General features: G+C 48.9%; 14 protein-coding genes and 1 long non-coding RNA gene across 31 annotated transcripts in view; 7 read left to right on the forward strand and 8 right to left on the reverse strand.

Annotated features, from left to right (window-relative positions):
• Window positions 1-579: 579 nt before the first annotated feature.
• Window positions 580-42202, reverse strand: DPH5 (diphthamide biosynthesis 5). 3 transcript variants are annotated; one of them, XM_006273722.4, is made up of 8 exons: window positions 41742-42010; window positions 40451-40637; window positions 34601-34725; window positions 29628-29736; window positions 6019-6139; window positions 3835-3874; window positions 2994-3097; window positions 580-829 (listed from the first exon to the last, which is right to left on the reverse strand). In XM_006273722.4, the coding sequence occupies exons 1-8, from the start codon at window positions 41975-41977 to the stop codon at window positions 606-608; spliced, it is 1146 nt and encodes a 381-aa protein (XP_006273784.2). In that variant the 5' UTR covers window positions 41978-42010; the 3' UTR covers window positions 580-605. The 3 variants fall into 3 exon arrangements, with proteins under 3 accessions (XP_006273784.2, XP_014455159.2, XP_059584067.1); XM_014599673.3 differs by having other exon boundaries at window positions 40451-40640; XM_059728084.1 differs by lacking the exon at window positions 40451-40637 and having other exon boundaries at window positions 41742-42202.
• Window positions 42203-42240: 38 nt separating this feature from the next.
• Window positions 42241-138536, forward strand: LOC132250775 (uncharacterized oxidoreductase ZK1290.5-like). The gene is made up of 7 exons (XM_059728086.1): window positions 42241-42262; window positions 67534-67782; window positions 83480-83581; window positions 116122-116213; window positions 124794-124976; window positions 125536-125595; window positions 138265-138536. Exons 1-7 carry the CDS (start codon window positions 42256-42258, stop codon window positions 138364-138366), a joined length of 795 nt encoding a protein of 264 aa, XP_059584069.1. The 5' UTR covers window positions 42241-42255; the 3' UTR covers window positions 138367-138536.
• On the forward strand, window positions 116220-123278 carry LOC132250776 (uncharacterized). The gene is made up of 2 exons (XR_009462391.1): window positions 116220-118811; window positions 118972-123278. It is a non-coding gene; the product is annotated as an uncharacterized LOC132250776 (long non-coding RNA).
• Window positions 138537-138628: 92 nt separating the features above from the next.
• Window positions 138629-152106, forward strand: S1PR1 (sphingosine-1-phosphate receptor 1). 2 transcript variants are annotated; one of them, XM_014599764.3, is made up of 2 exons: window positions 138629-146804; window positions 149250-152106. In XM_014599764.3, exon 2 carries the CDS (start codon window positions 149394-149396, stop codon window positions 150531-150533), a length of 1140 nt encoding a protein of 379 aa, XP_014455250.1. In that variant the 5' UTR covers window positions 138629-146804; window positions 149250-149393; the 3' UTR covers window positions 150534-152106. The 2 variants fall into 2 exon arrangements, with proteins under 2 accessions (XP_014455250.1, XP_006273783.1); XM_006273721.3 differs by lacking the exon at window positions 138629-146804 and adding an exon at window positions 146830-148237.
• Window positions 152107-165960: 13854 nt separating this feature from the next.
• Window positions 165961-174537, reverse strand: LOC102572675 (immunoglobulin superfamily member 1). 3 transcript variants are annotated; one of them, XM_019479029.2, is made up of 6 exons: window positions 173168-174537; window positions 172340-172627; window positions 170214-170501; window positions 167389-167679; window positions 166880-167015; window positions 165961-166194 (listed from the first exon to the last, which is right to left on the reverse strand). In XM_019479029.2, exons 1-5 carry the CDS (start codon window positions 173202-173204, stop codon window positions 166885-166887), a joined length of 1035 nt encoding a protein of 344 aa, XP_019334574.1. In that variant the 5' UTR covers window positions 173205-174537; the 3' UTR covers window positions 165961-166194; window positions 166880-166884. The 3 variants fall into 3 exon arrangements, with proteins under 3 accessions (XP_019334574.1, XP_019334573.1, XP_019334572.1); XM_019479028.2 differs by having other exon boundaries at window positions 165961-166438; XM_019479027.2 differs by having other exon boundaries at window positions 165961-167015.
• A 12-nt stretch (window positions 174538-174549) lies between these two features.
• NDUFA3 (NADH:ubiquinone oxidoreductase subunit A3) lies at window positions 174550-176472 on the forward strand. The gene is made up of 4 exons (XM_006277621.3): window positions 174550-174658; window positions 174770-174844; window positions 175330-175407; window positions 176222-176472. Exons 1-4 carry the CDS (start codon window positions 174643-174645, stop codon window positions 176311-176313), a joined length of 261 nt encoding a protein of 86 aa, XP_006277683.1. The 5' UTR covers window positions 174550-174642; the 3' UTR covers window positions 176314-176472.
• Window positions 176473-178019: 1547 nt separating this feature from the next.
• On the reverse strand, window positions 178020-180695 carry TFPT (TCF3 fusion partner). 2 transcript variants are annotated; one of them, XM_019479135.2, is made up of 5 exons: window positions 180263-180695; window positions 179454-179524; window positions 179076-179145; window positions 178670-178975; window positions 178020-178476 (listed from the first exon to the last, which is right to left on the reverse strand). In XM_019479135.2, the coding sequence occupies exons 1-5, from the start codon at window positions 180500-180502 to the stop codon at window positions 178342-178344; spliced, it is 822 nt and encodes a 273-aa protein (XP_019334680.1). In that variant the 5' UTR covers window positions 180503-180695; the 3' UTR covers window positions 178020-178341. The 2 variants fall into 2 exon arrangements, with proteins under 2 accessions (XP_019334680.1, XP_006277684.1); XM_006277622.4 differs by having other exon boundaries at window positions 178670-178909; window positions 180263-180688.
• Window positions 180696-180781: 86 nt separating this feature from the next.
• Window positions 180782-191089, forward strand: PRPF31 (pre-mRNA processing factor 31). Of its 5 annotated transcripts, none has more exons than XM_059728087.1 (14): window positions 180782-180863; window positions 181053-181240; window positions 181533-181593; window positions 182160-182243; window positions 184038-184135; window positions 184813-184919; window positions 185363-185532; window positions 185754-185911; window positions 186010-186099; window positions 186350-186477; window positions 187165-187237; window positions 188355-188483; window positions 189305-189403; window positions 190365-191089. In XM_059728087.1, exons 2-14 carry the CDS (start codon window positions 181067-181069, stop codon window positions 190491-190493), a joined length of 1500 nt encoding a protein of 499 aa, XP_059584070.1. In that variant the 5' UTR covers window positions 180782-180863; window positions 181053-181066; the 3' UTR covers window positions 190494-191089. The 5 variants fall into 5 exon arrangements, with proteins under 5 accessions (XP_059584070.1, XP_059584071.1, XP_019334678.1 ...); XM_019479133.2 differs by having other exon boundaries at window positions 180844-180912; XM_014599679.3 differs by having other exon boundaries at window positions 180862-180908.
• A 4734-nt stretch (window positions 191090-195823) lies between these two features.
• On the forward strand, window positions 195824-216801 carry CNOT3 (CCR4-NOT transcription complex subunit 3). Of its 2 annotated transcripts, XM_006277624.4 has the most exons (18): window positions 195825-195976; window positions 202199-202273; window positions 202629-202696; window positions 202789-202863; window positions 203590-203679; window positions 204694-204822; window positions 205909-206004; window positions 206310-206529; window positions 210982-211115; window positions 211564-211620; window positions 211853-212168; window positions 212606-212717; window positions 212807-213014; window positions 213114-213213; window positions 213641-213839; window positions 214117-214249; window positions 215414-215539; window positions 215863-216801. In XM_006277624.4, the coding sequence occupies exons 2-18, from the start codon at window positions 202249-202251 to the stop codon at window positions 215959-215961; spliced, it is 2187 nt and encodes a 728-aa protein (XP_006277686.1). In that variant the 5' UTR covers window positions 195825-195976; window positions 202199-202248; the 3' UTR covers window positions 215962-216801. The 2 variants fall into 2 exon arrangements, with proteins under 2 accessions (XP_059584074.1, XP_006277686.1); XM_059728091.1 differs by lacking the exons at window positions 203590-203679; window positions 204694-204822 and having other exon boundaries at window positions 195824-195976.
• A 1316-nt stretch (window positions 216802-218117) lies between these two features.
• On the reverse strand, window positions 218118-221372 carry LENG1 (leukocyte receptor cluster member 1). The gene is made up of 4 exons (XM_006277625.4): window positions 221063-221372; window positions 220205-220387; window positions 219065-219336; window positions 218118-218785 (listed from the first exon to the last, which is right to left on the reverse strand). Exons 1-4 carry the CDS (start codon window positions 221192-221194, stop codon window positions 218569-218571), a joined length of 804 nt encoding a protein of 267 aa, XP_006277687.1. The 5' UTR covers window positions 221195-221372; the 3' UTR covers window positions 218118-218568.
• A 749-nt stretch (window positions 221373-222121) lies between these two features.
• TMC4 (transmembrane channel like 4) lies at window positions 222122-230958 on the reverse strand. Of its 2 annotated transcripts, XM_014599772.3 has the most exons (16): window positions 230058-230923; window positions 229415-229652; window positions 229007-229143; window positions 228570-228728; window positions 228069-228154; window positions 227627-227772; window positions 226293-226440; window positions 225904-226077; window positions 225466-225632; window positions 225244-225370; window positions 225030-225127; window positions 224545-224728; window positions 224203-224333; window positions 223776-223931; window positions 223423-223501; window positions 222122-223111 (listed from the first exon to the last, which is right to left on the reverse strand). In XM_014599772.3, exons 1-16 carry the CDS (start codon window positions 230098-230100, stop codon window positions 223061-223063), a joined length of 2124 nt encoding a protein of 707 aa, XP_014455258.1. In that variant the 5' UTR covers window positions 230101-230923; the 3' UTR covers window positions 222122-223060. The 2 variants fall into 2 exon arrangements, with proteins under 2 accessions (XP_014455258.1, XP_019334618.1); XM_019479073.2 differs by lacking the exon at window positions 223776-223931 and having other exon boundaries at window positions 230058-230958.
• A 41-nt stretch (window positions 230959-230999) lies between these two features.
• On the reverse strand, window positions 231000-236531 carry MBOAT7 (membrane bound O-acyltransferase domain containing 7). 2 transcript variants are annotated; one of them, XM_014599765.3, is made up of 7 exons: window positions 236447-236531; window positions 236223-236352; window positions 234277-234403; window positions 234017-234173; window positions 233094-233454; window positions 232736-232912; window positions 231000-232198 (listed from the first exon to the last, which is right to left on the reverse strand). In XM_014599765.3, the coding sequence occupies exons 1-7, from the start codon at window positions 236520-236522 to the stop codon at window positions 231799-231801; spliced, it is 1428 nt and encodes a 475-aa protein (XP_014455251.2). In that variant the 5' UTR covers window positions 236523-236531; the 3' UTR covers window positions 231000-231798. The 2 variants fall into 2 exon arrangements, with proteins under 2 accessions (XP_014455251.2, XP_019334666.1); XM_019479121.2 differs by lacking the exon at window positions 236223-236352 and having other exon boundaries at window positions 236447-236527.
• TSEN34 (tRNA splicing endonuclease subunit 34) lies at window positions 236436-239129 on the forward strand. 2 transcript variants are annotated; one of them, XM_059728093.1, is made up of 5 exons: window positions 236436-236498; window positions 237120-237388; window positions 237535-237691; window positions 238074-238346; window positions 238611-239129. In XM_059728093.1, the coding sequence occupies exons 2-5, from the start codon at window positions 237143-237145 to the stop codon at window positions 238796-238798; spliced, it is 864 nt and encodes a 287-aa protein (XP_059584076.1). In that variant the 5' UTR covers window positions 236436-236498; window positions 237120-237142; the 3' UTR covers window positions 238799-239129. The 2 variants fall into 2 exon arrangements, with proteins under 2 accessions (XP_059584076.1, XP_006277707.1); XM_006277645.4 differs by lacking the exon at window positions 236436-236498 and having other exon boundaries at window positions 236915-237388.
• On the reverse strand, window positions 239073-243962 carry GRWD1 (glutamate rich WD repeat containing 1). Its single transcript, XM_006277646.4, has 7 exons — window positions 243047-243962; window positions 242699-242816; window positions 242172-242325; window positions 241881-242094; window positions 241634-241776; window positions 241257-241454; window positions 239073-241103 (listed from the first exon to the last, which is right to left on the reverse strand). The coding sequence occupies exons 1-7, from the start codon at window positions 243240-243242 to the stop codon at window positions 240786-240788; spliced, it is 1341 nt and encodes a 446-aa protein (XP_006277708.1). The 5' UTR covers window positions 243243-243962; the 3' UTR covers window positions 239073-240785.
• Window positions 243963-258044: 14082 nt separating this feature from the next.
• GRIN2D (glutamate ionotropic receptor NMDA type subunit 2D) overlaps window positions 258045-280165 on the reverse strand; it is a 27258-nt gene continuing 5137 nt past the window's right edge. Inside the window, exons 1-13 of one of the 3 annotated variants that reach the window (XM_059728094.1) lie at window positions 276233-277477; window positions 273891-274324; window positions 271225-271817; window positions 270758-270872; window positions 270289-270500; window positions 269848-270016; window positions 269180-269333; window positions 268882-269007; window positions 268381-268610; window positions 265456-265616; window positions 264903-265090; window positions 263753-263985; window positions 258045-261775 (exon numbers count right to left, since the gene is read on the reverse strand). In XM_059728094.1, coding sequence (XP_059584077.1) covers window positions 260210-261775; window positions 263753-263985; window positions 264903-265090; window positions 265456-265616; window positions 268381-268610; window positions 268882-269007; window positions 269180-269333; window positions 269848-270016; window positions 270289-270500; window positions 270758-270872; window positions 271225-271817; window positions 273891-274301 — 4158 coding nt within the window. In that variant the 5' untranslated portion in view covers window positions 274302-274324; window positions 276233-277477 and the 3' untranslated portion in view covers window positions 258045-260209. Of the gene's footprint in view, window positions 261776-263752; window positions 263986-264902; window positions 265091-265455; window positions 265617-268380; window positions 268611-268881; window positions 269008-269179; window positions 269334-269847; window positions 270017-270288; window positions 270501-270757; window positions 270873-271224; window positions 271818-273890; window positions 277478-280165 lie in introns of those variants that run through there. The other 2 variants (XM_019488819.2, XM_006277647.4) reach the window with 2 other exon arrangements.

Genomic DNA, 280165 nt, shown 5'->3' on the forward strand with positions numbered 1-280165 from the left:
TGAAGAAGGAATGTTCAAATATAAGGTTTAAAAAATAGGGAGTCTTAGCATGTCTGATAACTGTTCCATGTGTCTGCTCAACTGCATTTTTCATAGAAGTTGAATTGTTGTTTAGCACTTGTTTCACTTCCACTTACCGCAAGATAAAGTAGATAGCTGAACATTACCATAGATCATCTGATAACCCTCCTCTCCCCCTACATCATGTCATACCATTTATCTATGCATACGATTAATACAAGGTAATTTAGAAAAAGGATTCTCAACCAGGTTGCCACAGCACCCAAGGGTGCCACATGATCCTTTTCAAGGTGCTGCACAATATCAGTTGTGTTAGATATGCAAACACCTACACGATTCACAAGATAAACCCAGAGATTTCAAATCGGAATTCTTACCATCTAAAGCAGGCTGCCCTGTTTTGGATGTTCTGAGTTCTTTGCAGAAAAAGTGCTCTGTCATTTTTCTGTGGCTAGCAAGTAAAAGTTCAGAGGGGGCATTTTCCAAGGTAGGGCCTTGAATCTAGAAATATTAAGAACCAGTGATTTAGAAATTTAAGGACAAACAACTGCTACAATGCAGAGGGCTAGGAAAAGCACCTTTATTCATGTATTCCTTTGACACATTTTATTTTCAAAACTTAATTTATCCACAGCAAAAAGTTTAAGCATTTCTATCTCCAATGGATGCATAGCTCCTGTTATGATCATGGAATGTAGTGGGCCGCCTAGTTCCACTGTGGACAGCTCTTGTAATGTGCCCGAAGCAATTTTCTGATCTGTAGCACCCACCCTTGCTAGGCCAACACAGATGGTATCTTCGGTAATTTCTGCAACAAAGAAAATAAAGTTTCCATCCTAGTAAAGAATTCCTCTTATCATTTATTTTCTTGTGAACATATATTAATTATACTAAGCCACATGATTTACTGATTAATATATGCACACTGAAAACTAAAAACATAGTGATTCAAATATCTGTGGAATTAGTCAATCTCCTGAGAAGGGATCCTGATTTTCTCTGATTAAAAAAATCTCCAATTTTCGGATTAAAAGAAGTAACCCCAAATCCACGTTTCCATGATTAAAATGAACTATTATATATATTTCATATAAATATACATATATTAATGTTAATCATATAAATAAAATACATATATTGCAGTTCATTTTAATCACAGAAACATAGATTTGGGGTTACTTCTTTTAATTTGAAAATTGGGGTTTTGTTTTGTTGTTTTATCAGAGAAGACCAGGATCCCTGCTCCTGAGCACCTACTTTTAATTAAAACTCTAAATAAAGTCAGGAGGTTCACTGCAAACTGTGATGGTAGTGCTGAGACTATAATAGTACTATAATGAAGCAGCATGCTAATAATAAGATGGGGTGCAGCAAATACAAGTAGCTTTTGCCACTCCACCAACAAAACACATGGAAAGATAAACTGAATATAAGGGGATTTGTTCCTCTGAGGCTGCCACTCAGGAACTGTCAATACATGTGAACATAAGGATGTAAGAAGTGGCACGCTGGGTCAGACCAATGGTCCATCTAGCCCAGTAGTCTGTCTCTAACAATGGCAGAAGTGGGTGCTAGAGGGAGAGGACTGAACTGGATAGATCTAAAACAGGTGGGCAAAATGGTGGATCCAGCTAGTGGCAGGACTCCATTTCCCAGCAGCCCCTGCCTACACTGCAGCTGGTTTCCATGGAGACCCCAACAGCAGCAACACTATGACAGCATGGGGTCAGGGTTTCCATAGACTGGCCCCTGCAGCGCTGACAGGGTGTGCAGCTGGGTGGGGAGCTGCTCTGTGGCTGGGATCTAGCAGTGGTGAGCATTGTCTGGATCAGGGCAGAGCTGCCTGCACACCCCAGCACTGCTGGGGCTGGTCTCCACAGAAACCCTGGCTCTATGCCACTGCTGCTGGGGTTGCCATGGAAATTAACCTCAGCAACATGGGCAGGGGCTGCTGGGAAATGGAGTCCACTATAGGCCTGACCCGGCCCACAGACAAGACTTGGCTCATCCCTGATCTAGAGTGATCTGTTCCCTATTCAATACCCTCTCTGGCATCTACCATTATTGGTTTAGAGAAACCAGAGGCAGGAAACACTTCCAGCTGCTCAAAGAGTATTGGAGATTATCTTTATACTTTGCTTTACTTTAATTCCAGGTTTTAGAAGTATAAATGAGTAGAGAATAAGGTCAGGTGATATGCCTTAAAATGGAGTTTTGTAAGTAAAAAAAATCAAACCTAGTTTTAGTGGATTCATTCATGACAATTTGTTTAGCCTTGCTGCTGCTGACAGGGAAATTCAATACCCAACTCTATTTCTGAGGTATTCAAATCCCAGCCTGGCTGCACAAACTGCAGAAGACTCCAAGGCTATGTTCTGCTTGGTAACACCAGCACAGGCTCAGGCAAACTGCCTGAAATCAGCAGAGTTAATTTGGATTCATACCAGTGCAAAAGAAAATCATGTTGTCAGAACAGGTAATGAAAAAAGCAATGCTATATAAATACAGATCTCTACCTTGCTGTCGGTTATGGGGCCAAGGTGCCTGAGTTGGTTTGTTTGCAGTTGCCTAATATGTTATTAGCAAGATAGAGTTAGGACATTTTGAAGGCTGACATTTCCCTTTGGCCATGCTCTAAAGCCCAGGGTAAACAAAAAACTTTCCAAGTTTTCAAACAGCTTCATCCTAAAGGTCCCAGATGAATGGTAACTGGGATTCCCAGACTAAGGCCTTGGCTACATCTCCAGGAGCCACTAACTCCCATTTATCAGTGCTCACTGAACTGCAGTACAGTTTGGCCTTTGCCAAATGCATCTTGTGATTAGACTGTAGGGTTGGCTAGTTCTGCTGTTGGTCAAGCAATGTTCAAATGAATAGGCACTGGGCAGCGTTGTACAGGCTGACTATTCAGGATGGAATCTGGAAAGTAGGGAGCCTGGAGTGCTTGTGGATAACAACTGCGTTATAAGTACCTGGTTCTTCTCCTTGGAGCCTCCGTTTTTGAACAATAGCTAGAAGCTGTTCTGCAGCTTGGTTCACACTCATGTATCGTGGAGGTTCATAAATCTTTTTTCCCCTGATGGAAAAGAAAACAATTTTAACAGCTGCCTTGCTTCGCCTTGCCAAACACCATTAAACAACAAAATCCAAGGCTAGTGTCATTCTTTCATTCCATCATCCCTTACACAGAAGCACATGTAACATTTTAGTGGGGTGACACCCATGCAACAGCTAACACAACCTAAATAGTGTCTGGCTCTTGTTCTGGATTTCAACAACAGAAAACAATCCCTGACGTTCTCTATACACTTGTGTAGCAGCAGGGCGTAGTCTGGCCAAGAGTTTGCTTTTAAGATTGAAGTGAGACTTATGCAATTACTTGAAAAGAGGAACTAAAATATTCCACTTCAAAGGCAAGTTCTACTGTTTCCCTATTAAACATCACACAGACAAAATCACAGACTAGAAACCTATTTGCTTATTCCCCAACAAAATGCCTTTCAGCTAGTTTGCCAGCTCTGGATTCATTCAAACAAATGTTACAATGAAGCTCCAAAACAAACAAACCTCAGTTATTCTGTCAGACTTTATGAATGTGAATCTAGGCCAGAGTCACAGCATGTTTAGAAATGATAGTTTACAGTTCCCATTGTCACAATATATTGGTATATTGGGAGATGGTTCAGATGGTGCAGATCTCTGATACAACCAAGTGAACATAGTTCAATAAACAATATATTAAAAATGCTTATATTAAAGGAAAAAGGAACATGCTTTGTATACTATATATGTATTTTCAAAATGGCAACTCACTTCATCAGATTCTCCAGATTTTGCTCCTTTACTTTAATGTCTGTGGATAAAACAGTAACATTAGATACAGGCACAGATATAGACTTCATCTTAATTGAAGACTTCTCAGTTGTCTAAAATGGTAACAGGTGGGTAGTTTAAATCACCAAGTTCTTTAAACATTTTCATATGCAGGTATTCTAGGTGTTGTGAGATTTACAAATTTGGATTACTGGCAAAAGTTATGCAGCTGTATTGTGGATTTCATACATTATTACCCAGGAATAATTATGGTTATAAGGAAAAGAGGAGAAATTGTTAAAGGTAGGTATTGCATCAATTTCAGGACTGTAGAAAAGATAGCCGTGACATAAAAGTACACTTGTGTACAAGAATAACTGATTCACTTACAATGGGAGAGTAAGTGCAGAAATGATAAACTTCAAAATACTAATCTTACAAGCTTCTGCAAAGCAGATGCATTACACACACTGTGTACAGATTCTAGGTCCAGCTGGACCTTAATGGTCCGAAGGTAAAACAGGACTGAACTATAGTAATTTTTCTTACCATCCTAAAAGGACAAAGCTCAGGTTAGCGGTTAAATCCAATCAAATCCTGGAAACCAATTTTTTTTTTTAGTACATAGCAACTGAAATGTTATGAAACTTTTCGGTTCTACAACCTCTTTCTAACAGCTTTCACATGCTACACTACGCAGCAGTGAAAATTATGTACAGAACAGAAGAATGTTTCGCTTGTACGATCATACACTGATTTGGCTAAAGTCTAAAGAACACTGCCAAAGAACAAGTTGTGGTACATTTTCAATCTCAACAAAAGATGACATTATTTGGGTAATGGCATCGAAAGCAAGATAACTTTGCGGAAAGTGTGTGTGTGCAGATCTTGTTTTAAAATACAAAGTTGTTCAAATTACAGGCACAGCATTTATCATAAATTGATTACAAACCAACAATTATACACTTCTGGATTTAGAAAGTTTAGCACCATTTCTATAATTTGCTTTCACTCATGTGTAAAATATATTCACTTAAATCTGAAATTTAACTGGCCGATCAAAATGAAGACCATAAGTGGCATTAAAGAAACAAATAATTTTAAATGTGGCAATTTTCAAATTGAGATAAAATTAAAGTCAAGTATCACAACTGCCTTGAATCCCCCACAGATCTTTCAGATTCACAATTAAATTTTCCTGTGTGTTAAGCAGTTTGCCTTTCCTTTTGCTGAGTTAAGTAAACACAAAAAGGGAAATGACTTTACAAAAAAGCTAACAAGTATACAGCAAGTAAGCTATTTTTTCTCATTTTTGAAATTTAATTCTGTGTAACGTAATAATAAGAGCAATTTATATCCCATCTGAAAGTGAAGTTTATCTCTCTTTAAAACAAGTTACCAACCTCTCATTTTACGAACTCCAAAAAGAAGCAACTTCCACTGCTGTATATTGATGCTAATGTGTTTCAATGGATTCCAGAGCAGGGTTCTTCCAGCTACCACAGAATACTGTGCATGATTTACTTAAAATATTATTGATTTGTTATATGCCAACTCCCTGGTGAGACTAAAAGATGCAGAGAAATTCTTTCAGAGACTATTTGAGCCTTTATATCTGGAGTCTTGACATAAGGGCCCAATCCTGCATGCTCTTTAGTGCACATGGATTGTTCTATTAACTTCAGCAGGGCTAGTCATGTAAGCAAAGTTAGACATACAGCTATGTACTTGCAGTAAAGAGTTATAAACCTTGGATCAGAGGAGGCAGTAAACAAAGATGAAAATATTGGAAGAGTTGATGTTAAATTAAACAAATCAATTTAAAATCTTTGCTTTCCAGTGCTATTTTACACAAGGTGAGCCTGTCACATTGGAAAAATTATACTAGAAAACAATGGAATTTTGACTATTTACAGGGCTTGTCTCCTCCAAGGTCAAGTCCATTAAAATCTAGAATAAAAAACACAATCACATGAGACATGGTAATTACTGCAAGATGATTTGCATCCCACGGTGGAGATATTTTTCTTTAATCCCATGCTACATCTAGCAACATATAGAAATCTGCTCCTTGTTGAATTCTGTAGAAGTCTAGTTCCTTTGGACCTCCTTGATTCCCCTATACTAATTCCTGAATCTGGGTGCATACAATGTGGCAGCAACATTGCAACAAATGTCACTTACCAAGTAAGCATAGTGTGTGCATTCCATTCTGCCAGTTCTTTCCGATTTTGTCAAAAAAGCTTTCTGGTTTCCATGTATCTGTCCAGAAAACTACAGACACTGTTTCTCCAAAATTGTACAACTATAAAAAATGCAAGCAAACAGGAGAAATTAAATGAAGACAAAGAAGTTCCTATAATTGAATAAAGGAAAGTTTCACAAAATAAAGATAGCAAGAAAAGTCCTGATGCTGGTTAAGGAGGCAGCTTATAGAGCAGACATCATTGCCTTGTATAAGAGTTCCCCTTCTATACAAAAGGGGTTGCTGCATATGCAAGAAGGAATACATGAAAACAACTTTTTACAAAGGTATCTTGTCCTCCCTTTTCCACATAGCAACTCTCTGCATTCCTTGGAATGCTTTCATGCTTGCCTATGTCTTCATTTTTTATTTTTATCAAAGCCTGGAATTAGTGACTCTTCTCTCTAATACAGAACAGGCAGCTTGCTAGCTCCTTCACCCTCAAACAGTGATGTATGTTATCCTCATTTATCATTCTCTGCCTCCTAAGGTTTGAATTCATCTCCTTATTCTGGTCACCATTATTCAATTTTCAATCTGTCTTCTACCCTTAAAAGGGCCTCCATTTACAATCCTAACAAAGGCAAAAGTCCCCAGTTAAGTCAAGGGGACTTTTGCTTCAGTTACAACTGGTGTGTTGAGCTCCTAAGGACAGAATTGCAAGTGTCAAGTTGTTTTATTTCTTAAGGAAAAAAGGACTTACATAGGCAGCTCCCAACTGTAAGTCCAGTACAATTTTTCTGAAGCCTAAGGGCTATTGCTCCAGTGATATTTATACAAAAACAGTGCTGAGAACTGAACTGAAATGAGGGTTGGTCATGCAAAGGAACCTAACATTCTAGAGAAACAAGTGGTATGAAAATTTGAACACTGGGATATGGACGGATATTGTGCATGCATGTGCATGCAACAGCTCTTTTGATACGTAAGTACAACTGAAAAGCACGTTACAATTCAATACAGTGCCATCTATCCCCACCGGCTTCATCTGACTCCCAGTAAACTCTGATATCAGCTCAATTTTTACAGTGACAATGACAAGTGGAAAATTTTGAAGTAATGTCCTTGCAGATGTGTTTCAGGAGAACTTAAGTAAAATGGGAATTTATGTAAGAAGTAACTTAAGTCAGAATTTGGCCTGAAAATCTTCACTGCTGCTGATATAGGAAGGTGAAATTAACAGTATCCTACATCATTCAGAGGTAGCAGCACATGTTAAATGCTCTCATCTAGCTATTTTGTGCTCAGGGCAAGTCTCAGGTCTGGCAACAAATGGTTCTGCAACTCCCTGATACTGGGGCTGGTTGGTCCTGGTCCAGCAGTCACGGATTGCTGTGGTATAGAGATGTCCCAGTCCCAACCCCACTTTTCCCCTATGCCTCAGATGCCTCCCCTTAGGTACAAGTCCTGAGGTAGCAGAGAAGCAGTAGGCCAAAACAGGAGGAGAGGTAAGATAGAGAGAAGAATCTATTCTTCAAGCCTGGTACAGAAGGAGGAGTCCCCATCTGCTTCTACTAAGAAAGAACTGCATTCCTCTCTTCACTCCTCATACTTTAAACCAGGGGTGTCAAACGCACCTTGTGCCCTCAGGCAGATCTGGACTGTGGGGCTCCTTGCAGGCCGTATCCAGTCCAAGACACAAGAAAGTTATGGCAGCAGCTCTGGCTTCAAGTTGGGGCGCACAGTGGCAGCTCTAGCCCCTGGTACATGCCCTGTGCCAAAGCCAAAGCTGCCATCGCCAATACCACCTGTCCTGTGCCAGAACCAGAGCCAGAGCTGCTGCACTACATGCCCTGTGTCATGGTGGCAGCTCCAGCTCTGGCATGGGGCACATGGCAGAAGCTAAGAGTTAGGGAGGTGGGGCTGCAGCAGTGTGGATGGGCAAAGTGGCTAGAGGGCTACCAGAGCTGTGTCAGCCCTCACTTGCCCTTTTGCTATTGATTGCCACATCCACTGGGGCCCTCAAGCCCCAGACTTCTGGCAGGCTACTCCCCATAGCCATGCTGACAGTCTGGTGGATCAGATGGAACAGCTCCAGGGGCTGGATCCAGTCTGTGAGCTGTCTGTATAACACCCCTACTTTAAATCATGCAGAGAAGCAGTTGTGAGGGCTTTGTGTCACCTGGAGATTTCTTCAGACAGGACTACCTTCCTATGGCCATGTAAGTTATGGATTCAGCTCTTTTACACTGGCAAAGCAGCATAAAGCAGCCAGAGGGCACTGGAGAACTGGGCCTGTGTTTCAGCTCACACTGTCCTGATGAATTCAAGTAAAAAAGAACATTTCTAGAACTCTCCTGTCTTGGCTTAACACATTCATGCTGATAGAGATAGTGTTTTCACAGAATTGTTAGAATATTACACAAAACAGTTTCCTCATTTAAATTAGATAACACAGAGAGAGCCCCTATTTTACAGCTTGCAAGATAAAGATTGTCAGGAACCTAAATAAAGGCTCATACCAAGGGAAAATGATACAACTTAAAATATTTCAGGTCCACCCTCTAGGAAGAAAACAGATCTAAAGCCAACTTCATACAGTTATACTTAATGAGCTGCCCCCTTTCTCCATTTGGTAACAAAACAAAAATAAAAACTGTTGAAACAATGGTCAATTAGTTTGAAGGGTGCCCTTGCTTTTGTTTTTAAGAGCTTTTCTGTACTGGAATCAGATCAGCTTTTTCTGCTAAAATGTAATTCCCCATGTCTGTACTGTGAACCACCCACACACTGATAACTAATCTCAACCCCTCTGCCACATCTGTGACTCTCTTTGCTTGGAGCACCATTTCTTAGTTATAAAAGGTATAAGGAGAAGATTGGACCATCAGACTTAACAGGGGAAGAGACATATACCACGCACCTGTATACCGTCACTCTACCAATCACCCTCCTTCATTACAAATGACATTGACAAGATGAGCACCATCCATATATCTAGGCTACCAGACCTCTCAGGGAGGATGATTACTTATCCACCAACACTAGCTATCTTCCCTATATATATATCTTTGAGATCACCAAAGAGCCATTCCAGACAATCTAGCAGTGTCCTCAAGGCTTTGCTGTAGCAGTGTCAGCCATTTCCAAAGGTGCTGAAAGGTCCATAATAAAGACAGGCTGGTTCCCGTATGAAAACAGTAGATCACTTCTTACTCCAGAATGAGTGGTCTTAATTTCAGAAGGTCTGACCTAAATTTGAACATACTTAAGGGGAGGAACACTGGATAGAGAAAAACTTTTTTCTCTCTACCAGAGAACAAAGGGAAGGATTGATTAGAGACCAGATTGTGATTTGATTATGGCAGCTGCAACAGGGACATCACCCTCCTATGAACTCAATGGAAATGATCAACTCATCTTACACTTAACTATCTGCTGACTGCTTTGTGGTCCACCATTCCTCTCTGCTGTGAGTGTGCAATAGGGTACAGCAGTCTAATATTTCCCTTGAGTAATCACACGTTTCCCACAGCAATGGTTTACCAATTTCTGTGGTAGAGATTTTTTCCATCTCTTGCAAACCAAAATAATTCAATACCACTCCCCAAACTGTGCTAACTCTCTGGATGCCTTTTACATACTGTTACAGCATGTATCTTTCATTTAAAGATGAGGGTCTGACATATGTGCATCTTGGATGAGGGAATACTGTACATTTAATTGTAAAATACTTTTGAATGCTTTTAATGAGTTCTGATGACCAAATGAAACAATTTTCAGCACTAAAATTTACACTACTGTTTCTATACCTTTCATAACTTACACCTGTGTTTTCAGTAGATATCATAGATATTGCCTCCAGAGCCGCAAGCTGCAATGCTTCATTGATGGGGCATAAATGTTCATCCTACTTATCATTGTATGAATTTGATTAACAAAAAGAAACTTTTTTTTAAGCATTATTTTTTGGCTGTCACAAGATAGAACATTCCTTTTGGGAAATGAAGGAGAAAACAAAAAAAAAGGCACCCACTGCAATTCACTACTATATGACAATTTTGTATGACTGAAACAGTAATGTGTTAAACTGAGTACCTTATTAAATAAAGGCAGCATAGACCCAAGAAACTGTTTTTTCACAGGCATAATTTTTTCTCCCACATAACTGAGTTTTTGCACACATTATAGGTCTGTACATACTTGGACTCTGTTCTTGTGTCAGAACAAACGCATTCATTTAAAATATCATTTGTGAACTTGCAGAATATAATTAAGATTAACATTTTAACCTCCTTTCCCTATACACTGGAGATATATGCCATTTTCTTGCTAAAAGATTCTGACAGATACGAGTCTCTTGTACTCTGCCTCTTGCAATCCAAAACAGAGCAACAAGATCACAAAAAATTATTAGGAGGCAAAAGGTATTTTTAAAATGATTAGCATCTTCATAGAGGATCCATCTGTCACAGACTTCAGCCTGATATAAGGAAATGGACAGACACAGCATCTATAGAGTTATAAAAATTGAGGGATACATAACAGCGTTCTAGAGCTACAAATCAGCCTGAACCGTATAAAAATTACCTGAGTGAAACAGAAATAACTCTGAAGTGCTTCACAGTAGTGCTTTGCTTGGAGGGCAGTTGTACATTTGTACACTACTGAAACATTACAAATTAAAAGCACTTAAAAATTTTGAATCTCTCTCTCTCTCTCTCATTTAGTTAGCCTACAAAGGTGCTTATCTACCCCGTCTTCTGTCTTTACATAGCCAACAAAGTGAGCTAGCAACTACAGACTTGATCCAAATGGCTCATTGATGTCAGTGAGAGTCTTTCCATTGATTCAAATGGACTCTGCATCAAGTCCTAGAAACCCAAATTTAAATCTTAATATTGTTGAAACAGGCATAAAACACTTACAATAATCAAGGGGTATTTTGTACAGAATAAAACAAGTAAAGATTAAACTTCATGTTTAATCTTGTTTTAAGTAGATGCTCAATAGACTGTGAACAACTCTGTAGATCTCCAGTGAACCAATCATATCACACAGTGATTACACAACGCTATCTCCCGAGGGAATGAACAAATGAATTTCAGAGCTATCTTGATATTTCTGTTTACTTCATTAAGCAAATTGCCATAAGGCTGGGCGGTGTGCATTTTGTGCAAGATCCAACATCCCAAGTGGCACTCGCATTAAACATGAAATGTTGGATACCTGTCTGACACTCCTACACAACAGACCCTGAACTTCAAACAGAAAAGGCTTTATGTTGGGCCCAGTGAATAGAGGCCTTTGAAAATGCAAAAATTTCTTGTTCCTCTCTTCGGTTTAAGGAAACTTAGATGGAAGTTTTCAAAAGTGGCCTCTAAAGAAGCCAGCCTTAAGACACGTGAAAAATTCAAGGGACTTGTATATATTTTAACCAAAGCTTCAAGATGGATTATTTTTGTGTGATACAAAAGTAGTAAGAACTAGGAAGGGAAGATGTCAGGTCCCCTGACTCATACTCCAGTGCCACAGAGCAGAGGTTTTCAACACTTTTTAATAAGTGTACCCAAGGGGTGGGAAGGGGAGGGTGGCGAGTGGCCGGACGCCGAGCAGGAGGGGGAAGGTGGTGAGTGGCTGGATACCGAGCAGTTGGGGGGGGGGGGGGGAGGGAAGGGTGGCAAGTGGCTGGATGCTGAGCAGTGCGAGGGAGGGTGGCGAGCAGCTGGACCTGGAGCAGGGGCATGGTGTGTGGTGGAGCAGCAGCAGGGCAGGATCTATGTAGCCCTGCTCTCACCCCACCCTGGCCCTGCACCTGTGAGGCAGCGGCACGGGGTGGCAGTGCTCTGTCCCCACCTGCCCCTGCGTACCCTTTGGGACCTTTCAACGTACCCCCAGTTGACAACCCCTACCATAGACCATGCTGGCTGCTTCTGCAGAAATGTAACAAAAGCACTGCAAACAGAAGGGTCCATTCTTTTCACTCTTCACTCCTTGATCTCATCATTAACTACAACTACATGCAATGCTTTCTGTTTCATTTAAATACAAAAAGATGGCTGTTTTTCTCTCTCTTTTGTTATTAAGGATCCTATAGATAATTATTATGCTATTTTAAACACTATTAATATATAAAAAACAGGGGTGCACTGATAGAGATTTTTGGGGCCAATACCAATAGCCAATATTTAAGGAGGCGTATTGGCTGATACCAATCTGATTTCCGATACAGCTGCCTCCAGCTGGTAAGTCTGGTGTGGTTGAAAGGGAGCGGGGAAGGAAGGGGTGTGGTGGGGGGCAGATCAATGCACCCGTGGTAAGGGAGGGGGCAGGGGCTGGAGCAGGAACAAGTGCTGCCTACGCAGTTAGGGGAAGGGGGAAGGCCGGAGCCGTGGCTCGTGGGGGCGTGGGAAGGTGAGTCCTGCCACTGCTTTCACCCCCGGTGAGCACGGGGGGGAGGGGGAGTGCTCCCTGGATCTGCACGGGGTGGGGCAGGCTGGGCTGTAGCCAGGGCTGTCTGGGGCTCTTCTCAGTGGGGGCTGGGCTCAGAGCAGGTGCCGGTGGCCCTGGAAGGATGCTGAATCCACCCCAAATTTCATCCCCACTCTGCTCCCAGTGCCGCCACCACCAGCCACAGCCCCGGCTCAACGCCCCGCCTCCACCTACGTGCTGGGAAGACCCAAAGCTGCGTCAGGAAGCTGGCAGCAGCGCAACTGGGAGCAGAGGGGCGGCAACATTTGGGATGGATACAGCATCCTCAGAGCTGCCAGCGCCCACTCCAAGCCCAGCCCCTGCCTAGAAGAGCCCCACGCAGCCTGCCCCACCTCGCACAGATCCAAGGGGCACATGCCCCCCTGTGACCTCCCAGGGTGCAAGCAGTGGCGGGAGCCATCTCCCCCCCCCCCCCCCATAAGCCGCAGCTTTGTCCCGCACCCACCCCACCCAACCCTCCTGCCCCTTCCCACACCACAGGGGGCGTTGATCTGTTCCCCCCACACCCCTTCCCTCCCCCATCCCCTCCCCTCTCCTTCCACCATACCGGATTTACCAGCTGGAGGCAGCTCTCCAAGCTGCCAGGCTCTGCTCCTTGCTGCCTGTGTGCTGTACTGCAGCTGTGCACAACACAGGCATTTATCGGCCAAATTATCGGCCCCATTAGACGATATCCGATACAGCCAGTTTTCTTTATATCGGTACCGATCTGATAGCGGACCAATGTATCAGTGCACCTCTAGTAAAAAAAAATACCGTTTATTAGTACTTAGGTCAAGTACTAACAAAATTGCAAAGGCGAAGAAAAGTACATGAGGTGAGAGAACAGGCTAGATCGTAATCTCAGGTTAGTGGACAGAGATAGTTTGTCCTATTAGTCTGAAGTCAGGCAGAAAGCAAGGCAGAGGTATAACTTTAGTGAGCCACAGCTCAGGAGCTCATGAAAGCTTGTGCATCTCTGCTTCAGTTGTCTATAAGATGCACCTCTAACTTGCCTTCAGTTTAGTGGATTCACATTGCTGTTTACTCAAATCTTCAAATAAGTTACTCCTTATTTAAATTGGTTTAAATTATATCAAACTGGCCTATACTGGTCCAGACCAGTGGTGCTCAACCTTTTGGCTCCATGGGCTGGATTAGTGCTGAGGAGCCAGTCTATGGGCTGGATCCCATGGGCTGGTCAGTTCACAGCCTGGATCCTGCACAAGGTCAGTACGCAGGGTCAGTGCATGGGTGCAATCAAGCACACTGGCCTAACTCTACGTGCTGGATCCAGATGTGGAGCAGGCCTGCACACCAGCCTGGCCCCATTCACTGGGCTGTGCCATCCAACTCAATGGGCTCCCCACAGATCTGGAAATCTGCCAACAGGGCCAAGGGAGCAGTGACAGCATGAACTACCACAGATCTGGAAGCCACAGTAATTGATGCCACCATTGCCCTGCTTCCAAATTTCCAGGCCTATGGAGAACCCTGTAGTTGAATGATAGCCCTGCAGCCTAGGAGTTGAGCACCAGTGGTTCAGACTGGCCCTGTAGGGCAGATTAGTGGCACAGGGTCAGTTTATGGACTGAATCCAGTCCATAGGCCCAATCTGGTGCATGGAGCTGACCCACCTGGGGCTTGATCTAGTGCACAGGGCTAACCCTACATGCTAGAACCAGCCTCTATACCAGATCACACTCACAGCCCCAATCCCACACGTGGCCAAGTCACTTCATAGATTTCACAGATTTCATAGATTTTCATAGACATTAGGGCTGGAAGGGACCTCAGAAGATCATCGAGTCCAGCCCCCTGCCCAAAGGGCAGGAAGTCAGCTGGGGTCATAGGATCCCAGCAAGATAAGCATCCAGTTTGCTCTTGAAGGTGTTCAATGTAGGCGCTTGAACCACCTCCGGTGGCAGGCTGTTCCAGACCTTGGGGGCTCGGACAGTAAAGAAATTCTTCCTTTTGTCCAGCCTGAAACGGTCTTGTCATAGTTTATGACCATTCAACCTAGTCGTCATCCCTTGGGGCGCTCTGGTGAACAAACATTCCCCCAGATACTGGTGGTCACCCCTGATAAACTTATAGGTGGCCATCAGATCACCCCTGAGCCTGCACTTTTCCAGGCTAAAGAGCCCCAGGACTCTCAGCCTGTCATCGTAGGGTCTGCTTCCCTGACCTCTGATCATGCGCGTGGCTCTTCTCTGGACTCTCTCAAGCTTCTCTACATCCTTTTTGAATTGTGGAGCCCAAAACTGGATGCAGTACTCCAGCTGCGGCCTCACTAAGGCCTAGTACAAGGGGAGAATGATGTCCCGGGATTTGCTTGAGAAGCATCTATGGATGCAAGCCAGCGTTTTGGTCGCTTTACTAGCCGCAGCATCACACTGCAGGCTCATGTTCATCTTGTGGTCAATGATGACCCCCAAGTCTCTTTCTTCCTTAGTGCTAGCCAACATAGCACTGCCGAGCCTATAAGGATGCTGTGGGTTTTTCTTCCCAAGGTGGAGAACCTTGCATTTATCGGTGTTGAACACCATCAGATTCTCGTCCTCCCACTTGCTGAGCCTGTCCAGGTCAGCCTGGATCACCCGCCTGTCTTCTGGTGTGGATGCTTTGCCCCAAAGTTTGGTGTCATCGGCGAACTTGGCCAGTCCATTTCTGACTCCAGTGTCCACATCATTAATGAAGATATTGAACAGTATGGGTCCAAGGACAGAGCTTTGGGGGACCCCACTGGTCACAGGACACCACAATGAGTGACTTCCATCAATTACTACCCTCTGGGTCCGACCCCGGAGCCAATTTTCCAGCCAGTGGATCGTGGAGGACCCAAGGCGACAACTGGCCAGTTTCTCCAAGAGGCGATCATGGGAAACCAAATCAAAGGCTTTTCTGAAGTCAAGATATATGACATCAATCTCTTCTCCCTCGTCCAGGTGATAGGTCACCTGGTCGTAGAAGGAAATGAGATTGGTCAAGCAAGACCTACCCACAACAAACCTGTGCTGGCTATCCCTTAAGATGTTAGCGTCGGCCAGTCCATTAAGGATGGCCTCTTTAATAAACTTTTCTAAGATCTTCCCTGGGATAGAAGTCAGGCTAATGGGCCTATAGTTAGCTGGATCCACTTTCCTCCCTTTCTTGAAGATAGGCACCACACTGGCCTTCTTCCAGTCTTCGGGCACTACACCAGAGCGCCAAGAGTTTTCAAAGATCCGTGCTAGAGGCTGGGCTATGATGCTCGCCAGCTCCTTGAGTACCCTGGGGTGAAGATTGTCAGGGCCGGCTGACTTGAAGGTATCCAGCTTCTCAAGATGTTCCTTCATGAAGTCAGCATCAATGGAGGGCAGGGGAATCACCCTCACCTGGACCTCCCTGTCCCGTAGCGGGCATGGGCATCCCATGGGACTGATGAAAGACCTACGCAAAGTACCTATATAATAGGTTGGCTTTTTCCTGGGCGTCAGTTGTCAGTTGCTCCATCTGGTTCAGCAGGGGTCCAACGTTGCCCCTGCTTTTCCTCCGGCTCCCCACATATCTGAAAAAGGACTTTTTATTGTCCTTGATGCTCAAAGCTAGTTGGAGTTCAGTTGCAGCCTTGGCTTTCCTGGTCTGCTCCCTACAAGACCGGACCAGTGCAGAATAATCCTCCTTGGAGGTGACTCCCATCCTCCATCCTTTGTAGGCCTTTCTTTTTAGCCTCAGGAGGTCTGCTAGGTCCCTGGAGAGCCAGGGGGGCTGCTGTGCCCTCTTGCTGCCTTTCCTCCGAGGCTCACAGGGCTCGGAAATTTGGCAGTGGGGGAGCAGTAGCAGTGTTAATTGCCACAGCTCCCCTGCCACCAAATTTCTGGACCCCTGGAGAGCCCCACAGACTGAATGACATGGCTCTGTAAGCCAGATGTGGTCCATGGGCTAGAATTTGAGTGCTACTGGTCCAAAGCATGAGATACTTTTAGGCAGTGTGGTGGTTAATTACCAGAACAAATACAGAGCATGGAAAAATGGTCAGCTAAGGTAAGAGCATGGGAGGCAGCTGCAGCTCAGATGGCTCTGCCCACCCGTGGTTCCTCTGAGATGTCTACTCAGACGGAGCCCTGCCCCTCTGTCTGCAGGGGTGGCCTGGCGGTGACCCAGCCATCGGAGGAGGAGGGGAGCCCCCTCACCTGTCCCTCGTGCCCACCTTCGGGCCTTGGAGGAGCAAGTGAGGGAACTCCAGGAGGCAGTGAGCAGGCTAAGGGGGATCAGGGATGATGAGACTGTGATTGATGGGTATTTCCATTCCTTACAGCTCCAGATGCCCACGGGTGAAACTCCACGCGAGGAATCTGCAGCAGGGGAGTGGAGGACAGTCACCTCTGGATCCAGGCAGTGGGGCCTGGTGCCTGCTTCCCCATTGCGTGTGGGGAACAGATATGGGGCCCTGACAACTGTGGAGGAGACAGAGGAGGAACATTTTCCTGCAGAGGTGGTGATCCCTGTAGCCCCTACTGGGCAGGCTGGGGGATCACTGCCCAGGCAGAAGAAGAAACTCCGAGTGATTGTGGTGGGTGACTCGATCCTGAGAGGCATGGAGAGGCCGATCTGTCGACCGGATCCTATGGTGAGAGAAGTCTCCTGCATGCCTGGAGCTAAGATCAGGGACGTCACTGAGGTGATTCCTGCTCTCATTAAGCCCTCTGACTATTACCCCATGGTCCTTGTCCATGTGGGAACCAACGATGCAGCTAGGACCAGCCCTGACCGCATCATGAAGGACTTCCATGAACTGGGAGACAGCCTCAAGAAGACTGGAGCACAGGTTGTATTTTCTTCCATCCTTCCGGTTGGCAGCAGCCGGAGATGCCGGGGTGCCCGCATCAAGGAAGTCAACCGGCGGCTCCAGAGTTGGTGTCTTCAAGAGAGCTTCGGATTCTACAGCCGAGACCAGCACTTCCACGGAGGAGGCTTCCTGGGAGATGATGATTGCCCGCAGGTTGGCTGATCTCCTCCGAAGAGCTTTAAACTAGGTTCGACGGGGGTTGGGGAACCGGTGGTCGAAGAGAACCCAGGGTTGGTAAACCACAAACAAGATGCCAGATTGCACCAGGTAAGTATTAAGGGGTTGGTAAGCCATTAACAAGGCACCAGACCACACCAGGTAAGTAATAAAGGGAACACATGCCATCAAGGCACAGGGGCACCAAGAGCCCCCTTTGGGGGACTAAAATGTCTTTATACAAATGCCAGGAGTATGGGGAACAAGCAGGAGGAGCTCGCACTCTTGCTTGCTAGCACCCAGTATGACCTAGTCGGACTAACCGAGACATGGTGGGATTCTACACATGACTGGGCGGTAAGCATTGAGGGGTATAGGTTGTATAGGCGTGATAGAGTGGGGAAAAAAGGTGGCAGGGTAGCACTCTATGATAAGGAGCAGTATACGTCTTCCACCATTAAGGCGGGGGTGGAGGACGGGAACACCGAGGCATTGTGGGTCAGGATCCAGGGGGGGCCAGGGAAAAAGGACTTGGTTGTGGGGGTCTACTATAGGCCTCCTCATCAGGATCAAGAGCTAGACGATGTATTCTCTGGGCAGCTAGCTGACGCCACACAAGCGAGGGAGGCGGTGGTCATGGGAGATCTAAACTATCCAGATATCTGCTGGAAGGAGCAGACAGCCAAAACAAGCCTCTCATAGAGGTTCTTACACTGTGTGCAGGACCTCCACCTAACCCAGGTAGTGTCTAGTCCCACCAGGGGTAGGGCCTTGCTTGACCTGGTCTTAGCAACAGGGGATGATCTCGTGGGGAACATGCGAGTTCACGGTAGCCTGGGAGTCGAGGCTTGGTTGAGTTCACTATCCAGCGAAGGGTGGGTAAAGTAATTAGTGGGTCTAAGGTGTTGGACTTCAGAAGGGCCAACTTCAGCAAGCTTAGATGGCTAGTTAGTGAGGGGATGCAACTCAAGAACATAGAGCATATGGGGGTCCAGGAGGGTTGGAGGTATCTCAAGGGAGTGATCCTTGGGGCTCAAAAGGAGTCTATCCCATTACGTAGGAAGGGAGGTAAGGGGGCAAAAAAGCCCCCTTGGCTGAACAGGGAACTCCAGGAGAGTCTGGGGGCAAAGAAAGAGATGTATAGGCAATGGAAGCAGGGAGCAGCCACCAAGGAGGAATATATCTCCCTGGCGCGCTATTGCAGGGAATCAGTTAAACAGGTCAAGGCGGGGCTTGAGCTCAGGCTGGCTTCAACAATCGAGGACAATAAAAAGTCCTTCTTCAGGTATATAGCAGGCAAAAGGAAAGCTCAGAGCAACATAGGGCCCCTGCAGGACAAATGAGGACAGTTGGTGGTTGACGCGGGAAAAAAAGCAGAGCTCTTCAATGAGTTCTTCGCTTCAGTATTTCTATGTACCGACCAAGCCAATTCTCCCACCTCGATCATTGACGGACGTCCACATGGCACCAGTCCGCCTACGGTTAGTTCTGAAATATTTAAGGAGCTCCTGCAGGAGCTGGATGGGTACAAGTCAGCAGGCCCAGATGACCTCCATCCACAGCTGCTGAAAGAATTGGCCAGTGTCAGCTGAGCCACTGGCACAGCTGTTTGAGCACTCATAGTGCTCTGGCCAGGTCCCTGAGGACTGGAGAAGGGCCAATGTGGTGCCCATTTTTAAGAAAGGGAGAAGGGATGAGCCAGGTAACTTTAGACCAGTCAGTCTTACCTCTATTCGTGGGAAAATGCTAGAGAAAATAATCAAAGAACACATTTGTGCAGGCCCAGCAGGGGAAACAATGCTGAGGGGAAACCAGCATGTGTTTGTCACAGGTAGATCCTGCCTGACAAATCTTGTAGCCTTCTATGACCAGGTCACACACTGCCTGGATGCAGGAGACAAGGCTGATATCATCTTCCTGGACTTTAGGAAGGCCTTTGACACAGTTTTGCACCCTATCCTCATTGGGAAGCTAGCAGACTGAGGAGTGGATGCCTACACAGTCAGGTGGGTGGCCAACTGGCTTAGGGACCACACGCAGAGAGTGGTGGTGGATGGTTCCTTCTCAGCCTGGAGTGAGGGGGGCAGTGGGGTCCTGCAGGGTTTGGTCATTGGACCGATATTATTCAATATCTTCATCAGTGATTTTGATGAGGGCATGGAGAGCACCCTCTCCAAGTTCACTGATGATACCAAGTTATGGGGGAAAGTTAGTACACCAGAGGGCAGGGAGCAGATTCAGGCTGACCTGGACAGGTTGGATCAATGGGCAGAGAAAAATAGGATGCAATTTAATAAAGATAAATGTAAGGTACTCCACCTGGGAAGGAGGAACCCCCAGCACACCTATAGGTTGGGGAGTGTCCTTCTCAGCAGCTTGGAGGCAGAGAGGGATCTTGGAGTCATAATTGACTCCAAGATGAACATGAGCCGGCAGTGTAACAAGGCCATCAACAAGGCCAATCGCACCTTGTCGTGCATTAGCAGGTGCATGGCTAATAGAACAAAGGAGGTGATGCTCCCCCTCTGTGCGGCACTGGTCAGGCCACAGTTGGAGTACTGTGTCCATTTTTGGGCACCACACTTCAAGAGGGACGCGGGGAATCTCGAGAGGGTCCAGAGGAGGGCCACTTGCATGATTAGTGGCCTTTGTGATAGACCCTACGGGGGGAGGTTGAGACAGCTGAATCTCTTCAGCCTTCACAAGAGACGGCTATGGGGAGATCTTGTGGCCATCTATAAATTTATTAGGGGAGGTCAATGGGGCATGGGGGAAGCGCTGTTTACTAAGGCGCCCCAGGGAGTGACTAGGAATAATGGGTGTAAACTAGTTGAGGGTGGATTTAGGTTAGATATTAGAAAGAAATTTTTCACAGTAAGGGTGGCTAGGATCTGGAATGGGCTTCCAAGAGAGGTGGTGCTATCACCTAGCTTGGAGGTCTTCAAGAGGAGGCTGGATAGTCACCTGGCTGGGGTCATCTGACCTTGGTCCTCTTTCCTGCCAGGGGCAGGGGGTCGGACACGATGATCCATTGTGGTCCCTTCCGACTCTACAATCTATGAATCTATGAAAAGGAAAGGAACTGAAGCTAAATAGGAGAAATTGAAAAAAAGAAAGGATTTTTCCCACTGTTAAGCACAAAATGCTAACATACATAGCAGAAAAGATTCAAAATCATATTCAAGACTATTAGTGCAACAGTTGCAGAGAAACCAAAAAGTAAATATTTCAAAATGAAAACATTTATATTTGCAACATCTAATTACTGCTGTTAGTTGCAACTGTGACCCGCATTTTTGCAATGCTACACCAATGTGGGGGGCGTTAAATCAGAGAATTTTGTATTTTTTAATTAGAGAAAGCCAGGATCCCTGCTGAGTAGGAATCCCTGAGCTTTGCCTGTCAGCCATTTTCCAGGGAGAATGGAGACACGGGGAGAAAAACTGATGGGGCACGTGGGTCAAGTTGGAGAAAGTGCCCCGAACATGACTTTGGGTGATATAATTCAATGTCTTTCAACAAAGTAACATTAAGTGAAGGAAGAAGTTGTCTCTTTCAGAAGGCCTCTCAGACCAAAACTCAAGAAATAGCTACTGCCTGACTGGAACCAGATTCAACTTCTAGAGCATTGAGAACCTCCTTCTATGCAGAGGTCTTGCAGAATCTAGAACAGCATAGACAACCCCTGGCACGTGTGCCACAGTGTGGCACACAACGGTATTTTCCTTGGCATGGGTACCTTGGGGGAGACAGTGGGGGAGCTGCTAGAAGCCAAATCCTTGTTGTGGCAGTGCAGCCCTGGCCCCTTCTCTGCCATCTGCCAAGGCACACGTGCCCCTTCGCTGGCAATGAGCAGGGCCAGGGCTCCGCAGACGCTGGTGCAGCTGCTTGCAGCCTCCCTGCTGCCTGCTGTGACCAGCCTGGGCTCTGTGGCAAGTGACAAGGGCCTGCCCAGAGCCTGGGACAGCTGTACCAGGCAGCCAGGAGGCTGCAAGTGGCTGCACCAGGGTTTGTGGAGCCCCAGTCTGGCAAGTTGCTGGCAGTGCGTGCACATGTCCCTTGGGGCAGACAGTGGGGCAGGAGCTGAGGCTATACTACTACAACAAAGATTGGGCCCCTCATGGTTCCCCCACCCTCTGCCCCTGGCATGCCAACATCTTACAAGTCGAGGTTGTGGGCGTGTTTGGCGCTCTGTCCAAAAACATTGTCAACCCCTCATCTAGGACTTATTCCAGGCAGGTAACGTTGCTTTTGCATGGGAACCTCAAACTCTTTGCATATGGTGACACTAAAGGAAAGTTCTCCTCCCCGTCACCCCATTATTAATTTGAAATGCAGGTGCCTGATTTGAAACTCAAATTTAGCCTGATTTCATCTGTTTCACAGACATATACAGTCATGACATACTGTATGTTGCACAACAGATGAAAGCAACAAATGAGGCTAAGTTGCACAGAGTTGGCATTTATTTAATATGCAAAAGAAGTGCTTACTTAATAATGAAAGCAAGAAAGAAGGATTTTACCAGGAAAACCAACAAGCAACATTGAAGATGGATTGTTTACCACTTTATATGAATGAAAAATGCTCTGGATGAGGTTTCTCACTTTTGAGAGAGGAACGACTATCTTGTGGATAAGGTGTAAGAGTGTCAAGAATGCAAAGTTCTACTCCTGTAGTCTGACCTCAGGCAATCCATGTAATCACTGCCTGCCTCAGTTCTCCTTCTGTAAATAATGCTTCCCTACTTGAAAAGGGTAGTAGGAAGTTGAATTCCTCATTTGTGAGGTGCTCAGGCACTACTCTGATAAGCATCCATAAACATGCTACACTTGTAGGTTTTAGTTATAAATATACCAATGACTGGCTAAAATGAAACTTACTTCAGGATGTGGTTACCTTGGGAAATGTTAATTGATTAGCTAGTGCAATTATATACATACAGAACACAGGGACCAGACAGATATTTATTGATCTACATAAAATTGCATGGTTAACTTTGAAAAAACCTAGATCCAGCCAAGTTATTTAGCATTTTACCGAATTTCCCTTTAAAATAATGCTTGTGTAACCAGCAACACCATTTTCCCAGTGGTGGCTGACACGTCTTCTGGCTCCTAATTATGTATGTCCCACAATGCTCCCACAAGAAAGAGATGAGAAGCACTAACTAGGAAGAAGGGTGTTTATGGTCCTGGAGCTACCACATTGCTCCTCATACTAAAGGAAAAAGATATGCCAAAGGACCAGTTTGAGCCTTTCCTTTCTACCATTTGTTCATGAGACAAGAGCACGGGTTACCGCAACACCATAGATGCTGCTGACCACCTAGGGCCAGACCACTTCCTTTTACAGCTGCTTGTTGAGTCAGACAACCAAATGGTGGAGGGATTATAAATGTACGGTCATGCAAAGGCTGTGCAGAGAAGGCTACTTCTCAGCTAATGAAGGACGAGAGCCAGCTGGATTCAACTGCCAAAATGGACACTGCATACAAAAATGAGATGGATTTGCTCATGTTAATCCCTCTTCATCTAAATAGTACCAAGTTCCTCTCCCTCACTCTCTCATTGCCTTCATTCTCATTAGCCAACCTCTTTGCTCCTCGAGTTCTCCTCCTTGAAAGCCCTGATCTTTAGGGCTATCCACATAGCTACTCTTTTGCCTCACATTTCAGTGCTACCTCAATTTTTCTAGTGCAGAACTATGGGACAGAGGGAAAATTCACAAGCTGCTTCTTGCCTGTATTCTCGCATAATTGGAGGTCAATGCTAATATTCAGTTATCTGACTCTAGCATCTTTGATGCAAGTATAACAGACCTATGAACTTCTGATTCTGTATGTCTCAACCACATAGATTCATAGATGTTAGGGTTGGAAGGGACCTCAATAGATCATCGAGTCCGACCCCCTGCATAGGCAGGAAAGAGTGCTGGGTCTAGATGACCCCAGCTAGATGGATATCCAACCTCCTCTTGAAGACCCCCAGGGTAGGGGAGAGCACCACCTCCCTTGGGAGCCCATTCCAGACCTTGGCCACTCGAACTGTGAAGAAGTTCTTCCTAATGTCCAGTCTAAATCTGCTCTCTGCTAGCTTGTGGCCATTATTTCTTGTAACCCCCGGGGGCGCCTTGGTGAATAAACACTCACCAATTCTCTTTGGTGCCCCCGTGATGAACTTATAGGCAGCCACAAGGTTGCCTCTCAACCTTCTCTTGCGGAGGCTGAAAAGGTCCAGTTTCTCTAGTCTCTCCTCGTAGGGCTTGGTCTGCAGGCCCTTGACCATACGCGCTGCCCTTCTCTGGACCCTCTCCAGGTTATCCGCATCCCTCTTGAAGTGCGGTGCCCAGAATTGCTTGCAGTACTCCAACTGCGGTCTGACCAGCGCCCGATAGAGGGGAAGTATCACCTCTTTGGATCTATTCGTCATGCATCTGCTGATGCACAATAAAGTGCCATTAGCTTTTCTGATGGCTTCGTCACACTGCCGACTCATGTTCATCTTGGGGTCCACTAGGACTCCAAGATCCCTTTCCACTTCCGTGCCACCCAGCAGGTCATTTCCTAGGCAGTAGGTGTGCTGGACATTTTTCCTCCCTAGGTGCAGCACTTTGCATTTCTCCTTGTTGAACTGCATTCTGTTGTTTTCTGCCCACTCGTCCAACCTGTCCAGGTCTCCTTGCAGCTGTTCCCTGCCCTCCGGCATGTCCACTTCTCCCCACAGTTTTGTGTCACCCGCAAACTTGGACAGAGTACACTTCACTCCCTCGTCTAAGTCGCTGATGAAGACATTAAAGAGTATCGGTCCAAGGACCGAGCCCTGCGGGACCCCACTGCCCACACCCTTCCAGGTCGAGACCGACCCATCCACCACGACTCTCTGGGTGCGACCCTCTAGCCAATTCGCCACCCACTGGACTGTGTAGTCATCCAAGTCACAGCCTCTTAACTTGTTCACCAGTATGGGGTGGGATACCGTATCGAAGGCCTTCCTGAAGTCTAAGTATACGACATCCACCCCTACTCCTGTGTTCAGGCATTTCGTAACCTGGTCATAAAAAGATACTAGATTAGTCAGGCATGATCTGCCTGCTATGAACCCGTGATGGTTTCCCCTCGGCATAATTTGTCCTGCTGGGCTCTCGCAAATGTGAGCCTTGATAATTTTCTCAAAGACTTTGCCAAAGATGGAGGTGAGACTGACTGACCTATAGTTGCCTGGGTCCTCCTTCCTCCCCTTCTTGAAAATGGGGACCACATTGGCCCTTTTCCAGTCCTCCGGGACTTGGCCCATGTGCCACGAGCGTTCAAATATTCCTGCCAGTGGCTGTGCAATGACATTGGCAAGTGCCTTCAGTACCCTTGGATGGAGCTCATCTGGGACTGCCGACTTAAAGGCATCTAGTTCTTCCAAGTGACTCTGCACCATCTCAGGGTCTATGCATGGTAGTCTGGCGCCTTGCTGCTGCCTCTCTGCAACCCCTTGCAGAGACTTGTCGTGTCCCTCACTTAGGAACACTGAGGCAAAGAACTCGTTGAGGAGTTCAGCCTTGTCCCCCCTGTCTGTCACCAATTGCTTCTGCCCATTTAGCAGGGGTCCTATTCCTCCCTGGGCCTTCCTTTTACTCCCTATATATCTAAAAAACAATTTCTTGTTGTCCTTTACTTGGGATGCCATCCTCAGCTCCATGGTAGCTTTGGCCCGTCTAACTGCCTCCCTACAAGCGTGAGCAGAGGAGGTATACTCCTCTTTGGTGATCTCTCCCTGTTTCCACTTTTTATGTGCTCCCCTTTTGGCCTGTAGGCTGCCCAGGATTTCTCTGGTCAGCCAAGGAAGCCTCCTGGCCTCTTTCCCTCTTCTTCCTCGCATCGGGATTGTCTCCCTTTGTGCCCGAAGGATCATTTCCTTAAGGCACAGCCACCCTTCTTGGGCTCCCATCACTTCAAAATTCCTACTCTGCATTGCGTCCTTGACTAATCGCCTGAGTTCATTGAAATCAGCTTTCCTAAAGTCTAGCACTTTCACCCTACCAGTTGCCTTACCCACTCGACGTCTTATAAAGAATTCTATTATTAGGTGATCACTGCCCCCCAGATGGCTACCGATCTGTAGGCCCCCTACCATGTCATCCCCCGTTGCCAATACCAGTTTTGACCATTTGCTCTACAAGTGCACAGGAAGATTGTGTCAGCCTAAATTTCTGCATAGTAGCTGCCAGTCTGACAACCCCAGTCAGCAACCTGTTCAGTCAGATCCAGAATGTGCAATTGAGATTGCAAAAAAAGTGGGTGTAAATCAGATGTTCTGAGTTTTGTTAGCATGCACCTCCGCCTTTGCCATCTAGAGGCCAAGACGTTAAGCCCCAAAGTCTGAAAGACTGAATGCAGGCAGAGCTAAAACACGTGGAATATAGGCTTAGCCCATCCCTTCCTTGTACCTACAGGCTATATCATTGCAAGAGGAAATGGTGATGAGGCCATGACTCCTTGAAGATGCTGAGCTGGGGCAGAGCTGAGGTCATTGCTCAAAGTGTCTGACTTCCTAATGCCTAAACAAGTTCAGCTCAGCTGCTGTACAGAAGAAAGCTGAAGTGGCCCAGTAATCACTAACCATCAAAGCCTTCTACTCGAACCCTGTGGGAGTGCATCCCCTTCCCCATCTTCCCTGACAGGACTGTTCTGTTCACCCAGATCTGAAATTGCAGGGCATTTAGAATGGAGTTCAGTCCCAGTGACTGGGAAATGATGTTAACTAGAGCCACAGAGATTAATGGCAACCCACGCATGGTACTTTCCCACCATGTTTCTCCTCAAGAAAATGTTTTTTCCAGAACTCCAGCATTATAGGGCTTTACAAAACCTTAAGGTTATATGAAACAATGCAGTAGCTACTTCAGCATTTTAATGCAACTGGCCTTTAACATGACCACACTGTTCTGATTCTCTAGAACAATGCTACAGATCTATACTGCATGGGAACTTTTGCAGTGGGATATATATTTTTCCTCACATCTGTATTCATCTGTATTCTGTACTTTTGATGTACAGAATAGAAAGAAATACCTTTCTGCTCTCTGAGTTCTAGAAACTGTCAGTTCACAGCATGAGGGTTCATTTTGTAGGACTAACTGCATATTATAGGTAGCATAGAAAAAATTAAACATTGCTTTGGTGACAAGAGAAACATTCTTTGTGAGCAGCTTGGGCAGTAATCATATTTCTTGCAGACAGAGCCTAATCAGCCACTACAACTCAGTGTACATATAGTTTTCAGAACAACCTATAAAGGTGTTTCCTGTTTTTTACTAGCAGAGTAAGAGAAAAAACCCTATCACAATCAGATTATGTGCCCAACCCTTTTTGTGGTGAAGCATAAGAGAAATCCCTGGCACACTAGATAATAGTAACTCAATGCTTCAAAAAGCAATTGTTCACAAAAAAGACACACAAAAAGCAGACTGCTGAAGGAAGATGTAAATAGTCATAATCTTAAATGTATTACAGTAGCCTTGTTAATGAGTATCTCCCTTCATTAACTGTTTGTTCTCTTGAGGAAGCTGGTTATGGACTTGTTCAGTAATGCTGGACTTCCACACCACATTTTCCACACCAGTGAGAATGACTAGCTTATGAGAAGGTAATGCCTTACACATCAGGAAGGAAAGAGATTACTGCTATGGTAAATATCCTCCCCTTTCCTTTAAGGTCTGCTCCCTCAGTATTGGATAAAGCTGTGCAGCTACAGGAGTGTGTATATGTGACCCACAGCACAGGCTGTTTTAACCAAATCCTGATTAGAGTATACACTTCTGTATCAGCAGTAGAAGAGCCACCTCTCACCTTCCACTCATATCAATAGCTCCATGGTCCAACCATCTTTCAGAAAAAGCTATGCAAGAGTTAACAGTCACCTGCACTCTCTGAGGCTGTGAATCCTGCAGGTTCTTTCCTACTGGCAAAGAGAGACTATTGCATGCCCATGAGCACTAAAAACCAGCTACCAGCTCCAGACAACAGGGGCAAACTTTACACCTGCTAGAAGCCAGACAAAAAAGCAGCTCATGCTACCCCTTGTTCTATCTTACCCACTAAATACAGTCAAGTGACAGCTGCCACCTGTCTGCTCTCAACATAGAATTTTAACACCAAGGAGTCCATTTCCTTCCTAAAAGACAGTTCAGTTTGTGTCTTACGCAGATAGGCAGGTCTTGCCCAGAAAGTACTCCCAGGGGAGTCATGTCATTACTAATGTCACATTTAGTATTTATGTTTCAGGATAGATGCCACAGCATGGGTACTGCTTGTAGCTATTTAGTTTCTGGCAATCGCCAAAATAAAGCCATTGGGTTTTTCAATTTAAGTTTGGGGGTGTCTGCTGTTTGCTAAAAACAAATGCTAAACAAAGTGCTTCTCCCTACTTCAGGCTGGGAAGGGCACCTTCCTCCCGCAACAGATAAGGGCCAAGTAAGATTCTTTTAAGGGTGCCATGAGTGCTGAACAATATTAGCACTGTTAAGAGCGCAAACACCTACACTTAATTCACAAGATAAATCCAAAAATTTCAAATAGGAATCCATACTGTCAAAAGCATTCTGACCTGCTGTGAGCTTTCTGAGTTCTTTGCAACAAAAGAACTGATTTATTATTTTTGGTAGTAAAAAAAAATGAGTGAAAAGTAAGACAAAGTATTTTCTGAGGAACGTTATTAGTCGAGGAAGGTTGAGAACCACTGACTGGCCTAGGCTGTTTTCACTGCTGGGTCCCCTTCGGCAGAGCCCTGTGCTCCCATTCAGCCTCATCATCTTTGATGGAGTGCTAGAGGGGCCCACACTTAAGAAGCCAGTGTCAGGTTTAATGCCTTAGATGGTAAGTTCCTTGGGGCAAGAAAGGGATAGGGCTGAGCACAGGGCCAACAAATCTGTTACTAACAACAAGACCAACAAAGGAAAACAAACAAAAATAATGAAGTGGAAGTTGCAAATAACTATAATACATAGGATTAGTAACAATGCAAGTTATTTGAACATTTTTCTGTATGAAAAAAGAGTGAGTTTGCTAGATGCCTGTGAAAGGAAGCCATTTAGTATTTCCTTGCCAAACATCAGTTAGAGAGTGTTGCTTTAACTCTGTTAAAAGCAGAAACTATATGTATATTATGGAATTGTACAATGGAAACTATTATAAATATTGGGGCACCCCAACGACTGATTTCTGTCAGGCAGTTCCTGTGGCTCTCTAGCCAATAAGCACCTATTTTCCCTACACGCTTAAAACAAAAACACTCCATCATCCACTTGTGGGGTTGGAGTTATTTTCACTCCTTCCTTTGAAACAATGTCACTTCCTACAGCTACAGAGAAGAAAGAGAAGGGAACAGAACAGAAGATTTAAGGATGTACACAGAGATTATTATCAAGGTATTCTCTTAAATATTTTAAATAGGTCCCTACTTTTCTGAACCGCATTTAAGATCCACACTAACTAAGCTAGCAGCCATGCAACGAACAATCAAAAAAATGTCAAGCCTCATGTTATGCATCCTTGCACTCCCGTGATAAAACAAAGATCATTTATCTCTTTGCTGTTGGCCACCATACAGAGAATGAATAGACACTTAGGAGGGTGCCTGAATTCAGGCATCATTTATAATCTGAAGGGGGCACCATACAGAGAATCAAGTACATTCCAATTTTATTTTCAGTTGCAGCATATTTCTCAAGAGAATAACAACTTCCATTTGAGAATTACACTGTCCATTTGTCCACCCCTCTGAGAAGAAACTAACAAGCACAATAGTTATTATACACACAAAATGTTTCATGGATAAAAGATATCTAGAAAATACTGCCTAGTTTTTGAGTTACTGGTTTTATTTGTGAATAAAAAATCCAGAATTGTTGCACGCTGTTTTTACACAAACATCAGTACAAAGGAACCATTCGCTTTCCCACACTACATGACATAGTGATAATGTATGTAGCTCACTGAAAAGAGACTATTAGCACATTTTGAGAACAGAACAGGACTGGTCAATTCTACGGCTTTGTCTCTTGGACTGCATCATACAGCCCTTCAGCGACTGCACAACAGCAGGGGCCATTTATTCTAATTTTTTTCAGTTATAAAAACAGTACGTATAGAAGAGTTACCTGTAATCCACAGCAGCCCACTGCATTCATTATGGAAGCATTATGAATAACCCTGTATGGAATCCCCAGCTTTACTGCACGTAGAACTAGATCGCTGTGTGTTGTGGCCCTATAAGGAGGGAAATGCATTAGACTGAGAAGATTTCAGCAAATCTGTAGCTTGTTTTGAAAGTAAAATCAAAATGCCTCATAAATTAATGTTGTGCTGAGTGCCAAGAAGACAGTAGTAGCCAGACTGACTTTCCCACAACAATAAATCCCAGAAAAGGGCTTCCATATTTGGTCCTTCAAGGCTGAAATTAGAGACAGCCACAGCATTTCACTGCTCCTAGCAGCTTTCTCACAAAGTTCAAGCTACAACAGTAGCACAATTGTTGCTTTTTAAAGTAACTTTTGGCAGCCACTCTAAAAGGAAAGTTCTGTTTGCCCTTTGTCTTTTGCAGGTGGCTGCTGGACATCTGTTGAACAGCAAACTCAGTTTTACTCAGCAAAGAGAGCAACTCCAGCGAAACTCGAGTGTTCCCTTAATTACTGTGCAACCAGACTTGTTCTGACAGCCTCTGTGAACATGATGGGGGGCAACACTATACAGTGCATAGAACTTTTTACAGTCTGAAGAGTACTGATTATTTTCCCATGTAGCAGATATGCATTCATTCACTGGAAAAATATTTGGCTGGTAAAATATATTTATAAGAGAGATGTTTAAGTACCAGTCCACAGAGGCTCTGAGAAACAGCACTGGAATTTGTAAGGAACGTACAAATGAGGGATTATATTTATTCCTGAAGTAAATAGGGGAAATTGCCACTTAAACTTACCATAGGGCTGTATTTGGTGCATCAATCAAAATGGACCTGTAGTCCTCAGAGCTGGGCAAAACTCACAGCACAATTATTGAGAGTTTTGTCCAGATGTAGACCACAAGTACTTTCAGCATCAGAACTGCACTGAAATCTAATCTTGATTGCAAATAGCACACTTGCTCATAGGGATGTGCAGCAAGTACCGTGTTTTCCAAATTATATGTGAAATGCAAAAATACTGTTAAAAATCTATCAAATCTGAACAATGGCTTCAGCTGCCTCCTTTTCCCCAAGGCACCTCAGACAATACAGCTCATGCCATGGAGGTAAGCAAAGAAAGAAATAGCATCTGGCTGATCAGACTAATTAAACAGGAAGACTGCTTTAGCTATGACCTCCTCTGTGATTTCAGCCTAATCCTAACAGAGTTCCTTCTATCTCTAGCCAGACATTTTCCCATCCTTACTGCCCCTCTCACTTCCACTGTGTGGCATGATCAGGGGTCTCAGATACTGACTCAAATATGGCAGCTGCTGGCAGGGGTAAAAGGAATAGCTATTTTCTAAAAATCAATCTCGTTGCAGCAGATTAAGCCTAAGGGTCTGAATGTTGGGAAGTCAGGAAGTGGCCAGAAATGGGCTCCCATTCTCAGGACAGCAGCACTAAGGTGGTCTGGACATAGAACAACCTTCTCATTAACAGCTGAACTATCCCCTCCCCTTTCTGAAGGGGATTTGAGCACAACTGCTCTGAGAGGCTGACTTGTCCTCTTCTCTTTGCATCTGAGACAAGGACTCTGTAGGACTTTGTGGGTTTACTAATGATGGATCTGGGGACCAGCTGGCTTTATTTACTGAAATCTGTTCCAGTCAGCATTTACTCCCATTGGACCTCCTCCAGGAGGACCACAGCACAGCTGCAAGTGATGTGCTTGAGGACTCTGCTAATTGTAGCAGGAGGCCTGAAGGAGCCAGGCCCTCCATGCCTTTGTCTACCACAGAGTGGTCCAGCCTATTTGGCCCCATGGGCCCCATGCAGACCATGCAGCTTCTCATGGGCTGCATGGTTCTAGAATCCAAGGGGTGAACAACACTGCTGTTCACTCCCCACCTTCTCCCACCACTGAGTTGGGTTGCCAGCAATGCCTGAAGACCCCAAATTTGGTAGCGGGCAAGGGTTGTAGGAGGGAGCAGCAGGGCATTCACTACCTGGGTGTTGGAGCCACACCAACAAGACTGTGGGCTGCAATTTAACCCCTAACAACCCTGTTTACACCAGTTGGACAGCCCAACACTACCACTTTTCCCATCACTGGTCTGCTATCAGTGCACTTTTACTGGGAGCAGCAATGAGGGGAACACTAGCATAGACTGAAAGTGGATTTTTGTTTTTTAAAGTCACCATACTGTCTGATGACAAAGCTAAAAGTCAGCAAGTCTACTCTAATATATCTACTATTGCAACTACCGCTACAGATAGCCACCTGTTTGGGGAAAAAAAAGATTTGGATATTTTGAATGCAGCTGCCACTTGTGGAAAGGGGCTTGACTAGGGCATCCTAGTCTGCAGGGCTACAAGTCCACCTATACCCCTACTACATTTCCTTCCATCTTGGGGGCAAATAGACTTAAACTCTGAAGTCAAGTTATGGACATCCCCGGCTTCTCTTCCCATAGGGTTTTCAAAAGGACAGGCCAATCTTGCCTTCAGCCACTAGAGACCCTAGAGACCCCCTGTGGAACAGGAGTACGTGGGATAACTAGTGAGAGGGAGAACTGAAGTAAGCCACTTCTTCAAAACACTGTTCTCTGCTGTTAGTGCTCCTAAGCTTGCACACACCAACAGTTCGATATATATACAGGAAACCCTCGTTATTCGCAGTTTCAAATATTAGCAAATGCCAAACCCACATTTTAAATACACTTTAAACACTTACTGGAGCCCCTCGGGAGCTCTCCTGCCATCACCGCTGAAGCCATGCCGCCAGGGGCACGGTGTTCATGAATGCAGTGCCTTATTTGCAGATTTCACCTTTTGCGGGGGATATGAGAACGTATCTCCTGCGAATGGCGAGTGTCACCTGTAGTGTTACCCTGCTTGTAAGCTGGTCAATTTATGTCATAGGCATTATGAGTTTTATATATATTGCAGAAAAATCAATCCATATTTCCTTCAGATAGTTTTAATTAGCAGCAACATTTGATATTTCAATAACAAAAAATGTAGACTACCTAATTTCTACATATTCCTTGTTTTTTGCAAAGCTTGCCTGCCCATCCCAAATGATTTAGCAATGATTTAGAAGACTAAATTAAAAGGGATTCTCTACATCTTCCCATACTATATATTTCTACACTGCTGCTTAAAGTTAAGCAGTCAAATCTATACTAAGTGCTAAGGCATCTAAATAAGTGCTTTTCAGAAGTATACCAAGGAACTTTAGAGTTTAAAACTTGTGACCATATGATATATGCAATGCCCTAGAACAGGGGTGTCAAACTCACTTAGTCCTGTGGGCCAGATTTGGACAGCAGGGAGCCTCACAAACCCATCTCTAGCAGTGGGGCAAGTAGTGCTTTGCTGACTCAAAGAGTTGTGGGGATTCATTCAGCTATCACTTGCCACACCACTGTCAAAATGTGTCCCTAGCAGGGCTCCATACCTTGAAATTTGTCAGTGGGCCCCAACTCCAAATTTCTAGGCCCTCCATAAGCCTTGTGAGCCAAATGACACAGCTCTGTGGGCCAGAGCTGGCTTTCAGGCTATATCTCTGAAACCTTTGCTATACAATACAAATATGATTTCTTCAGCTAAATTCTAAGGTCCCAATCCTACAACATGATCCTCACGATAGACACTTAAGTCAATGGGGCTCTAGTATAGGTACTAGGGTCTGTACACATGACTCTGGCTACAGACCCAGAAGCTAAAAGCGTCCATATTCAGATAATATGCAGTAGTTTGGAAGGTAGAATTCCAAGGCATATTCCTAAGCTATAATGAATAAAACCTGAAGTTTTTGTCATTGAAAACATTATTATGGAATTTGAGGAAGCAGGTTAAGATATCTATTTGCAAGCTCCAACTACATTTTGATGCTGTTATTCTACAGTTTATAGGCTTAAGAAGATACAAGTACTGCACCTAATTTGAAGCCTAATTTTAATATTAATTATATTTTCAGTATGTATTGACATTTCTGAATAGGCAGCATCATCTGTAGCTAAGTACTAGTTTAAAAAAAAATGGCTTGATGTTTCCCTTGGAGCCATATTTACATAAATTAGCCTATTTAGACAGGCATGCACATATTACTCCTCTCTCTTATAAAAAAAAAACACCCCCCAAATGGTGTGCTCAGTGATTTAATTTTCCTTGTGTCCCTTGATGCTGTAATATAAATCTTGGATCACCAGCTGGAGACAAAGAGTTGTTCTGTATAGTCTGACATTACAAATTGATGATGCTTGACTGAAAAGGCAGAAGGACATCCTTCTGGTGATAGAAAAAGACTATAGCTACCAGTGGGAATAAGTAACGGAAATAAGAGGCTTAATAAACCAAACTAATAAGACATTTTTAATGACCCAGATGTCCTTAAAGACTATAATAGATAAAACCAAAAGCATCTGCAACCAACAAGCAGCATTCAATTAGAAAGTAACTGCATATATGCACAGTATATAAATACAAATGGTAATTAAAACGCACTCTCTCTTACAATGTACGATACATTTCTTGACTATGTAATAGCCTAGAATTTCTTCAGTTAGCAGACAATCTGACACTGAATAAGTTTCAGAAGGACAGCTTGGAGAACGATAAGCAATTTTACAAATGCTGCAGGACTACTGAAAGGGTGATTTATGGGCATGTGGATCTGTATTCTTATCTTATGAGGATGTTTTGCAAGCTGCTTGGGGGAGAGAACTGCAAAGCAAGACTAATAATGACGTGAACAATTTTAATTTCTTTTAATGAAACAGAGATATAGCCAGTAACGCAAGTAACTGAACACCAGATACTTTTACTGTTTCTGAAAATGGTCAGTTTCTTCACCACAGTGAAGAAATTACAGCTATGCAAAAGTGAGCTCCCATTTATTCAGGAAGGGTAGCAGCCAAATGCCAAAGCCAAAGCAATAAATAAAATGTTGCCTCATCTTACCCAAATGGATCACCAACTACAAGAAAAGCAACATCAAATAGATCAGCATCTTTTAAAATGTTATCAGCCTCTTGCTCCACTGTTTCTCGGTCTGCCAGAATCAATTCCCTTCCATAAAACTCTTCCTAAAGATTGAAATAAAAAAACAAAATTAGACAGTTTCATTTGTTTCAGCCTCTGTCTACTGATGATCACAATACTGGCATCCAACCAAACAGACATCAGACATTAGCTGAAACTGCCATGACCTAATTCTTGATATCATGTTAAAATTAACCTTTCTTTAAACCATTTTAATTAGTATCCTCTGAGAAAGCATTTCAGAATCACACTCCATCTCTGACTTTCCATGATGCAGACCTTATTGTGCATACAGATAACATTTGTAGTCAAATGTATTTGGGTAAATGTGATATCTTTTATTAAACCAACGAAATAATTGGAATATTTGTTCTTTGCAAGCTTTTGGACACAAACACTCTTGTTCAGGCCTGGGGAGAAGGATGCCTGTCCTGAAAGCTTGCAAAGAACAATTTTCCAACTATTTAGTTGGTCTAATAAAAGATATCACATTTACCCAAAGAACCTTGCCTGCCTATGTCCTTACACCAACACAGTTACAACCAGCACCCCCAATAACATTTGTAGCATCTGATCCTTCCACTACTTACCTTTCAACATACGCATAATTCCATGGAAGTCAATGGGCCTATTCATGTAGATTAAATTAAGCACTGTGTGTGTGTACTTGCAAGATCATGGCTTCATATCAGAGGGAGGAAACAGCTGTAGCAGCTTACTTGTAGATATCTTACATATCTGTATGCTCTCATAATTTAAGTTTCATCATATGCTCTAAGCACTTTTATTATATTAGACAACAAGCTACTCTGGGGCAGGGCAATTTGGGTACTTTTGCTCCACAAGCCACCTAGCATATTTGGGACCTATATAAACAACCATACCTATTCAGCCTGTCACAACCCAAAGTCGTGAGTTTTTGTTTGTGTGTGCTTCGGCAACGCTAAATTATGTTCCCGCTAAATTGCAGCTTCCTTGCACGGTGGAGTTCTCTGCTGCGGAAGAGAACTCCGGTGCAACGGGGAATTTCCCACCAAATTTGTAGCTTCTTTGCATGGTGCATTTCTTTTGCATCTCAGAGATGCACGGTGCAAAGGAGTTCCCGCCATTTGTATAAGAGTTCGTGCCACATTATTGGCCAACTCTAATATATGTACACGTAACGGCTAGCGATTGGCTTGCTAGCCGTATAAAAGGCTTGGGTGGCTTCCGCCCAAGTTGGACAGAAATCACTTGGAGAGAAATCACTTAAAGAGCGTGAAGATCTCTAAGCGCTGTGGATCCTCATGGACCCAACGCATTTCTTAAGCAGGCAACAGAGGTCTAAACAGCCTCTGGCCTCTCCCCGTCGCCGAGCACAATCCTAGACGTATCCCTTTCCTATATACTCAATTTTCGAACCCACGGAGCCTTAACAACTCTGGGGCCTGAGAACCGAACAGAGCCCACGGAGCTTCGACAACTCCGTGGGAAAGAACTGCCGAACCTGCGAAGCCTTAACAACTCCGGGGCCAAAGAACCGAATTTGTTGTAGTCCTCCAACGAGGATTTAAGCGGAGCTGCACCTGGAAACTGTCCAGCCTACACCGCGACCATCTTGGGTGTAAGTAAATAATCTTTCAATCAACCATTACGCCTCTGTGACTAATTCTAGCCCGTGCGTGCCTTGCCGCCGCCACGGTCTCCTCCAACCCCGCGTGCGCAAAGACAGGCCCGGCTCGCCCCCGGCCCGCGCACAGCCAACCAAGACTAGGAAAATCTTGCTTAGCAGAAGTTGTGACATCAATTGCAACTCTGCTTCCTTCCAGAGATGAACGCTGGGTAGACACGAGGACTACCTTAATAATAATCACATAGAGTAGCAGCAAGAGCTTCCACAAGGAGAGCTAAACTTGAGGTGAAAGTAGTAGCCTACCACTTGGAAAACCTAGGTTCAATTCCCTTCTCTGCCAGAAATTTCCTCTATGACTGGGTGAGCCAATGGCTGTCTCTCTTTAGGATTATTTGTCATCTGTTATATGAAAATAGCACTTTCTCAAAACATAAGAATGGTGAGGTGCCCACAGTACATAAAGAGATGGGCATTCAAGCAAAGAAGCAAGGTATATTGAAATGCTAATTTTGAACTCTGTAATAGTAAGAGGTCTAAAGAGTTTTGTCAAGAGCTGGAAAGTCTTGTTGGACTCGACTATCCCACATGTTTTCTTCATGTCACATTAAAGGCATTGACCAATGAACAGTTACTAATTGAAACAGTTATTTTAACAAATTAAAGGCCAACCTAGGCATTGGCAATGCGAAGAAGTGAAAAGGGATCTTGGAGTCACAGAGGACTCCAAGATGAACATGAGTCGTCAGCGTGATGAAATCATCAGCAAAGCTAACCGCACTTTATTATGCATCAGCAGATGAATGACAAATAGAACCAAGGAGGTGATACTTCTCCTCTATGCGGAATTGGTCAGACTGCAGTTGGAGTACTGCGTCCAGTTTTGGGCACTTCAAGAAGGATGTTGATAGACTCGAGAGGGTCCAGAGGAGAGCCACTCATATGGTTAGGGGCTTACAGGACAAGCCCTATGAGGAGACACTGAGCAACCTGGACCTCTTCAGCCTCCACAAGAGAAGGCTGAAACGTGATCTTGTGGCCACCTACAAATTCATTAAGGGGGCGCAGCAAGGGATTGGAGATGCTCTGTTTAACGGGGCACCTCTTGGGGTAACAAGGAACAATGGTCACAAACTGACAGAGAGCAGATTTAGGCTGGATATCAGGAAAAACTTCTTCACAGTAAGGGTGGCCAAAATTTGCAATGGGCTTCCAAGGGAGGTGGTGCTCTCTCCTACCTTGGGGCTCTTTAAGAGAAGGCTGGATAGGAATCTGGCTGGGGTCATCTGACGCCAGCACTCTTTCCTGCCTAGGCAGGGGGTCAGACTTGATGATCTGTTAAGGTCCCTTCTGACCCTAGCATCTATGAAAGCCTAAAAAACAGCTATATCCAACAATTTTCCTTTGCTCCCTGTTTAATTGACAAAGAAGAACTGGGTCAGAATCTTCAATCAAAATTATTTGCTGTAACTCAAAATTATCACAGGAAAATATGTTTTAACAGTATTTTCTGATTACGAAGACAATCTAGAAAAAATATGTAGCTTTGTATAAGTTCAAACTGAGGTAAAGTTTTCCGTTTGTTGAACTAAATTCAAACACACCATTTTATGTCAATTCAACATTAATCTGCATCTGTCTCTGGGCACGGATGTCTTATAAGGAGCTTTATACTCTCATTCTTTCCTGTGAGGCAGTGGTTCTCAACCTTTTTAGACTTGAGGCACACCTTGGAAAATGCCACCTTTTATTGCTCACTGTTTTTGGACTTCTGAAAAATAACAGAGCAGTTTTTCTATTGCAAGGAACTCAGAAAGACCATAACTATTGATTTCCATTTTAAATGTCTGGGTTTACCTTGTGAATCATATTTCAAATGTAACAGTACTAATATTGTGTGGTACCCCACAACACCCTTGAAAGAATCTCAAGGCACCTGACTGAGAATCATTACCATAAGGTCTAGCCACTGACAGAAACTATATCCCACACTGCACTGCAGTCTGACCTCTGACTGATCTGCACAATTAATTCTGGAAGACGTAGTTTGATGAGAGAACCTGGCCAACCGGGAGGAATGCGGACATGAGACACCAATTTACAGAATATTCCTGAAACACTCCTGAGCCCCATGGCTATACACAGTTCATTGTGCAACACACCAACATGGGATGTTTCAGAAATGTTTCACTTTAGTTCTTTCAACCGAATCAGATATTTTTGTGCACTATTTGCTTAATGAAAAATCTCCAGTGTCTACTTTCTGTCCCAATATGATAAAGGGCTTAGTCTGTCTGTAAGGCTTAGTCTGTCTGTCTGTCTGATCAAGTGTGCATGCATCGCCAAGATAGGGTTACCATGCATCTGTGTCCTCTTTTTTAAGCCCTCTGACCTCAGTTGGGGTGGTTTTTTTTAAATCTGGCCGAATGTCTGGGATTTTCCTTTGGTCCGCTGGTGGGTGCAGGGGGAGGGCAGTCGGAGGCAGCAGGGAGCATACATGTACCTGCCTGCAGCTGTGGAAGTGCACAGACCCATGCGATGTTCCCTGCTGCCTCTGATCACATCTCCCTGCTTCCACCCCTGGCCAGGCTGGCAGCACAGGGGCCAGTGCCCATGCTCTGCTTGCAGGGGCTTAGCATCCAGGAGACACTGAGGGGGCAAGGGGGGGGAGGGAGAGGGAGGGGGCCATGGCCAGGTTGCCTGGTGCAGTGCAGCAGCCCCATCCCAGGATGTGGGGATCCAGGGGAGCAGGGTACTGCAGTTTGGTGAGTGAGGGGCACTAGCAGGGCTGGGGTCAGTGGGTTGGGAGTGAGGGGCAGCAGCAGGGCTGGGGGGGCGGGGTTTGGCAGTGAGGGGCAACAGAATGGGCAGGGGCAGGGCCACCTTTTGGGGCCAGCCATGTAAACACTCCTTTGAAATCCATCATTCATGACGTGCAATTGGCTAGTTTTGGAATAAAAAAAGAAGTGTCAAAATTCTGACATTTCCTGAATGGTAGCAATTTCAGTCTTTGACCAATTTAGCTGAGCTGGGCTCGAATCATATTTGTGCTCATCAAGATGCTTTGGCTTTCTTTAGGCTTTTGCACAAAAATGTACTCTATTTACCGTATGTACTCAAATTGAATTGACCCAGAATTTAAGACGACCTTCCAATAATTAAACTTTATATATGGAAAATGTATCATTTTAAAAATAATTTTCCAGGTATAGAATCTAATTATTGGAGAGCTGTCTTAAATGCAGCCCCCTCCCACTGCTACAGTAGGGAAAATAGTGGCTTGGGGAGTCAGGTGGCCCCCCTTATCCCCTGCCCCGCCACTTTTTTCCCCTGCAGCTTTCCTGCCTCCTTCCCCCACCACAGGCGCTCCCCCATCCCCAGCTCCCCACAGCCTCTGCCCCTTCCCCCCCTTAAATCTCTGCCCCTTCCCCTCCTGCTCCCTGCAGTCTCTGCCTCTTTCTGTTCCCTCCCAGAGAAGCGTGAGTTCAGCCCTGGCTGGGCCACGCAACTGTGAGTGCCACTGACTGTCCACGCAGGGGACAGAGTTTCCATGTGCTCCGTGCCCAGAAGGGAATCCAGTATGAGACAAAGCCAAGCTGTGCCTGACAGCAAGTGGGGGAAAGGGACAGAGGGTGGGGCAGAAGCTGCAGAAGGCAAGTTGAGAGCAGCATTCCCTCTAAGCTACGCGGCATGCACGGCTGTGCAGGTGCACTCCTGCCACGCTGCTAGGTGCGCCTGCGTGGCCATGCATGCCGCACAGCTTAGACGGAACGCTGGTTGAGAGTGAGGCACAAGACTGCTGTGGGTCTGACTCTGGCCCTGACTTGGGCTCAGGACCAGTGTCAGAGCTTCAGCAGCCACCTCCCCATCCCCCTTTGTATGTGGATTTAAGACAAGAGGCTTTTTCTTCTATGCTGCAGGGGAGGGGGTAGGTATCAAGGGACTTTTTCTCCTAAACTGATGGTGCAGGGCTTATTTTAGGTTCAAGTAAATACTGTACATATATAACCAAATTCTGCACTCATCTGGTAACTGAATGAATACTAGGCCAGGCCTCACTGGTTACATTCCAAATCCACCATTTCCAGGATTCTCCTTAGTACCTTTTTGTAACTACAACATACAGTAACAACCTGTAATCCAATTGCTTGTAAACCTACCAGAACTTCCTTCCCTACAGTCAGCATGGACGTGTAGGCTTCCAAATACACTTTGTGACACTGCTTTATAACCTCCAGCCCTTTCACTGTAATATCCTTAGCGTCTCCCAGCCCCAGTCCAATCAGATAAAGCATTTTAATTGGGGCAGCAGATGAGATGCCAGCTCCAGGGTGTGAATTTTGTAACCTGCTACAAAAAGGAAACAGATATTAGATGGGGGCAGATCACTGTGGATCAATCTACATCTCTGGAAAACATGACGGGGCTCTTTCCCTGCCAAAACTACTGCTCCACTGGGCAGATGGCATCCCTAGCACCTTCTGAAAGGGAGCAGCTTCAATGCCCCTGCTTTATCTGGGGAGGCAAACTAGGCCTTTCCCTCCCCATGCTATCCCTGTTTTCCTCTCTCCCCATAATAATCCAACAGCCCACCTTGGGTCTGCAATGGAGCTGCAGCTTTATCTTCCTATATACACATGTGTGCGTGTGTGTACACATGCACATACAGACACATGGACACAGGCATGCACACGTACATATATACATATATATGTTCATATACACACACACATATACATATATACACAAAATATATATAAAGAGAGACATGCACATCTCTTTTTCTCTATATATATATTCTTGTGTAGGTTGTAGGTTACAAGTATATTACATGCAATACAGCAAATTTTATGCCATACAACTGAAGTATATGAACTATTATTGATTCTACCATATCTAGGCAGGTATATTACATGCAATATAAGTTAAATACACACACATGTCCACATATGCAGACATGTAGACACAGGCACGTACATATACACACACACACAAAATATATATGCAGACACGTGTGTGTATATATATGTATGCATGCATGTGTATATACACACATCTATATACACACACGTGTTCATGCCTGTCTACATGTCTATATGTACATGTGTATATAAATATTATATATTTATGCACATTATATTGCATGTAATATACATTATGTATATATGAAACACATGTATAACGTCCTTTACACACGATCTATATAGCATGCTATCTGGTATGAAGTATTATGCTTATAACATGGACGTTTATCTAAGGCATGTTTTATATCTCTTTCTCTCTATATAAAACATGCTATTATATAAAAAGCGCGTGTATCACCCCCGAGGTGTGTATAACCCCTCCTGCCCCCGCCCGCATGTCTGCAGGGCAGGACAAGGCAGGGCAGCCCCCCGAGCCGAGCCCGACCTCCGCCCCCGGCCCCTCAGGCCGCCCCGGCCCCGCACGAACCGTGGTCCCGCCGGGCCGGTGCGAACCTGCCACTTTGCGACGTTTTGCGACAGGAGCCGGGGGCGGGGGCCGGGCCGGGCCGGGCCGAGAACTGGCTCCGCTGCCGAGGGGGCCGGGCCGAGGCAACCTGGGCCGAGGCGGCGGATGGTGCCGCGGCTGCGTGGGTGGGCGCGGCGCCTTATGGCCTCCCGTGCGCTGGGTGGGCCCGCGCTGCCTCTCGCCAACGGCCTCAGCATCCCTGTGCTGGGCCTGGGTAAGTGTCACCCCGGGGCGCTCAGCTCTGGACCCCGGAGCCGCCTGGGCGCAGCGCCTTGTCTGGGACCCCCTTCCTCTCCTCTCCCAGTGCTGCTCAGGGCCACCAGGCATCAAAGAGTTTGCACCAGTTGCCAGACGGGGTGTGGCTGGCTGGGGGCACTGCTTGGAGCCGCCCCCTGGCATCGGCCTGGCCCGGGGCTGTGGTCAGGGCCTAACAGTGCCCCCCAGTGTGGCCTTAAGGGCCCTGCTACACGTTCAAATGGAAGGTGGGTAGAAACCAGCTGGAGCACTGGTACACGTTTCAAAGCACTAACCTTGTAGCTTGTCAGCCCTTTTTATAGCTGGAGGGTCATTATTGTGGGATTAATTATTTTGCACATGCGGCTAGTCTAAATTAATGGCGTGATTCACTAGTTGATGGCATAATATATATCATGTGGAGCGGGGGCTTAATAAACGTTATGTGGCAGCAAAGCAAAATTGTTTGCCCTGAGAGCACAACAGTGTTTCAGACTTGGGTAGATTTTTCCTTTCCAGTTGTACAAGCACCAAGGTCAGCGATACTCAGCAACGGAGCTGCAGGACCGTGGAGTGCCCTAAGATCCTTTCAGGAGAGCTGCCAGGTGCCACTTGGTGTTAGCACTGGTAGCTGTGCAAACACGATTCATACAATAAACTAGAGGTTTCCCATAGACATTATAGTGTTAGAAACATGGCAACCACCTATGGCCTGCTCAAGGTCTTTGCAACAGAAAAGCTTCTCCGTTACCTTTTCATAGTAAAAAAACTGAGTGAAAATGAAGAGCTGGCATTGCCTGGTTGCTTTGTGATGGATGCTGCACAGGATAACAAGTACATAAAATACAGTTGGAGCTCACTGCAAAAGTCTCCCTAACGGGGAGAAAATGAAGAGATTTTGTCTTCACGTTTGAGCCCAAACTGAATCTTTGAATCTTTGCCAGGTCCTTCTCTTAACTCTTTTTTTCTCCAGTTTCAACAGATTTATTTGAAGCCTTATTGCCAGTTCTTATAACAGAGTTGCAAGTTTTACATTGTTAGGTGTTTTTTAAGGCCAGGCTGCAGAAATCAAGTATTCGGATGGGAATCTCAGTTTTCATGCAGAAAAAAGCAAACAAAAAAACTGCTCCCCAAATGCTCCTCCTAATTGTAGAAAACAGTCTTGAAAAACAGAAAGAAACACATCTTTACAATCTCATGATAGCTCTGGGCCTGACTTGATATACTACGACTTAAGTTTGATAATACTGTTAAAAGGCATTAAAGATGGTCAGTTTTGATGTGCACAAAACATATTATTATTTAGAAACACATATGCTATGATACCTAGGGATTACTGTAAATGAGAGAGATTAAATGTATATGCCTTGAATGGGGGGTATAGTTAGCATCACTGTTTTGTTAGCAGTCATTTCAACCTCGTGTCTCTTGCACTAGCACAGTGACATCACTCTAGTGCAGGGCTCTGGGCAGATCATGTGCTTGTTCTCCCACAAGAGCTGCAAATGGGTGTTTACTTCTCAAGGCAGTTGCAAAAGAGGTAGCAGGCAAGCCTCTGTGCAGAGCACTCCTTGCTTGTTTTCCTTTTAAGTTTTCATGCTTTTCCAGGAGAAAAAGAAAAAGACTATTTCTTCCACCTCATCCCCCACCCCCTTTTTTAAGTACTTCTCCCTCCCTTTTTTTCAGTGGAGAACTTCTAGGACAGGGTGGGAAAGCAAAGTAACAGAAAGTTAGAATTTTTCTACCAAAACAAATTTTTTTCCCCCTAAGGTTTTAATTCCTTTTTTTTTTTTTTAAAGATGGAAAAAATTTCCTTGAGAAATAGCCAGTCCTGATGTTTAGTGTTTCTTTTACAACAGTTAAAAAATCTGGTCTCCATTTCTGCAGGGCAACGCAACATCTACCAACATCTATAAGATTAAGAGAAAATATCGCCATACTGTTTTGAAGTTCTAGTCTGTGAGGCAGTTGGATGTTTCATGCTAATCAGTTTAAAAAAAATCAAGTTGACATTGTCCTTTCAGCCCACCCTATTTCAAATCTCTCTCTCATCACCATTTCTTTTTGGCCCAATTTTTACCGATTGTCTTTAACTTGATTCCACATCCCAGACAGAGTTTGGTCTTGTTATGAGTACTACTCCCACACAGGATCATGAAGAGTTGCAGGGAAGAAAAGTAATGTTCACTGTTGCATATGTGACAGGGAGACAGAGACCTGAGTTATGTATGTAGGGAAATCAAAGGTCCAGTCCTTCAAAGATTTATACACATGAGTAAAATGAATTACATGTAAATTTGTAGATTTGCAAGGAGGGGTTCTGAAAGTGGAACAGTATTCTTTACTGAGTTGAAATTAAGCTAAAATTGTTGGCTATTTGGACAATTCTTGAAAACAATAAAGTGTCTCCCCAGTTTAAAAAAGGTAGTTTCTTTTATTTGGTCAAAATAGTTCAGTGTGGTTTATGAGTCTTGAGACCAGAAGGTCCATAGTAAACTGTGTTATTTACAGGGATTGGGTTGTGAAATAGCATTCTGGCACGTGTATAAAATATTCATGAGTCAGGTCCCTAAAAGTCATGAGATTGGTATAAAAGTCATGAGGCTGCTATAAAACAAGGTACTTGATAAATTTGGGGGAGTTTTGTTTGCATTCTTGTTTTGAGCTTATCTCCGCAACCAACAAACTGAGAGTTTCATATAACAAATAATAGAGTTGGACCATTTTAGAAAAATACCAAAAATCATGCACGAGCAACATTACAAGTTGTGCTTAAAAAGAGTTTTTGGCCTGATACAAACGCCGTTGTGTGAATCCTTACTGGTAAAGATCCATTTGCAGAACTGTAGCCACAGGCAAAGTTTCCATTGATGTCAGTGGGAGTTTGGTTTGGGCTCTCTGTACATCTGGGTATCAAATGCCATTTGCTGCTCTGCTTTTTACTCTTTCGGAGCTTACTTTTTGCTATAGTAAGCTGCTGCCTTATTTTTGAGTATTTTTCACTCACAGGTAATACTTGGCAGGATTATGACTATACTTCTCATTCATGCAGTGGGCTAAACTCTACTAGTTTATTCATGGGCATATTGATAAGTGAGAACATTTGATTTTTATAATAATAATTATAAACAAAAGTATATTTTTCAAGAAAAAGAATCCCATTATATGCCTCAAAATACGAGAATGATAAGAACAAGCTATTTTTTTTATCAATAATAAAATTAAATATGGTCAAATGCAAAGTATTGATTTTACAGTAAAAAGTCCTGTGGAAGGACTCACAAAACATATGAGTGAATTTTATTTACCTAAAAGTTGAAAAAAAAAGTGGAAACATAGAAGAGCCAATAGTAGCTGTCTCAGTTAAATGTGGTTCCTAGTGAATCAGAAAAAAACTGCTGTTTGAAAACGAGCATGGCTTAGCATACAGACTAACCATAATGTACTCCTGCTATGCCTCTTCAGGCGTGAGAATTTGTGTAAGAAAGGTTTTTTTCTTTTTTTATTGGTGAAGTAGAGCAAAGCAGGTATTCTTTCCACTAGCTCTTTGAGAATTGGAAAAAGGAATTTTCTTGTTCACTGAACTGCAGTTGAAATATCTTAGGGGAAAAAAAAGATTGTCTTGGATTAGGACATTCTTTTTGGCTGTCTGTGGAACACATCAAGTTGCACTCCTCCCGCTCCCAGTTGGCACCTTCATTGATGATTCGGCACAGTCCAGTTATTAAATGGATGTGTAACCTCAACTATTCTCTCCTCCCTAAAGATGACCCTTCCAAGCCTGCACAGCATCAGGTGAGCAGAGGTGGTGCATAAATCTACTTGGCTACTGCTCTACCTATGCACAGTTTGGGATAGAGAGAGAGCTTTAATTTTTAGGATGTCCCTAAAGCACTAACTTTCCCAGACTGGAGGATGGGGCAGATGTGTGCTGGGATAGGCACACAGCCAAGTCATTACACAAAGAGGGAGCATACCCACCACAGGGACTATTGGACTTCTGAAGTTATAGCAGATGTTGTGTAGTGGATCCACTAAAATTCTGCAGTCAGGAGGATTTCTTCCCTTATCACCCAAAATGCAGAACTGAAATCTTACTTCTGTTCACTAATTTTTGTGGGGGGGTATCTTGCAGTTAATTAAACCTGAACTCTTGTATTTTGCAAAGTAAAGTATTTAATTTGGCAATTTTGATGAAAGTTTTAGACTTTTTCATACATCATTTGACTATTTTTTTCTTTCCTTTATGATCTTTCCAAAAGCTTTTCTCATTTGGACCTCCAAAACTGGAAGCCAAGAGAGAGTTAAGTCAAAGGCCTGTGTTCTACAACTCACAGGAGACAGGAAATTGAAACAGAAAAGAGAGAAAAATCTCTTTCTAGCAAGAAGAGAGTAGATTCACATTTATAGGAACTCTTCTAGTCTGAAACATATAAAACAGCGTTTCTCAACCTGTGGTACATGCACCCCTAGGGGTAAGCAAGACACGGGCAGGGGGTATGTGGGTGCTGAGTTTTGAGTTTGCCCTCCCGCCCAGCAGGTTGGAGGCGTCTTTGCCTGTTCAGGCTGGAAGTTCCAGCTACCGCCCCTCCCACCATGTCAGGTGCATGGGGGCTTTCACTCCCCAGGTCAGTATGCTGGGGGGCAGGAAGGGGGGCCCTACGCAGGCTGCTTTGCCTCAGGCCATGATCTGTGAGGAAAAAGTGGGACTCGGCTCATGGCAGCAAAACTGGAAGTGCCAAGATGGGACTTCCGGTTTTGCTTTGTTGTGTCGATAGGCAAGTGGTACGTAAGGTACCAAAGGTTGAGAACCACTGATATAAAAGATATATAACCCCAAAGCACAGTGTTGGAACAGACTTTGGCAAAATCCCCATCCATTCCTCAACTGAAAGTAGCAAAGGAGCTATGGTTTTATTAGGCAGTTGTCAGTATAGCCTGTTAATTTTCATACTTTGCCTGTGTTTTTTTTTTTACTTCTGGTTTGTAGGGGCTTGGTAAATTTGTCAAGGTCAGATGATGAATGAGAGACGGCAGGTGATGAAAGATCACCATCTTTAACTGGTCATTGCTTTTGTTTTTACATGAGAATGTATTTAACCTTTCAAAGAGGCAAAGAATTTTCATGATATCTTTTACTTGACCCACTATATAGTTGAGAGAGCTGTTGGACAAACTTTTGGACATCAAGTGCCCTTCCTTGGGTCTCCTTAACTTAACATTTCAGCAAATATTAGCCTGAGGAAATCTGATTAGAAGGAACTGAAGCTAAGAGAGGCTTTTTTCTGTAAAAGATTTAACTAGTACATTGTTTAAAATGAACAAAACTTACTGATTTTAACCCCAGTCCTTCATGCAAGTGCAAAAATTCATTGCACAGGTTCATGGCAATATCTTGACTTGGTCTGCTTTTAAAAGCATTCACTGTGCTGTTTCTTTCCTTCCTGCAGTCTATTTTACCTTAACAATGGATGATTTTTAAATTTTTAGTGATTAATAAGATAAGTATAATTTCTCTCCATATTATTAGCAAGGTGCCATTTTTATTAAAAGAACTAGATTCTTAGATGGGGTAAAACAGAGCTGTCCTACTTCTGGACAGTTGGAGGCCACATACTTGCAGACCACTCCAGGGCAAGCAACAGACCCCTCCCAAGCTGCATTCCAGCACCCCTGCTTTGTGCAGCCATGTCCTCCCCCACACTGCACCGCATGTCCATGCCTTCCCCACCACTGCTGTTCTACGTACCCTTCCCTCCACCTCTGCACTGTGCACCCATGTAGCCCCAAGCTCCCCTGCACTATGCTGCACTGTCCCACTCCCTGGGCAGGAGCAGGCAGTGGAAGTCAGAGGAGGGAGGGGGAGCCCAGATATTCCAGCTGCAATTGCAGTATAGGGGGAGGGGTGTCTAGTGGCCATCATGTAACCTCTCAGGAGCCACCAACTGGACAGCCTGGCATAAAGTAGTGTAACTCTGTGGAAGTAAATTAAGCAGGATCCAGCTCACACCAGGGGTTTCCAAGAACAGTTTATTCTGTTTGTAATGTTTGAGTGCGTTTGCTCTAGTCAAGAAGTTTATACGTTTTTGTTCACCTTGATTTAATTAAGGAAAATCTTGTTGTTTTCTCTGAAGCAAAACCTTAAAAAGTAGTCGGTAGCATTTTATTTAGTGCTCTTTTAGCTTTCAGACCACTTTGAAAGTGTAACACATGTCATTTTATCTTGAAGCAGTACAATCTAATTCTAGTCAGTAGACACCATCACTTCCTGTACTTTATGCGAACGTTAACATCCTTGTGAAAGTAGAAAAAGATTCAGTGGAATAAAACAGTGAACATGGTTGGTCAAAATTCTGTAAGGTTTTTTTGGTAACTAAAACAAATCTTAGAAGGCTCTTTCAAGGTCATTCACTGCATGGTTAGATTCAGCGTGGCATCACTTTTTGTTGGGATGCTTTGTGGGATGCAGAAGACTTAATGAATGAAGTCTCCTGGTGGTAAAAAGTATTGTTTTTCTGTAACCTTAGCAAGACTCTTCTCTAAACCTCCTATCCTGCACACAGCCTAGAACCAAGCACGGCTATGCATGGGTTATATGTACCATATGTTCTTCTAAAAACGGTAATGTCATTTCTGTGTGGTAAAAAGTCCCCAAAGCTCTTAATTGGGGAGTTATGGGGAAAGCTTTTCTTTAAGTTTGTTCAGCATACTTTATTGTGAAGCTGAAGATATGGTAAATCTATTGATACAATTACTGTGTTTCCACGTCAATAAATCTGAAAAAAAAAGTGAGGGGGGAGGGGACTTTTATTTTTTTAGGCACATGATCCTGGAATGCAAATGTTTTTTGTTAAATGACATGATTGTCTGCCAGCAGGTGTCAATGATACTAAAGACACATTTTCTCTGAGAGAACATTTAAGATTAATAGTGTTTTTTTAATCAGTCAGTGGCAGTAACTAGAATTAGCAGAGGTTTAAAAAAAAAAGGTCACTAATCATTTAAGATATCAGTACATAAAATTAATTGCATCCATATAGTTCTGCTGCCATGCAGAGTACCATATAATTAGGTTCATATACCTACGGTAACCTATCCATATCCTACATACCCAGTGTGTAGTAGTAGTAGTAATAGTAGTAATTATGTTTACTGGGGTAGTGCTGAAAGACCAAACAAAAATAGAGCCCCACTCTGCTAAGCACTTTTCCTAGAATAACATAAAATCTTTGTCCCAAAGGGCTTGTAACCTAATAGACAAGACAGACACGGGGTGAAAGATGATATTCAAGATACTGTTCAAGTGAATAATGTGATGGCAACCAATGTCATATAGCAATGTTAACTTATTTTGCTCAGTCATTGTGTACCAAGGTGCCCTTTATTAAAGGTGCACCGATGTATTGGTCCATATCATATTGACACCAATAAAAGGAAAATTGATGTTATAGGCAGTCCGCTTTTTTTTGGCCAATGTGACTGATAATTCTAATATTATAAAAGCCTTAATATGTCTTTCTGTCCATAACACTTTATTCTTGCTCTGATTGGCTGGCAAACAGAGCATGAATGCTCCTGCAGGTGGCAACAATGGAGCGGAGGGCGGGGGAAGGCCATCAGAGCTGGTCTCACCCCTCCCCCCTTGCTCCTTGGGGGTGATGGCAGCGCAGGGTGGGAGTGGGGTTGACATGATGTGGGGGGTGGGGGCAGGAGCGGGCCTGACGTGGGTTGGGGGACAGGCAGGTGCACTGTAGCAGTGGGAGAGAAAGAGGGAGCCCGATGCAGGGGGAAAAGCTGGGCTGCTGTGGACTGGGAGGGCACAGCAGGCCCATCCTGCCATGGCAGTGGCTGGGGGAGGGGAGGAGCAAGCCTCCTCATCCCCTTGGGCCCAGGCCCACTCCTCCCCACCCCTCCGCATCAGCCTTGAGCCCACTCCGCCTGTCCCTGCCTCCACTGCCAGGTCGGCCCGGGCCTGCTGTGTGCGGGGTGAGGGCGCGCTTTTCGTTAAGGCCTTTTCAGTGTGGGGCTGGGCCAGCGTTTCACTCGAGGTGGGCAGGAATGGAGCAGGCAGTGGCAGTGCTGGGAAGGGGGGCTACGGGGTTGCTACGGCAAATTTGGGGGGGCTGTAGCCCTCCCTCCCAGTGCTGCTGCTGCCTGCCTCACCCCGACCTGCCCCGGGCACAGACCTGGCCCAGCTCCCCTGCCAGAAAGAGGCTGCAGCGGGCATTCTGCCCTCGCCCCACACAGATCCAGGGAGCACGTGTCCCACATGCATCACCCAGAGATGCATGCAGCAACGGGAGCCAACCCCCTCCCCACCCCCCAGATGAGCCGCCCATGGCTCCGTCCCACGCCCCACCTCTACCTCAGCCCTGTTTCCTCCCTTACCATGGAAGCCTTGATCTGCCTCCCACACACACCCCTTTCCCCATGCAGATGTACCAGCCGGACGCTGCTGTCTAAGCTTCTGGGCTTCATATTGTCAATCAGATCAGTATTGGCCAATATGACTGGTTAACAATTGGCCATCAGTATCAGCCAAAAAAATCTTAATCAGTGCACCCCTACCCTTCATATATATTATGTGCATAGGGGAGGCCTCTGCTTTAGGGATACTGAGTTTCAGGTTGAATTTTTGGAGTTTAGTCAAGGAGAGAGAAGCTTAGATAAAAAGAAAAGGGAAGAAAACAGGCTAAAAGGAATGGAATGGCTGGTATAGAAGCAGGTATAGGGTAAAGATGAGGTATAAAAATAATGAGGGATAGGTAAGGACAGGTGTTTGGCTGCCTCTCCTACCAAATAGAGTTTCCAGCTGTTTTTTTTCTCAAGCTTAAGTGGAAGGAGAGATGGGAAGTACTACCTAGATTCATGCTTCCCTAGAGAGGAGAGGCCTCTGCACATGTCTGCATGTAGGCATGAATGTTGCGTGCCTCCCAAGGCTGGGGGGGCATGGTGACTTCCCACAGGCAGCAGCAGCAGGGGCGTGGTGGTGGTGAGTGGGGAGCGTCCATAGCAGCTGTGGCAGTGTTGGGGGAGAAAGGGGTGGTGAGCACTGACCAGCAATTGGCGACCGCCTGCAGATGCCACCGGTGGTGTCAGCAGCAGGGGAAGAGCAGCAAGGGGCAATCGCCCGCAGGCACCGCTGGCAGCGTTGACCAATCTCAGGGAGTGCACCGCCAATCTTGGGGTGCACGTGCACCCATGTGCACCCCCTACATGTCACGCATGCATGTAGGATTTGCTGACTGTAAGGTATGCGCAGCTAGTAGTCCTATTGTAACTTCTAACTTTTACGTGTTCTAACTTTAGTGTGTTTCTATGCAACCTTAATTATATTTGTAATTAGACAGAGAACTAAAAAAGGGGCCCTTATTCTATGTAATTGATTTGTGTAATTCAGATAAGTCTTATCTGTTTACTTAGATGATAAAAACAAGTTTGTACAATGTCTATTGACTGCAGTTTTCAAGGTTAGGATATGGCATCAATTTGCATCATGGCAATGTAATATTTCCTGTATTATTCTCTGTTCTCTTCATAACCACATTTAATTTTTCTGGAGAAAAAACAAAAAAAGCAGAAACAACTTTTTCAGCTTGATACCTTGATTTTTTTTTCCCCCTGTGAAGTTACAAATAATTTAGAACCTATTGCTATGTACAGTTTGTATTTTAAAGACACACAGTTTTTTCAACACGTATTACCCTGTACAAATTCACACTAAGCTGAATCTGTACTTATGTTGTCCGCTTTTTACCTTTTGAAAGTTAGTTTTAGGATTGCTTGCAGTCCTTCCTAACCTGGACTAGTATAAGAAAAGTTCTGATCCTTTTCCCTTTGGAATCAGTGGTATTTTTGACATTGATTTCAATGGTGGCAGGATTGGGCCCTAATTTTGTATCATCCATAAATGTTTCCATGTTGCCTTTCATGCCTCTTTTAGATATTCAAGACATTTATGAGACAGTGGTAGTTGTATCAAGCCCTGTGGCACTCCCCATTATTGATCTTATTCCCTAATGAGAATCAGCCATTTATTCCTCCTCTTTTGTTTTCTACCTCAACCAGTTTTTTTCAGTCTGACAGGGCTTTACTTCTTACCCATGGTTACCAAGTTTCCTTAATGGCCTCTTGTGGTGAACAAAATGCCATTCCAATAAATCTTTCTCTGTCTCATTCATCCACCAGCTCAGTAGCTCTGACCTTGAGAAGTTGTACTTGAACATTGAGAGCCTCAAGATATTTTACTTTACACATATATGCAAAACATGGCCACTTGCCAAGCAGCTGTATATTTGCACTCAGTGAAAATAAGCCTCCTGTTCTAACATGACCTGTTCCTTTAATTTTTCTTCTCTAACTTCATCTGATTGCAGATTGGTGCTTGGTTATCTTGCTTTAAAATGAAAGACAATGCTGGGCATCTGTTTGCTTATGTATGAGCATAAAGAAGGGTCATAAAAGATACAGTATTTTTTAGTAGAAGCTGCTTCCCTTTTTTCTCCACCTCAAAAATAACCCTATCAAGGCTTTCTTGTATGATTTTGCTAAAGAGAGAGAAAGTAGAATTGAGAGCTTCCCCAGCCCTTAGTTGAAAAGGTGAAGTAATGTTAAACTTTTCCTTAAATATCTTCTCTCTTTGATCATTTGAAACTTTAAGTTATAGTTTTGGTAAGTAGAAACACAAAAACTTTTAATTGAATCTTATATATCTCATAAAAATGGACATATACAATTTTTCTTTCCTTCACTGAAGGTCATGTTTAATTCTCTAGTTTTAGAACCAGAAGGTGTAGAAAAGAGCTTGTACCTGATAAGCAGGGATCTGGGTTTTCCATTTGCCGTGGAAAAATGTGGATTTTCTCCTTTAAAGGAGAAAATCCAGGAAACAGCAGGTTTTCCCTTGCAGGCTGTCAGCGTTCCAGCCTACAAGAGGCTACTTGGGGCTGGGGAGAGCCATATGTATGTGTGGCAGACAAGGTTCCTTGGGTGAATTTGATATCTTTTATTAGACCAACCCAAATAGTTGGAGAATAGTTATTAAGCAAGCTTTCGGGTTCAAAAACCCTTCATCAGGCTAAGGAAGTTTCAGCAGTTGGTGTGTGCTCATCCAGGAAGAGCACACACCAACTGCTGAAACTTCCTTAGCCTGACAAAGGGTTTTTAAACCCGAAAGCTTGCTTAATAACTATTCTCCAACTATTTGGGTTGGTCTAATAAAAGATATCAAATTCACCCAAGAAACCTTGTCTGCCTATGTCCTTAGACCAACACGGCTACAACCTACACCCCTGCAATATGTATGTGTGTGCACACATGCACGTAGCAGCCAGGCAGTGTGGAGAGCAGCTCCTGCAGCTTCCTCCAGGTAAGTCTTTGGGGTTGGGGGAGGGTTACATGCCCAGATTTCTGCACCCACAGTGGGGCATGGGGCTGTAGCTGGTCTGGACCAGCTCCAGGGAGGAGCCACCTCCTCAGCCCAATGGGTGGGATCTGGTGCGGGAGGAAGTGCCGCACCACCACAGTCACCAGCAAATCTTGGTGCATGACCTGTGTCCCCCTACCCCTCTTATGCATGGCCTGTGTCTCCCCCGCCCCTGCATGCATGGCCTGTGCCCAACCTGCCCCCCCAAATAAATTGCCTGTGCCCTCAGCCCCCATTCCCCCCACACCCACCCTCTTCCTCATACACTATGAGACTGGGGGTGGGGTCAGCGGGTCAGGAGCAAGTGGCCCCTCAGGGCCAGGGGGCTGTGGGTTGAGAGCGAGAAGCACTGGCAGGGTACAGGGAGATGTGGGTCATGAGTGAGGGGGCATTGGTAGGGGGCTGTGGCTTGGGAACAAGGGGCACTGGAAGAGTGCAGGAGACTGGGTCGGAAGTGAGAGGCACTGGCAGGGGGCCATGGGCCAGGAGTGAGGGGCATCAGCAGGGCCAGGGGGCTGTGGCTTGGAAATGAGGGACAACTGTAGGGGTAGGGCACCAGCATATCAGGGCTGCTCAACACCACAAAGCAGGGCGGGGACAGCTGCAGCTGGACTTGCGTCCTGGTGAGGGAAGAGGGCAGAGGGAGCTCTGCTTTTCCATGATAAAAAAACCAAAATCAGATGCCAAAATATAGGTATTTAGAATTAATTTTATTATAATGAGTGAGGCACTTGTAAGCTTCCAAATTGCTTTAAAATTATAAATATATCAATAAAACATTGTGTTCAAGTGATACTTATATATGTAGTGGTGTTTCATTTTAATTGCAGAAAAATGTGAATTTGGGGTTGTTTAACCAGAGGATATGCAGTGGTATTTCAGTCAGAGAATTTGTGATTTTTTTTTAGCAGAGAAAACAAGGATCCTTGTTTATAAGGTAGAATCACATGTTTGAAAGTACCAACCAATTTGTACTACCCCCTGTATCTTGAAAAGAGCAATGCCTTCTTGCAACAGAAAATTACCTTTGATCAACCAGCATATTCAAAATGATGGTTCTCTTTATAGTTTTCCAATTTCAACAAAACTGAATGCAGCGGTGGGGGAAAAACATCATATAAGCTTTGTAACAAGCATCATGGGACGAGAATTTGGATATACATTTAAACCACTTGATTTTGAAAATGAGGCTCAAGAAAATTACTTTGGAGTGGTTATAACAAAAGTTTGAAATTTCATTGTGCTAGACTGTCCTCTCTGAGCAGGTTTGTCCTCTTCACAAGAGAATCAAAGAGTGGGCGAGGCCACTTGGTACTTTGCCACGCACTTGTGGCAAACATCTGGCTCTAAAGAGAAAAAATCCAAAGGGATTTACATTATAAAAGAAATGCGTGGTCTAAATAACTTTATTAATTTTAACCTAGAATTTCTATGCTAATATGTCTAGCTCAAATGAATCCTTGATTGCTTGCATCCATAGTCCCATACTTCTTGTTCTGAGGAAAGATATTTGTAAAGGAAATCTAGGAAGTCGTTCTAGAATTTGCTTGGCCAAGTTTAGCCCTTAGCTGAATTTCCATTTGGATTAGAGTTGTGGTGTCAGCACTGCCACCTGGTGGGACAGGGTAGTGGGGAATACAATACAGGCAGTCCTGGGACTTACAACACAATTGGTTCCTGAAAATGGCGTCTTAAGTTGAAACTTTGTAACTCAGAACCAGTTTTTCCATAGGAAACAGTGTTAGAAATGGGGGATTGGTTCCTGAACCAAGGCTTGATACCCTGTTTTCACAAAAACTAACTCAGAATTTTGTACTCATTTTATAGATAAGTAATATAGCTACATTAATGCATTTACAGGCAGTCCTTGGACTTACGACACAATTAGTTCTTGAAAACCACGTCTTAAGTCAAAAAGTTGTAACTCGGAACCAATTTTCTCATAATAAACAATGTTATAAATGGGGGATTGGTTCCTGAACCAAGGCCCAATACTCTATTTTCACCAAAAATACCCCAGAATTTTGTACTCTATCAATTATAGATGAGTAATATAGCTACATTAAAGTATTTATATTGTAAATAGCAATCATATTGATTTGGAAGGATTTCTTTGAGGTGACTTTGCTGGACTTTTTGAAAGGCTCTTGGTTGAACTTTTTGAAGGGTTCTTGGCTGGAGTCTTTTCAGGAGTCTTGTCTGCTTTCTTAAAGAAAGTGTCCAAGGAAGTTTGGACAGATGTTCTCCAGGGAGATTGATTTGGAAGGACTTCTTTGAGATGACTTTGCTGGACTTTTGAAGGGCTCTTGGATAGACTTTTTGAAGGGCTCTTGGCTGGATTCTTCTCAGAAGTCTTGGCTGAAGGTTTTTCTGAGTCTTGTCTGCCTTCTTAAAGAAAGTGTCCAAGGAAGTTTGGACAGATGTTCTCCAGGGAGATGGGTGACACAGTGACTTGTTCGCTGTCATGGTGTCACATCAGATCAAGTGTTGTAAAATCAAAACCGATGTCAGAAAGTTGAAACAGGTTGTCAATTTAGAAACATTGTAAGTGTGAAAGGTTGTAACATGAAATGTTGTAAGTGAAGGACTGCCTGTATAGAAGTACTTTTTGTTAGTATTTTGAGGAGGTTTGAACAATATAAAAAGCTACCTCCTTTCACAATAACAGTCATGCTCCCCCATGGCATTGCTTGCCTTCTGAAGATGGACTTACACAGATCCTTTCCTAGTTGCAAGAAGTTTTTTCACTGGTCTCTATTCTTGATCACCTCAAAAAATAACCCTTTTTTTAAGAGCAGAAAGTTAGTTTGCCTACTGTCGTAGTAACTTATGCTTATAGTTCTTGTTTATGTCACAGCACAAATAGTGTCATTATAGATATTCATAGAGCAGGAGGGAAGTAACAGTTCTACATCCTTATCTAGTACAAGAGTGATCATTGATCAAAAGAAAAGTAGGAGCAATAAGTAGTAGGGCTGTGTGAAGCTTCAGTCAATGATTCGATTTGGCGGAGATTTGACAGACGAAACTTCGAAGATTGGATGATTTGGACATAGACACAGCTTTAAATGTTTTTCGACATACCTCAAGGCACCAGGCGGCTCACGTACCCTGAGATGGTGGGGTGGATGGAGCGTCCCACAAAAATGGGGGGGGTGGGGGTGTCCCCAGCACGGTTGATAGCAGACCCAGAAGTGGACCAGAAGCACTTAGTGGGGGGCCCCCCCCTCTGCCACGTGGCTCTGTGACTGGTGTCTCCTGGGTCTGGGGGAGCACGTGGGGTCCCCCCGCAGCCTATCATGGAGCTGGAGAGCGGGGGGGGGGTCCCCTCGTGTTTGGTGGTGGACCTGGAAGTGGACCAGAAGTACTTCTGGTTCACTTCTAGGTCCACCATCAAGCATGCAGGGGGGCCCCCCATGCTCCTATGGGACAACATTCACGAGTCGCGTCTGGTACCTTGAGGTATGTAGAAAAAACATTTAAAGTTGTATCTGTGGCTGAATTGGCATCGAATCTTCAGATTCAGATTTGGCCAAATCATATTAGGAGAATGATCCAAATCAGTGAATCGTATCACTGTCCCCCCAAATTGGGCTGAATCCGAATCGAATACAGCCGACTTTGCGCACCCCTAAAAAGTAGTCTGTTGTCTTGATTCAAGATTATTTAAATTAAAAAAGGAAACAGTTTTCATAAGGAAAGGCTAATAAGTAGGCCTATGCAAAGTGGCTAGTATTCACTTCAAATTCAGCCTATTTGGGGACAGTGATTTGATTCAGTGATTCGAATCGCTGTCCCCAATCGATTTGGCTGAATCTGGTTCAGAGATTCAGCCGTGGCCGAATCGGCCAAATTGGACAGACCCCACCCCCTGCCCGCTCTCCCAGCCCTGTCAATGGCTGCCCCACCCAGTCCCAGCCTTTTTATTGGTCTCCTGATTCAGTTCGGATTCGGAGATTCAGCCACTGAATCGGGTCAGATCTCCTCTGAATTGAATCAATACCTGAAGTTTCACACAGCCCTACTAATAAGCCTTTTCAAAATTAAAAGATGTTAATATAATCAAAGACGTCTTAAAGCCCAATTTTTCACCTGACATTTGTCAATTTTAACTATAAATGGTTTTGTATAATATATAAACATAGTTTATATATATTTTTTGTTGAAAATATTTTGGTAGAAACCAAGTAAAAATATATAAAGCAGCTTCCAGATGGGCATTAGGGTAGTGAAAGTTTCTTAGGTAGCAACTCTGAAATCAACAATGAAGCAAACTCAAATGTGTTTAATTTTTGCGCATCACTGTGCTTTACTACCATAGAAAGGTGGCTTAGAACTGTGTTTAAAATATGCTTTTATTCCCTCTCCTTCACCTTTCATGTATCACATTTGGATCATCAACCTTCATTTCTTTCTTTGCCAGAGGTCCTTGGCAAGGTTTTTGAAAGAACTGAATAGTGATATCACATGAGCCTGTAACCTAAGATGCAGCAGTCCCTCATACCCCTGACTATGGGTGAGGGGGTACTAATTCCTAGCCTTTCTTTGGGTCCTCTAATGTTCTTGCCAAGGACCTCCAGTAAGGAGGGAGATATAAAGACCTGATTATGCAGAATAGAAGAAAAGAGAAAAAAAAGGTTATTTGCAAATCATCTTTGAGGTTGCCTTTATACATCATAAAGAAACAGAAAAGAGTCAACCTTTTTTTTCCTGCCATTCATATTTTTTAAAGTTTAAAAAGTTTGCTCAGTCCCATATAATGTATGAAGGGAAGTTGTCTGCTTTCATACATGTTACACTGTATAGGAAATGCTAATAGGAAGTATGAAAGACTGGAAATAACGTAGGTGTTTTTGAAACTAGGGGAATTGATCTTTTCATTTATTATGTGAAATATAAAAAAAAGTACATTTGAAAAAGAATATCTTATTGTTGGTTTTAGATCCCATCTCCAATAAACACTTGGACTGAGGCACACCTTTGTATGCATATGAACTCTAGACAGTGTCTGAAGAATTGTTTATGCATTATGAACCCACCCCTTCTGCCTCCACTTTTAGGATATGGGCCTTAAGCCTTGGTTAAGCTTGGTGCATCAGAATGAGGAATCCCAAGTGTTTCATGGACACTACTAACATGTTGAATCAGGGACTTAATCAGCAATAGCATTCAAGTGATGCAATGATAATAGTTACTGTAGATATATTTTATGCATGTTAACTAGATAAATATATTTATCATTGTAGATTGTAACTCTTTGTAGTAAGATATTTAAATGTTTGTTTTCTAATTACTGACTCTGTAGTACATTTAATTGCTTACATCGGTTGCATATTCTTTTAATATTATCATCCGTCTCCTAGTGGCATAGCCAAGAATAGAGAAGTAGTTAGCCATGTCAGTCTATAAGTCAGGCTGAAGGCAAGGTAGATGCTGTCACAGCATCTGATGAAGTGAGCTTGAGTTCACAAAAGCTTAAACTCGCTATATATGTTATTTAGTTAGTCTATAGGGTGCATAGCCGTAAATGACCTATTGAGCATCTATACAAATATAACGTCCATAGCCTATACTGTAATAGAGTATGTGAGACAAAACAGTTAATTCCTTTTCTGAATATGTGTCCTCAAAATATAAATTATCTTTTTTGTTCCATCAGAGTTGCTTTGTTCATTTATGTGAAACTTTTAAAAACAAATGTTACAGACCCAAAATTCTGTCAGTTGTTTCCAAACGTCTAATGTGTATCAGTACAAACATTTTTTTTCCTTACTTGGTAACAGCTAGCATAATCTCCATCAGTGTCATGAAGGTTGATTTATTAAACAAAAAAGGAATGATATTTTTGTTTTACTTACTTTTACTTTATACCCTTTGCTGTCTGCTGTACATATCACCCTTACCAGTTACGAAGTTAAAGTTCCATCAAGGTACAATGAACACTGAAAGTAATTTCAATTGAGTTAACAAAAGGAACAGAATGAAAATCATTTAAAACTGGTTCACACCAGCAATTCTTCGTGCACTATTAACTGCTAAGATTTAGTCACAAAACATTATTCTGAAGAGAAAAGGTTTAGTGAACCCTAGAAATTGGATTTGATTTATGCCAGAAAATCTGCCTTTTCACTGCTTGAGATTTCTATGGAAGAAAGCCACAGTCTTTTACCAAATGGTTTCTAAGGAAACATCTTATAGTAGAGCATCTGAAAACAATTTGGTTGTTAATGAGAAATAGTTCTCATGATGGTGGGAAAGTGTTGAGTGAAAGAAAAGGCTTCAAGAATTGGCAGTCTGTCCATAAAGGCATTTAAATAAATGTGTGCTGCAGTTCAGCATATGAAATTTCTACATGGATTACACATTCATAGTCTGCCTTTCCAGTGTCCAGGTCTGATTTCAGAGCTGATTTTCCGTATAGTGAAACTGTTTAGAGAGATTATGAGCAATACAAAGAAATATGTGGATATGAAAGCAGATATTTTAAATAGTTTGCATATCAGAGCTCATGTTTCCCTGCAGCAAATGTCTTTGAACTCTGGGTCATATTATGGCTTTGACAGCTGGAGGTGCATTTGTGAGTTGATGGTTGCAGAGGTGTAGCAGCACCAGAGTGCTTGTAACATGGGTCTCTGTTGTTGCTGTGAGAAGCATTCTTGAAAACAGTTCTCTGTTTTAGAGGTCCTGATTAAGTAATTGTGATTTGGTGTGGAGGGCATAGCCGTAAATACTGTGTATGACATCTGAGTATCCTGACCTGTCCAGCCATCGTTTGAGGGTGTGGAGTCCTTTTGTTGGCAGGGGCTCTTCACTTTTTCCCCATTCCTCTCAGGAGGCGTAAACACCAGTTTTTTGGCTTTCCCCAGCATGGGTGCACAATTAATGTGACGTCTCTTCCTGCGTCCTGTACTGGGACAGCTAGCATCTCGTGCTGTGTTTTACTTCTCAGTGACTGAGTGGAGTTCAAGAGGACCAGCTCTGCATTCTTTTATTCCTTCTCACATGGATCTAAGGAAGAAAAAATAGGTGTGAAACTTCCTTCCCTTAATCAAGTCAGTGAAATCTGCAGTTCTCACTGAGGTGAAGGAAAATCAAGATGGATTCCCTGGTGGTTTTTTATATACTAAATGTTGCCAACATAGCTATGTCAGTTAGAACAGAATGAAAATATCACATCCCTAGCTGACATATCTATATTGGCAAGTCTGTTTCTCCTGTGTTTCCGCTCCATTTCTCATGAAGCCTACATTTATAGCAGCCAAAGATTCCTCTGATGATATGATGGGCAAAATAATTATTTTTGCCCATCCTCCAGTAGTGGATTTTGTCAATATATTTGTGCTACCAAAAATGTTGTGGTGTAAACTAGCTAAATTTTTTCATTGTCCTGCCTAACAGATATTTTTCCATAAACAGGCTTAGCTATAAAAGGATAGAGAGTCTTTAGGGCCCAGATTTTTCCAAAAGACCACAATGATGCTTTGAAAATGATGTTGAAAACTTTTTTGTTAAACCATTTTCAGCACCACTTTGGAGAAAACCATTGTGAATAACAGTTTAATGCCTGAGGGTTAAATCCCATTGCAAATCAGGAAGGCCAGTATCTCACCACTAGCAGAGACAGGGTTAAAACAGGAACTGGGATAGTGGCAACTTTTTTTGAAAGTTTTGTCTCTCTTTACTCACCAACTAAAAGGGAGATGCATTTTGAATAAGAGCACAGCTGTGTGTGGGTGGGAGGAGGGGTTTTGCAGGTTCTCAGGCTATAACAAGGTACAGGGTAAAGTCCAGATGAGGAGCTGCACATAAACATTGACATTCGTGCTGCTTTTCAGATTAAGTAGTCCAAAGCTACCGAGAAGGGAAACAATGTAGGGAGTAGGGGGAATTGGTTGTCCTTGCTTGGCATGTTGCTGAAATAGATGCTGTTTTTTCAATTTTATTGCCAAAAATCTATCCCATGTGGATTTTTCCTTCTCCTTAGCATATTAATGTAGATCTTCACTGTAGTTTGTGCAAATGCATAACTATATCTAAATGATGCAGTTCTGGCAGTCTGCACTGACTAAAAACTAATGTTTGTGGCACCTCTCCTTATCTTTTTTCTGTCTTTGTCCAGTTTGCCTTCTCTCCTTTTTTCCCTTTTGTTGTCTGTACCCCTCTTCCTTATTTCTCTTCTTCTACCTAGCTCCAGCTTCTGACTTCTCAGACTTCCTCCTTTCTTCTGCCCCTTTCATTCTGCCAGTGATACCATCTTTAAAAACCTTTTGCATCCACTTCTCCCACAACGCTCTCTGTCCCTTTTTCTACATAGCTTTCTGTAGGTAGAATACATTCCCAATCTGGGCCCACCAAACCAATGGTTTGTCTTCATTCAGACCCCGCCTTAAGATTGAGATCAGTTTTGTTTAATTCCTCTTTAAGATTTTTAAGATTAATAGCCACAAGGAATCAACAGTAATAATAATGACAAAAAATTGTAAGTGGCTATTTGAGAAGTGTTCTTGCTTAATGCAAAGTAACTGCACAATCTTATTGTAAATTTTGTCTTTCCTCTTCTCACTCCCCAATTATGACTTATTGCTACGCACCCCATGCAGTCAAACCCAGATAATTTCACCCCAGAACGACAAAGGCCTGTGATATTGAGTGAAGCTGACAATAATTGGAGTTGCACACCAGGTGGCGGCATACAATGAAGAAGCAATTCACAAGAGGATGGTACGCAGTGACACCATTTTATTTCTGAATGTGCATTTTGCACCAGGTGTCGGCAAAACACGTGCAGGAAAAGAGCTCTTTCAGAGTAACACAGTAAAAATATACTATCCAGTAGAAACTTATGCACTCTGTACCATTAAAGTATGAGAGCAATTGTGCATGTACCTTGCACAACAAATCTACAGGACAAGCCAGTGTTACAATTACAACAAAATATTTCCTACAGGCAGGCAACAGGGAGAAGCAGTGATACTGCAGGGGGGTGGGTGAGGGTTTTGGTGACTTCGGGGGTGGTGACAGTACAGGCTGCGTTGGAACAAGGAATAACAGCCACAAATTGTTAGAGAGTAGGTTTAGACTAGACATCGGAAGGCACTACTTCACAGTCAGGGCGGCTAGGATCTGGAACCAACTTCCAAGGGAAGTGATGATGGCTCCTACCCTGGGGGTCTTTAAGAGGAGGCTTGACGTCTACCTGGATGGGGTCATTTGAGCCTGGTTTTCTCTCCTGCCCAGGGCAGGGGTCGAACTTGATGATCTGCAAGGTCCCTTCTGACCCTACTTCTATGAATCTATATGGTACAATAACAATGTGGGAAGCCCACAGTTCCTAGAATCTCAAGAATAAGTGGTATTATTAACTCTGAAATTCCTGGTATTCATGATTTCATTTGTTCATATAAATACTGTTTAATTATTTTAATTTACTGTAGCAAGGCTACTGTAGTTTATTTTAATATACCAATATTCAGAGAATTCCTATCCATATTTCTGTTACTTTCCTCTCAAAATATGAATGTTCACTATCATTAGGAGAGGAACAATAATAGAAAAGTCTTAAATCACTTCGGCATAAAGGGGTTAAAAAAGTAAAGTTTGTTTGTCCTAAATATTCTTACTGGAATCCATTGTGCATGAAGAGGGTATGAGCCTATTTGCAAGACCTCTAAATGAACTCTATTCATTCTGTATTTGGAAATGTCTATTCAGCCACAGTCACAGTAGTTTCAACCTAATTTTTTGGCACCAATATCAGCTTATTAAAAGTGAAGAGATCATTTTGAAAAAATACAGTAAATTTCTATGGCAGTTATATAATCTGAAGACAGGGTAGATATGTAGCTTTGTAGACTAACTAAATAAGATTAGATGGATAGATGGATGGATGTGAGATTAAAACCAGTTTAAAAGAATATTCTAATTTAATAAAAGGCTTAGTCTGTCTATCTGTCTGTCCATAACACTCTAGGAGCACTGTGATTGGTTACTGAAACAACCAGTCAGAGTGCTCCAAGAGCATTCCAGACAGGAGGCAACAGTGGAGTGCCACCATGATGACAGGGACAGAGCGGGGGACCAAGGCCAGCGGTGCTGGCCTCGCCCCTGGAGGTGGTGGCAGTATCGGGTGCTGGCTGAGGGGGATGAAGGGGACAGCGGGGCAATCTTCCCCACCCCTCTCCCTGCTCCTGGGAGGAGGCGGCGGAGCTCCGTTCCCCCCTCCTCCTCTGTCATTCCTGACAGGCAGTTAGCTAGTACCTATATAATTACACTAAAAGATGTTAAGTGTTAAACTGAGCAGAGAGAGGTAATTAGCCGTACTAGTTTGAAGTCAGTCAGAACCTTTGTAGACCAAATAAAGGGGGGGGGGTGTAAATTAGTCTGTAATGGTGTATAGTAAATACTTTTAACATCTTTTAGTGTAATTATGTAAGTATATTCTTTTAAATTGGTTTTAATGTTGTAGCAGGGTGGCCTCTTCACTTGGTTTCTGCTGGCCGCCTGCCTGTCTCTGGGGTAACCTCTCACCTCACTCATCTGCTGTGCCTTGATAGAAAAAATTACAAGTTGTTACTAAGATGGGAGGCTACCTATTTTCTTGCCTTCCTGATCTGGGACCTGCCTTAGAGCTCACCTAGAGTCTGGGCTCCCCCTGTCTGATCTTAGTTCCACCGGGGATGGGGGATGAGGTTAGGAGGTGCCCCATACTCGCCTTTCACGAGGGAGGTAGCTGGCCTGGCATTTCCTAGGGGCTCCCACACCATCAAGAGCCCCACCAGGCCACCCTTCCCTGGCAGGGTGAAGTTTCAGGTCTTACCTAGTACCAGGAGCCTCTAAGCCATCCCCCAGCTCCTGGCCTTACCTCCAGAATGTTCCATGCCATGACAGAGCTGGATGGTACTGCTCCCTCAGCTGCAAGCACCCAACTGCTGGCCCTGCTTGGCTGGCCTATGTTTGAAAACGGACACTCTCATCAGGCACCTGGCAGCTGCCTACTCCAGCCCTTAAAGTGGCAGGCACCCAAAAGGTGCCCTGACACAAATGTTATATTTATTTTTTTTTATTCAATTTATTTATCATATTCATGTTATGTTTCTGAGTAGTTTTAATATGAAGCTTTTGTGTCATCTAATATATAAATGTAATTTGTTTACTTCATTATGAAAAAACACCAGTATTTATTTCTGGATCTTCAACAACAGGCTCCAAATTACACTTAGTTTAGTTTTTCTTTCTTTTCCCTTCTTCTTTTTCATCTTTTTTGTCTTTTTTCTTCTAAAATAATAAAATGTTGTTTGATATTTGGAAAAATGGAAGATTGGCTGTATCTTTCTCAAAGAGCAAGACTATAGTATTATCATCCCTGCATTAGCCCCAATTCTCATCTCACTGGGCACTCTACATATTCGTTAATGTGCTGTAATTACAACGCATTAGGTTTAGTATCTGTACACAGCTACTAACTTAATGCACTGTAATTGGTGCTACTGCACATTAGTGGAAATGAACACTTTTTTTGTGACACTTAATGTTGATTGGACTACTGTACTGCACATTAGCTCATTAGCACAGTTTTGCCAGCCGTGCTACTGAGCAGTAGAATCAAGTCTGATAGGCATTAATTGCCTTGTGTAGATGCACCCACTTATAGTATAAGTCAGGCCATGCCCTACTGTGACCAAAGGAGTTAGCAAAAATGGGCTCAAATGAGGCCTAATGCTGTTTTGTTTAAACATGACTTGGTGTAGTGAGAGATTTTGGTATATGTGGTGACTGAATTTATAGTAACAAGAGTTTCATTGAAGGACTCTTGACAGGAAAAATAGCTATAAAGTGGGTGTAAACTGAAATGTCACCTTCCTCATACTCAGACGTGAGTATGAGGAAGGTGACTTTTATCTTATTTTACCTGACATTTTACTTTATTTTACAACCCTCCAGTTAATAACTTTTCCTGCCAATTTTTCCTCATTCTTCTGTCCCTTTTGATGTGCAAAATACATATTATGTACATCCAATGAATATTTCGGCAGTGTGAAGATTAAGTTGCTTTATTACTTGAACTTTGTGTTCATTGTCCAACTCTTTTATAATTTACACCAGTTTATCAGTCACCTGTGAACTGAACCAGAAGATTTATGTGTGAATTGCACATACTTAACCTAAATTTGTAGTACTGCAGTGCAGTACCGACTTGGGACTATAGGGAGGTTAACAAAGCAATGACCTCAGGATATGGCCTCTACCCAGCAGATTGCTGAATCAAGTCCATTCTTTTGAAGAAATGGTACACGGGTGTTTTCATTTTTTGTTGTTAATTTTTTTCATTGTGTAAATCTTTATATTCTGCTCATTTATAGAGAATAAATGAGTCACCAGGCGATTACTTATAACTAGAGGTGCACTGATACATCGGTCTCATATTGGATCAGCACTGAGATAAGGAAAATTGATAGATCATCAATCGGGTTTTTTTGGCTGATGTGGCCAATAACATCACCACAAAACACCCCCACGCGTGCGCACAGCCGCAGCGCAGCACGCAGGTGGCCAGGAGTGCAGCCTGGCAGCGTCCAGCTAGTAAGTCTGTTGTGGGGAAAGGAGTGAGGGAGGAGGGAAGGGAAAGGGGGGTACAGATTGAGGCCCCTGTGGTGAGGGGGGGAGTGGGGCAGGGGCTGGCGCTGCACAGCTGGGGCAGGACACAGGAAGGAGCCGCAAGTGGCTTGTCCGGGGGGGCACGCTGGGGGGGCTGCTTCTGCCACTGCATGCACCCCAGGAGGGCATGGTGGGGGGTGCCCCTGGATCTGCATGCGGGGTGAGGGTGGGGCTATGCCTGGCTCTTCCCGGTGGGAGACCGGGCCCGCCTGAACTCAAGGTGGCACTGGGAGAGGGGGCTGGGGGAGCTATGGTGAATTTTGGGGTGGCTGCAACCCTCACCCCCCGTAACCCTTCACCCAGTGCCGCTGCTGCCTGCCCAGAGCGCAGCTGGCTCAACCCCCACTGGGAAGAGCCTGGTGCTGCCCCAGCTCCAGCCTGCAGAGGCAGCCTGCCCTGCCCCATGTGCAGATCCAGGAGCACACACTCCCCATGCCCTCTCAGCTTGTGTGCAGCGGCAGGGGGTGGCCCCCAATTGAACCGCTGGCAGCTCTGTCCATCCCGCACCCCGCCCCAGCTGTGCAGTGCCTGCCCCTACCCCAACCCCACTCCACCACGCAGGCCTTGATTTGCCCCACCCCCATGCCCCTTCCCTACCCGCACCCCTTCTCCCACAACAGACTTACCAGCTGGACACTGCTCTCTAAGCTTCCAGGCTGCATATTGGCTATCAGATCAGTATCGGCCAATATAGCTCCTTAAAAAGTAGCCATCGGTATCAGCCCAAAAAATCTCTATCAGTGCACCCCTACTTATAATGTAGATATTTTGTCTTGGGAGTAGTGATGACAGATCACATGTTTCTCAATGACTATGGAGGTATGAGTTCAAATACTGCTCCAGAGTTGAGCCAAAGGCTCTTTCCACCTATACATGGGAGTCTAGTCACTCAAGCATTCAGAGAGAGCCATATGAGATGCTAGCCACATTGCTTCCTTGTGTGCTGTTTGCAAGATAAACTAGTGTGCCTTAAAAACATTAGCAAGTCGCTATGCTCAAGAGGATCTGTGACCTTTTTGGTGTATCTGGTCTATCCTTTTCTAGTGATGCTGCTTTTACAAGCAACTAATTATACTAGTGCCAACTTGTACATCATGAAAGACTTTAGGCCTGATTCTGATCTCAGTTTTCATAGTTTACAACTACTGACACTCCAGTGACTGTAAGCAAATTATTCCTGTTTTTCACTGAAATAGGTGGGATCAGACTTAGACCCCCTTTATTTTCTTAGCTTCTGAATTTTTATGAGTTCACACTCCATGATTTTCTGTTTCTTTACTGTGTGATGCAAGGACAGAATAGATTGTTATTATGACCGTAAGCAAAAATTGAAAACCAAAAATATTAACAAAATTTTGTAAAATGTATCATTTATAAATTACATTAAGACATCGTACAGCATTAAGAAATGACAGTTAACTTCTGTGATCTTCCACTTAGGTACATCCCATGTTGGGGGCTATTCCCATGAAGCTGTGGTATATGCACTACAAAAATGTGGCATTCGTCATATTGATACAGCAAAAAGATATGGCTGTGAATCCCTTCTTCAGAAGGCCATCAAAGAAAGTGGTGTGAAACGAGAAGATCTCTGGATAACTACCAAACTCTGGCATAGTGACTATGGCTATGAAAACACAAAACAAGCCTGCTTGGAATCATGCAGAAGACTTGGTGTTGAGTACCTTGGTAAGATGTTTTTAATATTGTTACTTTACTATTCCTTCCACATGAGAGAGAAACTACAGAGGTCAAATTCTGTTCTTGTGACATGTTTACACAATGGCGCCCAACCTTTTGGCCCCATGGGGTGGATGAGTATGCAGAGATTAGTTTGTGGGCCAGATCCCCTTCAGGGTCAGTGCATAGGGTTGTTCCATGGGTGCAACTGCACATGCTGGCCTGACTATGCACTGGATTGGGCTGTGTGCTGGTCTGACCCTCCCCACTGGATCCAGCCACTTGCTGGCTGGACCCTGCGCACTGGGGAGTGGCAGTTAATACTGCCACCACTTCCCTGTCACCAAATTTCTGGGCCTGTGAGGAGTCCTGCAGGCCAGATGACATGGCTCCATGGGCACTTGTGGTTGAATACCACTGTGTTTGCAAATCTCCTGTCCCATTTGATCTTTGTGTAATTCACAGGTTTGTAACTGAGAGCACAGAATGTGACTCTAGAGTTTTAGCTGTTGCAGAATCTTTTAAAAATGGGTTAAACTGCTTTTTGCAAAATTATATTTAAATGTAACATTGATCTGGAGATCAGCTATCAAAACAGGTCAAGTGCATGGTTAAGGAAACATAACTTCAGAAAATTTAAAATAAATTCACAAATGCCTGGTTTCTTATATATTGCATTATAGCTAATTACTAAAATTTCAAATTCGAAATATAGGAGTCATCCTAGATAATGTTATCTTTTACATGTTCTCTACTATTATTAACACATTATTTTTTTAGCAGGTTACTTTGTTTTTGTCTAATGCCATGGACTTGGGTAAAACTTTTAAAAGCTCCTAAATGACTTAGAATTGATTGCCGAATTGATTTTCAAAGGGACTTGGGCATGTTTAAAAATGTTTCATTTGTGATGTATGTATAATATGTACAAGACTGCTAAAATAGCTGTCACCAGAACTCAGAGGTTACTATATGAGACAAAAAGCTGAAGTAGTAATATTTTCTATCCTGTGACAGAAGTAGAGAGATGTGAAAGACAAAAATATTGAGATGTAATTATTTTAATCTCTCTTCCAAATTGGAAAGTGAGAGGTTAAAAAAGTGGGGAGAAAAATTAAAAATAGAATTATCTAAAATTATCATGTTGGAAGAATGTAGATCAAAACATTAATAGTGATCTCCAAAAACAGAATAAAGTTAACAGTCAAACTTTATCTATGGTAGCATCAAAAACCTTCCCTTTGTTCCTTCTTCTGTCTCTCTGTTATCTCTGATAAATTAACTGGAAAGCAGTTGAAAAATGAGCAACTTTTGTAAAAATAAGATGGGTTTTGCAGAATGGCTGACTGATTGTAGTTGGGTACAGGGTTCATTTGAATATGTTGGAAAGTAAACAAAAATATTCTAGCAATTTATCAGAAGCAGGATGGTATTTGCACTAAAATGTGTCATTTGTCTGCGTACACATGTTCTCTGTTCACTCTGTAAATGTGTCCATTAATCACTTCCTGCACCATTACAGACTAACATCAAATGTGTTCAAAACATTTCCATATTTCTGTCAAGTGCAAATACAGAGCTTTGGTGGGGAGGGTGCTTTCATAAGCAAAAAGCTGCAATCCATGACTTTGTCCTATATCCAAATTAAGAAGTAACATGTTTCCTCTCCACTGCTCGCCATTTAGTTCATCTGTTTTGTATTTGCCTTTTTTTATTCTTGCTGTAGCACTGGGGTTGAATGCTGATGAGAGAAAAATTGATCCAACTCCAAGAAATAATTTTTGGGTCATTTCTTCGACTATTATAATCTGCTTTATCCTTTGTGAATAGTAGTTTAACCACCTGTACAAACAAATAATCTGCATAGACATGATGGTTGATTCAAGCATATTTTCACTGAAAAAATTAATTTCAGGGAACAGAAGTGCTCTAATTGCTGTTGCTGTGTATGTCCTGAAATGGTGGGGGGAGTGGAGCAGAGGATGAGAGACAGAGAAGCAAGTAAGCAAGCACACCCTTGTATTAGTTAGATGTGTTCCAATCTGAGTCTTCTGCCTTACAACACCATTGACATCTTTGAGTTACTAGTGACTTGCACCAATATAAGTGACTGCAGGATTAGATCTTTAAGTTTTATGGGCTAACATGTGCCATTTAGCTACAGTATTGCAGTGAGAGCAGTAGAAATCTGTATCTTGCAGAGGTGGGTCTTGGGGGATCCCTTCCCCCTTCTGCCACTCAGGCTGATCTGGGTGCAGAGAGAACCCCAGAACCATTCATGCCTTGTTTCAGCCTCAGGCTCTGGCTGGGAGAAGGCACTGGAAGAAGGAACTTGTGCACTGCCACTGTCACCCTGGCTAATGCAAGCATTAGGGGAGCCCCACAGCTTCTCCCACCTGTGCTGCAGGGAGTTGGGTGCACAGGGAACAGGCTCAGCCAGGGACAGTGGTAATGGCATGCAGATTCCTCCCCTAGCACCTGCTTATAGCCAACAGACAGACACTGGGGGGAGTGGGGGACAACAGCCAGGGAGCCAGTGCTGAAAGGAGGACTTATATGCCACTGCTGCTGTCCCTATTGAAGCCTTGCTCCCTGCACAGCTGTTCTCTGCCACATGGGCAGGAGTGAGTCAGAAGCAGCTGTGCCCTGCACCTCCAGGTCAGCCAGGAACAGCAGCAGTGGAATTGGAGGAGGGTGGCTCCCTTACCTTTGTGTACCTGCTTAGCTCCCTGGTGTCCTGTGCTGACCTGGGGGCTCCAGCCATATCTTGTCCACATTTCCCCCATGGTCTGAGGGGCAGTGTGCTGCATCCCCCTTTAGAAAATCCTAGATGCTCCCATGATACCTTTTCAGAGGCTTTTAAGAGTTGTTATACATCAAAGAGGCAAGATGACTTCCAGGGTCCCTGGGTATACATGGGAATACACAAACTGTTACACAACTACAAGGGGTGCAGCATATTTCCCCTTATTTGCCAAGCCAACTTTGTAGTTGGGACTCTGGAACCACTATCTCCTGCTGTATCCCAACCCTCCATTCCACATCTCGGGCTTGATGTACTCCCTGGGAGATGTATAGAAAAAAAAAGGATGGCAATTTAATTTAAATAAAATAATAGTAATAATATATTGACAAAACATGTGCCTAGACCTATGAGAGAGGGACTCAGCCAAACATGTGAGCTGTTGTGGTTTTAGCCTTATTGAAACTGTGTTTGTTTCATGTTTATTTGCTGGGATAAGTTTGTGTTGAATTCCCATTATTCCAATTTCCTTCTGCCTGCTGGGTATTTTTGGTAGGATTTTTGAGGCAAAAAGTAACAACAAAAGCACTTCTTGATGTAAAATTTGAAGTGTGTTGATACTGCTGCAGCAGCATGAAATTAATAAGACTTTTTTGAACCTTTGAAACTTCTCACAAATCCTGTGAAAGTAACCACAGTGTAAAGAGCTATGCAGAAGGACCCAGTAAAAGTTTGGTATGGCTAAAATTAGATATTCTAGCTCTGTTTTAACTCATGATCATGCACCTGCATTTTCTGTTATCCTTTAAGATGTAGCCAGTTTGCTCCAGTTCTGAGAGTAGACACTGAGGGTGCCTGTACACGAGCGCAGAGACTGCTCTGAAGTGCTGTGATTACATCGTGTTGGAGCAGACTAAATTAATCAAGTCTGGTGGAGCATGGCAATTACCCCACTCCACTCCACTCCACTCCACTCCACTCCACTCCACTCCACTCCACTCCACTGTGTCCCGTGTATTGGCTTCCCTGCACTTCAAACTGGTGGCTTGGCTGCTTGAACTCAAGCTCATTGAACTAGCTTTAGTTCAAATGCCTCACCACCATTTTGAAATGCAGGGATGCTGATACATGAGATAATGTGGCGCTTTAATTAGAGTGACTCTCAGAGCTGCTGTAATTAACGCATCCATGGAGCACATGCAAAAGTGCCCAGAATGAAAATGCACCTCCAAGAAAAGTCCTGGTATTAACAGGACAGTGTCCAAGCTTATCTAGGAAAGCAAATTGCTGAAGCCAGCAATTCTGTGAGAAGAGGGCATGTGGCAGAAGCAGGGTACAATTTGAAGTTAATTTTTCTACATTGTATTATAACCAGGGATCCGGGTTTTCCATTCACTGTGAAAAAACGTGATTTTCTCCTATGAAGGAGAAAAACATGGGAAACGGCAGGGTTTCCCTTGCAGGCTGGCAGAGTTCCAGCCTGCAAAGGGCTGCTTGGGGCTGGGGGGAGTGGGATGCAGTGGGTGCCACATGCACATGGTCAGCAACACAGCCAGGCAGGGGTAGAGAACAGCTCCCCCAGCTGCCTGAAGGTAAGTCTATGTGGGGGGGCCAAATTGAGGCTTCCTCGGTTAGGGAGAGAGTGGGACAGGGTTGGTGGCTGGGGCTGGGGTGCTCCCCAGCCTGTATGCACAGTCATGTGGCCTGGCTGGGGGAGCGGGATGGGGCCAGGGTGGGTCATCTGGGGTAACGAAGCTCTCCACTGCTGTGCACACTCCAAGGGAGAGGTCAGGAGCCAGAGGTGACACATTGGGGGGCATAGGGGTGTGCCCTCTCCCCTTCCCCCCAAATTTGTGCATAGGGCTGGGGAGGATTTGGTCTGGCCGCTGTATTACTCAGGGCTCCCTGCCCTGTTTCCCTCCCCCCAGGGACCTCCATGGCCCAGAAGACAGTACCCAGCATGGGACAGTGGAGCAAGGTAGGGAAGTTTGGTACTGTGGCTGCTGCCACCAGAACCCCCATGCCACCATGCCGAGGTGCCCCTTGACCACCTGACAGCAGCAGGGGTGGGGGGCATAACTCCACACTGCTGCTGCCCCTGCTGCTTGCAGGTGGGCACAGGGCACCACACCATGGCAACAGGGCTACTAGCAATGGTGGTGGCATTAGTGGTAGCACTGAGCCTCTCCACCAAAGCTCCAAAGGGAAGGACAGCAGGGCAGGGAGCCCCAAGCCTGCATTCCCCCCCCACACAGGCTCTACTCAGCTCTGCTTCGGCTGTGCCCCCCATGAGGGTACCAGCATATCAGGGCTGCTCACTGCCACAAAGTAAAGGGGGAGGTCAGCTAGAGCTGGACCCACGTCCTGGTGAGCAATGGGGGCAGGGGGAGCTCTGATTTTCTATGATAAAAAAAACAAAATCAAATGCCAAAATATGTCTGTATTTAGAATTTATTTTATTATAATGATTGAGGCATGGTAGGCTTCCAAATTGCTTAAAAATTGTAAATATATCAAGAAAACTTTGTGTTCAACTAATACTTATATGTATAGTGGTGTCTCATTTTATTTGTTGAAAAATGCAGATTTGGGGGTTTTTAATCAGAGAATTTTTTTAATCAGAGAATATGCTATTTAAAAAAGAGAAAACCAGGATCCCTGACTTTATAACATACTAACAGTATTGGTGCATGGCTAATGAGAAAGATGCATGACTGATGCAATAAAATAGCAGATCTGTAAATATTACAGCATACTTACAACATACGTTTTTATTGTAGAACAAATCTGACTTAATTTTTTTTCACAATAGAAAAGACACTAAAGCCCGAGGAGCTTTAATTGTCTTTAGCAGGGGTCAGCAACTACAGCCTGAGCTCAATCTGGCCTGTGAAGAGATTTGATCTGGTCCGTGAAGGTTTGATCTGATCCTCAGTGTCAGTCAACAGCAGGCCTGACGGTCTGCAGTGGGGAGAAATGGGTGGCACATGGCAAGCAAGGCACAAGAGTAGAGGCTCCCCAATGAGTCCGCTCTGTCCTCCTGCAGCCATCACTTTTCTTGCTGGTGATCGGTGTCACTCAGTGACAGCGGTGAGCAGCCGCAGGAAGAGGTCATGAGAATGCCCATCAGGTTTGGGAAATATTGGCCCAGTGTGACTTTTAGGTTAGGGACAGAAGTTACACATAAACAGGTTTAAGTGATCACAGAACATACATTCAGTGCACATAAACCAATTTCCAAATAGCTGAAACTGGTTTAAGATAAATCTGGTTGAATGTAGTATCAGAGCCTGGCTGCGGTTCTGCTATGAGAGAGGGGACAGAGGGGGAAATACACCCCCTCCCTGCCCCCTTTGCCATGCTGGATGGCATCTGGCCACACCTCTGCTCCTGCCACTGGAACAGTGAAGAGGTCCCAGACAGGGGATGCTGCACCCCAGCCAGGGAGACCCTGTCTAGGGTCTGTGCCACTGGTACGGGGTGGGGGGGGACAGGACAGGGGGACTAAATCCCCCTCCGTCCCCCTGTTTACTTTTACTTTTACTGTTTACTTGGCTCAAGTGCCAAGGGCAGGGAGGCAGGCAGGCATTGGGCCAGGGAGCAGGGTCTGGCCATGCTCCTTCCCCTCCCCACCCCAAAAAGCCTGGCAAGGGCTGCTTTCCCCCTCCCCCTCAAGGTACATCCCGGGTGGGATCCCTACAGGCCAGGGTGAGGGTTTAAACCCCTCCCCAATCATACTCAGGCCGGCCAGGGCCTGACCATGCCCCCTCCCTCAGCTCAGCTTCCCCCTACCCTGCCACTATAGAAGGGAAGGGAGGGCTCACTCTAGCACACCCCAGCTTCTGGCCTGAGCCACTGCAGGCATGTGTCTGCATTTCCAGAATCAAAAGTGAATGTTTATTCACTTGCAAATTAGTTCAATTTGTGCAGGTTAGACTAACCTGCAACGATTGCATCAATTCAGGCTCAGGCTTTTTGAATGTCTGTACTTAGCCATAGTGGCAAACAGCAGCTGGGGGACAGACAAAGAAATGGCCAGATTACAAGTGGCTGTCCACCTATATTATTTTGGCCTGCTCTTTATAAAAGGTTGCCAACTTCTCACACAGAGAGATCTGTTGCTTTCATGCAGGGCCACATTGATTTCATTAAGTTTCAGGGGGGCTTTGTGGTCCACCCATTCAGAATAAATTGCAGAATGGGGACCTACGGTAATAGTAACTGGTAAGAAATTATGTGAGATAGCAACATAGAAGAATGAAAACTCTTGCTTCTAATATAAACCAGATGACGCTTTAAAACAGAAAGTTCCTAAAATTTTGTTACCAAGCCTTTCCAGTGAGCACTTAGGGGCAAATGGAATTAAAAGAGCAATACTCTTGAGTTTTATTTTAATTAGTGGATTATATATCCATGAGAAGCTGGAAATGTGCATTATTTGTGGGCAGTGGTTAAAACAGCTATTCCCCAACTTGCATTTTCTAAATGTGATCTTCTGTCTTTCCATTTAAGATTATTGTTTGGCATCCTCAGTAAACCAGTATGAAATAGTGCATATCTTTTAGGTTTGGCAGAAGAAGAGTATGCTTCTTGGGTTTTGGACACATCCCCTAGAATAATTTCTTCTTGTATCTGCTTTGTGGGATACTGAATTCATATACTATGTCTTTTTTCCTTATGTCTGTTTCTCAAACCTCTCAGATTCTTGTTAACTGTATCTTTTTATTGTGCTGGGGATTTGAATGGAATTGTAAACTTTGTTTCCACTTTCAAGCTTGCTGTTGACTTTTAACTGTGTAAAACTGCCCTTGAATTTTGAATGGAGATGAACGTTTCTGAGCTTTGTTGACTCTGGATATCTCAACTCTCTAAGAAATGATGACCTGCCCAGTGATTTAAATGTTACAGCCTAAGAATACTCCACACATTGGTGTTTGTTGGATGTCCTGCATTCACCCTGTTTTGACATTCCAGCTTCACCCCTGATTCACCACTGCATTCCTCTGGTTTGGTTGCTTATAAAGAATATTTTTAAAAATAGTTAATTTCATAGCCAGCTTGCCTAGTATTTAAGTGTGATTGTTGTTAATGATCTTGATTTCTTCATTGCTTCCTTGATACTATAAATTAGTGCTTTTATCTATAGGAAGGAACTAGAGCCACTATTACTTAGTCCATCTTTTAAATTAAGTTATGTTAATCTACATTTTCTAAGCAATAATTTTTAAATGAATTAGCTCAGGGGTTCTCAAACTGGGTTGTGAACCCTCGGCAACTTAAAAGGGGGTTGCAAATTCTCTTCCCTCCCTGGAAGCGGTGGCACCGGAGGCAGGCCCACTGCCGCCATTGAGCACTCTGTGTCACCGCCGTGCGTTGAGCGCCACTTCCCCATACCCAAGTCCAGCCGGCTGGCCACCGGGGGCTCCCCTGCCCCCCACTCGTCAACCAGCCATACTTGGGCAGGGGAAATGATGTGCAACAGTGACACAGAGTGCTCGAAGGAGGCAGCGGCCCAGCCCCCCGTGCCACCGCTTCTAGGGAGGAAAGAGAAGTTTGAAACCCCCTTGTATCAAAAAGTTTGAGAACACCTGAATTAGCTGGTGATTCCATTTGCAGCATTGGCTGGGAAGCAAAATTCAAACTTGAACATTGTTGCTTCATTCTGAACTAGTGGAAATAAAGTTACACCTTGCTTTTCGAATAGAATATTTTTAACACTGCAGCTTGCATATTTAACAGCATATTTAACAGCTAATTAACAGCCAGAGGTCATTGCGGGACCCCTGGCACAGCTTTATGAGCACTTGTCGAGGTGCTCTGACGAGGTGCCAGTGGACTGAAAAAGGGCCAATGTGGTCCTCATTTTCAAAAAAGGGAGGAAGGAGGACCCAGGAAATTATAGGTCTGTTAGTCTTACCTCGGTCTTAGGGAAGCTGTTTGAGAAAATTATCCAGGTGAACATCTGCGAGGGGCAAGCAGGAGAGTGTATGCTTAGGGGCAACCAACATGGGTTCATTAGAGGCAGGTCCTGTCAGACCAACCTGATGGCCTTCTATGACCAGGTCACAAGATCCTTGGACGGAGGTGTCGTGGTGGACGTAGTCTTTCTGGACTTTATGAAGGCCTTCAACACTGTCTCTCACCCCATTCTTGTTAAAAAATTAAGAGATTGTGGTGTCAATGCCTACACAGTCAGATGGGTCGCCAATTGGCTGGAGGGCCGCACCCAGAAAGTAGTGGTGGACGGGTCATTTTTGACTTGGAGGGATATGGGCAGTGGGGTACCCCAGGGATCGGTCCTCGGGCCTGCACTGTTCAACATCTTCATCAGCGACTTGGATGAGTGGGTGAAATGCACCTTGTTCAAATTCACAGATGACACTAAGATGTGGGGAGAAGTGGGCATGCTAGAAGGGAGGAATAGGCTGCAATTGGACCTGGACAGGTTACAAGGGTGGGCGGATGAGAACAGGATGGGTTTCAACACTGACAAGTGCAGGGTACTGCACCTGGGGAGGAAGAACCAGCAGCATACCTACAGGCTGGGGAACTCCCTTCTCATCAGCACAGAGGCAGAAAAGGATCTTGGAGTCATTATAGACTCCAAGATGAACATGGGCCGCCAATGTGGGGACACAGTCAGGAAGGCTAACCGCACCTTATTGTGCATCCACAGATGCATCACAAGCGGGTCCAAGGAGTTGATCCTCCCCCTCTATATGGCATTGGTCAGGCCACAGTTGGAGTACTGCATCCAGTTCTGGATGCCACACTTCAGGAGGATGTGAACAACATTGAGAGGGTCCAGGGGAGGGCCACTCGCATGATCAGGGAGCAGCAAGTTAGGCCCTACGAGGAAAAGCTACGAGACCTGAACCTGTTCAGCCTCCACAAGAGAAGGCTGAGAGTTGATCTGGTGGCTGTCTATAAACTGGCCAAGGGAGATCAGCAGGCAATGGGAGAGTCCCTGTTCCCCTGAGCACTACTGGGAGTAACAAGGAATAATGGCCATAAGTTGACAGAGAGTAGATTCAGGCTAGATATCAGGAGACACTACTTCACAGAGCGGCTAGGAACTGGAACCAACTTCCAAGGGAAGTGGTTCTGGCTTCTACCCTAGGGGTCTTTAAAAGGAGGCTAGATAGACACCTTGCCAGGGTCATTTGACCCCAGCATTATTTCCTGCCCATGGTAGGGGGGTGGACTTGATGATCTGCTCAGGTCCCTTCTGACCCTACCAACTATGAAACAAATGGTTACTGACAATTTACAGATAATTTTGATCGCTGAGGCTTCTTTTTGGTGAATTATTTGCAACTAATTTCCTACAAGAGAAATTATCTTAAGTAGTAAAGCTTGTATTCTTGTAATCTTTAAGGGAGAAAATAAAACAAATAAAATTGTGTGCATCTATATATGTGTGTATGTATATGGTAGTGGGTGTGTATATTTATATACATGTAGACTAGGGACAGAAGTTACACATAAACCAGTTTAAGTGATCAGAAACTGGTTTAAACCTGTAACAATAGAAGTTCAGTACACACAAACCAGTTTCAAAATGGCTGAAACTGGTTTAAGATAATCCTGGTTTAATGTAGTATCAGACTTAACTGATTTAGGTCAAACTGTTTATGAAACTTCTGTCCCAGACCCTTTTCTGATTCAAGTTAAATCAGAGTCCTCCAGCATCCCAGCATTTTGTAGCCCTGGGCTGTGATATCTGTTTGTCCTAGCCACCAGCAGAAGGTTCGGGATTGAGAATGTGGTCAGGGGTAGAAAGGTAAGAAAGGTTTATTGATTTAATAAACACACAACTACACGTAAATAATAAGGCTACAATGTATATTATTGCGAAACAATAATAATTTGCATCGGCAACTTATCAGTAGTCCCCTCTGATGCCTGATGCATGACAAGTTTCTCTTCTGCAAAGCTCAGCGAAGTCAGGTGTCCCTGATCAGTGCTGTCCGAGGGGTACTGGGAAGGACCCTGGTATCTAGTCCTTGGGCTCCTTGAGATCCATGGGCTCATCGAAACCAGGTCAGCAGTTAACTTAAAATCAGTAGCTTCTTTCACAGAGCTGCATCTCCCTTCTAAATGATTTCCGGATGTGCTAGCCAATTTATAACTTCTGAGCTATGCTGATAACTTACAGCCATGCAGATTCCTCCATTGCAAACTTTCCTTTGGACTGACCAATAGCAGTACAATCCTTTGCATTCTTCTGATAAGGTTAATTTTAACTGTGCCACAAAGCTTACTACTACTTCTATAAGGCTTTGCTAAATTTACTAGGCCTCACTACATACAAGGCCTCATTACTCTTTAACTTTAATTAGGCTCTTAGCAGCAACAAACAGCTTATAATACATGAACAAATGATAAGAAACACCTGGTTCAGCAAGCACCTTAGACACAATTTTCAGCTGTCACACTGTTCTAGAGCTCAGGGCTGGCCCTGCCCCTCTGGTCCCTAGCTGGAGCAGTGAGGGCTGGCTCACTTCCTCCCTCTGGCAAACCCCTGTTGTGGTCTGGGGCCAGGGAGGGGAGTTAAACTTCCCTTCCCCTGAGTACGGAGCTGCCCTGGCTGCGACTGTGAACTACAAATTCCAGAGGCACCTGGAAGTAGAAAGAGGAAGTAATAAGCAGCCCTGGAGAGTCTTGTTGTTGTGAGCCTGGACTGCAACTCCCAGAGACCTCAGAGGCAGCAGGAAGAGGAAGCAAACACACAGCCCATGTTGGCTATGTGCCAGAGCTGTGCTCTAGTGCCCTCTGGCTTGTGCCACTGCAGTCATGTGGCTGCAGTTCCTGAATCAAAAATGAATGTCTGTTCATTTGCTTGTTGGTTCAATCTTTGCAGTTTAGACTAACCTGCAAAGATGAACTCAATTCAGCTTTAGGCTTTTTGACCATCTGTACTTAGCCATATAGTGTGCATGAAATGAAATGATAAGACTTGGTTTTAAAAGGTGTTGAGCACTCGTAGCTCCTTTTGACCCCAAATTATTGCAACATATATTTCCTACAGAGGCACTGATAATGATCACATGCTCACTCTGACTAATAAGAATCAAGAAGTATAACTATGAAATAGATTGCATGGGGTGAAATTGGACAGGCAATTCCAGCAGTCTGTGAAAAGGTGCTGTATGCACTTATCTCCATTTCCAGCTCAACTGTGTTGACTCAAACATAGAAGATGGAGGCCTGTGGCACAAGACCTCACCAGTCCACATCCCTTTTGAAGTAATTAGCATTGCCATAGCAGTTCAAGTGCTCAGGGGTCATATTTAATTCATTCTGCACTAATCTCTTGTGGTCAGATTCTGATCCGTGTGGAGTCAGTGGAAGTTTTGCCACTGACTAAATTAGGGCCAGGATTTTGCTTTTTTACTTGTGTCTTCTGATTTGGGATTAATTTTACCCAGGGAGAGGAAGAGCTTACATAGCTGATTTCTGTAAGGCAGCATAATGGTGCAAAGTCTTGTGTCCTTCACAATCCTGTAAACTCCCACGTATGAATAGCCACAATCTATTTTGTAATGTTTATATCTCAGTGCCCTAGGAACATCAGTATGCACAACCCTTCATGTGCTTCTTTCTCAACCTCGGGGTACCTTCAGTGTTTTGCTTTTAAGGTTGCAATGTTTGCAGTCTCAGAGGGTAAAATGACTAATGTGCAGAGGATTTAAGTGACCAGTGTGGCTGTGTTCAAGTCCCATTAGGGTGAATTTGGTCTAGAATTTGCAAAATGAGCAATTCTGCAGTACAATTGATTTGTGAAAAGGCTACACTTATCTTGAGTTCACACTTGGTTTCATCCGAAATAAATAAAATAGCACAATTATAGAGGCATTGTGTTTAGAAACACAACCTTTCTAAAATAAAAAGTTCATGAAAGGCAACTAATCATGTTAGTATTCAAAGACCTCAGACACTAGTACAGGGAAGGGTAATGCATTGCATTTCTGAGATCTAGAAGGCCAGAGGTCTTATAGTTCTCAAAGCTGTAAAAGCCATTCTTCTCTGAGTACTGAAACTTCTGGGGCTAAATACAAAGCATCTTTGTATGTGGAAACCTGCAGATAAACTCTTTCTATGAACATTTGCAAACTGTGCTATATAGCTGGATATTCAGGCTTTTGCAAAAGTAAAGTTTAGTAAAACACTGTTGAAACTAGTGTTTTTACTGAGCATTCCTGACATACGTTGTTTTTTGCATTGCTTACCATTCCTGATGATTCTGAATTGAGAACATAGTATCAATTGCCGGTATGTAGTTTCCCATTCTTCAGTTGAAATCAGTATCTAACTGTACAAGTGATGTGTCCCTGCAGTGTGACATTTGCTTTCTCAGCTTACATCTCTGTAAATATATGTGTAATTTTAGATCAAAATGAATATGCAGTAGGGCTGTGCAAAGCTTCAGTCCCTGATTTGATGTGGCAGAGATTCGGCGGCTGAATCGCCAAATCCGAATTGAATCGGAGGACTCTTTAATCTCTCCGAATCAAATCAGAAACCTCCGAATCGATTTGGAAAGATTTGAACATAGAGACAGCTTTAAATGTTTTTTCTACGTATCTCTCGGTAGCAGGGGCTCGTGATCTCTGTGAGGCTAGGGTGCATGGTGTGTCCCACAGAAGCACCGGGGGCTCCCCAGCACGCTGGGCAGCAGACCCAGAAGTGGACCAGAAGCACTTCTGCTCCCCTTCCAGGTCTGCTGGGGAGCATACAGGGGGCACCCCCTGTGCCCTCCCCAGTTCAGCGACTGGTGCCTCCTGGGTCTGGGTGGTCATCCAGAGTCCCCCTGTGGCTGATCACCAAGCCAGGGGGCCCCAATGCTCTCCCTGGCAGACCCAGAAGTGGACTGGAAGTACTTCTAGTTCACTTCCAGGTTTGCCGCCGAACATGTGGAGGGGCCCCCCTGCACTCCTGTGGGACACTCTATGCACCCCAGCATCGCGGCAATCACGAGCCATGCCTGCTACCTCAGGGTATGTAGAAAAAAACTTTTAAAGCTGCGTCTATATCCGAATCACTGATTCTCTGAATCGGCATCGAATCTTCAGATTCAGATTGGGCCGTATCAAATCAGGGATAGTGATCCAAATCAACAAATCAAAGCACTGTCCCTGATTCAAGCCGAATCCAAATCGAATAGAGCCCACTTTGCACACCCCTAATATGCAGTTTCACACCAGTCTTAAAACAAACTGGATTTTCAAGAGTACTTTTCAAAGATCTAACTCTGCTCCCACAAAAGTCAATGTGAATTTTAACATTGACTTACTGGGAAAACTAGACCAGTGCTGAGTGTTTTTCAAAATCTGCCCTTAGTGAATTCATCAGAGTTCCAGTAGTAAAGGTTTGTAGTGAACAAATTACATTTTCTTTTGGTTCAGCTCTTAATAAAAAATATTAACTATGAGATGAGGATGATTTTGGCAGAATGAGCAAAGAAATTAAACTGTTCACAGATCAGTGATGAACATGATTTTATTTATGGTTCTTAAAAATAACTTTTCTAAATTTGGGAGTTATTTTATAGGTATTTCTTAAGAACAGTGCAATGAACGAACAGCTTTGCCCTTGAATCTGACATATGTCCTAGTCCTGCAAATCGTTATACACTTTCATAGTACTTATTCCTATTCTGTTTGAAACTTTTATGGACTGCTCACATCAGTAAGAATCTGCAGTAGCAATTTTTGATTTTAGGATACATTTTGCACCTATCTTTGTAGTTCTGCTGTGCATCTCAGAAATAAGCTAAACCCTATGCAGTAAATACACAGTGATAATTGCATCATATTGTGCACACAGAGCAGGATGAATACACCAAACTTGCTTTACATGTCCCTCTAAATCAGTATTTGAACTTACCCATCTAGGTGCAAAAGGCTAGTACACCAACTCAACTTGCCACCTATCCTCAACACGCAGTGTTTAAGTTTAACTTAAAAAAAAACAAAAAACAAGGTAGTGGAAGTTCTCTTGCTACAAACAATAAATGTAAGGGATTGTTGTGGTGTAGCCTGAAAAATGCTTTCACTGTGAACAGTACAATTTTTCATTCCTTCACCAAGGATAGCTAGCATCTGGCCAAAAAGAGACAGCTTTAACACAAAAAGTGTGGTTATGAGTGGTGCACATCTCAATTGCATCTTTCTTTTTCCTGTTTATGTCTTGGATTCATACTGTGAGCCAGTAACCAGTGTTTTCAAATTTGGGTACCTGAAATCAGACTCCTAAATCTAGATTTTGGGTCTAAATAGAAATGTATTGATTTTTCAGTGGTGCTCAGGGACCCTAGATATCATTTTCAAAAGTGCCTCAACATCCAGGTTAAGAATTATTGCTTTATTCCATGTTCTGAGTCTTGCCTTTTCCTTCTCTCCAGTTTCTGTCTTGGTTCCTGCTTGCCCAAACTTCTGCTTTCCCCCTGCCTACTTCCTCTGAGTTCCCTAACTCCAGTGCTTTTGGACTCTCACATCCAGGTTTCAGTCCTACGATGTCTAGCTTTTGCTCTGTACTGTCCACGCCACAGTCCCTGCCACCCACCCCTGATAAGTCAATGGCCGAATGTTCTTTGATTTCAGAGAAGGTAATTGTGTGTTTGTTATGTGTTTATTTGTAGAGGCCCCAGCATGTAAGGCTCATATCCATGACTCGGAACCATATGTGCATCCACATCAAAACCACCACAAATATTAATTAGTAAAATGCTTGCAGAATTGGGGCCTAAGGTAGTATCTGATGATACTAAGGAAAAATGGAAGTTCAGTTATTGGTCATTTACTAATAGTTACAAGCATTTTGATAAAGGTAGATTAGAAATCCTTTTGTTAGCATTAAGGGATGATGCGTACCAGTAACTTACCTTGTTGAACCTTTGTGGTTATATCCATAGAGGGTCTGTTATTTATATAAACAAATCTGATTACTTTTCCCTTTTAGATCTTTACTTGGTACACTGGCCAGATGCCCAAGTTCCTGGTAAAAGCAGTCGTGAGGTCCGAGCTGAAACCTGGAGAGCCATGGAGGAGCTGTATGCAACAGGTGGGATGACCTTAAAAATTACAATGTTAGCTGAAATGTGACAATCATGTTGTTACATTGTGGAATATTCAAAAAAGCCCATGGAATAGGATACCCAAATCCCTTTGGCTTTCGATGGGACTTAGGTGCCTAACTCTTTTGGGCACCTTTGAAATTGCAACCGTGATCTGGTTAACAAACTAAACAGTTTTCTGCTGCCTGGAAATAATATATGGCCCTTTTGTACTCTTGAAAAGTTAGTGGTGTTGTGTATGATTTCTTTAGATTGTCTATAGATTTTATAGAGTCCAAAGAAATGCACAGATCATTAGAGAACACTTTATGCTAGACAATATCTGTTTTAAATTCACATACATCCCATCTAGTTTTGCTTTTTCTTTTTTTTTTTTTTTATTATGAGGAGTTAGTTTCTCTTTTATTATGTAGAGCACTACTTTTTAGGTATCCGTGGTTTGTGGTTTAAACAGGTCAACATAGGCAGATTGCTGGGCAAGGACCAGAAATTGAGAGAGAGTTTTCTGGTTAAAGGATTTTGAAACTATCATTTTGAAGAAGTTCTAAATCTTCTCTCAGATCCTTATGATAATTCTCAGCTCTCATTCTGCATCTAGTAATCTCCTGTTGACATTAAGTGGTAGTTTTCTGTAGCTAAAAAGATTATTAAAAGAAAGTCTACTTTTTCTAATCTTAAAATTCTCATGCAGATTTAGGATTGAGATTTGGATTTAATTTATGCAACATTCTTATGACTGATATTCTGTTTCTGTTATGATCCTGTTTTCAAGTAATAAGTGTGTATGTTATATACAGTTCCATGGGAAAATTCCTGTCAAGTATTAAGGCTAGAGAGTAGAATAGAAAAGACTTTCAGGATCACGCAGGCTATCTCCTACTCTGTCCTACATCAGAAGTTCACAAAACGGCTATTGATGGGAGAGTCACAAGAAGCTGAAAAATGTATTATGAAGTAAAGCAAAGAAACCCTCATGTGATGCCCCCTGTTGGTGTTGTGAGTATTCCCCCTGCTCCTCGGGTCAGGCCCCGACTCGCCTGCAACATCTTGATGGATCCGATTCTGAAAGGAGGGGTTCAGTGGTGTTCCTTCTCTGGCCCGGAGACGGCAATACTCATCAGCCAGCTACCACCCAGTTTGATTGATAGCTGTCTGAAAAGCCGTCGCAGCACCAGCTCGTGCGGCTTCTGTCCCATCTCTGCCTCCCTCCCAGGTAAGTTCCCTCTGGTGTTGAGGTCCCGGAGTCCTCCTTCAGCAGCCTTGGGACCAGACCCCGGCGCTTCTGGTCCCGGGGAGTGTCCCCAGCTGCCACAGACCTCCCTCCTTAAGCTGCCTTGTGGAGTCTCGATGTTTTATCAGTCTTTTGGTACCAACTGGTGTTGCCTCTGGTGTGCTTGCAGCGCTTCTTCTGCTGGGGTCTTCTTGGCCAGTACAACTGGAGAGGAAATCTTGAAGGACTGTAGGGTCAACGCCCAGCGGGTTGCCCATGTGTTGTCTATGTGGGACCTTGTTAATCATTGCAATGGGGTGTGGTCTGTGACTACAGTAAACTCCTGACCTAGTATATAATATCTAAAATACTCACTTGCCCAGGGTAGCGCTAAGCACTCTTTTTCGATCATTGCATACCTGCCCTCCACTGAGTTGACCTTATGGCTAGCAAATGCTACAGGGCGCTCCTCTTCTCCCCGTTGTTGTAGCAGCATAGCTCCTAATGCCTTCTTCAAGGCATTGGTCTGCAAAATAAAAGGTGCTGCAAAATCAGGGATGTGTACCACTACATTTTTACACAGTGTCTCCCTCAATTTTTCTTAACTCTCAGACATTTCGGGGGTCCACTGTGGGGCATTTGTGGCTCTTCCCTGCAGCGCATCTGTTAAGGGTGCGGCCAGCTCAGCAGTGTGTGATATGAATCTGCAATAGTAGTTGATGAGCCCCAGGAATGGTCGCAGTTGCTGTTGGCTGCATGGTTCTTGAAAGGTATTTAGTCTCATGATGGGTGAGTTTCTACTTCTTGGGGTTAGCGGTCATCCCGGCCACTCTTAGCTCCCCTAGAATGGCTTTTAGTGTGTGAAGGTGTCGTGGCCAGTCCATCGTGTAAACAATTATATCGTCAATATAAGCAGCCGTGTGTGGGGCCAGCAGTGAGTCCATCAGTCTTTGAAAAGTGGCTGCTGCTCCATTAAGCCCGAATGGCATGCATTGGAATTCGAATAAACCCCACAGCGTTCCAAATGCTGTCTTGGCACAATCCGAGGGTTTCATGGGGATTTGCCAGTACCCTTTAGCTAGGTCTGTTGTTGATATAAATTTTGCTTCCCCTATTTTTTCCATGAGATGGGTCACGTGGGGCATGGGGAAGGTGTCAAACCTTGCTAGCGCATTTAATTTTCAGTAATCGATGCATAGGTGGAGCAACCCATCAGGTTTGGCGATGGGCACTTTGGGGCTGCGCCAGGGACTCTGGGATGGGTGGATGATACCCTGCTTCTGCATCTTGGCTATCTCCTGGTAAACCTCTTCTTGCAACTGTTGTGGGATGGGTCGCCAACTTTCCCTGACCAGTGTCCCTGGTGGGGTTCGAATCTTGTGCTCCACGCCTCTAGTTCGTCCAGGGGTCTCCTGGAACACGTCTTGAAATACCTTTACCAACCTGGCCAACTCTCATTGTTGTTCTGCAGTTAGTTCTTCCCTGAACTGGGCTTGCACTTCTGGTATCTTGCTGGCTCTTAACTCCAAACAAGAGGGTCCCAGCTCTGCATCCTCTTCTTCGTGCAGTGCCATCCACCCCTGTAGCATCTTCTTCTCTTTGCGAAGGTTGATGTGGCATATTTGGCACTCCCATCGGTGTCCAGGTTTGGAGACCTCATAATCTACTGGCCCCACCTCCCCGACCACCTTGAAGGGTCCTTGCCACTAAGTGAGTTATTTACTCAAGGATGTGGGAACTAGTACCATGTCCCCAGGTTGGAACACTCTTGCCCTTGTCCTGAGACTGTATTGGGCCTTCTTCCTCAATTGGGCTTCTCTTAGGTTCTGACTGGTGATTTGTTGTGCTCTTGACAGCCTCTCTTGTAGTTCCCGTCGGTAACTTTCTGCAGCTACCCTTGGCATCACCAGTCTCTCCCACTCTTCCCTGATCATATGCAGCAGGCCCCTTGGTTTGTGTCCATATGCTAACTGGAAGGGCAAGAATTGAGTTGATTCTTGCGGCACATCCTGCAGTGCAAACAACAGGGGCATTAACACGTTGTTCCACTTATGTGGGTCCTCCTGGGCACACCTCCTAAGCATCCTCTTGATCGTTCCGTTCAACCTCTCGACTAACCCGTTGGATTGGGGGTGGTATACGGAGGTCTTCAGGTATGTAATGCCTAAGATGTTGCATAGGTCCCTCATTACTCCTGACGTGAAATTGGGTCCCTAGTCAGTGAGGATCTCATGGGGCCCACTCAGGCTATCCATTTTAATAACTCCTCAGCTACCTGGGTGGCATTTATCGACCTGAGTGGCACCGCTTCAGGGAACCTTGTAGCATAGTCCGGGAAATCCACTCTGAACTGGTACCCTGTATAGAACTTCGGCAGCAGTCCCACAATGTCTAGTGCTACCCAAGAGAATGGTGTTTCAATGATGGGCATTGACTGTAAAGGGGCTTTAGGAGACCCCTGCTCTTGAGCTCTTTGGCACTCTGGACAGGCCACCACCCACTGCTCTACGTTGTCTTGTAAGAGGGGCCAGAAGAAGTCGCAGGCGATCCGTGCCTTTGTCTTGCTGCACCCCAGGTGCCCTCCCAACCGGGTACCGTGCACCAGCCACCAAATTTGATAGCGAAACACACTCAGTACCACTAGCTGGCGCCTCTCCTCCTTGGTCCCTTGCCCCCTGTGGACCCGATGTAAAAGACCCCCCCTTTACCTCATAGTGGACCTCTCTCATTGATGTCCCTTATTTGGGGTCCTCATCCGCCAGTTGTCGTAGCTCCAGGTCCTCCTGCTGGGCCTGCAGGAACTGGTCCGCGCTAGCCACTTGATCCAGGTTTATACTGGCCTTGGCCTCAGCCCCCGCTTTGGGGATTTGCCTCCCTGACCCAGCCTTCGCCTTTCCACAGACATTTCCTCTCTTCTTCTGTGGCCCTAACCCACTCCAAAACAGTGTAGATAGGGTCCCACTCACAGTTTATGATCATCTTGCAGGCCAGTGATGGAGCCAGCCTTACCCTCAGGTCGCCTTGGAACTCCATCATCCTAAAGAGGAAGTAAGAGCTCTCAAAGTGCATCTCGTCACCTAGGATGCACATCGTGACAAGGGGGCCAGTCCTCTTCACCCCGGTTTTCGGTGCCAGGTCTGTGCGAAGTAACAACTGTGAACACCCCATGTCTAAGGTTACCCGCACCGCTCAATCCCCAATCCATACTGTCAGTACCGGGCATTCCCATCCTCCCTCTTGCATTACGGACCGAAAACCACAGTCCATGAGTTCACCGTGGTCTATTTCCTATGGCCTATCCCTTGGGAACATCGCAGGTGCTGCTCCGCGGTTCAAATCACTCAGACCCATACCACACTCTTGGGCCACGTGACTGACCTTGCTGCAGCAGTAGCACACTATGCCTTTTGATGTTCCCTTTTGGGGTCCCGCCTTCTTGTCCTCCTCCCATATGTGATTTATGGCCATGGAATGTAACCCCTGGCCCCGTGCTCATTCTCCAAGATGGTGAAGGCCTCTGCTAAGCGGAGCGCCTCTTCATAGCTCCGCGGCTGATGCCATCTCACCCATGTTTGTGTCTTGTCCTCCAAGTCACACAAGAACTGCTCGAGAAGGATTTGGTCTATTACTCCCCCTGATCAAACCTGTTCACTGGGAGCCACTTGTTCAAGACATACTTCAGGTACTGCAGGAGGCTATGGGGCGTCTTCACCTCCTTCGCCTTCCGTGCCCTGAAGGCTTATCTATAGCTCTCTGGCGATATTTCAAGCTGGTAAAGGGTGGTGGCTTTTACCATATCATAATTATGGGCCTCCTCTCTTGACAGTGGCCAGTATGCTGCTTGGGCCTTATTGACCTCTAGGGCCCCCAGTTGATGGGCCCATTGTGAGCAGTTGAGCCCGGTTTGCACAGCCGTCTGTTCAAATGCTTCTATATAGGCATCCGGGTCATCATGTCTCGTCATCCGGGGCATCTTAAACACAGCCGCATTCCTTTGAATTCACTCTTGTTGGCATGGCCCTTGCCTTTGTTGCATCTCAAGCACCTGCCCTATTGCTTGAATGACCTGGGTTAAGAGCTCTGTGTGGGCTATAGCTGCTGTCTGCATGGCAGCCTCTGCCGGGTCGGAATCATTGATTCTCTATTGATGATTCCCAGCCAATGCACCGCTGTGATGTCCCCATTGGTGTTGTGAGTATTCCCCCCGCTCCTCGGGCCAGGTCCCAACTCATCTGCCATGTCTTGATGGATCTGATTGGAGGGGTTCAGTGGTGTTCCTACCTTGGCCCGGGAACAGCAATACTCACAGGGTCAATGTGGGTGGTCCTGGGGCTCCACTGCCCCTACACCACAGTCCACTCGCCAACCGTGAAGGCCGTCACATTGCCACTCCAATCCGTGACTCCGTACTCTCGTGGCCTCTTGGTAGGCCACTGCTCCACCAATTGCCATGTGTGCTGCAGGCTTCCAGGAGCCACCTGCCACTTGCCCATGATCTGTGGGTTGGCTTTGGCCCTGTGTTGGACATGGGCCTATCAGGCCCTTTGCAGGCTCAAAGATGGTCAGGCCCTTCCAGGGCCACCAGGGAGTTCTGCGTAGGGGCATCCTGACTGGCCCTCTCACGATGTTCCCCGCTCACTCCCGGCGGAGCTGCGTCACAGGGGAGGGAAGGAACCCACACTGCCAGGTTGCAGGCCAGCAAGCTCGGTGTCCTGCCTCCCAGCTGTCCCCCCACACCCAGCTTCTGCCGGGGTTTTTAAACTTCCTACAGCGGCGGCTGTGGCTGACGTCATCAGCCAGCCACCGCCCAGTTTGTTTGATACCTGTCTGAAAAGCCAGAGCAGCACCGGCTCACGCAGCTTCCAACCCATCTCTGCCTCCCTCCCAGGTAAGTTCCTTCTGGTGTTGGGGTCCCGGGGTCCCCCTTCAGGAGCATCAGGGCCAGACCACAGCGCTTCCGGTCCTGGGGAGTGTCATCAGCCACCACACCTTACTTCCCAGATCTCTTTAAACTTCAAGTATTCTCTGTCAACTGCTTGAAATGTACTTAAATAAATAATATGGATTCATCATTGAATCATTGAATTTAAAGAAGTTGCAAAAATTTTTATTTAAGAGATTACTGACCTAGAAAGCTTGAGAAACTCTGCCCTACACTAATCTTTAACACATCTGTGACTTTTGTCTTCTAACAGGTTATTCTGTAGTCTACTTACCTTGTCATCAAAAAACTATTTTCTTATATCTGACCAATGCTTATATTTTGTTATGCAGTCCTCAGCTTCTATAAATGAACTCTCATCTCCCTTTTGTTCTGTATTACCCCGCCCCATTTTCTTTAAGACTTTATTTTTGCACTTTTCTCAGCAAATTTATTTCTACCCAGATTGTTTAAACTCTTTAAAATTAAATTTTACCTCAAATCCTTTCTCAGTTCAATTTGCCTGCTCCTCTAGATCATCCTGTATTTCAGTCTAGTCCTCAAAATCCTAAAAACACGTATTTCCACCTGCATGTTTTAAGGGATGTAGAACCCTGGGTGCCCTGTGATCATGTGCTATTGAACTGATATGCAAATATTAACTATTATAGAGATTTAAATATAGTGACTCCAGTGAAACTTGATAAATATTTTATTTGCACATAACCATTAACCTCTCAGATGAAGATTAAATGTTTGTTGCATACCTTCCTTTGATTTAGTTTAACTTTTTTGTTTAGTGCAGCAATTTCTGAGTTAACATGGCTCCTTTTGATCATTCTCCTGAAGATGGAACGCCTGTCACTGCTGGTTTACAGGTTGAACTGTTAGCTTTAAAATGTCTGCTTATTATGGCATTTAAATATGGAATTTGGCCAGGTTCCCAGCTTCAAAAATATTCATTTGCTGAGGAAAAATAATAGCCATATATTGAACCAATGAATTGCATATCTTCTCTGAGCTCTGTGTTTACCTTTCCTGATTTAACTGAGCTCAATGTATCTGCTTTCTTTATTAATAAGTATAGTAAGGTGCATTTATTAATTCCTGTTTAATCACTGGTGTTTTGGCTTTAAAACATTTATTTTATTAAATATGTAATTGAAACTGAAAGCCCTACATTGCAAGAATCGACCATCTCAAAGAAAGCAATATTCTTAGATCCATTAGTAAAGGAAAGGCTTAAACCAGGGGTGGGCAGTTATTTCAGGCAGAGGGCCGCTTACAGAGTTTTGGCATCCCATCGAGAGCTGCATGACAGGCAGCCAGGGGCAGATAAATATTAATTTTCTAAATTTTTTAGGAGCCCCACGGGCCAGAGAGAATGGCCTGGCAGGCCGCTTCCAGCCCATAGGCTACATGGGTTTGCAGGGCAAAGAAAACAGTTGTGTGCAGTAGCTACCTCAGGTGCCTGGCTGCATCCTTACACTGCTGGATTTAGGTTATTTGCTTTCCTGGTGTTATTTAACAGAAAGCTCCTTCAGGGTAGAAATGACTGTCATAGTTTTCTAGAATGTAGTGAGAAAAAAGCTTAATTTCTTCTACAGAAAGACATGTTGGGTTAGGGTGAGAATAATGCTTATCCTCTTCCTAGGGCAGTGGTTCCCAACCTTTTCTTTTTCTGCTACCTGCTTCTGGGAGCAGAGTGTGGTGGCAGCAGTGGGGACAGGGGAGCTTCCAGCATGGTCTGTGGCTCATCAAAAACAGGCGAAACTCCACCCAGCTACCCCGCCCCAATAAATAATGTCGCTCCCAACGGCCCCACCTCTGTCCCACAGGGAGGGGACAACAAACAAAAATCCAATCCTCCCATCAAACACAATAACAACTACAGCTACCGCTCATCCTATAACAATAACCAAACAAATAACCAACCCAGAGGGTACAACCACCACCACCACCCTTAACATCATCAAAACATACATAAAAATTTATTAAAAAAAAAATACCATCAACCTTCGCCTTCTCCTCAACCTGCTCGTTACTCAACCAACAAAAAATCTTTTAAGTCAACTTCCACAACTACAAGCCCTTATAAAATCAGCAACCACAAACTCAGCCGTCGCCCCAAGCTATCTTACTACATATCCAGCCAAATACCAAGGGCCAAAACATTCCCAATTCAACTTACAAAAAAAATCAAAACTGCCACCCCAAAAAACACCAGAGGAAAGAGCCATGTTTAAATTCCTCCTAAACCACTTCACGCTTACCAAACAATGGCTACACATCCTAAAAAATACAAAACAACAACAACTAACACATATACTAAACTACCAATCTCAACCGATCCCGCCAACCAGTCCGAACCCCAAAAACACCCATGCCTAACAGCACACTCCGGATAACACCACAACCTGCCCCAACAAACAACTACTTGAAGGGGGCATCTATAAACTAGCGCTTCAAAAGCCCCTACCATAAAAGCCAAAGCTCACCCCTAAACACCACACCATCATCAACCACATCCGCAAATACACAAAAAAATCATCTACAAACCCAAACAATATCCTAACTCCTACTCTATACTCCTAAAAAACAATCAAACCTGGTCGCTCATCTTAACTCATCACAACTGGCTAACTCGCTGCCATGCTGTTCACCGAGTATGGCTACCCTTTTCTTTGTTTGTTTGTCTGTTCGTCTGTTTTGTCCCCTTACAGGCCCAACAAAAACAAAACAACAATCTATAACTGCCCGATCACAAAAATCACCAAACACCAACCTACAACACACCCAGGTCAACGCCACAATGGCTGCCTGCTCATATGTCGCAAGCAGGGTCGTCGCTCTATTCCTACAGTTACCAACAGATTTCTCAACAACAAAGCTAACTTCAAAACCTCCAACTCGGTCCTAAACCTTCTGTCATTATAGGCCAAAAACACAACTAACAATTCATTTTATGGTTTTTCTTTTCCTATTAATAATCTTATACATATTTGTTTTGTTTTGTTTTAAAGCCTGTTCAAAACTTTACACAATAAAGCCAAGTCGTAATGTTTTAAATAAAAAGCTCTAAATTATTAAAAAAACAACATTAATAATCTAAAAGTTTAAAAAATATCACAAAAAAGTCAACTATAAACAAAAACATTAAATAAAAAAAAATTTTGCCTTTTTAGTTTGGTTTCTTAACTAAAACACAAAAAAACACAAAAAACAAATATAAAGGCTTATTATATATTATAAATAAATAAAAAACAAAAAATATCAAATCGTTAAAAAAAAAACAAATAATAATATGTAACAAGGTTAATGCGTTTCAACAGTCTTAAACAAAAAAATAAAAAAAAATTACAAAAAACGCCAAACCAACTCTCGGGTATAGGCCAAGGTTGGCTATCAAACCTCTTCCGTTGGTTTGGATAAAACACATAATCATAATTCCTCAATTTATTAATACCCTTCATTATGCTTTTGTTATCAATTGCTATATTTGTGTGTTTTAGCTGTTAAATTTTACAATATCTCAAAACAAAGTTAACCATGCTTTTTGCTTTTATATACACCCGCTTGCCAAATACTAACAATGATAAACAAAATGGTCTATACATAAACATAATATTACTTGCTGTGCCATAAACAAGGGGACATGTCACAACCAAATTAAATAGTGCCCATGTCACAAACAAATAATAACCATTTAAAACAGTTTTTTCTACACTAGATTAAGGGTTAACAATAATAATAATAACTGCTTTTTTCTACACATGTCAAAAAAAAAATTTATTGCTGCGCCACTAACAAAAATAAAAACTTTTGCCATAAATCATTATAATTAGTCAAAAAAAACAAAAAATAACCCTATAAAAATAACACCCTAACAAAAACCGCTAAATAATGAACAATTCTAATTAAATTTATAACATAACAAAAAACAATTAGCTATCATACAAACAAAACCCGCTTACATTTTTCACAAAGTCAAAAACAACTCTGCCCACACCTTAAAATAAATCTAACAATTTAATCAATTATCAGCGTCTTCCCGCCACAACCTCCCTAACATACCCTTGCCCTGCATGCCCAATAAGCCAACCGCCGGCCCGTATATATATATCTACAAAACAACTAAACAACAATCTCTAAGCTATAACTAACTAAATATCTCTAACCTCTGTCTTACACCACCTTAATATAAATAAACAATCTTACTTTACAACCGATAAGCGTCCGCCTAATTAATTCCACTCCATGTGTCACAAATACCTGCCTAACAAACGCTTAACTGCCCAGATAAAAGTCAAAAAAAGCTGCTGGCCGGCTGCCCTAGGTCCCAACACTTTCATGTAGAAATACCTAAAAATATTTTAGATTTCATAGATTTCATAGACATAAGGGCTGGAAGGGACCTCGGAAGATCATCGAGTCCAGCCCCCTGCCCAAAGGGCAGGAAGTCAGCTGGGGTCATAGGATCCCAGCAAGATAAGCATCCAGTTTGCTCTTGAAGGTGTTCAATGTAGGCGCTTGAACCACCTCCGGTGGCAGGCTGTTCCAGACCTTGGGGGCTCGGACAGTAAAGAAATTCTTCCTTATGTCCAGCCTGAAACGGTCTTGAAGTAGTTTATGATCATTCGACCTAGTCGTCATCCCTTGGGGCGCTCTGGTGAACAAACATTCCCCCAGATACTGGTGGTCACCCCGATAAACTTATAGGTGGCCATCAGATCACCCCTGAGCCTGCACTTTTCCAGGCTAAAGAGCCCCATGGCTCTCAGCCTGTCATCGTAGGGTCTGCTTCCCTGACTTCTGATCATGCGTGTGGCTCTTCTCTGGACTCTCTCAAGCTTCTCCACATCCTTTTTGAATTGTGGAGCCGAAAACTGGATGCAGTACTCCAGCTGCGGCCTCACTAAGGCCGAGTACAAGGGGAGAATGACGTCCCGGGATTTGCTTGAGAAGCATCTATGGATGCAAGCCAGCGTTTTGGTCGCTTTACTAGCCGCAGCATTGCACTGCAGGCTCATGTTCATCATGTGGTCAATGATGGCCCCCAAGTCTCTTTCTTCCTTAGTGCTAGCCAACATAGCACTGCTGAGCCTATAAGGATGCTGTGGGTTTTTCTTCCCAAGGTGGAGAACCTTGCATTTATCGGTGTTGAACACCATCAGATTCTCGTCCTCCCACTTGCTGAGCCTGTCCAGGTCAGCCTGGATCACCCGCCTGTCTTCTGGTGTGGATGCTTTGCCCCAAAGTTTGGTGTCATCGGCGAACTTGGCCAGTCCATTTCTGACTCCAGTGTCCACATCATTAATGAAGATGTTGAACAGTATGGGTCCAAGGACAGAGCCTTGGGGGACCCCACTGGTCACAGGACACCACGATGAGTGACTTCCATCAATTACTACCCTCTGGGTCCAACCCCGGAGCCAATTTTCCAGCCAGTGGATCGTGGAGGACCCAAGGTGACAATTGGCCAGTTTCTCCAAGAGGTGATCATGGGAAACCAGATCGAAGGCTTTTTTGAAGTCAAGATATATGACATCAATCTCTTCTCCCTCGTCCAGGTGATAGGTCACCTGGTCGTAGAAGGAAATGAGATTGGTCAAGCAAGACCTACCCGCAACAAACCCATGCTGGCTATCCCTTAAGATGTTGGCGTTGGCCAGTCCATTAAGGATGGCCTCTTTAATAAACTTTTCTAAGATCTTCCCCGGGATAGAAGTCAGGCTAATGGGCCTATAGTTAGCCGGATCCACTTTCCTCCCTTTCTTGAAGATAGGTACCACATTGGCCTATCTTCAGATGATGTGGCTGGTATTTGTTCAAAGTGATGCTAGGCTAAAGTTTAATCAAGGGTCCCTTTAAAGCTGAATCTTACATAAGAATGTTTCAGTTTTATTTCTACAGGTTGAAAATGGATGTTCCAGAGGTCCACCCCCAATACCTCAGATATAACACAGATGCAGGAATGTTCATTCTTTCCTTCACCACTGACCTGGATATGTTATCCTTTGCCTATAGTGAATAGTGAGATTCTAATATGGTTAGCCTGAGCCAATGGTTAGCCTGAGCCAATGAAAATATTCAATGACAGGAATAACTGTAGCTTTCATTAACGTACTGTAGAGAATAATAGCTTTCTTTAGGCCAGCTGTATGTTTTTATTGTTTTCCCCTTTCTTTTAAATCCTAATCTTTCTTTCTTTTTTATAAATTGGGCCTTATTTTGTTGTTGTTGTTGTTTTGCATGATTGGGCCCTGATCTTCAGAGGTATGTGAGAGTTGCAAAACTAGACTCCTAGACATCTTGCTACATAATGGCATGCCCCCAGGCCTGCCTGGACAGGACTGCAGACCTAAAGTTGGGGATATTCAGAAACTAGTTGCACTGGAGACCCAACCAAGCTAACCAGGAGTAAAATGAAAAGGAAAGGGCCAGAGAAAGAGAAGGAGACAACTCTCTAGAACCTAGTGGCTAGGCACTCATGTGGGAATACTAAGGTTCAAACTCTCACTGCAATGCATGTTTAATTAGCTATACAAACTTCAATGGCTCCAACAGGAGAAATTGAGAAGGAGCCACCAAAATACACAGTAGGTTAGGGCACTCTCCAGAGAGATGGCTTCAAGTCCCTGCTGCATTACAGACAGAACAGGGGCCTACACTCAGATCTACACCCCAGGTAAGTATCATCCCCATTTGCTCCAGTACCCTCCTCATTCTCTCTCTGTCTTTTGTGTGGGATGGTTCCAGCTTAAGTGTACTCTGAATGCAAAAGGCAGGAGGGAGAGATGTCTAGTTTGAGAATCTTGCTTCAGGGCTTCTCTGGCTGCAACTTGAGCTAGGGACCTGAGAAACTTGTGGTGTGGCAGCTGTTTTCACCTGTGGGCTTAGAGCACAGGATAATGGTGTCTTTAGGATATCAGTGGTGCCCAAATGGTGGACTTTTAAATGTCAAAGTACTTTTTACAACCTGGACTATGGTATTTCATTATTCTGTGTTGGGACGCCGACAATTTTGGTGGGGGACCATTGTTTCAATAAATATTACATTACTCCTTAAATTGAAATGGTATTTTGCGTGTGGTATAGTTTGAAACTTTGCAAAAATAAAAGCAGTAATTGGGATATGTACAGGAATTTGTGGAACTAAAGGGTTCTTCTTCAATGGGAAGATATTTTAGGTAAGAATCTGTGTTACTTTATATAACTTGTTCAGGGCTAAATTATACCTGCTAAGCACTTGGAACTTCCATGTGTGTAGGAGGGTGGGGGAGAGGGGTTGTGAATGTGCCGTGTGCAGTATATTTTGCAGTGACAATAGACACCTCATTGAAATTGTACTGATCCCCATTGACTTCATTGGACCTCTGCACACATGTAAGGAGTAAGGGGCCAGCTATGCCAGGGGTGGGCAAAATACGGCCCATGGGCCGTATCTGGTCCACCAGGCCATTCTATCCAGCCCGTGGGGCCCCTAGAAAATTTTTTAAAATTAATCTTTATTTGCCTTTGGCTCCTGTCAAAAGTGACAGGAGCCAGGGGCAGTAGGACCCAAGGGAAGCCACAGCAGGCGCCCCTGGAACAGCAAGGCCTGCCCTGCTCCACCTCCCCAGCCAAAGAGACCATGGGGCTGTTCCTGCCTGTGCAGGAGTGGGAAGCTCAGGTAAGGGGGTCAGGGGGCACGCTGGTCCCCACCTGGCCATGGGGCTGGGGTGGGGGGTTGGGAGCAAGGGGGCGTGTGGGAGCCAGCGCCGGTGGGAACCAGAGCGGGGTGTCTCCCCTCTCTCTATGCTTGGGCAGGCCAACCCGGCTTCATAGAGCCCAGCCAGCTGCACCCCGGGCTCCTGCCAGCCTGCTCTGGGCCCCACTGGCACTGGCCCTGGGGCATTGCCTGGCTGTCGCTGGCTCCCAACTGCCCTGTCTGGCCATGGGGGCAGCACGAGGGGTGCCTGGGTCTGCTGGGAGTGGCACAACCTGGTGAGGACATGGCTGGGGGAGGCGGTGCAGAACTTGCATACCGCACCTGAGGCTTAGGTGGCAAAGGCCCGGCTGCTCCCCCCACAGGAGGCTCCGGTGGGTGCTGCCACCCAGTGGGGAAGGCTCAGGCCCTCCCACCCCACAGAGGCCCAGTGGCAGCTCGCTCCCCGGCCCCAGGATGGGCAGGGAGGCTGCGCCAGGAGCAGAAGCAGATCCGCGGCCACTTTTCTGCTCCAGAAGCTGCTGCAGCCACGAGGAGCCCAGGGGCCCCGGGAAGCTCCTGGCCAGCCCCGGGGGCAGGGTGGCTGGCCTCCCAAGGCTGCTGGAGGTGGCACAACCTGGCAGGGTCCTGGCCCAGGGCATGGGAAGCTTGGTGAGGCTGCAGGAGCTTTTGGAGCAAAACGGCAGCTGCGGCTCTGCTCCAGCTCCTGGTGCAGCCTTCCCACCTGTCCTGGGGTTGGGGGGTGAGCTGCCGCCAGGCCCCTGTGGGGTAGGAGGAGGGGGTATGGGCCTTCCCCTCAGGGCAGTGGCAACCTACAGGCTGCCTGTGGTGGGGGACAGTCACGCCTTTGCTGCCTCAAGCCTCTGGTGCTCGTTGCAACTTGTGCGCCACCTTCCTGGTCTTCCTGCATCCTGCGCCACATCCTCACCAGCTCGTGCCACCCCCAGTGGCTCTGGGAGCACCTTGCACTGCCCCCCGAGCCTGACAGGCCCTTCCCCAGCAGCCCCCAGCCTCCTGGCAGCAGCAGGAGCTGCCAGAGTGCAAACGTGGCCACGAGGCTTTGGGCAGCAAGGGCCTGGCTGGCTCCCCCCTCGCAACCCTTCCTACAAACCCTACAGCCACACCCTCCTCCAGACACAATCACTCATCCCACAAATACCACACACACACACACACACACACACACACCCCACAGCTCCCCACATCCACCCACCCACCCATACCCCCCTTACACCCCTGCACACCCTACACACTATACAAGAGTAAGACTGCATTTTGAGTTATTATGTAATCACTTCTACATATAAAGCACAAACACACACATATCAGGACAAAAATATATATTTTTAATTGAATTAAAATATAATATTATGGGTATTTGATTTTGAGTACATAATTTTGTTTTTTTCCAGTTCTAAGATAGCAAACCCTTTTCAAAGTAGAACTTCCAGGGGCAAGAGGAGGGACTTCTGGTGTCAAGGGTAAGAGGTCAGGAGCTAGTCATCTGGTCCCAAGATGGCAACCAGGGGGCGGGGCACCTGTCAAGGGGTGGGGTTACCCATGCGGCCCTCAACAGATTGCCAAAACTCACTAAGCGGCCCTCCACGCAAAATAATTGCCCACCCCTGAGCTATGCAGATCCAGATACAGTATTGGGCCTGTAGATTACAATCTCTGCTCCATGATCTTGTTTTATTAAGTTGTGTTGTCCCTCCCTGCCTGTCCCAGCCATCAAAGCAGAACAGGCAGAGAGTACACAGCCTTGTCCTAGGAGATGGTGCGCCAAGTACACTTACCTCACAATCATGGAGCTCCAGGTACTTATCCAGGCATAATTAGCCCTGAGTGTGAGACACATGGTAATAGAGCAAATTTGCTACTATATGAAGTCTACCTAAATTATCATCTATGAAAGCTTTTTAGTTATTTGTCCCTGCCCCTGAATCACACTCAAAGTTGGGTGTAGTCATTTGAAAAAGAGAATGTATAATCTGAAACAGTTACTAGAATAACTGTTTTAAAGAGAAAAGTATTTATATAAAAGCCTAAGTTTATAAAGAAGTATTGTACTGACAGGACAGTAAAATAGTACAGTTTAAAAAATACATGAAGTTCTAAGTTTCTAAAGTTGTAAAAGGTATTGGAGTACGCAGTTGTTTGAGAAAAAGTATACACTAATAGACTTAAGAACTGTAAGGTAATAGTAAGGAGTATGGCAGAAGTAAGCTATTGCTTATAAAAGCTTATGCATCTCTAATTTGGTTAGCCTACAAGATGCAAATCTACTCTGCCTTCTATCCTTAAATTAATCATTTTTTGGTTCTTGAATATTTCATGGAGCTTCCTTAATATTCTCTTCATAGAGGTTTTGTATGAATTATAAAATCAGAAGCATTACATCCTATCTACAGGTGACTTACTAATCAACAAAACATAATAGTTTCAGGATGATCAAAGAAAGAGAGACACATAACAGACTTTATGATCATCATTTAAAAATCCCCACTGTGGCTTACCACAATGCTTTTTTTAAAGCATCTCCTCTTGGCATTTCTTAAAAAGAAATTTGAGGTTAATTTTTTTTCTAAAAACCATAGGTCTTACATATACAGGTTGAAAAATAAAACCATTAATCTTAGTATTACTGTCGCAAACGTGGTTGAGCTCACCGTGTTTGGCATTTGCTAGATTACAGTGTTGGATCCCCATCTACTAGACCCACCATGCTTTAGGCCTCTGGTGCATGAACACAGTCCAGATGCTGTTCCAGTTTGGGCTCTCTCTGCACAAACTTGGGCTGCTGACAGATATGGAAAAAAACCCAAAATGGTGCTTTACTGTCAGCTTGGTGCGCCCCTGTACCAAGTGCAGCGCATGCCCAGAAAAGGAACAGTTTGACCCAGCTCACCCAGCATCTGTATAGATTGCTTGCTTCATTGAACTTTTTGGTGCTTTTATCCAATAGCTGATTCAGTAGCAAATAACTAAAAAACTTTCATAGATGATTCAATCAGTTATTAGATAAAAGTGCCAAAAAACCCCACTGAAGCGTATGATCGATACAGACACTGGGGAGCCAGGTCAAACTGAGGTGGTTCTTCTTCTAGTAAAGCATGGTTTGGTTTGGTTTGGTTTGGTTTTCCATGCCTGTCAGCAGCCTTGGAGACTAGATCCTTTGGTGAAAGCTGGAAACCATGTTACATCTGCCCTGCCCTTGGTCTTTGGAATCCATGGTCCATCTACCCTGACTCATCAGACTTCCCTCTGACTTAAATATAGCTTCTTCCAGAACTCCAGCTCTGATGTTTTTAGCTCTGGTTTCTGTTCAGGGAGCATATGGTAGTATAAAAGAAACACAAGTGCACAAACAGAAATACAGGTAGTTTTACACAGGGTCTCTGAATGCATCATTGTTCTTCACTTAACAGGATGATAAATACACAAAATATGTAAAACGAGACAAAAATAATAAACCATATTTGCATTTCCCTGCCTCCATTACCTTGCCAGTCTTCAGCTTTATTGGATCAGGACCCTGAAGCCTGATTTTGATGTTTGAGTGCCCACAACTTGATTAAAACACAACCAGTGCTTACTGGTGCTGAGCACCTTTAAGAAATCTTGACCCAATTTTGAAAATGTTTACAAATATAAAGTGTTTGCCATACTCCCCAGATAGAAGGTAAGAGGCCATTTTCTTAGGGTTATGTGAGCCCCAGAAAACCAGGAATGACCATATTTCAAGACCCTGGTCCAGTGTTCCTATTGCTTTTGTGAAATGAATGCATTTTTCAGGTTCTGTTAACCCTGAAGACAGCCATCTGAATGAGCTTTTGGACTGTTCAGCCAATGGCTACTAAGTATAAGTGTGCCTTGAGAACCACCTTTTTATCAGCCTCAGAACATCTCACCTTCCTTTCATATACATAAGCGTCAAACAACCAAATTGTTTTGCAGACTGGCTTTTAATCAGACTGGGTAATCCACAGCCTTGCCATATTCTGTTGGTTTTTGAAAGATTTTAATGATCTTATTTTATATCTTCTAGGTGAAAAATATTATATTAAAAGTAAAACCTTTAAAAAAAAAAGGTCAGATTCCATGGAGCAGAATCCAGAGAGTCTAGAATCTGAAAGGGATAAAATTTATGATAATGATGAAATTCCCTCCTTACAGTAGCATCCTTATCTGCTACATTCAGCTGTAAATTGTCAATTAAAAAACTTTAAAAAAATATATATATATATGTTGATACTGTAAATTTATATTAGAGGTGTACTGATGTATCAGTAGCATATCAGATTGGCACCAATAAAAGGAAAATTAACATCAGCAACCAGCTCTTTTTGGCTGGTGTAGCCAGTAATGTCACCAATAAATGCTGTGTGCATGTGCGCAGCCACAGCATGCACACAGCCAGGAATGCAGCCCAGCAGCTTGGAGAGCAGTGTCCAGCCGGTAAGTCTGTGGGGGGAAGAGGTGTGGGGGGTACAGATTGAGGCCCCCATGGTGAGGGAGGGAATGGGGCAGGGGTAGGCCCTGCCCGGCCAGAGCAGTAAATGTGATCCCAAAGCAGGGCGTGGGGCAGAGCTGTAAGCGGCTTCTCCAGGGAGTAGGGGGCTGGGGGGCAGCTCTCTGCCACTGCATGCACCCCCAGGGAGGCATGTGCCCCCCTGGATTTGTGCGTGGAGTAAGGGTGTGGGCTTGGAGCCAGGGGCTGTGCTGACCTCTTCCTGGTGGGGGGCTGGGCTGGAGCTGCATTCGGGGCAGGCAGGACCAGGGCAGGTGAAAGGGGTGCTGGGAAGGGGGGCTGAAGTGAATTTTGGGGTGGCTGTAGCCCACCCCATAGACCCCCCCTCCCAGTGCTGCCACTGCCCAACCTGAGCAGCCCCCCCCCCCCCCCTACATTCTCTGGATGAGCCAGTCGCAGCTCCACCCTGCTCTCAGCGGGGTCACGTTTACAGCCCTGGTCCCTACCGCACTCCCTCCCTTACCATGGGGCCTCAATTTGCCACCCCCATACTCCTTCCCTCCACCACGTCCTTTTCCCTCCACAGATGTACTGGCAGGGAGCTGCTCTCCATCCTGCTGGGCTGCATAACAGCTATCGGATCGGGATCAGCCGATATGGCTAGTTAATAATCAGCCGTTGGTATCAGACAAAAAAATCTGTATTGTTGCACCCCTAATTTATATACAAAACTGATTTTTTTTTTCTGTATCCTCATGTCTTCTTTATGGATTCTGTACTGCAGCTCTTGGTATCTGACCATATATAGAATAAATGCAATATAACCCATCAGTCCCTATAACTTCAACATATTTAAAATGTGGGGTGTTATCTGATAAGCGGATGTAAAATTTTTGCTCTACCTATTTATTCTATTATACGATATGCTAATCTCTGAAGCATTGAAAACAGGCTAATTTGGTGCAGCTGTTTCTAATTGGGCTCAGGGAGAGTACTTGTCTGACATGCTATTTGTAACTTGAATGGTAAAGTATGTTAAGCATCACAATCCGAAAGGCAGATGGCTAAACTGCATTTGCCTCAGTTGTGCTTGCTGTTCAGACTGTCAGCAAAGTGAGCTCATGCACAGGTTTGTGAGTGAGTCTTATGTTACCTGCATTTCAAAATCTGGCTTTACAAATTAAGTAACATTTTAAGATAACTTTTTCATCTTGAAGTAATAGTATCCTCATTTTGCAGATGGGGAAACTGAGACAGTAAATTTAAATAACTTCTGAAAAGTGACATAGCAAGGAAATTGCAGAGCTGGATATAAAATCCAGATTTCCTGAGCCCCCAGTCTGGTGCAGATTATTTGAGTGTGGAAAGGATCACTGCCATTGCATTCCAGAAGAATGGCTTTTGGGGAAAAAAGCATTATTTTTTTGTCAATGAGACCTCTATTTAAAAAAATTGGCTTTTCCTGTTACAACAGTTTAAATCAACTAGGGTTCCCTCAGTATCAGTCCTATGGTTTAATTTTTGCAGGCTGGTGGTTGGGCATTCTAGTTTGTGGATTTATTTTCTATGACTCATCAGAATATAGGCTTGGCTGCCTGTGAAACACATTCCGAGATACATGTATTGAGTCAAACATTCCCTTGTCTGTTGGCATCATTTTTATTGGCGGACTTGTTTGTTACCAGGTGGAAATGGTGTATCCAACTATGCTTAAACATGAACTGTCTGTATTTGTGCACCCTGTTTATGAGTTTGAGGCTTTATCTATTATTAGCAGAGTGACCCTTTTCCATGTGTGGTAGTTGTCTATGAGAACAGGCACAGACCTAACCTGTGATCTTGACAACACCTTTGTGTACACAGGCTCAAGATGAATTGTTCCTCTGGCTAAATGGAGAAAGGACCCACAGCCAAGCTGGGAACATTTTAGAAACTATGGTCACTCTGGGCCTTCCACTAAGACTCAGTGTCATTTTATTACATAACTTTTTACTTAGTGTTTTTATTCAGAGGAGGCTGTTCATTCGTGTAGTCATGTGTGCATTACAAAGTCCTTCGACCCTCTACCACCACCTCTGTCAATGCACTTTTGAGCAACAGCATGTCTCAGCAGTGATAGTTGTAGGAAGAATTTGGGGGCTTATCCCTGATGCCAGTCATAAGAATGCAGGAATCACTTTCTGAAGAAAAACAAGGATCTATCATTTTTGACCAGAGGATGTATTAAGCTCGCAGAAATGGACACAAATGTGATGGCTACATGAGCTGTCCATGCTAGCAAAAGCAGGACAGCTCTTGTTGGAGTGCATTGTTACATGTTCAGTAATGTAATGTGAGAAACAGAGGGAGATGCTGGTCCATTACTGTCCTGACGATAGACTCAGGCTTATAGCTTTGTTGATACATTATTGGTTAACACAGAGAAATGTTTTTTTAAGAAACAAAATTATCTTTTAAAATTTATTTTTTAAATGTTCACCTTCTCTCCATATTTTGTCTCCAGACAGCCTCATAGACAAGTGGAAGCCACTTAGCAGTACCTGCCTATAGTGGAGGTTATAGGAGACCAGTCATATTTGCCTACTTTTGATAGAGAGGTAATTTTTCACCCTTATAGGAGAACACTTTTTCCCCTTTTGTATATAAACCAGCAGTGCTGGTATCTCTCATTCACATAATGCAGGGGTGGGCAAAATGCAGCCTGCAGGCCAGATGTGGCCCACCAAGCCATTCTGTCTGGCCCACAGGGCCCCTAAACAATTTAGAAAATTAATATTTATCTGTCCCTGGCTGCCTGTCATGCAGCCCTTGATGGCTTGCCAAAACTCAGTAAGCAGCCCTCTGCCCAAAATAATTGCCCGCCCCTGAAATGTCTGTCAGCTTACAAGAATCCTGCAGTGGAATGAGTAAAATTAATACAGCTCCTTTGTGTAGACAACATCAAGCTCTGAGGTAAGGTAGTCCTTGCATTTAAATTCATCCTGCACACTTATTGCAAGAGCATAATGATTTGATTATTTTCAAAGGCTATTTTAATATCTCCAAAATATTTAATAAAAAAATGTGTATATCATTATAAAATGTGCATGTATGTGTATGAAATTTTACTTGAACCACCAGTTGCTAAAACCAAGTGCCTAGCTAACTTTGGTGACAACCCAGGAACTTTTTCACATTTATTTCAGCACAAGCTAATGATAAAAACTGTGAAACTGTTTTTTACCAACAGACAGAAACATATATGATCAGAGAAATTTTCACACAGATTAAAATACTGGTGGTTTGCTAGGATGTTAGATGCACCACACCCTGTTAGTTGATCAGATAAACCTGCAGAATGATCTTGTGCAAGAAGAAAGCAACTACAGTCATTAAACTGCAAATAAGCCTTTAATAGTCTGCAATATGAGCACAACTCTTACATACTCAGTTTAAAAAGAGCTGACACATAATTTATACTGTAGTTCTGATCTGGAATTGTGGTCAGATCAGAGAAATCATCTAAAATAACAGAAATACAAACTCCCGTTTATTGTGGTTTGCAACCATAATTTTTTGTAATGTGTTTTATGAGAATAGAAATGCAGAAATTAGCCCTCAGAGCTCTCTGTTTAATGATTTATTATAGTATCCTGTTTATGTACTCTTCTCTCTTCCGTGTTAATCCCCTCCTGGCAAAGATTTTTATTTAGCTCCATTACAGTAAAACTATGTGAATTATTATATATTACAGTAGTGCCTAGAGATCCCAACTGAGACATGGACCTCACTGTGCTATGCAGTGTAGAAACACATGAAAAGAAAGACCTGGCCCTGAAGAACTTTCAGTCTTAATAGATGAGGCAAAGAAATATCACAGAAGGAAGTGTGGTTTTCCATTCAGCACTTGAGAAACTTGAGCATGAAAATCCATATCCTGAGCAATCCTAAACTGCTATAGATTTTAGTGACATCAGTGGGCCTGCTCTGACACCAGCTGAGGATCTGGCTCAGATTGCTTAAAAAATTTGCCCAAGCTCGCATGGATAGTATATAGGAGAAGTAAGAGCTGAACCCAACTCTTGAGTCTTCAGACAATATTTGGACCTTCAGAACAGATGCAGTTAGGTTGCCTGTACATTAACTGGGTCAAAGGTACAATGAGAGAATTGATAGTGATGCCAGTAAGATAATGGGATGATAATGTTTGGGAAAAAAAAATGCATTGGAATAGAAAATTAAGCAGAACTGAAGTTTCTTGTGATTCTATAGAGACTCATTTAGGCTTAGCTGTAGAATCTGTATTATCCACCCACAAATCAGCCAGAGCTGCTCTTTCCATAAGTATGTGGGATTTCAGCTATGTGATTGTGCTGAATATAGTGGAATGTCACTGATACATTATGGCTTTGTGGAAGTTGAGGGAAAAGACTAGTCTGAGCTTCAAAATTCTGCTGTGCTGATTTAATTGTGATCAGAGTCTGTCCCAATATACCTAACTGGGATTACATGTTGCAGTGATTTTGGCAGACTATAAACATAACTTGTAATTTGCTGCATTTATTATTGTTGCCCCTGTTTGGCAACAGGAAAGACAGCACTATCACTATATCCTCAGCTGGAGTTACCCCTACACAGAGATAAGGTTTCAGTGCTGGGGCTCATAAGTAAAGTAGTCAAACTGAAGTATAACTCAAGATAATATTCTTTGCCCTTATTTGTAGCACGTCTAAACTTAGAATACAAGCATAGTTCACAGACCTCTGCTAAATAAGTGTCTGAGAGGCAGCAAGAACCTACCAGGCAGATCAGGCATAGTGAGAATGCCTGCACCTAGGTTTGTACTCCTGTAGCAGCTGTAAAAGGACCCCTGACTTCTCATCTGAAGACAGAAAAATCAAACTGTTTCTGCTTTTCCATGCTTTTTCTTGCTGTTCTTTTATTATTTTTCTGTATTTTACCTTCAGGTGCAAAGTTTTTCTTCACACATAAGTAGAAGAATGTGTATAAAAAGAGGCATTGGATAACGAAATGTTCATTGGAAGGCATCCTGCTAAGGTTGAGTTTTAGGGGGATTTTGCAAAAGAAGGAGCATGCATGACAGCTGTTGGGTCTCTCAGACAGAAGGAAGCATGTGAAGGGAATATGTCTCGTGGTGGTCTCTCTCTCTCACAGGGTGGCATATGTCAGTGGGGGGAGGGAGGTGGTGAGCTGCTGAATAGGAATACATGGGAGAGTTGTCTCTACATGGTGAGTTATAGACCAGTGGCTCACCCCATATATGTTCTAGAGCTATAAGCAGGGATCCGTGTTTTCCGTTTCCCATGGAAAATGGAGTAAACCGCGGATTTTGCCTTTTACCAGAGAAACTCATGGATTTTGCCATTTTGCAATAAGCTCCCTGCAGGCTGGCAGATTTCCAGCCTGCAGGGAGCTGGGAGGGAGCAGGAGGAAGATGGAAAGACAAGGGGCACTGCATGCATAGACATGCACATGGCCCCAGGCAGCCTGCAGAGCAGCTCCAGCAGGTAAGTGCTGGGGGGAGAGGGGGAGGGAGCTGGGCAGGGCTGGGGCTTGGGGCCCAGGGCCACAAATGCAGCTGCAGGGCCCCAGTGAGGAGCAGGACAGGGCCCCGGGTGGCTTGTCTGGGGAACAGGGAGAGCCGGCTCCCCGCTGCCACGTGCACCCCCAGGGGGCAGAGGGGACCCATGCCCCCCAGATCTGTACCTAGGGCAGGTGCAGGCTCAAGCTCCTGCCTTGCTTCCCTCCCCCGGGGCCTCTCCAGCTTGGCAGGTGTGGCTTGGCACAGCTAGGGACAGTGGGGCTGTGCAGGGATTCCTCACCACTATGAGTTACACCCCCCCGCCGCGCGCGCACGCACGCACGCACACACACACACACACACACACACACACACACCTCCAACTGCTTTGAGTGGTGCAGTCCCATGCACAAGAGGCGCATCACTGGGGCAGTGGGGGGACGAGCAGTGCTAAGGAGGTTTTCTGCATGGCTCCTCTACTCCCTGCCTCGTCAGGTCGTGGCAGGGGGACAAAGTGGGGAGCAGGGCAGCAGAAAACAGCACACCACTCCTGCTGGAGCCTGGCCAGGCTTCCCTCAGCTCCATGCTGTGGAAGGAAGGGAGAGCTGCTCTATCGACCCCCAGCTTCTAGCCTGAACCACTGTAAGCATGTACCTGTATATCTGGGATGTCTGTCTGGTTACAAAACTGATTTAGCCTAGCCAGGTTAGACTAACCTGCAAAGATTGAATCAGTTCAGGCTCAGGCTTTTTGAATGTCTGTCCCTAGACGTCATGTGTACAAGTTGCACAGGATTTGGTGTTGCAGCCTGCATGTTCCTCTTTAATCAGAGCATGCTTATGACAGCTGGTCTCTTGTGGAAAGTGTATTGGTTTCTGTTTATATTTTGTTTTGTGTGCCAGAGTCAATGTAAGAGAATGGGTACTATTTACAGAGGTACTTTTGACCCATTCTGATGGACTGAAGCACAGTGGAGAGAGTTGGCACCACAAAATTAGCATCTGGTTCTGTCACAATAAATTGCCTAAGTGATTACAAGAACTTTTTGATCTGAACTTTGTGCAGTTAATGTTTCAGAAGGGTTTAAAGGGTCTGATAAAAGCCAGTAGCAGTGTTACAGAAAGATAAGGCATTCTATTGTACTAAAACAATGTTATGGTACCAGCACTGTGTATTTATGGATTGTTGTGGTAAGATTCACAGAGCCCGTCATGCTCTCTATAATTTTGATCTTTTCAAGGAGTTTCTTCTCAAATGTTTTCTGTTAAATAAGAGGAAAGCACTCCATCCACATTGTTGGCTGTCAGAAAAACTATGTTAAGCTCCATATTATGAGGCAGTCCATTAGTTTGATGCATTGCTTCACGGCAGATAGCATCAATGCAGTCTAGCAAAATTATTGGCCCATACACTAGAGGTATTTTTGTTGGGTGAGTAAAATGTTAATTAGTTTTTTCATTATCATCAGTTATCGTTTTGAAGGTCAATGTGTTTTATGTCACATTTTTTAAAGTTTCAAGACAGGTTGCCACATTGGTTTCATGTTTTTATTCCACTATTGTGTATTCATAAGTATAATCAATATTATTATTTATTAAATTCTCCTCTAAGCCACTGAAATCTTGCTGCCAAGGAGTGGGACAAAGCTTTCAACGGCCCAAGTCAAATGGGGAGTCACATTTTCTATGCAAATGATCTAATGCCTCTGGCAGATTCCCAAGACTGCCTTAACATATAGGCAAGACCACTGATTTCCTCTTCTGAGTGAGAAACTGGCCTACCCTATCTAAGCATAGCTCTGACATTTTAGATACTGCACTTTAGATGTGTGGTTTTAGATTGTGTCATCTAGCTGTATCTAACTCCAGGAGCTTCTAAATCTATTCAAAACAAAGCAGTTGGGCTTTAGCATTTACTAAACTGGTCAAATTAAAGCCTAGGGTAGGCCAAGACTTTAAATCCATGTGTTAACATTGTATTGAATATGCCAGATTGAAAATCCCACGTAGTATCAATTCAGACAGAATCACGTTAGGCTGGTACTAAATTGAAAAAAAGAATTAGCTTTTTTCCTAGTCTAGATAAGGCCTGAGAACATATTACATAGTGGTTTACATTAGAAAGCTTTGCTGGTACAGCTGCATCAGCTAGGATGTGAAAAGTTTGTGCCCTCTACGTAGCCCTTCTGGGCAAACCCCTGTCTGGATGCAGCTATACCAAGAGAAGAGGACTTCTACTACCAGAGTTCTGTCACGTAGGGAGGTTATGTAGCAAAGCCAGCAAAGAAACTCCTTCTGCCTACTTTAAACAGCCTTTTCACTAAAGTCTGCCACTAACCTCTGTCAGCAAAGCTGTGGTGGCAGCAGCTGTGTTATATAGACCAGTGTTTCTCAACCTGTGTGTCGCGACCCAAAAATAGGCCTCACAAATATTTGAAAGGATAGTGAGCAAGTCCCAGAAAAATGCAGGAAAGTGCAGGTTTCCCTTTGCAGGCTGGCAGCATTCCAGCGTGCAAGGAGCTTCTGGGGCGATTTGAGACAGCAGGCGCACATGCATCTGCGCATGTACATGCATGTGGCTGCCATGCAGTCTGGCAGAGTTGTGGGAGCAATCCCAGCAGCTGGATGCAGGTAAGTGTATGGGGGAGGGGGGCTTGGAGGTCCAGGGCTTGGGGACTGTCCAGGGGGTTGGTGGCATGTGTGGGGTCCGGTCAGCAGTGTGGGAAGGTATCCAGGTGTTGAGGCTGTGTCAGGGCAGGGGGAAGGCACCTGCCCCTCCAGTGAGGTGGGGGGCCTTTGGGGGTGGCAGGGAGCTACATGGCTGGTCCAGTGGCACCTGGGCCGGTGCCCATACATGTAGGGGTATGGCAGCCAGGAGACAATGCTCAGGGAGCTGGTGGGGCCATGACCAGGCTGCCTGGTGTGTCATGGGAGCCCCAGCCCAGGGGGGGCATGCTGTGCCGTGCCATGCCGTGCCGTGCCACAGGCCTCTCCTCCTCCTCCCTCCAGCCCATGCCAGGACCAGACTTGCTCTGCTGCCGCCTGCATGAGCTGGAGCCACTGCAGCCACTGCACTCTGGCCTCAGTGGGACGGGAGCAGCTGGCGGCCCCCTCCAGCAGGGTTTGGAAAGGGACAGGGGGCTATGGGTTGGGAGTGAGGGGCACCCGCATGGCCCAGGGGGATAGGGGACTGTGTTGAGAGTGAGGGGCACCAGCAGGGCCCAGGGGCTGTGGGTCGGGACTGGTCATCAATGTTTACAAATGGGCCCTGAATCAAAAAAGGTTGAGAACCACTGATATAGATAAACCATAAGAGCTTCAGACTGCAGTCAAAGATATGACTATAATGTAGTTGTGGTAGCACACAGATCAGCCCTGACTAGTCACCCAAATGTTTATGCAGCGTCCCAGACAGCTTTGCTGCTTGTGCTGCAGGTTTCTGAGGCTGCATTGTTACCAGTACCTAAGCTATAAATAGCCTAAAAATAGCTCAAGTATATGGGTATGTATGTATGTATGTGTACAAGAACACTCCAGTCCTACTACCATATGAAATGTAATTATTAGAAACCTAGTGACTTTCTGTTCTATTGCTATGTACAGCCATGATTTGAGTACATTTCTAATTATTTTTCCTCATGGTCCTCATTCAGTCAGATCTCCTTTCAGAATTGGTGGGACTTTTGTTTAAAAGGCCATATCATTTGGCCTCATAAAATAAAATCTTGTTTTTCTTTTAATAGTAATTCACTGGGTTAGAGGTTTTTTTTTTGTTTTGTTTTGTTTTGTTTTTGGGGGGGGGGGGTTGTTTTGTTTGAAGAGCAGCCTGGAAGCTTGTAGGGGGAATCTTTTCTTGACAATATTGCCCCCTCAAATCAAAACACACACTGCTCTTTTACTGAATATGGTGTTTGTGAATGTTGGATTCTTGGCATTTGTTATCTTTTATAGAAAGCATGGAAGGGTATGTTTATTTAAAAAAAAAACAATAGATTTTTAAATAGATAAGAGATTAAGTATGGATATTTACATAAGTAGATTTACCATAATTAATGTTTAAACCTTAATGATTTCTAGTTATAGGGAAATAAGTTTATTTAATGGTTTGTTTGTTTGGGTTTTTTTAATATGGCTTCAATCCTCAATTTCCTTTAGCTGCACCACTTGCCTGTCTCCACCAATTCAGTTGTAGCCAAGGGCCAGATTGGCCTGTAATCCAAGGTACAGTAATCAGTAATTTAAAACTAATTTATGCTGGCCTCTAATGATGACACCAGCAAAGGTTGGCTAGTATACATTGTACCTCACCCTGCAATGCTCCTGCCCCAGGCCCTACCATTACATTTTCCCTATGTCAGGATAGCATGGTGTAGAGATGGCTGTGCCATCTGGATATTGCCTTATGCCAAAAGGGTCTCCTGCTGTTTGTTAAGGCTAGCTTTCTAGTTGTGTTGTGACATTTTAGCAGAGGGTAGAAGCTGGAAGTGAAGCTCATAATCTGACTCCATATATTTTGAAAAATTTAAAGAACTAATAGTTATCAAATAGCAGATGTTTCCTGGTATTATAATGTATGTTTTGGGTATTCAGATTGTACCTTGGCACCTTTCTTGATATACCATATTTTTTCACATACCACACACCCCCAAATAAGATACGCACCTTGTTTTTGAGATTGCAGAATGAAGAACATTTTTTCCAGAGTTATCACTGCATAGAGCAGGGATAGCTCACTCTCCCTCACTTTAATGTTCAATCAAGAGCTGTAATCCTAGCTGCTACTGAAGACTAGTCTCCATGGGTGGAGCTATGATTTTGTAAACAGCTAAAAACATTCTCCAAGGCTGTGAAATGGGAGAACAGAGACCAAGAGTAGCTAAAGGTTGTCAGAAGAAAGATTACCTCTATTAGTGGAATATTAAGGTCTTTAAAAAGGAAAAACAATTGTTAACACCTTTGAGTGAAGTGCAGTGGATCGAGTCAGTTAACTCCCTCAGCTGCTACTGGGGCATTACCAAAGGGATTACCCACTCTTTATTTCCTGTTTCATAATTTGCTACTTGACCCTTTAGTCTTGGACAAAGACATAAAGATATAACTACTGTAACTTCCTTAAGACATCACATCTTTGCAGGATTTTGAATATTGCTGGTGATAGCTATGGAGCTTAATTAGTTGATTGGAGGCAACTCCTGCCTTCCCTAAAACAGACTCCAATGAGAGCTGGTTGAAACATGGGAGATGTCAGTATTTGTTTATGTTCCAAATCATAATGAAAAGTCAGAACTTTTAATTTACTACAATGTGAGAATTTAGAAATACATTTTACAGAAATATTGAAATGACCATATTGAAATGTTTCACTTAAATGCAGTTGGAATATGGCTTTGAAAAAGCCAGAAAGTGTAATTTATATTTTATTGTTTTGCTATTTACAATATATTAAAACTTACAATATAGAAGTCAAAGCATGTTAACTTTTATGTTAGATTGTTTTGACTTCTAGGTTATTATATCATAAAGTTTAAATCAAATGCTCTAGATATGTTGATTATCAGAATGGAGCTTTATGAATCATTTAACCTAAAAAATCTTTTCAAAGTCACCACAGAGCTATTGGATTTCATTGCTTAAGCATTTTCTGAGGTTAAACTTCTGTCAAAAAGCTTTTTCTACTGTTCTTGCCCACTTTGGAGTATTTTGCAGTACAGGCTAAATTACTACTTTAAAATACACTTGTGCAACTTCATTGACTTTTGAGGGAGAGATAGCCCAAAGCATAACTTAAGACAACACTTAAACAGAAGATTCTTGATTGGAGACCTACGAAGAATTTCCTGGCAATTAAATTGATGAGTTCTGTGGGACAAAACAAGATGGGACAAAACAATTGAAAATATTCTGTAAAATATTGTAAAATATACTATAAAAAAAATCCTGGGAGCTGGTTGTGGGAATGAACTAGAACATCTAATAAGATTTTTTCCTTCTATGATATCTGATGCTGAATTTTATGTGTTATTGCTTCAGATAAAGGCTTTCATTCTCCAAGAGAAACAACAAAAGGAACATTTTTAAATAATTTTCTCACAATAGTGGATAATATTTTGATGTCTTTTGTGTTAAAAAATGTTTTTCAGACTTCTTTGGCATAATGATTTATTAGTATTGGTGCTGCAGGATTTGTGTCACCAGAGATCTAAAGCTAAGGTTTGACCCCCTTCTGGCAGATTAAATACAAATTATGCAAACTGCTGTGGTGTGGGTCAAAACCTAATTAATGTTACATGTCTTGAGCAGACATGTCTTGTTACATGTCTTGAGCAGACATGTCTTGTTACATGTCTTGAGCAGAGGATCATTTGTAAATGTGAACAGTTTAGCAGCCAGGTTGTTAAAGGATTTTTTCCCACTCTCAAATTTTGCAGTAGAAACCACAGTAAAAAAATAATAGCATATTACAAGAGTTTTCCTGCTGTATACGTGTCTACATGTCTTGGCTAAAGACATAAGAGCAACATGATAGTAGAACTGTTTGTGTGGTTATTATTATCAACATTGCCAAATGCAAAGCCCACTTTACACTTTATGTGATGTTTGCAACTTGTTTATAATATTTAGCACCAGAATGTAGCCTCACCTATAAAATTTCTGGAGAAAAGTACTGGATGTAATTAGAGCTACTTTAACAAATTGAGAAATGAATATGCTAATTCTGAATTTTTATGCTTACTCAAAACCAGTCACATTAAAGAATGCTAGTTAATATTCTGCAAGTGGATTAAGTCTCTTTCATATTTAAAATGTGTGTTTTTTAATGAGATATTTACATAGAAAATTTTCCTCATGCATTTCCTGTACTTTTATTTTTAGCCTAAATCAAGGTAAATAATTCCCTTAATGCATCCATAAATCCTGTTTGCATTAATGGCAACTATATATCTGCACTAAGTGGAAAATACACCTCTCAGGGCTTGATTACATGGCTGATCCACATGCAGAACTGCCACTGAAGTTGACACAATGGTAACTCCATGCATGGATTGGCTGCAGAATCAGGCCCTAAATTATTCCCTTAATGCCAGTTGTCTGGAATTGCCTGATTAAGTATTTTTGGAAGAACCAAAATAGCTTTTAGTTTATGTTCTGTCTTTATCTTGTTTACAAAAAAGAAAGTAGTGCTCAGGAGAGTGTTCCAGCAATAACTGGAGTGCTTTCTTCATTCATAGGGCAGGCACATTCAGCATAGTGGCCATCTGAGCTTCCCCAGGTTGCCCTGGCAATCTTCCTGACTTGGAAGAGAAAGGAGAATTTACCATCTCTGCTCATTCAGTCCTTAGATCTTCTGCTTAGCTGCCAGTGAATATGCTATCCTAACCCACAGAAACTGAACTAAGATTGCAATTCACTTCAAGAGCTGGTAGATAGTATTGGATTTTAGTCACCGTTGACCTAAGCTTGGTGGGTCTCCCATCCTTCTCCAATTCTGTTTTTATAAGTAGAATTGGATCACTTTGGGGAAAAAAGTAATTGTTTCCATGTTTTTAATATAATTTGTTTTATAACCTTCTGAGCTGGTTATTTTCTTTTCCTTTAGGCAAAATTAATAAATAAATACATCTAATAAATCAATTAATGGATCCCAAATTTCCTACAAGAGAAATACATATATTAACGATCTGGGTAGTTCAAGAGACTGGTAAAAGAGACAGAGCTTTTCTCCTGGATGGTCAAGTTAGCTGTACTTGAATAACAGAATGCTAACCTCGGCCTGATAGCCCTTTGGTGACCTGTTTGAAATGAGCCTGGTGGTTTTCACACCGTACCTATCACAACTGGCATCTTTTACTAACAGTGTCAACAGAGGCACCAACTCTCTGAATTGCCTACCTCAGGGTTAAGACAGAGGTGGGCAGAGCAGGGTCAGGAAGCAGGCTGTCTCATTTCTGTGATTAAAAAGAGCATGTCTGACTCCTGGGCTGTCAGTCAGCACTGAATTTACTCATGTTCACACATTCATTATTTATTCTTTACAAATGCATTAAACTAAACATAGGCAAAATGGTAAATTTTTGATGATCTGTGCATTAACCAAAGCATAGAAAATCAATGTTAAGAAAGAAACACCATCCTATGCTTTTGTGACTTTTGGATTTATGTATACTTTTTATATTGAAGTTTACATAACATCTTGTTCATAGTAAAACAATCTATCTTAAATGTCAGTAGGGGGCAGTTTGTTAGGACGGTGTGTCCTCGTGTTTTATTACTCATACCCAACCAGTCTTTTGCAAATGTTCCAGTTTTCTTTGCTTTTGGCAAGCTGCTCAGAACACCATTTCCTTCTTTTCATTCTGGTGAAGTACAATTGTTCTTTGCTTATACTATGTTGGCCTTTCCCAGAATTTAGCCTGGAGTTTTTATACACTGGGGAGCCTCCAATGTGTTTAGATTATAAAACGGCTTCCTAATATGACTCTGACAGAACCATGCTTGCAGATAATGCTGTCAAGTTAGATTTCAGTATTTGTGTTCCTGTAAATCTCTGCAGTAGTTTATTATACAGAAATAAGTGTTTCTCATCATTTTGTCCACTCACAAGTGATATTTTCAGGTTGTTTCCCAAAATGGTTAGAATTCTCAGCACTTTCTACTCTCCTAGAATGTCATATGTACTTTTCTCCCTCCTTTAATTAGGGATGTGTCGGTCAGTTGGCGTAAGCAACTTTCTCATAAATCATCTTGAACAACTGAAAGAAGACTGTGAAGTAACCCCTCATGTTAATCAGGTGAGTGCTTACACAGTACATTTAAGACATTTATTTTTAAAATAACCCCATCTTCTCCACCTCATCTCTGAAAAACACCTTGAGTTAGGTCAAGAAAATTCAGTTGATTTTTAAAAAAAAAGTCCCTGTGAGGCCAGTTGTCATCTTACCAGACATTTTGTGGCCAGTATCATAGTGCTAGAAGACATTAGCCCAATTTTAGTTGATGGCAACTTACCACTGAGCCTTGGCACTACCATGGTGAATGAGCTTCTTCAGGGCCTTCAGTATTTAAGAACTGCATTTTAAAATGTTGTTCCCTTAGCCAACACTGAAAACCAAGCCAAAGTGTGAAGTTGTCACATTTAAAGTTTCTGTGGTTTGAAACTTTACTGTTTCTACTTACATTTTGTATTATGGGTTAGTTAGAGTCTGCTATCTTGGTTCCATCCTTATTCCATATGTGATATAATTTGCTTAAATGGACTGCTTTTACACCTGAGTAAGTGTGACAGAAACTGGTCTTATATGGTCAGGAAATATCTAACACAGATGAAGACTTTCAAACCTGCACAAATATTTTAAATATGACCATAGGTCTTAAATGAAACCAGAAGAGAAAATGTATGCTTTGAAGATACAGTTAAAGATGATGATGTGGAAGAGAACGGAGTGTTTTAAATTGTTAAGAACCAAATAATTTTCTTTAAAAAGTGATAAAATGTTCAGACTGGAGAAAGTAGAAATGGCAGGCCACATCATAGTTGTTTCTGTTTTTAGGGCTTTAAGTCTCCCACCACTATCATCATATGGGGATATTTGCCATGCTCTAAGAGCTTCCAAAATTAAATATTATTAACTCTGACTATTCTATTTAATGAAAATAAGAAAAAGAAAACATAATAAACCGTGGGGTCTGTAATTATAATCTCGCATATGTCTTCCTGAGAAGAACATTTCACAGAAATTATGCTTTTGAGAGTGGTCCAGGCTCTCCTAGAGCTGGGCACACTCTTCCCTATATAAGTCAAGAGCAAAGTATGTTATTTTAAATAATAATGAGTCCTATTTAGTGTATTATAGATAATGAAAACATAATAAGTGGGCAAAGAAATTTGTTTTAAGTAGGTGAGTTCCATTTAGTGTATTATAGATAACACACTTTTGTGTTAGCATGTGACTTCTCTCCAAGAATATGTGGCCTAAACCCTTTTAACATTTAACAAGATAAGCTGCTACTATCTTAAAGTACAATATTGTTTCAATATCCCATTAAAATCATTACAAGACTAATTATAATTCTTTGGCAGTGCTGTGGCAAAATCTCCCTTACCCTTGATGTCAAAGTTGTGCTGATGTAATTTTGTGCCAGAAGCGGTGCTATGGAAAAAGATTGATGCTTCTTGTTTCCATATAGTGCCATCTTTTTTTTTTTTTTGGCTTCTTGCTGCTGCTTGCTTACTTGCAAGAAATGAGAGAAAAATATTGACACAAGGAAGCCATTGAAACTGAGAGAAAGTAGCAGTGTGTGCTGCTAGCTTCAGTCACAGAGTTTTATACTTACCTGCTTTCAGTGTTTCACTGGAGATACAAGGCACCCCTCTTTTAAAGCTTGTCTAAATAGCATAGAGCTTATTTAAATATTAGCTGCTGTCACTTTAATTCACTCAACACCATGGATGGTCCTGGTTACATCCTCAGGTCACATGGCAACAGGATAGTAACTGTCTGTGCTTGGGGCCCAAAATCTCAGAATATTTTTTGAGTTTAGAGTTTGAATAATCTCTTATCCTAAGTCCATTTTCTTTAATTCTATTAGGAATGAATAGAAAATGAAATTGTGGTTCAGAGATGCTTACATTTTATACAAAAATAATTTAGCTTTAACATGTATTCTGTTTAAATTGATATGATTTTCAAAGAGAGTGATTAGCTCAGACCTGCACTGCTGCAGCTTCCTTAGCCTGACGAAGGGTTTTTGAACCCAAAAGCTGTTGGCTACAAATGTCCAACTCGGGATCCTTAAAATTCTAGTTTATTAGGCAGATTAAAACACTGTAATCATAAACCTTGGGGCTGGTCCACACACACATGCACACACATACACACACACACAGTAGCAGGCTACAGAGTCAGGTATACCTATCCTACAAGTGCTGGAGTCTGTCGTTGAGGCTTCTTTCAGTGTGGTGTTATCTTCCAGAAGGGGGTCGCCGGCTGGTCCTTCTGGCTGGACAGGCCTGGTCGAGTTGGAGATCAAGAGGGCGCCACTGAGGGTCACTTTTCACTGCCTTTTATCTGTCCCTGGCAGACTTTGGTGACTCCCCAGGTGTCTGGTTTGCCCAATCCAGGGGTCATTGACCCTCGTGGGACTTCCCCCCCCTCGGTGGCTATTGGACAGCATCTGTCAGCCCCAGGGGTCGTCCGCAGGTACGTGCAGGTTTGGGAGTCCGTTGATGAATTTAGAATAGGGCTCTGGGAGTGGTCGATCTGGAGATATTCGGCCCAAAAGTTGGTCTCTGGTGTTGATTAACTCAGGCCAGGGCTTCTAGCCCTTGATCAGTGAGGTTTAGAGATTTCCCGGTTGTTACATTGTCTTCTATTGAGTTCAGCTTCCAGGTGATAATTGCTGCCTGCTTCCATGTTACACATTCAATCACTGATTCACTCACTCTTTCAGAGGCCAGCCTGATACAGGGAAGGGCAGTTTGATTCCTGCCCTTGTTAACAATGTTACAATGTATAACTTACTAAAACACATTTAGTTGCAAGTTGAAAGGTGAGGAGTATAAAATATAAGCTACAAATGCCATGGCACACAAATAGATAAAAATACCAAACTACAAGGGGAGATACAAAATGCACACATACAAATTTTAAAATACAATTCCTTATCTTAAAGTGAAAGAGAGAGGAAGGAAGAAAAGGTAGGAAAAAGAGAAACATATCCAAAGAGGGGAGAGCAAATGCAGGCAAGAGGAAAAGGGGGCTTTCTGCTACATTAGAGGAAAAGGGGGCTTTCTGCTACAAAGCTTGCTTAATAACTATTCTTCAACCATTCGGGTTGGTCTAATAAAAGATATCAAATTCACCCAAGGAACCTTGTCTGCCTATATCCTTAGACCAACATGGCTACAACCTAAACCCCTATCTCACATGGCACATTCCAGTAGAGATGCATGTGTCAAAAGCACATAAGCTCAGAGACGTTTTTGCTCTAGCAGTACCCACAGAGTTTACGAACAACCTGCCTCTCATGCTCTAGTCAGAGGGCATAAAAGGTATCTTCCTGTTCTCAACCACCTTACTTTGCTATAATGGTTCTGCTGTCTGTCCCAGAGTGTTTGGCCTACAGCCCAGTGGCAATGCATAGGGAGTGCACATGCACCCCCTGAGAGCACCAGTGCACCCCCTGTCAGCCAGCATTCCCGGGCAAGGGAGGCAGGCAAGAGCGCTGGTGTTCCCCCCTCCCCCCGAGAGCGCCAGCCAGGGAGTGCGCCAGGAGACATGATCTTCCTCTGATGACTGTGGACAAGAGACAGACAGACACACAACGCAGGTCTGATTTCTATACCTTCTTCACACATTGATAGGAACCCTACAACTCTCCCTCTACATCTGTCTTATCTCAGAGCAGAAAGAGAATACTTCGCCCAGACCTGCGTGCCCTTGATCTCATAGCTTGGATGCCGGGCAACTCTTGGCAGTAGAGTGGATCTGCTCTTCTCCTCCAAGAGACATTCTCATCCAGACCTAGACAGACCTACCTGGCCAAATAGGCTAGGTTTCTGGCCCAATATTATGTGAAGTTTCTCTCCCCTTTTGTGGTTTCTGTTCCAACTATCCTAGACCTACTGCTGGAGCTAAAGCATGTTGGTCTATCCCTGAGGTTGCTTCAGCTACTTCTAGTTGCCATTTTAGTCCCATGGAAGTCTGGATTCTCCCACTTAGCAAGTCTCAGTTAAATCCACAGGTATATGGCTGAGTTATTTCTTCCTCTAAGAGACTGAGTCCCTAGTCATCACAGCCCTGATGGTCACATGATAGGTAACTTGCTCTTTATTCCATCTGTCTATGAAGTTGGCATTTTTCACAACCATTACCACAGCAAAAGGGGTGGACGTGAGATTCATTGTAATACTGTCTTTTACCTAGACTAACTAGGTCTCCTTGTAGACTCATCTTAAATTCATATCCAGTATTCTCACTAAATTTCACCTTTGTCAAGAAATTTGTCTATTTCACAAAGTCTGTCTCATCAAGAGCTAAGGCATGATTACGTACACCAGCCATAAAAAGAGTCTTATCCCTTTACCTGTATAGGATTAAGTCTTTTGGAAAATGACATTAACTATTTTTTCCATAGCCAAAAGATAAAAAGGCACAATAATTTCTGTCTAGAGACTAATTGGATTTCAGACTGTAAAAATGTGCTATGCGGTCACTAAGGTGGAATTCAGTGGTCAGAGCTCGCTCCTCTAGGTCTCAACCAACCTTAGTATCTTTCTTGCAGAATGTCTTGATTTCTGATATCTGCAAGACAGCTACCTTGGACCTCTCCACATACACCTCACTAAATGCTAAGCCGTTGCGGAGGTTTACCAAGCAGATACTATATTTAGTAATATAGTTCTGCTGATCACCTGGGATTTCAAGATTCACCTCCTAGTGATCAAGGCACTTCCTTGGAGTGACCCACAGCGCACTGTGATATGGACAATTTCTCAAAAGAGAAAGAGAAATTAATTATCAGTGACTTGCGTGTTGTCCTTGTGCATGTCCTACATCCTGCCCTTCTTCCCCTTTTCCTCTTAGTCTTTGGTATTCTGGGATTCTGTGGGTGAGAGGAAACAGGAGCAGGAAGTACGCAATGCCCTTTATACTCTCAGTATGAAGTATGAGAGGCAATGTACGTGTGCATGTACAGATACTACTAGGACAGAAATCACCAAGGAAAAATCCTTGAGGCACATATGCACATACAGTAGAATGTGCATGCAGATAACACATCTTGAAGAAATCATGTTACTGGTAAAAAAAAATCTGTTCTTTCTGAAGAGAAAAGCAGATGGGAATCAGGAGAAAAGAGGCTCTGGTCTCAGCTTGCTGTGGCCCTCACAAATCAGGTGCTGTAGGTGCTTCTTTCTTTGAGAACCTAGGAAAAAATATGTTCACATTCCTTAACAAAAAGAAAACAAAACTGGATCTTTGAGAAAACCCTCCTCTTAGATATTCCCTTTTAGCTAGGAAGATTGCAGTCTATAGCAGCTCCACCAGCAATTCATGCTTAAAATCTCCTGTCAGATTCTCTATACAGAACCTAAAATAATAAGTACCAATGTTCAGATGTTTAATTCTGATACCACATAAATTAATCATAGAGAACATTACAATGAACCAGAAGCTATAAAACTGTAGAGTCTACAATTGGGACATAGAAGTGATAAGTACAGATTTATGGGAGAGGGAGATGTACTCTCTTCGAGGCTTCTTGTTCCTGTCCTTTAATAAGAGAAAGCAGAGATTTCCCAGGAGTTTGTTTAATTAACCTGAACACTGTAATTGAGCAGCTAGAAACAAGTATAAACTATTATGCTCTAAATGCCACATATTAGACCCATATCTGTTAGTATTTCTTAAAATACAAAATGGGCACAACAAGTTTGTATCAGTCTAAGAATAGTGAAAACAGTTTAATGAATGATCATGTTTTCATTAGTATTGAGTTTTACACCCTACTTCACACAAGTTTAGCTCATTAGGAAATTATTACTTCCTATATAGTGTGGTCTCAACTGTAACAGAAACTCAACCTCCTGGCCCAAAATCGCATTTTAAATAGGAACATAATGGTCAGGATTACCCACTCTGGAAAATTCACAGAAGAATGCCACAAGAACCAAGAAAACTAAGTTTGCCCTCAAATGGTGAAACTTATGAGGACCCTGGAGTGGAGTGAAGAGGGCTAAGGCCTTCTTGCCAACTGTTTATCTGGGTTATACAGGTGGAAGACACTGTAGGCAAATGGGGGCACTTGTCTGTTGGCTGCAGTGTCTTCTTTCCAGGACTTACAAAAGCCTTTCTGACTTTGGGTTCCCATGTGGCTGACTAATAGCGATTGCGAAGGGGTCAGTGGGATTCCATACAACTGCAAACGCCTTGATAAAAACCCTGCCAGATATACACAAAACAATCCAAGGACTTGGAGAATAGTGGACCTTACTTCATCAACATATGATTGATAATCTTTGCCTGAAAAAGATCTGGCACTAAAATAGCATGGGTGGTACAGATCAGGAAGTAGGTGTTGTTAGTAAAGAAGAAAAGCTTACATATTGGTCATGCAGCCTGTGCCCTTCTAGCTAGTACTGTTGTGGCCTCACCTTCAAAAGTACTAAAACTTTTCCATAAATGTTTGAAAAAAAAGTACTGATTTTTAAAAAAATATTTTACAAAGAAGTTACCTGGTCTTGTCTACCTCACAGCAAAGTATCACAGGAATTCCCAGAAATAAACTTAGCAAAATTTTGGATCCAGTGTTTATCATTTCCAGAGCAGAAGCAACCGTATCTCTATATCCGTTTGGAAGGTGACATAACAGCATGTTGGACTTGATATAAAAAATTTTGGAAAACCCTAGAACTGTGCAACTCTGTAGCCTTAAAAGACTAAGAGCTAAATTCTGTTCAAAGTTACATTGGTGTAAATAGGAAACAAATCTTCTGAAGTCAGTAGAGTTATTTCAGATTTGCTTTTACATGTTTAATTAATTAAACCTACCCAGTAAGACTCTTACCTAACTATCCAGTTCCTATTTTCTTTTAATTTTATTATAGCACTCATTAAACAATATACCATGTAGGTAGTGTTCCTGAAGGTTTGTCAAGTTCCACATTTCACAAATTAGGAATATTTTTAACATGATGCCCTGGCCATTAATAAGTGTTTAAAATCTATTATAAAAATATATCTACATTTCAAGCAGGCACCTGTCTCTAAAATGTTCAGTGGTCGTGTTGTATAGTCAGATACTTAGCAAATACTTAGTTCCCCTTTGGTTTTCATTAAACGGTATTTTGAAAGGAACTGCTGGCTCATTCTTTTTCTTCCCCACAGTTCTGTGCAACAAACAATGGAAGTATTTCCTTTTCTGTTCAGATGCGAGTAAATGAATACATGAGTGACCTAAACACTGACCATACAAATATAAACATTTAATACAAAGGCCATTCAAAGGTCAAGAAACATCAAAGGTTGAAGACATGGATGTGTCTGTTGCTTGAACCTTGTCACCAGTCCACCCAGTAATTTAGATCATAGCAGTTTTAGGCTGACTCAGCCCAGCCTTCGAGGGGTACAGTTTTACTTAGCGTGTATTGAATGAATGCCAACTTATTGTTCCCGACTATTGTTGTCTGAAAAGACAACATGTACTAAAGATGAGAAGCAGGAAACGTTCTTTTTTCCTTTTTATGGTGGAAGAAATTTTCCAGATTCCACGTGTTGATGTAATTGTTCTAAAGAGGTTTTTTCCTCAAAATACGCAAGAGTTAGATCATTGAAACAATGGTGCTGGCTATTTGGTTTGGAGTTGTGTCACATGATTATACTGTATCTACTTAAAAGAAAACTCCAGTCATTTTGATTTGAGCATACAGGGAAATTGAATTGTACAGTGCAGAAGATACACCGTGTTCCAAGATACCATTTTTTATGGAGGTGAATTTATACAGTTCAGATACAGTTTCAGTTTGGGTAAGGGCCAAAAAAGTTTGGCTGCTTTTCCAAACTTGAAACTTTTGAGGATTCATTTTCCAAACCATCAAATGACATGCATCTTCCACTTCCATAGTATGACTATACCTCAGTATCTGCATTCTCTTTCATTCCATATCAGTTTTTGGTAATCTGTGATCCTCCTTTCCACCAATGGTACCCAGCATACCTAGTCACATAACTTCAGGCTACCCACTCCTTTCTCTCCCTATGACACTACCTTAACTCATAATTCATGGTTCTCCCATGTATTGTCAATTCCAGTGCATTTTGCCTTCATGTCCTGTATGAGAAGTCATACACAGGCCTAGTACTCTGTTTTGATCAGAAATGTCTTTATTCCCCTCAACTATGCATCACAAAAATGTGGAAACAAGGAAGAAAGCAAGGAACTGAAAGCAAGGATGGCTAAGACACCAATACACATGACCGGATCTGGGGCTGGGTTATACTAAGTAACCACCTGTACTCCTCAAAAACATTCTGCAGTCTTTGTGCTAATGAACAGAAGTGCAGGTCCAGCTGTAGAAGTGGCTAGTCAGCTGCTTTATATAGCTTGCTTCCAAGGGAAAGAGCCTTAACGTATGCAGCAAATTGCTACCTAAGTTCCTGCAAGAGGTTTCTGCATTAATTCCATCTCCATTTCTTCCAAAGATATGGACAGCTATACACAAATCTTCCAGAAATAATGTTACTCCCTTCCTGCCGATTTTATTGTAGTGTAAAAAACAAAGTTCAAAAATACCTTTGCTGTATTTTCTTTTAAGTACACACTGACATAAAAGCTTTCCTTAGGTTTTTTTTTTCCCTCCACATTCATAAAAGGTTGAATATCACCCTTTCCAAAGACCCCAGGAGCTGCTGGATTACTGTAGAAGCAGAAACATTGTCTTTGAAGGATACTGCCCTTTAGCCAAAGGTGAAGCTCTTGCTCATCCTAAAATAATTCAGCTGGCAAAGAAGTATGACAGAACCCCTGCACAGATCTGTATACGCTGGAGCATACAGGTAAGTGTGGTGAGCAATACAATGGGGGCCACCATGATGCGTATATGTCAAGGAATAATGTGCTTTCTTTCCATCAGACCAAAAACATTCAGGAAAAAAATTGTTATCCTTGATCTACTGCTGCACCAGGGACTAACTTCTCATTATTTGGTAGCGGGAATGTAATATGCTAATCATAGCAGTATTTTTAATACAGATATAATCTGATTTCAACAGAGTAAAATACCAATAAAAAAGATATTTGTGAACTAAAAAGCTACCATTGGTGAGTTGTATTGCTTGCTTTCTATCTCCCAACATATAGCACTAACCACTGAATACAAATGAATGTTTTAAATTGAACTGAAAACTAAAAAAAATATTTTAGAATGTTATACACTATATGTAATTATCATTATAAACAGTGGTATATAGATATGAAAGTGATATTTGCAGAGTAAAATCAAGGCTGAGGAAGGAATCTTATTTAAATTGTTGCTCTAAGAAATGTTTGGAAAACATTCTGGTTTCCTTTTAAATTACTATTATGTTTAATGATGAGCCCTATTACCTTTTTCAGAATGGGGTTGTCACTATTCCAAAATCTACAAAAGTAGAAAGGATACAGGAAAACTGTGAGGTAAGATCTTGTTACGGGTCTTGTATGCCTAATGACCAAATTATTGTTGATTAAATACTTTGGGTCTGATTCTCCACTTTATTTACATCAGTTTCATGTCAGAGCAACTTCACTAAAATTGGTGAATTATTGCAAAATAAATTTTGTAATACAGTAGCAAATAATCCCTTTAATAGCCAAACCTGTAAGAAACCAATTGAAATGTATAAAAATGAACAGGGTGTTACTTATTGAAATTAAGCAGTTTACTGAAGGCATAAAGTTTTGTGTTTAGTTTTCATTATTATTTTTATTTAGTACATGGATTGTGGCAGCACACAAGGGCCACAGCCAACATCAGGGTTCTTTTGTACTGGACGCATAGGAAGACAGTGGGAGGAATTCAGTGCTGTACTGAGAACTAGCCATACACCAGGGCAAAGTGAATGCAAGGGGCTGTAAACGACAGGAAGCCCTCTGGAAGCTAGAGAACTGGCAGAACAAGCCTCTGTACCTCCCTGCCTCACATTTTCATGCAAGAGAAGAGGTCTTAGGAAAGAAGGGATAGATGAGTTGGAAGGTGAAAGAGAAATGGCATCATCTCAGCTTATGACTTTGTTGTGCCTTTTTCCATAGGGTTTCTTCTGGCCAGTTGCTCCTCCTCTCCTATGTCAGTATTCAGCTGAGTTGTAGGCTGAAGTCCTTGTTGGTGGCTCTGAGTATATTCTTTCTCGGGAAACATTTTCAATAATATATGGCCATTGGTGCATTTCTAAAGCTCATGGTATGTTTTCAGGAATAAGTTCCATCTCTGCCACTAAGGATATCTTTACATGGGATTGGTTAGCAGGAAGCAGATGGACTTTACCAGAGTAAGGGAATCCCACTGCCCTTTAGTTAAGCACTTTGTGACCTTGTGTGTATGTGAATTAGTTATGTGCACCTCTGGTAATATTTGATTGAACAGCATTCTATCAACAATCTTAAAAATAGAATTTCCTTTCTTTTTTTCTTCTCTTTCTTTAGTATCTTCTTTCATTCCATACCTTGACCCCAGGTCCCACTATATAACTGATCTGTGCTCCTTTCAATGGGTGTACTGAGAAAGTCACATACTGTCAAAGTCCATTGGCTGTTATTCAATTTAAATTTAGGTAGCCTGAAGGCTGAGTCTGTGACTACAGTGGGGCATTCCAGCAGCCAGTTATTGTTGGACTGTATAGGAGAGGAGAAGTTTGCTTGGCAGCAGTTCAGGCTCCCCTGGGTCTTTCTGCCACTTGAGATGGACCTTTGATGAACATAGAAGAAATTAAGTCTACACAGACACTTTGCTAAGAGAACACTACCACCAACTGAGTTGTAACAGTAGCCCCTCCCTGTGGGGACAGGTCTGTGGCTGTAGAAGACCAATGCATGGGATATAAGTGGCTACTCTCAGGCTACACTGAATGCTAACGGCTGCAGTAAATGCCATCACTCCCTGTTTTAGTTGAGTACACTGGGTGCTCTTCTGTAAGGAGACTCAGTGGATATACATAGTTTGGAATTCACACAAAGACTTTGGTTTGCTGGTTTAATGAAAGTACGAGGACTTAGTGATTCTTTGTGGTTGGCTGAAGTCCTGTGGTGAGGTGCTGTTAACCTCTAAACCTAGCTTCTGAAAATACCAAAGAAGTGATGAGCTCTGGCTTTCAAAGGAATAGCAATTAGATTTTTCTTATATCCTTCCTGAGGACGATATGGAGAGCTGTCAGAAGTAGCTTTGTCATTACTTTTGCCTTACCCTTTTGGCATTAGGCCAGGGTTCTGGGGACTAGGGTTGCAGAGCCCATAAATGCAAATAGCAAGCACAGTAAGAAGGAAATGGACTGGGTCCTGTCAGCTCTACCTTAATAGAATTCTATTACTTCACAACAAAAAAGGATAGTCTTTGGGGCAGAAGACATAGACAATCTTCTACAAAATTAAATACATGTAAATAAGCTTAATAGAACAGTTTCTAGCTTTTTCTCTGTGTCCACTGCATTAACCACATGTGCATTCCCATAGGTATTTGATTTTACATTAGCAGAAGATGATGTTGCCATTCTAAATGGCATGCATGATGGGCGACATGTTTCCTGGGACCCAACCCCTATTGTGTAGCTTGTAAGGTTTGAGCTTTTCTTGTGTTGATGATCTATTACTCGTGCATTTGATTTAAGCTTGAGCAATTTCACTGTAAGAATCGAATTGTAAGCTTGATGGCTCACAGTAATTATCATTGATTGATTTCAAGTCTGTCACATCTGATAACATGTATATGAAACGCTCCTTTAGGATAAGATGCTGATATAGAAATATACATTTTTGTTTGAAATATTTCTCTCAATAAATTTGTGACTTGTGTTGCATTTGATGCTTCTGTTATTTGGATCTGATCCAAAGGTACCTAAATCCATTTAAATCCTCTTATTAACATCAGGTTGTTTGCTAGGCAGATGATGGTAGTGTACATGGGAGAAAACACTGGGTATGAAAAATGCTGCTACTACTGATACTACAATTATTACTATTATTTATTAGGGTAGTGCTTAGAAAATTCACAGTCACAGGCTATTGTATAAACGCATAACAAAAAACGATCCTGGCCTCAAAAGAGTTTACACATAAAACAATAATATGGATTCAGAATGAGACGACAGAAGCCCTTCCAAAAGTCCACATACATTTAAATTACTCACAGGACTGACATTAAAGCAGGAGAACAGTAACAGCCAGGCACAGACTCTGATAGAAAATAAGCAGATGTATATAGAGACCAGTAGGTTAGGGTTTGCATCTTTTCATGCATGTGGTCCTCCAATGGAGCATGTGCTTCTGTGGGGCAAACAAGATTCAGCCCATAATGAAGTTAAACCAAAAATATATGTAGGCTCTCTCAAATTTTTGCACAAAAGGACAGACATATCATAATATATCCTCACCCTCCCTGAGCCAGATCCCTCTGGCTTAATGGAAAGCAGCTCAAAAAATTAGATTGGCAATTAGAAGAAAATTCCCAGCTATCAAGGGAGTATTTATGGAAAAGATGCTATGATGGGACAGGAAGTTCTGTTACACCATTTAGTATGCATGACATGGAGTCATGCATCTGTGGTCCCCAAGTTGGAGAGTAAAGTAACTCTTGTAGTGTGGAAGACATCTGGTAATCTCTTGCCGAAGTCTTTTGCTGGTCATCAGATGGGAATTTTCCCCCTCTTACAAATACTTCTGGTTTCTGTAGGACTTGAAAGGATTTCTTCTTCCTTTGAGGCTGTAGAACATTGGTCACTGCTAAGCCTGGGAGTTTTTGACTGGGGTGCACTGATACTTTCAAAACCCAGGCATTCCTGGCTAGATCATCTTGCTCTTCCACTCAGGGTCATACTCATCATCATATTTGTGCTCAGATAAGGATTTTTCTCCTGGGTCTGAATGATATGGACTTCAGGAGTTTTTGCGTTCCTTTGTGGCATGGGTCATGGGTTTTTTTCCTAGCATCTTCTGAGCGTGTTAATCAAGTCTTTCCCTGTTGTTCAAGCTGCAGGCATAGGCAGTGCCCTTCTCTTCCCTGCGTTTACCTGTGGCACATTTTTGTTCTGTTGGATATTGTTCCTTGTAGCAATGGGTGAGAGTTAGAGGTAACAATTTAGAGGATTCCTTTGCTTAATGCTTGCCAGTGAATGCAGGAGACTGGAGTTGATGGTCCCAGTCCTGTGTTCCTATGTTTCTTTCTGTACCAGCTTGAACATCTTCATGGTCAATCAAGCTATTGCAAAGTGTAGGAGTAAGGGATCAGCATGCCTCATATCAAAGCCTTGAGATTTGACCCTGCATGATTTTTGCTGTGCTTAACATGCTGTCACACATCAGTTAATTATGAATGTACAGGGTTTTTTCCCTTTATTTTTTCAGTGGTTTGTAACTGAAATTTAACACAGGAGATGCTTTTGATTTTAACTAGCTAATCCACTGAAAAAAATAGACTGGTCTAACTCTGCATGATTATTGCTTTCATTCCTGTTACAGAGTCCTGTGTGTTTAGTTGCAGCTTTTGATAAGAATTAGTTTAACTTTGATGCGTTAGTCCCAGAAATCTCGTTACCAGAATATATTGATCTTCTGATTTAATGATAAAAAGCCTGAAGACATGGTTTACAGATATATTTTGAGAAATAAATGTGCAGGGTCTTTATCAGCAGAGCATTCAGCTTGTAGTCATGTTGGTTTGATATTTTTGGAGTTCCTGTGTCTAGAAAGGTATGGAAAATGTGACTATGATTTATATTGTGTTTCGACTTCCTGAGGCCATTTTCCCACTGCTGTTCTGTTTTAGTCATATCATGAAACAAAGCTCCTCAGTTTTTATCAAGAACCAGCTTAGCAGCAAGCCATGTGCTCTAGCTGTTCATTGTTGTTTGTCCTTGAAGTTTCATTTCTACAGAATTTAACTACGATACAGACAGATTTCTCCCCTTGGAAAGTGTTCCTTCAGAACCGCTGGCTGGTTCTGCAGACATTCCAGAGAAAATACTCATATGCTGAGCTCCGAACTTGCAGTGGGGTTTTCCAAGATGGTCAAGGAAATAGACTGTCTCAAAATCTGCTTTTACATCCATGCAATTCTGTGTTCTAAGATAGATTTGTGCCTTCATACCAAAGATCAGTGGTCAGCTTTTAAAAATGGCCTTTAATTTGGGGTGCCTCTTATATTGACTGCCCAATTTTATTGACTGCCCAGGCATCTGATTTTAGAGTGGCTGAGTCACACTCACTTCATTGGCATGGTGCTCTGAAAAGCAAGCTGCCTCAATGCAAAACATAGGCATCCCAAATTAGAAGGCAGTTTTGGAAATTTGAGCCCTTACGCATTTGTTAATTATGACAGGAATGATTTCACTGGCAAAAGGACCATGAAGGAGCTCTTTTTTGCAAAGAGGTACAAATAAGTTTTTCTGCCTATGACATCAACTAATGCACCTTCTGAAAAATAATTTTTCAAAATAAACTAGTGTACTGACACTCATTAAACTTGTTAAGATTTAGCAGTAAGACAAAGCACTTTGTAGAGGAGTAGGCTACTTATCCACTTTTTTAGGCTTTGAGTACATTGTGAGGCATAGGAAGAGAAGCACCCAAGGGAACTGGCAGCCTTCTAATATATACCCTGACATGTTCTTCACCACTAGAGAATAGTTCAGAAAGAGCAGAAGATACTGGTGCTTCACTTTGAAGAAGCAACCATCATGTCAAAATATTACCTTTTTCTCAATCACAATGACACAGAAAAAAATAAGGACCAAATCATCAGGTGTTTATTTTGTCATTACATTTCCATGGGTGGTGTATTGTCTGAGTAATGACTGGGGAGCTTATTTCTGGCTAGAACAGGATAGATTTTCTTCACTCATTCCCAACTGTTTTTTTCACACTGTCAAACCTGTAGAACTGCACCAGTTCTTATTGCAGTGATGGCTTCAGAAATAACCGCTCTTCCTGCTTCATTGCTGTAGCTTACTGTTCCCTTAGTTGAGGCCGGTCTGATCCTGGCTTTGCATCTTCTCCTGGTGAGATCAGGGTTGAGACCAGAGAAAGCACCATGGACATCCCCTCCATGACTATATTCTGTTACAGCAGGGTAAAGAAAAGAAGTTCCTCTGGGTAGGAGAACACGTTTGGGCAGAGCAAATAACAGCTATGATTAAGATTTGCCATCCCTAGAAAAATTAGAGGGAAAAAATATTTTTCTGTTTTTCAGCATGTTTACTTTGGGAATTGAAATACGTTTTATGATGGTCAGTTTCACCATTTTCCCTATGGAATTATAATTCATCCCTATTTGTCTGCATCTAACATGGTGCCAGGGAATAGAATATATATGTGTGTGTATATATGTATGTATAAAATTTGCAGATGTTGAGAGGAAGGTGGGTAACCCCAGGTGTAACACATGAAACTACATTTATGTTGTTTAAAAAGGTGTCAAGACTACATCTTTGTATTTATCCAGGATAGTCATATCATCTGATCATAAAATTAGGATCATAGGAAAATAGGCCTTGAAGGAACATCACAAGATCACATCTAGTCCAGCCCCCTGCTTAAGGCAACAGCATCCCTGACTAAATCATCCCAACCAAGCATCTGTCTAATCTGCTCTTGCAAACTTTCAAGGATGGAAATTCCACAGCTTCTCTAGGTAGTCGGTTCCAATATTTGACTACCCTCATAGTCAGAAAGTTCCTCCTAATCTCCAACCTAAATTTCTCCTGCTGTACCTCGAGGCCATTAGTCCTAGTCCTGTCCCCTACAGCCACAGGGAAGAGCCCATCTCCATCCTCTCTGTAATTGTCTGTCAGTTACCGTATTTTCTCACATACAATAATGCCTTTCCCCCTAAAATTAGCCTCCAAAAATGGGGGGGGTTAAGTGGAAAAGCTGATTTTTTTGCCCATGATAGAATCCCCCTGCTTTGATTCCTGCTTCACCATGCGACAGCTCTGGTATAATAACTCTTCAGGCAGCTGAGGGAGTCAATGGCCCATTAATGGGCCTTTGAATTAATTCTTTACTTCACAGGTGTTAAAGATTATCTCTCCTTTTTACTGGTCTTGACCTTCCACAAATGCAGCTAACCTTTCTTAGAGAAATGTTGCTGTCTACTAGGGCTTCTGGTTTCTTTCTGTTTCACAGCTCCAACTCTTTCCAAGATCAGAGCTCCACCTATGGAGGACCAATCTTGAGCAGCTACTAGAGCAGGGGTCATCAACCCCTGGCACGCATGCCAAGCGTGGCACAGAAGGCCATTTTGCTCTGCACACCACTGCCAGCCTGGGCTTTAAGCAGTTGCTACCAGCCACGGAGCTCAGGCTGCTTCCAGCAAGTGGCTGGGAGGCTTCAAGCCGTGCTGCAAGCAGACGGGGCTCTGTAGGCTGGCTGCAGCTGGGAGGCTGCAAACAGCTGCTCTGGGTTTGTTGGCACTCCGGCACCTTCCAAGGTAGACATTGTGTTTTTTTTGGCACTCCAGCCAAAAAACGTTGCCTACCTCTGGACTAGAGTTTTAGTTAAGCAAGAAAGGGAGGGTGAGTCAGCTTGAAGATTAGGTTCTGTCCCCACTCTTTGCAAACAAAAACAAGATGTGTATTATATTTGGGGCATGTTATATGTCTGAAAATACGGTATTTGAAGATTCATCAAATCCCCATCAGTCTTTGCTTCTCCAGACTAAATAATCTTAGTTCTTTCTGATAATAAACCCTGCATTCTACATCTAAATAAGGCACAACATTAAATCTTTGTGGTATTTGCAACCCATGTTCACCATGCTCAGGTGTCAATATTGAATAGAAATAACATGACTGTGGAAGATTTACAGCTACCACACTTGCTTGTAATGAACAGTTTCTAAAAGTTACAGATGCTCTCCAATTTTTATTTTCCAAGTAACTTGAGACATAGTTATCATTAGTTTAAAGCCTGTTTCCAGGTTTTTGCTCATTTTTTCCAGGCAGTTTTTTCACTAACAGATAATTGACCTACAGCTACAGAAAAGTATCATTTTAAAGAGAGACACTGTTCCAAGTGCACAGTAGTTTGAGTAATAAGGATTTTAATAAATGCTGACACTAAACTGAGCTGTGTTATCATCCTTGCAGGTGTGATGTGATAGGCATTTTTGCACATTGTGCCATCGTTAATCACCAACCATTGTTTCCTACTGGTATCATAAAAATTGAATCCTTTTATCCTCAAGCCCTATGCCTTTTATCCTCAAGCCCTGTCATTGTAGCTTGCCTTCCCTTGTGAATTGTTTTGTCAGTCTTTTATACTGAGTTAGTTAATCTAATTTAGGCTCATTAGAACAAATCCTGTTTAGTTCTTTTGGCTTCAGTTGAATTGTACCAGGAAAGAATTTGACTTACTGGATTCATATTTCACATTTATCTTTATAAGTGATCTTACTCTGTTTAAAAAGTAAACTGTCTTCTCTTACTGTGAAGGTCGTTTTTATCCTTTCCTAGAGGGGTAACTCCTCGTGGACAGATTTAAACCAATACCTAAAATACAGGCAACATCATTTTCTTAGTGCTTTAAATTATGAAATGGTAGGATGGGAAGAGAAGGCAAGCATGCCTTTGGTTAGTTTAGGCCCTGCTTGCCAGTATTGCTAGCAGGGTGGATTTGATTTACACCAAATCATTTTAAATTATGATTTAAATCATTGCTCAGGAAGCTTCAATTTAATCATTGTTTTCTACAACAAGTGCATTCTTGCTGTTTGATATCCTGTATCCATTTAACTTCTTAAAACTTTGCACCTTTAGAGAGAGGTAAGAGCTTGAATCTGTGTACCCAAACTTGCAGAGAGACAATAGGGCTAATGGGTAAGTAATCAGGTCTTTTATTGCTCATCTCCATATACTGCTGTTAACAAGGATGTTATCTATCGAGACACAAATCCACAGTTTGAGAACTGAGACTAAGCATCACAGAGATACTTAATGGGACTAATCTATAGAGAAGCCTCTGGGAACCCCATAAGATTGGGCCCCTAATATAATCCATGGCCTGTTGTGACCTATTTATAAAACTTTTCTAAAAAGGTTACATGAATATATGGTCTCAAATAGTATTCAATTAGAAGTTATAGTCCCTATTCCATGATGATATCTTTGATCTTTAATATATCTTAAGTTAAAACTTTATTTATATAGGGGGGGTTTAAAAGCATTGTAACAAAAAATTATAATTAAATAAAAAAATCTGATTTAAATAAAAAATCCGATTTTTTTATTAAAATTTTTTTTTTTAATTTTTACCCACCCTGGTTGTTAGGGTATGAGTAGTGGTATTTGTTGCTAGAAGCAGAAGTGTACTGCACTCAATAGATAAGAAAACAAAAAGACTTAAAGTCTTTAAAAACGCTAGAGGTATGAAAACTGAAAGCCTCACTCCATTTCTTGCTTCTGCTTTATAGAATGCCCAGGAGGGCACTGGCAGAGGATGTTTGGTGCAGATTTTCTCAAAATGCATGCCTAGAGTGAACATTCAGAGCGCTATGCACAGTGGATTCTGGTGCTGAAACACCTCATCCCAAACATTCGAGCTCCAAAGAGTAAACTCTCTGATCTTTGACACAGGTTAAGGCTTGGAAATGCATGGTACATTATCACTGTATCTCACAACCTTGTGAGAAGGATGTGGAATAAAGTTGAAGGTAGCATTTATTATCCATAGTGTCTGTGTTATTTACATTATGAGCTATTGGGGCACCCCTTTTTTAGTGTGGGGTAAATAGCACCCGATTTGAAATAATAAGTCATCAAGACCTGTATCTACAATCAGCCCTCTTTGCTAGAACACTCTGATCATTAACAGAATGGAAACTGGTTTGAAACAATAAATAGGAAAAGAAAAAATATAAACAAGTCAAGTGGAAGGGCGAGGCTTTCTCTGAGGGCCGCCTAGGCAAGAAGTTTCCTGTCTGACGTTTCGAGAGTGGCTAGGGTTCTTATTATTTTTGTGCCTCTATGCTTTCTCAACTGCATCTTTTATATTATGTGGGGTAAAGGCTTCTGTGACCCTTTAGTTGGGAAACTGTGACAGTGACTGTGGTGGTGGTGTCAACTACACACAAAAGGCATTTCTGACTGCATAGCAGAAGAGATTGCACAAAATCAGCTTCTGTTACATCTTTCTTCACAGTCTGAACTTGAAAAAAACAACATTATTTTTGTGAACAACACACATGTAATAACCAGGCTGCCAGAATTCAAATACATTCCCAGTCCAGCAGTCTGAAACGTGTACTTGACCTTGTGCTCCAAAGGATTTCCTTTTAAAGCTGCAGTGCAACATTGTTTTGACAGGAAAGCTAATGATATTAACCCCTTGCTTTTAAAGCAGATCACTAAGAGGGAGTTGCTGTCATTGATGTTAAGGGAGTTTAGGTATATCTCTTCCCTCCCTGCCGAATGCTTTGAAGATTTGGCTTGAACTTAATCCTTGAACAGTTTTCTTAACTTTCCTTGAGATTTCAAATGCTTCTAAAAGGGAATTTGAATGACTGGCATTCAGCTAGCCCATGTAATATTTATGATATAAGCAACATGTCTTTACCGGCCATCTTTATTCAGTGGCCACTTGTCTATTCTCAGCATCACAGGGGATTAATCACTACTACAGCCAGGCAGTGAAAGAATACACTAAAGGCTCTCCAAAGAACCAGAGCACAAGGGTTCCAACTGGTCAGGACACTGAGTGTGTTCAGGCCTTATTGAAATAAAAGCCAGGATAGACCCTCAAATGAGTTTGAATCAGAACTACTACCACATCCGGGAGTTATATAACATATACCCACTAGTGCTGACATCAGATGGAAACTGCTATGCACGGACTGGACAGGGCCACTTTGGCCCTAAATAGACTCACAGAGATCCACTTTTATCATATCTCAGTTCCTCATGTAAAGAACCCCTCAATTTTTTACAGCTTTAATATGATGTTGCCATAGATCAGTGGTTCTCAATCCTTTTAGACTCAAGACACCTCTCATTTAAACTCAAGCCATGCCCTGGAAAATGCCAGCTCTTAGCTTTCTCTTGTTTCTGGCCTACAAAATAATAATAGAGCAATTCTTCTGTTTCGTTCAACTCAGCAAGACCATAACAGGTTGGCATGTTTTTAACACTAAGGATTCCTATTTGAAATCTCCGGGCTTATCTTGTGAGTCATGTGAGAATTTTTGCACAATTAACAGTGCTAATATTGTGCATCACCCGTAACAGGATCTCATGGTACACCAAGGTGACACAGGACCCCAGTTGAGAATCACTGTCCTAGATAGTCCCCTAGCTTAACCTATACTAGTACAGCCAGTCTTCTTAGAATGATTTTTGATGTCATTATTTAGAGGTGAGCTAGCCAAGACTGAAACAAATTCAGAAGCTGCATGACCAAAGATTTTTATCTATATCAGCTGTAATCCAGTCCCTTAAATGGCTAGATTTTTTTCCTCCTCCAATTAGGAAAGACTTTTGTGTCCCTCTAGCTGGGACTTCTAGCTTCTGAGGATGTGCAGGCTCAAATCCATTATCTAGCTATGAAATGGATTTGTTTTAGGAAAGTGGAGTTGTTTGGTTTTGGTCCCACCCCACTTTTTGAGTCAAGCTTTTACAGTGTCATGGTGGAAGGGTGGGGTGGGGTGTTTTTCTATGACCTCTCTATTCCCTGGTAGTTAGTTCTCCATGACTTGGACTCATCCTATAAAAAGAAATTAAGTCTACAGCTGCCAGGCTGAGTTTCTGGAAAGTAATTCAGAGGGCTGCATAGTAAAGTTGGTGAAAGATCACTCAATGAAGTGTAAGTGTAGAGGTCATGTTCTTTAGCATAAGTTGCCTTCTGTGGCATAGAACCAGTATGACGCTGTTTGTTTGTTCATTCATTCATTCTTTCATCTTTTCTTTTTCCTTCCTTCCTTAACTTTGTTAGTGACATGGCAAGCAGGTTTTTTTGTGAACTTGTCAGACAACCTATCATAGACACCCAATATCCATCTTTGGAAGATGATTATCATAATCAGTTTATCACTTTCAGAGCATTGTCAATGTATTCATTCCAGTAATGTCTTAGATTTTCTAGTTGTAGAACATTGCCTGAATGTCTTGCATTGGCAGAAGAAAAATGAGATGGAAAATATCTTTCTAATGCTTTGTTATGAGCATTATGTTATCCAGTTACACCATTAAAGCATTTCTGCTATAATTTAATAAGTGCAAAAAAGAAGGACAGAATGATGCACTATGGTAACATTTCTTATAATTTTGAGCTCAAGTGATTTCAGGTAAAATTATTTCATGCCACTGATTGAACTCTCTCCAATACGTTTTTCATATTCTCTTCATGTTCCCTTTCTGTTTTCTTCTTTCTAGTGTATTGTCATTTATAAACTCAGAGCTGTACCTGTAGTTCAGACACTAATGTTTGTTCATTCTTCCTGCTTGGAAATGTGTCTCCTAATGTCACCCTTCCCTTACAGTTTTGTACAAAATAACTTGTATTCAATGGAAATGCAAATTGTTAATTCAGGTTTTGCAATAATCAGTGTAATGTGTGTATCAATAACACTTTAAATTAGTCTCCATGAAATTAATGCTGAATCAGGTTAAACCACTGCTAAATTATTATGAGCATTGAAATATTAACTAAGTTCACCATGATTAGTATTAGAATATTTAACAATGAAATCAAACCTAATTTTGCTAATTCATAATAAATTAATGATAAATCTGTCTTCATGTACTTTAGCCTGGGGCTGTCCAACTGATGACTCATGGGCTGCATGCAGCCTGCGAGTGGATAAGTTGCAGTCCCCAGGCCTCCTGCCGCTGCTGCTCCCTTCATCGCTCCTGCTTCTGCTGCCTGCCCCACTTCCAGGGAGCAGGGCAATGCAGCACCGTTCAGCCAGGGGAGCCAAGGGTGAACCTGGAGCCATGCTGGGCGTACGAGGTAGCAGTGGAGGCAGGGGTGCACAGTGCAACAGTAAGGGAGGGCACAGGCATGTGGTGCAGCAGAGGGGAGGGAGTGTCATGTGGCATGCAGCAATTTAGAAGTTGGACAGATGTACTTTAGCCTATGAGAGTTCTTATTGCTTTATTTCCCCCAAACTAGGTTTTTGATTTTAGTCTGAAGGAAGAAGATATGGAATCATTAGACTCTATGAACATCAGCAAGAAACTGATTCATCTAACCTATCCATTGTGGAAAGGATAGCTTCAGACCTGTGACTCTACACTGCAACAGTCATGTAATGGAAATACTAATGCATTTGAACCGCACTATGCTGCTTCCCGTGTGAATTTTTCTCTAGTACTCTCAGAGCTCTTACCAATGGATTATGTTTGATGTTGTGTTCACAAAATGAGTAAAAAGCTGTTTGGTTCTCCCTTTTTTCACTTTTTCTCTTTCTCACACCACAATTGTTTCTTAATAACCACTTTCCGCCCTCCATATCTTTCTGGCACACTCTTATATGGTTTATGAGTATGGTAGTTTGAGTTATCTCACTCAGCCTCATCATATTCAAGCTGCTACTGCCTATGATCCCATTTGTAAGGTCTGATCCTGGATGCATTTGAACCATTTGGAGTGTTCTCACTGCTGGCCAGATTTTCAGAGGTGCTTGGCTCATAATGGTATTTTCAGAAGTGCCGAACAAGCTAGGTACCTACCTCCAATTGAAATCAATGAGAGTTTGGTACTGATGTGCTTTTGAAGATCTCACTAGGAGACTATCTGTATGTTTAGGCATCTGAATTTCTTTGAAAACCTAGTCCTTTCTTTACAAGGAGCAAGATTGTTTTCCTTAATTAGACTCTCAAGAGGAGCAAAGTGGGTTTTTTTTCACTTTAGAATTCTATAACCATCCTTTAAATAATTTCTTTAATAAAAATCAACCAAGTCTTGCCACTCCACCTGTGCTTGTACATAACTGAGTGTCACTATCAAATGCTACAGAGCAGGTTAACTGATGTGTACAAGCTTATAGAGCAAGGCAGTCACAGAACTGAAGACAGAATTCAGTTATCCTGATTTACAGAGGAGGCCTACATAGCCAATGCAATATAGCCATGTTGGAACAGCTCTCCACCCAGTGGCACTTGGTACCTAGGTGAACTCACCTAGAGCTAATGTAGGTATTATCTACCTGGCAGTGTGTTCCTGCAGTCTCAGGTACCAGACACTGGACCATATGCAGACAGATACCTTTTGCTCTCAGCTATGCTGGCACAGATCCAGAAGTTAGTTACTCCAAATATATATTGACACAGTCAAAATCAGAGTTTGACTCGGTGTCTCAGTTCTGTGCACAGCATTGGCACTACTTCAAGGTTTATCAAGCCTAAGTTTGGACACTTTAACTGTGATAGCTGTCATAGGGCCTGATCCCTCCAGCTTTGTTTTGTCTGATTAAATAAAAGGGAACATATTTCCTTGCTCATTTTCAAATTCTTGAAAACACAAGTGATCATATAGAAAAACTGGGGGCAAAAATGTAAAAAGTCCATTCAAGTATTGTAGAAAACCCCTTCAAGCATATGTTCAGTCATTGTTCTTTGACAGAATGTATGGACCAGTTCCTCCGCTAATGCAATCAGATTCTTCCAGGAAAGCTAATACAATAGAACTATAATTGTGTCCTAGTATAGTGCTTGAAGCATTGATTGTCATTCACCTGGCATCCTACTGCATGGATTTTGGGAATGCCCCACATTGCAACCTTTATGAGACACATTGAAAATGTTAACACTATTTCTTTCTAGACAATATAATTTCCTTTTCCCTTTCACAAGCAGGTTTGCAGGTAATGCTAAATGGGGATTTTCCCTAGGGAAGATTTTATTGAACCGTCTTATAATATTTCTTTTGAATAGAGTTGTACTAACCACACCATCAAGGAATATGAGATTCCCCAAAGCATGCTCTTTCTGATGCCAGCAAGCTAACTCTTGCAAATAAAGCCATTATGAAGTGAACCTGGGTTCACGAATGCTTCCTCTTCCTGCCCCCCGCTGTATTTACTTGCATGTAAGATGAGGTTTCTCCACCCCCAGACAGCATGGGAGAAAATGCCTCTGATCTTATGTTCAAATACAATGCAGAGGAAGGAGCAGTTGGCTGCTGCAGCTCCGACTCTGACCCTGAGCCCAAATAGGGGCCAGAGTCAGACCCACAGCAGCCTCCTGCCCCCCCTCTGCAGCTTCTGTGTCATTCCCACCCCCAAATTATCCCCTGTACTGTCAGGTGCAGCTTGCCTCTAGCTCAGGCTGGGGCACTCCTGCGTACAGAGCACGTGAAAATTCCTTCTCCTGTCCAGCCAATCGGCAGCACCAACACTGCTGCATGCTCAGGTAAGGGCTGGGTTTCGAAGTGCTGTGCTCTGGGATGAAGAAGCCTGAGCAGGGTCTGACAGCAAGTAGGGGGCCAGGAAAAGAGACAGACTGGGAAGTTGAGGAGGAAAGTGGCAGAGACAGGGGAGTGGGGAGAAAGGCAGACTGGAGAGCTGGGAGTGGGAGGCGGCAGGGGGGAGAAGTGGGCAGAGCAAAGTACAAGGGGACCCTCTATCGCCCCCCCCAGCCACTGGTTTCTGTAAGGGAGTGGGATTCAAGACAACCGTGCAATATTTATATTCAGTACCTGGAAAATTATAACATTTTCCAGTTTTTCCATATTTTCCATATATAGAATCTAATTATTGGACATCATCTTATATTCAGGGTCATCTTATATTTGAGTAAATACAGTATGGGCATACGTACATACATCTTAGTCTTTAAAGGTGTATATCTACCCTGCCTTCTGAAAGCTATTTTGCCCATCTTCCCCACCAAGGTTTTCCTCTGTATCAAGATCTCAGTTCTATAATGGGACCTAAATTTCTTAGGGTCCTTAATCTTTAACATGTCTGTCATTTAAACTGATGGCATCAATTTACTTTTTCATCTCTCCAGTAAGGTAGCATTTCTGATGGCTGTTACCTCAGCAAGACGAGTGAGTGAGAACCAAGCTGTTATGGTGGATCCCCCATAAACAATTTTCTATTTGGACAAGGTGGTGTTTCTGCTGAAAATACTGTGAATTCTACCTCAGCTAGCAGATGGCCCTCCTGATCATCTTTCCCAACCCTATGGCTCTGAGGCTTTCTATCATTGCCTTAAAGTCCAGAGGGCTTCTAGCCTTTTATTTGCATGGGATTAAACCCTTTTGAAACTTTCCGTACTTGTTTATACATGTGATGAGTGGCTCCCCATTCGGTACCATCTGTCACCAGGAGGAGGAAGCTCAATGTGGGGAACTCTGCAACTGTGGAGCCTAGACTTGTCCCTGGTTACCTCACGCCTCTGGACAAATTCGTCTGGGCAGCATCTATTGATTCCCTAAGATGCCTTCAAGGAGCGATGGCCCATCTTGGAAGTTCTCTCTAGTGTCCCCTTGTGGATTCTTACTTCTGAACCTATGGCTCCCATCTCCTTCCCTGTGCTTTCCATTGTCCCGAGTATAGCTGTAGCTGTCCCCTGATATTGGAAAGGGCTTTCGGCTTTGGGGAAGAAGCCTAAAATCCATTTCCCATCTTACATCAGAATTGTAAACATGGTGGCCCAGTGGTGCCCAACCTTTTTTGTCCAGTGGGAAGGATTGGCAGTGCCTAATCCATCCACAGGCCAGATCCAGCTGATATTCTCATTCAGGCATCATGGGTGCTATCTGACTGTGGAGTGGAGTGAGGGACAGACTGGCCCTGACCCAGCCCTGTGGAGGGAAGTAAGTGTGGTCAGGCCCCAACCCAGCCCTCCCAGAAGGGAAGGAGGCGTGGCCTGGCCCAACCTAGCCCCATGAGGGAGAAGGGGGCATGACCCAGGCCCTGATCAAGAAACAGAGAGGGGCATGGGGGTGGGGGGCATAATTTGGCTCTGACTGGCAGTGCAGATATTGGGGTTTGGGAATTTAGCAGCGGGGGATGGTAGTCTTATTAATGGCCATTGCTGGCAAATTTCCAGGCCTGTAGGGAGCCCCAGAGGTTGAGTACCCCTGTTGTAGCATAATCCATAGCCCACCCTCTAGTAACAGGGAGGGACTCCAGCATTTGATGAAGTCAAAAGCCCAACTATCCGCCTAGACCTAGGATTGCAGTAGATGCTCCAGCTGGGGATGAGCCATCCTGGTTACCAATGAAGGGCTTCTACTTTGAATGGAAGTCCCAACAAAGCCATAAAACCATCAGAACAGACAGTGATGACCTATCTGCTCAACAAATCTGATGAGCTTGCAGATTGCTCTGAACCCAGCACCTTGCCTTGACTCTGGTCCCTACTTTTGTTCCCTATTCCTGCACTCCTGGTATCAGTGTTCATCTTGACTTGCTCCTGACTGTGACTCCCAGTTCCTGATACTGACTTCTTGACGTTGACTTGTTCCTGTCTGTCACCTGCTCCTGACCACATCTGGATTCTGGCTTGATCACCAGCTCCAGACTGTCTTGACATGTGCGTCTGGAGTCAGGTTCCTGACCCCAAACCTAACTGCTAGGCCTAGCTGCCTGTTGCCCTCTTGTGATAGTAGCCATAGGCAAAAGATTGTAAGGCACAGCAATTTGTCCCCAGAGACTGTCAGGCTAGATCTCAGATTGTATTTAATTGTGTTATGAGACTGCCAAGGTGAAGTCACCATTTGATTTGGTCCACTGCACTTGAGGCTATGTAGCCTTCTTGTATGGGGTTTGTCTAACAGACATCTGTAGGACAGCAGTGTGAAGTACAATCCAAGCCTTTGCTAAGCATTGTGCAGTGGGGGAGATTTCATGGGGTGATGCTGCTAGAGCACATCTTTTTTTTGCCTAGGGAATTCCAAGACTTACCTCCAAATGATGGTGAATTATGCTTTGGAGTCCCCTACATAGGAAAATGTGTGTGTGGACAGTTATTGTAATAAAAAAGGAGGTTACTCAAGTTCTTCAAGATGCATTGTCCACAGTCACCCTTCTTTTTCTTCTTCCTTAAGTCATATAAATAGGAGCTCTGCAGTTGAGAAGAAACTGAGGAGTAGGATGCATACATTGAATATCCTTCAGTCCTGAGCATTGAGGATGACGGGCAAGAATGGAGTATAGGACTATAGGAAATCAGGGCTGGAAGGGACCTCACAAGGTCATCTAGTCCAGCTCCTTACACAAGGCAGGATCATTCCTGACTATACCACTCCAGCTGAGTGTCTACCTAACCTGCTTTTGAAAATTTCCAAGGATGGGAATTCCATAGTTTCTCCAGGTAGCTTGTTCCAATGTTTGATCGCTCCTGGAAAGTTGCTTTTGAACTGTTTTTAGTTGTTGTATGGACAATACATCCTTGTTCTTTCTCCTTATCTTGAAACTGTAAAGGGGAGAAAAGAGCAGAGCTGGCCTTAGGGGTGGGTGACATGAGTCTCCCAGGGTGACTCATGTCACCCAGGGTGCTGTGGTCGGGGTGGGGGACATACATGCACACACATGTAAGCAGCCCACACACACAGCAGTGCTCTTTCCCACCCCTGGCTGATCCCTGCCCCAGGCAGGAGGAGCAGTGCTCAGCCCAGCCTGCCCCAACCCAGTCGCTGCTGAGGAGGAGCTGGGCTGGGCTGGGCAGTGTGGGCAGCAGCAGTGGTGCCTTCCTGCTCTTCTCCCTGGCACACCATACTGCTTTACCTCCCTGCCAGACTGCCCCCTGCCTTTGCCTGCAGAAGCACCTTGGGGGAGGGAGGGGATGCCAGGGGGTGCCAAAATACAAGTTTGCCCAAGGCACCATTTTCCCTAGGGCCAGCTCTGGATAGGAGTTCCCTCTTTTATTAACTCGGAAGGACTTCAATGCTGGTATAAAGAACTTCAGTAGACAAAACAACAAAAGTAATAGGGAAAATCTATATTCAAGTAACTATCTGCAGGCCCTATGAAAGCCAGTGTTTCATCCAGAGCTGGGAAGAAATTTATGACCATTTCCAGGGGCAGGTCCAGAGGGGATGCAGTGGTGTGACACACCCCGCTTTCAGGCAACCATGCTGTGGAAGCAGCAGCAGGGGACATTTTTTAAGTCCTTGAAACAAGTAAGAATCTCACCCCCTCTCCCCCTTTCCTCTATGCTCAGCAGTACCTCCCCTCTCCCCCACACACCGCTACTGCTGTCTCTAGTTGCCCCCAAGGTAGGGGCCAGGGGAGTTGCTCCAGAGTCGCTCCCGTTCACTCCAGCCAGGCTCCGTGCAAAGCCAGGCTCAGCCAGAGACAGCAGCATCAGGAGATGGGTCCTTCCTTCCTGCCCAGTTCCCACCCCACCCCTGTGTTCCCTGCTAGCCAGAAAGCAGGCACAGGTGAAGGGAGTCCACCTGCTGCTGCTGTCTGTAGCCAAGATTGGGTCCATGTGCTGCCTGGATGCAGTGGGGCAGGAGCAGCTATGGGGCCTCCCCGCTGCTCTTGGGTCAGCTGGGGACAGTAGAAGAGCAGCAGCAGCAGTAGGGAGAGGACGGAACATGCCACTGAGCAAAGAGGGGAAGGAAGGGGGGAAGGAAGAGTCTTCACTGCTTGAGGGACTTAAAAAAGTCCCGTGCTGCTGCTCCTGCAATGTGGTCTGCCCACCTTGGTTTTGGAGGGAGGCTGGGAGCTGGGGGTGCAGCCACCCCTGCAGTGCAGGTCGCTGCTTCTGCACCCTGCTTTCTGAAATCTGGGATCCATTTCCTATTTGATTTTTTTTAAACTGGTTCTGAGGGATGACAGTCCTCTATCAGTACATAAACTTTGTGTCATCAGCATTTTCACAGTTTTATTTAGATATCAAAGATAGGGGTAATTTTCCTAGGCTATCTTCTGAAATTTACGTGATGATAAGAGTTGTATTCAAACTAATGTTTTTAAATTGTACTGTAGCTTTATATTGGCCCTGGGTGGGTATTCATTTAATGTTGTTTAAATTCCAGATTAACCAGAGTCAATAATAAAAGTGAAAGAAAAAAGTCACAGTATAGCTATGGAAAAGATGTTTATATTAGCTACTGAACACTCAACTGGATAATAGGCAGAAAGCAAGGTAAACATGTACCTTATAGACTAACTAATTCAGAGGTGCATCATTCAACTGGATGATAACAACTGTAAGTCAGGACCCACTCAGGGTGTGTCTACACATGCAATTAATGTGACTGAATATACTCCAGCTCACTTTGGGCCAAAGTAAACTAATCCTGATGTCACTGTCTACACATGTGTTTAAGCGCAGGAATTTACTGTGCTGCTGGATAACATTTGTACCTGACAGGACTATCAGGCAGCACAGTAAATTAGTCTACTACACCCTAATTGCCTGTATGGGTAAACTGTGATGATTTACTGAGCAATAAATTAGTCTGCTGTTCAGTAAAGTGTCTCGTGTAGACATGCCCTGGATGACTTAAGCTTGAAACCTCTGTATTCCTTTGTAGATCCCCTGAGTCATCCAGTCCCTCAAATAAAGCATGTTACTTTCATGCTTTGCCTCTGAATAAAGTTGTATGACAATTGTTTCCCAAAGAGAAGAACACAATTAAAAAAAATAAAACATCAATGAACTCAGCTTTACTGAGTTGTTTTCATAAACTAGCTAAATAAGGGGTGGGAACAAAATATGTAGCCTGTATATACATGGCAGTTAGAGGGGGGTGCACGTGTCAACCTCAACATGATTTATTTTTTGTGCTGTCTTTCAGTTATAGCAGAACCGTTGATTTTATTTTCCTTCCAGCCTAACCAAACTACAGCTTTTCCAATTTCTGTATGTGGCACAAGTACATTTCTGTTTGCTGCAGCACTGGCTGAGTCATTTAGAGAGAGGTGTGGAGCAATCGAAAATACCTATCAACACCATTAAACCACGACATAGAAAGGAAGGCTGCTTCAGGAAGCAACTGATACAGTCAACGGAATCCTGTGTAATAGTGTGATGTAAAAGATTTAATTAAGCATGTATTTGTATTTGTGATGTTCATTTGCACAAGAAGTGCAAGAATTCCTATTCTCTACTATGCAATTTTCTCTGTGTAGCATGCGACTATCATAGCAGACTACTACACTGTGGCGATTGCAAGTACAATTTTTGTACTGATCATAATTTAAAATGACTAGTACCTTTCAAAGTAGGAGTGATTCAAAGTTGTTCCCATCTTTGAAGTATTACAAACATGAATTAAGCCTCCAATACCCATCAAATAAGTCCACAAAGTACTGGTAAGTAGCATTTTTCACAGATGGGAAAACTGACCTACGCTGAGGTTAGATGAAACACCAAAGGCCAAGCAAGAAGTCAGTGTCAGAGAAGATTATGTTCTGTCTTCCCAAAATGTGATCATTTCACTAGTCCATGTAGTACTTGGAGCTAAGGGCATTACCAGAAAAAGGACCGTTTCCTTGAGCGTGTCTGCGCTGCTGAAGATGTTTTTAGATAAATCGATGAGACTTCTCTTCAAGTCTCATTCATAACATCCACAGGAGGTAGCAGGGCACACCCAATTTCATTGGTTTCATTGTCTCTCGGTCACACTGATTTCTTTACCTTTTAACCCCACCTAGTATATAAAATGGGAAGAAGGAGACAGAAGAGACGCTTGAATTTCCTTTCTCTGTGACCGATCCTAGATTGGAACCGGTGCACTCCTCAAAGGTAGGTATCTGGGAGTAAATGGAGGCGAGGGGGAATCATTGGGGCGCGCACTGTAGGAGCAGAAATAATAGAACAGTTCAATAAAAGGAGGGATGATAACCCTGAACCAAGCATGGCCGATGCCGGGGAAGCTCTGACGGAATGGATTTCCCTAACCATGCCCGATCTATACGGAGCTCCGTTTGCAGAGGAGACAAGATGCCAGAAAGGGATGGTCCAGCTCCCCCGGGAGGGTGGGATGCATAGAGTCATGTTTGTGACTCCCAAGTTGTAGATCCGAGTGGCGGGTGTCCGCTTATCCCACCCGTGCCTCTGGGCGTTGCTGTTTGTCCTGTGGGGCCAGGAAGGAATTCTTCCCCTCCTGTTGCTATTGGCATCTATTTTGGGGGGTTAACCTTCCTCAGAAGCACTGGGTGTTGGCCACACACCTAACCATGGGAATTTGAATTGGAATATGCTGCTGCTGCGGTTCCTGGCTAGAGGGTCTGTCTTGCTCCTCTGCTTAGGGTCAGCCCAATCTCTGCAGTTGGGATCAAGAAGGAATTGCACCCCATGGTCGGTGTGGTATGGGGGGGAGGGAACTCTTTCTTCCTCATCCCGGTGCCTTCCTCTTCTGCCAGCGCATTTTAGCAGATTCCTGCAGCCCTTCTAGTGGCAGAACATCGCCAGTGCCCTTGTCCTCCCCCCACCTGTGGCAAATAAAAGGGTGTTTCCGACGCTCCTGGCACGGAGCCTGGTAGTTGTGTGTGAGAAGAGGTTTCGCTGCGGACGATCCTGCCTAGAGCACGGGGCGGGACTAGATGTGCCCAGACAAATCCTGACAGGAAAGGGGCATGGGCAACGGGCTGCGAGGCACGGCCTCTGACTCTCAGCCTCCCGGGCCTGACGGGCTGGAGGCTGCACGTGAGAGAGCAAGGAAGGGGGGAAGCCCTGCTCCGGCCCCGCGCACTCCCCCTCTAGCACCGGGCACCGCGGTCCACGGGGCTGACCCGGCGGCTGCGGCCCCGTCCCGCTCCTCCTGCAAGAGCCCCGTGCGAGCCCACGGAGCGGCACTGCGGACAGGCTCGGAGCAGGGCCCCGAGGGAGACAAGCCGGCCGGGGTCCCCGCGGGGCTCGCGACGCAGGTCCCAGCCCGGGCTCAGCTCCGCCCCCCGGCGGCTCCCTGCTGCCCGGCCCCGCCCCCGGGCGCCGAGCGGGGGCGGAGTTAACCCTTTACTTGCGCAGCGCTGAGCGGGGTAGCGCTGAGCCCCTGCAAGGCGCGCCGCAAAGCCCTGCCCCCCCTGCAGCAGGGGCACTAAGGAGTTAAGCGGGGCGGGGGCGGGGGCGGCCGGCGAGGAAGCGCTCGGCGCTGCGGGGCTGGGGCTGGGCAGCGCCGGGGCAAACATGCGGAGCGCGGCCGAGGCGGTGTCTGCACAGCCGAGCGCCGCAGCCAGGTGAGTGCCCGGCCGGGGTCGCGGCGTCGGGGCGCGCACACACTCACACGCAGCCCCGCACGCACCGCGCGAGGGCTCGGACGCGCACACGCACGAAGTCACTCTTGTTCGCTCGCACGCGCGGGCAGTCACGCGGGGGAGGCGCGGGCACACTCACGCGCACACCGTCTCACGCGCGGTCCCTCGCACGCGCGCTCAGTCTCTCGCATGTCCTCGCTGGGTCGCCCTCGCACTCACACGCTCTCGCGCAAAATCACACACTTCGCACTCAATTTCCCACAGTCACTCTCATGCACACACTCGTGCACATGCACACTCTCTCACACACACACACTCTCTCTCTCTGTGTCTCACGCCCGCATACAGCCTCTTTCCCCAGCCCACTGCTGTGCTTATTTCTCCGCCTTTCCCTGCCTTCTGCACAACTGCCGAGGCTGCCCTGGCTCAGAAGCGGCGAGGGGAGGGCAGCTTTCCTGTTTACACTGAACTGATCTCTGGCTTTCACACCTCGGTGCACACCCGTCACCCCTCACGAGCACACTTCGACCTAAAAATAGAGGGAAAAATCACGAGAGCTCCTCCGGCCCGCGCGGCGGGCTCGTGTGCCCTCCTAATTACATTTACAACGAATCAAGCCGTCCTTTCCCCCCAAACCTGAGCCGGTTGAATTGTGAGGCTGGCTCTGGGGCAGAGGAGTAGGGTGGGACTTGTGTTCCCCACCAGGCTGCTCTGGCTGCTCCCAAACTGGACAGACTCCAGCAAGGTGGTGCAGCCCCCATTGCATCCTCCTATTTGGGCACCTCTGCATTAAAAAGGGGGGTTTGGTTTGGTTTTTAATCCCCTCCTGCTTTTCCTATGCCATTTCTTCATCCAGTTTTAACGGGGGAGTGAAAGTGATGGATGCAGTTTGTGTGGGGGGTGCAGTGAAATGAATAGTCTGCTTGGCATGGATTTTAGCTTGTCCCCTTGTTCCTAACCTTTCTTCTGACTCTGCCCTGTGCCCCACTCGTAGGGTTGTGGTTTCTGAAGCTGTCTGAAGAGTGCCAGAGACTGGCCCCTCCACGGTGGGGACACAGCCACGGGGTTGGCTGCTGAAGTTTCCCTTGGACTTCACCCTCTGGCGGCTGGCTGGGGAAGTGCTGCTCAGCCTGGGACCATGGGCTCCAACAGCATCTCCCACATGAAAGCCACTGGCAACTTCTCTGTCAGTCCTAACGACTACATCATTCACAAGCATTACAACTACACAGGAAAGCTAAACGACAAAGTGGACAGTGGAATAAAAGTGACCTCAGTGGTTTTTATCATCATTTGCTGCTTTATCATCTTAGAGAACATTTTTGTCCTGCTGACTATCTGGAAAACCAAGAAGTTTCACAGACCCATGTACTATTTCATTGGAAACTTAGCTCTTTCAGACTTGTTGGCTGGAGTGGCGTATATTGCCAACCTCTTATTATCCGGACCCAAAACCTACACTTTGTCCCCTCCCCAGTGGTTTCTAAGGGAAGGCAGCATGTTTGTTGCCCTGTCAGCTTCTGTGTTCAGCCTCCTGGCTATTGCCATTGAGAGGTATATCACCATGCTGAAGATGAAACTCCACAATGACAGCAACAGTTTCCGCTCCTTCCTGCTAATCAGTGCCTGCTGGGTTATCTCCGTGATACTAGGGGGTCTCCCTATCATGGGATGGAACTGCATTGATTGCATGCATAAGTGCTCTACTGTGCTGCCCCTCTATCATAAGCATTATATTCTTTTTTGCACCACCGTTTTAAACGTCCTATTGTTGTCCATTGTGGCCCTGTATTGCAGGATCTATTCCATGGTCAGGACTAGGAGCCGCAGCCTAACATTTCGGAAAAATATTGCCAAAGCCAGCAAGAGCTCAGAAAAGTCCCTTGCCTTGCTCAAGACAGTGATCATTGTCCTCAGTGCCTTCATTGTTTGCTGGGCACCCCTGTTCATCCTGCTTTTGCTGGATGTGGGGTGTAAAGTGAAGGCCTGTCCAATCCTTTTCAAAGCGGAGTATTTCCTAGTGCTGGCTGTGCTCAATTCCGGCACCAACCCAATCATCTATACCCTCACCAACAAAGAGATGAGGAGGGCCTTCTTAAAGATCATGCTTTGCTGCAAATGCCCCTCTGCAGACTCCGGGACCAAATTCAAAAGGCCAATTATAGGAGGGATGGAGTTCAGCAGAAGTAAATCTGACAACTCTTCCCACCCACAGAAGGAGGAGGGTGACTGCCCAGAGACGATCGTGTCTTCAGGCAATATCAACTCATCTTCCTAGACATACCCACGGGGGCTGGTTTCAAAGCCTCTGCTTTGAAATCTGACAGGCAAGAAGCCTCTTGCTCACAGTAGCTAGGCAGGGAAGTGGCGTACATGAGCAAGGTAGCATTAGTTCTGAAGAGGCCTATAGTGCACTTGTGTGGCTGGAGTTCAAGAAGTGGAACAGACTGTTCTGGCTTGAAAACATTTCCCCCTGGAGCATGTTTTGTCTTTGCACTGAAGCAGTTCAAAATTGTTGGGAGCATTCAGAGCCTGAAGTCTCCTTAGTAACTCAGAAAGACTGATGCCTTGGTGGAATGATGCCTGTTGTGTGTGCGAGTGGAAAAGGGGAAGGGGGAAGGGGAGAATTTACTTTTTTGTTGTTCTTTGAGAAGAATGTGAAGTTATTTTTCCTTTCAACTGCAGTGAGCCCCTTACACAAAGCTATTTCTGTACCAAGTTTAGTGGTAGCTCTGGCATCCTTGGTCAGAAGAGTTTCTTTAGCATACGGTAAAGAAAGAAATCCCGCCCATGTAATCTAGATCATGGTCAACCACAGTTTGGCTTCCCTCCAACTGAGTTTTTAAATGTCACAAGCTTTCTTTGGTAGAATCCAAGAGGGTTTATTTTGTTTTATTTTTTTTTACCCAGATCATATCAAATTTTTCTGAAGGTTCTTATTACTGGTTAAGAACACGAACCAGACTTTGCATTTGGCTCCAGCCCTGCAACTCTTGAAAAAATCAACAGACTTTTCTGGAGAATTAGCTCAGAGCAGCATTTGGTCCTACATCTCTTTTGACTTGCTTCTCATGAAATAAGTTGTTACCACAATTGCAAGAGAGAACTAAAGTTCTTTGCTCTTTTAGATGATTCTCACACTTGCAAAAGTAAGTATAATAGTATTGCATACTGTTGATGTCAGTGGGAATTGTAATCAAGCAAGAATTTCAGGGCTGGTCCACAGTGTTTCCAAAGATAAAGACTGATGATAAAATATGAACAGAAGATCATGGGAATCAGAAAAATTAAAAAATAAATTGTTGTTAGTCCAAGTGAAATTACAATAGTTTGATCTTACAAACACATTTCCCTACAAAATGCAATACACGTTTTGGCACTTACGCTGGTGTTTTTAAGTTTCAGAATGTTTAGAATTTGAGCAAAGGTGTTTGCAATTTTTCAATCCACATCAGTCAGTCCTTGCATTACATTGAATGTATTTGTTTTACAACATTGTTTCTATTCTGCATTTTCTAACCTGTGCTAATGGGGTTGAATGTGTACAATGTAAGTGAGTTAATAAGATGCAGGAGTCTTCATGCACATAGAGCATTATGATAACAAAATTAGCGTATCTGGGATAGCTGAGAACAATTGATTAATGTACAGCTATTGGTGATTCCTAGAGGAGTTGTTTTGTAAAAAAATTGCTGCCTTTGTAGTATGATTTTCAGTGCAATTAAACTGATTTTTTTCTTGTTTTAAAAATAGTATTTAAAATGTTTCTGACTTTTATTGTTCAATTTGCACATGGCTTTATTGACTTATAAATATTAATAAACTGATTTTTCTTTTCTTTTTTTTTTAAAGATGCTGCTATCATAATATTTGTATGTGCTGTTGTTAAGATCTGGGGCATTACCACTGCTCACAGAAGTTAGGGGAAGGACTCCTTAATTTAAGTAGGGATTGGATTATGCTGGGTTTGCATGATCCAGCAAATCAATTAAGGACACAGATCCATAATGACACCTTTATTTATAGGCCAATGGAAAGTGCAAAATGGGTGGAAGTCCATGATTTGAGAGGGAACTTTTTATTAAAATAAATTGACTAAATAGATTTGCTCCTTCAGTCTATGCAGCAGGGCAAGAAACTTTCCTGAGACATGATGGAAAAGAAGAAACAGGAGATAAACTGGACACTTGAGAACTCTATTACTTTCCAGAGTGGAATGAGTAAAATGCCATGTAATTCAGGATCTTATGAATTAGAAATTGACAGTATTTTAAACAACCATGTCTTTATTATTTTTTTATGTTAAAATACAAAGAAAACTTTTTTAAAAGGTAGTTGTGTGCATGTTGCTGTTAGCTTGTTACATACTTCAGGAAGGTTTATATTTATATAATAAAAGCAGAGCCTTGAATGTTATAAATCAATGTAGCTCTATCAACCTCCCTAGCTTTATTTTAGTATTTGGTGTATTTCTTCCAAGGCTTGACTCTTCCATTTCCCTTGTCATGCCCATTCTCTCTAGGTAACACTTTAGTTTCATTGAGCTCATACAGGATGCAGTTGGGGCATATAGATAAAGCTCACCTTGTCACACTATGTGTCACTTCTGGGAAAGGTTTACTGTGGGAAACTGGAGCCTGCTAACTGAGGAAGGCTTTAGGTCACAACCTTTCACTTCCTGAAGGAAATTCCAAAAATGCCCTGAAGACAAAAGAGTGGAAACAGACTGGAATTTCTCTCCATCTGTCTGCCTGTACGGAAGGGGTGATTTCATGTATACTCACTTCCTTGCCTTTTAATGAGTGTCCTGAGCAAAGCTGGAAAAAACCTTAAATCTGCATTTGCGTAAAAGATAAAGTGCTTCTTGGCTCAGCAGTTCATTCTGGCAGGAGTGACTTGCTCAGGGGACTGATAGGTGGAGGAAGCAGATGTTCCTCCTCTGTCTAGGTGCTTTTCACTTCTAAGTGGAGAGGCAGAATGAGACCCATACATTACTGAAGTCAGCCCTGAGACCTCAAAGTGGAAGGTAGGGTAATTGACTGGGCCTTGAGGAACTAAGTTCTATTTCCAGTTCTGAAACTGACCTTTTTTGTATCCATGGATAAGTCACTTCCTTCCTCTTTGCCTTGATGTCCTCTTTGGACAGATTTGTTTAGATTGCAAGCTTAGAGGAACGGGGGTTGTTTTTCACTACTTTGTACAGCAGGGGCCCAGTTTTGCCTACAGCCTCTGAACACTAGCAATTCATGCAGTTAATAAAAATTGATACTGAGGATGCCTTCCAACCCTCTGCAGAGAGGTAGATGTCAGCTTTTGTGAAGGGACTCTCCTGAGGCAGATGTCTGAAATCTCACTCCCTGGCTGCTGAAGCCAGACCTGCTCATTTGAGGAGAGAGTCGAACATATGGAATGATGAGCATATAAGTAAAGAATACTAGAGGCTCCTGCAAGAGAATGAAGCAGACTCAGTAAATACGTATTTTTTTTTCCTGTGGGACAGCAGAGTTACAAAGGAGGGACAAAGATTATATCAGAAAGCATGTGGCCTTTCTTCGGTCATTCTGTTCCTAAGCAGTGTCTCTGAGACACAAATGGCAGCAGCTTATTTCACTGAACATGTCTGAATGGCACTTATGCACAGTTTCAGATTATATTTCACCCTCTGGCAAAATCAAATTGCTCTGAGTTCCCCGAGGGAAGGATGAGGAGAAGGGACCTTGCATATGTTGGCCCAATAGCCTCGTGGTAGGTCAGTCACACACAAAGTGAGAGACCCAGGTTCTAGACTGCCCCTACACAGAGAGGGGTTTAAAAATATACATCTCTCCAACTTCCCAGTGTAGCGCTCCAACCATCAAGCTGCAGGTTAAGTATTATCCAGGCCTCTCCAACCCTCCTTTTGAAGCCGACAGAGGGAAATATGTGAAGCCAGAAGGAAGGAAAAAAGCCAGAGCATGTGTGGCATGTGGCTTAATGCTCAATATGAGAAGGGACCCTAGGTTCTCATCAGGTCATTGCTCCCAATGGGACAGGAACTTCCTCCAGTGACTTTTAAATGCAAGGGGCACTAGGGCAGCTTTGAGAGGGGACTGGGTAATGCTTAGCCTATGGTGTGGTAAGCACAGCAGTGTGCTGGGAAATAAATCCAAGCTGCCTCTGGATTAGAGGGGCCTAGAGTACAGGTCACCAACTTCCTAGGTAAGGTCCCCTTCCATTAAGTTATTGAGCTAAAACCTGGAAGTTTCCTTTTAGCTGGAGGTTCCTTCTCCTTCTAAACCCTGCTAGTCTTGGGGGATTTTGTGCAGCTACTGTTTCAAGACTTGTCCCATTTGTATGTACATAACTGGGTAAACATACAGCACTGGGTACCTCTCCAGCCACAGCAAAGTCCTACTGAACATGCTCAGTGGGTGTGCAGACACCTGTATGTCCACACTGAGCCCAGAACAACATCTCAAGCTGCGTGTAAGTGCCAAAAATGGCAGTCATGCAACTGGGTAACTGCTATGTCAGCACTTAACGTAAACTAGGATTTAACTCAAAGACTCTTGAAAATATCTGGATTCCCTCCCCTAAGAACTCCACCATTCCAAAGCTCTCTGGGTGACAGAAGGTGACAATAAAATCTTTTTGTCATCCCATGGTAGCTGCAAAGGGTGGGCATATCTGTAGCAGACACAGCATGGTAGTGAGTGTGTTTGGTAATGGAAGGGCTGCAATTGGAGTGCCGAACACTCTAGAAGAATGGTTCTCAACCTTTTTAGACTCAAGGCACCCCTCATTAGACTTGAGGCACCCCTCAGAAAATTCTACCCCTTAGTTTTCACCCATTTTTTGACTACTGAAAAAATTTTAGAGCAATTCTTCTATTGCAAAGGACTCAGAATGACCACAAGAAGTCAGAATGTTTCTGACACTATGGATTCCTATTTGAAATCTCTAGGTTTATCTTGTGAGTCATGTTTGCACACATAATAGTGCTAACACTGTGTGGCACCCTACTGTACTTTTGAAAAGATAGCAAGGCACCCCAGGATGCTGTGGCTCCCTGGTTGAGAATCACTGCTCAAGACATTGGAGTCAAAGGAGCAGTCCATAGGGACTATTCAGAGTCATAATAAGGTAAACCAACCCTGGGGCCTGCTGTAAATTATGCTGAGACCTAGGGTCAAAACTGGGATAGGTATAAAAGGGAGTTAAAAACACCACCATCCCGTTCCTTCCTGGTGCATTGCCTGAATCACCAAAGGTGATCCAATGGTTCAGTTATGTAACTGTAGCTGATTTCCTCATTTGCACTTCAAAACCTTTATTACCGGTGAGACCTTTACCGGCGATCACTTTTTATATGGAAATGACTGAGGAGCAATAAAGATAGACACACAATGTCATTTTAGGGTAAATGTTCAGAAGTACATATTAAATTATCGTGCGATGTTTTTTTACAGTATTAGGGAAATTTGCCAGGTTCAGCTTGGCTAAGTATCCAAAAACATAGACACATAGGTGAGAACTATGACATCCACTAAAATCTTTTCTTTCTGTGACACTTGACATCTCCCAAGCCTTTCTCAGGTGTTTTGTGAATCCACAGGGCTCATTTTGTTATAGTTTGATGTTCCTGCGTTTTGTCTCCACTGGAAAATAGCTGTACAACAATATGGAATCATAGAAATTTAGGGTTGGTAGGGACCTCAGGAGGTCATCTAGTCCAACCCACTGCTCAAAGAAGGACCATCCCCAACTATATCATCCCAGCAAAGGCTTTGCTTAGCCTGGTCTTAAAAACCTCCAAGGATGGAGATTCCACCACCGCTCTGGGTAGCCTGTTCCAGTGTTTTACTACCCTCGCTGTGAGAAAAGTTTTTCCTAATATCTAACCTAAACTTCCCTTCCTGAGACCATTGCTTCTTGTTCTGTCATTCACCAACATTGAGAACAGTCTAACTCCATTCTCTTCGTAACCATCCTTTAGGGAGTTGAAGGCTGGTATTAAATCCCCCCTCAGTCTTCTCTCCTCCAGACTAAATAAGCCCAGTTCCCTCAGCCTCTCTTTGTAAGTCCAGTGCCCAAAACCCCTAACTTCCATTGCCCTCTGTTGGAGTCTCCAGTTTGTCCACACCTTTGTCCACATGTACATGGACTTCTCCAAATGAAAAAAAAAAGTTAAAAAGAGTCCAGATTAATTTCTCAAGATCACCTAAGATTTATGAATGTCTGTGACCTGGTTTGCTGCTTTAAACTTTATAGTAACTCATTTATTCTGTTTAATCTAATTTAATTTGGCAGAACCAGAGTTCTTTGAATAACACGTGCAGAAATCTCTTAGGATCCAGTGATCTACCTTTCAGTTATTCCTTTTTGATATCAAGCCTTACCTAAGAAGGATTTTTTTCAGTCTATCTACTATAATTAATGATAACCAAATTCACTCTGTGCCTGAAAGAGAGGTCAGAAATTTGGAAGAGGTGGTTGTGAAGTTAATTTGTCACAGTAGGTGAAATTAGCAAGATGCCAGTCTAAAAATTCCAGGATCTAGTGTTCATGAAGCCATTATTAAAAACAAGCAAACAAACCAATAACTGGGTTTTCTGGGGGAAAAGCAAGGCTATACTAGTATGGATGCATGTTATTTACTAAAATGCATTAAGCCAAACATAATAAATGCCATCAACAAACTGGTTCTGTAGGTCTAAAGCAGTTGTATTGAATAATTTGGAATAAATAATAATGTTGGAACAACCTCATTCTGCAGAAGGAAAAGTTGGCTTAATGACTAGATAAATTATTGGTTAGAAAAGTTTGCTCAGCTCCCTACTTTAACATACTGGAATGTGTTATCGTTTTTGGAAAAATCCCTGTTTTGACGTTGAGTAACCATTTGCAATGGTAGGAAACTAATCTGAGCTGCCTAAGAGACATATTTTTGCTTTCTTAAATATAAGTAATTTATCTCAGTCAAGGCTTTCCTTAACTTAACTGCAGAAATCCCATGGCTATTCCACAGTCTGTAATAGGAGTTTGTGTGCACGTGGAGCATCTGCCGCTGAATAATGGGAAGGGGATGACACAGATTGAAACAAGCAATGAGAATGCAATGTATCGCTTAGGAGGAAACTTGACACATGCCTTTCAATAACAAGAAGCACAATGAGAAATGTGACTTTGGCACATCCTTGTGCTTCACAATGCACTAGAAAATAGGTCACTGGGAACAATTCTGTCTTGGTGGAGGGTTAGAATGACCTCATGAGATTTTCCATTTCTAGCAGAGGGATGATGCCTAGCAGTAAAACAGGGCCAAGGATCTTGAGATAGGAGCTTTCTTCCTGGCTTAGCACTGACTTGTTTAACTTTGGGCAAGTCCCTTCCTTAGGGCTTGGCTCTGAGAAATTTACGAAGTCCTGAGCACATTTAAATCCTACAGACTTAGAATATTTCAGCCTGGCTTTAGGGGAGCTGTAGGTTGTCCTTACTCCTGAAAACCACGTCCTAGATCAGTGGTTCTCAACCTTTGCTACCCCTGGGCAACAATACCAAGCAAGCAACAGATTGCAAGCAGCTCATACTTCCTTCTCCTACCAAACTTTTCATCTCCAGTAGCCATGAGCAATATTGTAGGGTCCCCTAGGCCACATGTTTTCTGTGAGCTGAAGACTGAAAACTGCTGCCCCTGTGTACAATGGGGTAAAATTATCCTTCTCTGCTTAACACGGGGGTGATGAAGCTGGATGCTTTAATTCCTGGAAGGCACACTGCGCTCCTCAAAGGAAAGCACTAGAGAGGTTCACAGTATCTTTTACTGTATTATTGTTATTGCTGTAAAACTGTGACTTTATTTGAGGACTTTTTTGCTAGTAACAGGAAGGATCCTGCCATAGAGGAGAAGGTGGTTTTTCTAATGTGCGTTGGTATTAAATTACAGTAAACCGTATAAGAGAATGGTTAGTTACTACAGCAGCAGGTTGTTCATTATACTCTGGCAATGCTTGCTTACATGGCTATGGGTCCCTTTGTACTGCTTCTGGTCCCTGCAGTACCTTCTCATACTTTGATCAACTGTTGCTGTTCCACCTCTACTCCCTGCATCTTGGAAGATAAAACTGAGTTACAGGTGGAACTCGCTGTACAAACACCTACTCTGTCCTGGTGGATGGAATAAATTTTGAGGGCCTGGGGGTTTTGGCTGAATTAATACATTTTACAGAGAGGAAATTTCCTGAAAGCCAGCTCCCATCAGTCTGCTTTTATCATTGTTTCTCCTTCTAGAGCAGCCCACAAGACCACATCTATCAGCAAATGAATATGTTTAATTGGTTGATCTACTGCACAGTGGGTTGTTTACCAGACTCAAGGGCCTTTTAGACATTTTATATTTGCATCCAGCTGCCCCTTTTGCTGCTGGTTTCATGCTGAGCTAAGGAACTGGAATGCAGTTTCTTTCTCTGAGGAGAATAAATTTGAAAATGGTGTTTTTTTTAAGAAACTCTTCATGCCAGCAGAGAACAGTTACTTAACAGCAGGCACCAGCTCTGCTCTAGGAAGAGTTAAACACACCTTTCTATACCACCAGAGATTTCTCTGTCTTAGAGATTGTTGTGCATTTTATGTCTTGTCAACTCTCTGCATTTTTCCATCTGTCACATTGGGAAAGTTTCTGAAGGAAATTGACTGGCCTTTCATCACTGAAGCTGTCAAAGATAGATTGAGTTTGTTTCTTCTGTTGCAGCATTTCTCCCTCCCCACAGTAATTAATGTAGAGTTTGGTTGGGGGGCAAAGGGGAGGCACCATGGCAGTTTATGGGTTTATTTTCTTATCTGTACAAATGAAATAGTGGATTAACATGGCATCTCAGATGGGAATGTAAATAACCTATAAGGAAAAGTGTCTCTTCAGATTCATTAGTAGTGCAGTGCAGAGGCTGGCTTTTCAGTCCCTACAAATGCTGAGGCCTTAACAGGGTGCAGAGGAAGAGAACAAAGCTTAAGCGCTTTAGTAAGATGAATTAATAGAAAAGGTTCAGTGAGCAGAGCCTTTTCCCACCACAGACAAGAGGATCTGGAGGCACAAGATTCCGGTCTGCTGCTAATTGTGGTAAAGGAGGGGGCTTCAAATTAAATATTCCCCAAACAAAAACCAAAGCCACTTATCACCTCTAGAATGTTTTGAATTTGAAATGATCCCATTCATAGGGGCTTTTTAAATTAAAATGTCTTCAGTAGTCTGTTTGACCATTACAAATATTGTTTAAAAATGATCTAGGTCAAGGGACCTTTCAATAGGATGCCAACATCCTGCACTTGAATACTCAAACCACCATGTCAATAAGTACAGTAATTGTGTACAAACCTAGAAGCAGGTGTGTGTGTGTGTAGGGGTGACAGGGTTGTAAAGGTGCATTAGGAAAATTAATCTAACGTGGATTTTCTTTTTCAGTGTAGGCAACAAATGCCATGTAGTCCTTGGTTTCTCTTATGAGACTGCCAACAAGGTACAAATCACTGACATTTGAAAGTAGCTGCTTGTTCATTAGGGACTGAATTTAAAGGGACTCTTTTAGCTAGGAATGCCTTTTAGCTGTTTAAAAGACCTGGTGTGGCTTAAAGCCAGTGATGAGGTGAAAGGCAGTCTCCTGAGCTCTCCTGGCTATATTTAGGATCTTTTAAACCATTTCTGCTTCCTTCCTCTGCTATCCCCTTGCATCTGAACTATTTTGCAATCTCTCTTTCTTTCAGTTGTTGCCTTTTCTTCTTCTCCCTTTACTCTTCCTGTTCTGTATGTTCCCTGTCTGGCTTCTCCCTGCCTCTGCTGATTTGTCTGTTTTCTCACTGCACTGCTCTGTCCTCTTTGCTGGGAAAAGTAAAACTTACTAGACTCCTGATTCGCTGAGTTCCAGAGAGCAGGCTCCTTTTTAAGTCTTTTGGTCTGCTGTGTTTGCTGTAACCTAGTGTATTGGCTGCCTACAACTGCACCCTTGTAACAGTTGAAATTGGAAGGTGGAAACGGAGAGCCTGTTGATGTATCCCTTAAGTTGCAAGGCTTTCTATGGAGATAATACCTTAGTTAAAGGCTTTTGCTATGAGAGGCTTTTATCCCTTGGGGGAAAAAAGTGTGCTGTGATGGGAAGAGTTGAGTTCACTTCAAGGATTTAAAGACCTTAAACTGCTGATCATTTCACTACTATGTTGTGGTTTTCTGTGTCTAGGTGGATTAGGAAAATGGCTCCCAGCCACATCTTTTGTGCCTGTTTAAGTGGTAAACCTAGACTTCCATCAGGCCCAGCTCTTGATGTTGCAAGGCACTTGAGGAGCAGAAAAGTCTTCTGCTGGGCTGACACAGTTTTAAAAGAAATGTGCTGAATCTAATCTAGCATCCTGGCAGCACTCTACAGCTCAGCAAAACATTGTGCAATTCCCCTTTTAAAAATAGATCAGTGCCTAGTGAGGGCTGGGTGCACAGAGACCTTGGAGCGCAAAGTTATTCCTAACGTATTTGGCTTGTAGTTTTTTTAGGAATAAGTCTCCTGTCTTTTTATAGTTGCAAAGAAAACTGGCTTGTGCCTGCAGAGTCTAAAAATGAAAACACCATCTTGGAGAGAAGAGACCTGCTCCTTTGTATCTTAGTGGAGGCAGCTGTGTTAATTTAAATCCAGCTCTGTAAGACATTTACTGCAGGCCAAATTAACAGAAACATGAAGCTGATGGGCTTATACATGCTGCTTGTGACATGCTGGGGCAAGGGGTAGCAGGCCAGCAGTAGCATAGCTAGGGGTAGGTGACTAGGGCATTAGCCACAGGGGATGGCTTAGGGGGAGTGAAAGAATGACCGTTGCCCAGAGTGCAAACTTCCTAGCTAAGTAAGGTCTTTGCAGGGTAAGAGAGAGAAAATGTGATTGCCTTCCCTCTCTCACTGTGAGACCATTCTATTCTCTTGCCCTCCAAAGCTGCCCCCTGCTTCTCCCTGGTGGTAATGTCCCAGCCCTCCCTTACTCCAGGTCTCCTGAAACAACTCGGGGAACACTTCTAAAATCAGTGTAGCACTAATGGGAAAATATCCATGTAGCGAATACAAGGGACACCATAGCGTTGGATAGTTTTATTATTACTACTCAATTCACTCAAGTCCCCTAGTTTGCATGTAGCTGCTGAAGCCCCAGAATGTATAGTTTGCTACACTAGAGTGCCATGGAAACCTGGCTGCAGCGTGCTGCCAGGACACCGGGCCTGGCTCCAAAAGAGTCTAGAAGGAGGGGGGTGGGGGGAAAGAGCCTGTCCCTGTAGACTCAGGAGGTCTGTGGAGGGAGAGACAGGCTGAGGCTGACGGGAACATGCAAAGATCAGAGAAGTCCAATTTCTGTGCTTTGCAGAAGCTCAGCATGGAAAGCAGTTTGTCCTTAAGGCTATGAGGGCATGGGCATTTCTACCTAAACCCTGGATACCTATAATATAATTTAGGTCTAGTTTGTCAAGCAAGAAACAGACCTTTGAATATAGCTTATTTTCTCCAGTCAAACAAGATGAAAAGGACTCAGCATGTTATGCTTTGTGGCTACAGCAGCGTTCGACAATAACCTTCTGTGGTTTTGTTCATGCAAGCACAAATTTCTCTGCAGCTGTACAGATGTCTGAGGGCTACTTCTCAGAGCAATGGGTCCCAGGACTCCTGGATTCTCTCCACAGCCCTGGGAGGAGGGGTGGCCTCAGCCTGCTGTTTTTAGGCTACTTCTGTTCTGATGAATTCCATTCAGTGACCAGGCATCAGATACCAATGACAAGCGCTGGCTAATAAAAGAATCACAGTGGCGGCAAATTTGGCTTTAAGTGTTTCCTCTTTTTTCAGATCCCAAACAGGCAAAAAGATGAGGCTTATCATGCATAAATAGTACCAGGATGCTGTAGTGACAATGTGATTTATTTTAAATCACCAAAACCCTCAAACTGGGAATCGTAGGGCAGATTCCAGTCAATCTGCTGTGGAGGTGGAGAGCTGGGTGACGGAAGATTATGTAGGGGTTGAGCATTAAAGGTGCAAAGCACAGAACTCACAGGACATGTGAGGATTAGGCCAACGTGCAACCAGAGTTCTGGAGTTTGCTCTTCCATCCTCAAAATCCTTCTCAGATTTGCCCAGATTTCTACAGTTGGAGAAATGTAGGGCTGAGGGGGACTTTAGGAGATCTCATGGATGAATTGTATTGAGGGAGAATCAAGTATAGTTAGAAAAGAAGCATTTCACCCTGTGTAATTAGGACTTGTTTGCTTAGCAATGAATGGAGCTGTTGACCTCAAAGTGAAAGATCTGTATGGAGGAGAAAGGGCTGTCTGTGAAACAGGCCCAGGAAACCAGTAGTTGCTCTGGATCAGGCTACCTATGAACCAGGGTGTGCTTTCTGGCCTAGAGACTCTACTGACCTTTCAGTCCTTCTGCCAGTGACACCATCCCCAGCTCTACTGAGTTGTTGCCCAAGGTACTGAGGAAGGGCTGGAGACAGGAAGCCAGGCATATTACTCCCATTTGTGTCTTAGCTTTTCACTCTTACCTCAAGACACCATCTACATTGCTTAAAATAACCTGTGACCACTGCCAGACCAACCAGACCACATCCCTTAGTGAGCAGATGGTACACTGGAGACAGGAGGCAGGGGCTGTTTGTGTCAACAGGCCAGACCTTGGGGCACACATGGTAAGGTACCTCCAATCATAGTTTCATAGTTTCATAGATGTTAGGATCGGAAGGGGCCTCAATAGATCATCGAGTCCGACCCCCTGCATAAGCAGGAAAGAGTGCTGGGTCTAGATGACCCCAGCTAGATACTCATCTAACCTCCTCTTGAAGACCCCCAGGGTAGGGGAGAGCACCACCTCCCTTGGGAGCCCGTTCCAGACCTTGGCCACTCGAACTGTGAAGAAGTTCTTCCTAATGTCCAATCTAAATCTGCTCTCTTCTAGCTTGTGGCCATTGTTTCTTGTAACCCCCGGGGGCGCCTTGGTGAATAAATACTCACCAATTCCCTTCTGTGCCCCCGTGATGAACTTATAGGCAGCCACAAGGTCACCTCTCAACCTTCTCTTGCGGAGGCTGAAAAGGTCCAGTTTCTCTAGTCTCTCCTCGTAGGGCTTGGTCTGTAGGCCCTTAACCATACGAGTGGCCCTTCTCTGGACCCTCTCCAGGTTATCTGCATCTTCTTGAAGTGTGGTGCCCAGAATTGCACTCAGTACTCCAACTGCGGTCTGACCAGCACCCGATAGAGGTGGAGTATCACCTCCTTGGACCTATTCGTCATGCATCTGCTGATGCACGATAAAGTGCCATTGGCTTTTTTGATGGCTTCATCACACTGCCGACTCATGTTCATCCTGGAGTCCACTAGGACTCCAAGATCCCTTTCCACTTCCGTGCCACCCAGCAGGTCATTCCCTAGGCTGTAGGTGTGCTGGACATTTTTCCTCCCTAGGTGCAGCACTTTGCATTTCTCCTTGCATCAGAGATCAAAGCAAGGGTCCCAGGACTTTTAGGTTCTCTCAACAGCCCTGAGAGAGGAGGGACAGCCTCAGGCTGCTGTTTTTAGGCTACTTCTGTCTCCATTCTTCTCAGAACCAGAAACTCCCTAGCCATTCCCCTGAGGTGCTCTATGGGGCACACAGAGAAGTGCAGAGGTAACCGGATGGTGGGACAAGTTCTTGTTCCCCTCCTGAACATGATATTTACCTTTGCCTGAAGAGTGAACCCCCAGACACTTCACCAAGGCAACCAATTCAACCATACAGGCTTTTCCCCATGGGTTCCCCTCCCTGCAGCCTTTTCTCCAGGCCCCTAGGCCTTGCTCCCTGCTCCCTACCCCTGTCCTCCCCATCAAGCCTTTTCCCTTTTCAGTTGGTTTCCTCTCCACCCCTATCTTTGTATTTTGGTCCTCTCAGTCTGCTTCCCTCCTTGCGCCCTCAGGCCCTACACTCCCTAGTTCCCCCAGGATCTTGGGGCAGGTGCACGTTGAGGATGTAACCCCTTGGATAGGTGACTCTGGATGTGGGGGTTGGAAGGGTTGGGTTTAATTTGGTGTGAAGGCTGGAAAGGGTGGCCACAACCCACAGCAACAGAATCCCATGTCTGTGTCTCAGATCCCCTGCATGGGCACATGCCTGGTCTCAGCTCTCTGAGACCCTGAGATGCATTCCCTGGCCTCAAGTACCCTGATGGGCACACGCCTTGCTGTCCGATTACTCACATAGGAACAGGATAAGGAGATCAAACATGATGAGCACAGCACCACTACCAATACCTCCAGCCCTGGCCTGAATTGGTCCCTGATTGAGGAACTGTGGGAAGCGACCTCGCCTGAGGAAGGCCCAGTGTCCTCAGCTTCCCCCTGTGTCTGTCAGCTTCCTCCTGAGTCCTGACTCAATCTGTCATGTTCAGAACAATCCAAGGTCTCAGCTGCCCTGACTAGCTGCATCCCCCTCCAGTCTTAGTAGGTCCTCAGTCCTCATGGGACTGGGCACAGGGCCAGACCCAGCACAGTGTCAATCTCTGAAAGTGCCAAGATGTGGCTGCTGCCTCCCACCCCAGCACAGCCAACAGCCTTCACTCCAGGCGCTGAGGGTGGGTCCTAAGGAATCCATGCAGGCATTATACATAATCCCTCCATGTATCCACCCATCCCTCCTCCCGTGTAGCCATTGATATCCATGTTTCCAGTCGAGGAATCCTGAGGGACAGTAGAGGTCTCCTTCTGAGGGCAAGGGGCTGAGTTGGGAATGAATGGATGGGGCCAAGTTTGGTGTAAGCCAATTTTAGATTCACTGGGCTGAATGAATGCTGGGTGAATTCTGATAAGGGGGTTCAAGTTCAAAGCTGAGCTTGGGAGTGAACTCAGTGTTGGGAGAGCTGTTCCTCAATTTGGAATGATGGTCACGGGCAAAGGTGCACATAGCCAGTGCAGGGCTGGGGTGGGGTCTTGGGGTTCACCTCGTGTGGCTCACTCTCTGTTTGGGAGGTGAAGATTTGAGGAGCTCACTAAGGTTTGGGGTGAAGGATCCCTAGGCTGTCTTTTACCCATATGGGGTTTGCGCCATCTTATGGCAGCTTCTAGATGAAAACTGGGGAGTGGAACTCTGAGGGCTTCTTTCCACTGGGAGACCAACATGGATTAAAGAAGGGCCTGATTTTCAGGTGCAGGAGTTCTGCTTGAAGGTCTCCACATTTGAAAGTGTGAAAGATGGCCCCAGGCACTGGAAGGAGAGAATGCCCATCCATGGAACTGGCCATGGGCTCAGACTCCAAGGAAGTTCCAATCCATCCCATGCCAATCTCCACCCCAATGTCACCAGCTCATTTGAAACACCATGAGATCTTTTCATGTCGGAGGGATGTAGATAATTTCTGGCCTGATTACTGAGCCTTTAGCAAGACTAGCACAGATTTAGGCCACAGAGAGATGGGGGCTTTTCCCTCAGGCTCTTTAAAAGAGGGAACCCCACTCCTCACCCTTGGGAAGTGGGTGCTGTTGGTCCACCTGCCTTCTCTCTTCTCTCCTCTGCTGCTGCTGTGGCTCCCTCCCTGTCCCCACCCGCATCAGGAAGCGGAGGCCTCATTTAGGGTCTGTGTTGCACCCAGTATTACAGGGACCCTGATCTCAGCCAGGGCCTGAGCATACTGAGGACACTGGATTGGGGAAGAGGGCAGAGTGAAACATGAGACACATGCATATACCCTGAGGCATCCCTTTGTCTTTATTAAGGCCTTGTCCCTTGTTCATGTAACACAGGGGCAGTGAGAAGTACCATGTAAGTACTGCTTTCCTTTCCCCTATCCAGGCTTATCCTCTCCTAGCTGGGAGACCTGCAGGCCTTAAGCTGTGGAGAAGCTGGTGACTCCAGGCCTTCCGCCCTGAGCCTCCATTCCAGACAGATTTGGGCAGCAGCAGCCAGGTTGCAGCAGAGTCTGGGGAGATAGGGCCACAGAAACCCGAGCTGAAGAGAATGACAGTAGTGAAGTGGGCAGGGAGCTGGGAAAGCTCAGACTGAGGACACCCTAGCAGGGATATCTTGTGGAGGGCATGGCTCAGACTGATAGAAGCCCCAGAGGTGATTCCTCTGGGCCTTAGGGGGTGGGGACCCTGGCAGAGGGCTGTTTGGGCTGAGCAGTATTCTCCTTTTGTCAGCTGCATTGCCAGGTCTATGAACCTCTGCAGGTAGAGAGAAACAACACAGTCATGGGGGCCAGCATGGAAACAAGAGACATCTCCCTCATCTCCCCTTCCTCCACCACACATACAGCTTCCCTAAGAGGGGGTCCAGCTGCCCATGATCAATGGAGTGTCAGCTCTTGTCTCCTTCCCACCTACATCCCAGACTGCATGCAGCACTGGGGGTAGCAGAAGAGGAGAGCTAGGAACATGAAAGGGACAGCCCCCTCCCTACATCCATGTGCTCTCCAAAGAGGTGGTGGAGAGGATCAGGGATCCAGTAAGAGACAGAAGCTGGTATGGTCTCAGTGCCCAGCCCATGGCAGGAAGCAAAAACAAAAATCCAGCTGTTTGTGGGGGCCTGTCAGAACACCTGGGTTTTATCCCAGCTCTTCAGAGGATACTGAAGTCCCCAGCATAACTGTCTCTGGACCTGCTTACCAGGCTCAGCTCTCTGGGCATCTCTCCTCCCAGCAGGCATGGGTCACAAAGAGCAGGGCCAGCAGGAGAATGACTGCCCCCAGCCCCAGCCGCACCACATTGGACTTGGTGTAGTCAGTGTCCTGGATGTGTGAGCCTGAAGAGGGTATAGGAAATGGGACACAGAATAGCACCCACGATTAGAGAACACACAAGTCCTCCAAAGGAACCAGTCCACATGCAGTTTTCCTGATGTGGAATCTAGGTATCCTGGATCCTAGAGCCCCTCTGTTAACCCACCAGACCCCACTCCCCTCCCAGAGCTGCTATAGAACCCAGGTGTCCTGGCTCCCAGCCCCCTGCTCTTACCATTACCATCCCTCACCCTTCTCAGAAATGGGAATAACCCCCTTTCTATCTGACTTCCTCCCCTAAGACTCTACCAGCACATGTTAGCCAATTCTGTTCATACAGTGCCACACAGATTAATCCTTGAGATGCTGAATTCAACTGCCCCATCCCCTACTCACCTTGGGTCCGTGTGTCTGTATCATTGAGAGTCATGTTGGCTCTGGCCTCAAGCTCATCCATACCATAGCGGCAGATGAAGACCCCCCCAGGGCTCAGAGCCTCCTCCTCAGGGAGATTGAAGCCAGCTGGAGCATCATCCCCCGGGAAAGCTGTGATCCAGGCCAGGGGCAGCGGATCTCCATCACGGTAGAGGTAGAACCAGCCCCCTACAGAGTCAGTAAAGGGCATGGAGCAGTTCACCCGGAGCTTCCCGGCTGTGTCCACAAGCTTCTCCTGGGCACTGGGAACATCTGGAAGAGTAAGACACTGTGACCACCACACCATGGCTGTGCCCCCTGCAGGGCCCAGCCAAACCTGATATCTGGGTGGGGTCACTGGCCTGCAGTGGAACCACAGCTCAACCCCACAATGCATTGGGAGGTTTTCCGTGGCCATGGTGCTGAGGGCTAAGGGATAGGAAGGAAATGCAGGGCTCCCACAATACACTGGAAAGCAGTTAGCCAACAGCCCTCACTCCAGGCTCTGGGAGTGGGCCTTAAGGAATCCATGCAAGCTTCATACATAACCCCTCCATGTATCTACCCATCTCTCCTCCCATGTAGCCATTAATCTCCATGTTCCCATCCACAGGCCTCTCCCCCTGCAATCCATTCATCCAACCAACCTTAAACACAGCTCTCCATCGCCAAGCACCATCAATGTATTCCCATATGCACCCCTCTTACACCCCCTCCACCTGTTAGAATCATAGAAAATGAGGGTTGGAAGGGACCTCAGGAAGTCATCTAGTCCAATCTCCTGCTCAAAGCAGGAACATCCCCAACTAGATCATCCCAACCAAGGCTTTGTTCTACTCAGGTGTTAAAAAATCTCCAAGGATGGAGAGTCCACAACCTCTCTGGGTAACCTGTTCCAGTGTTTTACTACCCTTTCTTCCAGTGAGAAAGTTTTTCCTAATATCTAACCTAAACTTCCCTTGTTGCAACTTGAGATTGTTGCTCCTTTTTCTGTCAACTGCCACCACTGAGAACAGTCCAGCTCCATTCTCTTTGGAACTCCCCTTCAAGTAGTTGAAGGCTGCTATTAAATCCCACCTCAGTCTTCTCTTCTGCAGACTAAATATTACCAGCTCCCTCAGACTCTCTTCATAAGTCATGTGCCCCAGTTCCCTAACCATTTTTGTTGCCCTTCATTGGATTCTCTCCAATTTGTCCACATCCTTTCTATGGTGGGGGCACCAAAACTGGACATAGTACTCTAGGTGTGGCCTCACCAGTGTTGAATAAGTTCCTCCATTCATTCTCATGTATAACTCAAGCATCCCTTCCTCAACCTTCCATCACCATGTACAACCAGTTCATAATCTTCCCCCATCTCTCTTAGTGATATACCTGCCTCCTGGGACACAGACAGGAGACACACTATTTCAGGGTAATCTGCATGCACTCTGGCATAAGTGTGGAGCAATCACACAATGTACAGCCCTGCCCTGGGCTACAACACTGCACTCTGGGGTAACACTACCCTTTGGGGAGTAGGAGTAACTCTATACAGGTGCCAGCTACCTGGGTCTACAGGTCAATGCCAGCCAGCTTCATCCTCATATAACCTTTGCTCAAGGCTTCCCTGCCATCTAGTGGCGAAGCTCTTCCATAGCAATACGCTGGACTGAGCTGTAACAAGCATCACCCACCAAGTCACACCAAGCAGAAGACAAGGTAGAGAGGACACCTGGCAGATGTACAGGTAAAGGCATGATGGGATCCTACAACTGCACTTCCTTCCATGCCACATGTGCATAGCAGGAGGCATGATTGTGGAATCCAGCATTAACTCCTGTCACACCTTATTGCTTGTGCAGGGAGAGCCTGGGATCACAATCCCAGGCTGGGAAGCCCATCAGCTGAATGGCCTTCCAGCCACAGAAGCTCACCCCACAGCTGGGAGTCCCAGCCTGGATGCATGTTCATTTAATGGTGTGATAGGAACCAACAACAAAGTTATTACACATTTTTTGTATAATAATTTTATGGCTTATTCCTCATTTACTCACACCATTAACTACATTAACATATGGCTGGGTAACAACTTAAGATGTGATTCATTAGTAAATTATATCTTAAGTGTAATGTGCACTAGGGGCCTTACAGACCAGTGATTCTCAACCAAAGTGCTGTGTCACTCTGCAGTGCCTTGACATCCTTTCAAAGGTGCTGTGGGGTGCTGCATAATGCACTGTTAGGTATGCAAATATCATTCACAAGATAAACCCAGAGATACCAAATAGGAATCTATGGTGTTAAACATTCTTCCCTGTTGGCATCTTTCTGACTTCTTTGCAACAGAAGAACTTTTCTATTTATTTTTTGTAGCAAAAAAATTAGCAAAAACAAAGAGCCAGCATTTTCCCAGGGGGGCTTGAGTCTAATGAAGGGGACCTTGAGTAAAATGTTGAGAACCACTGTTATAGACCAAGTGAATCAGAGGTGCAAGAGCTTTCATGAGACACAGCTCATTTAATCAGATGCTATGGAAGGACAAACAGAAAGCAGGATATTCAACAGAAGTAGTAATTTAAAAACAAGACTAGGAAAGGGGGGAAAGAAGGAAGAAGAGAGGGCAGTGCAGAGAGTCAAAGGGGGCTGGAAAGAACACAGGCTTTATGCGTTGTGTGTCTGCAACCTTGGAAATGAACTGAGAAAAGGTGCAGAGGGGAAAGGCTCCTGCCCCATTCCTACCCTCTGAGCCAGCTCAGCCCTGGGGCTGGAATGGGGCCCACATCCCCTACAGGGGAAAGGCCCCTGCCCCATTGTGAAGCCCCTACCTGTGACTCTCAGTTCCACGGGGTCACTTGCATTGGACCAGACGAAGGGCTCAGCCATAGTGTGGTAGTAGCAGGTGTATCTCCCTGTGTCAGCAGCACTTGCTTTGCTCAGGTGGAACTCAGCTGTGGGAGGCTCACCCCGGGGTGCCTCTTCCCTCCAGAACTCCCGCTGCCGATACAGGACGAAACTCATGCCTGGATATGGGGCCCAGCACCGGATTGTCCATGCCTGGCCCGGCAGAACCTCTGTGCCAGGCCTGACAGCAATGGAGGGCTTGGGGAAGCGGCCTGCACCCAGGATGGGGAGGAGGGAGTCAGGAAGGATCATGTGATGAGTCCAGAGACCCACAGGCCCACCCAACCCAGTGCCCCACCCCCTTCCTGCTGCACCCAGATCAACCCCAGGAGTTCTGGGGCAGGTCTAGGGTGGTGCAATGGTACAGCCACATCCCCTTTTGCTTCCTGCTCCACCCAAACTTTAAAAACAACAGCCTTGGAGGGGCAGCAGCATTTCTATTCAGACAGTGCAGAGAAAGTCAATTGACTCCATGGCTCATTGTCATCTCCCTGATTCCTGCTTATTAGGGCAGTGTGAGGCTTCCGATGGTGCTTCAGATCCAGAGAAGCTTCAGACACTTTGGCATCTGAAGCAGCATGTCTGGATCAAACCACTGGCTTCGTTAGGCTTTCCAAAGTGGTTTGGAGCTTCCGAAGCGCTTCGGAAAAGCTTCAGAGCTGCTTTGGAGATCCAGCCATAGGGTATAATGGGGAATCAATGAAATACCTATAACTTTGTTGTTTTTTGTCTGATTTGGATGAAAATTGCAAGGATGGTAGCCTTGGCTGAGAGCATGAAGTCTGCCATGTGTCAAGGTGATAGGTCTAGGGGTTCAGGGGGAACTGCACCCCAAATTCATGAAAGAAAGCTCGTGTCACATCTATGTGTTACAACACAGGGGGGTGAAAACTGCAAGGGTAGTAGCCCCTGGTGAGGCCACAAAGCCTGCCAAGTTTCAAGGAGATAAGTGGAGGGGTTTGGGGGAAACTGCACCTCAAGCTGCGGACAAGCAAAGCTTGTGACATAGGTGACACTGTGTGTGTTAAGGCACAGCAGGGTGAAAGCTGCAGGGATGGTAGCCCCTGCTGCGGCCATGAAGCCTGCCAGCTGTCAAGGAGATCGGTGCAGAGAGGTTCTGGGGCCCTGCACCTCTGCCTGCTGACTGGCAAAACTCATGACATGGGTGCTTGTGCAACTGTGTCTGTCTTGGTGCTGGGGGGTGGGAAGGGGGAGAGCTACTGCAGGCCTGGTTGCCAAGCTACTGTGTTACCAGTTACCAATCAATCATGATTCACTCAGGGACCAGCTCAATACACAGTTGCTAGCTAATGCAATCAGTTAATTAGCAACAATTAACACCTACAAAACCACAGACTAAGGAGGGGAAAGAATCTATACAGACAACCAACTGCCCCAACACAGAGACAGTCAGTTGCACAAGCACCCACGTCACAAGTTTTGTCTGTCAGCAGCTAGGGGTGTAGGGCCCCAGAACCCAGAACCCCTGCACCTATCTCCTCGACAGCTGGCGGGCTTTGTGGCCACAGTAGGGGCTACCATCCCTGTAGCTTTCATCCTGCTGAGCCTTAACACAAAGTGTCACCCATGTCACAAGTTTTGCTTGTTCGCAGCTTGAGGCGCAGGCTTGATTCCGAAGCCGTGCTGAGGACTGGAGATAGGGTGGGGGAGCCAAGGCCAGCAGCACTGGTCCCTGCAAGAGGCAGAACAGTGGCAGCGTGGGGCGTTAGCTGGTGGCACTCCATCCCAGCCCCCTCCCCCCATCATTCTTGATGGGCAATTGGTTAGTCATTATATATAATCTAACAGATCAGTGCCTGTTCCACTGATTATACTTGTATGGTGCTAGCCCCTCCGCCTATTAATAAAGCATCTAGCTTCTCTCTAACTGGAGAAAAACATGTGATGTGTCTCATGTGATGATGTACCACATCATCTGCACCCCCCTTTTCAAAACCCTAGGTCCACCCATGGAGGGGCCCATCCACTCTGGCATCTGAGCTGAGCACTGAGACCTCTCTGTCCCCAAGGTCACGCCCATGGGACTCACCACTGGTGATGTTAGTGGGGTCGCTGGGCAGGGATTCCATCTGCTCCCCTGCTGCGTCCCAGGCCCGATAGCTACAGCGGTACTGTTCACCCGGGCTGATGTAAGGCAGGAGGAATGTGACCTCTGATCCCTCTGCTGGGGCCTGCTCCTCAGCCACAGGGCCTGGGGTACTGTCCCGGTGCAGGATGAACCAGGCACCTGTGAAATCCCTTGGGGCCGAGCAGTGGAGCTGGTACACACCCTCGGCCCCTGGGGCCTGGTTCCAGAAAATGGATGGCTTGGGCAGGGCTGGAGGGAGAATGGGCAAGAGAGTGGGCATGGCACAGGGGAGGGATGCCCTCAGGTCCCCCTGCCCTCCCCACAGGTTCCCTCCTCAGCACTTCCATGCCTTCCGCCCTTTCTCACAGATCTCCCTATGTCTCCCAGTCCCATTCTGACCACCTTCCACAGTATTTACAGCTGCCCTGTGGCATCTCCCACAACCTGGCTTCCCCTACCCCACAGTGGACTGCGGGGGAGGTGTCTGAGCTCAAAATCAGCAGCGTATTCTTGCCCACCAGACCCTCGTGGGTTCTGCCCCAGAGGTGGGGCAGAACCCAGGAGTCCTAGCTCCCAGTCCCACCCCTGTTTTAACTCTTCTGTATTTAGAGTAGGGATAGCACCCAGGCATGCTGGCTTTCAGCGCCCTTACCCTTGCTTGTCTCTCAACTCTAGCCCACCACACGCCACTCCCCTCCCCGAGCTGGGATAAAACCCAGGAGTCCTGGCTTCCAGCTTCCCTGCTCTAACCCGCTTTTCAGCCATGAGTCAGGGACTCAGAGAACTCACAGACAGTCAAGAGCAGGAGAGGCAGTGTTAGCGGCATGGTGGGCAACAGGAGCCAGCAAAGCGGAACTGGAGGGGTAGGATGGCTCTGCAGCACCCGGGACGCTGTCTGCACCCGGCTCCAGGAAATGAGCCATCATCCTCCATGGAAAACCTGTACTTCCCCATCTAACAGGGGAAGTGGGGTGGCTGCAAACTGACCCAACGCAGGGGCTGTGAGGGAAGGGAGGCCACACTGCTGTCAGTGGCAGTGGTGTTAAGATCAGGGCCCTCATGTCTGGGGCTGCACAGATCCTGACTGAAATTGGGCCCCTGAGGTGTCAGGACTTGTGTTGTGCCAGGGTGGATTGGGTGGCTTTGCTGAGAGGTTGGACAATGGGTTTGTACAGGATGGCTGAGGTAGGGGCCATCCTGCCTCAGGCAGGCGCTGGACTGGGTGATCAGTGGAAGCCACTTCTTCCACTGCTTTTTAATTCTCAGAGGGTCCCTGTAGCCTCAATCTCCCAGGCTCAGCTGGCAAGGATGGATTGTCCTGCCTGAGGGCGGAAAAACTGAGGCATGGAGGGAACCAGTCTCATCATTACATGAGGCCTAGGGGCTGCAGCCAGGACTTGATGGTCTCCGAGTCCTGCACCCAGACCTCAGTGAGACTGCCTGGCATGTGCCTGCCCTACGGTCAGCTGTGGCAGGGGCTGGTGGGCTAGAACAGGGGATGCCTGGCCACCTGGGCTCTCTGGGAGGGCAGTTGTGGCTGCGGAGCTGGATGGAAGGGGCTGGAAGAGAACCCAGGGGTCCTGCACAGATCCTACTGGGATCAGGACCCTGCCCTGCCAGGGGCAGTGCAGACGTGAGGGCGAGGCCATGGCAGGTGCTGGTGTTAGGTTTGGGGTCGCATCAGGGTGAGAGGCTGGACGCTGGCTCTGCATGGGATGCCTGGCACAGGGACCGTCCTGCCTCGGGCGGAGGTTTGGGCTGGGCTACCTCCGAGGTCCCTTTCAGCCCCGCGGCCCAGGGGGTCCCCAGACCCCGCTGGCAAAGGGCGGGTCGCCCTGCCTGGAGAGAGGGAAACTGAGGCACGGAGCCGGGCACGTGTCTTGTCACACGGGGCCTCGCAGCTGCGGCCGACACCGCATGGCCCCGGGCCTCGCACCCAGCTCTGGAGGCCGAGGCCGCCGGTGCCCCGCGGGCAGCCGGGGCCGGGGCTGGAAGAGAGCCCAGGCGTCCGGGCCGGGCGCACGGGGAACCCCGGGACTGCCCGGCACTGAAATCCCCACTGCTCTGACTCAAGGGAGCCGGAGGAGGGGCCGTGCCCCCGGGCGGAGGCGGGGCGACCCCGTTGCCTTGGCAACCCTCGCCCCGCCCCCTCCCTGGGCTAGGAGGGAACTCCCACGACGCCGCGTGGGGGCGGGGCTTGTCTCCAGGTCCTGCCTCCAAGCGGCTTGACCAAGGGCGTTAGGGCGCCGGGCCTGGCCGGCGAGATGGCGGTGCTGGATAGTGCGTGTCCGGGAGCGGGAGGGTGCGAGGCCGGGGCCGGGGCCGGGGCCGGGGCGCCTGCGCGTTCAGACGTTCCCGGGACAGCCTTAACCCTTTGCGCTCTGCCCGCAGAGATCGTCTCCTTCCTAAAGATCGCGTGGGCCAAGCAGCCCGTCCTCGTCGTCTCCGCCGGCATCAGCAGCGTGGGTGAGCGGCGCGGGCGGGGCCGGGCCGGGCCGGGCGTGCGAGGACCCGCGCTCCCTGGCCTCCCGGAGAGACCCGGCCCGGCCCCGGCCCCGGTCCCGGTCGCAGTCGGAATGCGTGCAGGGCGCCCGGGTTTTCCCAGCGCCGCCCCCACCCCGCTGCCCTCTCCGGGCGGTGGCGCTCTGCCTGCCTGACCCTGCCAGGGCTGACCGCGGGCACCGGCAGCCTCGGCGTCGAGGTCTGGTCACAGCACTGGGGGACTGTCCGGTCCCGGCTGCAGCCCTGAGGCCCCTATGATGAGAGGCGGCCCCACGGGTGGCTCCAGTCCTTCATGTGCTTGAGACCCTAGGGGAAGCTGAGGGGTGGCACCTTCTCCCCCCTCCCCCGGGCTGTGAACCTACTGGGGTGCCTGGAGTTGGAAAAGAGGGGTGAGAGCAGCTGTGTGGGAGACCAGGCCTCAGCACAGCCCTGGGTTTTTTTTTTTCTAGCTATTGTGCTGCCCTTTGTCAGCCCCTACATCAAGTACACAGAGATGGCCAATAGAGCCACACCCTATGTCTATCCAGGTAAGGGGACCTGGGGCCCCTGTGGAAAGGTTTGTGGGGGGCTGGGGGTGTTTATTCTGTGGGGCCTTGGGTCTGTCTTGCCCCCTTGCTGGCCGAGTCCTTCCCAACCTCATGGTTGCCTCACCCAGCTGTCTTCTGCCCCTGGGACAGTCTGAGTAGCTCCTGCTCAATGGCTGATGCCATGGGCAGAAATGACCTCAGGAGCCTAGAAATCTTGATGTTGCCTAAGTCCAGCCAAGCCCAGCCATTACCCTCTTGCTGTGTGGCTGATTTGCCAGTGAGAAGTACCCCCTTCAGTCCTGTCCCATTCCCACCCACCACAGCCTCCCGCATCCAGTACAGCACCCCTAGTGCTGGGTATTGGGGTCAGTACTGACTGCTGGGGTGACAGACCACCTACTGATTTGCCCTTCTCCCCCACTTACGCTCTTGCATACAGCTGCGAGCATACGCTCCCTCCCCCCACAAACACACCTTCCTGCAATGTAGTGCAATGGGGGAGCATCAAAGGAAGGATACTGGGTACTGAGGTCCCTTCCCTACATAGTACAGAGCCTCTCAGGCCTGGTGAGCTGGGCCAGTCCTAGTTGCAGGGGGGACAGTCTTCTGCCCCTGAGGTGCTAGGGCAGGGGCACAGCACTGACTGCTGGGGCAAGCCCTAGGGCAGCCCTAGGGCTGACTCAGCAGGGTTGCTACCCCTTAAATCCTGCAGCCGTGCATTCAAGCAGGCTGCTTTTGTCCCCCTCTCCCTCCCAGCCTCTCCCAAATCCTGCCCCTATTCTCAGCTTCCCCTGCTTGCTCCTTTGGTCCTCAGTGCCAGTACGAGATGATGGGAACATGCCAGACATCCCCTCTCACCCCTGTGACAAGGAAGGGCCCAGCTTGGAGTGGCTGAAGAATATGTGAGGTGCCCAGTAAGAGCGAGTTGATGCCCCCATGGTGAAGTTGGTTGTACAGCCAGAGCATCGCATCAGTGCTGTCTGCTGCCCCCTTGCTGGTTATGAATGGTTAAGTGTTTGGTTTGTCCTTGTTCAGATGTAATAAATATTTGACTTCCAGGAAGAACATGTGCTGTGTGAGTAAAGGGAGACTGTAGCAGCCCCTTGTTGTCTTCTGCAGCTGGTGCTGTGGCATTCTTCCTACAACCTATACAGCAGCAGAGGTTAAAATCAGGTCCCTTTGATTTTAGATTTGGGTAAGGGTGCTGAGCCCATGGGCCAGAGCCAACCCACAGGGCTCCCAGGGGGTCTGGAAATTTGGTGGCAGGGGAGTGATGGCACCACTCCCCTGTTGCCAAATTTGCAGATCTGTGGGGACTTAGACCCTATGTGCTAGGGGTGGGAGGGGACATTGCTGGGCTCCCATGGCCCAATCCCATCATATAGCAGTGGGTGAGGGTAGTACTGGGTCCCTGTAGCCCAATCCCAGAATGTGGGAGGGGTGACACCAGGCCCCTGGAGCCTAATCTCAGTAGGAGAGGATGGTGCCAGGGCCTGATCCTAGTGTGCAGGGCAGGGGGTGGCAGCACTGGGCTCAATCCCAGCCTGTGAGGTAGCTCTCTATCTGGCCCTCCAAGTTACTCATCTGGCCTGTGGGGCTAGAAGGTTGAGCACCATTGGACTAGGGTGTTACATCTTGTGGTTGCAGTCAGCCCTGACACGCAGCTTTGTTAAGAGGTTCGACAATGCATTTGTACAGGATGGTTTGGATAGGGATGATCCTGCTTCAGGTAGGGGGATAGCCTAGATCAGTAGTTCTCAACCTTTTTTGTACCAGGACCAATTTGTAAATATCAGTGGCCAGTCCAGATCCAGTTCCCCCTCACTCCTGACCCACTGCCCCCTGCTCCCCAGTGTGTGGGAAAGAAGGTGGGTGTGTGAGGTGGGGTGGGGAAAGGGGCCCAGGCAGCCCCTTGCAGGCTGGAAGTCTGCCAGCCTGCAAGGGAAAAGCCAGTTTCCCATGTTTTTCTCCATTTTTTTTGTTTGTTGATCCATTTTTAGTTTGTTTGCAACCCTTTCATATATTCATGTGACCCACTTTTGGGTCATAGCCCACTGGTTGAGAAGCACTGGCCTAGACTACCTCTGGAGGTCCCTTCCAGTCCACCTTCTCTATGTGGATTTTTACTGCGGTTTTATCCCTGCAGGGAGCTGGGACTAGCACCCAGCTTGGCTGGCTTCCATTCTTCTCTTTTCCCATCTCCAAAGACAGTGGTACCACAGGAGGGCTTCAATCTTAAACAAGAGTCCCATCAGGCACAGAGCTGCCACACCAAAACAAAAGGACCAGAGAGACCCTAGAGCCATGCATAGAGCCAAGGAGTCCTGACTCCTAGTTCCCACTTGTCACTTGTGAGCTGGGGAGAAAACACAGGTAACCCAGCTTTCAGTAGCCCTGTCCCTGCTCTTACTACTGTCTTCCTTTCCCTTCCCTTGAGCAAGTGGGAATACTAGTTGCCTGACTCCAACCAAATGTCCTGTGTCCTGAAACAAGACCACACTATTCCTCTTTAGGGCAAGTCCAGCTGGACTTCCAGCTTGGGGAAGGCAGTGGTGGATTAAAGCCTACTATAATGAGCTAGATTGGAGGGAACATTACATGCTTTTAAGCCATTGTCCAGTCACAGCATCTCTTTATTGTACTGGGATTGAACAGACACCACCTCCTGCCACAGGCTTCTATGCCTAAAGTAACTGCAGGGTCAGAATCTCTGAGTCCAGGTGGTGACTGATCTATGAGCTGTCCCCACCTTCTCCCAGCTGGCTGCACAGTCTGTTGCTCTCTTCCTATCCCTTAACCCTCAATCAAAGCAGAGTTACTGGTACAGGAGGAGTTAATATCCAGGCTTGTAGGAAGGGATGCCAGCTCCATGCACTAACCCTCCTTTAGTCCTCCACGGGGTGATGCCAACAGTCTAGTCACTTCCAGGAAGACTCAGTCAAAATCAGAGCAGCCCCCAGGGCTGGAGAACTTGGGATAGTGAAGCATTTTGTCGGGAGGGCTGGGCTGGTTCCAGCTGGGGTCAAGGACATCATCTTGGCTGCATGGAAAGTCATCCTCTGCTTTGACCTTGAAGAGGGAGATGCGTTTCAAAGGAGTAGCCTCTGTGGGCCCATCCAGCACCATATCCCCCCCCCAATAAGACCTGACAAACCCACAGGTCCACTTAGCTGCCTTCCAACAGGCCATTCTCTGCTACACCCCTTATGCCCCAGCAGCAGGATTCAACTGTGGGAACAAAGGCAGTGAACCAGGCCAGTACCTGGACAGGAAAGTCATCCATGGTGAGGAGGGAGGGGGCTGTCCGCCGGCCCCTTTGCTCCTTGTCCTCACGGCCATGTCGCCGCCGCTTCTTCCCGCTGGGGGCCTCTGCAGGTGAGGGGCTTTCAGGCTCCAAGCCAGTAGGTGGGGGGCCGGGAAATCGCTGGAGGGTCTCTTTTTCAGGAGGCTCATTCTCTGTGTTTCCAGGGGTTGGCACATCTGTGCTGTGGCTGCCTTCATCCTGGGTGCAGAGAAAGTGGGGCTGTTTGAAGTAAGAGGGAGGGAGAGCTTTCCTTCCAGTGATGGGCTGATAATGCACAAAGCCAACAATCACACATGATGCCTGGGGATGAAGCAACTCCCAGAGCCCTCCCCATCCCCACACCGTGGGCAAAGCCATCACCTACCTCGAGGACGATGGTGAGCTGGCTCTGTCTGTAGTCATCTCCATAAGAATCCAGGATTTTCATGAGGAACCTGCAGGGGATGTAGAGCAGTTGTGAGAGAGTCATCAACACCAGGGCCTTGCTGCAGTGGCCACTGTTTGGACACAGACTGGCAGAAATCAGGGCCCTGTTGGGCTGGGCACAGCCTAGGTTCCGAGTCATTAAGTGCACATGTCCACAAACAGGTCAAAGAACTAGCAGTTAGCAAAAAGGATACCAGTGTGTGCCCCATTAGCTGCAGCTGTCGTAGGCCTTTGCTGGCACCATGCAGACCCCACAGCAGTGGGCGCAGGCAGGGAGGGACCTGCCTCTGAAGCTGGGGGCTGGCTGCACCCTCACCTCCTCTCCTGCTTGAGGCGCCGTGTTATCTTCTGCACATGGTGAAGTCTGTTCAATACCCTCTCGTTGACCTGGAGCCAAGGACACAGGCATGCATGAGGCCTTCAGCTGCCCTTTGATCTGGACCTGCCTCCCTGGCCACTGCCCCCTGGCCTAGCAGGGATGGCTCTGGTGTAGGACACCTGATGGACTCTTATCTATGGGGTCTGGAATGCAGCTGCCTCCAGTGATACAGGTCATGGAGAAAAGTAGGTGCCCATCTCTCACCGACCTCAAAAAGAGGCTGGGACAATGACTGGTAGGGGATGACTGAGATGTATGTATGCCTATGTTCTGTTGTGAGAATTTCCCTGGCTTCTGGGCTTTGCCGATTGCCTTATCCCTGCCTTTCTGCTAGAAGACTGGGAGATTGTTACCTTCCTTTGTAGCAGTGATGCAGCCTCTACCTGGGATCTTTAGAGCACACATGAATAACCTTTTACTGCAGCAGGACATTGGCTGCTGCAGTTCCCCTGCTTGACCTGTGGCAGGTTTGTGTGTGATGCCTGGTGTTGTCTTCCCTTTGCTGAGAGGTTGAGCTATGGGTGTGAAGGGGGTGGCACAGACGGGGCTGAGGCTGCCCCAGGCCAAGGCTGGAGCAGGTGTGACCACGGGGATCTGGCTCAGCCCCGCTTCTCTGCCATGACTCTGTGAGGTGCTGCGAGCACTCGGCTCCCCGGGGCCAGGCCTGGAAAGCAGGAGGTCTTGGGCATCGAGCCAAGATGGTGTTTGGTGGGGCGGCTGATGCCCCAAGACGGGCCCGGCCGCACCTGCTCGATCTCCCGACAGCGGCGGCCGAGCGCCTGCACCTTCCTGCGACCCAGCTCGCGCTGCCGCTGCAGTGCCTCCTCCTCCTCGTCCTCGGGCAACGCGTCCCCGCTCAGGCCACCGTCCACGAACTCCACCTCGGTCTCCAGCTCGCTCTCCAGGATGTTGCCTCCGAAGAGCGGCGGAAGCGCCAGCTCCGAGCCCGGCGGCGCCGAGAACTCCTCGAAACCAACCCCGGCCATGGTGCGCCGGCTCGGGAGGCGGGCGCCCGCTGATGACACGAAGGGGCAGGCGGACCAGGCGCGAACTGATGGCGCACGTGGCGTAACAGGGGCAGTGCGTAGTGAAAATGCAAGAGGGTGGTTGTTAGAGAGTGGGCGCGCACTAATGATGCAGGCGGGGAGTGTTGGTTGGGTACGCGCTGGTCGGGTTAGGCGCGCGCTGATAACGTACGAGCTAGGGGAATGGGTATGCACTGATGACGCAAGGAGGTCAAGGGACGGAAGCGCACACCGATGACATCACAGGAAGGTTATTTGGGGGCGCACACTGATGACTGATTGGCTGTCGCACCATTAACACGGGTCTTGGAGGAAGTGACGGGTGAGTAGTGGGGGTCGGCGCTGGGAGCACTGGGATCGGAGCGGTGTAGGTAGCGCGGGGCCTCCCCTCCCCTATCTGCCTGCGGGGTCGCCCGCGCCTGGGGGCTTGGGCAGGGACTGGGCAGCGGGTGGTCGGGGGTCGCAGGCGGGAGACATCCTTTGTGGGACACCCACGGCCGCTTCTCCCCAGCCTAGGCCGGCAGGATGTCTCTGGCGGACGAGCTGCTGGCGGATCTGGAGGAGGCGGCTGAGGAGGAGGAGGAGAACTTCGCGGATGAGGAGGATGAGCCGGCCATCGAGGATGTGCAGGAGGAGATGCAGCTGGACCTCACGGTGGACTCGGTCAAGAGCATCGCTAAGCTCTGGGACAGCAAGATGGTGAGATTGGTCATTCCCTTCCTGCCTCTAGTTCGGGCCCAGGCTTGGGGGAGCAGTTGGCTTGGGGTGTAGGGTCCTTCCTGATGAGTGGGTGCCAGGTGCAGGATGAACAGACTGGCTGACTTCAACCTGGAAGACGGGAGCGAGATGCTAGGCTGTTCCCTTCTTTGGCAGTTTGGGACCGTAGGTCCCGTGCTAGCCGTGAGCCAGGACAGATGCCTGCTCTCCTGTCGTCCTGTTGAATCCATTTTTCTCCAGGCACAAAGAATGGTTCTGTGTGTCCTTTCCCCAGTTTGCAGAGATCATGCAGAAGATTGAAGAGTACATCAGCAAACAACCCAAAGCTACAGAAGGTACCATGTGAGCATGTGTGCACGTGTGTAGGTGTGTACATGTGATATGCTGTAGCTTCTTTCTCTTACTATAAAGACACAACCTCCTGCAGCACAGTGCTTTTCTAGAGCCACTTCAGGACACTGGGGATGGTAAGGGACTCATGTCCCTTGAGTCCCTTAGCCTGCTCCCTGCAGCACAGTCTCCTTCATATGCTTGGTTGAGGTATCGGAGGTCCCTGTTAACTGCAAGGGGAGAGTGCCCCTTCCTGAGCTTTAAAGTGCTCTCTGCCATATAGCACAGCACCCCCTCCTGCTGGGGTGTGGAGGGCCAGCACTGACGAGCCATAATGCTGCCTGCTGTGCCCAGTGCCCTCACCTGCCTTTCCCAAATACCCCCTGTTAAGCTCTTTCCTGGCAGTCTGGAGCTCTCTTTGAACTGCTGCTATGCTACCTGTAACAGTGCCCCTTAGTGCTGGGGCAGTGCCAACTACCAAGCGACCCATATGCTGTCTGCAGCACAGTGTCCCCTGGCAGCATTGCAGCCAGTCAGCTGACAGCTGTCCTTGTTCTCATTCTCCCGTCAGTGATGGGGCCAGTGGAGGCAGCTCCAGAGTACAGAGTCATCGTTGATGCTAACAACCTAACGGTGGAGATTGAGAATGAACTGAGTGAGTGTCCTCCTTGGGCTGGGCATTTGTTTGACGGGGACTTTGAGGGGAAATGTCTCTTCCAGAAGGATGAAGGTGAAGAATGGGCTACCCTGCTTGGGGTAGAAGGGTGTCTCCCATTTTCTCTGTCTTGTCTATGCCATAGTATCATTTTCCAGAAGTTTGGCTGGGTGGAGGGTAGGACTTTTGTCTCTGCTTCAGCTTTGGACTCCTGGATCTGGCTCCATGTGATCCTTGGTGTCAGAGCTAAGAAAGCCCTAGCGCTGGCTCATTCCTTCCCTCTGCCTTGGGGCCTGGCATACAACCTCTTCTGCCTAAATTCAGTATGTAGACCCTGTTCTCCCCAGCACTTGCTGTTTGGAAAGCAGTTCCTACTCTTTGTGCCCTTCTGTGTGATGACCTGGTTTCCCCCACACCGGGGTGGGGGGGTGGAATGTGGTACCACCTGTGCTGATCGCAGAGAGAGAGAGGTGCTTTTCTCTACCCTCTTTACTGTTAGTCTCCCCATAAGGGGAATCTGTGCTGCTGCTTGTGGTGCTGTTAAGGAGGATCAGCTCCACCAGTGTCTTCCCTGCACAGATAACGTGCGTGTCTTTGTGCTCTGCCTAATATGTGGCATGAGGATGCTGCAATTCACCTGGCACTGTTCCACCCTCCACCCAGCCATGAAGCACTGAGGCTTCCCGGCATTTGTTTCTGTTCTGAGTTTGGTCCATTTTTGAAAGCTCAAATCTTTTGAATTCAGGGCTGTTTGATTGTCTTGAACATCAAAAAGTTATTACCCGACTTATGCAATGCTATATTAACATTTTCTCTCATCTGTAAAGATAAACTATCAAAATCTAGCATGTAAGAGTGTTGCATTAAATGTTCTAAGATGGGAACATTAATGCACATTAACTATACTAAAGTTCTTTACTTTTATGAAGACTAACACTAGCATGTTAAGTATATCAATGTTAAATGTGTAAAGATATCTAGTTTACAGGGTGTTGGGGCAGTGGAGGTAGGGCTCTACTGTTTTTCATGTGACTTAGCTCCTGATACCCATTGGATAGGAGACTGGGTGGGCCTCAGAGCTGGGATAGAAGTGGAGACAGTGAGTAGAAAACCACTGCCCTCACCTGGGATTGTACCCATGTCCTTCCAGTCTTTAGCCAGGTACCCTACTGACTGAGCTTAATGGTCCCCAAATTAAACATCTATGTTAACCTAGTTATGTCAAAAGCATTCTCATGAAATTGTAATAATAAATGTGTGAATGATACCATCAGGTTGAAATACAAACATAAATTTCTTAATGTAATGTGATTTTAAAATGAGCTTTAGTTTCCATAAAATAATTTCAATATACATGTCAAGGTTAATGTTAACATGTAAGTTAATTATGCTTATAAGTTAGATGAAATTATATAAACAGACCCATTGTGCCTATCAGGGTAACTCGAGATGCCTGCATATACCATTTCATTTTAATTTAACATTTTGGTGCATTGTACGGTTTAAAGTGGAATGTGAAGACAGCTCATTTTGATGCTTTTCTATTTAATGTCTTAAATGCTGTCCTGCTCCCCCTTGTCACAACTGTGACAAACCAGCTTTTTCTACTGGAAAGCTGTTCCTTGCAGTGTTTTAATAGTGCTGCCTCCCCTGTGCATGTAAGGCTGGTTGAGCAGGTTTTATCAGGTCCTGGTGGCTTCTGTGCTGGCATCCTGAGTTATTTGAAGAGGTATTCTCTACTCTCCAATTCCAACCTACCAGTGCTACTAAGAGGGCTGTGCCTTTTGTCCCCAGACATTATCCACAAGTTCATTCGGGATAAATACTCCAAGAGGTTCCCAGAGCTGGAATCCCTGGTTCCCAATGCCCTGGATTACATCCGGACTGTCAAGGTACCATTGACACTTGCCAGTGCTCCTATTGACATTTAGTTTGGCTTGAGGGACTGAGTAAGGAGAGAGGCCTTGAGTAGGCAGAGAGGAGCTAGGACTCCTGGCTTCTGTTTTCAAGTCTGATAGGGTACTGGGTTCTGGTGAATTCAGAGCAGGGTAGGGACTGGGAGCCAGGACTCTTGAGTTCCATCCTTGGCTCTAGAGGAGAATATGATGCTGGTTTTTTCTGGTTGTATTCCTTATCTGTGCACAATGAGGATAACCCTAAAGGGAGGGCAGCTAGTAGAGATGACAGATGTCTAGGAAATGCCTTGAACATGACTTGTGCCTCTGAGTCTGTGGTGTCATTCCTACCCCCTGGCTGATTATCTCAGAGGTGGGGAAGGAAAGCAAGCAGTAGTCAATCCAATTGGGGTGGGAGGTGTCTTGAGGTCTGGTGGAGGGGGAAAAGCTATTGTGGGTACACAGCTGGAGGAGGACGATTGCTGTCAGGGTGTAGAGGTGCTGGTTGGGGATGGGAGTTGGGGATGATGAATGGTGTACTCCAGGAAGTAGTAGTTTGTGAGCCCTGCAGGGGGGTGCCAAACCCAAGCTGGATGACAGTGGAGTAGGAAGAGTGTCATTGCGGCTCAGGTGACTAACCTGTCACCTTGGGTGTGTGTCCTGTCTCCCTGCAGGAACTGGGAAACAGCCTGGACAAGTGCAAGAACAATGAGAACGTCCAGCAGATCCTGACCAATGCCACCATCATGGTGGTGAGTGTCACCGCCTCTACCACTCAAGGGTATGTGACTCGTGTCCCTCCCTCCCTTTAGTAGATGTCAAGGGGGGATGCTGGCTGTGCTGTGTCCCTTCCCTTGCTCCTCTTTCTGTGGTACATTTTATTGAATTAAGCCTCTGCCATGAGTGTCGACTCTTCTGTCCTGCTCTCTCTTTGAGGCCCACCTTAGCTTTTGGAGGCCTTTGGCTTGTGGAAGCTAGGGGCTGCTTTGTGATGAGTTGGGGAGCAAAGTGTATGTCTCTGCAGACTTCTCTGGGTTTAACAACTTTTGCATGACTGCCTTTGATCCCAGCAGGTTGTAGTGGGGCAGGGTTCTTGGGTGCTGTTATTTGGTCCAGTGAGGACTTTGTGCATCTCTGCCAAGTCTGGACCCCTCACTGTGCCACAGGTCTCCTGGGTGTGGGGAGCATGGCAGGATCAACATTTCTCATCCTTCTTCCCTGTAGGCAGCAGCTGACGGAGGAGGAGCTGGAGCGCATTGAGGAGGCCTGTGATATGGCCCTGGAGCTCAACCAGTCTAAGCACCGCATCTATGAGTATGTGGAGTCTCGCATGTCCTTCATTGCCCCCAACCTCTCCATCATTGTTGGGGCCTCCACTGCTGCCAAGATCATGGGTGAGCTGCAGCCTGTCAGGAGGAGGGCGAGTGATTTTGGGCAGGGACTCATTACTTCCTGGGGGCACTGACTCTGATTCAGCTTCAGGGAGAGGTACTGGCTGGGTCAGTAGGTTGGAAAGAGGCCTTTCCCCTTCAGGTGGCACCAGCCCTAGTCCAGCCTCACTTTGTACTGCTGCCCTCCTCTTGCTCTGTTTCACTTCTTGTCTCTCCACCTGCAGGGATTGCGGGTGGCCTCACCAACCTCTCCAAGATGCCAGCCTGCAACATCATGCTCCTGGGAGCCCAGCGCAAAACCCTCTCTGGCTTCTCCAGCACATCAGTGTTGCCACATACAGGCTATATTTACCACAGTGATATTGTCCAGTCACTGCCCCCGGTATGGAACCATCTATTTCCCCCACCTCTGGTACCACCTGCCTCTCTGGTCCAAACTCCCTCACCCAGATGCTTCTTTTCTCTCTCTCTTTCTTTCAGGACCTGCGAAGGAAGGCTGCTCGCCTGGTTGCAGCCAAGTGCACCCTTGCTGCTCGTGTTGACAGCTTCCACGAGAGCCAGGATGGGAAGGTAGGGAGGAAAGTAGCCAGGGGAGTGGGGCCTGGTGGGTTAGAGCAGGGGGGGGCTGGGACTTGAGACTTTTGGGTTCTATCCCAGCTCTGGGATGGGAGTGGGGCCTGGTGGGTTAGAACAGGGGACTCCTGGATTCTGTCCCCAGCTCCAAGACATCCATGTAGGGGTACCCACATGTATAATACACCCTTCTTGCTCAGAGGCTGCTGGGCCATTCTCCATGCTCTCCCATTTCTGCCCCTCGCAGGTTGGCTATGACCTCAAGGAGGAGATTGAGCGTAAGTTCGACAAGTGGCAGGAGCCTCCCCCTGTGAAGCAGGTGAAACCGCTACCAGCCCCGCTGGATGGACAGAGGAAGAAGCGAGGAGGCCGCAGGTCTGAGAGTGATCTGGCTGGCTTGAGGAGTGGGGATAGATCAGGGGCATTTCCCTTATGTGGGACATCAATCTTGATCTGGTCTGAGGACTGGGCAGCTGGCTAGTTTGGGTGTGTGAGGGATGGAACATCTAATAAGAGGGCACAGACAGTTTACTCCTCTCCTCTTCTCTCTCCCCCCCCCCAACTTCGCAAGTACATTGTTACTTTGGGGGTCCTGCCTCTGAGTCCCAGATAGCAAAGTGCACCCTGAGTCTGCCCACGGGCTGCAGAGTACTTGGAACTGTGCTCCCCAGAGCAGGACACAGCTTCCTAGAGGAGCTGCAGGTAGGGGACAGCCCAAGTCCCCAGCTCCTATTCACTGATGGGGACCCAAACCTATAGCACGTAGCTGCTGCTCAGGGCCTCCCAGGCACAGAGAGAACAGGCTGCCTGCAACCCTCAGCCTGGGCCAGTCCTAACCCCGCTGCCATCAGGAAAGAGCTTGTGCTGGTTGGAGCCAAGTCAAGGAGCCAAAGGCAGCAACATGTGCACATCCAGCAGGAGCCAGGTGCTGTCTAACCTGAACTTGTGACAGGACCTAAGAACTCCTGGTACAGTTCTGCCCGTGTGAGGCTGTGATGACTTTGGCATCTGGCTGTCAGTCTCTGTGCACTTCGCTAGCTGCACTTGGTTTTTCCCTCATAGGTATCGGAAGATGAAGGAGCGCCTGGGGCTGACAGAAATCCGGAAACAGGCAAACAGGATGAGCTTTGGAGAGGTGAGCTGCTCTTGCTGCACGCAGCCCTGCTTGATACAGGGACTCCATGACTCAGAGATGCAAGTAGGGTCTGGTGGGTTTTGAGCAGGGGGCTGGGAACCAGGACTCCTTGGTTGCATCTTAGTTTTACTTTTGGTTTTTACTGTATTTGGGCCCCTGTCTGTAAATCCATCTGGAGGCTCTTTCTAGGAGAATCCTTGCATGAACACCCTGTATAGGAATAGCTCCATGTTGTGACTCCTATTTTCAGAGGCATGGGTCAGGTTTCCTGGGTGCTTTCCCAGCAGAGATCTGTTAATGAGGCACATGGGAAGAATGTGCCCCTCAACCCTTGTGGCTTTGTCATCCCAGCCCTGTGGGACTGCAGTGATGGCAGCAAAGGAATTCTGGGGCTAGAGTTGTTCAGGGGTGGGGGTAACAGTGTGTCTGTCTGTCCCCCTAGGACAGAGCTGCTTAGTTGTCTTGCTTCCTTGGGAGCTGCAGAGCTGTATAATCAAGTTTATCAGGTTGGCTTCTCAGTACAGCTGATTAGCCTTTTCTAGTTGTTCCATGGGTTGTAGGTGCCTGGTTTTGGGCTCCCCAGCTTGCAGAAGCATTACTGAATTGGCTGATCTTGGCAGAGGTGTGAGACGCAGGGATGGAGGCATGCTTTGTGCTGTGGCTTTAAACAGTACAAAGTTTGGCTCTAGGCCTGTCCCCTTTCCACCCTACCAGTACCCAGTCCACCAATGTACTTGTGTTCCAAGTAATACAGTGCTACACTGGGGACCCTTTGCTCCTTCCCATCCAGGAGGTGAAGACCCTGGGAATGCTGAATAGCAGAGATGTGGGAATACTTTTGAGGTGACAGAGTGGGGGAATTGGCTGGACAACCTTCCTCCATATCTGCTGTGTCCACCCACAGCACCTCCATGACCCCCCAGTTGAGAGCTGCTGCCTTGAGGGGCTCTGGCAGCACACCCATCAGCAGGGCACTTATACCATCACCCTAGCAGCAAGCTGGATGTCTCCTGGGGGTTGCCTGGGCTCTGTGATGGGAGGCCTTACCCCAGGTCCTGAAGATACTCTGCTGCCTACATTCCCTCATTCATCCCTCTTTGAAATGCTTCCCCTCCAGATTGAGGAAGATGCCTACCAAGAGGACCTGGGCTTCAGCCTGGGCCACCTGGGCAAGTCGGGTAGTGGCCGGGTGCGGCAGACGCAGGTCAATGAGGCCACCAAAGCCCGGATATCAAAAACCTTGCAGGTATGGGGGAAGGGCTCAGCATTCTGTGTTCAGTCAGGCCAAGGCACTGGATCCACCATAGACCTGGGCTGGGAGGTGGGTTGAGCAGGGAGGGCCCTGTCCCTCACTTTGCTATGGCATGGGCACAGCCAGGTCTGTGAACCTGTTCTGGTCCTAACATCAGAGCATGGAGTGCCCCTTCCACACCCCTCACTCACAGGGGGAAGGATGCCTGTAGACCCAGTACATGTGCTCTGCCTTTGACGCGATTCCATCTGAGTGCCAGATGAGCAAACCCACGTTAGGTCCAGGAGAAGGCATGTTAGGTCCTCATTCTCAGCAGAGAGGTAGCATGCCTGCACTATACCTCCTCACCTGGTGTGCCTGTGTAGGGGCACCTTTCTCTACTACAGAGCTCCCTGCTGAAGGCACAGTGGGGCTGGGAGGTTGCACCTTCTCAAAATGCATTGGTCAGCTCCCTCCATTATTAGGTACCACCCCAGGCTCCCTGCAACCTGGGATTGATGGGCTCAGATTCCTTGTAGATTTGGGCCTTTTCTGTCTGGAGCAGGTCTTCTGGCCTAGAGCCAGCTTACACTGGGCCCTGCAGACAGTCCCACCGAAGTCTAGGGCTTGAGCTCTTTCCCCTTCTCCACAAAGGTTAGAACCCGGCTTCTCTAGCTGAGAGCTGTGGATCCAGTTGCAACCCCTGGCTGACACCTGAAGCCCCCTTCCTTTCCTTCAGCCCTGCACTCTACCTTGAGGTAGGGTTCTTGCTCCCCTCTCCCTGCCTCAGTCGTGCATCAGTGCCATAACCCCTGTTTTCTCCTGTCCATCATTAGCGCACGCTCCAAAAGCAGAGCATGGTCTATGGTGGGAAGTCGACCATCCGGGACCGCTCTTCAGGCACTGCCTCCAGTGTGGCCTTCACACCCTTGCAGGTAAATGCTGTGGCACTGTAATAGCCCTGGCCCTGTGGGGGCCCTCTCTACATGGATGTAGAAGATTGGGGCTCTCAAAGAAAGATGAGGTTTCTTCCCCCCTGCCTGCCTTTGAAGTATTGGACATCAACCACAGCTCAGGCTGGAGAGTTTGACTGGGTTGTGCTGATGCTCCTGCTGGTGCTAGAAAGCCAGAAGTTCCTAGCTGGAGAGTTTTGCTTTGCCACTCAATCTCACAATCCATTTCTGACTCCCAAACCTGGCAGTTGGTTTCTCCAGGTCAGAGTGGCACGTGCTGTGGGGTTTTTGCATCCCTCGGGCCCAGGGCATGCTTGTTGTTTATTAACAAGAGCCCAGAAGATTCTAGACACCTTCCTTGACACTGCAGAGCAGGGTGTTGGCAATGCCCTCATCTCCCTAGCTTTTCCCTGTGCTGATGTTTGGGGCACAAGGCCTTGTGGTTGTGGGGGGCTCTGCAGTAGGGATTTGGGGGGAGGCCTTTTCCAGTCCTGTGTTCCTAGGACCTATTAGCATCTCTGTTAATGGTGGAAGTAGGGCCCTGACCAGCTTGAGGCTCAGCCCTCAGAACAATCTCTGAACCTGTTGAGGTGAATAGGCAAACCCCTCAGTGGGATGAGAAGGAGGGTTCATGTTTCCTTCCCCTTCTGAAGCCCCAGCCCATTGTCAGAAATGGGATTGACCCACTGATTCTCTCTCCCGCTTCCTGAAGCCAATGGCAAAATGAGGCCTCCTGATGACCAATTCTAGTCCTGTACTGCTGTGCAGGGTAGCTGTTAGCTCTCTGTGCCCTACCCCAGAGGTGGCTGCCTCTCAGTGCTGGTCAAGGTGTCACTATATAATCATACTCCACCCCAGACACAGGCACATCTCCACACCTTTTGGACTTGGGCATGGCCAGTCCAAGTCTTGGCTGATTACTCTTTCCTTCCCCTCCTCCTAGGGCCTAGAGATTGTTAATCCCCAAGCAGCAGAGAAGAAGGTTGCAGAGGCCAATCAGAAATACTTTTCCAGCATGGCGGAGTTCGTAAAGGTGAAGAGTGAAAAAAATGGCATCATGACCAACTCATAAACTCCCTCCCTATGGACTCAGCCAAGCCCTCCTTTTCCTTCCCCAACAGCCCCATAAGAAGCCTGCTGCAGCAGGTGTGTCCGAGCGCTGTGGGGCACTCCTTCCACCCAACTGCATTGGAAGGCAGGATCTGATCCTTCCAGCTCTGAGCACGGGGGCATCTGTAGAAGCTTCCCAGTGCTGGACCCCATTTGCTGCCTCTAGCATCGCCCTATTCTTGTGGCAGCTCTGCCCCCAAAGCAAGTGCACCCCACTGGTCCTGGTCGCACCTGGTGTTGTAGCTTAGGATCCTGGAGTGTATCCTTGTGCCAGACTGTAGCCTCTTCTGGGGTGGGGCAGGAACCTGGCACCTAAATAAGTTGGTGTGTGGGGGTGCACATGCATGCATGCCCCTTGGCTGCTTTGCCTGTTATGGAGTGCAGCAGGGCATGGAGATGTGTGAGGGGTATGCCTGGAGGTTCCTGTCAGGGAGTCTGTGAGCAGGGATTGGAGTAGGAGGAGGGGAGGGACACTAGGGTGAAGTGTGTATGATGATGCTGATGAATCCATCCTTATCTCAGTTAAATAAATAAAAATACAAAATTTTTTGGAAGAAATACAGCTCCCTGGAGGCTTGGGCCTGGTTGTGGGGTTTTTGGGTGACACTGACTGTAGTCCTGTCCCTGAGGGGTTGTGGGGTGTGGAGAGAGGGGTAGGAGTAGGAACCCATTGGGAGTCCCTACCTCTTATAGATTCATAGATGTAGGGTCGGAAGGGACCTTGTAGATCTAGTCCGACCCCCTGCTCTGGGCAGGAGAGAGAACTGGGCTCAAATGACCCCAGCCAGGTAAATGTCGAGCCTCCTCTTAAAGACCCCCAGGGTAGGAGCCATCAGCACTTCCTTTGGAAGTTGGTTCCAGATCCTAGCCTCCCTGACTGTGAAGGTAGTGCCTTCTAATGTCTAGTCTAAACCTACTCTCTAGCAACTTATGGCCGTTATTCCTTGTTACTCCGGGAGGCGCTCCGCGGAACAGGGTCTCTCCCAAACCCCACTTGTCCCCCCTAGTAAGTTTATAGACGGCCACCAGGTCCCCCCTCAGTCTTCTCTTGCGAAGGCTGAACAGGCTAAGGTCCCATAACCTTTCCTCATAGGGTCTGCCCTGCTGTCCCCGGATCATGCAAGTGGCTCTCCTTTGGACCCTCTCAGTGCTGTCCACATCCCTCCTGAAGTGCTGTGTCCAGAACTGAACGCAGTGCTGCAGCCTGACCAGTGTCGCATAGAGGGGGAGGATCACCTCCTTGGCCCTGCTTGTGATGCATCTGTGGATACATGACAAGGAACAGTTAGCCCTACTGATCATGTTCTTGCAGTGTCGGTCCATGTTCATCTTGGAGTCAGTAATGACTCCAAGATCTCTTTCTGCCACTGTGCTTTCGAGAAGGGAGTTCCCCAACCTATAGGTATGCTGCTGGTTCCTACTGCCCCAGTGCAGCACCCTGCACTTGTCAGTATTGAATCCCATCCTATTTTCATTTGCCCACCCCTGTAACCTGTCCAGATCCTGGTGTAATCTGTCCTTTCCCTCTAGCATGCCCACCTCGCCCTAAATCTTGGTGTCGTCTGCAAATTTAAACCATCTGCTCTTCAGCCCGTTGTCCAAGTTGCTAATAAAGAAATTGAACAGTGTGGGCCCAAGGACCAAGCCCTGGAGGACCCCACTGCTCACTTCCCTCCAGCTTGAAAATGACCCGTCCACCACCACTCTGAGTATGACCCCTCAGCCAATTTGCAATCTATCTGACTGTGTAGGCATCAATGCAGCAGTCACCTAGCTTTTTAATGAGAATGGGGTGGGAGACGGTGTCAAAAGCCTTCCTGAAGTCCAGAAAGACTACATCCACCGCGACACCTGTGTCCAGTGATTTTTGTGACCTGATCATAGAAGACAATCAGGTTGGTCTGACAAGACCTGCCCCCAATGAAACCATGCTGGTTGTCCTTGGACCAGCAGCAGGGATGATGCTCATCACAGATGTGCTCCTTGATAATCTTCTCAAAGAGCTTCCCCGGGATTGAAGTAAGACTACCGGGCCTATAGTTGCCTGGGTCCTTCCTCTTCCCTTTTTTAAAGATGGGGACCACATTGGCCCTCTTCCAGTCGTCCAGCACCTTGCTGATTTTGAACATGTCCAGCCCCTCCAGAATTTCTCTAACCCGGCCCTCCCTGGCCCTAGGCTTGGCGTAGTTTCTCCTGAGTCTGTCCTGAATCTTGGTGGGGGAGTCCCGGTCCCTGCACAAGAAAATAGAGGCGAAGAAATTGTTAAAGAGGTCTGCTTTCTCCTCTGGTGCGACCACCAGATTGCCAAGCATGTCCTGCAGCGGCCCCACATTACCCGGGGCCGCCTTTATTCTCCCTATGTATTTAAAAAAGGACTTTTTGTTACCCTTGATCCTTGATGCTAGCCCTAGTTCTGTATCTGTCTTAGCTTTCCTAACAGCCCCCCTACAGACCCAAGCGGTGGAGGTATACTCCTCTTATGTAGGAGCCTGGTGGCAGAGAAGTTGAGGTAGCTGTGAAGGCTTCTGAGACCCCAGCCCCAGTTCAGGTCTGGGCTCATGCTGGAGGCTGCCCTCGGGCAACTCAGCAGTAAATGGGGCCTGTGCATTTGCACTGCAATTTGACAGTGGCTGGGTGTGTTGCCAGCACCTTGCTTTCTTGTGGGCCATTCACTGTAAAAGACAACTGACCAGAGCCACAGTGGCCTGATGGGTTCCCTGGTCTCAGGCCAGCCTTGGCTTTGCTGTTGCTGTTTTTTAGAGTAGCAGGTGTTAACATGCTTCCCACAGGAGGTTGGTCCTGTCATTTCCTTTGCATGGGGGTGGGGAAATGGGACACAGGGAGAAGTGACTCTCCTAAAGCCACCTAGCAGGCTGGTGGTGGAGCTGGCTGCAGCCCCCAGACTCCTGAGTGGAAGGTGAAGCTGTGCTTCCTTTCTTAGGTGCTGCTGATGACTGTGCTATGGTAGCACCAAGGAAAGTAATGAAGTGAGAGCCCTTTGAGTGAAGTGCTGTGTGATCCCAAAGTAAGGATGCCTGGGCCTTCAAGCAGAACAAATGCTCCTATCTGTTTGCCTATATTTGAGGATTTCCTAGAGCTGAGATGGAACTGAGGAGTTCTGGCTTGAAACTTCCCCTGCTCTAACCTCTGGGACACCCCTTCTTCACCGACAGCTGGGACAGAACCTTAGGAGTCCTGGCTCCTAGCCCCCGTTCCAACCCCCTAACTCTGGAAGGGCTAAGATAGAACCCCCCCTTGGCTTCTACTCTGCTCCTTTAACCACCAGGAAAGCCTTCCTTCTGCCTCCTTGTAGCTGAATCCCTCTGGGGAAGGGTATTGTCTGTGGCTGCTGAGCCTGGAGCTCAACTGTCAGGGTCTGCTTTGCTTTGTGCATTGCTCACAGAGCTGTGTTACTTTACACCAGTGATTGTCAACCAGAGTGCTATAGCTCCTGTAATGGGTGACACACAATATTAGCACAGTTAGGTGTGCAAACAGCTGTTTGACAAGATACAGTCAGAGGTTTCAAATTGGAGTCAGTAATGTCCAAAACATTCTGAGTTTTCTGCAGCAGAAGCATTGCTCTGTTATTTTGCTGTAGTCAAGAAACAAGTGAAAGCGAAGACATTTTCTGAGGGGCACCTTGAGTCTAATGAGGTTGCAAACCACTGCTCTGTGCATGCTGGAGCCATCTCTGCTTTAACTTCCCTCCAGAAGCAAAGGGAGCCCAGCTGCTTTTGCAATGAATTTGGGGAGGGGGGGAGTTGGGGGTCTTTTGGCAGGGGAGAGGAAAATCTTCTGGCAGCTCTACCTCTGGAGCCTAGCACTGCCTCGTGCTCCTAACAGCTTCGAAGCTATCTGACCCCGTGTGACCAGGATCCTGCTTATAGTTGCTGTAGGCGACTGATCTGCCTGAGGGGGGCACAAGTCACTCATTTGATTGTAAATTTCAGGGATCTTGGGAGCCAACCATTGAATAGGGATGGTCCTGCCTCAGGCAGGCAGTTGGATTAGATGACTTCTGGATGTTCCTTCCAGCCTGACTTCTCTCTGATTCTGTGAAACCCAGTCTCTGCCTTGCAGGTGCACTGTAGTAAGCAGTCCAGCAACACAACAGTACTCCTCACTGAGAGCTGCCTCCTCGGTTAGGACAAAAGGGAGGCAGTAAAAATGCGCTGGTCGTGTTTCCAGCCCCAGGTGATAAATTGGGAAGAGCTGGGTGGGACTCAGGAGCTGAGCATGGGGTTGGGAGGGGATTCAGTCCATGGCCCCCTCTCTCCTGGATCCCTTTCTGGAGGGGAAGTAAGAATGGGCAGGGTGCTTGGACTCGATGATCTTCCGAGGTCCCTTCCAGCCCTAATGTCTATGAAATCTATTGTCCCTTCCTCCCCATCTCCCCACTTGCTTCAGACTAGGCTGGGTAACTCCCATTGATTTGGCTTTCTCTTAGCTGCGAGGACCTGGGAATGGTGTTTGCTGTAAGTCCCTTTATAGGTGGAGGTGACAGGGGCCTGGAGCATTAGGACTCCTGAGTTCTTTTCCTGAGCCAGGGAGGCCACGGAGTTAATGGGGCAGTTGAGATCAGACACCACAGAGTGAGCTGGGGCTATTGGGAGCTGGTGCTCCCTGACCCCAGGCTGACCTCCATGGTAGCACAGAGCCTAAGCCTGCTGCCGGTTGAAGTGCACTGGTCACTATATCTCAATATGGCCCTGAGTGCCCAGGGGCGGGCTCTTCCCTGACTTTCTAATCTTATTGGTCCACAAAGACTAGAACGATAATGCCAGCAAGCCAAGAGGCATTAGTAATGTGTTTAACCCCGCCTCTTGCGTCCCATAGTCAACAGCTTCAGCCTATCCGTCCCACCACTACCTACTGCCTTCGGCTAATCACGAGAAACCATCTCCGTGTCGCCCCGCCTCCAAAACTTAACCAATCATCTGGGCGGCCGCTGTGAGTGGCGGTTATGCAAACCAACGGGGAAACCACACTCCTAGAGTTGTCAGCCCCCGTTTCCTTTCCTCCTGTGGGCGGGTCTCCCTTGTGCCCCGCCCCCTAAGCCCGGTGAATGGTAACGCCGGTTGACGGGTATGTGCCAAAGCCAATCAGAAGGCTGCTGGCTGTTGATTGGCAGGAAAAGGCATGGACCAGTCTCCCGCTCGGTCCCGTCCACACTCCCACCTTAAGCCAATAGAGAAACAAAGAGGTTTAACGGATGTGCAAGCCACCCAATTGGGTGCGGCCAGGGGGGCGGGGCCCGGCTCCGGGGCGGAGAGGCGGACGGAGGGAGTCCGCCGCCATCTTGGATGCCGCGGAGCCCGAGAGACGGCGGCGAGCGGGGGGAGGGGGCAGCGACCCGACGGATCGGCGCCCTAATCGCGATAACCGGCCCGCGCGCCACGGCAGGGCACGGAGCCCCCGGCGCATCCGCCGCAGGCGCCTCCGGTGAGGGGCGGGGGGAGGGGCCAGCGCAGGGGGAGCGGTCTATAGGGGGAGTCTATAGGCGTCTAGGGTCTTATAGGGGGCGGAGCCTCGAGGGGGGAGGGGTCTGCAGTGCCGCCCTTGAAGGGACCCAAGGGAAGGGGCAAGTGGGGGCTATAGAGGACCTCTGTAGGCGCCATGGGGAGACCGGATCGGGGGCGGCGCCTGCAGGCGTCCCGGGGGCTGGGGGTAGCGGCGGGGCGGCCGTGCGGCTTCCCGGGGCGAGGCCGGTGTCGGGGGGGGGCCATAAGGGAGCAGGGAGCCGAAGTGGGACCTACAGGAGAGCGGGGCAGATCCATAGGGGTGGGATGCGGTGGGGGGCAGTGAGTCGAGGGAGGCTGCGGCAGGGCAGGGGGCGCTTGGCTCTGTGGAGCGAAGGGAGCTGCCCCCAGCACAGGAGTAGCTGGAGTGGGTGCTGGGCTGGTGGCTGCCGTCCTGGACCTGGGTGGGCTCCACTGGCCCCTGGAGGGGAATGGCCCTGCCCCACTCCTGAGCCACCTGTGCCCCTAGCCCTAGGGCAGCATTGATGTTGGCATCTTTTAGAGGGAAAAGCCTCTGACCTGTTCCCGCCACCTTGGACCAAGCAGGAGCCCAAGTGCCCCAACATGGTCTTGGGCTTGGACAGCTCGGAGCAGGGGTGGCCAGCCTGTGGTACTGGTGGTCCCTGGTGCTGTTCTTGGCAGATCAACAGCAGGTGGAAAAGTAGCAGATTGGGCAGGGAGCATAGGGAGGGAGCAGAGCTGTAGGTCAGGCAGGGGGAGGTGATCTGTGTGGCACTTGGGGAGGGTATGGGGATAACTTGTAGCACACCTGCCAGGCCCCTGTTTGCTTAGACTGCCCCTTCACCTGCTTCCATGAGCTGCATGAGTTGGGGCCTTTCTGTGCTGGGGAATTGGCCTCCACCTGGCTCCAAGTTAGAGGGACTGACTGGCTGGTGGAGAAAGGGGAAGGGGCTTTTGCCTCTAGGTCTTCCACATCTGAGTTCCAGCCCCCTCCCTGTGGTTCTCAGCCATGTCTGCCTGCATAGCCCCAGCCTGGGAATGAGGTACAAAACTCCCTTTGAAAGTATTATCCAATTACAAATGCACCCAGGCCAGCCCTAGCTCTTCTGTTGTCTGTGTCCAGGCTTTGAGTAATGATGGTATCCATACTGGGGGGTGTTCAGTGCTTTCCTTCCAGGGCCTCATAGCAGTTCCCAGAGCAGAGGACATATCACTGACCTCTTTTTACAGATGGGGAAACTGGGGAAGCGAGGACAGGGACCTGTCTAGTCCCAGGGCTCCCCAGATCTGATGGGAGGGCTCTGACCCTTAGGCCACAGCAGTACTGTCTACGTCAACAGTTCCCAAAGTCTGACAGATTGTGCACCACCAGTTTAAAATGATACAACCTTAAGTACCACAAGCAAATTTTTGTCATATAAAATAATAATAAATCTGTTAGTGCGTACTACTGACAGGTTGTCTGTGTACCTCTGGTGGTACCTGTACCACAGATTGGGAACCACTGGTGTCTTTCATCTCTGTCCCCAATTCAGGTCCCCCCTCCCCTGTGCTTCTCAGGCTCTCATCTTTCACACCAGTCCTCTCCCAGAGCACTTTCCCTCCCATCAGCACTTGCCAGCTAGAAATCAAAGCCATTGGTAATAAAGTCTGGTCACCAGCAAGGCACCCAGCTCCGTGGCCTGCTGGTTGCAGCATTGGTGTAAGCTAAGTGGAGGGAAATAGGGTCCCCACCAGAGAAGGCTTAGATATCCAGGAAGCAAGAAAGGCAGCTTGGCATTGGAAACTTGATATGTGGTTGCTTGGGCTCCCTTCTCAACTGTGGCAAGTTGCTGTGGGTTCATCTTCCATGATGGTTTTGATAGGGCCCCCAAGATGCCCTGTGTGCTTCTTGGGCATCACTCCTGCAACATGGCTGTGAAGTTGCCCTGGGGGTGCCCCTGCCTGCACTTAGTCCTTTGGAGACAGCTCTATAGAGCAGCAGCAGCAGGCACCTGGTTGGACTCTACTGCCTCATTCCCAGGTTTGGCATTAGTGTGCAGGACCAGCCATGCCAGGCCTTTCAGTGGTATGCACAGAAGAGCTGAGGAGATGATGTAGGTGCACAGATGGAGATCTGGAGACTCAGGGTAAAATGAGGGCAGCCACCTGCAAGTGTTTTAGCTTGGAGTTCTTCCAGGCAGTCACCTTCTTATTGGGGCTCTGGCACAGAGCGGCACAACTGCTGGGAGAGGCCCTGGCAGGGCCCTCCCTGCCATCCCTGTGCCAGTGCCTGGCACAACAGGGCATCCACTGCCCCCACTCTTGGTGACTGCAGCTGTATAGCATGAAGCCTATTAGACATGACTGTTGTCTGGCCAGTTAGTGAGTATTTAAGAGGTGTTTGTATGAGTGTGGGGTCTGGTAGCTCCCAGTGCCTATCTGCAACCCTCCCCACCCATGCTGTGGGCTGTACAAACAGAACAAAGAGACCACTCTCTAAGTACAAGCAGTAGCTTAAGAATGGGCAGCTGAGAGGAGTACTGCTTAAGGAGGGACATGAAGGAACTGCCAGATTGCAGCTGTCCCCCACTCCTCCCCTCCTCCTGCTCCAGTAATAAGGCAAGAGTCTACTTCAGTAAGCAAAGGACATTGTGTGGAACATAATTCTTTGGGGAGGGAGCAGCAGAGGCTGGGTCTGTTCTAGGGGATGCCAACCTGTCATTTGCTGCTGAAAACAGGAGGTTTTTCTGCCCCCTTGAAATGATCATTTGAGGCAGCCATGGTCAGTGTGACAGGCAGTGGGCATCATCCCCCTGGCAGATGAGCATTGCAGCAGTCAGAGGAGGGTTCTGGGCATCTACTCAGATCTTGGAAATCTCAGCTGAGGCCTCCACTCTTGCAGCCAGACCACCAGGCCAGAGCCGCTCTCATGCTGTCCAGGCTGCAGGCTTGGTTGTCAGTACGGTTGTTTTATTCATTTATTTATATCTGCTTACAGCCCTTGCTGGGGTAACCAGCCTGCCCCCCAGAGAGCCTCTCCACAGGTTGTGACTAGCAGTAAGAGCTAAGGCTAAGAGTAGGATGTTCTTAAAAAAAATCCCAAACAGTCAGTGTCAGGTCTTGTCTGCCTTGGGCTACATTGACCCAGAGAGTGATTCCCAGCTAGCAGCCTGTATGAAAATTGTTATCCTGGAATAAGTCTGCTCCCATGCCCCAGTGCTGGATTCGTGTCCATATAACAGAGCGGTTCCATTCTAGCCAGGTTACAGGAGAGGGCAGTGCTCAGTCCTGTACAGAGGAATCCAGGTCCTTTCCACATGCTCCACCAAACCCCCCCACTCTCCCCTGCTTGCAGTTGTGAGTGTACAGTGAATTATACAACAGCAACAGACAAGCCCAAGCCCTGGCCCATGACTCCACTCTCTGCCACACACACACACACACACACACACACACACACTCCCTGCTCTGGAGGCCTTCCAGGTTTAAGATACCGTTGTAACCTCACCAACAGGCAGGTGGAGGCTGCTGGCTGGGGTGCTGCCTTGAGACTCAAAGACCAGTTTCCCTCAGCCAGCTTTGGCAGGTCATGGGTGCTCTCTTCCTCAAGGCAGCCGAGGATCCTCCCTCCCCTCAGCAGGTAAAACCATTTGCATCTGGGACACTGATGTGGGCAGCCACAACCACTCAGGAGAGCCATCCCATATGGAAGGTCTGGGAGCAGTCAATCACCCTCGTTTTCCAGTTTGTCCTAGTGGCATCTGATGCCACCTTCTGGATAGGCTATTTGGGACCAGGGGCTAGATCCAGAGAGTGCAGCATTGTGGTCATACTCTCTCCTTCAGCTGTGCAGCATGGGCATGAGGAGCAATTGGAGCTCACCCACCCGTCTGTCAGTGTAGCTCCTGTTGGAGCTCCATAAGTGCCAAGTCCACTGCCATTCACCCTACCTTGCAGCCTGGATGGTTAGAAGCCTGGGGACCCTTCTTTCTTGGAGGCTGGGGAACATCAGGGTGGGATGGAAAGAGGGAATTAGGATCTGCATCCTGTTTTTATGCAAGGGGTTGGAGTGGAGGGAGATGCCCTCCACCAGAATTTGCTAAAACCCCCTCCCGTCTTCAGTACAGGCTTGCTGAACAGCCCCAGCAGTTGAACAGCCCCAGGCCCAGTTAGGCCTGGCCTCTTTTAGGCCATGTTCCCAGGGAAGGGTAAGGGCTTGTCTCCAGGGTGAGAGAAGTTGGCCAGCCCAGCTGGTATTGAACAGGCTGTGCTTGAGAAGGGCCCAATGTGGTGCCTGTCCCAGCCCACAGGTCTGCTCTGCACTAGGTAGCTGGCAGTAAGACTTGCCTTGGCTACCACAGATTTTTGCATGTCCACATACATGCTGGGATCCAGGGCTTTGCAGGCAGAGCAATGTTGACTGACCATGCAGGGCAATCATGCACTCTCAGCCTGTGGCACACATCCTTTAGGAGACGTGGTGTAAGGTTAGTGTGCATCTTCTCTAGAGCCGTTACCATTAGAGCTGGGGGGAAAGAAATGGGGTTTAATGGATCAGAAGTGTGGGGAACTGGCAGCTGGGGCTCCTGGATTTCATCTTAGCCCTGGAAAGGCAGTAGGGTCTAGGGCACAAGGCAATGGTTGGAGAATTCGTGGGCTCTTCTCCCACCTGCTGTGTGACCCAAGACACCTTCCCAGCCCTCCATGTTCCTCAGCTTCTGGGTCTGTAACTTGGGCCCAGCATTACTTACCTCCTTCAGGTGGCTTTGTGCAAAGGGACCAAGAAGCACTACAAGCTGCTCTCTGTAACAGCCCCAGGCAGAGGTCTGTAGCCCACCACCTACTCTTTATAGGTCAGGGCCTTTCCCAGAATCCCTTGCTTCAGTGGGGGCTCAGGCTGGGGGAGGGGCTCTCTGCCCCCTGGCTTCCTCCCAGTCATATGCCACCTTCACCTGTGCAGCAGCCCTCAGCACGGCTCACAAAAGTCCCAGAGCCAAGCTGTCTGGAGGTAAGCAGGAGCTGTAGACCTCCCATGTATGGTGTCATGTCCTGGGGATCCCTGTGGCCCAGAAAGCATTGTTGGGAGCTGGGGGGGAAGTGGGATCTTTTCATCCCCTGGGGAAAGTCCCTGACATGGCCTCCTCCCTCCTGGGGGTACTGGTAGTGGTAATAACTGTCCACAGCTTGTGTAGTCCTGCCTAGACCCCTCTGGGGGCAAAAAGGGGTAGAAACAGCCCTCCCCATCTGGTATAAGGGACTGGCTGCCAATAGAGGGCACTGGGGCTGTTCTCTGTCTGCGCAGACACTGGAGCTGCCCCAAGGTGGTTCAGGCCAGGGCCTGGATTGAATGCTGGCATGATGGGGCACACAGCTGACATTCCCCCCTGCCCAACCCTGGAAATTGGGTCCAAACCAGTGCAGGAGCTATGCCTTGAGGAGGGGGCCTATCTGTCTCCCAGTAGCAGGAGCCAAACAGATTCCAATTCTTAATCAGTCTCACTCACCTCAGCCTTGAGGGCCTCATGAAATCTCCCAGGCTCTGGGAGGTTATGGTTCTTTCCCAGCCACAGCAGGCTTCTGCCAGCTCCCTCCTTGCTCCTCAGCAGAGAGAGTCTGTAGTCCAAGCATACATCCATTTGGTCCCCACAGCCAGCCACTGTGCTACCATTACTCCCCAGCTGCTACTGCTGCCATGGCCAAAGCTTCCTACTCACATCGCTAGCTTGGGGACAGGGATCTGTAGGCAGGGAGGGGAATGGATCCCACTGGCACCCATAGAGGTCAAGACAGTTGCAGGTAGTTTGTAGGCTGCCTTACTTCTGGGTAAATGTGGTTTTGGCTTCTAGCATAAGAGAGAGGGAGAGTGGGCAGCACTGCTCTCTGCTGGTGAGGGTGGGGGAAATGGGTGCTGCTTCTTCCTGTTGATGTGTAATGAAGCAATTAGTGGTCATGATGCAGCAGGTACTGAGGCCTGACTTTAATACTGGCTTAGTGTATGGGATATGGGGCAGGGATCTTTCCCTGCTAAGAGGCACTGATCCAACACCAGGGCAGGGCAGATGGGCAAGGATCAGTCCTCTGTAGGGGGCGCTAGCCCCAGGGTGGGGGAACTTGTGGAGTGATGAATGGGGCAGGGCCTTGCCTTGGGGTGTATAGCCAGAGCAGGCTGCTCAGGGTAACCTGCTGTTTTTAATTCTTCTAGTATCGGAGCTTTATAAAGTATGAAGAGAGCCCCTCTCTAATGCAGGAAACATGGCTGATAAAAGGAAACTACAAGGTAAGAGCCCAGCCCCAGGGAAGGGAGGGGTGGAGGTAGTATTGAGGTAAAAATTCCTCAGTCTTGTGGGTAGGAGCCCAAGTGCCTGAATTCTCTATCCAGCTCTTGAAGGGAATGGGGTCTAGTGGGTTTATAAGAGGGCCAGGAACCAGGACTCCTCAGGTCTCTTTCTGATCCAAATCACAGTACAAATGCCTTTCTCCCTGGGGAGTTTCTGGGCTCTTTTAGCCTGGAAACTGGGCTAATGAAGGGGTTGGTGGGGAGGGGCAGGGTCAGGTGGTAGTAATTGGTCCAGCTTTGGCTGGGCCTGGATTGGGGCCTGTCCTTCTCCACACCCACCTCCTCTCTGCCCCAGGTGAAATTGATCGCTGCCTGAAGAAGGTCTCTGAAGGAGTAGAGCAGTTTGAAGACATCTGGCAGAAGGTGAGAAGCACCTCACTAGGCCTGGCCTGTTCCCCTTCCCTTTGCTTCACCCTGCCCCTTCCCATCTCACCCTTTTTCTGTCTGTGGAACAGCTCCACAATGCAGCCAATGCAAACCAAAAGGAGAAGTACGAAGCAGACTTGAAGAAGGAGATCAAGAAGCTCCAGGTAAGGAGTGTTCTGTCTCTCTTCTGCTCCCAACAAGGAGCTGCTCATCCAGCCAGAGCTCTCAGTTTTTGCAAAGCCAGTGGAATACAGCTCACCACCATATGTCAGGGCACTTGAGGAAGCATCTACCAGCCCAAGACAGGATAAGTATGGCTTGATAGAACCCAGGAGTTCTGAATCCAGGTCCCACTTGCTTTAATTAGTAGCTCCTGCTTTTCTCCTTTCCCTGAGTGCTGGGCATAAAGTCCAGGAGTTCTGACTTCCAAACTCTTCCCTTTCACTTGTGCTCTAACCTGTTAGAACTCACTTACCTCCCAGACCTGGGACAAATAACCCTGGAGTTCTGGTTCCTGGTCCCCCTGCTGTAACTCCCTAGGCCCCATTCTCCTCCCAGAGCTTAAGAGAATTTTGTTTCTTAGTTTCCTTCTGCTCTTATTTTACCACCTTTCCTTATTCTCCAGCAAGATTTTTCCTATTCTAGTCTGGAGATCATGAGATCCCCTGCCTGTGCAGTAGCAGCTTTCTTCCCTGTTCAGGGGAGCCCAGCAGTGGCTCACATCTGGTTTTCCTGTTTGGACCTGAGTCACTGGCCTTGATGCTTCTTGATCCAGAGCCCAGTCATCTCCCAGGAGCTCTTGTTGGGGACAGTGCTGAGTGATGGTTGGGGCTGCGGGTCTCCATATCCCTCCATATCCCTCTGCTGATCTCCCCCTTCCATCTCTGTAGAGACTGAGGGACCAGATCAAGACCTGGGTAGCTTCAAATGAGATCAAAGACAAGAGGCAGCTGATAGACAACCGGAAGCTCATTGAGACGGTAGGGGTTGCATGGGGGCAACAGCCCTACCACCTCTAGGCTAGCAGAGCTCCTTCCACAACGTAGCAGGGAGGGGCCCACTCTGACAGGCTTGGGGTAGTAGCAGCAGGTTTTGTGGGTAACTTCACACCTGGTAACAGGCATCTGCATTGGAAAGGGGTGGGGCTGTTGGTAGATCCACAGAGGCTGTTGGTCCTGACTTGACCTCTTAGAATTAAGTGGGGGAGGGCAGGCTGACCCAGCCCTGGGAGATGGGACCTCTGCTGGGTGGATCCAGTGTTGCAGAAGAGGGCTGGGAGAACTGGGCAGCCACCTCCTGCCTTCCCACAATGCCTTGTCTCCTGTCCCTGGGTTGCTCTTAAAAAACAGGATCCTCTCCCCTACCCTGCAACCAGCCCTTTTGCCCTTACAGCAATCCCTTTGGGTGCTACTCCCTGGCTTGGTTGGGGCTGCTGTGGGTGAGGGAGGGACAGGTCCAGGGAAGACCAGTCTTCAGAGAGCTTAGGGACCATGAGAGGAGCTAGGGTCCTGCCCTAGGGCAGTTGAGGACATCTAGAGAGGGGAGACTTCCTCATACCCTAGGCATTAGGCTAGAATACAAGGGCCAGCTTGGGCCTGAGGACCTGCCCCCCTGTTGTAATTGGCCAGTGGGCAGTGTGACATCATAAGGGGCAGCCAACCATCTGGCAGGGCAAGGGTGGTGGGCATGGAGCCTGGGCAGAGGCTGCTGGGCCTGTGTGGCCGGAGCAAGAGCCCCTGGTGGGAGAGTGACAGCATAGAGTAGTGGTAAGAATGGTGGGATCAGGACTCCTGGGTTTTGACCCAGCTCTGGGAGGGGAGTGGGGTCTGCTGGGTTAGAGTGGTCAGGGGGTGGGATCTGGGAGCTAGGATACCTGGGTCTCATCCCAGCTCTGGAAAGGGTGTAGTACTGAGTTGGGGAGCAGGGGTTCCAGGATGCTTGGGTTCTGCCCCACCTCTGGGAAGGAGCATTCCCTGTTCTCTGTCTGGTTCCAGCAAATGGAGCGGTTCAAGGTGGTGGAGCGGGAGACAAAGACCAAAGCCTACTCAAAGGAGGGGCTGGGCCTGGCGCAGAAGGTGGACCCAGCACAGAAGGAGAAGGAGGAGGTTGGCCAGTGGCTTACGGTGAGGATGGGCTGTGGGGAAAGCAGGTACTGAAGAGGGGTGCTGTCCTTCGCCCTTGGGGCCAGCCTCAATACAGCACTAGAGGGTGTGGGGCTGCACCCACCCAGAAGCTGCTGCATATCCATGCCAGTAAAGAGTCTATGAGCAGCTCCTTGTCCCACTTGAAAGGTGGCTGCATTTCAGTGCTAGGCATGGCATCCCTGTATAACATGCCCATCCAAAGGGTAAGAGTCTGTTTCATGGAGTAGGCTCACAGATTCACAGAAGTTAAGGAACCTTATGAGATCATTGGGTCCGGCCCCCCTGCTCTAGGCAGGAAAGACTGCTGGGGTCAAATAACCCCAGCAAGGTGTGCATCCAGTTTCCTTTTAAAGATCTCCAGGGTAGGTGCCTGCACCACACCTACTGGTAGTCTATTCCAGAGTCTGGTCACACTAACGGTAAAGAAGTTGTTCCTTATATCCAGGCTAAAACCTCCTTCTAGGAGTTTATGACAATTGCTCATGGTTTTTCTTTGGGGCGCTTTGGTGAATAGTTGTTCACCTAGCCCCTGATGCTCTCCTGTGATATTTGTAAGCTGCCACCAAATCTCCCTGAAGTCTTCTCTTTTCTAGGCTGACCAGTTCCATATCTGTCAGCCTTTCCTTGTATGGCTTGCTCTTCAGGCCTCTAATCATACAAGTGGCTCTTCTCTGGACTCTCTTAAGCTTCTCCACATCTGTCTTGAAGTGTGGTGCCCAGAACTGAACGTAGTACTCCAGCTGTGGCCTCACTAATGCTGAGTAGAGTGGGAGAATAACTTCCTTAGTTTTGCTTGAGATGCATTGTATGATGCATGCCAGCGTATTGTTTGCTCTGCTAACTGTAACGTCACACTGGTGGCTCATTCATTTTATTTTCAGTTATGACCCCCCCAGGTCCCTTTTGGACATGGTGCTAGCTAGCGTAGCACCACTGAGCCTGTAAACTTGTTGCCTTTTAAGTCTGGGGCCGGGAGGTGCAGCGGGTTGGCAGTGAGGACTTGAGTGGGCGCAGCGGTGCCCCTGAGAGGCTGCTGTGGGAATGACAGTGTGTGGCTCTCCCCAGAACACCATCGACACCTTGAACATGCAGGTGGATCAGTTTGAGAGTGAGGTGGAGTCGCTGTCGGTCCAGACCCGGAAGAAGAAGGGGGACAAGGATGTGAGTGCAATGGAGTGTGGGTAGGCATTGGGGTTAGTGATCAGAATGAGGAACTAGGAGCCATGGCACCTGTGTTTTACCCAGCTCTGAGAGGGAGTGAGTCTTGGATTCTATCCTAGCTTTGAGAGAGGGGTGGGTCTGGTGGGGGAAAGCAGGGGAGGGTGGGGGTTAGTTCAGCCCCCTGGTGTGTTCCCTAAGGCTGACTGGTCCTTGTGTGCTGTGGAGACCCCACTGCTCTGGGGACAGCAGACTTGGATTAAAGAAGTGGCATTTATCCCTCTATCCATTTGTTCATTGCCCAACAGAAGCAGGACCGGATTGAAGGCCTGAAGCGTCACATTGAGAAGCATCGGTACCACATCCGCATGCTGGAGACCATCCTGCGCATGCTGGACAATGACTCCATCATGGTGGACTCTATCCGGAAGATCAAGGACGATGTGGAGTACTATGTGGACTCCTCGCAGGACCCTGACTTCGAGGAGAATGAGTTCCTCTATGATGACCTTGACCTAGAAGACATTCGTAAGTGTTGGCTCCTCTCTATGAGGCTGGGCCATATCCCATTGTGGAGTGGGGTGACAGGGCCCTGCTCAGCCCATTCCTGAAGCTCTTCACAAGCTCCTTCCCTCCAGCAACTTCCCTGCGAACCCTGTTGCTTCGTTTGACCATCTTCCTTCTGTGCCTTCCTTTCTGCAGCCCCCGAATCAATATTCCCCTTCTCAACTTCTCCCCTCATAAATTTGATGGATGCGCTGATCTGGCTCAGGAGCTTTGTAGGAGGGCCACTGCTCAACACGAACCAGCCATCCTATCTCGGATCCTTATTTGGGGCAGGGGTGTCTGGCGAGTGATTGCTTTCTTCCTTCAGTTCCATCAGAGGGACATCCTGTGCAGGCTGAGGCTCTTTCTGTGCTAGGGGTGCCATGCCACTTGGAGCACAGAACTGGGTGGGGTCTCCCAGGCTAAGCCCAGTCCCCTTTTGTTCACAGGCAGCTGTTGGCTTGAGGGTTCTCCAGAATCCCCACTTCAGACTCTCACCCACAGCCATGAGATTCAAAATCCTCTAATCTGCCTTGGATAGAAGCATGGGGAGACGGATACTCCCAATGTCCCTGATGCAACAGGGAAGTTGTTGGTTTCTAGCTGTTTTAGATGATCCCAGGAAGGGATCCTATGTACAGAAAGGCAAAAATGTGCCAGTTTGACCTAGAGGAACAGTCCCTTACCAGAACAGAAATACCAGCACACTCTACTGCTAAATCACTCCTGACCGCAGCTGTGTTGGTAAATCCATGCTTGTATCTGTACAGAGCAGCTGCCCTGTTAACTGGCTCAAGTGGGTGAAGGATTCCAACTTGTCATGTTTGTGGCTAGCTTGGCTGGGTCAGATGCCTGTAGCTCATCTGTGGCCGGAGTTCTCTGTGCACAAGTATGGAAGCAACACTTATTCACTCCAGACTCAGGCCCCCCTGGAATCTGACTGTTCCTGGTAGAACTGGAAGGGGAGTCTGTCCCCTGCCTTCCCACCCCAAAATATATAGAGGGTTTGTTGAATTTCCCATCTTATCGTTTGGGTAGGCCTGCAAGCAGAAAATCCTGGGCCGTTCTAGATAGGGAATAAACAATCTGTTCTCACCCCAGGGAAAGATGGCAGGTCTGGTCAGCCTCTGTAAGTAAGCCAAGCCATAAGGCTGTGGTGTGGGGGTCCTAAGCGTGCTTGTATCTACCTTATCAGAAACTTCTAGGGTCTAAGTCAGGGGTGACCCTGTGAGCATCTGGCTTAGGTATCAGTGGTCCAGTGTCTTGCAGGGCAGTGACCCAGTATACCATCATCTCAACTAGATTCTTCAGACCAGAGGGGGGCTGAGAGGTATGGACAACTGTTAGGTCTTGCTTGATCTCTGAGAGCTGGAGGTGGAGCTGGGCCCTCACACTTGCAACTTGCTATCCCTGCCCAAACCATCTAGTTCATTATGAGGGTCAGATCTTTCTGTTGGCCATAGGGAATGTTTGCTCTTCTTTCCTTATGAGCTCTTGAGGAGAGAGAGGCTGAAGGAGCTAGGTATATTCAGCTTGAGGAAAAGGTGCTTAAGAGGGGACATGGTAGCAGTCTTCAAACACTTGAAGGGCTGCCATAAAGAAGAGGGAAAGTAGCTTTTCTTTCTTGCTGCAGGAGGAGGATGCAGACCAGTAGCCTGAAGTTGCAGCAAAGTAAGTTTAGATGGGATTTTCTAGAAAAATGTCTTCACTTAGAACAGTGAGGCAGTGGACTAGACTGCTTAAGAAAATTGTGGGTTCTCCATCACTGGAGGTGTTAAAGGGACTGGACAGCCACTAGTCAGGGTTGATCTAGGTATAGCTATGTCTACATTCGCTGCGGCTATTTCCCATACTTGTGGGCTTTGCTTTTGCCTCTGCCCCTCCCTTCTCCTCCGTTTCTTTTACCTGTCAGGGTGTTTTTAAGGCTTCCTCAGTGGTGTTGGCTACAACCAGGGCTGGGGACTTTCCCTGGGCTGTGCCAATGTTTCTGCTGGGACCAAAGCCAGAGGTTCTTGGTTGGAGGGTCTTGCCCCTCCATTTAGAGTGTGACCCATTGCGTTATGTGGGGTTGTATGAGCCCAGTATTCACTCATGCCCAGGGCAGGGGGTCGGACTTGATGATCTATTTAGGTTCCTTCTGACCCTTCAACTATGAAACTGAGTCAGAAAGGAATTTTTTTGCCATGGCCAGATTGGTGTGAACTATGAAAGTTTTTGCCTTCCTCTGTAGTGGGGGGCATGGCCCTCTACCTGGGATCTCTTGAGCATATATTAACAACATTTCACAGAAGCAAGATTTTGGCTACCATGGTTCTCCTGCTTTGCCTGTGGCAGGTTAGAGTGTTAGGTCTGTGTTGTCTCAGTTGATGGTAGTCTTATGTAGAACTTAGATTTATGGTTTGTATAGGATGATTTGGATAGTGATGACAGGGGGGCTGGACTAGATGACCTCTGGAGGCCCCTTCTAGCCCTACTTTTCTATGACTCTTGACCCAGCCATGTTATGCATGTAGGAACCAACAACAAGGACTTTGGCTATAAGATGGGGGTACATAGACTGGAGAGACGAAAGGAAGAGAGGGACTTGCATGTATTGGTCAATTATAGGAGGTCTATGAGCCAGTAGTGCAATGCAGCCATGAAAAAAGCCAACACAACCTGGGTGTATGTGCCTAATACTTACATGTGCTGTAGAGACCAGAAAGTCATGGTACCATTTGCAGAAGGCCTTGGTAAGACCACACTTCGAATAATGTGTGTGGTCAAGGCAGATGAACTTAGATAAACTTCATTGGGTTCAAAGCAGGGCCACTAAGATGGTTAAGGGAACAGAGATCTCTTCTTAAGTAAGAAAGCTACAAACTGGCTAAAGGTGAATCTATACTGGCAACTAGAAGGCTTCTACCAAGGAGAGGAATGAAAGAAGTCTGCCAAGCCTAATAGTGGGGCAGGATCTCTGAATTGCTTTCACAATGGACTAGCTAGGTTTCATGAAGGACGGTGTGGTAGGACAAGGATCTCTGGCTTAATCTGTATGATACAGAGTTGTGTGTCTGCCATCCCCAGGTTAGGGTGGGGAGGTAACTCTCACAGCATGGAAGAAGTCTGATTAAACCCCTGCCTAGGGGCTTTGACTGTTTTTTGTAGTTGTGGCCAGGAAGGCTTCCCTTTCTGTGCCACCCCCTCCCCCCCCAATCCATCCCTCGAATGCTACTGGCTTCTGGTAGCAAGGGTTCCCCCCTTTTTTACAGCACTGGGATGTTGGCCATAGTTCTAGCTGGAGGGCTATGACTGGGGTGTGCTCATGCTCCTGCCAAGTACTTGGAAAACTCGGAGGCTCCTGGCTGGAGGATCTTGCTTTTCTGCTTGGGGTCATGCCAGTCACTAAATTTGAGGTCAGGAAAAGAGTCTTGCTCCAGATCAGACCAGCACAGGCTGTGGGGGTTTTGCCTTCTAATGCAGGGCATAATCCTTTCCTAGAATCTGAGCATTTAGGAACCTAACAGTTTCCCTGTCAGTACAGGGAGGGCATTGGTAGTGCCTTAGTTTCCCTACCTTTTCCCCCTGACAGTTGTAGGGTGGTGCTGGTGTTTGGGGCACTGGGCCTTATGGTTGTGGGGAAGATTTTGCAGTGGGGATCTGGGGGAGCCCTTGGGCAGATGGTTGCCCATGGACCCAGACTCCCTGCCCTAGGAAGCCCCTTCTAGTTCTGTGCTCCTCCTGAAGCTGGCTCACATCTTAGATGGGGGAGACACTTTTTTTCCTTTGAGCAGTTTTGTACCTGCTGCTTGTTGCAGGATCAAGAAAAGATCATCCCTTGTTTGGACCCTTCCTGACATCCCCCATCATCACCTCTCTGACGAGTTTGCCCAGCTCTGAGTGGAGTGATTCTTTTTTCTGGGCTCGTCGCAGAATTGGGGTTTTGGGGGGAGCAAAAAGGTCAATTAACATTTTGGGGTGGGGGAATGTTCTGTCAGTGATATTTTTAGATAAGGCCTCACCATTGTTGGAAGGCCATGGGTAAAACAGGCTCATAATGCCATAGATGGATCCCAGTGACTATAACCTGGGAAACCTTGGGTCCAAACAGACTTGCAGTCAGCCATAGAGTCCTAAGGAGACGGGGGGGGAAATGAAACCTAGGAGACTTTAGAGAAGTAGTAGGCTGATAGATGGGCATAGGTTCTGAGATCCTGCTGTAGGGCCTCCTATTTGTCTGCCCCACTCTTGTATGAGACTCCATGGCTGATTGGAGATCTGTTTTGGACTGGAGGTTTCCCCAGTGTTCTGTGGTCTCCCCCAGGAAGAGGGGGTAGACTAGGCCTGGGGGTCTTTGAGAGGTGGCAGGGGCCCAGCCTTTCCAACTCTGGTCTGTAACTCTCCAAGCCTGGTTGGCATCTGCCTAACTGCATCCCGCCCCATCACCCCTTCCAGCACAGGCTCTGGTAGCCACCTCCCCGCCCAGCCACAGCCACATGGAGGATGAGATCTTCAACCAGTCTAGCAGCACTCCTACCTCCACCACCTCCAGCTCGCCAATTCCGCCCAGCCCTGCCAACTGCACGACGGTAAGGGCCTCCCTTGGGCTAGAACAGTGGGGCCTGGGAGCTTAGACTCTCAGGGCCTCTCCCAGCTCTGGGAAGTGGGGGCCTCTTGTAGGCTAGAGCAGGGGAAGGGGACTGGGAGCCAAGATTCCTGGGTCCTCTCCCAGCTCTGGGAAGAGGGTGGGGTCTAGTGGATTAGTGCATGGCCAGACTGCCTTATGGCAGCCTGAACATGCTTGAAGCCTGGGTGCTAGTGCTCCAGAGAACAGTGATGGCCGTGGCCCTGGGACACGGGGAGGGGTGCTGAGCTGATGGAGAAGGTGTGGTCCTGGGGCCAAAACATCAGAAATGCTTAAATATCTCTCTGTGGTGCCTACACTGGCCTCTGTGTTCAGGCATGAGCCATTCCCTAGCCCTGCTGAGCAGTTGGGGGGCAAACACTGACTGAGCCCTGCTCTCTCCTCCCTACAAGGAGAACTCGGAAGATGACAAGAAGAGGGGGCGATCAACAGACAGCGAAGTTAGTCAGGTGAGCACTGGGGAGGGACCCTCTCAGGGGCTGCAAATACAAGGTCAGGTGCACTGTGCTGGCTATAGATCAGAGTGCTGGGGACCCAGGACTCCTGGGTTCTCTGTTTGTTTTGGATGGGAAGTGTGAGGCCTGCTGGGTTGGAACAGGAGGACTAGGAGCCAGGACTACCGGGTTCTCTCCCAGCTCTAGCCAGGGGACAGCCTGACCTGCTTTTCCTCTGTCCCTTCAGTCACCTGCAAAGAATGGTTCAAAGAGCGTTCACAACAACCACCACCCGCAGTCGCCAGCTGTCACACCTAGCTATCAGCTAGGGAGCAGTTCAAGCACCTCGTCCTCACTGGGCAATGGCCCTGGCTCCAACAGCAATGGGGCTGTGTCCAGTGGGAGCAGTGCTGGCAACAAGGCCAGTCCGGCCACAGGGCACACACCCAGCACCCCCACGCCCTACGCCCAGGCCGTGGCACCCCCACCTGCCAGCACCAGCGCCTCACAGCCCCGGCCCCCCAGTGCCCAGCAGAATGCTAGCAAACAGAACGGTGCCACAAGTGAGTCCCTTGGTGGTATTGTTGGGCGGGGGTGGGGAGGGAAGGGAGCAGGGCATTTTAAAGGGCCAGGGTGGAGATACTGATATGGGAACGGCTGCTTTTGTGCCTGCCTGTGTTCCCAGCAAGTGTGTTTCCACTCATGGTACCCATCTCTTACTTGGGGGGGGGGGGGGGGGGGGGGGGGCTGGTGACTTCCAGTAGGTCAGGCTGAGAGCCAGGATGCCCCAAACTTATCCCAGCTCTGTGAGGACAGTTGCTTTGGGCTAGGGCCTCATCTCTCCAGGGGAGACTGGTACTCCATTCCCTAGGACCAATAGAACTTAGCCCTGAGGGAAAAGTGCTCCCCTGCCTTGAACTCTTCCTCCCCCACCTGCCCTCAGCTCATGAGGCACGAGCCTGGGCTGCCCCCACCCTGAGAGCCATGTCTCCTTGCACAGGTTATAGCTCTGTGGTAGCCGACAGTTCATCAGACTCAGCTTTGAGCAGCAGCAGCAGCAGCCAGACGCTTCCCAGCCAGCTGACGACCCACAATCCCCCCAGCAGCACTGCGTAAGTACCCTCACCCCGCCCCATGGCTGGCTGGCTGACTGCCTGCCTGCTTGCCTACTTGGATGCTAATGCCCTCTCCTCTTGCCCAGGAAAGAGCCTGGTGGAGCCCTACCACCACACAGCAGCAGCAGCAGCAGCAGCAGCAACTCCAGCAATGCTGCCACTACCACCTCCAGCCTTTTGGTCCCCATGACGGCGAATCCCCCCAGCTCCCCGACCCCCAGCTTTTCGGAGGCCAAGCCAGGCCAACAGCTTCTCAATGGGCCACCCCCTTTCAGCTCCACCCCTGAGATCAAGGTGAGCCTGGCTCCTGCCCTCCATGCAGGGGGAGGGGGAGGGCACACCTGGGGCTCCCCAGGCACCTGACTTTCCTCCCTCCCACTCTGTTATTTCCAGGCACCTGAGCCCCTCAGCAGTCTGAAATCAATGGCAGAGAGAGCAGCCATTGGCTCCAGCATAGAGGACCCTGTGCCATCACTTCACCTTGCTGAAAGGGGTAAGGAGGTACAGGGCAGAACAGCAACCCTTGACAGCCTCAGTCTTACACTGGATGTAGAGTCCCTGTATGAACATCCCACCCCAGAGATAGCTGTATCTAGGTGCTAGACTGGGGATCTATGTAAAACCAGCTTTATGCCTTACCCAGAAGCAGCTGCATCTTACTGCTGGGTAAAGGTTCTCCTGCATGAATGATTCCCCAACACCCCCTGCTCCAGAGGTGTCTACATCTTGGCACCAGGCCAACCCCATATGAACAGCCCCCCCTATGCCCCACCCCAGAAGCAGATGTGTCTTGGTGCTGGGTGAGAGGGGTCTTTTTTATATAACTAGGTGCAAGTGGTTGGATCTCAGCACTGGGTGAGGGGACCCTGTGTGAAGTGCCTGCAAGAGTCCTTGACAGGTTCTCTTTCCTCTCTGGGCAGACATACTGATTACTAGCACAACCTCGCAGCCAGCCTCTAGTCAGCCCCCGATCCAGCTCTCGGAGGTGAACATCCCACTCTCCCTGGGGGTCTGTCCCCTGGGGCCAGTGCCACTCACCAAAGAGCAGCTCTACCAGCAGGCCATGGAGGAAGCAGCCTGGCACCACATGCCTCACCCCTCGGACTCGGAGAGGATCCGGTAAGCCCTGGCTCCTGCTGTATGGGGTAGGGACAGAGTGGGGGTTGTGTCCAACTCTGAGGGGAGGTAGAGGCCAGGATGCAAGGCTTCTATCCCAGCTCTGGGATCTAGTGGGTTAAAGGGGTTGTCTTGTCCCAGCTCTGGGGAGGAGTGGGGTCTGGGGGAGTTAGAGCAATGGCTGGGAGCCAGGACTCCTGGGTTTTGCTGCCAACAAGATGCCATGCTGCTTCCCCGCCTGTCACAGGCAGATCTGTAACCCCCTGTCCCCACCCCACAGGCAGTATCTGCCCCGGAACCCTTGCCCGACTCCCCCTTACCACCACCAGATGCCTCCGCCTCACTCAGACACCGTGGAGTTCTACCAGCGCCTCTCAACAGAGACGCTCTTCTTCATCTTCTACTATCTGGAGGTATAGCTGGGGGCCCCTGTGGGCAGTGTGCTCTGTAGCCCAGTTCTGTCTGGCCACTGCTCCTCCTCAGGATGGGTGGTGAGGTGGGTGACTGCTGCTGGTAGTGCACCCTCCTCTCCCCATGGGCATGGCCCATTGGTTTTGTGCATCAGCCCTGTCATGCTGATGAAATGCTCTGCCTCTTAGCATGTCCCAGTATGGGGTAGGAGGCTAAGTCACTCCCTTCCTTTGTTCCCTGGGGTGCCTGTGGGGAAGTAACCCCTTGGCTAGAGGCTCTTGGTATGTACTGGGGGATCTTGCCCTGTATTGTAGGGTCCCAGTGGTACCCTGTTCCTTCCACTTGCTGCCAGTAGTAGGTTTCACATTTCTTCCCCCTTAGGCACACAGGCATAGACACAGGGTGCTGCTCATGGGTCCTGAGATCCCCCTCCAGTGTCAGTTATGGAGTTCCCACACCCCATGCATTTGGTTCAAGCTGTGCTGTGCCCCCTGCCCATGTTTGTCTGGCTGTGTAGATAGATAGTCCCATGATTGCACCCCTTGGAAGAGTGCTAATGGTATGTTCTACTCACCTGGTGCTCTTGGGACTTACCAAGCTATTGGCCTGGTACATACCACACCATTCCCCACCCCTCAGGTAGATTGGTACATTCCAAACTAGCCCTGCACCATTACTACATGCCGAACCATTCCTCAGGCCTACCGGCGGGAGCTGATCTCCAGGCTGCCTGGCTGCTGTGTGCATGTGTATGTGCACACATGCACATGATGCCCCCTGCCTGACTGCTCTCCCGCTCCCCCTGCCATTTCCTATAGTTTTCTCCATTTCTAAAGGAGAAAATATGGGTTTCTCTTTAATGAGAGAATCCAGGTTTTACCCCATTTTTTCCATGGCAAACAAAAAACCCAGATCCCTGGCCACTAGTATATGCCACCCCACCCCTCCAGGTTTAAATGGTATATTCTGAGCTGTCCTTTTTCTTCCCTATCATGGTATGAACCAAGTTACCCCAAACCCTGTTGTGCCAGTGATATGTGCCAAGCCCCTCCCCAAACTTCCCAGGTTGTTTCCAAGTACCTCCTTGTGCCAGTGGTACATTCCCAGTTGTCCTGTGTGTTGTCCCCTGGTGGCTGGAGAGGTGTGATGGGCACATGTCTCCCCAGGGTACCAAGGCGCAGTACCTGGCAGCCAAAGCCCTGAAGAAGCAGTCATGGCGGTTCCACACCAAATACATGATGTGGTTTCAGCGGCACGAGGAGCCCAAGACCATCACAGATGAATTTGAGCAGGTGAGCGTCTGCACGGCACGTGGCGGGCATGCACAGCTCTTATGCCTGACACTACAGTGCAGCTAGCTCTGGGGTGAGACAGTGGTAATATGCCAGCACTTGTCCAGTATGAGACCCTCATGTAACACGCCAGCCCACAGCAGCCAGGGCTTCACTGTACACACAGCTGAGACCCTGCTATAACCAGCCACTAGGACTCACCATGTCCAGCAGCCCAAGGGAGACCAGGTGTTCCAAATCAGTGTGAGGTACTGGGGAAGGGGATTGGGTATAACTGCAGCCTTTGTCTGTCTGACCTGACACTCCCTTCACTGCTGCTGCAGGGCACGTACATCTACTTTGACTATGAGAAATGGGGCCAGAGGAAGAAGGAAGGCTTCACTTTTGAGTATCGCTACCTGGAGGATCGGGACCTGCAGTGATACCTGCATCCCCTTGGGCGCAGCCAGGGGGCGCCAGACTTCCAGAGCTGCTCGGCTGGGACAGCAGAGCCCAGGGTTGGGCATGGGGAGGGCAGGGGAGGGGGGAGAGGGCGGGGCCCAGCTTCGCCTCCCCCCTCCCTGATTCCTTCCCCCGTCTTCCCCAGGGCGGGGGCAGGGGGGCCTGAATGGGCCATTCGAACACTTTAAATGCATGCAGTTTTAAAAAGGCAAGAACGAGGGACATTGAGTGGGGAGCGGGGGCCAGGGGGAGAGGAGCAGCCATCGGTGTAGTGCCCTCCCAGGGAGGAGAGGGGGTGCAGGTGAACAAGACCATGATCTCGGAGGAGGAGTGAGGAGGGAAGGGAAATCATTGGATTTAAAAAGAAGAAACCATTAAAGATCCAGAAAACCAGCAGCCTTGTTGGTTTTCTGCCCCCAGAATCTGAGTGATTCCCATTCGGAGGTAACCCTCCTCCCTCTGGTTCTAAAATGGTCACCTTCTCACTTCAACCAGAGCTGATCTCTAGCAGCTGTAACCCTGTCCCCTCCCTGGCCTTGCTGCCACCACTGATCAGCTGCTTTTTTTTTTTTCCCTTCTGTTGGTGGGTCCCCTGATGGAGGGGGCCAGGAATTTAAAAAGCAGGGGTAGGGGGGTCTGTTCCCTTGATTTTTGCTCCCTGCCCTGCTCCTTCCCTCCTCCCCACGCTCCCTCTCTCCAGGGCTGTGGGCACCGTATGACGGATCCGCCTGGGCGGGGCCGGGCAGGGCCGGTGTTTAAAATATTTTTCGTAAGCCTATTTTCATTTTGGAAAATATTTATGAATAAATAGTTTTATATGATGTCTTCTCACGCAAGAAACGGGGAAAAGGAAAAAAAAATGTAACAATCACCCGGCCACTTTTCTTTCTGCGCCACGGAGAACATCAGCAAGGTAAGGGGGGCGGGAGCTAGGGGATATAAGGGCTGCTGCAGTGCCTTAGCTGGGAGCCAGGATACCTGGGTTCTTCCAGCTCTGGGAGGGAAGGGGGGGTCTAGTGGGTTATAGCAGAAGGGCTAGGATGCCTGAGTTCTTTGTGCTGGCAACTGAGTCAGGATGCCTGGGTTCTCCTGGCTCTGGGAGGGCAGGAGAGCCAGGACACCTGGGTTCTCTGTTTGCTACATCTTGGAGCTGTGAGAGAAATAGGGATTCTACCTTCACCCGTCTTCCATGAGTGCACTCAGCTGATGGGCTGTCAAGCCTAGTCCAGGGCAGAGCTTATTTTGGTCCTGAAAATACCTGGTGGAGAGGGATCCTGTACTACAGGTGATAGAGGTGGTACATGCTGGGAGAGGAGGCCTTAACAACCCCCACTCCACCTTGCAGGTGACAAGGTACGTTCCTGGATTGGGGGCTGCATGCTGTATCCCCACGATAGGTGGCAAACTAGTATGTTCCAGAGCATCTCTTCCCTTCCCCTTGCCCAGATGGCAGCCTGGTGTGTTCCCTGAAGGGGTGGGGTGCTACATCCCAGGCAGGTGACTGTCCTTGCAGCCCTGCCTGGCTGAGGGCCCTGCCATGGGTCCTCTGGTGCTGTAGTCATAGGCTTTGCCCAGGGGGTAGAAGGGTTAGTGTCAGCAGTTTCAGGACTTCTACTGCCCCCCACACCTCCACTACTCTGCCCTGCCTGAGGAGGGCTGGTGCTGTGGGCTTCTCTCTGGGGAGGGACCAGGCTTTTGCTTCTCTCCCTGCACCTTGGCCTCAGGGGCCTCTTCTGTTGTCTGTTCCCTCTGTTAAACTGCACCTTATGCATCTCTGCAAGGTACCAGGTGCTGCATGGTGACAACATGGGTCTGTGGGCACAAGGTAGCACCTGGTGCTCCTACTGGAAATTGCCTTTCTCTTGGTATGAGAACAGCTGGGGGTGGGGTGGGTGCAAGCTGAGAAACCTGGTGCTCCAGGTCCGGAGGATCTAGCAGAAGCTGGCCCTCACTCCCTCACTACATGCCATGTCCCTTTCATTTGGAATTAATCAGCAGGGAGCAACAGAGCCCATCAAACCCCATTCCCCTTTGCTAGGTGCAAATGAGACTCTTGTCTCCATTCACTGACCCCCTTGCCAGTCCCTAGTTCTCCCCCGCTTCAGCCAAATTTCTCCAATGCCAGCCAGAAAACAAATCAAATTGGACACAACCTTTATTAGTGCACAGGTCTGTAGCTACAACCCTGACAGCTCCTGTACTACCAGGGCTTGGAGGTAGCAGCTGGAACTCATTTGCTTCAGCTCCACCACCAAGGGGTTTGTTTTTCCTTCCCTCCTTCCACTTGCCTGCTAAAACATGAGGCCTGTGTCCAGTACATAGTGCCCCTGCAAATCCTCCATGAAGCCCCTTCTTAGGTGCAAAGTCCATGGAGGACTGGAGGGACTCCCCACCTGCCAGTCCAGGGAGGCATTGTTAAGGGGAGGTGTAACAAAAAAGACATCCTGTGTCCTTGGAACAGAAACATCCTTGTGGTTTGAAGGGCTGGAGCCTTCCCATTCTCTGTCCTTGGAGCCCTGGCCCTGCTATAGTGCCTATTCAGGCAGTTCCATGTCTAGAGCTCCAAAGCCCCCATTCTGCACCCCAGCTCAGCGCTGCTCCTCCTGGTCCCGGGGTTTCCGGGCCAGCTGTGGGTTGAACTGAGAATTGTAGCAGCGTCTCCTGTCGTCCATCTCCACTTCCTCCCTGCAGCTGACTGACCCTCCCCGCATCCCAGCCAGCAGGGCTTCTGCCTTGGCTCGCTCTGCCTTCTCTCGCTGCAGCCGCTCCTGCCTTAGCTCCTCCAGGGAAGTGGGGCCAGAGGTCCTGGGATAAAAAGCAAGGGGTTAACATCCTCCTGACAGTTGGAGTGAGGGCTGGCTGGGAGCAGAAATGGTATGCAGGACATGAAGAGGGGAAGGGAAAGCAGTACAAGACTTCCCACTTGGCCTCCCACCCCTTATAGGGACAAGAGAAAGGAGTGACAGGCTGTGGGCCCTGTGGCCTGAAGTTGCTGGCATATGTAGGTAGAAGTCTACAGCACAGGCCCAGCCCTGCTCCAGTAAACCGAATACCAGGATCCAGCCCTGCTCATGTCCCACTCACCCCACTCCCTTTCTTTCCTCTTTGCGCCTGTCCTTCTCCTTGTGCCTCTCCTTTTCTTTCTTGTGTTTCTTTTGTTCCCCTTTCTTCTTCCGCAGGTACTTCTCCATCTCTATGAGGGGGTCCAGCTTCCCCTTCAGCTTCTCATCCCTGACCATGTCAGCTGCCTCCTTGCTGCAGTCTGGGGCCTCCTGGTACCAGGGTGGGTTGGTTTGGGCCTCAGCTGAACTCTGTCCCAGATATGTCAGCAGCCCAATGGCCTTCTCCTGGTGCTCCTGTGCATGGGAGGGGTATGATAGGAGTCTGAATGGAGGGGTATTCTTTTTAAGTGCAGCCTATGGGGGTGGATACTCCCTCCACTGGCCTCAAGGCCTGAGGCCCGTACTCGGGAGATACAGCTCTAAGATTTTGAGGGGTAGGGGATGGACACACCAGGGTGCAAATGCTGTGGGGCCATGGCCAAGCACAGCTGTAATCGGGGCAGGGGGGATGGACAGTGGAGTCACATCCCTGCCCCATCAGAGCCCCAGAGTGGTATGGAAGAGCTTCCATATGAGGAGAACTAAAGAGCTAGGCCTGTTCAACTTAAAAAGAGAGCTGCATGAGAGGGGACATGAGAAGGGTTTACAAAATAATAAATCCATGTCTACTTTCTTTTCACCATTTAGTATTTGCTGTCACTCATGATACAAGAACTAAGGGTCACAAAATGAAAGTGGCAGGCAGTAAGTTTAAAGGAACCTCTTTTTCACACACTGTGCAACTCAAGTTGAGAACCCGTTGCCAGCAGATGTAGTGGAAGCTGACAGCCACATTAAAAAAGCAACTGGACAAGTTCTTGGAGGAAAAGTGCAGCAGTAGCTATTGAGCCTGGGAGTTAGCAATATAGCCTGTGAATCAGAGCTTCCTGGACCTCAAATGCTGGGAGGCTGCAAGCAACAGAGGAACAATGGGAAAAGCCCTAGTCATGCCCTGTTTACTCGTCAGCATCTGCACTCTGCCTGCACGATGCAGGGGACTGGGCACAATGCACCTATAGGGTGACCCAGTCAATGACAGCTCTTATGAGTGGGGGCATCCCATCCCCACAGGTGTCCGATCAGGTCCCCTGGGGCCTCAGATGTGCCAACCTTCTTTCATTACCTTCTCCTTAAGCTTCTCCTCCTCATACTCCTTGTTCCCTGCCTTGCTGCCCTTGCCATCCTCCAGGTCACGGAAGAGGTCGACGTGATGTGGCTGCTCACCGCAGAGGGCCAGCTCCGAGCTGCTATCGGGCTCCGGCAGGGCCAAGAGCCGTGCCTTCTTCCTCAGAAACTTGGTCCGTGCCTGCAGGGGGGACACGGCTGTCAAGGGAAGGAGGGGGGTTCAGGGCCAGGACCTGCAGGACTCTATGGCTCGTTCAGTGTTGGGCCTTGGGGAAGGGGGCCAGCCCCAGGGCAGCTGGGGGGTACTACTGCTGTGCATAATAAAGGCAGCAGGGATCTGGGCTGAGATTCCACAAATTCATGTCACCCAAGGGCAAAGGTAGCTGCAGACATGGAGGAGGCAGCGTGGAGCCCACAGGGCCCTGGGGTTCTTGTCCAACGGGGGAGCTGAAATCCACACTGCTGGAAGAAGGAATGTGGCCCAGAGGCCTCCCCCTCCAGCCTCAGGGGGGGCACTTCCTAGGGAAGGATCTCTTCCTTGCCCTCTGCCCCCCAGCTGGAAGCAGTACAATCTAGCTTCTTTCCTCTCTCCCCCTGCCATTAGTACAGTTTATTCCACTTTTCTTTTATCCTTGACGCAATTCAGAAGTGGTTCAAACCAGCTCCCTCCTCTCCCCCTCCCCGCACTTTAGTCCCCAGCGATTTTCTGCGCCCCGCCCCCTCGGGAAATGGTTTGGCTCAGATTTCTGCTCCTAACATCCCTCCAAAATGGTTTAAGGCACGAGCCATCTGAGTCACGTGACCAACCCGCATGCGCCCGGGGGGGGGCGGGCTCCGCGCCTGCGCAGTGACTCACCTCCTGCTCGGCCAGCAAGGCCCGAGCCTGCCGCTGCTGCCGCTCATCCTCGGCCTGGGCCTCGTCCCGCCGCACCCGGGCCACATTGTCTTTGTTTCGCACGTGCCAAGACTTCTTGGGGAGGATGTTCATGTTTGTGCTGCAGGTAGGCTTCTCCCGTCGCTTCCGCTTCCGGGTCACGAACCCACTGGCTGATTGGCTTGCTGCGTTCTTTATCTCATTGGTGCACTAAAGTCCCCCCCACTCCCCTCGGCGCGATGTCTGCTTGGCTGCAAGGGATTCCGCCCTCGCTCTCTGATTGGAGAGCAAAACTGTGCGCTCCTTGATTGGTGCGTGATTATCCCGCCTCCCCCCCCCACCAAATTCGTGCCTGCCCCAGCGTGCGTGCTGATTGGCCTGCGGAAGCCGCCTCCCTCCCACCGGGATACTGCCCCTTCTCTCCTCACACCCACTTAACTCACCTCCCTATCTGGATTGGCTTCCTCACCTCCCTGCCCAGCCTCCTCGTCCCTGATTGGTGCACCAGAGCCACGCCCCCTGCCACAGCCCCTTGATTGGAACCACAAGACCAAACCCCACCCAGAACCATGTAATTTCTGATTGGATCCTACTACTCCTGCCTGTTGACACATTCCTGGCCCCGCCCCCACGTGAGCCCCCTTCCACCCTAGGGCCCCTAGGGGAGGCCTGAGGTCACTGCTGCGGGTGATCACTCATTCGCTGCCAGATCCAGGTCATGAACATACATGTGTGTGCACATGTGCCCACGCCCACCAAACCTCCCCTTCAGTGTCCTTCCCTCCCAGAGGCGTGAAGGCTGAGTTGCGATGTGGTAATGCCATGGCATATCCCATGGAGTGGCAGTGCCTGTCGCGGCATAGCAGCCCGGTAGCGCACCCTGTAGCAACCCCAGGGTCCTAGAGTCCTTCTCTCCCCTTCTCTCACTGCTCCCCTACCACCCGTCTCTGCTGGTGACGCTTGGCCCCCAGCAGCTCAGGAGCCCACAGAGAGCCGTGGCCAATTGTAGGGGGTGAAAAAACACTCCGGTTGACAGAGAGAGAGAGAGAAAGCTGTCATGTGATTGGTGAAGCTGGGGCAGTGCTGCCCCTGGGGAAGGAAAGGCAGGTGTAGGGTACAGAGTCCAAGGAAAAAAATCTTGGGGACCATTTTCTGCAAAGAGCCACAGCGGGGAGGAGTGGAGCTGTGGTCCACAATCCCTGCTAACAGCTTGCCTGGGGAAACCCATAACGTCTGGAGGCCAATGGACTTCACCTGGGTATGGATGGAGGTTTGATTGTTTCTGGTTCCCAGCTGTTGAATTTCACCTCCTGTTTATTCACCCTGCTGTTCCAGGCACTTACAGCAGCAGAACTCAGCCTGTCTTGTCCAGCCCAACTTTTCTATGGCTTTTGGTGATTCTCTGATGGGCAGGATGAATGGCACGGGGCCAGTTCATGGGTTGGATCCCACGCATGTGGTCTGTCTGTGGGGCTGATCCAGCACAGGGGCAGTCCATGGGTGCGATCCATATCATCCAGTGCCGGGGGGGTCCCCATGGATCTAGATATTTGGCACCAGGGGGAACGGTGGCAGCCGGAGCTGCAGCCCTTAACGCTGCTACCACTTCCCTGTTGCCAAATTCCCAAACCCGTGGGGAGCTCCGCAGGCCATAGGTTGAGCACCACTGACGTATAGCTGTTTCCTTGGCTTCCAGGACTAAACTGAGCAGTGTCACTGTGTGCTTCTTAACAGGTCTCCGTGCCCCACCCCAGAGATGGCTGCAGCTCGGGGTCAGCTAAGAGATTTCTACGTACAGCCTCAAAAACTTTGGTGCTGTCCCAGTGACTGCAGCTTCCATCCACTGGGGCCAGGGTTTGGCATGGGGAAGTGCAATTGCTTTGGCAGGTGCGGATCCAGGGCAGGTGCAGAATCATCATGAAATCAACTGGAGGAGAGTTTCCCCCATCAGCAGGGGGGTGGGGAGCAAATGGTGCCCCCTCAGCTCAGCTCTGTGATCTGGTTCACCAAGAAGACTTTGTCTCTGCCCTCCTGCAAGGGGAGCGAAACCCAGCTGGGTCAGTACTGCTGCCTTCAATTATCTCAGGGGCCCACCTCCCCTGGTATGCCAGGTCCAGGAACCTGGCTAGTGGTCAAAGCAGGCACAGTTATGCCCATGGGGGAAGTTTCCTTGTCAGCAGCAAGAAGATGAAGCTTTTGGCTTCACTCTTCAGGGTGTCCTGCTGGTTAGTGCTGTTCCTGGGGCTTAGATCCCAGATCAGAGCCAGTAGAGGGGAATGTACCCCTCTCCATCCCCATCCCAGGCAGCCAGAACCCTGCCCTAGCCCCAGGATGTGACTCACCAGCTGCAGCTGCATCTTGAGCTCCTTGACCAGGCGGCTGTAGGAGTCAGCGAGAGCCATCAGGTAGAACAGGAAGATGCTGTGGGGGAGGAGGGGACCGGCAGGGACTGAATTAGGGGTTGGCATCAAGTGATGGCTTGGGCAGGGGCCTGGCAGGGGGTACTGAGAGGAGGGAAAGGGAGCTCTGTGGACTGGGAGAGAGGCGCTGCTGTGCATGTGTGTGGGTATGCACCTGTGCACATGCGTATATAACTCCTTCACCATCCCCACAGCATCCCTGCTCTCTGTGTACTCTCAGCCGAGGGAGATTCCCCAGCCTTCTCAGCCCTCCTCAGCCTAGCCTAAATTCTCACCACAGGAGCAGGAAGAGTGGCACGATGAAGCCCAGTGAGCCCACAAAGTAGAAGAAGCCCCTGGCCAGCTCAGGCAGCCCGTCAATGGCCAACAAGGCAGCATTCCACATAGATGACTCAGCCCGGAAGGGGCCGCAGGCTTGGGACGGTGGGAGGCTGCATGAGAGAAAGAGGAGAGGGGGGACTGGTCAGGGAGAGGAGAGGAAAACTTGGACATGGGAGAGAGTAGGACCTTGGCCCTTAGGCAAGGAGTGAAAAGAACTGGGGCTGTAGCAACCAGGCAGGGGTGCGTGACAGGACTCAGCCCCTGGGGAACAAGCCAGGCACTGAGTGATGCCACTGCCCAACCCCTGCTCCCCCTGGCACAGGAAGATCAGAGAGGGGAGCAGGAACAGGGTGGGACTGTCAGTGTGGGGGTTGGACTCACGCAAAGATGCTGTATAGCGCCGGCACCCAGGAGATGGCCAGGCCCAGCAGCAGGACCAGTAGGAAGAAGAAGTTGGAGCTGGAGGCGCGGAAGGTCCGGTCGCCAGGACGGCAGTTGGAGAAAAGGGTGAGCTGTGGGGAGGGGAGAAAGGGATGGGTCCACAGGGGAGGAGAGAACCCAGGGGTCCTGGCTCCTAGAGCTCCCTGTTCTAACCCACTCATCTCTCAGAGCTGAGACAGAACCCAGGCGTCCTGGCTCCCAGGCCCCACCGCCCTGCTCTAACCCACCAGACCCCTCCGCTCCTCCTAGGGCCAGGAGAGGATCCAGGCATCTGGGGCGCACCTTCTTGAGGTAGAAGAGGAGGATGTACTTGAGGGTGTTGAGCAGGGGCAGAAGCGGGCAGAAGGAGGCACCGACCCAGCACACAGTCTGGCCGTACACCAGGTCCAGCACATTGGTGGGCACCAGGAACTCTTGTTGCCCCCAAAGCCGGGCAAGCAACACAGGGCCGTGGCTTACCAGGATCCTGGGGGAGGGAGATGAGGTGACAGGGCCTGGCCCTCTGCTCTCTGACTCAGCCCCATGGGCTCCTTGCCCTGACTCTCCAGAACCCCACTACACCCTCCCTGCCCAGCCTGGCCCAGCCCAGCCCAGCCTCCCCCTACACCCAACTGCTCATTCCTTACAAGCTTCTCCAGTCCCCACTTCCAGCTCTCCCTTACAAGTTCCCCCAGTCATTTCCACCCTACCCTGGACACTCTCCACAGCCCTTCCAACCCACAGCTCATCCCCCAGCCTCTGTCCTGCCAGGTCCCACCCCCTCTCACTTGCGGGGGAACTCCACCAGCAGTGTCACCAGCAGCATGGTCAGCAGGTCAAACACCAGCAGCTTGTACATCTCCTGCCCCACCCGGGTCTCCCAGCACTGTGGGGAGACACATCATGGCATTGTCTTGCAGTCAAGTCTGCTCCCTCCAGCCTCTCTATTCTAACCGACTCCACTTCTCCAGCTGGGAGACAACCCAGGTGCCCTGGCCTCACCGGGAAGTGCTGGTGGTTGTAGCCACAGGTACGGCAATCAAAGGCCTCGGTCTGCCCGTGGCAGGTGATCTGCATCCAGAGGGAGACAAGCAGGACCACAAGGCTGGCAAGGCGCAGGAAGACACTCCTGTCCAGGCAGAGGAGGAAGACAGAGGCGGTTAGAGGGGCCATGGAATGGCAAAACGAGGCAGGATGTGGCAGGGCTCCTCCCATCCCTGGTACCTGACAAGGGTTAATTTGATTTCTTGGCTGAACGGGTATTGCTCCAGGCGTACCAGGACCCCAAAGGCCATAGGCACTACCAGGTTGGCTCCCGTGATGATGATGGAGGGCAGGTAGGAGACCAGCAGTTCCCAGAAAGCCTTGCTCTTGGACTGTGCGACACTCTGCTGCAGGGGAGAAATGGGGGGAGGTAACTACAGCCCTCAGCGAGAGCAGGTCCTTCCCATGCCCCCTGACAGCTGCAGTGCCCTGGGGAGCGGACACCAGCCCTGTCCATGGCAGTGAGGGGTGCCAGTGGGGCTGGGGGAGCCCAGGGCAGGGCTGGGAGCTTTGGGTTGGGAGTGAGGGGCACCAGCAGGGCAGGGAGAGCTGAAGACAGGGAAGCCTGGGGGCTATGCATCAGGACTGACAGGTACCAGCATTGTGGTGGGGTGTTACCTGGCTGAGCGTGCTCTGTGAGTACTCAGTGGCCAGGTAGATGCAGTAGAAAGCCACTCCCAGCAGGGCAACCACCAGTAGGTTGACGAGGCCGCGCAGGGTATAGAGCCAGGCACGCTGGGCTGGGCTGCGCTGGGCCATAGCGCGGCGAGAAGCCTCCTCTTCCAGGTCCAACTGGGGGGACACATATGGCTCAGCGCAGAACCACCCAGCCCCTGTGCCAGGCCCCCTGAATCCCCCTCCAACATGCCCCAGCCCCTGCCCACCCATGGGTCTATGCACCAGCCCTCCCCACCTCTTGGTCTTTACAGCAGAACTCTGTAGACACTGGTCCATACACCAGCCCCTCTCCCCTCCCCCCATTCTGCTCCAGCTGTGCCTGGCCTCACCTTCAGCTCATAGCGAATGCTGTTGTGCTTCCAGATGGCAGCAGGTGGGTGTGTCAAGCCAAAGTCCCAGCCAGCAAAGACCTTGATGCTGTAGGTGCTCAGGGCCCCATCCTCACTCACCAGGCCACGCTTGAGGAGGTGCACAGATCTGGGGGTAGAGTGGGGCTGTGGAGAGAGGCTTGGGGCAGGCATCCTTGCCCATCATGAGCACAGCTGCCTGTGGGGTAGGGCACAGTAGGGGCTGAGGCCTGGCTGTGTTGCAGCCACCTTGGGTGAGTATAACTAGAGGCTTTAATCGCTGATGGCCGGCTGATCAGACCTGCCAGCAGAGGGAAAGTGCTCGGGTTACACGGCCAAAGCGTGATAGGACCGTTCCATCTTCTGCACCCGCTATGCATGGAATAATTGTATGAACCAACCAGATCCTAATGGCTGCCAGGGGAAACCAGCCCTGGAAGATGTCACATCCACTGATAGAAGTGCTCTAGAGGATGCTCTGGTCCCTTTGAAGGTAGGTCGGGGGAAGGCTGTGTGGAGCGTTCCTGGGGCAGTGACTGTAAGGAGAGGACTCCCTGCCACAAGGGGGGAATAGAGGACCCGGGTGGACTGTGACTGAGGGGTGGTTGACCTCAGGGGATTTTCCAGGGAATGCTATGTGGGTGAAGTGGCAACCTGAATGTAGGAAAAGGGTTTGGTCAGTTTTATACCTCATCCCTTCCCCCACCCCACCCCTTTTTTTTTTTTTTTTTAATGCCATTTGTTCTTCCATGTAATAAACCATTTTGTATTTCTGTTACATCACCAAACTGCCTGTGGTACATTGCGATTTCTGGGCAAATTCATAACCTGGGCATACCCATTCAGCACAGTGGGGGACCAGCAGGCTTATACAAATCCAGGGTGTATCTCTGGGATCACCCTGACACCCCAGGGTTTTGCCATAGACATGATGCTTAACTTATCTCCCAGACTTGAAACTCCCAGGAGGCTCCCAACTGAGCTTGTTGTATCTTTCAGGAAGCAGGAAACTCGGTTAAAAGCAAAAGCTTCATTAAACTAAGGAGAAGGGGGAGGGAGGCCTGCTAGAAGCTGACACCTTGCTAAGCCAAATTTTCACTGAAGCCAGACAGTGTCAGGGACACAGAGTCTCTAGTGCAGTGGTGGCCAGTGGTCTCTGGGGCAGCCCCATGGCCCAGATGCGGCTCCAGTTCTGGCCTGCAGGCCTTATCTTGGTCACCCCTGCTCTAGTGTCTCCAACACAGCACTGAGGTGCAGCCACTTCTGAGGTGGGGCATATGGGAAGGCTGTCCCCACAAGAGCAGGGGGGTCCTCACCTGTGGACAATCCAGACCAGGCAGAGCAGGAAGTAGCAGAGCACAGCGAGTAGGTAGGCCAGCGAGATGTTGTAGGAGAAGCCGACGACATCCACCGCAGAGTTTTGGTAGTAACCGTAGAACAGGTACGTGAGTTCCATGAACCCCTACAGAAAGGCACTGAGCTTGGACTTGGGGCTTGGCTTCCCTGTGGGGGGACAGGCCCCAATCTGGGCCCAGGGCTGGCTCAGGGGGCAAGGGTATGCTAGAGGGTCTTTCCCATCCAGGGGACTGCAGTTTCCATTGGGAGGTGGTTGATGTTGGAATGGGCAGTGTTGGGGGGTGGAGTTTCCCTTCACCCTGTGCCCTCTCAGGGACTGGTCCAGAGCATGGACCCACAGCTAGACCCTCCCTAAGTCCACTCTGAAGGCCAGGGGGGCTGCTCTGGGGGCCCTGCACTTACTGTGCCTGAGAGCAGGTCCATGATGTAGGTGAAGTAGCTGACCAGGCCCCGGGGGTTGGGGTCATATCCCATGCAGGGGCTGTTTGCTGGGCAGAGGGAGAGAGAGAAATCACCCCCTGCTTGAGACAAGACTCAGGTGTCCAGGCTGCCATTCCAGACCACAGCCTGTACCATGGAGGCTGGGATCCTGGCATTCAAGCTCCCAGTCCATGGTGCAGTCTCTGGTCCCTCACATACTAGGGATAGATCTGGGCTTCCATCCCTGCTTCCTGCTCTCACTAGGGGGAGGACTCAGGTGTCCAGGCTCTGTCCCTGACAGCACATTGGTGTGAGGCCAAGTGCTGGGCTCCCCAGTGCTCCACTCCCACATCACATCAGGGAGAGGATCCTTAATCCCACACTCTTGCCAGCAAGAAAACCCGGGTGTCCAGACTGCTGTAAACTGTCTGGTGCCACCCTGCCAAGAGGATCCAGGTGTCCAGGGCACCCTCTTGGATGTACCTGTGAGGTTAGCCCGCTCAGTCTGGTTCAGCCTCAGTGCTTCAAAGGTGATGCTGGGGGCCACGACAAAGCCCCCGATGAAGAGGGCACCCACCAGGTTGAGCAGTACCAGGAAGCGCAGGAAGTTGAAGTAGGCCTCGATGCCAGTCCCAAAGTGGCCTGGGTAGAGGACATGGGCTGTAGCTCACAGCACACCCACCCCAGCAAAGGCATCCCAGGCTGAGGGAGGAGGGGGTGACCAGCAGAGGGTGATCTGGGGAGGGTGTGTGTATGTGGGGGGGGGGGGGGGGTGACCAGCAGGGGGTGCCCCAGGCTGGGAGAAGAGGGTCTGTGGAGGGTTTGGGGCCTTTGGTGGAGACAAGGCACACTGTGGCTTGGGGGGGGGGGCATCTCCACTCTGAGGCAGGGGACGTGTTTCTGACGGGTGTTTCTCCTACCTTCAATGCAGGTCAGGGAGCTCCTCCAGAGCTGGGTGTGGAGCAGGATGCTGCCAACCTTTCTCCGCAGGCGCTGCTGTCCTGCCTGCCACTGCTGCCAGCGTGTGTGCTGCCCAGCCTGTTTCTGTGCCTGCAGCCTAGGGCAGGAGGCAGTGTTACCCCATGCAGGCCCTACGTCCCACATCCCACCTTGGCACCCAAGCTTCCAGCACACCGCCACCCCCTGGTGCTGTAACCCACCAGATGCCAGTCTCCATCCAGAGCTGTGCGAGAACCCAGACATTCTGGCTCCCAGAACTGCCCCCAACCCTCAGTGCTAGTCTATTAGCTCTCCCACACTGCTTCCCCGCCATAGCTGGGCTACCACTGCCCAAGGTGTCTGGCCTGGCAAAGGGTGCCCATGGGTACCTGTGTCTCCGTTTCTCTGCCATGCACAGGGGCAGCTGCTGCAGGGCAATTGTCTCCATGTCTGCTGCCACTTCCTCCTTGGAGCCCTCACTCCCCCAGGTCTGGGGGATCCCCTGGGGTGCCCGCTCCCCCAGCACAGCCCCCCAGGCCAAGGCCTTGTCCCCACGGAAGCGCAGTGTGGCATTGCTTGGCAGCTGGTGGAAGAGGACTGAGGGGGGCTGATGCCCCCAGGTCCCAGCTGGAGAGGGCAGGAGAGGAGCTGAGAGTGTAGTTGGGGTGGAGGAGGAGAGAAAATACAGCTAGCTATGCCCCCCCCCCCCCAAGTCATTGGGGTCCAGCTATGGGATTGGACACAGGAGTCCAGGGTGCTGTGTTGGGGGGGATAGGAGGGGGGTAGAATCTGTTTGCCAGAGCTGAGTCCCAGAGACTTGCATTAGTGTCCCCAAGGAGTTTTGTTGTTGCAGGGAATAGGTGGGGATGATGACAGGCACTGCCCACTTGCTGGAGGCAGGACCCAGAAATCCAGGAGTGGAGGATGGGAGGGAAGGCTGTCTTGCCCCCATTACCATGGGGGTCATATCAAAGCCAGTGCCTCCTGTGGGGAGAAGGAGGCTCCCAGCCCCCTTTCCTGCCCCACCCCTACCTGCCCACTTGGATCCCGTCTCCTCCTCCCAGTGCCGGTCCATGGTGGAGACCTGTGGTCCTGTCCCTGTCCTGGCCCTGCCAGGAGCCTAAAAGGAGGAAGTGCGGGCAGTGCTGGGCACAGTGCCAAGGCCCAACCAGGGCTTAATTATTGTCAGCTGAGCCGCACCTAGAGACAAGGAATGGCAGGGGCGGATCCTCCCTGGGGTAGGTGGGCAGGGCCTGGGATTGCCCCCCTCCCCCGGTTCTTTGAGACCCTGCTCCCCCAGCAGGGCACACCCCAGGATGCTAAGGGGGAGAGGGGATCAGGCAGCTGTGCTATGCTAGGCAGGTATGTCTGTGTTGTACATACTTCTGTTTCCTCCTACAGTGGGGAAAGCATGGGCTAAAGGGGCAATGTAGCTAGGGTTGCTTTCGGACAGGACAAGCGGAAGCTTCAGGATTGCTGGCACCCTGGTAGCGCTGTTACCCTGTCTCATGCTGGCATGGCTGGGAGCACTCAGGAGGCTTGTGGCCTGGAGGTTGAACAAATGGGTGCTGGGTGGGCAGGAGGGTGCAGGGAGGAACTGACACAACTACTTCGGGGCCAGGAACTGGGGATAGGGGGACAGCCTAATCCTGTGGGAGCAGGGAAACCTCTAGCTGGACCCCCTTCACCCAACACCTCTACTGAGGCAGAGGTATCTCTTTGCTGCTTGGGACTTCAGGTTGTGCTTGTTCCCCCTGGTAACATGTGAAATCTTTCTCTTGGGAGTGAAGCTGGATGCTGGGAACCAAAGCCACAGTGAATGTGGGGCAACCCACAGGTTGGGGTCTAGAGGTCACATCTATGCTGACCTTGCAGGACACCAGAGACCAGACAAAGCTACAGCCCTCCCAAATAGATGGCCCCCAATCCCAACTTCCCAAGGACTCCACGATAAAAGTAACTCACAGCACCACAGAAGGGGCTCAGTGTTTTATTGGACCAGCCACCGCTACCACGGGAAACACAAACCCCCAAGGCAGGGGGATCCTGGTGAGAGGCCCCCAGCACCCCTCACTCCCACCCTCAACCAGCTACCTCCTCTCCACCCAAGCCCCTGCCTTGCTTGCCCCCTATTCCCTCCCAACCCTCCCTTCCCTCCCCTGTACCCCAGTTTGTAAAAAAATGCAGCATTAATTTAAACCAGGTTAAGCACTTAAAAAAAGAGGAAAAAGGGGAGACCACAGGACAGGGCAACCTTCCCCAGCCCCAGAAGTCCCCAGGCACTCTAGCAGTCCCCGGGCGCGCACAGGCCAGCTGCCTCCAGGCCCAACCCTGGGAAATGCTCCTCACCTCCCTGCACCCTTGAGCCAGGAGGGGAAGGCCACAGCATCCCTTCCCCCCCCCCCCCCCCCCATGCCCCTGACAGGGAGGAAGCAGGAGCAGTGGGTGCTGCAGCCCAGGACACCCCTAACACTGGCATCTGAGGGACAGATGGACATTTAAGCAGGGGACAGAGATAAAGCGTAGTGGGGGCAGCTTCACTCCCAAGATAGTAGTTTGGGGGCAAAAGCCCCTCCGAGGAGAGGCGATGCGCCTCCCATGGAGTGAGGCCCTGCTTTCAGGGGTGTCCCCCCACCCTGAGATAGGAGGGGCAGTATTTCTTCCCTGCAGCCAGCCAGCCAGGGGAGTGAGGACCCACAGGAAGAGGGGGAGACTCATGATGGAAGGGGACCCTGTCTGCTACCCTCTCCCTCCAGGAGCTGCTCACCACCCCTCACTCCTGGTGCTGCCACTCTGGAGCAGAAGGTCCTTTTTTGGCCCCATCCTCCTTGCCCTGGGGACTTGTGGCATGGGGGCCCCTGCCCAGCACCTTGGCCAGAAGCAAGAGGGCAACAGCTAGCCCATGGATGCAGAAGTAGACAGAGTGCCAGTAGTGCACAGTGTCCTGGAAGGAAAGGAGCACAAAACCCATGCACATGTAATCATAGGCCCGCATCTTGAGGAACCACTGGACCCAGTCGCCGCCCAGGCGTCCCCGGGCTGACAGGCGCCCCCGCAGTGCTGCCTCCATGGCACCCTCTGCTGCCAGGCACAGTGGGATGGTCAGGAAGCTCAGGTAGTAGCCAGGGTGGATGCCATGCCAGTAGGCTGAGATCAGCATGGTCCAGGCACTCCTGGGGGGGTGGGAGACACAGGGCTAGTTCTGAGGAGCCCTGAGCATCCCACTCCATGCATCAGCTCCCTGGAGGCCTTGATCTGACACCTCTGCTCTGAGCTACCCCTTACAGTCCCTACCACTTGAGTCCTGAGATGCCTCATTTCTCCCACCCCAGCTCTCAGCACCCTCGGCTCCTGGTCCATATGTGGCATATGACTGATTTACTGATGTGGCAGATCTGAGAGTCCCTGATCACTCACCCCTAATCACCCCTAATGTCGCTGATAGTCATCACAACCACCCCTGTCTCAGTGACCCTCCCCCAACTCCATGCCCCCAAGGCAGCCATCTTAACCTCCCAGAGACACCCGCCCCCACCATCAGTCCATAAGCCTCCCTACAAATACCTTTCCTTGGAGCTATTCACTCCTCCATGAAGTGACCCCCCCACAGCCTCTTCCCCCTCCCACCCCAAGATCCCTCTTCCCATAGGCTTTAGCCTCCCCACAACATGGCCCCCCAGTCCTGTGACCCCTACCCACCCCAGACTCACCGCAGCACATAGGACCCAAAGGGGGCACTCTTGTAGATGTACTGGGCCAGCCACCACTGCACCGTCATGTTCCAGTACCGCATCCCATCCTTGACACGCACGCAGAAGTCAGTGCCATGTGGGTCAATGTTTTTGATGGTCTCATAGTCATACTCACAGGGTGCCCCATCCTCTGAGCTGGGGGAGGGGAACAGCTCAAGTCATGACAGCACCTCACTGTGGAGCTGGATCAGGGCTACAATGCCCTGGAAGGGGAACAGTTCTTGCCCCTATCCCACTCCTCAAGCCAACCAGAGCCTCGCCCTGGAGCTGGGTAAAGGTAGGCATCCCCTAGAGGGGAAAGGCCCCTGCCCCTCACCTCTCAGGGGGTGTGTAGTCGGTCGTGGGACCACTCCCAGAGCGGGCCCGGGCAGTAGTAGGGTAGGCACCAAAGGCAGCAGCAATGCAGGCACACTCGGCACACAGCCAGGCCACGTAGAAGCGCATGCGGAAGACAAAGAAGACTGGCGTCATGTAGAAGAGGCGGAAGGGCAGGGACCGAGCCTCGAAGGCCTCGCTGCGAACATATTCCAGTGGAAACAGCTCTGACACCCCCAGGAAGAGCAGCCCAAACACTGGCACCAGACGTGCCCGTGCCAGCAGGGGGCGCCAGCTGGGGATGGCCATGGAGTTTGGCTGGTGCAGCCAGTCATAATGGGTCCTGTAACGGTAGAAAGGACCTGGGGGGAGGAGCACATGGGGTGGGAACAGGGAAGATTATCAGGAGGAGTGAGATGTGTTTAGTGGCAAGGGGGGTAGATTGTGGAGTAAGAAAGGAAAAAAATGGGAGGGGAAATGAGGAAAGGAGACAATAGGAAAGAAGGAAAGAAATTGAGAGGAAAGAAAAAGAAAAAGGAAAGGAAGAGATGGGATGGACCATGTGGAAGAATCATAAAGAAATCAGTCTGGAAGGGACCTGCCTAAGGCAGGATCATAAGAGAGAAGAGACTGAATGTGGGGAAATGATCTTGTTAGCAGATGGAAGTTATTAGCTGTGTCAGTCTGAAGTGCGGCAGAAGGCAGGGTGGAAATGCACCTTACAGACTATTATTTAATTGTTCTGTAAGGTGTGTCTCTACCCTGCTTTCTGTCGTCTTAGTAGATGCCGTGCCCCTCCCTGAGGCTGGACAGAACCCAGGTGTCCTGGCTTCCAGCCCCCTGCTCCAAACCTCACTCCCCTCCCAAGCTGGGATGGACCCCAGGCATCCTGGCTCCCAGCCCACCACAGGATGCCCCTCGTACCAGTCATGAGTCCCACATAGCAGTAGCTGTAGCAGAGAATCTCCATCAGCCCTGGCTTGCTGGGGATCAGACCAATCACAGGGTTCTTGGAGAAAGATGTCACTTCCTGCTTCTTGGCCAGGCTGAACTCCTGCACTTCATGGGCCAAGCTCACCATCTGGGACAACGGGAAAGAACCAGGGAGCAGGTGCCCGCCTAGACCCACCTGGTGCAGCAGCATGGACCCCCTAGGGGATGCCTTCCCCCACCCCCCCACCCACCTTGAGCGTGAGCAGCAGCTGTACAGCATTGGTGTAGGGCGTGGGGGTCGGCAGTCCAAAGACTGTCACCATCCGGAAGAAGAGCAGGTAGGAGAAGGTCCAGCCCAGCGTCAGGTAGTGGCATGACCTGGGGATGGAGGTGACGGGGGATGGTCACCCCAGTTACTGCCCATACCCCCAGAACCTCTCACTCCTGCCATCCTCTCCCCCACCCCACAACCCCCTGCTTTCTTCCCACAGCCCCCAGCCACGCCCAGTCCATCTCACCCCTCCCAGGATCCTCTGCTTTACCCACACTCCTGGACTTTGCTGGTTGACCCATGGGGCAGGGGAAGGGGGGCTAACAAAAGGAAGCTGTTTCACAGCGGGCAATTCAAGTGTGGAACTCGTTGCCACCAGAGGTGGTGGAAGCTGGCAGCTGAGCCAGATTCAGAAAGGGACTGAACCAACCCTTGGAGGAAAGGGGCATGGATAGCAATTGAGTACAGGAGTGAGGGGCACAGCCCTCGAATCAGAACCTCCTGAACCTTAAATGCTGGAGGCTGCAAGTGAGAGAGGAACAGTGGCAAAAACCTTGGTCATGTCATGTCCGCTTTCCCTTCCAGCACCCGCTCTCTGCCCCTGTGTGACACAGGCCTATCTGATGTGCCAGGGAACATGGGCCTAAGCCCACCAAGGCAAACTATAAGTCTCCCTTGTTAAAGGGAGGCCACTACAGGCACGCCAACCGACTCCTTGGGACAAATGGAAAACGAAAGATGGGAGCGAGGTCACATTAATAACACATGCCTCAAGGGGGGACACTGAGCAGACCACACCAGAGTGCCCGCTGGCCCTTGAACGAGTCCGAGGAGCCACTACACACTGCCCAGTGATACTCTGCCCAGAAATGTGAGCGCTGTGAGATACAGGCTGGGCAATATGGACCCGCGGGGTGACCCTGTCACTGGCAGCTAAGATAGGTCTGTGTAGAACCAGCCCTGACATGTCCCACCCCAGAGGCAGCTGCGTCTCAGCCCCAGACCATCAGTGGTAGGTCTCATGTTCTTACTTCTCCCCCCTCCTGCTGCTGTGGGCTGGCCTTCACCCCTTTTCCTGTTTTCTTCCCTATTTGGCCCCAGTTATCACTTGACTTAGTGCCCTCAGACTAAGCGGGATTTATAGTTTTACTTGGTGGGTATTGCCCATGTTTCCTGTGCACATCAGATGGCCTGCCGCCATGGGGGTCGGGGGTTTCTCAGAACCAGAGTGTCAGCTGCAGCCAGGGCTGGGGACTGGGACTGGCCTGGGCCCCTGGTCCTGCTGCACTTGAAACCTGGTGGTTCCCAGCCAGAGGGTCGTGCCCTCCACTCAGGGCTACTGTAGTTGGCATCAGGAAGGGGTTTTACCCCCGATGAGCTTGGTTTTGGGGGGGGGGGTGAGTGTTGCCTTCCTCTGTAACAGGGGTGGCAGCCTCTACCGGGGATCTCCTGAGTGTTTACTAACACCCTGAATACTAATGAGCTGAATAGGAGCCACAATGTTGTGACAGCAGCCAGGGTGGGGGGAAGGACAACTTCCTCACGCCCCGCACCCGCGCACTCTGGCCCTCAGGAAGTTTTAGCAACCGCGGTTCTGACTTGGCTCCGGCCGGACGTGGCACCGCGCCTGCGCGGGCGCTGCCTGCTAGCTCCCAGGCCAGTTTCAGCTCCAGCCGTTCCGGCGAGCACGGGACGGGGGCGCGCCAGAGAGGGGCTCGCACTGCTCGGAGGAGGTTTCTCCGCGGCTTTTGAGAGGGTTGTTACTACATCAAGTACTTGTTATGGGGGGAGTAACTCCCCGAGGGCTTGAGGAGGCGGAGGAGCCGCGGGCAGGGGAAGGGAAGCAGGGAAGCAACCCCCCCCCGATCAGGCCACAACCGCAGGCCCGGGCCCGGCGCTAGCCCCGCTGCACCTGGACCCGTGTACCTGGGCGCGAGGCGCAGGAGCAGGCCGGTGCCGAGCACAGTGAGCAGCGAATGCAGCGCGTGCAGGCGGCAGGTGAGGAGCGTCAGCAGCAGCCCCGCGCCCGCCGCGCCCAGCTGCTTCCCGCGCGGCCCTGCGGAGAGCAACGGACACCTTAGTCTCGGCCCGCCCCCACCCCCACCCCCATCCCCATCCCCCCATACCCACCCCCATCCCCCCATACCCACCCGCCCGCTTGAAGACGAAGCCGACGGGCACGGAGACGAGCAGCACGGCCAGGTACGTGCACTCCTCCGGGCTCATGGCGCCGCGACAGCTCAGCTCAGCTCAGCCCGGGCCTGGGGCCAGGGCCACTGCCCCCCGGCACCGCCCCCGCTCTGCTAGTGGCCAGCGGGGCTGTCACTCACGGCGCAGCCCCCATCCCCGCCTGGGCAGCCGCAGATAGGCGGAGCAGGCTGGTGGGTGTGGCCCTTTGATAGCTAGTTTCCTACGATCCCCTGGGTGCGCGCAGAGGTGTGAGTGCGGGTGGCCCTTTAAGAACCGGCTTCCCACAACCCCTTGCGGGAGGACATAGCCCTAACAGAAAAGGTTTCCCAGAATTACTTGCCAGGCGGAGCTGGGTTCAGGGGGTGGAATGGGGTGTGTGGACCTTTAAGGAAAGGTTTCCCAACAGCCCCCTGTGGGAAGGACCTGGCAGTGGAGGACCTTTCAACAAGGGTTTCCCGGCATCCTCTGGGGTTAGGGGGCGGGTGTCTCTGAGAAGCGTCCCTGGAATGATGTAACGGGATTCCTTGGGCAGGGGCTCCCCCCACGTGTTTTCTTGGCTGTTCTGGGGCGGCCCCGTGTGCCCCGCCCCTACCCTGGAGCCGGCTGCATCTCGGGGCCGCTTGTTCCTCGCAGCCCTGCCCAGGGGCGCCGGGGCCATGCTCCGCATCCACGTGCTGGCGGGGCAGGCTCTGGTGTGGCGCTTCGAGGACGCCCGGGAGATCCGGGAGCGGCACCGGCTGGTGGGGACCCTGGTGGGGGCGCTGGCCCGGACGCCACGCCAGAACGTGCGGCTAGGGCTGCCCCTGCAGCTGCTCCCAGAGGAGGCCCGGCTGCTGGCTGAGATGGGGGCTGCCGTGCTAGTGAGGAGCGCTGATGCCCAGCCCCAGGGGCAGTCGGCCCAGGTGAGCGACCCAGAGGCCTGTACCAGCCCCAGGTGGTAGGGGTAAGGTAGGGGCCTTCCCCCTCTAGGGGATGCCGACCCTGGGGTGGAGGTACTGGCTGTGCTGCTGTTGCCATCCAAGCCCTGACCTTCCTTCCCTGAGCCCAGGCATCCGAGGGGCAGCTGTACGAGCAGGGGCTGGAAGAGAGCTACCAGGAGCAACGGCGCTTGGCTGCACAGGAGCGCTGGGCCCAGCTGGCAAACCTGGCAGAGTGCATCGCACAGGGCCGTGCCCGCAAGCAGCAGCAGCGGGGGAAGCTGCCAGGTGGGATCCCTGGGGAAACTTGGTTGCTAGCCTAGGAAGGAGCCACGCTGTGGGTAGTGGGGCAGGGGTCACCTGGCAGCAAGTGGGGCAGCAGAGAGCACAGACAACAGGGCAGGGTGCTAGGCCTTGGGCACCATGCTGTGGGGAGTGAGCTGGTGCCATGCTGCAGGGAGAAGTGCAGGGAACACCCTGGTAGTCAGTGCTGACCCTGGTGCCCTAGTGCAGTGCCATGGGGGGTTAGTGAAGCGAGGAGGGGCCCTATTCAGCCCCATGAGTTTTCACGTCCATTGTACGTATTCTGCATAGCAGCCCCTGCAGCCACCCCAGAGGCAGCTGCATCTCTGTGCTGGGCATAGTCTTCTCACTCTCTCTCCATTCCCAGACACTGCCCCATTGCCAGGACCCACGGAGGAACAGGAGCATTTGGAGTCAGCTTTTGTCTTCCCCCATGAGTCCATGATGGTGCAGCTGCCCACGGTATGGCCCTGCCCTGGACAAGAGGAGCAGGTGGACTGGACCCAGCCCTCGCGGGACTGGCCTCATGCTGGGCACCAGGAGCATGAGACCCGGTACTGTGTCTTCCGGGACCTGTGGGGCAGAGGGTACTACGTGACCAGTGGCAGCAAGTTTGGTGGTGATTTCCTTGTCTACCCAGGTGAGTTGTGGCAGGGCTTACTGCCCAGGCTTGGAGTGGAGCTAGCTTTGAGGAAGGGGCAGTGGAGTGGGGATTACTAAAAGATACATGGATAAAGGGGACTGACAAGGTATCACTATTACCCCACAGAGGGCAGTGGTGGGTCCAGAGAAGGGGTGAGGCAGCCAGTGGTGGAAGGTGTTAGGGAGGCTCCTGGCATGGGGCTGGTGACTGGCACTGCCCCAAGGGCCCCCCTCCTTGACCTCTGTGCTTCTTCCCTACCAGGGGACCCCATGCGCTTCCATGCCCATTACATTGCCCTGTGCTGCCCCCCAGGGGCACCACTCCCACTCTGTGACATTGTGGCAGCTGCACGCCTCGGCACCAGTGTCAAGAAGACAGTACTGCTGTGCTCGGCTGGTGAGGATGGGGTCGTGATTTACACCTCCCTGCAATGGAGTGGGCTGCAGTGATCAGGGTGGGGGGTGTCCCTGCCCACTGGACAAAGAGCTGGGGCTGTGGGTCAGTCAGCCCCTGCCCTCCCTCCCAAAAGCCCATCCATGGACCCCAGTGGTGGCATCTGCACTGGCCAGTTAGGGACTGATGCCACAGGAAATGGCTCTGGGTCTGATCTCCCAGGTGGGAACAGGACAGGTGTGTGGGATGAACTGACAGTAAGAGTGGGGTCAGGAGTGAGGGGTACCAGCAGGGCTGGGGGTTCCCCCCCACTGACAGAATCCAGGGGAGTTAATATTTTTGTATTTTAATTAAAACATCTGGACAAAAAAAGAATCTTTCAGTACACTCATGGCTCATCCTATGTGTGACCTCCCTCTCCATACTCCCCCCCCCCCCAAAAAAAACAACCAAACCCCAAAAACAAAAAAACAACACCTGAGGCAGCCTTTGGAGACAGCTGTAGAAGCCCCTCCTCATCCCTGGGGCAGTTGACATGTAGCTGAGCAGGGCTGGTCTGTGCCCCCCAGCCAGGGAGGGGGTAGTGGGACAGGCCTGGCTTCCAAAGGTTCCCTGCAGGGCCATGCACAGCTCTTCCCACCATGCTCGAGCCAGGCTGTCTGCACCCCCCTGCCCCAGGGGCCAGGCAGGTTCAGTCCCTGCACCTATGCCACAGACCCCTCCTTGGCTTTCATGTGGCCAGTGTCCTGTCCTAGGGCTTGTACCCCCTATGGGCATGGGGCAGGGCCTTTCCCTTACTATCATTCAAGGGAGTAAGTCCCCCACTCCCTGCAAGGGAGTGCAAAATGGTAGTACCCAAGAAGGGAGTTGGACTATTCCAACTTCCTTCCTTGGGGAACAGAAGGGATTGCCAGGAAGAGGATGCCTTCCCCACACCCCCTCTGCAGGTGGTAGTGCCTGTTCTCACCGGCTCTGGAGCAACCCAACTACTGTGGGGGTGGAATTTGAATAAAATTTGTGTTCCCTCTTTAAATGGGAAAACTGAAACCAGAGAGAGGTTTTGTCCCCACCCCCATACGAGTGGTGGCTACCAGGTCTGGAAGGATCCATCTGGAAGGATCCCAGCATAAAGAAGGGAACTGAGAATTTGCACACCCCCCCCCCCTTGTCACACTCTGAATGACCCAAGTACAATATATGGTTGGTAAACTACTGGTCAGCATCACCGAGGCCACAGCTCTTCAGGACAAGGTGCAGCCCAGCTCCAGTTGGACACAAGGTTCCCTGATGCTGAATGCAAGTTTCCACTCCCAGCTGAGCTAGCGGATTCCCCCATTCAGTGCTGTGAAAGCTGGCACAGTCCATAAGCAAGGGGGGCGGAATTAGACAGTTTTGCTAGTCCCCTTATTCTGCACAATGGTAGTAACCACTGCCCAGTGGGGAGGAGAGATGACGCTGATGCTGCTTCATACAATCCATGGCTACTCCATCTGCAGAGAGAAGGGGGTGGGGAAGAGACACTCCTAACTGCTGCTGACTCTCCAGACAGTCCCCTCCACCCCTTCTTTCCAGCCAATGTATGTGGTTATGCCTGCTCCTCCCACCCCAACTCCATTCTGGATAATGGTAGCAACTGGCACCTGAAAAAGACAAGGAGGGTGTTATACACCTACTATAAAAACAGACCCCCCCACCTTCTGTGTAACAGTATCTACCAGCAGCACCAACAGAAAAGGAAGTGGGGGTGGGGGGACACAACACTGATCTCCCAAATTGCTCAACATCCCTTTTCTGTGCAATGGTAGAAGCCTGTAACTGGGAGACATCATCTGCAAGGTGGAAGGGAAGGAGGATGCATAGCATGGATGCTGGTTTAAGAGAGAGTGTGCAGGTATCCTGTGCAACGGCAGCCAAAACAGTCCTGGGAGGGAGAGAAGGCAACGCGGTGCTGATGGAGGGGCACTTGGCCATTCCCTGGCTCTGGCAGCCTAGTCCCAAGGCTGTGTGGGGCTGTCCCTGTGCCCCAGCTGCCCCTCCCCAGGGTTACACGCTGATGGTGCGGAAGATGTTGAAGCCGGATAGGGCGGTAGTGATGAGGACACCAGGGCACTGCGGGTGCCAGTGCAGTTCCTTGATGTCGGTCTCGCCCTGGTGCACGAATAGCAGCTGCGGGGGGATGAAGGCCAAGGCCGGGTCATCACTCTCCCCCTCAGCCTCTTGGTCCCGCTCCACAGCCAGATCCCATTGTGTCACCTGGTTGTCAGCCCCTGCAGCTGCCAGCACCCCACTGTCCGTGGGGTGCCACTCCACTGAGGTGATAGGTGCTGTGTGCTGCTTGAATGTGGCCACGCTGGTGCCTTTCTGCAGAAGGAAGAGGGGGAGGGTGAGAGAGGCAGGGGGAGGCCAGGGCTGGGCTGATGTGGTCTGTGGGTTAGGAGAGAGGCAAGGCTTGGGGAAGGTCAGGGCTGGGTTGGCATGGGGCTGCGGGTCAGGAATGAGGGACACCATGCTGACCTGGAACTGGCGCAGGTCCCAGATGCGGATGGTGCCATCATCGCCGCCACTGACAATGAAAGGCTCGTGGCGGTTCCAGCTGATCACGTTGACATCACTGTCATGGGCCTGGCTGGCTGTCAGCATGCAGGCCTGGCTTGGTGCTGCCCGCACATCCCAGATTCGCACTGAGGCGTCGGCCGAACATGAGGCAAACACCTAGGCAGAGTGCAAGGAGTGAGGGGCACCGCATAGCCCACCTCCCTGGACCATCCAGCCTGGTCTTCCACTCCTTTCCCTGCCCCCAGGCCAATTTAACTGAGTATCCTGCCCCAGCTCAGTCCCACAGGCTGTTCACCCTGGTCTCACCAGTGCTTTAGGTTAAGGTCCCTGCTTACTGTGGCTTCAGTGGGTGACCACTGCAGGTCCTCTACAGAGGCCATGTGGGCAGTGAAAGGGCGCTGGTCCACATGCCATGTCCCACCCTCCTTGGGCATCCATAAGTGAATGTTCTTGTTGCAGTCACCTGTGAGGAGACGACCTAAAAAACAGAAGAGGTGGTGGCTACAGCTCTGTAGATGCCCCTCACTGGGTTTCCCCAGCTCTGCCAGTGCTCCACACTCCCAACCTGTGGCCCCTGCTCACCTGCCACTTTAGGAGACCAGTCCAGGGCAAACCCTTCAGTCATATGTCCTGCAAAGGAGAAGAGAGGCTTGATCTTTGCCTGCTCCTCCCGCAGAAAAGTGACCATGGTCTGTGGGTCGGACAGGGCCGCCAGGGGACACTTCAGGTCATAGATTTCCACTTGGCCCTTCTCAGACCACACAGCCGCTATGTGGGCGCTGCCCAGTGAGGTCACCTGCCAAGAATAAAAGAGTTAACTGTGGCTGGGACAGCTAGAGGGAGGGCACATGTGGGGTAGGGAGTCAGCAATACCCTGACACGGTTGATGCCTCCATAGTGGGGGACCATGGCCAGTTCCAGCTGGGGTTTCTTATCCTCCTCCTCCTCTTCTTCACTCTCACTGCTTTCGGACTCAGAGGCAACCTTCCGTGTGCCATGAAGGTTGTGCATCTTCATCACCAGCAGCCTGCCCACAGGAGAGGGACTTGCTGAGGCTACAGACACCCAGGAAACACAGTCGCCAACCAACTCCCAGGGGTGGGGAGGTGGCAGGGACCTTTCTTTTCCAGGTGGCTCCCACCTTGGGCCAACCCTGGGGCAGCAGCACTGGCTGGTGCACAGAGTGGAAATGGGGTGGGCAGCCTATTGTCTCCAGGGGCTGCTGCCCCTGATCCAGGCCTCACCCCCTCCCCCATGCACAGTGCCCTGGATGTGCAATAAGTTCTGCTGAGTCCCAGCCCAGTATCCCAGCTCCAACCCCTGCCCCCTGGCTGGGCGCAGGAGGGTATGTGGGTTGGAGCCAATTCTGGCACTGGTTCCTCCACACCCCCGGGCCTGACCTGTTGGCCTGGGCGGTCTCAGCCTGTGTGCCGGCACAGAGCAGTAGGGACAGGGGGAAGCAGTCACGCCCCTCGCCCAGCGTGTCCCGCACCACGTCAAAGCTCAGGCAAGGGGCACCTATGGGAGGGAAGGAGAGATGGGGTCAGCTCCGAGGCCAGCTCTGCCCCACCGCCTTGGGGCCGTGACTCCCAACCAGCTCTGCCCCCTCTGCCCTAGGGCCCCATTGACCCTCAACCCCTCACCTCCAGGACCTCGGCCCTGTCCTGCCCCTTTTCCCCAGGCCCCGCCCCCACGTGATAAGTCCCTCCCCCAGGCCCTGCCCGCTCGTGCCTAGCCCCGCTCTGTACCGGTGCCCGCGCGCTGGTAGAGCACATAGGCCTCTTCGTCCATGACCAGCTCCTCGCTCTGCCCCGGCGGTGGCGCGCGGCCCGGCACATACACGCGCTGCGCGGGCGCCTGCGGCTCGCCGTCCCCCTCCATCTCCTCCGTGCTGCTGCTGTCGCCGTCCCCATTGTCGTCGCTGAGCCACGCTGGGTCCGCCATCGCAGCACAGGTCAACGCTACTTCCGGGCAGGCGTCGTCTGCCCCACTTCCGCCCTCATGCCGGAAGGCGCGGAGGCGCCATCTTGAGAAGGGGCAGCGTCCGCCATGTTGCGGATGGAACCAGACAACCGCGGCTTGCGTGTTTGAATAGGACTGGGAAAGGGGCGGCCGCCATCTTACAAGTGGGCAATAGCTGTCTGTTCTGCCGCCATTTTGAAATAGGTACTGGCCAGAGGCCCTGGAGAAAAGCTTGGCCGTGGGGCCACCATCTTTGAAAAGGGAAATGAGAAGTGGCCGCCATCCTGACTACGGGAAAGGGTGGCCGAGCGCCATTTTGGGAAATGTAGTCTTCAGGCATCCCTAGACGCCATCTTTACTACGGGCAGGTGTGGTTCCGTGGAAAGCCACCATATTAGAGGGAGCCTCTCCTGCCCTCTAGTCATCGCCATAGCAACAAGAAAGTTTCAATGGTACCATTGCCAAGAAGCAATTAATAGAAGTCAGTGGCATTGCTGTAGCAACAGGAGGCAATGGGTAACATAAAAAGGTTCCTGGGCGACATCATCAGGGCTGGGTTCATGGGGAGGGGGTTGCCTGGTGATGTCAACCCAGGGCTTGATGTCATCACTTGGGGCCAAGTGCCTTTGCTGCCCCTGTTGACATCATCAGCATCCCAGGCTCTCCCAGGGCTCCTGCAGCCCCCTCTGGTTTCCATAGCAACCTGATGGGGATTTATTGACTTCCCCTTCCAAAGTGTGGGCAGAGCCCCCTCCCTGCCCTGCTGGACTCCCCACCAGCCCATACTGTGCTCTGCCCAATACAGGGTCCCATCAGAGCCCCCTGCCCTGCAGCTCAGCACCCAGAAGACTGGGCCTGGGGGCATCCCTGGCTGCCCGCCCTCCTGAGACCCTGCCAGTCCCTGCAGCCTGCACCAGCCCCGCCAAGCACTAAGTGACGTGAGCAATGGGCTCCCTGCAGCGGGCACTTCACGGCTCGTGCACCCAGTCCCCATTACGGGGTCGACCCCTGCGCTTGGCTGAGCACAGTGAATTTCACAGCACAGCGGCTGCAGCTGGAGGCCTTCGGGCCGTTCTCACTTAGGGATTTATGGGCCCTGCAAGAAGGCAGGGAAACACCAGGGAAAGGCTCCCTCCATGCCAGGGCTGAGCTGGGCTGGGAACAATGCAGCACAGTTTCCTCCACCGGGACCCCTGCTATGCCCCCAGCATAAGGCTCCCTGCAGACTCCCTCCCAAGCACAGCACCCAGGCTGAATCCCCCAGCACAGCACCTCCTAGTGGCCCCTGAGGACAGATTCCCCCGCCTACACCCCCCCCAGCAGTGCTCCCACTGCTCCCCCACTGAGCCACTCTAGCAGGGTGTTCTCCAAAGCACCCCGTGCTGAGCTCCCTGGCACCCCCATCCCTGGGCTGCCTGCTGAGAGTGCTCCTGCTGGGATCCCTGTGCCTCTAATGAGCCCTCACCCCCCATCCCCCCAGCCTCACGCTTTGCTGTGGCCCCTGCCCCAGTCCTTACCTCAGAGCTCTGTTCGTGCTGGTCTATCAGGGGGTTGTGGGTCAGCTGGGCTGGGCGGGGGGGGGGGGGGGGGGTCCTGGGGTGGTGGTGGTGGGGCAGAGGACTGGATTGGCAGAAGAGGCTGTTTGGGGGGAGTCCTGGGCTGCAGGATGACCTGAGAGTGGTCATTGCAGGGACTGTCCACCAGGTGTCGCTGGTGATGCACAAATGCCCCTGTCTGGGCAGAGGAGGGGCAGCTCAGTGCCCAGGTGGGCACAGGGAACACAGGGCTGGGGCAGGGCAGAAAGGCCTGGCAGGGCAGAAAGACCTTTGGACAGCCCCAGGGAGGCACTAGTTGGGAGAGGAGAGGGCCTTCCCAAGGGGCTACTCCTTCAGCATGCCCCTTCCCCCAGGCCTGGTCCCCCCCCAGCCCTGCCACTGCCCTTGTATCCAAGCTGGCGGTGTCTGCAGCAGTGCGGGGATGAAGGCATCAGGCTCCCAGGAGCTTGAACTTGTATAAACAAGCTCTACCCTATTCCATCCCCCCAACCCCAGCCTTAGCTCTGAGAGTTCAGCTAAATGCAGCAGCCGGTTCCGTCTCCACGGACTGCAGGTCTTTGGAGCTCATGCATAGCCCACACACAGCCAGGGCCCACAGAGACCCCTCAGCCCTGCCAGGGCTGGCATCTACAGGTGAAGAAACCTCACCTTGCTGCTACCCCTGCCAGGCAAAGGGGGCAGCACCCCCTACGGAGGACCCCTGCATTGCCAGCCCTGGGGTCCCTTCTAAGAGCCACTCTGCTGGAAGACCCCCCAATCTCCCTCCTGGGTGCACTGGTCCTAGCAGGACTTCAATGAGATGCCTGTCTGTGGGCTCTCTGGGGAGGGGCTGAGAGGAGGCTGATCTGTTGGGCTTATGTGAGGGCAGGTCAGCTGAAATGGACGGCTCTGTGGGGGGCAGAGAGCAACTGAGAAGGGCAGAGGAGGAGGCTAGTTGCAGGGGAAGGAGAGGCAGACATGGGGGTGGCTGGCAAAGGTAACCCCACACCAAAACTTTTGCATTGCCCCCCCCCCCCCCCCAGCCCTGCCTGTGCTCCCCCCCCAATCCTATCCCCATCCCTTGCTGGCTCAGCCCAGGCTCCCTGCCATGGCTGTGCCTGGTTCCTTGAGCTGTGCTTACAGCACGGTGCCCCCTGGCACCAGTCTGGGGACCTGGGCCCCTCCTGCCCCCCCCCCCCCGCCCCCCAGCAGAATACGAGGAGGGGGCTGGGGGCATCAGGTCTCCTCCTGGGGTTATGTCCCTGCACTGCCCGAGGGATGACTGACCGACATGCAGGAATGGGGGAAGGGTGGGGAATTGGACCCTACAGGGGGTGGGTGGTGGGGGATGTGTTACCTGCTTTCTTTGCAGTCCCCAAGTGGGCCCCTAACACTAGCTCTGTCCTTGGTGCTTGCCAGCCCCCTGTTGAATCAGCATCTTGCTCTACCTGCTCCACTCCCAGGGGTCACGGTCAAGCAAGGGCAGCCCCTACCCTGCCAGAGCTCTGGGGGAACAGCGCAGAGGCCTGTGGGGTCTGGGAATGGAGCCTATGTGTGACCCAGGGGGGTCCCAAAGCAGCCCTGCCCACAATGGTACCAGACCTGGCAGTGCCCCTCACCCATGCCCCGCAGCTCACGCCCCTCCACTGCCCTTTCATGCCGTGCTTCAGAAGTGTGTTTAGCATAAACACCCCTTGGGGTTGTAACTCCTGATCAAATCTTTGCCTTAAACCAAGCATCGCTGCCGGCAGCGGGGCTGGGACTGCGTTGTGTCAGCCTAGATTCAAGTGAAGAAGAAATGAAGGTGAAAGGCAGAGACACAGACAAGCACCACCTGCCTGGGACATGAGGCAGATGGCCAGGCCCCTCCAGGGGGCGCTGGACCCGATCCGGCCCCAGGGAAGGGGCACAGGCTGGGGCAGGGGGTGGGGACAAGGCAGGGGGACCAGTTTCCTGCAGGGGTTTTACCTTTGGTACAAGATGGCCCCATCCATCCATCTGCCCGTCCATTGATCCCTGCATCCGTCCGTCTGTCCGTCTGTCCGTCCGTCCGTCCGTCCGTCCGTCCGTCCATCCATCCATCCGTCCATCCATCCATCCATCCATCCATCTCCAAACCTCGCCTGTCCCTGAATCTGTCAGTTATTCCTCCCCCCTCCCCCCAGCCTGCTCTCTTCCTCATTTATCTCCTGCTCACTCCTTACCTGTCTGCCTCCCCCCTGCATCTGTCCATCTGTCCGTCCATCCGTCCATCCATCCATCCATCCATCCATCCATCCAGTCTGGCTCTGCCAGCTGTCATCCTGCCCTCCGCCCCCCTGCCTTCTTCTCAGCCTTCTCTCTCCCTCCACACCTATTGCATCCCCATCTCACCAGCACCCATCACCGCCCCCCCCCCCCCCCAATCTACCTCTCCCTCCTGGTCGGCCCTGCTCTGTCTTGACAGTTTGAGGCTGCAAGACGCTGTGTTCCTCCAGCTCCGAGACCAGAAACCACTCAGCTCCTACCTCAGTGCTGAGACACCTCCCATGCTGGGTAAGGGGAACACTCCTGACACACCCTGCCCCAGAGCCAGACACATTTCAGCACTGGGTGAAGGGGCCATGTATAAGCAGGTTCCAACATGCTCCACCCCAGAGCCAGTTGCATCTCAGGGTTGGGCATGGGGCCCCTGTATAACTGGCCTGTGCGCTCCCCACTGCGGCTACACACTAAACACACACAGGCCTGTCCTGCTCCCAGGGTGGGTTGAGCTCCTGAAGAGTCTCTGCCCTGCTGGGGAAGAACCTGAAAACCCAGGAATCTCCCATGGCTGATGAGGGCATTGTGAACCCAGACCAGGAGCTGGGCTGGCCGGAGGCTATAGGCTAGGAGTTGGGAGCACTGGCAGAGTTGGGGGTGGGGAACCAGGGTTCCCAGGTTCTCTCCCCAGGTGTGGGGTTTGGTGCATTAGAGCTGGGAATCAGGACACCTGGGGTCTCTCCTGGCTTATGGAAGGGTGTGGGGTCTGGGAGGTGGCTGGGAGCTCCGCTGCCTGGGTTCTCCCCCTGCCTGGCCTGGTGGCTGCTTGTCGCCTTCCCCAGCAGCCGTGCTCAGTGATGGATTCTCCCTAACCATCTGCTCAGCTTGTTAGGCTGGTAATGAACAAGTAATTACCCACCGCGTGTGCCCAGGGCCAGGCTGGCAGCAGACACAGTTCTGCAAGAGGTCAGACCCCCGGCTGGGGGCTTCCTAGAGCCAAGGTGGCCTCTGAGACAGGGGCATGGGTTGGGGGCATTTTCCTTTTGGGGGGCACTGGACCCCATCCAGCCTTAGCATGGGGCACTGGCTGGCTCAGGGGGTTGGAGGGGCCAAGGGCCTGTCCCTAAGGGGTGTTGGTCCTTCACTAGCAGGTACCATAAAGCTCACTGTGCATTACCTGGCTGTGGTGAGTTTGCAGGGTCTCAGTCCTGCCACACAGCTCCCCACAGGGCCTGCCTTGCCCCACTCCGTGCAGAGACACTGAGAAGTGGCCACCCCATGGTGAACACCGCATCCCAGTGGCTGGAGAGGGTTGCCCTGTGGTGGGGGCTGTGGCCTCTCCCTATCCCCTCCCGGTCTGTTACCCTGCCAACTGGACGTGACACCAGAGTCCTTGAGTTCCTGGCAATTTATTATTCATTAAGAGACAGGCGCGAGATCACCTTGGAGCAGGACTGTGGTGGTGGTGTGGGGGGGAATCATTGCCGGGATAGGCTTGGGATGGGAGAGACAGGAAGCTGTATGGGAGGGGATGGACAGGCACACAGGCAAGTAGTGCCTATGGCACAGGCAGCCAGCCAGTGCCCCCACCCAGGGGGGCGGATTGGGGCCCCTTGGACAGGACTGAGCCCTGCCCCAGAGGCTGTCTGAGGGGCATGGGGTCAGGGCATGCATGTCCGGCAGAGCTCTGGGGCATGGGGGAGTCACCACGCACTGCCACCCCCTGCTGGGAGTAAGTCTGCACCTTTCCCAGGCGTGGCCCCAGCCCCCATTAGGCTGATGTCATAATTGGGAATGAACGTTGCTCTCCAGAGTGGTGCGGGGGAGGGGCTGCCAGCACTGCAGCCCCCGGGGGACCCCAAAGTCACCTTCCTCCCAGGGCCTCGAGCAGTCGGTGCAGACTGGCAAGGAGCAAATGCACACAGAGACACTTGCACACCCTGTGCCAGCCCACTGGGCCCCACTGCCCCCAAGCTGCAGAGAACCCAGGAGTTCTGGCTTCTGGCCTCTCTGGTCCAGCACACCAGACCCCCACTCCTCTTCCAGAGCTGAGGGAGAATGCTTCCTGGCTCCTAACCCGCCTCCCCTTGCACTAACTCACCAGTCCTCACTCTTCCACCCCACAGCTGGGACAGAACCCAGGAGTCCTGGCTCCCAGTCCCTCTCACTGGCATGCAGAACTATCCAGAGGTTAGGAGCTGTCCCCTGCTTAATGCAGTTGGGGATTGAGCAGGACATGGGAGGGCCCAGGTAGGACTGTGGATGCCTAGATGGTCTCTGGGAGAGGGGTCTCCTGCAGCTGCACAAAGCTGTCACACTGCCCTCGTCCCCAGCCTGTGGCCAACTGTCGTTACAGGCACCTCTGTCTGGGAGTGACAGCAAAACAAACACCCAGGCCCTGCGGCGCTTGATTTATGGTTTCATCTTGCCGACGTTCCCTTGGCCGGCACTGTGCCAGCACCCCCCCCCCCCCCCCCAACAGGGTGACATTGAGTTACCAGCTCAGCAACGCTGCAGGCTGTACACAGCAGGGAAGACAACCAGCAGGGGGCACCACGGGGCAGGGAGCAGGTTGGGGCATGGGCAGGGCACTAGGTGGGGCTGTACTGTCAGTGACTGGGCAGGGGCAGGGCAGGGGTTGCCAGGCAGAGGGGAGCCAGGCAGGGACTCGGGGGGGGGTGGGGGAAGGTGCTGTGTGGAGGGGGGACCCAGCAGGAGGCACCATGCTGGGTGTTGCAGGGGGCTTGGCTGGGGCATGATACCCCCAATGGCAGACCCCTGGACCCAGTGGCAGATTCTTAGGCCCTGGCTACATCCAGACACCTTGAAACACCAGCTCTGGCTTCTGGCCCACATGTTTCCAGGGGCACAGACACATGCTGACACCTTGACACATGCATTCAGGTACCCCAACACACAGCCCCACAGGCCTGCTGCGAGCCAGTCAGCCCCACTGGCATACACAACACCCTGCCAGGCACACCGACACAGACACACCATGTACAGCTGACACGTGCTGGCTCCTCCTAGATAGGCTGACATACAGATACACCCAGCCAGACACATGCTGACTAGGTCCCCACTGCACTGACAGCTCTGCACTCAGCAGTCTATTGACACATCTGGACTGAGCCCAGGTCAGGTCCTGCATACACTGATGCCAGGCTCTGCAGTCACACAGCTACCCACTAATACTGACACTTCCCAGAGGTGCCCCAAAGTCAATGCACGTCAGTGCACACCCCACAGACACACCCTTGATATAGCAGCACAGTCAGGCAGCTCGTCACATGCTAACTTACTCTCAGACAGGGCAGTGTATGCTTACTTGCTTCCAAATACACTGCCATGTGCCTAGAAACACCCCCCACACATATGCGCATGCGTGCACCTGGCCAGACCTGCTGCTCAAGTTGACACTGTCCCTATTACACTGGTATGCATGTACAGCCAACATATACTGACTCCCACCAGATATGCTGACATACAGATACACCAGGCCAGACATGCAGACTCCGTCCCTGCTACACCAAGATACATGTACAGCCAGCCAGACATGCTGACAACCCCCAGGATGCACAAACACCTTGAGACACATCAGTATCTATCCTGCTCCCTCTCTGAACACATGCAGAGCTCCCTTGCCCCCCCACCCCCCGACCCACTGTGAGCTGGCTGCCAGGTGCCAGCAGTTGCCATGGCACCTGTCAGTCCTTGTTAACCACTTGGAGCTGACAGGTTCTGCTGCTTCACACTGGGGCTGAAATTGAACCGGAGATGAGGCGGCACCCTGTGCTGTGGCTGAGACGGGAACAGTTCATTCCCCCCCACCATCAGGTCAGAGCCAGAACAGGGGTCACAGGACAGGGCAGGAATGAAAGAGGAAGATCTGGGGGTGGGGAGCATGGAGCGGGGCCTGGTGGGTTGGAACAGAGGAACACCAGCAGCCCTGACCCTCCCTTCTCCCCCTGCTGTGGTCTTGGTGCTGCAAACTTCCTCACAGCAGTGCCCCAGTCTTCAGCATTGCATAGCTACCCCCAGCTGTGCTGTGTGGAGTGGGGACCCAGCAGGGGACACCATGCTGGGGGATGCAGGGGGCTTGGGTGGGACATGATACCCTCAATGGCAGACTCCTGCCAAGTCCCTAGGGGACTCAGTACTGTGAACTTCCCCTCTACAGTGCCCACAGGGGGGTGCCACTTCTCCCTCCCTTCTTTTCCCTCCTGGGTCCCCCTTGCCCCAAAGCTCCTGGGATTGGGGCCAGCAGGCTCTTTTTGGTGCACTGGGGAACATTTGATAAGACAGAGTTGATAGATAGCATGGGTGGCTTGAGGAGTGGAGCTGTCACCTGTGGGGGGATGCGATGTGACAGGAGTGAGATGAACTAGAAGATGGGAAAGTGAGGGAACAGGGGAGGGGCAGGGAAGGAAGGAAAAGAGGAACTGATGTCTGCACCCACTGGGCACAGCTGGAGTCTCCTGGAGGGGACAGACCATGACCCACCCCCAGCCAGTGCCCTGGGGCTGCACTGGGGCAAGTGCCTGCGAGGGGCAAAAGGCCCCTACCCCATCCACAGATATCAGCTCCCACTGCAGGAGACCGCATTTTCTAACACCCCTAGAACCACCTGGGAGCCCAATGAGGCCACAGCTCAGGCTTGGAAAATCACCATTTGTAATGACTCTACACAAGATTGGGCCCTGTGTACATGGCCCCCCTGCAGCCCCACCCCAGAGCCAGCTGCATTTCCACTCTGAGAGAAAGAGGGAGAGAGAGAGAGACCCTGTATAACCAACCCCACTAAACCCCTGCAGAGGTGGGCACTAGGCCATGGGTGGTCCCCACATATCCATGGCCATGGGGGTCCCCACATATCCACCCCACCCATGCCGTGCCCCAGAGGCAGCTGCCTCCTGTCAGCCCTGCTGCACTGTGGCCAATGTTTGTTTGTTTGTTGTTATAAATAAACCCTGTTAATTAGGGATCGCGCGGTGCGAGGCCAGCGCTTCCTGTCAGGCTGCCTGCGCTGCTGTCCCTGGGGGACGCTGATAAAGGGAGACAGACAGGGGTGGCAGGCCCCCGGCGCAGTGCCAGGTGGGGGAGGCACCGGGGGAGACAACAGAGATGGGAAGCTAGGGAGGCTGTGGGCAAGCAAGGGGTGTGCCAGCATAGGAGCACTGGCGGGGGGGGGGGGGGCACATTCTCCCTGGCTGTGGGTGCTAAGTGCAGGGGGGATGGGAGGGGTCCTCTCAGGTGGGGGGGGGGGGCACTGTGCTGTGAGAGGCCAGGCTGGGGTTGCTCTCCCAGGCTGTGGGTGCCAGGATGTGCTGTGCTGGGGGGCGGGGGCACTCAGTGGTAGGGCCATGCAGTGGCAGGGCAGGGGGCTGGGAGGGGTCACTGTTCTGAGGTCCTGCCTAGCTGCTCTGGATCTCAGAGGTAGGCACCAGGCAGCTATAGATACCAGAGCCAAGGCCTTGCTTGGCTCCAGGGATCCATGGGGCCCAAGCCTGTGCTGTAGGTTGCAGCATGGTATGGCCTGCCTTGAGACACTAAGTGAGAAGGATGTGCCCCTGCGGATGGTGGGAAGGGAGGGTCTCTGGGGAGGTTCTTGGTCTTGGGCTGGAGGGAGCTGCTTGGAGGTTTTTGGCTCCGAGGGGGTCCAGACCAAAGGCCTGGCTGGTGTGTATGTGTGTGTGCGTGTGTGCACACGCATGCACATGCAGCTGGTTCCATTCTCTGATGCAGCTGGTGGGGTGATCTGCCAGGACTGTGGGGGCTACTGCACACATTGCATGTCACAGCTGAGCCTGGGGGTCTTGTGCATGCATACATACACATGCATACACACAACCACATGCATGCATGCACACAGACACATATACATGCCTAAAACCTGCTGGGCACTCCTGGCAGCTATGGTCTGGGCAGCACTAGTTCACCCCTCGGGCCCCTGATACGCCGCAGCACAGGGCACAGGGCCAGGGCTCCAGAGCGACTCGGTCTGCCAGCTGCCAGGCAGTGAGGAGCACTGACAGCGGAGGTCATAAGGGAGGGAAGGGATAAATAAAGCTGGGCTGGAAAAGGGAACAGCCAAGGGTGTGGTGCACCCAGCACTGGTGGTGGCTGCTTCTGGGGTGGGGTCTCTGGGGTGGGCAGTGGTGAGTAGGGGAACCAAGACTCTGGGACTCTGTCCTGGTCCCTGCACATCACCCTGGGTGTGACTTGGGCATGTGCCAGTCATCTGCCCCCCTCACCCCCCTCCACTCCATCCCTTCTTCACTCCATCCAGACTCCAAGGAGAACTGTCCACTGGGTCTAATCAACCCCCTGGCCCCTCAGTGCTCCCCCCACCACTGACCCAAGGGCCCCACTTCCTGAAGCTTCATGTTTTGCCTGGACATGACTGCAGACCTTATGCACTGGGGGAAAAGCGGGGAGGGGGTACGTATACAGACAGACCCACGGGCATGGACAAACTGACACACCTGTGCACAAACCCACAGACGCGGACACAGACATACACTGACATAGACAGAACCATGGTCATGGACAAACTGACATAGGGACAGATCCACTGATACAGAGAAACAGACTCATGCACGCAGACACACCTGGATACGCAGACACACTACAATGGACAGAACCACAGATGCATGTCCAGAGGATGATAATAAGGCAAATATGTGTATACTGAGAGCCTGACACCCCCTCCCCCCAACATGTGCTGAGGGGCATGTGCATGTGCTCTGGCATGGATACGTGCATACCCCTGCACTGACTGACACCTGCACTGACTGACACACTGCCATAGATGCACATGTGCTATGGTGAAGTGTATGTGTGTGTGTGCGCACACACACACATATACACACACATGCACATGCACGCGCGCGCGCACCTTTCAGGGGAAAGCAGCTGGACATTCACATATGGACCTGGACAATCACATGCTGTTTCCAAATAGGCCTGAAGCTATGGTCCAGCCTCAGAGGGCACTGGCAGGGGCAGGGAGTAGCCTTCCTCTCTTGGTGCCAAGGCATCTCTCCTTGCCTCTGGGGGCGGGGAGCATTTGGCAGGGCTGACTATCCCTGTGAAATGGGATTAAAGGCTTCACATCCTGTGATTTCTGTTAGGTTTGAGTGGGGAGAAGGTGGGGGGTGGCCGTGCAGGGGGATGGTATTGTACTGGGCATTACATCCTGCCTGCTGCAGCCCCAGCAAGGGGTGCTGTGGAGGCCCTTGAGGCAGGAGTAGTGGTTGGGGGGTTGAGTGACAGGAAGAGCCCCTAGCTCAGTGCTTCCCAAACTTTTCCTCAGCATAATCCCATTTCCTCAGCAGGGCCCCTCACTCCCAACCCCCCCAAATCCGCTGATGTTGTGACCTCATTTGGGGTGGCGACCCACAGTTTGAGAACTGCTGCCCTAGCTGCTTCTGGCCTACCTCCCAGCAGTGGCTGGATCCCAGCCCTGGGACTGACTTTGAGGAGGGTGAATGAAAGGAGCTGCCTGGGCGAGAAGGCTTTGCTACATCCCAGGGGAGCCTGGCTCGTGCCGCTGCCCAGACGGACATGGTGGGGGGCTGGGTGCCGCGCCCAGAAAGGTGTTGTAATGAAGACATCAGCGACCTAGTTGGCCAGCTCAAGCAGGGCTGAGAGCCAGGATGCCTGGGTTCTATCCCAGCTCTGGGAGGGCCATGGGGCCTGGTTAGAGCCAGGGGGGCTGGTAGCCAGGATGCCCGAGCACTATCCCAGCTCTGAGAGGGTAATTGGAGGCCTGGTTAGAACATGGGGACTGGGCTCCAGGACACCTGGGTTCTATCCCTCATTGCCGTTCCTGCCCTGCTCCATCCTGTGCTCCAGCGTGCGGTGGTGGGGCCTGGGTGAATGTCCCAGAGGGTAGAGTGAGCTGGTGGCAGGCTGTGAGAAAGGGGCTGCACAGATGGGGGCAAGAAGGCAGCCACCCTCCACCTCAGGGGAGCCCTTTCTGCCCCCCCTCCCCCTCAGCTGCACTCTGAGGACCCTGGGTCCTGTCTGCTGTGTGATGCCTCAGACTCAGCATTACCCCCAAGGCAGCTGGGGTAGGACTGCTTCCTCCAGCTGATGGGGCCAGGCCTGAGGGGCTGGGGGGCAGAGAGAAAGCTGGTGCCAGTGCCCAGAGCGGTCAGTGTGCTATTTACACACCCGTTGCGGTGTGGGCGTCAGGCTGGAGCTGGCAGAGCCATGCCATATGGTCTGGCCTGCACTGCTGCCTGGAGAACAGCTTGCGTTTACCAACAGCTGCATGATGCTCACAGCCTGTGTGTGTGTGCGTGTGTACTCCCACCACCCCCTTGCTGGAGGGGACAGGGCCTATGCTCACTGTCTGTGTGCACCTGTGTGTGATGCATGCGCCTGCCCCTGTATGTGTGTCCCTACTGCCCCCTGCTGGAGAAGATGGGGGCCTGTGCTCTGCGAATGTGCCCATGTATGTGTACATGTGTCCATGTCCATGCCCATGCATGTGTGGGAACATGTGAATCCCCACTTCTCTCTGCTGGAGGGGTCTGCCCTGGCCCAGGCTCTGGGGTGAGGCTAGGCTCCGTCCCTTCCCCCACTCCCCAGTCCCCTTGTGTTTGCTCAGCACCTGTGGAGTTCAAGGGCAAGTGATGCTGCAGATAAGGAGATGGAGACAACAGAACTGGCAAGTGAGGAGCAGGAGCTGGAGCTGGAGCCGGAGCTGGAGCACAGCGCCCCTACCCGCACTCTGCTGCTGCCCTTCACTCCCTGCCTGCAGCCCCTGCCAGCCTAACATGCAGCCCCCTGCCAGCTCCCCTCCTCTTCCAGCCCTGCTGCTGCCAGTTTGCAGCTGCCGAGTCACCCAGTCCAAATCAGCCAGAGTTGTGGCTTGGCACTTATGAGCATATGATTAAAGAACAGCCAGGCCCTGGCTGGCAGGGGGCTGTGGGTTGGGAGTCGGGGGCGGAAGGGGTGGGGGGCACTGGCAGTCCCCTTCCCTCTCACTGTGTGTGCTGAATTGCAGAGGTAACCAGCACCCTCTTGAGGCATGCCCTAGGCACCTGCCTGCTGCAGGGGCAGTGGCCCTACTGGTTCCCTCCCAGCAGGTTACGGGGGCAGGGGGTGAGGGGGCGGTCTCTGGCTGTCCTCTGTGTGGCTGTAGAGCGGCAGGGGTGCAAAGCAGCTGTGTGAGCAAGCTTCTGCATCTGCAGGCACCACTGGATGACTGTCTGGGTGTGCATTTGTGTTCTTCTGGGTGTTGTCGGGGGCCTGACTGTAGGTGGGGGTGGGAAGGGGTTGTTTGGGTGGCTGTGCACTTGGAGGGTAAGCTCAGGACATATCTCCATTTGTGTAGGTACAGCCCTCCACAAACTTGTATTCTGGGAAGATGTATTACAGGTTTTGGCTGGCCTGTGGGGTTGTGATGCAGTTGTAGGTTTAGGTGGCACATGGACTCTGGGCATGGGGTTGTGCTTCTGTGCAGGGGTGAAGTTGGTGCTGCTGTGCAACTCTGTGTGTGTATGTGTGTTTGTTAGTGGTCAGGTGTTGCATCTATGTAGTTGTGCTGTTGTGTGAGTGTTGCTGTCTGGTGCTGCAATGTGGTTGTCAGGTGCTGGTGTGATATATGTATAGGCTTCTGTCATTGTGTGGCTTTACTATAGCCATGCCTACAAAAGTGTGTGTACAAATGTGAAGCTGTGATTTTTTTTTTACATGCTGTTGTGCAAGCATTGACAGCATGTGTGTTTCTAGGCTGATGGCAGAGCTGTGCTATTCTGGAAAGGTGTCACAGTATGTAAAACTGCGTGCTTCTGTGGGTGTGGACTTTATCTTGTTTGTGACTATACCATTTGTGTGCATGTCCTTTGCAGGTGTTGGTTATGCATGTGTGCACACTCTCTGAGGAGCAGCATGTGTGTATCATGGGTGGTTGCGTGTCCACGTGTGTCTCCAGAACAGGGCTGTGTGTGTGTATATGTGCCTGTGTGTGTGTGGCAGGGGGTGCAGAGCTAAATGTGTCCCTAGTGCTCTCCCTGGTGCGGCTCCGGGTCCTGCTTTAATTACATTTTCTGTCTGAATTACAGATTTCCGCACTAATTTAATTTTTAATTTCTATGTAAATGAACTTTTGCCCAAAGCGCCAACAAATCGCGACTGCTCCTGAACTCCTGGTTTCCAGCCCCCCTTCCCACTGTAACTACCAGACTCCACTCCCCTCCTGGAGCAAGGAGAGCACCCAGGTGTCCTGCCTCCCAGCCCCCACTTGAACCATCGGTTCCCACTCTCCACCCAGAACTGGGCTAAAACCCAAGACTGGGTTAAAGCAGGGGTGGGGGATGGGGAGGTGAGCCAGGACCCTTGTTCTAGCCCAGCTCTGGGAAGGTAGTAGCTTCTGGTGGCCTAGAACAGGTCGGGGCCTGGGAACCAAGATGCCTGGGTCCCATCTCTGCCAGGATGGGGGGTGGGAGGGTGGTATGAGAGCTGGATGACAGGACTCCTGGCTCCTATTCCAGCTTTAGCATGTAAGAGGTTGCTCCGAGGTGCTCCAGCCCTGGCAGTGCTGGCTGTAGGGCCTTGCACAATGACCTGGTCCTGCTTGGATGCACGTCTGTCTGTGTGTGCATCAGGAGGCAGCAACATGAATGACGCGGTGAGGCGGGATTAGAAAAGCCTTTATTGGGAATGCACCAACGTTATTGGAAAAGCCCTAAGAGCCCCAGCCCCATCTGGGGCACACAGCGGCCCCTTTGTCCAGGGACTCCTGGGTTTTGTGGCCCCTGCTGCTCCAGTGGTCACCCCCCTGAGCTGCCCCCTTTCCCATGGCACCCAGACCATTGGAGCCCCCCCCACCCCACCCCACTGCCCTCCCACCTCCCCCTCCATGGCTATAACTTAGAAATAGCAGTTCCCCACAGTGGGCACCAGGCCCCACCCCTCCTGCTAGGCCCTGCCCCTTTTCATATCTAAGGCCCACCCCTGTCCCAGTGCAGGGGCACTTTGTGTCACTGCCCCCCCCCCCCCCCAGGGGCCCTAAATCACGCAGCCCCCCCTTCCTCCCCCCTGAATCCCAGAACTGCTGAGAAAGCAATGGAGGGAGCAGAGACAGAGGGACAGATATGGGGACAGGGAGGAGGCTGACAGAGAGGGGCACTAAGAGGGGACAGAGAGGAGAGATGTTTGGACAGACGGGAGAAGGACAGACAGACAGACAAGGGGTGGAGGAGAAACTGGGAAGGATGGGAAAGACTTGGGAGAGATGCGTGCGCACACACACACACACACAGTGGAAGGACAGAGACACAAGGAGAAGAAGGGATGGACAGATGGACTGAAGAGGGGAAAAGACTAACGGGAGAGGAGGATGGGCAGATGGATGTTGGAGACAGGGGAGCACATGAAATGCCAGAGAGGAGAGAAGGAGAAAGAAAAGAGAGAAACCCCAAGAAACGGCAACACATAGGAGGTGAAGCGGGGCACAGGGCTGCAGGGGCAGGTGCCACATGTGAGCAGATGGGCTACAGGGGCATTGGGGGTGAAGGTGGAGGCCACGGGGGCAGGCACAGTGGGCGAGAACCATGGGGGCTTCAGGTGAGGGGTTGCTGGGGGTGGGCACGGTAGGCAAGGTGCCGCGGAGATCACAGTATCGGTTCCGTCGTGTGGATCACAGTTTCGTCTCCCTTTCCCCTCCCTCCCCCCATCCCCAAAAAATAAAGTTTAAAAAGTCTGAACAGCTACGACCGGTTTGGGTGTGTGAAGGGGGCTGGGAGGGTCAAGCCCTGCAGTGCCCCCTGCCGTCTGAACACAGGAGATGCCCCCTCTCCACCCCGCAGGGCTCATGGGTGTGTCCTCCCCTCCATCCCTCCCAAAGCAGGCTGACCCTTCAGGGCCCTGGGGGTAAGAGTCCTACTACTGTCCCAACCAGTGGGGATACCCCTTTGCCCCCATTTGCCATGTGCTTGCGGGTCCCACGCACCTCCTCCCTGCCTCATGCCGCATGGAAAAGCCCTTTGGAGAAAAAAAATCACAGCCTAGCTATGGGGCTGCCAATAGCCCTCCCCTCTTCCCCAGCTGCCACTGCCATGTGTTGGGGCAGCTGTTGGCCAGCGGATGGTGCCAGCCCATCCTGTCTGTTGGACTGGGTTCAGTGTCAGCTGGAGGGCAGTGACTAGGCTGGGCTATGGCCCATGTCCATGGTCTCACTCCTCCTCCTGTACCCAGCTCAGCCTGTGGCCTCAGTGGTGCAGGGTTCTGTGGTATCAGTGATGCTGGCTATGTTGTTTGCCCCTGGTCCGTGGTACCTGTGGCAGCCCCTCCTACGGCAAGTCTGTGGGCTGGGGGGTCAGTGACACCTTGGCAGGATCCGTGGCCCTGTGGTGGCTCTCATGACTCTTTAGCTTAGCTACAAGGGCAGTGGAGAGCCACTTCTTGCTGGCTCTGTGCTATTGCTGGCACTGTTCTTCTACGGCTCCGTGGTATTAAAGGTGCTGGCAAAAACCACCCTCCCCAGGCCAGAGTGCCAATGATGGTGATGGCCAACCCTGCTGGGTGTGGTTGTGAGGCATCAATTTTCCTTGTCCTATGTCCATGGCTTCAGTGGCAGGCACCTCAGACACTGGTCCGTGACATAGATGCCCCGTATGGGTTGGTCCACAGTGATTTTGTGCCTGCTGTGTCCATGGTATCAGTGATTGTGCCCCTCAGGTCCACAGGCTTGGCATTTGTGGCACCATCCCCCTCCCTGCCTCAAGTCTGCAGCACAAGCCACCATGACTGTATCTCTCTGGCATCTGGGTCAGCAGCCACAGCATCCCCCTGCTTCTGTTATCCATCTGTGGCAACAGGCCCTTCTCCCCAGGGTTGTGGCATTGTTAGCTGCCATGTCCTCCAGGCCTGTGGCATTCATGAATGTGGTGCTGCTCTTCTTGCCCATAATCTAGCTCTCTCTTGACAGGATTGTGGCAGTAGCAGCCGTGGTATCAATCCACTCATCCCTGGGTCCATGGTGCCAGCAGCCATTGCACTGTCCACCCATCCCTGGGTCCCTCCCTCTCCTTGGATCCATGGTATCACCAACCATGGTGCCCCCTTGGTCTGTGGCATCAACACTCCTGGACTCCTCCCTGCAGGTCCATGGCATCAGCACCCCCACCCCCTGTCCCTTCCCCCAGGTCCACGGCTGCGTCATACCTCCGACTCCAGGCTGGAGAAGTGGGCGGAGCCGCGCCGGGTGAAGAGCTCGCCACTGCGGCTGACACGGCGCGGGAGCCACTCAGGGGGAGAGAAGCCGAAGCGGTGGGGTGTCACACCACAGCGCACCAGGTGGCAGGAGCTGAGGTCCTCCAGGCTGCGGGAAGTCGGGTGCAGGATGGAGCCGGCAGGGCCCAGCTCGCAGGAGTGGTGGTGATGGCAGTGCCGGTAGAGGCCGTGGTGGTGCCGGGGAGCCAGGCAGCTGTAGTGCCCGCAGCGCCGGTGCTCCCAGTCTAGCCGGCGCTCCAGACGCTCCTCTGAGCAGCTGAAGTAGCGCAGCGCCTCCTTGCGGCACGGTGGGGTGGGAGGTGGCAGCAGCTCCAGGCTGGCACAGTGCTGGCACAGCCCGTGGCAGGAGTGGCAGGGGCCCAGTTTGTCGGCTGACCAATAGCGCAAAGGCTTGTGGGTGCTGAAGAGCTGGCGCTCTCGGGACGGGTAAGTACAGAAGTAATCAGGGGGAGAGTACCAGCAGCTGTGCCCATCGCCTGGGGGCGGGGCCGGGGGTGTCGAGGGTGAGGCCTCGGTGCAGGGTACTTCTCGCTCACACACCTCCGAGTCTGAGTCTGAGAACTCCATGTAGCGGCTCTGGCTGGGGAAGCTGGCACTCACGGCCAGTGGGTGCGAATGGCTGCGGCAGATGTGGGCACGCCCCCCACTGCCACTGCTGCCCCCTGCTCCTGGGCATGTGGGGTGCAGTAGGGGCTGGGTCTCCCCGTCGGCACCACTCCGGGCCTCCTCAGTGTGGCGGTAACGGCGCTCACGCCCACAGGGGGCTGGGGCCAGCGGTGGGGTGCGCTCGTCTTCATAGGACAGGCGGGTGTAGCCGTAGCGCCCCGTCTCCTTGCTTGGGCGCCCACATTCCAGCTCACGGGGACCCTTGGGGGCATAGGCCCCACTCATGCCAACCCCGTGCTTCTTGGGCTCTGGTGTCCGGCTCCCAGTTTTGCCCGCCTGGAAACTCTCGTATAGGCCCCGCAGGGACTTACGATGCCAGGCTGAAGCAGGTGGTTCCGGCCCTTCTTTCTCCCGCACAATGGCAAAGTAGGATGGGGGGTTCTCCAGACCTCTGGTGGGAGGTGGTGGTGAAAGCTGGCAAGGCGCCATCTTCTTCGCCTGCCCTGGTGCAGCCATCCCCGCTCCAGCACCTGCACCCAGGTGATCTGACAGCCCCTCAGGTTCAATGGGGCCGTAGAATCGGTGGAAACCATCGGTGAAGGCGCTCTGGAGGCCATGGCGGGAGCTGGCTTTGGCCCCAGAGGGCTCAGGGGGACCAGGTGGTGCATACAGGTCTTTGTAGCAGTTGGGGCTGCGGGCATGACGCCAACGTTCCACGATGCGGCGCTCCCGGGGCAGGAAACTGCTGCAGGGCAGGGGTGGGGCAGGGGGGCTGGGCAGGGCTGGTGCCCCACCGCGTTGTGGCCCATAGCTATGGTTCAGGATGGGCAGCTGCTGCTGGTCCTTGGCCTTTGGATCCTCACTGCTGCAGCAGCTGTACATGCCCTGGTGGGGGGAGACAAGGAGGACACAGGTTTGTAGGGGGGTAGAACTAAAATGCATGGGGGAGACACCCTTATCACAACACCAGCCCCAACACTGTGGCATGGGGTGGGGGGATGTTACTGCCCCAGAGAGCTGCTGGGGGGTTACTGTTCATGGGGGTAGAACCAAATATACCCCACCTCTACACAGAGGGGATCTCTATAGCAGAGACACCATCCCACTGTGCAGCAGGACAGACCTATGTGGGGGGGGAGGCTATTGCAGTGACACAGCTGCATTGAGTGCTCAGCAGGGGGAACATTATTGCTGTGACACCACTGCAGCAAGCACTAAATGGAGAGGGGAAGGTTATCACTGTGACACCACTGCAGCAAGGACTACACGGGAGGGGGGAAGGTTATCGTTGGGACTCCGCTGCAGTGAGCAGCTTTTATATTGGGCATGGTACATGTGTGGAGACTGGCTTCTAAGTGGGCTACAGGGTCTTCCTGCTCCTTGTCTCCAGGCCTCCCTCCCCCCACCCCCGCCCCACTGACCCTGGGCTGCCACATAGCTTGAGTGGGTCCATGTGCGTGCGGGGGCCCATCTTTGAACCTCCCCACTAACTCCCTCCCAGTGCCTTTGTCACAAGCATTTGATTCCTAAGAGATAACAATACAACATGCTGCAGGGAGGCGGGGACAGACAGACAGACATGCAGGGGATGGGGAGAGCTGCAAAGGGGAGAACAAGGAAAGGGAGGATAGGACAGAGAATCAGAAGGGCTGGGTGTGTGGAGCAGCCAGAGGAGCCCAGGAATTGTGTGTATGTGGGGGGCGGGGAGGGAGGGAGGGCAGTGCTGGGAACAGTGCGGGGGGGAGAGGTGGGGAGAAGAGAAGGCGGGGAAGCCAGTGGGACCAGGAGTGTTGGGAGGGGATGTGGGGGGTATCAGGTTGGGGAGGGTGTTTCCGGGTGGTAGGGGAGGCTGGGAAGACTGGGGAGAATGCAGGCTGAGGCACTTTGTGAGGGGGCAGGTTAGGGATGGAGGATGCTGGGGCTGTTGGTGAGGTGGGGAGTGTTGCAGGGATCAGGGGATACTGGGCTATAGGGCAGGCCAGGAGCACTGGCAGAGTAGGGCCTCAGGCTGGGTGGACAAGCTGGGGAGGTTTGAAGGGCACCAGGTTGGAGGAAGGGGGGGGAGGCCACAAGCTTGGACAGGGAGAATGGGACTGAGGGTGGGGCAGGACAGGGGGCCAGGCTGGGATGGGGGAGGCTAAAAGTGGGTTTGGGGCACCAGGATGGGAGGGAATTTGAAAGTGCCACAGGGTAGGAACCTCTGGGAATGTTGGATGGGTCATGCCGAGAGTCTGGAGGTAGCATGATGGGGCTGAGGGCTGCCTGTGAGCTGGGCCCCCTTTCCCAGGCTCCCCTCAGGCTGATGTGATGCTTGGGGCTGCCCTCTCTGACCTGTCACTCACCCTGAGGGGCCCAGGGAACAGCAGGGGCCAACTGAGCTGGAGGTGTGGGCAGAAGGGGCCCCAGGGGGTGTCCTGGGGTGACTGCAAAGGGGTCTGCAAGGGCAGAGATGGGGGAAGGGAATCCTGAAAAGGGGAGACAACTGTGGGAATGAAAGATAGAGGAAGGCGAAGAGGAGGTGCTTTCTGGGAGAAGGGTAGGAAGCAGGAGGGGCAGTGCTGGGGTTGGGGGTGTTGTGAGAGAAAAGGGCATGGGACTGGGGACTGTCTGTGCTGTATGGGGCTCCCAGGACCACCCTCAATGTCAGCCTGCCTATGGTATCTAGCATGTGCAGGGCGAGGTCAGGCAGGAGGCAGAGGGAGGATGTGTGCAGGATGGAGGGGTGTAGGGGTGAAGAAGGGCCATGTGGGATGGACATATAAAGGGGCCAGGATGGAGGAAGGAGGGTGGATGGAAGGAGGTGTGTGGGGATGGACAGATGCCTAGGGACAGATGGCTGGCTGGACAGGCATGAGTGCTCACCCTGCTGAAGGCCAGGAGGAAGTCAAGGCGGCCAGCGTGGCTCATGCAGTGGCGCAGCTTCCAGTAGATGAGGTGCTCCCAAGCGAAGACCAGCAGGCTCAACCCCATGGCCACCAGCAACATGTAGAAGACACCCGCCATGTTGTCAATGTCCAGCTTGCTGCTCATCACCTCGATCTTGTCGTTGTGGCATATCCCCGATAGCCACAGCCGTTCCAGCATCTCAATCTCATCTACAAGGGACAAGGGCTTTGTCGGACCCAGGTGTCCAGGCAAACAGCAGCAGGCCCCACTCCCCACTACTAGACACCTATGCCCTGCCGCACAGCTGGGGATGGAACCCAGGAGGCCTGGCTCCCAGCACCCCCATGCCCTAAATTGCCCATCTCCACTCACCTCCTGCACCTGGAGGATAGCACTCAGGCATCTCAGCCCCTCCCACTAGACCCGATTCACTTCTCTAAGCTGGGATAGAACCCAGGAGTCCTGTCCAGGTTGGGGAATGTCTTTGTCTCTCATGGCTGAGTCCCTGAAGGAGGGACCTGAACTGAAATACCCACACCAGGTGCATTGTGCCTGCAGAGTTGGATCTCCCACAGCCTCGGATTGGAACACAAGCCCAGGTGGTGGTGCTAATCTCACACGCACGCGCACACACACACACACACACACACTCCAGTTGTGACGCTGATCTCACACACCCAAGCTGGCTGTGAAGCCAACCACACATCCTCACAGGCAGCGATGCCCATCACACATACGGGCGCATTGTGATGCATATCACATGCCCATACACCAGTTGTGATGCCAGTCACATGCTCCTTTGGGTTGTGATGCAGGTCACACGTGCCCTTGGTTTCTGAGCAGGCCCCACTCCCTGCTTCTCAGCTGGGAAGGCTGTGCTGGCAGCACCTGCTCCTGGAGTTGGGCCTCAGTCCCAGCCCTTGGCAGGAACAGAGATCAGAACCACCCCCAGAGCAAACCCCACTGCACCCCACAGCCGTGCTCTGGGGCTGAATCAGGACCAGGCAGGATGCCAGACCAGGATCCAGAACTGTGATGGAACCCAGGTGTCCTGGCTCTCAGCCCAGTGTCTCTGCCCCCTCCCACATCTGGGATGAGACCCAGGTATCCAGGATGGGTCACGTACCGTCACCCAGAAACTGAAGCAGGGCCAAGTCGATGGGTCGTTTCCATTTGGAGCCCTTCTGCAGGGCGATACCATAGCCCGTGGTGGCAAACACCTTGCCACTGCCAATGGTGACGAGCTTGCAGCCCTCGTCCTTGCGTGCCATGTAGTTGAGCACCGCTGCATCATAGATGAAGGCATCCAACTTCCTGAAACACACATGGGGCCAGGACCCAGGGGGAGGGGAAGGGAGCATAAGGGAAGTCAGATCAGCCCTGATCCCTGGCCCTAATCCTGCCACCCAGCACCATCCACTCCATCCTGGCCCTGCCTCCTGTTTTCTCCACCCCACCTGCTTCTTCCTGGCCCCACCCCCTATTCCTCTGGCCCTGCCCACTCTGGCTCACACCATCTCTTCCAACCCTGCCACCCTCCACCTACCCAGCCCTGCCCTCTCCCTTGGTCACCTCCCTCCCCCTGTAACCCCATCCCATTTCCCATGTCCCCTGCCCTGACCCTGGCTCCCCTGGGTGACCCTCTCCCAAGGGCCTGCCCCATTCCCTGCCCCACTCACCCTGACTTGAGGTGCTGCAGGGCATCCTCCACACTGCGCTGATTGTACTTCACCATGTAGGTGTGCATGTCAGGGTAGTTGCTGCGGATATTCTTCTCAGTGCTGCCGTTGGGCACGGTGCCAAATTTGAGCGGGGGGTACTGGTCCTGTGGCTTCTGGAACTGTGAGGCATGGGCGTCACCTAACATTCCATGGGGCCGGGTACATGCCCAACACCCCACAGGAAATCATCTACTGGTCCATGGGGACAGGTACCACCAGAACACCCTACAAGGCATCACTCATAGGCCCCACAGGGCCATATTCCCTAGACTCCCATCAAACTATTGTCATCCTCACTTTGCCAGGGGGATTAAAGCAGTGAAAAGAGCTGGGGCTGCCACTCAGGGGTCGGGAAGAAAGGAGGAGGAAGGAGAAATGACTAGAAAGGGGACAGACTGGAGGGACGAGGAGAGCCAGGAACTCATTGGATCCATCTAGATCTGCGGATCTTGCCTGATTGAATCTGGCTCGATCCACTAACTAGATCAGCCTGGACAGGGTCTGCTTGGATTCACTACTGGGAACCATCCATCTACAACACAGGAAAATGGGACTGGAAAGGGTCTCCTGGGCCAGAAAGTCCAGGCCTCTGTCCCAAATCCCTGCTGTGAATGCCCCTCTCCACAATCACAAGGCCTCAAGCCCCAAGCACCAGCACCACCCTGTAAATGCCTTGGGGAGACAAGGGCAGACAAAGTTCTTTGGGTGAATCTGATATCTTTTATTAGACCAACTTAAGTAGCTGAAGAACAATTTTTAAGCTGCCAGTGGCCTCCCTGCAGCGACAGGGAAGGCATCTGTTTATACGTGCTCAGAAGATTCTAGGAAAGGACCATGACCTGCACAACAGACAAGGCAAAGCACCCACAGCTTGTCCCAGTCTGACATGGGGGGGAACAACCCGTTCTTGACCCCGACCTTGGTGACCAGTGAGACCCTGAGTAGCAAAGCAAAACTCACCAGCCAGCAGCCTCTGGCTATCTAGTCCCAGCAGGAGCATCAGTGTACCTCAGTCCAGCCCTCCATCCTGAGATGTGGCCAATGTCCCAATGTCTCAGAGGAAGGGGAACCTCCCCTCACCTCCCCCTCCAACAAAGCCAGTAGCATTCATGAGCCTCTACCTGAGATCAGCCACAGCTCTGAGTCAGGGGACTACCAGATGCTTTCCATGCTACATGAGTTACTTCCACTCCCCAACTTGGGGATGACGCATGATGCATGACTTCATACCACACCCACTGATTGTTGAGCCAGAGGCCCCCTGTCCCACCACCCCCTCCATCCTGAAACTTAGCCAGTTCAATCCCAAAGTGATTCAGGCTTCCTGCCCCATGACCAGACTTAGACCTGGCTCAGACTTCACTTTTCTAGATGTATCCCTAGCTAGTCTGGAGCCATCTGACCTTGTTGCCTAACCTGAGAAGTTCTCCCCTCTGCTGATATTTGCCCCACCTGTGTGCTTGGGCAGAGGGATCACACCCTTCTTGTTCCCAGTCTGGCCTGGGTCAGTCCAGATTGACCCATTCTTAGCCACACAGCAAAGCCTTGATATGGCCAAGGGCCACAGGACACAATACCCTGGTGATGCAAGTTGAGTCCACATCCCACCCCCAGCACCTATAATGGTGTAGTGGTGAATGGCTTTCCTGTGAGACACAAAAGAAAATCAAAATCGAAAGTCAGAGACCCATGTCTTATCCAATGACTTCTCCTTCCTCAGGACCTGCCTGCTCTATGCCAACTGGCAATGCCCAGACCAGGCCTTCCTGGCTGTGCTGACTAGCTTTGCATCCATGGCTGGTTTGGGTCTCTCTGGCCCAGCTCCGTCCAGCCAGGTGAAGGGCCCATATTAATTCCAGCTGCCTCTCTGCAACCCCAGGCTCTGCCCTGGATCTGGCCCTGATAGCCATTGAGCCAGCTCTTCCAGGCTAAGCCTCTCCCCAGCCCAGTGTCATGAAAGGCCCCTCTTCTCTATCCTGGCATGTGGCAAAGCCATCCAGAGACCAGGGGCCCATGTGGGCACATGCTGGGGATGGGGTCAACCAACACCTGGCCTAGACACACCCAGAGAAAGTGAGGACGATGTCAGGCAGCAGGGCCCAGATGGGAGGAAAAGCACAATGGATTTCCCCAGGCTCACAGTGCTAGAAAACCACAAGTTTTCCAGAACTTTCCAGACAGACGACCCAGATTTCTGGAGCTTTCTACACCGGGAACCCAGCACATTTCTCGAGCTTTGCGGACAGAGAATCCAGCAGATTTCTAGAGCTTTCCTGGCCTAACTGAGCCAAAATCGATAAAGCTTTCTAGAACTTCCTAGGCTGATGCAGACTGAGGGCAAGCAAGACTTCTAGAGGTTTCTAGACCCAGAATGCAGCTAGGTATTAGATTTCTAGACCTCACAAAAGCAAAGCGAGGAGACAAGCTTTCTAGTCCTCTTGACAGAGGTAATGAAGAGCTAGCAGATTTCACGTGGTTTCTTGGGCAGCGACCTAGGCAGAAAGTACCACAGATAGAAACAGACTCTGCTAGAAAGGATGAGATCTCTAGAGCTTTCTGAAGGGAGACGCACCTGGGGTCAACCAAGGAGAAGCCTCCAGGTCTGCAGACAGGTCTGGAAAGAGACAGGTTGAGCTTTGGGAACTCACTGAGAAGCCTCTCAGCTCCTTTCTAGATGTCCAGACACAAAAACCTTGAGGCAAGGACAACCGGGGGCAGGAGCCTGCTGTAGCACAGCCATCCCGGACAGGCAGACAGACGGACAGATGGGGGGAGGTGACTGAGATGTTGGAGGAGGGGTGCGGGCGGGGGTGATGCTGGCAGTGGAGGGCTTGTTGGGGGGGGGCAAAGTTGGCAGCGATGGGTTCCCCTGCTGCCCCTCACCTTACGGTCACTGAGCCCTGAGACAGTGTCCACGTACTCCTCTTGGATCATGAAAGCAGCCAGGTTGGCTGTGTAGCTGGCCAGGAAGATGACAGCGAAGAATGCCCAGATGAGCACCATGATCTTGCTGGTGGTACCCTTGGGGTTCTCCACCGGCACCGAGTTGTTGAACACCAAGGCCCAAAGCAGCCAGATTGACTTCCCGATGGTGAACTTTGACCCCCCTGCACCTGCAAAACATCATGGGATGGCGTCAGTCCCCAGCACCACAGGGACAGATGCCTCACAGTTGTGTAAGCCACAGGGACTGGTTGGCTCAGGAAGAGTGGGGTACAGGGGTGCCCTGACCCCAGCTCTGCTGGTGCTCCTTGGTCCTGCCCCACAGCCCCTTTGCCCCTGCCTGGGCTCCCCCCAGCCCTGCTGATGCCTCTCACTCCTGCCCCACAGACCTCTGTTCCCCCGCACCCCAGGGTGGAGCCAAGTCAAGGGGGTGAGACTCACGTTTACCAGCAGCAAGACTGCGGTTGTAGCCCACGGGGCTGAAATACTCAAAGATGAAGACGGTGACGGCAACGACTGTGAGGCACATGACGAACATCATTACCCAGACGGCCGGGCTGTAGGGCTCTGAGCGGGAGGGGACAAGAAATCAGCCCCTGGATGCCTGGGTCCCCTCCCCAGCTCTGGGAGTGGGTCAGAGGTGAAAGACAGGGGCTGGGATGGGCTCTATGCCCAACAGTACCCTAACCCTAACCCTCCCCACATGGTGCCCCTGCTGCGCTGCCCCATCCCCACTCACCCAGGAAGGCAGAGGGGGAGACGGTGCCGTTGCTGCGGGACACCATGACGCTGATGCCAGTCTCCACGAAGGGCACAGAGAAGTCAATGATCTCAGAGCGCTCCTCGTTGATGGTCAGTGACCCGATGGCCATGTCCGCTCGCTCATAGAACACCTGCACCACAGGGCGGGGTTAGTGCTGAGCAGGGCTGGTGGCAGAAGTGCTGGGGGCAGGGTTAAGGGTGAAGAAGTATGGGGCTAGTGCAGAGTGGGACTGGGACTGGACTAGGGATACTGGGAGGAAAGGAGGAGCTAGGGTAGGGTTTGGGGCAGGGCTAGTAGGGGAGGATGGGGCTAGGCCAAGTCAGTGCTCTGGGGGGTCACTAAAGGAAAGCACTTGCAGAGCGGGCAGAAGCAGAAAGATGCCCTGGCAGATATGAGGTGTCCAGGATTATTACTGGAGCTCTGCACCCCCTGACTTTCCTGCAAAGCTGTGGGGGCCTCAAGAGGGCTGGTTCCTCCACCCCTGTACTGCCACTTTAGGGGTACTTGTGGGCTAGAGCAGGCAGTATGGAGCCAGGATCCTAGCTTTGGGAACAAGGTGGAATCTAGCGTTTAACTGAAGGAGCGGGGCTGGGAGCCTGAACTCCTGAGTTCAGGGTTGTGCTTGGGGGGTGGTGAGCTCTCACCTCCCCAATCATGCCATTCCACACCCCATCGATCTTCTTGCCATGCTTGCCATTGGTGACCAGGTAGAGGTCGTAGGTGAAGCCCACAGTCTTGGCCAGGCGTTTGAGGATGTCGATGCAGAAGCCCTTGCAGCACTTCTTCTCAAAGAGCACTGGGTCCAGGGAATAGCTGTGATGGGGGAGCAGAGCAAAAACTGCAATGGATGGGGAGAACAAGCAGGGCCCACCCTGGGGTATGGCTGTGAGGGAAGCTCATGATACAGAAGCCCCTTCCTGGGGTGGGGGGCACCATCATGGCAAAGCTCAGAGCCCCGGGAATCCCAAGGTGAGGGCACTGCTGGGGGAAACTCACAGCAGGTGGGGACAGCACATGTTGGCGGGGGGGGGTAGCTGCGGGTAAGGGGAGGGCACTGCTTGGGGGGAAGCTGGTGGCACGCTCACCTCTCGGTGTGGTTGAGCTGCTTGCGGCAGGGTACAGAGTCACGGATGCAGGTGCCAGTGGCCGGGTCAATGTTCTCCACGATGACAAATGGGCGCTCCTCCAGTGTGGCCACTGTCAGGTGCTGGTCGTCGTCCACCGGCTGCAGGAATTTGCCGTAGCGCGACCACACTGGGTACTTCATTCGCAGAATCTGGTGCTCCCAGCTCCCCACCTACACCGGGTGTAGACACGTCACTCCCACCCCCTAGTAAAGGCTTCACCATCCCCCCAGCCCCCTGGGGAGTCATTCATCATCAGCAATCCATGACATTGCACTGACCTCAGAGATGCCATTGTGGTCTGTGATGCCTGACCTTGGACCCACAATCCTAGCTGCCAGTTTTGCCCTCCCCAGACTGGCCCCATACTCCCGTGGACTGTACTGGGTGGGACTCTGTCAGGGGTCAGGACATGGAGACATGCACTCACCACCTCCCAGGTACGCTCTTTGTTGAGGGAGATGACGACGAGCGAAGGGTTAATGAGGTAGCCATCCTCATTAAAGGAGAAATCCTTCTGCCCCCATGTGATGTTCATGAAATACCTGGTTTGGGGAGGGAGGCGGACACATTAGTGGGAGCCCAGGTCCCCCATCCTAGCTCTGTGCCTCTCCTCTGCCCAGCACTCTTGACCCATAGCCAGGCCAGCCCAGGGATCCTTCTCCCACCCTGCTGAGACCTGCACCTCCAACATGCAGCTCTCATGCCTTATTCCCACCCCCTGAGTTAGCCAGTGTCCCCTACAGCTGGCACCCCCTGGAGGGGAAAGTCCCCTACCACCACCTCATCAGCTGCTCTCTAATCCATGAGTGGTCCTGACCTGATTTTCTCACCCCTGCCCCATCCCCCTGTCCCCTCGCAGGTCAAGCCCTGTTTTCCCCCAAAACCCCTGCTGACCGGTGAAGGTTGTCATGGATCTGGGTCATGTTGGGAGCCCGGCAATCATTGTTGAACTCGGGGATGAAGCCATAGTCCCGGAAGAGCGCCTCAGCCCCCTTGGCAATGATGGCCACCCCATTGTGGACCCGGCGATGAAGGTCATCCCTCCAGCCAGCTGACAGCACTGTGAACAGCCCCACTGGCAGGTGCTCAGGCAAGTAGTCAGTGCCCCCCAGGTTGGTCCCCACCAAGAACCAGATGTAGCCGGGCCCAGTGAGCCCTGCTTCCCGGGCAGCCCGGAAGATGCTCTCGGCCTCCTCCCGGGAGCAGTAGAGCAGGCGGATCTGGGAACTGATCTCTCGCAGCTGACGCTTGAGGCGGGAGCCATCAGGATCATCAGTGAGGTTCAGGGTGATAACGCCCCGGTGCTCCCAGCCAATGAAGCTGCTGTCAGTCAGGACCTCAATGTAGTCGATGAAATCCTCATAGCCAGGGAAGAGTGTGGTGAGGACAGCAAAGGCTGTCCAGTCGTACTCCTCCAACACCTCGAAAATCACCTGAAGCTGCTGCTCCGTTGAGGACCCCAGCTGCAGGAAGGTGGAACCTTTCTCCTAGGAAGGGGCGGGAAAGGTGGAATCATAGAATCATAGAGACGTTGGGCTGGAAGAGACCTCCAGAGGTGATCTAGTTCAACCCCCCTGCCTGAGGCAGGGACAGTGATCTGGTGCTACTCGCCCCTGCCCTGAAGCCCCCTCCTGCCATGAATATAGAGGGTGCCCGGCAAAACCAACCCCATTACCCTACTGCCACCCTCACTCTCATTTCCCTGCTGCCTTTCAGCTCTGGGTTGGGTTGGGCTGAAACTGGTATAAGTGGGTTTTGGGTTGGACTCAGGGTAAGCGGTGACTGGGGGAGTTGAGCAGAGACTGGACTTGGTAGGATCAGAGGTGTGTTAGGATTGTGAGTTGGGATGTGTTGGTTCAGTAGGTCCGGCCTGGATGAAGACCAAGATGGGTTTGGATGGAGTTGGGTTGGAATTTGGTTGTGTGGAGCTGGGGCTTGGACTGAGGCCATGGTGATTTTAGATCCCAGTAAGTTTGGGTCAGGTTGGTTATCCAGTGGTTGGGTTGTGGTTTGTTTGAGCTCAGTTGGGGTCTGCCAGGGGTGCTGACAGAGAGCCTGGCTCAGATTAATTGCCCAGCTAGCCAAACCTGCCTGAGGCTGTAACAGGTCCTCACCCTGGCTGAGGAACCAGATGGTCACAGCTAAGGCGTCTGGCTTAACTGCTGGGGAGAGCAGGCTCCCCATTTAAGCCCACCTTTGGCAGCAGGCTGGAGGCCAGGCAGCAATTCTCCCTGATGGCTTGCTGTGGGAAGCCTCCCTGGATCCTGTGCTCTCTGGTTTTCTGGCCCCTGGACTCTAGCTTCTGGGAACTCTGCTCAGCTTTAGTGATCTGGTCTCTGCCTCCTGACCCAGACTGTGACTTGGACTCTGCCTCTGCATTTCTCCCTTGGATCTGGTAACTTGGTCCCTGACTCCTGACCCGTGATTTGGCTAGTGACTTGGACTCTGCTCCTGGCTCCTGTTCTCCCCTAGTGGCCCAATCATTAGGCCAGACTGCCTATGATCCAGTCCTTATTGGGTTGGATGGCACTAGGATGGGGCTGTCTTTGGATCATACTAAATTTAGGCTGACATGGATTTTGCTGAGCTACATTTGGATTGAGATGCATCAGGTGGAGGAACAGCTTGAATCACAATTAGTTTAGGTTGGCTTGAACTGAGTCTTAGTTATGATGAATATTTGGGTTTGATTGGAAATAGCTTGGCTGAGTTGTTTGAATGTGGAGATCGTGGTGACTCAGGGTTGGGTTGAGTTGGGTTAGGATGAGATTGGGTCTGGTTGAGGGCACAGGCTGGGTTGCATTTGATTTGAATCCATTGGGTCAGGTGCAGGATGGGTTTAGATTGTGATGAAATCTGGTTGAGTTTGGGTACGGGATGGATTGGGATTGTGGCAAATGGGGGCTGGGCTGAGATGAGCTTAGGTATTGCTGTGAAGGGGTAAACTAGAACCAGGGCTGTGGTGACAGTGTAAATCTCCTGCCCTACAGCCTGGATCAGCTCTGTAAAGCTCAGCCAGGTTCCTGCCCTACAGCCTTTGGTAAGTGCAGCTGACCCACTTGATTAATCAACGCCAACTGACCTCCAGCCCCCTCCCCCTGAATGGCTCTGGGGCTGATTTAAGGATCTCCTCCAGCACCTGAGCCTTACTGTACCACACACTAGTCTCCAGTCTCTGAGCACCTCCTGTCCTAGCAACATCCCTGGCTGTCCTAGTTCCAGGCCCTGCTTTTGGCTTTGGATTTCCCTGCAGCTCTGTTTCCTGGCTCCTACCCCCAGTTTGGCTTGTTCTTGGACCTCGCCCTTTGGATTGTCCCTTGGATTTGGTAACGGCTTCTGATTTCCGGCTTCTGACCCTGGCTTGGTATTTGGCTCCTGACTTCCTGATCCCTACCCCAACCATCCCTGATCCCACTGCTGGCTCTATCCACTAGGCTGCCTGGCCTGGTGGACCCTAACAGACAGGAATAGGGTTGGGTTGGGTTTGGCTGAACTGGAGCTGTTCTGGGTTGTGACTGGAGCACATGTGGCAGGAGAGGTGCCAGGGCCCCACCACTCACCTTGGGCGTGAGAACAATGGCGGAGCCCCCATTGATGCCGATGATGGGCACAGAGGTCTGGGCTGAGATGAAATCGAGGATCTGGGCCACAGCCTCAGCCCTTGTGTCGTCCTCAAAGACCACACCATGGATGCGCAGGGAGGAGAGCACATCACACAGGCGCACGATCAGGCTTCGCGGGTTGGTGTCATTCAGCAGCACTGAGACAGGGTTCACCTCCAGTGAGAAGTTGCGGAAGGCAGTGGGTGATAAGCGGGCGCTCTCAGGGGCGTAGGAGGAGCCGCTGAAGATGATGGCCACGTTCAGTGAGCGTGGCCCATCTGGGCGCAGGTCCAGGAAGGGGCTGGCACAGGCCAAGGCCAGAACAAAGAGCATCCTAGCGGCAGCGGGGAGGCTGGAAGACAGGCTCATCTCGCAGGGACTCGCAGACCCCTCTGCAATGGGGCAGGGGGTGGAAATAGCCATGGGAGAGGAGAAAGGGTAGAAAGGAGGGTTGCAGGGAATGGGAGAGGAAGTGGGGAAGGAGATGAGAGGCAAGAGAGTTGGGAAAGAGAAGGGAAGAGAGAGAAATTGAAGCCCAGGTGACTGCTTGGCTCCATACCAGCCCTGAGGCCTGTGAGGCCAGCTAACACATCTGCTCATGGGCCCAAAATGGCCAAGATGCAGGCCTCGGCCCCCTGCGAGGAGGCCTGGCTGTGAGGAGAAGCGTGGCTCTGGCTCCCTGGCCAGAAGAGGCATCTGGCTCCCAGGAAATGAGAAACAAGGCTCTTGGATCCTTCCCCTGCACCACCCAACATCATGAAGAGACTGGGCCGGGTGGGCCTGGGAGCTGGTTCAGGGCAGGGAAGAGGTGCAGTCCAGGTAGTTGGGCCCATTGGACTACTCTGGCCAGGGGTCTGGTCAGGCCCGTGGCTGCCCTGGGCAAGGAGCCTGTGGCACAGGGCGGGAGGAGAATGCTGTCCGACCTTGATGAAGATGCAGGCAGCTGAGCTGGGGCCAGTGCTGATGGATGCAGTCCCAGCTTGGCAGGGACCCAGCGTAGGGAGGGCCAGTCCCGCCCTGCCACTGCACCCCAACCCCCACAGGCCCTCGCCTCCACCCAACCCTGACCCCAACCCCGCCAATTCTACCCCATTTCCTCTGGAGATGTCCCCCAGGTCCTGGGTACAGCCTCATCCCCCAGGAGAGGTACTGGGGTAGGGGACCTAGCCACCCAAATCCTGCCAGCCCCTTCCTCTTTGCCTGCAGCCTTGTTTCAGCTGCCATCTGTCCAGGGTGTGGGTCAGGACTCCTGGGTTCTCTTCTTGATTTGGGAGGAGGGTGGGGTCTGGTGGACTAGAGCAGGGCAGGTGCTGGCAGCCAGGACACCTGGGTTCTGTCCTTTCTCTGAGAGGGGCATGGGGCCTGTTGGGCCATGCCAGTCATGTGGTATAACACAAGTTATGCTTGGGGCTGAGGGAGGGAGGCAGAACCCAGGTGTCTGGGATCCCTCACACCCAGGGAAGCCCCCTTCCCTATTCCCTCACTCCCATAAGCCAGTCAGTCCCCATTGCTCCTAGAGGGGAAAGCCACTGCTCCCCCACCCTCCCAGTCAGACCCCCCCCTGCCCTACTAGCACCCTACATAGGGAGAAGACCTCAAGCCACATCCCAGGGGTGTGGCACAGGGCTGAGGCTTATGCAGGGGCCAGCCCTGCTCCAGCCCACACTGTGCCTGCTGGGCAGGGGCCAGGCTCGGTGTCCCGCCTGGGCTGCTGGCACGTTCCTGGGGCGCTGCAGCTGGTTGGGCTGGGGAGGGGGGCTCGCTCACACAAGGTCCTCATTAGCAAAGTAAACTGCCGGGCCTGATTACACACCCGGGAATAGAAACACTTCTGCTGATTGTCAGCTCCGGAAATTACTGCTCGGAAAGACAGCACGCTCCATCCCCCTCGCTTAACCCCTCCACCGCCACTGCCTGCTACACTGTCCCCTCCCTCCTGGACAGCCACCAGCCCCATGGAGCCCAGCCAGCCTAGTATCCCACCTGGTCTCTGCTTTGGATCAGCACCACGGACTGGTACCCTGGTCCCTCCCTGCCCTCATCCAACCCCACAGGCTCACTTAGCCCTGTGCCTACTGTGGACACACCTATAAATATTATCAGGTCCCCCCAAACTTCTGAAAAGACCAACCTCTAGTCCCGCAAATTCTGCCCAAGCAAACACACTGTTTGTTTCAACACACTCACCCACCCACACACAAATATTTTATTTTCTCTACAAGATACTTTTCACCCCATACAAACACCCCTGAAAATTGTAAATTGAAACAGACAGAAAACTATATACAAACACTCCTCACCTCAGAAATCCTCTACATACAGCTGCTTCAACACCAGTGAACCACCCAGACACACCATCACTACACACAACCAGTTCCCCACAATGTTAAACTGATGCACATGCATGAATATAGCTACACACAAATGCACCCCCTGTACTTCCTCACCCACACACCAAACTACCCTAAAGATGGACAGACAGATATATACAATTAATATAGCATTCAAAGCTACAAATGCCCTCCACAACACAGCCTGACACAAGACAGAATATACTACACAAACACATGTACACCATCCCCCCAATACAAAAACACACACACATGCTCTTCTGGACACACACCCTAAAAACACATGCCCAGAGATCACATTAAAACCTTAAGGATGAATATACATCCCATGGGAATAACACACAGAACCAAAACTCCCACCATACACAGACATCCACTCACCGCTACACCCCACCCCACCCCACCCCACAAGATGACCCTCAAAGAATACCCACACCTACTGAAAACAATACACCAACACCCTGCACCCCCCCACACACACTCAGAATTCACAGACACCCTACAAATAACACTGACATGAAACACCTTTGCGAGGCATGCACAGCTGCCCAAACAACACACAGCCACACCATGGAAGCAACTCCCCATTCAGGGACACTCTTGTGCCCCTCTCCACACTGAGCCTCCACAGCAAACCAGAAAGCTTCCCCCAAAACTGCACATGCTAGAAAGAACAACACAAGGAGCATCAGGAACACAGCTACCCTGCACAGCCAGCCTCTCCACCCACAGTCCCCAAGGGGTTGGGGCCACTTTCCAAATGGGAAGCTGATGCTGGGAGAAGGGAAGGGACATGAGCATGGTTACCCAGTAGGGTGGTAGCAGAGCTGGGGATCGAGTCTGGGGCCACAGAGAAGTGCTTTGCCTACTAGGCCATGCTGTCTTCCCACAGCCTGAAAATGCATCAACTTGTCAGGACATGTGACAGGCCCCAGCACCAAGGTTCGCTCCTTCCAGATATACGACAGTGCACATGGAAAACATACGTGTGTGCATGCAGGCAAACACCCACAGACCCCACACCCCTCAGCGAGCTGGGACAGAGCCCAGGTGCTTGGCCTTCACCCCCTGCTTTAGCCCACTTGACACAGCTTCCATTGCTGGGATAAACCCCCAGTGACCTGCTGCCTAGAACCCTTTCCACAGCTTTGCTAGGCAGCCTGCCCCTCTTCTTGATTCCTCATTCATCTCCCCATGCTCCCCCCTCCTGCCCCCTCCTTGCCCCCCTGCTCCTGCCTGTCTCTCCGCTCCCCGCTCCTGCCACAGCGTATTGATTTCTCTGCCTTTTCGAGCTCTACCCCCTGGGGCCGCGTCGCCTCTTTGTCCTTCCTCCCTTTCATTTTTCCCTGTCTCGTTCTCTCTCTTGCGCACGTCTCAGCGGTGGAGAACATGGAAATGTACACGGCCCTGGGGTGATGGGGCAGCCTGCCCCCCCAGCCCCTGTGCCCTGTGCTGGAGGCAGCTGCATCTCAGTGCTCAGCGAGAAGGTCCCTGTATAACCAGTCCCCTGATGTGCCCCACCCCAGAGGCAGCTGCAGCTCAGCGCTGGGTGGGGGTCCTAGGGACAGGCATGTGCCTTGCTCATGGCTGTGCAGTGAGGGGTCTCACAGCCTCCCCTATACCCTCCCTCTCCATTTCCTAGACCCCACTCAAGGGACTGGCGCAGCAGTTGCAGCTGGCTCAGGCACAGTCCCCTGCTGCCGCTTCCAGCAAGTCACCACTCACGCCTCCCCCCCAGGGCCACTGGAACCTTTTTGTAAATGCCTATTAAAGGGTTATTCCAGGAAACGCCTATTAGAGGGTTATTCTGAGAAGGGGCGGAGGGCAGAGTCCATGGGGAAAGGGAGAACACACCCATAGGCACCCTGAGAATATGAGATGGATGGGGAGACATGCAGTGGAAGAAGGGCAAACAGGCAGTGGGAAGGACAGGCAGAACAGCAAAGGGTTGGATAGGGTAACAGGCACAGGGGATAGGTGAGAAGAGGCTACTATGTGCTGAGCTGTCTGTAGGGTGTTGCTAGATGGTGAACACGTATGATAGGTCTAGGAATGGCCAATGGTGTCACTGTGGGCCCAATCTGAAGATGAGTATCTACACATGAAAGCATATTTAGGAGGGCTGTAGGCATAGTCTGTGGGGGATCAAGATACTATGTGAAAGTGAATTACGCCTTTATGCAGATCCAGTCTTAAGAGGCATAGAAAGTGAAGATACAATGTAAAAGCATGTTTAGGAGGGTGTTTGAGTACAGTTGGAGAGGGTGTTTCTACACTCTTAAGAGATGTACATACATTGTGAAAGCACATTTATGTTGTGTAGATAGGGTGAAAAAATGTAGCTTTACACTGTAGTTGTGCTGCTACAGTCCGCAAGCAAGTTTACAAAGTGGGACTACAGTGTGAAAACATGAGTACAGCATGAATGATTGAGTATGAGGGTGCAAAAGCACTGCCTGAGCTTGTCTGATTGCAGCCTGACATGCATTTATGATGGTGTGTAGATATTATGAAAAAAGTGTGTAACTACACAATAAGAGTATGTTGGTCCAGGCTGGAAATGCTGGTCTGGTCCAGGCTAGATATGTAGCTACACCTTGGACAGTTGTAGGTGCAGCTGAAGAGTATTTATAATGGGATGTAGGTGCATGACAAAAGGTTGTAGCTACACTGAAAATGCACAGACACAACCTGAGAGTGTATTTAGGTGTGCAGCTGCACTGTGAAGGTGTATTAATGAATATCAGTAGGTACTGGCTAAGGCTATGAACATGTGCATGTGTATGTATACAACCAGACAGGGTATGTCTAAGGGTGTGTAGGTACAGTTTGTTAGCACATCAGTACAACTTGAGAGTTTAATTACAAAAGAAAGCTGCAATGGCATGCAGGTGTGTAGGCATAGTTGAAAAATAGCTTTATAAGCATGTGTAGCTACAGTATGTCAGTGGGTAGGTATCACTCAAGCATATATTTTAAGAAATGTGCAGCCACAGCATGGCAGGGTGTAGCTACAGGCTGAGAATGTATTAATGAAGGTGTGCAGATACAGTCTGAACATGCATATCCCTCTCACAGCATGTGGAGTGTCTGCTTCTAAAGACCCCCTCTCTGTATACAAGTGTAATAGGAGCATCATGCTGCAGGTGGAGCTGTGATATATTGAGTGTATTGATCAGGGAGTGGATTACATACCATGTTGGTGATGTGTACACCCCCATTGTACTGTGAAAGCACAGTTATACTTTGCTGTCAGCTACAGGTGACTCTGACTGACATCCCTGACTGAAGCATGTCAAAATCTCCCAAGCTTTCTGGTGTGACAGCTTTCCTTTCATGAGGCAGTAATGCCCTAGGAGGAATCCTACACTGGTAGGAAGGAAGTGGCTGTTGTGTTATCACCTGGATACAATTGAACTAGGAGGAAACACAGGTCACTGTGATGTCCATTATCTCACCTTGGGGTAGAAGCTGCAAATTCCAGTTCAGGTCCCAGAGTTTAAATTCAAGTAGGTTCAAGTCTGACTGTGCATGTAACAGTGCCTGTTTCTGGATTTCCAGGCATGGGTGGGGTTATATTCCACCCAACAACACGCCTCATGTCTCCTGTCCTCCTTGCTAGGGCAGAGGTGGGGGAACAGTAAGAACCAGGAATCCAGGTGTCTCAGGACAGGGCCAACCTTAGAGATTATAGAACCCAGGAGTCCAGGTGTCTGAGAAGAGGGAGAGATGAACTTAAGGATAAGTGTGGGTGTGGTCACAGGACCCAGGAGTCCATGTGGCCTCAGAGGATGATGTTGGGAATTTTCCTGTGGTGAGGCAGAGAGTAAGGGAAAAGGAATTAAAGAAAGTCCTTAGGGAAGCAGGAATGGGGACCAGATT

Source organism: Alligator mississippiensis, chromosome 5, assembly GCF_030867095.1.
Source record: "Alligator mississippiensis isolate rAllMis1 chromosome 5, rAllMis1, whole genome shotgun sequence".
NCBI classification, from domain to species: domain Eukaryota; kingdom Metazoa; phylum Chordata; order Crocodylia; family Alligatoridae; genus Alligator; species Alligator mississippiensis.

Bases quoted from the DNA above. Each gene is read 5' to 3' on its own strand.
- DPH5 (XM_059728084.1), bottom strand. From the start codon at position 42,179: ATGCCAGGGGGCGGCTCCAAGCAGTGCCCCCAGCCAGCCACACCCCGT. The intron at 34,726-41,741 runs GTTCGTGCGGGG...TTCAATCTTTAG, and splicing joins ACCGGCCCGGCGGGACCACG to GAAGAGTTTTATGGAAGGGA. The intron at 6,140-29,627 runs GTAACTCTTCTA...CATTTTTTATAG, and splicing joins TGGGCTGCTGTGGATTACAG to TTGTACAATTTTGGAGAAAC.
- LOC132250775 (XM_059728086.1), top strand. The intron at 67,783-83,479 runs GTAAGATGTTTT...TTTCCCTTTTAG, and splicing joins ACTTGGTGTTGAGTACCTTG to ATCTTTACTTGGTACACTGG. The intron at 83,582-116,121 runs GTGGGATGACCT...TCCTTTAATTAG, and splicing joins GGAGGAGCTGTATGCAACAG to GGATGTGTCGGTCAGTTGGC.
- S1PR1 (XM_014599764.3), top strand. From the start codon at position 149,394: ATGGGCTCCAACAGCATCTCCCACATGAAAGCCACTGGCAACTTCTCT.
- LOC102572675 (XM_019479029.2), bottom strand. From the start codon at position 173,204: ATGCCGCTAACACTGCCTCTCCTGCTCTTGACTGTCT. The intron at 167,680-170,213 runs GTAGGGGCTTCA...TTACTCTTCCAG, and splicing joins CGTGGAACTGAGAGTCACAG to ATGTTCCCAGTGCCCAGGAG. The intron at 167,016-167,388 runs GTGAGTAGGGGA...TACCCTCTTCAG, and splicing joins TACAGACACACGGACCCAAG to GCTCACACATCCAGGACACT.
- NDUFA3 (XM_006277621.3), top strand. The intron at 174,845-175,329 runs GTGAGCGGCGCG...TTTTTTTTCTAG, and splicing joins CGCCGGCATCAGCAGCGTGG to CTATTGTGCTGCCCTTTGTC. The intron at 175,408-176,221 runs GTAAGGGGACCT...TTTGGTCCTCAG, and splicing joins CACACCCTATGTCTATCCAG to TGCCAGTACGAGATGATGGG.
- TFPT (XM_019479135.2), bottom strand. From the start codon at position 180,502: ATGGCCGGGGTTGGTTTCGAGGAGTTCTCGGCGCCGCCGGGCTCGGAG. The intron at 179,146-179,453 runs GTGAGGGTGCAG...CATCCCCTGCAG, and splicing joins CGCCTCAAGCAGGAGAGGAG to GTTCCTCATGAAAATCCTGG. The intron at 178,976-179,075 runs GTAGGTGATGGC...GTGCATTATCAG, and splicing joins AGCTCACCATCGTCCTCGAG to CCCATCACTGGAAGGAAAGC.
- PRPF31 (XM_059728087.1), top strand. From the start codon at position 181,067: ATGTCTCTGGCGGACGAGCTGCTGGCGGATCTGGAGGAGGCGGCTGAG. The intron at 185,533-185,753 runs GTGAGCTGCAGC...CTCCACCTGCAG, and splicing joins CACTGCTGCCAAGATCATGG to GGATTGCGGGTGGCCTCACC. The intron at 187,238-188,354 runs GTGAGCTGCTCT...CTTCCCCTCCAG, and splicing joins ACAGGATGAGCTTTGGAGAG to ATTGAGGAAGATGCCTACCA.
- CNOT3 (XM_006277624.4), top strand. From the start codon at position 202,249: ATGGCTGATAAAAGGAAACTACAAG. The intron at 213,015-213,113 runs GTGAGCCTGGCT...TGTTATTTCCAG, and splicing joins GCTCCACCCCTGAGATCAAG to GCACCTGAGCCCCTCAGCAG. The intron at 213,840-214,116 runs GTAAGCCCTGGC...CCCACCCCACAG, and splicing joins TCGGACTCGGAGAGGATCCG to GCAGTATCTGCCCCGGAACC.
- LENG1 (XM_006277625.4), bottom strand. From the start codon at position 221,194: ATGAACATCCTCCCCAAGAAGTCTTGGCACGTGCGAAACAAAGACAAT. The intron at 220,388-221,062 runs GTGAGTCACTGC...TCCCCCCTGCAG, and splicing joins CCTTGCTGGCCGAGCAGGAG to GCACGGACCAAGTTTCTGAG. The intron at 218,786-219,064 runs GTGAGTGGGACA...TTTTTATCCCAG, and splicing joins GAGGAAAGAAAGGGAGTGGG to GACCTCTGGCCCCACTTCCC.
- TMC4 (XM_014599772.3), bottom strand. From the start codon at position 230,100: ATGGACCGGCACTGGGAGGAGGAGACGGGATCCAAGTGGGCAG. The intron at 229,653-230,057 runs GTAGGGGTGGGG...TGCCCTCTCCAG, and splicing joins GACGGGATCCAAGTGGGCAG to CTGGGACCTGGGGGCATCAG. The intron at 229,144-229,414 runs GTACCCATGGGC...CTCCTGCCCTAG, and splicing joins GCAGAGAAACGGAGACACAG to GCTGCAGGCACAGAAACAGG.
- MBOAT7 (XM_014599765.3), bottom strand. From the start codon at position 236,522: ATGAGCCCGGAGGAGTGCACGTACCTGGCCGTGCTGCTCGTCTCCGTG. The intron at 236,353-236,446 runs GTGGGTATGGGG...TGCTCTCCGCAG, and splicing joins CTTCGTCTTCAAGCGGGCGG to GGCCGCGCGGGAAGCAGCTG. The intron at 232,913-233,093 runs GTGAGGGGCAGG...CCCCTCCCCCAG, and splicing joins GACTACACACCCCCTGAGAG to CTCAGAGGATGGGGCACCCT.
- TSEN34 (XM_059728093.1), top strand. From the start codon at position 237,143: ATGCTCCGCATCCACGTGCTGGCGGGGCAGGCTCTGGTGTGGCGCTTC. The intron at 237,389-237,534 runs GTGAGCGACCCA...CCCTGAGCCCAG, and splicing joins CCCAGGGGCAGTCGGCCCAG to GCATCCGAGGGGCAGCTGTA. The intron at 238,347-238,610 runs GTGAGTTGTGGC...CTTCCCTACCAG, and splicing joins TGATTTCCTTGTCTACCCAG to GGGACCCCATGCGCTTCCAT.
- GRWD1 (XM_006277646.4), bottom strand. From the start codon at position 243,242: ATGGCGGACCCAGCGTGGCTCAGCGACGACAATGGGGACGGCGACAGC. The intron at 241,777-241,880 runs GTGAGCAGGGGC...TCTGTTTTTTAG, and splicing joins CTGGTCTCCTAAAGTGGCAG to GTCGTCTCCTCACAGGTGAC. The intron at 241,455-241,633 runs GTAAGCAGGGAC...CACTCTGCCTAG, and splicing joins GGTCACCCACTGAAGCCACA to GTGTTTGCCTCATGTTCGGC.